The following is a 284,826-nucleotide window of genomic DNA, read 5'->3' as shown; positions in this document are numbered from 1 at the left end:
CCTTAAAGAGACCAGTAGAGCAGGGAATGGAGTAGGACTGCTGAAGTTCCTAGAGTGATCACTACCCCCTGGAGCCTTTCTCCTGAGGCCTTGACACAGAGAAACCTAGGCATGTCACTTCTTAACATAACCTGGAATCAAAGGCAACTGACCCCCAGAATTCTAAAGAGTCTTTCAGGGCTCCTTGCTGCTTTTTAACAGCAAAGTCCCTGAGCAAAATGGAAAAGAGAATTCTGCCTTCAGCTATGCACCCTTCTAATCACCTGGAGAGGGAGAAGGTACTGATCCGGAGGTCTATTTTTGGAGAACCCCATAAAGTGACATAATGCCTGCAGGCCATTCCTGAGACAGTATAGCATTCCCTTATCAATGGGCATTTTCCATTTTTATTAATATTCTTACTTATCTGCAGTAAAATTTGTTTCCAGCTCTAGAAACATGGGCCTCAGCATCATCTGGGGAACCCTATCCAAGTTTCTTAGGGATAACATTCACTTGGAGTGCAATCATCTTCAGGTTCAGAAATTCCTTCCAAAACTTCGAGTAATAGAATAACATCCCTTCTATTCTATTCTAGGCTGTGACAACTGTGCCTAATAGGCTAAAATGTCTTAGAACTACTCAGCCTATCTCTACACAACCCCCACTGCTACCCAACTCCTAAAGACTGGTTCTTTATCTTCCTCCTCTTACTCACCTGAACACATCTGCAGCTGTCCCATAGGAGCCCTGCAGCAGCTCTGGAGCCATATAACGGGGGTCACCCTCTTGGGCCTCACCAGGCCCAGCTGTCCCCAGCTCCACCAGTAGTCCAAAGTCTCCCAACTTGCAGCGGCCTCGGGGCCCCAGGAAAATGTTAGCTGGCTTGACATCCAAGTGGGCCAGTCCATGGCTGTGCAAGTGTGCCAAGGCCAGTAATGTGTCCCGAAGATAACCCCAAACCTGGGCCTCAGGTAGGCCAGATCCTCGAGCCTCACAGTGCTGTTGTAAATTGGGCCCACATAGCTCTGTCTGCAAATACAGGAGCCCACCCTCTTCCCAAGCTCTCTCCAGACGAACACAACGGGGATGCCGCCCCACTTTTTCATGGCCCCCAACTTCTGCCAACTTGAGTGCCCGGTCCTGAGGACCCCGGAATGGGGAGACTGAACGTTTCACAGCATAGAGACGGCCATCTTCCTTGGAGCGAACCTAGAATAGGAGTGGCAGGTAGGACACTAAGATATTGCCAACTCTGGAGGGGAAAGAGTTTACAACTGAGTATATGGGGAGAAGAAGATAATAGTACAATACTAATATGTCATAGGCTCTAGGACAAAGATTAGAATTGGGGTAGCTAGGTCAGAAAATTATGTAAAAAAATCTAAGGAAAATATTAAGGGTAGGAAAGAAACTAGCCAAACCCTATGATATTAATGTTCTCTGGTGGGGAAAGATTTGAGAGCAATAGTGAAATAAGGAGAGTATACAAGGAAAGGAATTTTCTATTTCAATTTTGAGGATGACAAATTAGATGAAATAATACTGATTTTTTTTTAAGTCATGGAAATATTGTAATTTCTTAAACCCATTTGTATTTATTTGTCCCTTAGGTCAGTGAAGTAGAAACTAACTAAAATGTTTCTCTAGTAATATGACTAGAACACAACAAGCCACCCTTGCCAAGTCAAAAGACTTTCTAATTGGCTAAGAATAAACCTGGCATTGAGGAATGGTCCAATAAGTTGAATTCTTTAAGCCTAGATGAGTGACTCTGAAAATCAATTCTGTAGATTTTCTGAAATTGAAGATGTTATCCTCATCTAGGGACTATGAAGAAGCAAACACTATAGGAGAAAGTATCGTGACCAAATTAAGAATATGTAAAGGGAACAATTTAGAAAGGAAGCTGGATGTCACAAATGCAGGACAAGATAGCTTTCTTTTAGCTCAGAGGCTACCTCCTCAAAGCCTTCCTTACCCCCCCCCCAAGCCCTTATTAGTACTATCTCTCCTTGAATATTCCTAGAGCATTTTGTCTTGATTCTCTTTTGCCTTCTTCACTCTCTATCTTATATTTTACTTTTCTGTGTATGTCATATCACCCCAGTAAAATGTCAGATCTTTGACAGCAAGAACCATTTGGTTTTTTATCTTTATATCCTCAGTGCCTAGCACATTATTTTGCATATAGTATGTGCCTAATAAATGAATTCTATACACTTCTAAGTATATTCTTTCTTTTTTTGTTTGTTTTTTTGTGGGACAATGAGGGTTAAGTGACTTGCCCAGGGTCACACAGCTAGTGTCAAAGTGTCTGAGGCTGGATTTGAACTCAGGTCCTCCTGAATCCAGGGCCAGTGCTTTATCCACTGTGCCACCTAGCTGCCCCCCCTAAGTATATTATTTCTGAATGTTCATGTTCACCTTTCTTCCTCAAATAAACTCTAAAAAAAATGTGATTCTGTGGTTTATGTCTGTGTAGACAGAGGATAGAAGGGAAAAAAGGAAGTATGTGCTAGAAATGGGCACCAAAATGTGGTAACAGCATCAGTAGAAGTGGAATAGTCAAATGACTATTCCAGGGACTGTATGCAGATAATAGATCTCTAAACTCCAGGAACCAAACAGGAGAAGAGATTAAGAAAGACCCAGAAACTCAGGACTAAGTTTCAGTTGGAGTTGAGCCATTAGGAAATTTTTGAACATAGTAAAAGGGAAAATCTCTGAATACAAAGTCAAAAACAGTAAAAAGACCCCTCTGTATCAACTTCATTTGAAAAAGTTCATCCCAAGCAGCTGACTTTGAGCCTTCCAACTTAGGGCTAGAACCTTTACTGGAAGATGGGGCTCAGAGTAGGACATAAGTGTCTTCCCTGAAAGGTCTCATAATTTATCGAAAAGAAAAGATGTGGAGTTTAATTATGGGACCCAGGAATTCCTAACTTCCACTCACCTTGAAGACCTCCCCAAAGGAACCCCGTCCCAATCGCCCAAGCCTCTGGAAACTCTGTTGGAAGAAAGACTCAGGCCGGTCGGGGTCATAGCCACGGCTCTGCAATGTTCCTGAGGGCCCACCCCGGAATGAAACTCCTCTAGGTCTGGGTTGGCTCCAGCCTGGAGTACGAGGGGGGAAGAAGCGACTAACAGAACCACTCCCTTTGGCAGGGGGCCGGGGTGGGAGGCTTCTATTCAGGCCCCCAGGCCTCTTAAGAGAGAAGCCAGGCTCAGCATGACGAAAGTAGGCAGGAACAGGTACAGGAGTACCACTCAGGGGTGGAGGGGCCCCTTCTGTTGGGACTGGCATGACCTGCACAGGAGACCCTAGAAAACAAAGGGGTAGTCAGTCACTACCAAAAGTAGGTTAAATCATCACAAGAAAGCTTACAAATCACAAAAACTTCAGTCTCCCATTGTTTACAGAATTAAAATCAAATTATTTTAGCACTCAAGACTTTCCATAATCTGGCACCAACTTACATTTCCAGTCATTTTCTCATTATATAACCCTTCTGGAATTCTACCTTCCTGGACTAGTTATCATTCTTCAACATTATCATATTCTTCAATATATTCTCTCCATTTGCTGATGCACCGCCCCCCCCCCACCTCAGAATGCAACCTCTCCACTTCTCTAAATTCTTCCCTTCTTTTGAGACCCACCTCAAGGGGCCCTTTTCTTCATTATATTCTTCTCCCCCGCCCCCATCTCCTAGCTAGAAATGATTGCAACCTACCCTAAATCTTTCCTGTCACTCTGACTCCTCCTATCTGCTTAATCACATCACAGCTTATAGATATCTGTGTATGTGTCTTATCTCCCTACTAGACTGTAAGTTCCTGGAGGGACTAAAAATATGTCAGTGATGCCTTTTTGTATCCCCAATGACAAGCACAGGTTCTTGAAAATAGTAGCTACTTAAAATAAATGTTTTGCTAAATTTAAAGCTGAAGGCTTAGATCAAAGTATAGGGCAGCTTGCACCGAAGGGATCCCACCAAACCATACGTACACACAGGGCAAAATTAACCCAAATATCTTTCAGTGATGGGACCATCACAGGACAACCTTCTGCAATCAGGCCACAAAACCTGATAAAGGGCTTCAGAGACGGTCCTTCCCTCATCTCTTCCAGGAATTACAAGTCAAACCTCTCCTAGCTACCATATGTAATGATTCCATGTCAAAAGAGACAGACTCCACCATACTCCTACCTGTCTGTCTTCTAGACCTTTGAAATCTTGGCAAACCAAACTCTATAAACATACAGTCAAAAGGAGATGGTTAAAAGGTGAGACATTCCTTAGTTAAAATAACAGTTCACAAAACAAAGTGGGTTTTGGTGCGAGCGGCTCCCGTTCCGGGAGGGGAGGACGTCTGTCATTCGGGTGAGGACAAACCCGAGACCGTGGCTATTACGGGCAAGAAGTGCGGGTGCTTGGTCTCAAAGATCCTACGAGGGGGGAGGGCCCACCACCCAGGTAAGGAAGGAGTAGGGATGACAAGCAGCCTCCAAGGTTGGGTCAAGGAAGTATGCTGGAAGGGGAAGGGCTGCTGGAGGGGGAGGGGGAAGCGGGAGGGGAGAGGGGCTCTCGAGGACGTCTGGGAAGGTCCTTCTGGAAGCTAAGGGCAGGAGCGGAGGGAAGAAGGGCTGACTCGGAGGGGACGGGAGGGACGGGGGGGGTGGGGTGGGGAGGCTGTCGGGCCGGGGAAGGGCCGGGGGTCCTGAAGGAGGGCTGTTAAAGCGAGGGAAGGGAAGAGGAGGGGCCGAGGGAGGAAGAGCAGCCAGGGAGAGGCGGGGCCGGGCCGGGAGACTGGGGGATGAAGAGCTGTCAAGGAGGGGAAGGGGCTTGGGGGAAGACAGTCAGGCGCTAGAGGGGAAGGGGGTCTGGAGGAGTGGCTGGTGACGGGCACTGAGAGGAGCGAGCCCGCAGTACCTGGGGCTCGGAAGGCCAGGGCTGGGGCTGTTACCGAAGGTCAGGGGTCTCCTCAGGGTCAGGGGTCAGACGCTTACCACCAGGTGGGGCTCGGGCTCCTGCTCCGGGTGCCCCGGATGAGCCGGTTCGGCACGGGGCCAGCCTTCAGGGTCGCGCGCAATGGGGGAGGGAGGGGGGGAGGAAAGGGGAGGGAGACGTCGGCTGGTCTCAAAAATTCCAGCGCGCGGAGGGGTCGGTGGAACTGGGAGGGGCCCATACGCGCGCGCGGCGCCTTCTCGCGCCAAAAATTCCAAATGAGCCTCGCGGGCCCCGCCCGGGAATGCCTCCAGCCCCGCCTCCTCAAGATGGGTTCACCAATGAGCGGCGCCACTTCTAGTCCGTCCCCATTACGTATCCGCTCATATAGTCTGGCGAGGCTCTAGGCCCCGCCTATCCACTCCCGGGGCTACGTCAGTGAAACTGCGGGGCGGGGCTTCAAGCCCCGCCCCATTCACTGTGGAACGAGCTTTTAGGGTCCCTGGTTGGGCACAGCACGTGGCGGTACCTCCTCCCGGCACTTTGCTTGCAGGGAGAGAACTATGGAAAGTCTGAGCTGAAAGGAATCATGCGATCGAAAAACTGGCTGTCATGTCCACACCCGAAAAATCCCCACAAACCTTGACTAATGGTCATCCAGACTCTACTTGGAGACCTAAGATAAAGAGGAGCCAAGTATGTCCCGAGGCAACGCATTCCACTGTGGGAATTCTCTAATCGTTAAGAAGTTTGTCTAGATAAGAATCCTAAGTTTGTCTCTTTGCACCTTCCACCCCATTGTTCCTAGTCCTGCCTTCCTGGTCAGAGGCAGCTAGGTAGAGAAGTGAATGGAGTGCCGGCCCTGGAGTTGAGAAGACTCCCGAGCTTCCCACAGACACTTACTAGCTGTGTGACCCTGGCTGAGTCACTTAACGTCTGTTTGTCTCAGTTTCCTCAACTGTAACATGGGGACAATAATAGCACCTACTCTCCAGGAATATTTTTAAAGCGCTTAGCACAGTGCCTTGCACATTGTAGGTGCTATATAAGTGCTTATTACTTTGTCCTTCTAGGACCAAACAAAATGTGTCTAATCTGTCTTCCACATGATAGTATTCAAATACCTGAACATATATATCCTTTTCTCCTTGAGTCTTCTCCAAACCATACTTTCCTAATTTCTTCCACCAATCTTCACTGGGCATTGATCTAAGCCCGGTATGGTCCTAGTTGCCCTCCTCTGGATATTTTACAATTTATCAGTGATCGATAATCGGTTATCTTAATGACCTAAGCCAACAACCTCATTTTAGGGATGGGGAAACTGAAACTTAGAGAAGGGTCACACAGGCAGAAGTGCAAAGGGAGCCAGAGGGGCCAGTGGGACAATCAGTGGTCTTAGGCAGCACTCAAAAGGAAAGACAAAGGATTTCTCTGTGGTACCCCAGCCAGGTCATTCCTGCTTTTCACCTCTGTCTTGTCTTCTCTCTCTGGCTCAAGAATCACAGAAGCTTGAGGGCAGCCAGGTGGCGAAGTGGATAAAGTACCAGCCCTGGATTCAGGAGGACCTGAGTTCAAATCTGCTTCAGACACTCGACAGTTACTAGCTCTGTGACCCTGGGCAAGTCACTTAACCCTCATTGCTCCGCAAAAAAAGAAAAGAAAAGAAAAGAAAAAGAATCACAGAAGCTCAGAAATAGAAGAAACCTTAAAAGTCATCTAATCCGGGGCAGCTAGGTGGTGCAGTGGATAAAGCACCGGCACTGGATTCAGGAGGACCTGAGTTCAAATCCGGCCTCAGACACTTGACACTTACTAGCTGTGTGACCCTGGGCAAGTCACTTAACCCCCATTGCCCTGCAAAAAAAAAAAAAGTCATCTAATCCAACTTGTTTCCAAATAACCATGTCTTCTGCAATATAACAAGCAATAGCAGTCATCTGACCTAGCACAGTGGATATAAAATGGGTTTAGAGTATGAAGGAGTAAGGCTTTGAATCCATCACCTCAGGTAACACTGGGTGATCATCAACACATTATTTATCTTTTTTTTTTTTGGCGGGGCAATGGGGGTTAAGTGACTTGCCCAGGGTTACACAGTTTATTTTTATCTTTTTAAAGTATGAGTTTTCTGTCTGTAAAAAGAGAGGATGGGGGCAGCTAGGTGGCGCAATGGATAGAGCACCGGCCCTGGAGTCAGGAGTACCTGAGTTCAAATCCGGCCTCAGACACTTAACACTTACTAGCTGTGTGACCCTGGGCAAGTCACTTAACCCCAATTGCCTCACTAAAAAAAAAAAAAAAAAAATTTAAAAAAAAAAAAAAAGAGAGGATGATAATAACCTCACTGGATTGTTGTGAGGCTCAAATGAGATAAAGTGATTGGTATACTTTAAAGACAATTGTTGTTCAGCCATATCTAACTCTTCATGATTCCATTTGGGATTTTCTTAGCAAAGATACTGGAGTCATTTCTCCAGCTCACTTTACAGATGAGAAAACTGAGGCAAACTCAGGGTGAAGTGACTTGCCCAGGGTCACACAGTAAGTGTCTGAGGCCAGATTTCAACTCAGGAAGATGAGTCTTCAGATTCTAGACCTTAGCACTCTATCTACTTAACCACCTAGCTGCCCCAAAGATATTATAAAGGGTATCCCTAAAAGTCTTCATGAAGTTTTAAGTTATTAAAGCTTTAATGCCTTATTATATTTTTTATTATTATTCAGACTCTCTTTGAAGATTTCCAGAGAAGGGGACCCCTAACTTGCCCACCCACCCACCCTAAGGCAGCCCATTCCACATTTTGGGTGACCAATTATTAAGAAGTTTTTCTGGGGCAGCTAAGTGGCGCAGTGGATAGAGCACCAGCCCTGGAGTCAGGAGTACCTGAGTTCAAATCTGGCCTCAGACACTTAACACTTACTAGCTGTGTGACCCTGGGCAAGTCACTTAACCCCAATTACCTCACTAAAAAAAAAAAAAGTTTTCTAATACCAAACTTAAATCTTCCTCTCTTCAATTTGCACTCCATTGCTCCTATTTCTACCCTTTGGGGCCAAGCAGAAATCTAGTCTTTGATCCCCAAGACTGCCCTTGAAGTACTGCTATCTTCCATTACCACACAGAATTTTTTTTTGCTTTTTTTTTTGTTTGGGCAATGAGGGTTAAGTGACTTGCCCAAGGTCACACAGCTAGTGTCAAGTGTCTAAGGTCTGATTTGAACTCAGGTCCTCCTGAATCCAGGGCTGGTACTTTATCCACTGTGCCACTTAGCTGCCCCCTACCACACAGAATTGAGAGGGTCATCTAGTCAGAATTTATACCCCAACAAGTTTCCTCTACAAAATAACTCAACTAATACTGTCTTCTTCAATTAACATTCATGTGCCATGGTTTCTATTCTCCCCATCATTCTGGTCACCTTTCTTCAGCTTTGGGATGTAATCAGTGTTTTTTTATTTTTAATTTTTTTTAGTGAGGCAATTGGGGTTAAGTGACTTGCCCAGGGTCACACAGCTAGTAAGTGTTAAGTATCTGAGACCCGATTTGAACTCAGATACTCCTGACTCCAGGGCCGGTGCTCTATTCACTGCTCCATCTAGCTGCCCCATAATCAGTGTTTATAGGCTGGATCTTTCCTTCTACTTCCCTAGTTCCTTCCCTCCCCAGCCACACCGGTCTTACCTTCAGAACTGTGCACCACAGAAAGCAGAATGAGAATATAGTGACTAATCATCTGAAATGGGCCACTTCAAATAGACAAATTGCTTGGTAAGAGAGTCATGAAGAACTATAAGGACAGTTACACAAGAGTGTCAGTGAAACAGCTTGAGAGGGGCTTATCTTGCAAGGTAGCAGACTCTCTCCAGAGTTCAAGAACTTGGGAGAGAGACTCCCAGAGCCCAGTCAAATAAGTAGATCAGTCACCGACGGCCAAGTACTGACAATGGTAAGGCCTGGCCAGTGCAGCATGCCTTCATTGTGGGTTTGTGGATCGCTGGTGATGGAAGCTGAAGCAGACTTTGTGAGGTGATTTTTTTCATCTTCACCTTGAGATGCCGACTGTGAGCAAGGTAAATTTGAACCATGAATGAGTCATGGCACAGGACTTACTGAAGAAATGGTGTACTCTTTATTGGGGAAGTGAAGCAGCTATTGGAAAGTCTCACTGCTGTATTTTATCATCTGTCTATTTCAGTGAATATACCTAAACTATAATGTGAGTATTTTATTAATCTTTAGGTCTCATGAAGTGGAATAGAGATAAAATTAGTCATGGGAAACAAGGCATGAGCTATATTTGGAGATTTTCCCTCAAAGCTTAAACATCTGAGCAGTGGTGAAATTTAAGCTGAAGTTCTGAAATAGATTTTTGAAACATTATATAAACATAATTTTGCATTTTTTAAACCCTCAACCAAATTGAAAGGAACCTAGGCCAAGGGACAAGGGCATGTGCTTCTGTATTATATGAGAAGGAGGAAGGCTCCTATACCTAACAGCATCTGCTAAGCTCTTTTCACATGTGGGGACTAGATATGTTGCAACACCCCCTTCATACCTTATGGGTGGGGTACTCTCCACCTTTACACATTGGAATCAAGACCCTCATTTTACTAAAATGTGATGCCCGGAACTAAACAAAATATTTCACTGTCTTATCATGGCAGGGTACAAAGAGACTATCATCTCTAGCTTTGAACACTACAGCTCTAAGTAAGTCTAGGATTGCATTAGATCTTCTGCCCAATGCATAGAATGCTGGACTTGGAGTCAGGAAGACCTGAGTTGAGTGCCACTCCAGAAACTTACTAGCTGTGTGACATGTCACTCACCCACGCTCTGTCTCAGTTTTCTCATCTGTAAAATGAGCTGAAAAAAGAAAAGGCAAACACTCCAGTATCTTTGCCAAGAAAACAACAAATGGGGTCAGGCATGACTGAACAACAACCACAAAAAGTTGTTATCATCATCATCATTATATTGAGCTTGCAGTCCACAAAAACTTTCAGATCACTAACTTGTTTCTGTCCATGCCTCCTCCATCATGTCCTTGTGAACCTGACTTTTTGAACTAAAGTATAACACTTATATTATCCAGACTAAATGTCATCAATCCAACATTTTAGCCTGTTGAAATCTTTTTGGGTCCTGACTCAGTAATCTAGTGTGTTAACAGTTCCTGTGAGCTCCATGTCATTCTCAAATTTAATAAGCATTCAATTTATTCCTTCACATGTGTCATTTGATAAAACTGTTAGGACTGCACAGGGAAGCTCCACTAGAGGGCTCCCCTCCAAATTTACATGTACTCAATAACTATTCTTAAGGTCCAGTTATTCTAGTTCTGTATTCACCTTACTGTCTTATCCTCTAAGACCACACCTCATAATATTTACTTTTCCACAAAGATAGCATAAGAGGGAGACTTTGGCAAATGTTTTGCTGAAATCTAAATATTTTGATTTGGTTTGATCATTTGACATTTGATCAGTTAGTCAATAAACTTTTTTTTTTCATTTTTAAAATAAGTTTTTATTGATATCTTTTGGGGCTTGGGTTTTTTTTCCTTTTCTTTTCTTTTCTTTTTCATTTTCAACATTTGTTTTTATAAGATTTCTAGTCCCAAATTTTTCTCCCTCCTCCCCTTCCCTCCCCCCTCCCCAGGACAACAAGCGATCTGATATAGATTATACATGTACAGTCACATTAAACATATTTCTGCATTAGTCATGTTGTGAAAGAAGAATCAGAACGAAAGAGAAAAACTTCAAAAAAAGAAAACCAAAAAAAGTAGAAATCGTATGGCTCAATCTGCACCCAGACTCCATGGTTCTTTTCTCTGGATGTGGAGAGCACTTTCCTCCATGAGTCCTTTGGAATTGTATTGCTGAGAAGAGCTAAACCCATCACAGTTGATCATCACACAATGTTGTTGATACAGTGTACAATATTCTCCTGGTTCTGCTCATCTCACTCAGCATCAGTTCATGTAAGTCTTCCAGGTTTCTCTGAAATCTTCCTGCTCATCATTTCTTACAGCACAATAGTATTCCATTACATTCATATATCACAACTTGTTCAGCCATTCCCCAGTTGATGGGCATCCCCTCAATTTCCAATTTTTTGGAAAAAGAGTAGCTACAAATATCTTTTACATGTGGATCCTTTTCCCTTTTTAATGATCTCTTTGGGATATAGACCTAATAGTGGTTCAATAAACATTTTAATTTTTTTTTTTTTTAGTGAGGCAATTGGGGTTAAGTGACTTGCCCAGGGTCACACAGCTAGTAAGTGTTAAGTGTCTGAGGCCAGATTTGAACTCAGGTACTCCCGAATCCAGGGCCAGTGCTCTATCCACTGTACCAACTAGCTGCCCCTCAATAAACATTTATTAAGCACCTTCTATATGCTAGGCATGGCACTAAGAACTGGGAATACAAAAAGAAGCAAAGACAATCTTCGTCCTCTAGAAGCTCACAATCTAATGGGAAAGACCACAAACAAACCAATATATTACAAATGTTATATACAAGGTTAATATGTAATTATTAACAGAGGGAAGGCACTAGAATTAAGAGGGATTGGGAAAAGTTTCCTGTAGAAGATGGAATTTTAGTTGCCCCTCAAAGAAAACCAGGGAAGCCAGAAGGCATAGATGAGGGGGAATAGCATTCTAGACATGAGGGACAGCCAGAGAAAATGCTCAGCGCCAAGAGATGGAGTGCCTTGTTCATGGAATAGCAAGGAGGTCAGTGTCACTGGATCAAAGCGTACCTATTGGGAAGTAAAGTTTCATGAGTTCACATGACCAAAGAATTCATTACCTACTGGCCAACTTATTGGTGATGAAGCTTTCTGTAATTATCTAGGTTGGTCTTTTGGATGACAGTCTGTGTCTAGACCCATTCCCAAAGCTTTTTCAGTAGGCAAGACCTTTCCCAAGCTTAGTCTCCACTGGCTTTGCCTTTGCAAACTCAGGGTCATGCATACTACCATGAGGAATTGGTCCTTCTAGGCATTTATAGAGAAGACATGGGTAAGAGTCCTGGAAGATAAGAAACCATGAATGGAATTTCATCTGGCCAGAGTACCCACATCTATGAGATCCCAGATTTCTTGGTATATTGAAACTCTCTTAGGAACCCAATTAAAAATAATAATAGGGGCAGCTAGGTGGCACAGTAGATAGAGCACTGGCCCTGGATTCAGGAGGACCTGAGTTCAAATCCGGCCTCAGATACTTGACACTTACTAGCTGTGTGACCCTGGGCAAGTCACTTAACCCCAATTGCCTCACCAAAATAATAATAATAATAATAATAAAGTTTGGCATGGCTTGATCTTAATGAAGACATGTTGTTCTTAGTGATTGCTACCTGTCTGTCTAAATGTTCACAAACTATGTTCTAGAACAAAGCTTGTGGGTCGTGACCCCATATGGGGTTGAGTAACTGAATGTAGAGGGGTGTGAAAAATTTGGCAGTAAATATTTGATTTGTATACCTAGCCAGAGTAGTGTAAAAATTTCTCTGGTGAAAAGGGGTCAAAAGTGGAAAAAGTTTAAGAAGCCCTGTTCTAGAATTCTGGGAATCAGTCAAGCTCACTGGCCTATAATGTGAAGGTTCTACCCTCTTGGTGTATACCTCACACCTGAACATCTTGGCCTAGTGAATCAGGTCAAACAGTATGTCCAGGGCACAATTGATGAGTGAAGTCACTGCAAAGGCAACCTGGATTGAGAGAGTGGGGAATGTTAAAGGAAAGGGGGGGGCTGCCTTTGTGGTCATCTTTTGAGGGGATTTTGATAACATATATATGAGAGACAGGTTTGTTGTTTGTTTGTTTTATCAGCTGGCCAGTCACTCTCTGCTCCTTGCACAGAACTTACAGCTTGGCCTAGAACCTTCTCCCCTCTCATAGTATCCCAGTGTCCCAGGGATAACTCTGCCTGCCTCTTCACTAGCGCCTTTCCCTTGTGGGGGAAACTGGACAAAAGGAACGTGTCCTGGTTATTTTGTGTCAGAGCCACAACAGGAATCATGAATTTAGAGGGTATGTTGTAGAGGGGGGGTGGGCAGGGTTGAAAAGAAGTGAGGAATAAGCATTTATTAAGTGTCTGCTATAGGCTAGGCGCCATGCAAAGCTCTTTATAAAATAGTATCTCAATTGATTTTCACAACAACCCTGTGAGGTAAGTATTATTTTGATCCTCATTTTATAGTTGAGGAAACTGAGGCAGAGAGAAATTAAATGATTTGACCAGGGTCACATAGCTCGTAAGTGTCTTGAGATAAGATTTGAACTCAGATCTTGCTGACTCCAGGCCCAGTGCTCTATCCACTGTACCACTTAGCTGTCAGGAAAGAGCCCTAGAGATTATCCTATGCTCTATGAACTAAGATATCTTTTGCCTCTGACATTCTTTGTTCTATGTCCTAGATCAGAGGCTCTTCTTCACTTTTTTTTTGTTTCCATTCTGGGAAAACCTATGGAGCCTCTCTTAGAGTGTTTGTTGCCTACATTCATAACTGAGAGAAATGCTAGATTTCAGTTAGAGATAAGTGAAAATAAGGATGAAATTTTTCCCCATCTAATTTCTTTCACGGGCTCCTTGGGGGTTTATGGACCCCAAGTTAGGAACTCCTATTCTGGATGACAAAGGGAATGGGAAAATAATAGAAAAAAATAAGAGAGGGTGTGCTTAGACAACCCAGTGTAGAGAGAAGGGGATCTCTAGAAGTCCTCCTTGTTATGCATGGGTTAATAGAAAGCCAATCCCATCTCCTCCATGAAGCCCTCCCTAACAGAGTGGAGAAATTCCCTTGGTGGAGAAATCCACTCTGCCCAAACAGCACACTCCCTTCCCTTCGTCCCTCTGGCCTGACAGGGGCCCTTTATTTCATTTATACAGTGAGGGATTGTTGAGTTTCTTCTTGGTTCAGCTCCAGTGTGTGTGGGAGCCTTCTGTCTCTGTATCAATGTTCTTCTTTGGATTGCAAAGTCCACAGTGCAGAAACCAGGTTTATTTAATCACTGTTTTATGCAGGGCATGGGGAGGTAGCTGCTTAAGTTTGCAATAAAAATATCCAGAGGATGATGATTAAGAAGAAACCATTCAGTCCTACAAACCTTTTGTGTTCCTATTTTTATGTACCTATTATTTTCACGGTTCTGCATGAGGCTCTTTTGAGATACAAAGATAAGATAGGGGATACACAGAGCTCCTCATCTATCAGAGAACCAAAGATCGGACAAATCAGGGGCAGAAGAGAGATCAAAGCAAAGTGCTGGCAGGATGGGGTGGGAGGTTGGGGGATTCAGAGGATGAAATCATATCATGGAAGGCTCCAAGGAGGAGGTGACCTTTGAAATGAGGGTGACACATCCAGAGAAAGAACTACGGAGTCTCAGATTGAAGCATACTATTTTTACTTTTGTTGCTGTCTCTTCTTTCTTGTGTTTTTTTTTCCTTTTTGTTCTGATTCTTCTCTTACAACATGACTAATGTGGAAATGTGTTTAACATGATTGTTATTTTATTTTTGCGGGGCAATGAGGGTTAAGTGACTTGCTTAAGGTCACACAGCTAGTAAGCATCAAGTGTCTGATACTGGATTTGAACTCAGGTCCTCCTGAATCCAGGGCCAGTGCTTTATCCACTGTGCCACCTAGCTGCCCCTTGTTTAATATGATTGTAATGTATAACCTATATCAGATTGCTTGCTGGCTTCAGGAAGGGAGGATGGGAGGAAAATTTGGAACTCAAAATCTTACAAAAGTGAACGTTGAAAACAATCTTTACATGTAATTGGGGAAAAAATAAAGATCTGGTAAAGAAAAAGAAAATTAGATGACTTCATCAGGTATAGGTGAGATTAGGGACAGTATTTCAAGCCTAGTGGGAGCAAACTAGAGGCAACAAAAGCTGGGATAAGGTTCGCAAGAGAGCAAGTATAGAGAGCGTGGAATGTCAGAGAGCCCTCAGACAAGCCAGGGAACAGATGTTCTTCATCTCACAACTTTAATCAGAGAGGGCTGACAGAGCTTTGTCAAACATCCAGGAAGGGTGGAAGAATATTCTAACAATTGGAATGACGCCACCTGCTGGAGACTTACTGTAGGAAAGCTCCACCATGAAGAGAAGGCCTCTGAGGGCAAGGCCATGCGGCTTTTCTTTGGCATCAGGAAGTGATGTTTGCTTGTGGGAGGAAGAGGGGGTGAGACTGACGCTCTGGGTCTCTCTTTTGTCAGGACTCTTTTGTCAGGTGGAGAAGGGAGCAAGAAATGTGCTCTCCCTTTAATAGATATTTGAATCTAGGCCTTTCTCTTTCTCTTCACCAAATTCTTATTCTCCTTAATAAATGCTTAAAGGTCTAACTCTTGCTAAAGCTTATAATTTATTGGCAACTGCTAATTAGATATTTTAGACAGACTAGCTAGAATTTTAGCCTCTTACAATATGAACATGCACTGAGGGCCTGAGACGGCTCTCCACAAGCTGCCTCCAACCTACCGTTTTAGTCTTATTATCTCATACCACTGACTTTCAAGTATGTTCTGTTCTAGACAAACTAGATGATTTGCCCTTCCATGAACACACCCCATGCTTTCCCATCTCTAGGAAATATGGAAATACATGACATATTTTAATCTTTAAATCTAAATAAGCCAGAAAAGGTTGTTGGTTTTTCCCCCCACAATGGCTTTAAGGGGTCCATACTGAAATTCTAGAGAGCTTAGTTATATGCAAGTCTAAGACCACTGTTGGTCATCCTTGGTTTAGAAGATTTCAGAAAAGGATTGAATGGGAAGTTGGATGGGTAGGAATTAAGGAGAGAGGCTGTTCCCCAAGGGGATGAATAGAATGTTCAGGAGAAAGATGGACTGGGTTAACTGGGGTCTAGTTTATTTGGATGCAATGAATGATATTGCTGGAGGAAGAAACACAGGCAAAGAGAATCACATTAACTCAACTTTTTTAGAGTTCTTTGTGACTCACAAAACATTTTGCTCACAATAGTCCTGAGAGACGGGTAGTTTGCAAACATTGTTGTCTGAATTAACTGATGATAAGGTCTAGAGCTGAAAGGGACCATAAGAATCATCTAATCCTACAATTCACACTTTTTGGTCTCAGGATTCCTTTTTGCTCTTAAAATAATTAAAGACCCTCAAACAAGCTTTTGTTTATGTGGATTATATCTATAGATATTTACCGTATTCTAAATGAAAACATCTTAATGTTCTTAGAAAAACAGTTTTGACCTTATAGAGACCCCCTCAATCTCAGAGCACTCCCTCCCCTAACTGTCCTTAGACTACATTTTAGGAACCAATGACCTAGTAAAACCTCCTTAATTTACAGATGAGGATTCCATAGCCCAAAGAGAGTGTGAATATGTCATGGGGAAAATAGGGTAGGGGGTTTGGGATAGGGATAGGGGTTTGGGGTCCTTAGGAATTCCTCTTTAAAGAATTACACCTAGGGACGGCTAGGTGGCACAGTGGATGGAGCACTGGCCCTGGAGTCAGGAGGACCTGAGTTCAAATCCGGCTTCAGACACTTAACACTTACTAGCTGTGTGATCCTGGGCAAGTCACTTAACCCCAATTGCCTCACCAAAAAAAAAAAAAAAAGAATTACACCCTCTTGCACACAAAAGCAATTAGAATAAGATAGTAGTTTATTTAGGGGCTGGGGAAGGGAAGGGAAACCATAAGAGAAATCCTTGGACTTCTCTTCTGGTTCTCTCTCTCTCTCTCTCTCTCTCTCTCTCTCTCTCTCTCTCTCTCTCTCTCTCTCTCTCGCCATTCCACTGGAGGAGCAGAGAGCTGAGGTGTCACCTAAAAAATGAAGCAGTTGGACTAGCTACTCTCTAAGGTCCTTTTTCAGCCTCGAGAACCTATGATTCTATGTTCTCAGAACCCTTCTAGGTCTGACATTATGAGTTCTATATTTCAAGATTTCCTCTGGCTCTATGGTTGTATGATTCTGTACCTTCTGACCTGGATTAGAAGTCATTGAGGATAGGGGCAGCTAGGTGGTGCAGTGGATAGATAGAGCACCGGCCCTGGAGTCAGGAGGACCTGAGTTCAAATTCGGCCTCAGACACTTAACATTTACTAGCTGTGTGACCCTGGGCAAGTCACTTAACCCCAATTGCCTCACCAAAAAAAAAAGAAGTCAGTGAGGATCAGAAGACCGGATTCATATATCCTGTGACCCAAAGCAAGTCTCTTAACTTCTCTAGGCTCCAGTTCCCTCATCTACATAATGAAGAGGTTGAAGTAGATGGCTTCCAAGGTTAATCTATGATCCCATTCATGATCTGGTATATTCTCTTTCTTAAAATAGCATTAACAGTCTCACTTTCATGTCTAAGGAATTAGACATTCTACAGGGCACTTAGGCTGTTTCTCTTTTTAGGTATTATATATAGCACAGCTATTTGTACTGACATCCCTCTCTAATGTCTCATCATGGTATAGAAGTGACGCTGGATTTTCAAAGACTTTACAAGTGGAGAGCAAGTTGGGACAGGTAATTCTAAACTGGAAAGGGTTCTGGTATGGGTTCAGCAACTATCATTCAAGGAAGAAAGTCTAACTAAGTAGGGAGGGGCTCATCACCTGAAGCCAGTGATTAATTTCTTTTGACATTAGGGACATCTCCTGAAGATCAGCTACTGGAGTTTGGGGACTGTTTTGATCTCATTCTGTAGAAGGCCCCCAGTCAAATAATAAATACCTTTACATATATATATTTTTTTGTCTTAAAAAATTTTTTTTTTCTTCAGATAGAATCAGAGAATGTCTGGAAGGTACTTTAAAGCCTACCTTCTTGAACTGTGAGTTGTGTAACTGAATGTGGGGGTCGTAAAAAATTTAGCAACAGTAAAAATGTATGTATGCCTATTTTAAATACCTATATAACAGAGGTTGCATAAAGATTTCTTGGCAAAAAGGGATTGCAAGTGGAAAAAGTTTAAGAAGCCCTGCTTTAAAGGGCATCTAGTTAAACTCTCCCATCTTACACCTGGGAAAATTAAGGTTTGACAAGATGAAATGACTTGCCAAAATTTACTCTGCATATGTGACACATCCAATTTATGAAAAGTTTTCCTAATCTGCAGGCCAACTTTCTTTCTACTACACCCTATTCAAGTCAAGGACAGTTTTACCACCAGCAGTGAATATACTTGTTTCTCCACATTGCCATTCATAATCTAGTTTTGCTTTTTTAATCTATTTTTGCTTTATGGAAGAGAGAATGAGAACCACAGTTGTTTGGGGGTTCTGTTTGTTTCTTTGTTTTTTTTAACACTTTTTTTTTGGGTGGGGTAATGAGGGTTAAGTGACTTGCCCAGGGTCACACAACTAGTGAGTGTCAAGTGTCAGAGGCTGGATTTGAACTCAGGTCCTCCTGAATCCAAGGCTAATGTTTTATCCACTGAGCCACTGAGTTGCCCTGCCACAGTCATTTTAATTAGCATTTCTTTACTTATTAGTTAAGATGAATATTTTTCAGGTGTTTCTTCTTTTGAGAATTGGCAGTCAAGATCCTTGGGCCATTCCAATAAGGACTGGATATTGCCATTGTATATTTGGCAGGGCTGCTTGCACAGATGTCACATAAAAATAATAACTTACAATGTGCACATAAGATCATCCTCACTTATAGATAGAAAGGTTGAATAGCATGTTCTCAGGCCCATTGCTAGTGAACATAGCTAGGATTTGGAAACAACCTTCCTGATTACAAGTCTGTCTAGTTTACTTTCCACTTTGCTTCATTAACTCTCATAAACATGCCTATGGAACTAACCCTCTTCCTGAGTTCACAGTAGCGTGTGAGTACATACATGTACACACACACACACACACACACACACACACACACACACACATTGCTACTACTGCTACTGCTGGTTTGGAAGAAAAAAGGCCAAAATCAGTGTGTCAACTCCCTTTCACAGGCTACCACAAAAGGGTTGCTTCTCCAAAAAGACCAAATTCTCTAAGAATATGAGCCAATCAGGGGCAGCTAGGTGGTACAGTGGATAGAGCACCGGCCCTGGATTCAGGAGTACCTGAGTTCAAATCCGGCCTCAGACACTTAACACTTACTAGCTGTGTGACCCTGGGCAAGTCACTTAACCCCAATTGCCTCACTAAAAAAAAAAAAAGAAAGAAAAAGAATATGAGCCAATCAAGGCATCTGTGGGACAGACTCAGTAACTTAAACTTAGGACTTAAACATAGGACTTTTCCTCACACAGTGTGTATGTCCATCCATTCCAAAAAAGAAGTGACTTCCCAAATACCAAAGACCATATTAGATTGAATTCATCAAGGAAAGTCCCTTGAACTCCCTTTACTTGTAACTTTTGTTTTTTGTTTTTTTTGCTTAATACCTTGCTTTCCTGGAACTAATCAATGAAGTTGAGTCACGTATGTAAGAATGTGATTAATGAATTTTTCTGTTGAATCAAGTCCTTGATTTTTCTAGGTATGGCATCATGTGGCCTACAGATAGTAATATTTTAATATTTTCCCGTTCAGTTACTATTAAGAAACAACAAATATTTCAGAGAAATATGGAAATATTTATATGAACCAAAAGAAAGATATATACACACATATATAATATATATATATATACACAAACACATACATACTCATATATATATATATATATACATAATTACCTATATATGTGTGTGTGTATTAGGATTTCAGTAATGTATAATTGTGGTTAGAAATTAAATGAAAAGGGGCAGCTAGGTGGTACAGTGGATAAAGCCCTGGAATCAGGAAGACCTTAGTTTAAATCTGGCCTCAGACACTTGACACAATAGCTGTGTGACCTTGGGCGAGTCACTTAACCCTCATTGCACTCCCTCCAGGCCCCCCCCCCCCGCCACAAAAAAAAAAGAAATTAAATGAAAAGAACACTAAAATGAAACCAAACTTTGAGTAATTTTAATAATCAATCCCATAGAACAAATAATGAAGCATAGAGATCTCTCCAAAGAAGTAAGGGACAATTACAACAGAATATTGCATACAATATTAGGCAAAGTCACAATGTCTGTTTTTAATTCTTTTCTTTGTCACAAAGGACAGTTCAGTTCCTGGGTAGTAAAAAAAGATGGGGGTTATACCAAGAAATGAATCATAGAAAAGCAAAATAATTCTTACTTTTAAAATAATTTGTAATTGATGAAATTTCTAATACTCAGGAGAATAAAAAGGGATCTAAAACATGAATGAAAGAATCAATCAACCAACCAATGAATGAAAAAGCATTCATTAAGCTTGCTTTGTACCAAGCACTGTACTAAGGCTGAAGACAAAAGCAAAGAAAGTATCACTTTCTTGGCATGTGAACTGTTTTTTGAAAGTATCACTTTCAAGGAGTTTACATTCTAATGGGAAAGATAACACTACTAAGGTGGTGGTGGCATGGAAGGCGTACACTGGCTTAGAAGGTGACTGGGAAGCTGAGTGTGGTCATTGTGGAATGAACACACCTCATCCAGAAACAATGGCCTACTAATAGAATACCTCTAGTATAGTGAATTCCTCAGTTTCCCCATCTGTTAAATGAGAGTTGACCTAGATAATCTCTGAGGTCCCTTCTGGTTCTAAATCCTGTAATCTTATTCTTTTGAAGTTTTTTTTTAAGTTTATGAATAAATGTTTAATTTTACTAAAGGACTTACCTATTGATATTGCTATAATTGACTTCAGAGATCAGGCCTAGGAAGAATGAACAGAAGTTGAAGGAAAGTCAGATTCAGACTCAGTATTTGGAAAATCTTAATGATGAGAGAAGTCCAAAAGTGGAATGGGGTACTTTGTGAGGTAGTGACCTTCCTATTACTGGAGGTCTTCAAACAGAGTTTGGTTGACCGCTTGTCTCTGATGTTGTAGAGGGTTGGACTCTAAGGTCTGGCCAACTCTGAAAGTCTTGATTTATTATTTATGGGATCATGCATTTTCAAAAAAATTGTTCTTATTGAAAATACTATAATTCTTATTTAATTATGTTAACTTTTCCTTATGTTGAATCCTTCTTGTATCCCTGGGACAAAACTTTACTTGATCATTATGAATAAGTCTTTTGAGGCATCCCTGTACTCTATTTGCTATAATTTTATTTACCATTTTTCATCTATATTCATAAGAGAGACAGGCCTCTACTTTTCTTTTTCAGTGGCATCTTTGTCAAGTTTTGGAATCAAGACCACATTTTCCTTTTAAAATGAATCAGGCAGCAATCCATCTTTTCCTATGTTTAGAAACAATTTGTGTAACATAGGGATTATTTGTTTTTTGAAAAAAAAAAAAAACACAACACAATTATCCCATGCAAGTAGAACTAGGCCCAATGTGTGGATATAGAGGGTCAGATTTTGGCTCTAGTTTGAGGAAAAATAATGTCCAGTTATAGAGTGTGCTGCCTTGGTGAGATAATAAGTTCTCTATCACTAGAGGACACCAAGCAGAGGCTGAATGATCGTTTGTTGGATATTTTGTGAAAGGGTATAAAAGTATAATGTTTCCAGTGATGATTGATCTAGTTACCTCTGAGGGTCCTCCCAATTCAAGAGTTTTTGGAAATATCTTCCCAGGGGCCTTATTTTCATGGGTGGAGATGGGGAAGTGAAAAAGAGGAAAGAAAAACAAAGACTGAGTTTTAATGAATTCTTCTTCCTCCTCCAAAATTGATCTTTACAACTTTTCTATTTACTTTTGGGTTAGCCTTTTTATATGTAATTTTATAAATAACCATCTATTTCATTTAGGTGCTTTAATTTATTAGGATGTATTCCTCAATGATTAAAATACTTTATTTTTTAATCCTTTTCATTTCTTCTTTATCCTTCCTATTTTTGATAACTAGAGTTTTCTGTCTTAAAAAAACCCAAAACCTAATTGTGGTATTTTTTTTTGGATGGGGCAATGAGGGTTAAGTGACTTGCCCAGGGTCACACAGCTAGTAAGTGTCAAGTGTCTGAGGTTGGATTTGAACTCAGGTCCTCCTGAATCCAGGGCCAGTGCTTTATCCACTGCGCCACCTAGCTGCCCCTGTGGTATCATTTTTCAAAACGCCCACTTTCAATTAGGAATTATGCTGAAAGGGCTATAAAGCTGTGTATACCCTTTGACCTAGCAATACCACTACGAGGTCTATATCCCAAAGAGATCATAAAAAAGGGAAAAGGACCCATATGTACAAAAATATTTATAGCTGCTCTTTTTGTGGTGGCAAGGAATTGGAAATTGAGGGGTTGCCCATCAATTGGGGAATGGCTGAACAAGTTGTGGTATATGAATGTAATGGAATTCTATTGTGCTGTAAGAAACAATGAGCAGGAGGAGTTCAGAGAAACCTGGAGGGACTTGCATAAACTGATGATGAGTGAGATGAGCAGAACCAGGAGAACATTATACACAGTATCATCAACATTATGTGTTGATCAATTGTGATAGACTAGATTCTTCTCACCAATCCAACAGTACAGGAAAGTTCCAAAGGACTCATGATGGAAAAGGCTCTCCAAATCCAGGGGAAAAAAAAAAGGAACTGTGGAATATGGATGCTGATTGGACCATACTATTTCTTTTGTTTTGGGTGCTGTTGTTTTTCTTTTTTGAGGTTTTTCCTTTTTGCTCTGATTCTTCTCTTATAACATGACTAATGCAGAAATATGTTTAATGTTATTATATATATATATATATATATATATACACACACACACACATAACCTATATCAGATTGCCTGCTGTCTGGGGGAGGGGGGAAGGGAGGGGAGGGAAGGAGAAAAATTTGAAATTGAAAATTTTATATAAACAAATGTTGAAAACTATCTCTACATGTAACTAGAAAATAAGAAAATCCTTTTTTTTTTTTTGGCGGCTAATTGACTTGCCCAGGGTCACACAGCTGGTAAGTGTCAAGTGTCTGAGGCCGGATTTGAACTCAGGTACTCCTGAATCCAGGGCCAGTGCTTTATCCACTGCACCACCTAGCAGCCTCCAATAAAATACTTTTATTAAAAAAAAATGCCCACCTTTATTTATCATGGACATAATTGTGATATCTTGGCTTCAAGAACAGGGTTCAGATCCTGGCTTTTCCTATTGCTAGCTGTATGACCTTAAATAAGTCATCTATCCTCTTTTGCTCTCAATTTCCTTATCTGTAAAATGAGCAGGTTGAAGTAAATGACCTCTGAAATCCTTCCAACTCTAAGATATATGAATTCTTCTTCAAGGCTTTAGTTTCCTCCTCTGTCAAATAGGAAAAGTAAAATGGCCAGGTCCGGATCAGTGGGAATGAATAATAAATCCCCTGAAGTGGTTGCATATATTTAAATTCTGACTATTTGAAGTTATAATTTTGTAAAATATGCTAATTTATTCTATTCCAAGGGAAATATGCAGTTTGAATAATGCCACTGCTTCAAATCTGAGGATTCATTATCCACACTAAAGGAACTATCTCTCTTAGGTGTCATAAGGACTATGTATGTAAAAACACATTGCAAATGATAAGTGCTTTGGGAACTTATAAATCACTATACAAATGTAAAATAATAATAGTATTGAGAGATTTCTTTGTACGCACACACTTGCAAATGAAATTATCTCTTAACAGTCATTTGTAATGATTGGAATGATGCCACCTACTGGAGACTTGCTGTGGGAAAGCTCCGCCATGAGGAAAATGCCTCAGAGGCATTGTGGCTTTTCCTTGGCGTCAGGAAATGACATTTGCTCGTGGGTGCTGTCTATCAAGGCTACCAACCAATCAACTTGAGGAGCCTCCTATTTTCTGGGAGGAGACAGGAAGGAGGAAAGAGAGCCTGTGCGGAGAGCTCTTGTGCTTTTGGGTTCCTGACTTGATGGTGGTGGTGGCGGCAGAGGACTTCACAGGAAATTTGAGGAAAGATAGGAATGCCAGGCTGTTGGAATTCTGTTCTCAATCTTTTTCTATTTTCCAATAAACCCTTAAAAACCTAAACTTGTTTTATCAGTGATTTTAGTCAGTTTCCCCCAAAACTGGGGGAACAGATTAGAATCCACATTTAGAATCTTAAATTACACACATTGATTGAATGGTAATGGTCTACAGAAAATAAATTAAGAGAGGGGAAAAAAGTGGTCCTCCACCCATGCATTAGAAAGTAAGGATTGGATAGTCAGATTTGAAAGATTTGGCTTCCTTGAAACCTGGCATTGTGAGATGATTATAGTTCAGAAAATTCAGTAGCTCTAGAAATGACATATTGGTCCAAGTATAGGTCATCCACCTGAAAGAGATCTCTTTGAAAGGGGGGAAAAATAAATAAGTGTGTGTGTGTGTGTGTGTGTGTGTATAAACACTAAAAAATCTATAGATTTAATTTGGGTTTTTAAAAATGTATTGTCTTTACAATGTTATTTTAAAAATTATTCTACTGGTTCTTCTTGCTTCACTCTACATCAGTTTATAGAAGTCTTTCCAAATTTCTTTGAAACCACCCCTATCATTTCTTACGGCATAATAGTATTCCATTACATTTATAAACCATAATTTTTTTCGGTCATTCCTCAACAGGAAGACTACTCTCTTAGTTACTAGTTCTTTGCCAACACAAAAAGAGTTGTGTATGCATGAGTCAATTGGGTATGTCCAGTTTAATAACTTTTTGGAAATAAATCGAAATTGCTTTCCAGAATGGTTGGATCAATTCCAGCTCCATCAACAGTGTATTAATGTATCTATTTTCCTCCCACCCCTCTAACATTTGAAATTTTTTTCTGCCAACTTTGCCATTTTAACATGTCTGAGGTGGAAATCAATATGCATTTATAAAGTGTTTATTATATGCCAGGCACCTTACTAAGTGCCAAGGACTAAAAAGAAAAGCTAAAACACCAGCCCCCTAAAGCAAACAAACAAATAAACAAACATCAGCCTCCTACACCCAAGGAACTCACATTCTTTTTTTTTTTTTTTTAGCGAGGCAATTGGGGTTAAGTGACTTGCCCAGGGTCACACAGCTAGTAAGTGTTAAGTGTCTGAGGCCGAATTTGAACTCAGGTACTCCTGACTCCAGGGCCAGTGCTCTATCCACTGCGCCACCTAGCTTCCCATTCTCATCTTTTTTTTATATTTATTTTATTTTATTTTGTGAACTCTTCTAATCAACCTCTTCCCATATAATCCAGTCAGAGTTAGGGGGAAAGTGTGGCTTATATTATTTAGACCAATAGAAACTTCTCTGCAGGTTGGAAAACTGAGCTATAAATATAATTCTGCAAGCCAGTTATAAAGTATAACAAGGAATACACTCAGGAGCTATGGGTATAAGGCTAATCTGGATGTCTTAATGATTACAGAATATTCCTTAACAAGCCTTGGTGTGAATGGAGGTGTGTTAGGTGTGCCCATGTACACCCACCCTAATGTCTCAAATAAAATTTTGTATTTTTATCTCATTTTTGGCTTAAAGTTTAATTGTTAATTTTTTTTTTTTTTTGGTGAGGCAATTGGGGTTAAGTGACTTGCCCAGGGTCACACAGCTAGTAAGTGTTAAGTGTCTGAGGCCGGATTTGAACTCAGGTACTCCTGACTCCAGGGCCGGTGCTCTATCCACTGCGCCATCTAGCTGCCCCCTAATTGTTAATTTTTTAAAAATAAAAGTATTTTATTATTTTCCAGTTACATGTAGAGATAGTTTTCAGCATTTGTTTATATAAGATTTCCAATTTCAAATTTTTCTCCCTCCCTCCCTTCCCTCCCCCCCTCCCCTAGACAACAAGCAATCTGATATAGGTTATATATATTTAATTGTTAATTTTTAAGAAGTTAGCTTAGCTAAATTTTAGTTTAGTTTATATTGAAAGTGCATGGAGGGAGAAACAGACTGATTCATGACCTCAAATTCCATCTTTTTTGTTCTGCTTTGCTTATCTTATTTGGTGTTTGTTGAGTCCAGAGACTTTTAAAAAAGTTTTAGTTTATTTAAATAAAAACATCCTTTATGGCCCCATAAAGCTAGGTGGCACAGTGGATAAAGCACCGGCCCTAGATTCAGGAGGACCTGAGTTCAAATTCGGCCTCAAACACTTGACACTTACTAGCTGTGTGACCTTGGGCAAGTCACTTAACCCTCATTGCCCCACAAAAAACCAAAAACAAACAAACAAAAAAACATCCTTTATGATTGATACTTATCTTTAAAAGCAAATAAATAAAATTCCCTTTAGGGACACACCCTAATGAAATGCTCTGTGCACACCTATGACAACAAACCCTTCGAGATAGTGTAGATATCATTGGGCCCATTTTACAGACAAGGAAACCAAGGATCAGAAAAGGGAAGTGACTTGCCCAAGATCACATAGCTAGTGTGATGTTTAAAATCTGTATTGTGTGATTGCCTTAAATTAGAAGCTTTAGCACCAGTCTTTGGGCAGTCTAAGTGGCAGGGTCTGGATTTTAACCCAGGTGTTCTGACTCCAAATCTAATTCTCCTTCTGCTATGATATGACTGCCTCTGTTCTGTCTATCTACTGTCTCTCACAGACTGCTCTGTCAGTCACACAAAACCATTGTGGCAGAAGTAGGGAGATAGTTGATGAGATGGGCAGTCAGCAATATTGTATGTAGAATCAAATTGAAAGAACTCTACCCTTTAGCCAGGGTTTGGGATTTGGTCTTATTTCATATAACTGCCCAGTCCTGGCAACCTTTTCCTCAGTTTCTCTACAAGGTTTGAAAACAGCAGGCCCCTAAGCCTCCTACCTCAAACACCTCCAGGCAGCATCACTTAGGAAGAGAGAGAAGCAACAGGCAGGCCTCTGTGTCTCCTTAAAGCAAAGCAGGATGGTGGTGACAAGCTCTAGGGAGGGGAGGGGATGGCAATAAGAGACCCAGGAGGGTGTCAAGTCTTTGAATGTGTTGATGGAAGAGTGAGGTCATATAATGCCCTGGCTCTATTTCACTTGTGTCATGCTCTATGCTGAGCACTACCACCCACCTCATCCCTGGACCTCAGATTTCTCTCCTGTTCTAACAGGAACCTAATGAGGCTGGTGTCTGACAATCAGGAAATAGCAGAAATAATTTAATTCCCCACCCTCAATTGAGTGAGTCTATTTCTAGTGAGTCAACTTGGAATGGAGATAGACCTCAGAAACAACCTGGTTTCAAATGTCTCCTCTGCAGCTGAGTGGGTCTGGGCAAGTCATTTAAACTGGGCAGCTAGGTGGCTCAGTAGATAGAGTGCTGGACTTGGAGATGGGAAGATCTCAGTGTGTTACTGTGGGCAAATCACTTAATCTCTCTGGGCCTCAGTTTCCTCATCTGTAAAATAGGAATAAAAATAGTGCCTTCCGGGGCAGCTAGGTGGCACAGTGGATAGAGCACCAGCCCTGGAGTCAGGAGTACCTGAGTTCAAATCTGACCTCAGACACTTAACACTTACTAGCTGTGTGACCCTGGGCAAGTCACTTAACCCCAATTGCCTCACTTAAAAAAAAAATAGTGCCTTCCTCTTAGGATTGTTGTAAAATTAGATGATATTTGTTAAGTTATTTTCAAATATTATTATTAATGGCAAAGAATTGGAAATTGAGAGAAAGTTCATCAATTGGGTATTGGCTGAACAAGTTTGGTATAGAATTGTGATGGAATCAGTTCAGTCTTTCAGTTGTGTCCAACTTTTCATGACTCTATTTGGAATGGTTTGTGATTATCCTTCTGTAGTTCATTTTTTACAGATGAAGAACTGAGGCAAACAGGGTTCAGTGACTTGCCCAGGGTTACACAGCTAATAAGTGTCTGAGGCCAGATTTGAATTCATGAAGATGTCTTCCTGATTCCAAGCCCAGTGCTCTACCCACTGTGCCAGCTAGGTGCCTTTGAGATGGAATCCTATTTCACTTTAAGAAATGATAAGGGGCAGCTAGGTGGCACAGTGGATAAAGCATTGGCCCTGGATTCAGGAGTACCTGAGTTCAAATCCAGCCTCAGACACTTAATACTTACTAGCTGTGTGACCCTGGGCAAGTCACTTAGCCCCTATTGCCCTGGGGAAAAAAAAAAGAAATGATAAGGGCGGGGCAGCTAGGTGGTGCAGGGGATAGAGCACCAGCCCTGGACTCAGGAGCACCTGAGTTCAAATCCTTACTAGCTGTGTGACCTTGGGTAAATCACTTAATCCCAATTGCCTCAAAAAAAAAAAAGAAAAAAGAAATTATAAGGGCGGGGGGGGGGGGGGTGGCAGCTAGGTAGCACAGTGGATAGAGCACCGGCCCTGGACTCAGGAGGACCTGAGTTCAAATCCGGCCTCAGACACTTAACACTCACTAGCTGTGTAACCCTGGGCAAGTCACTTAACCCCAATTGCCTCACCAAAAAAAAAAAAAAAATGATAAGGGGAATGGGAAGACCTATATGAACTGATGCAAAGTGAAGTGAGAAGAACCAGGAGATCACTGTGCACAGTAACAGCAATATTGTAAGGATGAGCAACTGTGAAAGACTTAGTTACATGGATCAATACAATGATTCAAGACAATTCTAAAGGACACATAATGAAAAATACTGTCCATCTCCAGAGAGAGAATTGATGAACTCTGAATGCAGATTGAAGCATATTTTTTTCCTCTCTCAACTTGCCTTTTTTTTTGCGCAACATGGCTAATATAGAAATATGTTTTGCATGACTTCACATGTATAATGAGTATCACATTGCTTGCCTTCTTAATGGGTGGAGAAGGAATTTTGTACTTTACATTTAAAAAATAGCTTATTAACATGTTTTTTAAAACCCCAAATATTATTAATACTAACTTCTCAGTGCCCCAGGCAAATCTCTAAGAGTATCAAGCTGCAAAAAGAACAGTTGTAGACCTGCACTGGGAAAGGGAGTGTTCTCACAAGGAAACTCCCATACATTGATTAAACCACAACTCAAGACCAAAAAATAGATATAGAAATATTAAATAAGATTCCCTTGATACTATTCATTCTCTAACTCCACACCCACCTCCTACTCCATACATTGCCTCCTTCAGGGACATAGCTAGATCTGAGCCCATCCTCTGGCCTTTGACCCCACTATTTGAGCCTCATTTCAGGTGTCAGTTGCTTCTTCCTGACAACCCTCTTTCACCCAAGGGAAAGAGAATATGGGTTCCCTATTCCTGCTGATGCTTCCACCCTCTCCAATATTACTACTACCTAGAATTCTATTGTTTCCCAGACTCACAAAGTGAGGTCCAAGTTGTTCTGCCCCTGTTTGCTTAGGCTCCTCCTAGTCTCTCTTCCCTCTCCCACCAGGGTGGCAAGACAACTTCTTCCCCCCCCCTTCCCCCCCCCCTGCTTCTTGTCACAGAACCATATTTTGAACATAATAATCATGTTACCAGGAGTACCAGTAAATGTTTAACAACCAACTCTCCAGGTAAAAACCAAAATGTATGCACAACACACTTTTAAATTTAATCTAAATTAGTAACATTTTCTCCCTCACTTTCTTAACTCTAGAAAATCAACAAAATAATAAATCAAGGCCTGATTTATAGCATTTGACAATTCCTAATTTCTGAGGTATAAATGTTCACACTGAAAATTTAACAATCAGCTTTCAAAGTTCATTCCAGTACACTATTGCACCCCTCCTCCAGAAATGTTGACAATAAAATTTAGACGGACCAGAATCTAGAGGTCCTTAGGTTTCACCAGAAAACCTAAGAAAACCTTTGGCCTAGACAGAGGTAAAGGAGAAGCCAAGCGACTCTGGGGGCAAATGAGAACACTATTCTGGGATTCAGTGTTGGTCAAGATAACAGGGAGCAGAGTAATGAACTTTAACCATCCCTTGCCCTACAGCCACAGACAAAGGGCAATAAATACAAGAGCCTGGGACCAAAATGAAGATGTTGACCTTTCACAAGAGAGATGCAGAAGGTCTGGGACTGACCAAAGGAAAAGAGAGTAGAACAGACTGGAACTTTGTGATGCCCCAGATCCAGGCTACAGAGGTCCTTGCTTCCTTACTCCTTCCCTGCAGCATTCCCATGGGAAACCAATCCCCCCAATTCCATTCTCTTGTCCAATTTCTCATTTTCCCTTTCCCTCTTTACTCCACCCTGCTCCCCCAACTTTCCACCATTCTACCACTGTTACTGTGGGAGCAAAAGGCAACCACATAGAACTGATGACTACTTTTACATTTTTCTTTGTTTCAGGGGCCGCCATGGTCAAAGGATTCATGTCTCTGCAGTCAACTGATGATTACTAATTCTTTCTGTACTCAGCTAGGTTAGGCATTAGACAACAAAGTCAGTGTTACATCGAGACAATAATTGAAGTCAAAGAAAACCCATTTTGCAAATGAGAAAAGTGAGGTTTAGAGAAGGTATGTGCCTTGCAGCAGTCATAGGGTTAGTAAGTGATAGGGACTCAAATCCAGATCTCCTGACTCCCAGGCCATTCTGTTTCAGCACTATGATGCTTTTCTAAAGAAGTGTATTGCCTCAAATCTAGGCATTGGGTCAGAGATGTAGAACTAGAAGGGACTTGTCCAAGGTGACCCAGGTAGTATCAGAGGCAAAATCTAATGAAGTCATAGGGATAGGCAACTTACAAGATTCAACAGACAACATGTCCTCCAGTGAGATCCAGAGACAGGTTATTTATCAGAATGAGGTACTTCCCTATACTTTAGTGGGAAGAAGATGCTTTCAGATGTTAACCCATATGAGATGAATTCTGCGGGCATGTGAGTGGCTGGTAGCATCAGGAGGCTTGCTGGGGAATCTGGAATAAAGAACAACTAGGGAAGGAGACTGGAAATGTCTCCCCAGTCCTGTCCTAGGCAGATTAGATTAATATTCAAAATGAAGTGTCTTAGGATTTTTTTATATGTGAATGCCCTTGGAGTAGAGTTCTTCAGGCTAAGGTAGTTTCAACACTTCCAACTTGTTTCACTCTGAAGCATCATTTCGGGGTCCTGGGTGAAACAACTTTTCTGCAAATGGGTATCATGTATGGAATACCAGTCTCATATCTTGGGTTTGTTCCATAAAGATAGGTAGGCTGAAAGGGAGTACTAGGCCAGAGAAGGCCAATAGCAGGCCTGGCACCAAACTCCCCTGAAGTTAGGCTGGCATAGCACAGCTGGAGGGTACAAGACTCAATTGACTCCCTCAAAGCCCCCCACCTTGGAAAGTGATACCATTCAGTCCTGACATTGGAGCAGGCTAGCTGGCTTAGCAGAAAGACAGGAGGCCCCATGGTCTGCCAACTCACTGGGATTTTCCATCAATCTATCCTAGCTCTGTCTACTCAATCCTGGGAAGGCTGACAAGGATACCAGCATTTCCCTCCTTCTCTGGCCAATCTGGCCCACTCCTTGCTCTGGCATCACTCAGGGCAAAACCCTGAGGAGAGACCCACACTGACTGCTGTATACTGTATTCCCCTTACCCATTCCAAGCTCCCCTCCAGTCTGGCTGCCTGAGACAGAGGGACAGACATTGATATGCATCTGGAAGCTTTTGAAGATTCCTGTGTTCCTGACTACATCTCTTTGTGTGTGTGTCTGTGTGTATGTATATATGTATGTGTGCCTCTGTGAATTTGTGTGTATATATGTGTATTTGTATGTATTATATATATATATATGACTGTATATATGTTAATCTGTGTATGTATATATGTGGAAGGGCAAATGTGTGTGTGTGTGTGTGTGTGTGTGTGTGTGTGTGTGTTTGGGGTGAAGGATAGTGTAAAATATAGTCCAGGGCACTGCTAGGAAGTTCTATAGAATGGGTAAGAACAGGCTATATTTGAAGATAATTCATGGAATTATCAGAATTGAAAGAAGTCTAGTTCAGGGATTCTTAGTTGAGAGTCCATAAGCTTTATTTAAAAGGCTACACCAAAAAAAAAAATAAAGAGCATCAGTAAAATGTCTTGGGGCAGTGAGGTGGCGCAGTGGATAAAGCACTGGCTCTGAATTCATGAGGACCTGAGTTCAAATCTGACCTCAGACACTTGACACTCACTAGCTGCGTAACCCTGGGCAAGTCACTTGACTCCAATTGCCTCTCCAAAAAAAAAAGAAGAGCATAGGTAAAAGGCAATATATTTTAATAAGTATATTTCAATATAATTGGTTTCCTTTGTAATTCTGTGTATTTTATGCATTTAAAAACATTATTTTTGAGAAGGGCTTCACCAAACTGGGAGTTCATGATACAAAAAAGCTTAAGAACCCCTGACCTAATCCAACCCATTCATTTTACAGATGGAGAAACTAAGGCCCAGAGAGGGAAAGTAACTTACCCCAAAATCACACAGCTAATAAGTGGCAAAGAAGAGACTGGCACCCAGGGTCCTCTGTTTCTTAGGTGATCTTTTCATTATACTAGATGCTTCCTGGATATGTACTGGGGAGAGTGGGGTTGGGGTAGTCTAAGGCTCATGTGAGTCTGGAATATAGAGATGTTGGAGAGCCCAGTTGAAAACTGGAGGACTGCCTATACCAATTGCCTCCAAACTTTCTCGATCACACATCCCAATCAGTAAAAATCAAATCCTAGTGGTGGTTATACTGGGTGGAGGGGAGGTTGATTTTCCAATTGGCACCCATGCAGCTGCCATGGAAGCCATTACATTTTAACTTTTCTTGAGTAGTTGATGCCCAGCTCAAAGGGAGAAGATTAAGAGCTTGTGAATTTGAAGGAGAGGATGGACGAGGGTGGTATTGGACTATAATGGGTAGATTTGGTTGTCAGTGTGACTGTGTTGGATAAAATGTCCATGATTGTATAGCTCCTGGAAGGTAGGATGCAACCCATCTCCCCATTCTCCAACTGGTTGATCATATACTTCTCAGAATCAAGTCACTCTTGGACTGAACCTATATCCCACTTTAGAGACCACTGTTCCATTGTCATGGAGCCTCTGTCATTGACCTTCCCACATACCATTGAGGCCTAGATCCTTGGGAGCTTCACCTCCATTCTAGGGTCTGTTCTAAGGATTCCACTCACTTTCCAGGAGACCTGATTCTAAAAGAACCTTGTATTTGGAATCAAAGTACCTTTGGGTAAGTACGTAGTTCTGCTACTTTCAGTCCATCAGCAAGCATTTCTTCAGCATCTATTATATATGTCAGGGCCAGATGATCTTTTCTCATCTGAAAAATAAAGAGATTGTAACAGAGGACTCCTAAGGTTCTTCCAGGTTCTAAATCACATGAACCAATGATCCTTTCTTTAGTTTATCTCATCAGGAACAAGGGTCACGTTAGTGCCACCTGGTGGCTAAAGGTTTTGCGATAGCCTCAGCATCCATATTTCTGAGCATCATCAGCACACAGAATAGGGGAGAGAGACCTAAACACCTTGGTCTACAGGCAAATGTCTCCTTGAGCTTTTCCATGCCATCACTGTTTCTAAAAGGAATATGTAATCATTAAGTAAGTTGGACCTCAGATTCCTTATCTACAGAACAGAGGTAATATTTGCATTATTTCCCTCACTAAATTGTCTTAATAATAAAGTAAGATAACTCTTGAAGCACTTAAAAAAACAACCCTTTAACATGCTACATAAATGAAAGTTATTGGTCTCTCATCATTTTTTGAACACTTACGGTGTGTGTGCAGCTCTGAGCTGGGTGCTGAGAAGACAGATAGAAAGATATCCCCACCCTCTAGGAGCTGAGTCTAGGAAGATTAAAGCTAGATAATACTCTAGAATTTAGAAAGAATTCCTCAGCTGTGAGGTTACAAGTATCCTTTTAGGCAACCATGTATTACATATTAATCTGCCTGTTTTAGAAATGAGAAAACTGAAGCTCCTGGGGGGTAAGTAGCCTGCCCAAAGTCACAGAGCTAATAAGAGGAAGAGCTGGGGTCTGAACTCAAATCTTCTGACTCCCCTTTTGCCCTGTACCACATTGAGAAATAATACAGATGCTCAGAGAAATAACTGTAATTATGAATGTAAGAAGTAGAACCTTTAAAAATGGAGAGAAAGGAAAGATTGCTTCAAGCAGGATGCGAGGAAGATGAAAGAAGACTCCAAGGAGAAGGTGGCATATGAAATGAGTGTTCAAAGACTGTCTTGTGCCTGAGGCCGGGTTTTGGCTGGGATCCCCCTGAGTCCAGGGGAGATGTTTTGTCCACTGTGTCACTTAGCTAGGTGATGACATCTTTAGGGTTAAATTGAGGGGTGAAGGGAATTCACTGGGGGAGGGGGAAGGGCAGAAGTGAAATCCTACATGAAAGTAACAGGAAAAGGCTTATGGAGTGGGGGAAGAGATGGGAGAGGAGCAGGGCAGTAAATGAATTTTACATTCATCAGAAAAGGACCTTAAACTCATCAGTGCTGCCTCAAGGAGGGACTAACACACACACACCCAACTGGGTGGAGTAATCTGTTTAATCTGGGCAGTAAATGAGCCTAACACTCATCAGAATTGGCTCAAGGGGGCAGCTAGGTGGCGTAGTGGAGGACCTGAGTTCAAATCTGGGCTCAGACACTTAACAATTGCTAGCTGTTTGACCCTGGGCAAGTCACTTAACCCCAATTTCCTCACACACACACACACACACACACACACACACACACACACACACACACAAGCCAACAAGAATTGGCTCAAAGACCTCAATCTCATTAGAATTGGCTCAAGGAGGGAATAATGTACACACTCAATTGGGTGGAGTAATCTCTCTAACCCTGCAGGAAAATAGGAGGGGAAGGGGATAAAGAGAGAGGGGCAAAAGAAGGAAGGGCAGAGTGGGGGAGGGGATGGACAGAAGAAAATCCCTTTCTAAGAGGGATAGGATGAAAGAAGATGGATAATAGAATAAATATCATGGTTAAGGGAATAGGATGGAAGGGAAACAGTTAACAATAGTAATCATGAAAAAGAGAAAAGGGGGGGAAATTGTACAAAAAATATTTATAGCAACTCTTGGTGGAGGATAAGAATTGAGAATCAAGGGAATGTCCATCAATTGAGGAATGATGGAAAAAGCTATGTTATATGATTGTAGTGGAATGGTCTTGTGCTACAGGAAATGACAAACAGGATGATCCCTGAAAAACCTGGAAAGACTAATGAACATTGATGTATAGTAAAGTGAGCAGAGCTGGGAGGACATTGTGCATAGTGACAGCAGTATTGTTCAGTGAGCAATTGTGAATGACTTAACTACTCTCAGCAGTGCAATGATCCAAGACAATCCCAAGGAACTAATGAGGAAGCTTACTATGCACCCCTATAGAAAGAACTGATAAAAAAAAAAGAATCAAAATGGAGGGGGGGAGCCAAGATGGCAGAGAGAAGCCAGGAAATTGCCTGAGCTTTCCCGTGTTTCCCTCAAAAACATTAAATCAAGCCTCTAAGGGCAGCTAGGTGGCACAGTGGATAAAGCACCGACCCTGGATTCAGGAGTACCTGAGTTCAAATCCGGCCTCAAACACTTAACACTTGCTAGCTGTGTGACCCTGGGCAAATCACTTAACCCCCATTGCCCCACAAAAACAAACAAAAAAAAATCAAGCCTCTAAACATATTCCAGAAATACAGAACCTACAAAAAGATAAAGAGACACAATCCTCCTACTTGAGATAATTTAGAAAATTTTAGGAAAGGTCTGTCTCACCTAGGTGAAAGGGGAGGGTGGCTCAGCACAGCTCAGCTCAGCTGGCAGCTCAGCACAGCTTGGCTCAGTGGGCATCTCGACATTGCTGCAACTCGACAGGAGCCCAGGAGCAGAGTTCAACTTCATAAGTTTAAAAATAGCCTACAACATGAGCAAGAAACAAAAAAGGACCTTTACCATTGACAGCTTCTATGGTGAAAGGGAAGACCAAAACTCAAACTCATATGAGTTTGACAAGTGAAGACACAAGTGGGAAGATGATCTAGTATCAAGACCAAAAAGACTTCTCTGAAGAGCTCAAAAAGGCTTTTAAAAACCAAATAAGGGGCAGCTAGGTGGTGCAGTGGATAGAGCACTGGCCCTGGAGTCAGGAGTACCTGAGTTCAAATCCGGCCTCAGACACTTAACACTTACTAGCTGTGTGACCCTGGGCAAGTCACTTAACCTCATTTGCCTCACTAAAAAAAAAAAAAATGAGAGGAGGCAGCTAGGTGGTGCAGTGGATAAAGCACTGGCCCTGGTTTCAGGAAACAGTGCCCCACTTGAGCCCAACCCCACAGTCACCCTGACACAGAGGACCTGAGTTCAAATCTGACCTCAGAAACTTAACACTTACTAGCTGTGTGACCCTGGGCAAGTTACTTAACCCTCATTGCCCCCCCCCCACAAAAGTGATGGTTCACACACACACACACACACACACACACACACAAACAAATGAGAGAGGTAGAAGAAAAAATGGAAAAAGAAATAAGAGAAATGAGAGTTATATTGCAAAAAGAAGCCCAAAATTGACTGAGGAAAACAATTCCTTAAAAAACACAATTGGCCAAATGAGAGGAAAAAAATGGCCAAATGGGAGAAAAAGTTGGCCAAATGGAAAAAGAAGTGCAAAAGCTTACTGAGGAAAATAATGCCTTAAAAATTAAAATTGGGCAGATGGAAGCTAATAACTCCATGAATCTGTCAAGCAGAATCAAAAGACTGAAAAAATAGAAAAAAAAAAAGGTGAAATACCTCATTGGAAAAACAACTGACCTGGAAAATAGATCCAGGAGAGAGAATCTGAGAATTACTGGGCTATCTGAAAGCCATGATCATGAAAAGAGTCTTGACACCATATTCCAGGAAATTATCAAGGAGAACTACCCTGAAATTGCAGACTCAGAAGATAAAATCATCATTGCAAGAATCCACCAATCACCTCCTGAAACAGATCCCAAAAGGAAAATTTCAAGGAATATTGTAGCCAAACTCCAGAATTACATGAATAAAAAAGAGAAAGAGGAGATCAGTGAATTGGGCATGCAACTAAAAAGCTAGAAAAAGAACAAATTTAAAATCCCCAATTAAATACTAAATTAGAAATCCTGAAAATCAAAGGAGAAATTAATAAAATTAAAAGCAAAAAAAAAAAACAACTATAGAATTAATCAAAAAAATAAGAGCGGGTTTTTTTTTTTTTAAAAAACAATAAAATAGATAAATCATCGGTTAATTTGGTTTTAAAAAAGAAAGAAGAAAACCAAATTACCAGTATCAAAAATGAAAGGGGTGATTTTACCACCAATGAAGTGGAAATTAAAGCAATAATTAGAAAATATTTTGTCCAACTATTTGCCAATAAATTCTACAATCTAAATGAAATAGATAAATATTTACAAAAATGCAAACTGCCCAGGTTAACTAAAGAGGAAATAAAATCCTTAAATAAGCCCTTAATAGCAAAAGAAATTGAACAAGCCATTAATGAACTCCTTAAGAAAAAATTTCCAGGGTTAGATGGGTTTACAAGTGAATTCTACCAAACATTTAAAGAACAATTAATTGTAATATTATGCAAATTATTTGGAAAAATAGGTGAAGAAGGAGTTCTACCAAATTTCTTTTATGACACAAATATGGTGTTGATAACAAAACCAGGGAGAGCCAAAACGGAGAAAGAAAATCATAGACCAATTTCCCTAATGAATATCGATGCAAAAATCTTAAATAAAATATTAGCAAGGAGATTACAGCAAGTGATCACCAGGATAATACACTATGACCAGATAGAATTTATACCAGGAATGCAAGGCTGGTTCAACATTAGAAAAACTATTAATACAATCAACCATATCAATAACAAAACTAACCAAAATCATATGATTATCTCAATAGATGCAGAGAAAGCTTTTGACAAAATACAACACTCATTCCTCTTAAAAAAAACTAGAGAGCATAGGAATAGGTGGAGCTTTCCTTAAAATAATAAGCAGTATCTACCTAAAACCATCAGCAAACATTATATGTAATGGGGATAAGTTAGAGGCATTCCCAATAAGATCAGGGGTAAAACAGGGATGTCCATTATCACCTCTATTATTTAATATTGTACTAGAAATGTTAGCTATAGCAATAAGAGAAGAAAAAGGAATTAAAGGAATTAGAATAGTCAAGGAGGAAAGAAAACTTTCACTCTTTAAACACTATATGATGGTATACTTAGATAATCGTAAAGAGTGAACTAAAAAACTGCTTGAAACAATTAACAACTTTAGTAAAGTTGCAGGATATAAAATAAATAAATCATCAGCATACATGACCAACAAAGCTCAGCAGCAAAAGATAGAAAGAGAAATTCCATTTTAAAGTAATGGTAGATAATATAAAATACTTGGGAGTCAACCTGCCAAGACAAACCCAGGAACTCTATGAACACAATTACAAAACACTTTTCACACAAATAAAATCAGATCTATGTAATTGGAAAAATATCAATTGCTCATGGATAGGCCAAGCTAATATAATAAAAATGACAATTCTACCTAAATTGCTTTACCTATTCAGTGCCATACCAATCAGACTACCTAAAAATTATTTTATAGAATTAGAAAAAATAACAAAATTCATCTAGAAAAACAAAAAGTCAAGAATATCAAGGGAACTAATGAAAAAAAAATGCACAGGAAGGTGGGCTAGCCATACCAAATTTGAAGCTATACTATAAAGTGGCACTCATCAAAACTATTTGGTACAGGCTAAGAAATAGAGTGGTGGGGGCAGCTAGGTGGCACATCGGATAGAGCACTGGCCCTGGAGTCAGGAGTACCTGAGTTCAAATCCGGCCTCAGACACTTAACACTTACTAACTGTGTGACCCTGGGCAAGTCACTTAACCCCAATTGCCTCACTAAAAAAAAAAAAAAAAAAGAAAGAAATAGAGTGGTGGATCAAGGGAATAGGTTAGGCACAGGAGACACAGTAGTAAATGACTATAGTAATCTACTGTTGAATAAAACCAAAGACTCTGGCTTCTGGGATAGGAACTTAGTATTTGACAAAAACTGCTGGGAAAACTGGAAGATAGTATGACAGAAACTAGGCCTAGACCAACATCTTACACCTTATACAAAAATAAGGTCAAAATGGGTTCAAGATTTAGATATGGGGGTTGGGGGCAGCTAGGTGGTACAGTGGATTAAAGCACCAGCCCTGGATTCAGGAGGAATTGAGTTCAAATCTGGCCTCAGACATTTGACACTTACTAGCTGTGTGACCCTGGGCAAGGCACTTAACCCTCGTTGCCCCTCAAAACAAAACAAACAAAAAAATAACTAAAAAAAAAGATTTATTTAGACATAAAGGGTGATACCATAGATAAATTAGGAGAGGAAGGAATAGTTTACCTCTCAGATCTATGGAGAGGAAAACAATTTATGTCCAAACAAGAGATAGAGAATATTATGAAATGCAAGGTGGAAGACTTTGATTACATTAAAGTTTTTGTACAAACAGAAAAAATGCAGCCAAAATTAGAAGGGAGGCAGAAAACTGGGAAACAATTTTTACAGCCAGAATTTCTGATAAAGGCCTCATTTCTAAATATATAGGGAACTAAATCAAAATTTTAAGAATCCAAGTCATTCCCCAATTGAGAAATGGTCAAAGGATATGAACAGGCATTTTTCTTTTTTTTTTTTGTTTTTGTTTTTGTTGTTTTTCAGGCAATGGGGGTTAAGTGACTTGCCCAGGGTCACACAGCTAGTAAGTGTCAAGTGTCTGAGGCCGGATTTGAACTCAGGTACTCCTGAATCCAGGGCCGGTGCTTTATCCACTGCGCCACCTAGCCGCCCCAGAACAGGCATTTTTCTGATGAAGTCAAAGCTATCTATTGCCATATGAAAAAAATGCTCTAAATCACTATTGATCAGAGAAATTCAAATTAAAACAACTCCAAGGTACCACCTCACACCTATCAGATTGGCTAATATGACAAAAAAGGAAAATAATAAATGTTGGAGAAGCTGTGGAAAAATTGGAACACTAATGCATTGGGGTTTTTGGGGGGTAAGTGACTTGCCCAGGGTCACACAGCTAGTAAGTGTCAAGTGTCTGAGGCCGGACTTGAACTCAGATACTCCTGAATCCAGGGCCAGTGCTTTTCCACTGCGCCACCTAGCTGCCCCCACTAATGCATTGTTGGTGAACTGATCCAACCATTCTAGAGAGCAATTTGGCACTGTGCCCAAAGGGCTATGGGACTGTTCATACCCTTTGACCCAGTGGCACTGCTAGGTCTGTATCCCAAAGAGACCATAGGAAAGGGAAAAGGACCCACATGTACAAAAATATTTATAGCAGCTCTCTCTGTGGTGGCAAAGAATTGGAAATCAAGGGAATTCCCATCAATAGGGGAATGGCGGGGCAGCTAGGTGGTACAGTGGATAGAGCACCGGCCCTGGAGTCAGGAGTACCTGAGTCCAAATCTGGCCTCAGACACTTAACACTTACTAGCTGTGTGACCCTGGGCAAGTCACTTAACCCCAATTGCCTCACACACACAAAAAAATGAACAATGGTGATAGACTTGGCTCTTCTTAGCAATGCAATGATCCAAAACAGTTTCAAAGAACTCATGATAGAAAATGTTTTCAATATCCAGAAAAAAGAACTGTGAATTATGAATGCAGATTGAACCATACTGTTTCTACTTTTGGACTGTTTTTTTCCCTTCTTTTCTGAGGTTTTTCCCTTGTAGTCTAATTCTTTTTTTTTTTTTTTGCAGGGCAATGAGGGTTAAGTGACTTGCCCAGGTCACACAGCTAGTAAGTGTCAAGTGTCTGAGGCTGGATTTGAACTCAGGTCCTCCTGAATCCAAGGCCACTGCACCACCTAGCTGCCTCCCTAATTCTTCTTTCACAAGATGACCTACATCAGACTGCTTTCCATCATGGGGAGGAGGGAGGGAAGGGAGAGTGGGAGAAAAATTTGGAACTAAATATCCTGTGAAAACAAATGTTGATAACTATCCTTATATGTAACTGGAAAATAATAAAATACTTTTTAAAAAGAATCAAAATTGGGCAGTTGAAAGCTAATGACTCAATGAGACAACTGGAAGAAATAAAGCAGAATCAAAAGAATATAAAAGTAAAACATAACATATCTCTTCAGAAAAACAATAGACCAAGAAAAATAGATCCAAGAGGAGCAATTTAAGAATAACTGGGTTACCTGAGGGCCATGATAAAAAAAAGAGAGAGAGAGAGAGAGAGAGAGAGAGCCTGGACAGCATATTTCATGACCTTATCAAGGAGAACTGCCCCAATGTCTTAGAACCAGAGGAAAAAAGTCATTAAAAGAATCCACTGATTACCTCCTGAAAGAGACCCCAAAAGGAAAACTCCAAGGAATATCATAGCCAAATTCTAGAATTATCAGGTAAAGGAGAAAATGCTGCAAGCAGTCAGAAAGAAACACTTTAAATATCAAGGAGCAACACTTAGTATTACACAGGACCTGATAGTTTCAACTTTAGCAGATTGGAGGGCTTGGAATATGATATTCCAGAGGGCAAAAGAACTTAGATTACAACCATGAATTTACTACCCAGCCAAACTAATTATAATCTTTCAGGGGAAACAATGGGCATTCAATGAAATAGGAGACTTTAAAACTTTCCTAATGAAAAGCCCAGAACTGAACAGAAAATTCAATCTACAAATACAAGACTCAAAAGAAAGGGGCAGCTAGGTGGTGCAGTGGATAAAGCACCAGCCCTGGATTCAGGAGTACCTGAGTTCAAATCCAGCCTCAGACACTTGACACTTATCAGCTGCGTGACCCTGGCCAAGTCACTTAACCCTCATGGCCCCACCAAAAAAACCAAAAACCAACCAAACAAACAGACTCAAAAGAAGCATAAAAAGGTAAAACATGGGGGAAACAAAAACAAAACATGTTATTCAATAAGGTTAAAATGTTTACATCCCTATATCAGGAAGAAGATACTTGTAACTCTTGAGAACTGTATCCCTATTAAGACAGAAAGGAGGAGTACACATAGAGGGTATGGACATAAATTGATTTTGTTGTGATGATAGAAAAAAAACTTAAGGGGTAACAAAAAGGATTAAACTGGGAGAAGAGGAAAGGGAAGGCAGAATGGGAAAAATCACATCACATGAAGAGGTACAAAAGACCTATTACAATAGAAGGAAAGAAAGGTAGGGGGAACATTGTTTCAACCTTACTCTCATCTGATGTGGCTCAAAGAGGGAACAACTCCTTGATAGAAGGGAGGGTAAAACTAAGAGGCAAAAGGGGAAAGAAAAGGGAAGTGGGACTGATAGAAGGAAGAACAAAACTAGGAGGCAAACGGAGAAAGGGCAAAAGGGAGGTGGGGCTGATAGAAGGGAGGATAGGCTGAGGGAGGTGGTGGTCAGAAGCAAAACACTGGTGAAAAGGGACAGGGGTAAAGGATAGAGGAAAGTATAAACAAGGGGAAAAAAGATGCAGGGAAATACAGTCAGTAGTCATTACTGTGAATGTGAATGGGATGAATTCTCGCATAAAATGGAAGCAGATAGCAGAGTGGATTAAAAAACAGAATCCTATATTATGTTGTTTACAAGAAACACATTTGAAGCAGAGAGATATACACAGAGTAAAGGTAAAAGGCTGAAGCAGAATATATTATGCTTCAGCTGAAGTAAAAAAGTAGGAGTAGCAATCCTTATCTCATACAAAGCAGAAGCAAAAATAGATCTAATTAAGGGGGCGGCCAGGTGGCGCAGTGGATAGAGCACCGGCCCTAGAGTCAGGAGGACCCGAGTTCAAATCTCACCTCAGACACTTGACACTTATCAGCTGTGTGACCCTGGGCAAGTCATTTAACCCTCATTGTCCCACAAAAAAAAATAATAATAGATCTAATTAAAAGAGATAAAGAAGTAAAATACATCTTGCTAAAAGGTACTACAGACAATGAAGTAATATTAATACTAACCATATATGCGTCAAGTGGTACAGCATCCAAATTCTTAGAGAAGTTAAATGAGTTACAGGAAGAAATAGAAAGCAAAATTATGTTAGTGGGGAACCTCAACCATGCCCTCTCAGAACTAGATAAATCTAACTATAAAATTAATAAGAAAGAAGTTAAGGAGGTGAATAGAATTTTAGAAAAATTAAATATGATAGACCTCTGGAGAAAACTGAATGGGGATAGAAAGGAATATACCTTTTTCTTATAGTATATGGTACCTACACAAAAATTGACCTTATATTAGGGCATTAAAAACCTCACAGTCAAATGCAAAAACGTAGAAATGGTTAATGCATCCTTTCCAGATCATGATGCAATAAAAATTATGTGTAATAAACAACATAGAACATAAGTGTGTTAAAACTTGAAGGGAACCTTAAGGATTGTCTGGTTCAACCAGAATTTACAAATGAGGAAGTCAAAGTACAGAGAAGCCCAAATTAAGTAAGTTCAGAGAAGTTCATCACTAGAAGGTTGGTAGCCAAGGAATGAAATTTTTTTCAGCCATAACAGCTCATGAAACCAACTACTAAAAAGTGGGGGGGAATTTGAATTTGTATTAATGAAAACAAAGATCCATGATTTATGTATAGTAATAATAACAAAGACTATCTGGGTTCTGAGGGGGAGGTCCCACTTACTTCGAGGACCAAACGTTTATTTCATGGTTTGTCACATTCACATAGCCCTTTAAGGGTATCAAAGTATTTTCTTTAAAACCCTCCTACAAGAACTAGTCATCTCATTTTACAAAGGAATAAAGTGAGGTTCAGAATGGTGGAATGATTTTCCCATGGTTCCATAGCTAGTAAGTATTTGAACACAGAATTCCTAATATTGATTCCAACAGCTTTTCTACCACATCAGTAGGCCCTGGGTATGGAGTGAACTGAAGTCTGATGATTATCTATGCAGTCTGCAAAATTTCTTTAGGTCATGCCAGAATCCAAATGGCCTCCCTGTGGTATGAAAGAACAAGGACAGGTTGGAGACCCCGGAAGTCTGGATGCTTTGTTGCTTAGATTCTAGAAGGGGAGAGAGGATTTGGGAAGAGTAATTGAGGCTGGGTTCTGAGGAAGGGTTAGGGCACTGGAGCCTAGAAGTTAGAGCACTGGAAGGCTTGATTCCCTGAAAGGGATGGGCTCCACATTAGTCACTGCCTTTCTCTCTCTCTCTCTCTCTTTTTTTTTTTGAAGAGCAATGAGGGTTAAGTGATTTGCCCAGGGTCATACAACTAGTGTCAAGTGTTTGATGCCAGATTTGAACTCAGGTCCTCCTGACTCTGGGGTAGGTGCTTTATCCACTGTGCCACCTAGCTGCCCCAGTCACTACCTTTCAAAACCCCCCTCACCAACACTGGTCACATTCTTTTTCTAGCTTAAACTAGTTTTTTTCTGGCCAGTGGCCTCTCTTCTCCTTGGAAGGCTGACCTCAGGATCAAGGCCCTGTTGTTCCAGATAATTCCCATGGAGTGTGCTAGAGTATCTTCATTTAGAATCATGCACCCTGGGAACTTGGGCGTATTTTCTCCCCATATCTTCCTCCCTTTTCAAAAGTCATGAATCCTCCTCGGGGAGGGGTTATCTTGGGGTCCATAAACTTTTTTAAAAAAATATTTTGATAAATGATGACATCAGAGGCACTCCGCAAACACACCAAAATAATTGGTTTCCTTTGTAATGCTATTTTATTTTATGTTTTTGTTGTGTTTTTTTGTTTTGTTTTTGTTTTTTAGTGAGGCAATTGGGGTTAAGTGACTTGCCCAGGGACACACAGCTAGTAAGTGTCAAGTGTCTGAGGCCAGATTTGAACTCAGGTACTCCTGAATCCAGGGCTGGTGCTTTATCCACTGTGCCACCTAGCTGCCTCTTATTTTATGTTTTTAAAAACAATATTCTGAGAAGGGGTCTATAGGATTCACCAGATTGACAAAGGGTTCCAGTACCTGCTCTGTTTCAACCCTTCTCCCTTTTTCATTCTCTTTGTCAGAACCAAAGGGTGTCCTCTCCCTTCACAGAGACTGTCAATTTCCTAATTCTTTCTCCCCTCTGAAGTGTTCTATCCCTCAGAATCCAGGTTATTTCACCCTAATCCCACTCCCTTCTTTTTTTTTTTCCCCACTCCCTTCTTTTAACTATGCTGTCCTCTCTTCTGGCTCCTCTTGCCCATGAGAACCCAGGTGTCTCCTCTCCCAGGGCTGGCCTGGGGCCGACCTGTCTGGATTCTCCAGCCAATGGTAACAAGAAGAGGTTGAGAAAGAATAGTGGGGGGTAGAGAGTGGAAACCGCAAATGGGGTGTGAGGCATCCCAGACTAGGGGCCAAGGGCTGGGGGAGATGAATCACTTCCTACCCAGTGGAGTTGCAGGCAGCCAGCTCAGTGGGGTGATCATATCTAATGGACCAGGGAAGGGGAGTAGATGCCACTGTTCAGCCCTACTTCCCTTCCCCAGCTCCTTTCCTTCCAGACCTTCCATTTATTCAGCACTAAGCTCCTCTTAAGATGCAGGCATCCTGTTCCTAGCCCCAGTACCTATGCCTCCTGTTCCTCAATCAATGGATCCCCTAATATGGTTTGTTGTCCTTGCGTGCCCAGCTCCATGACAGGCACTGAAGAGAGAGAGGAAGGTATGTCTGGTTTCTAACTTTCCTCAAAGAGTGGTACAGTCAGGTTTAGGAGATACAGAACTAATGAAAAAAAGTACAACCCAAGGTGCTTTGTAATACTAAAAGCTTCATGAAAGCGAGGACCCAAGTCTTATTTGAAATTTTATTTCTTCTATATCTAGTAGTTATATAGCACTTTAAAGTTTATAAAGTGCTTTAGAAACATCTCATTTGATCTCTCACAACGACTCTGTTAGGTAGATGCTGCATTATCCCCATTTTACAGATGAGAAAACTGAGGCAGACAGAGGACAGTGACATACCCTGGGTCACAAAGCTAGTGTATAAGGCTAGATTTGAACTCAGGTCTTCCTGAGTCCACATCCAAGGCTCTATCCACTGTACTGCCTAGCACCAAGCAGCAGCATTATGGATGTATTTAGTTTTGAGTTCCAAATTCTATCCCTCCTTCCCTCCCTCCCCAGGTGGTAAGCAATCATGTAAAACATTACCATATACATGTGCAATCATGTAAAACATTACCATAAACATTATGTATGTAGTAGGCATTTCATAAATGTTTCTTGAATAAAACAAATGAATGATGAGTTCAGACAATAAGTATTGCAAGAATTTTCTATTTTCAATTGATTCAATCCAATTCAACCAACATTTAGTAAGAACTACCTATACTCAATAATCTATACTAGGCGGGGCACAGGTGGCACAGTGGATAGAGCACTGACCCTGGATTCAGGAGGACCTGAGTTCAAATCTGACCTCAGACACTTGACACTTACTAGTTGTGTGACCCTGGGCAAGTCACTTAACCCCAATTTCCTCACCAAAAACAAAGAAAGAAAAAGATAATATTCTATACTAGGTGCTGGAAATAACAAAGTTAAAATGAGGCACAGTACCTACCCTCAAGAGGCTTAAAATTTAGTAGAGAAGGGGCAGCTAGGTGGCTCAGTGGATAAAGCACTGGCCCTGGATTCAGGAGGACCTGAGTTCAAATCCGGCCACAGTCATTTGACACTTACTAGCTGTGTGACCCTGGGCAAGTCACTTAACCCCCATTGCCCCGCAAAAAAAAAAATTAGTAGAGAGGCTAAAGCAAACAGCACATAAAATGTGATGCATAGAAAGGAAAGGTTAAAGAAGCATAGGAAACAGAGGAAGGGCAAGGAGGAAGGGACCACACCACGTTAAGGGGTCCCTGAATTGGACCTTGAAGGAAGAAAAGTTTTTCAACAAGCAGGGAAGGAAGTTTGGGTATGGGGAAGAAGGTGCTGACAAGAGACTAATGCCAATAAGGAGCCTGGTTTGGCTCAAATAAATAGTACATGGAGGGGAATAAAATCAATTAAGTTTGAGAAGTTGATTTGGAGCCAGACTGTGGAAAGTCTTGCATTCCAAGCTAAAGAGTTTTATTCTGGAAACAGTAGGGAGCCAAAGGAGGTTTTTGAGCTGAGCAGTGATCTGAACAGAGCTATTACTCTGTGAAGGAGAGATTAGAATTGAAGAGACTAGGGAAAGGAAGACCAACCAAGAGAATGTTATAAGAGTCTATAAGATAGGCAAGGAGGCCCCCAAACCAGGGAGGTAGCTGTGGGATGGGAAAAAAAGGGGTGGATGGATATTAGAAATACGCTGGAGGGGGGCAGCTAGGTGGCACAGTGGATAAAGCACTGGCCCTGGATTCAGGAGTACCCAAGTTCAAATCCGACCTCAGACACTTGACACTAGCTGTGTGACCCTGGGTAAGTCACTTAACCCCCATTGCCCTGCAAAAAATAAAAAAGAAAGAAAGAAATACGCTGGAGGGGTAGCTAGGTGATGCAGTGGATAGAGCACTGGCCCTGGATTCAGGAGGACCTGAGTTCAAATCTGGCCTCAGACACTTAACACTTACTAGCTGTGTGACCCTGGGCAAGTCACTTAACCCCGATTGCCTCACCAAAAATAAAATAAAAGAAATACACTGGAGATAGAAGCTATAGGACAGGTGTTCTTCACCTTTTTTGGATCATGGACTCCTTTGGCAGTCTGATGAAAGCTATGGACCCTTTCTCAGAATAATGTTTTTAAATGCATAAAATAAAATTCAGATTACAAAAGGAAACTAGTCATACTGAAATATAGTTATTACCATTTTTAAAAAATCCATAGCTGTGTGACCCTGGGGAAGTCACTTAACCCCCATTGCCCTGCAAAAAAAAAAAAAAAAATCCATGGACCTCAGGTTAAGAACTCCTTGCAAGAGGATTAGACAACTAATTGGTGAAGAAAGACTAGATAATTACTCAAGATTTCAAGTCTTGGTGATTAGATGTGTGTTCCATCAACAGAAACAGAGAATTTAGGAAAGGACAAGGTTAGCAGGGAACATGATGAAATTTAATTTTAGACATATTGAATTGGAGGTTCTAGCAAGATGATGTCCAGGTAGAAAAGTCCAAGAAGCAGTTGGAAATGGGAGTTTGGACTTCAGGGGAAAGATAGGACTGAAAATATAAATTTGGGAGTCATCTGCATAAAAGTACTAGCCAGATAGAAATGGACAATAGCACTGATCAATCAATAAACATTTGTTAAGCATCTGCTAAGTGCTGCAACCAAATGAGAAAGTATAGAGAAAAAAGACAAGGCTGAGGACAAAGCTTTGGGGAAGGAGGAAGAGACTCTATTAAAGGAGGCAGAAAAGGATTTATCAGTGGTGAAAGGAACAGGAAAATGCAATCAATACCTTTTTTAAAAATGGTAAACATTCTGAATGTCACAAACACCAAATTAAATAAGCATTTCCATATACATAGAACAGAAAATAGGACTATATGTGAAACTGTGTATTATATACAGCTTGCTTTTCAAATGTAAAATTTTTAAAATATTATATATATATATATATATTTATATTTTGTTACAAATAACAAATTCAACATATAACTTTCAAATCTGCCCCCATCATCTGTGATTCTTTCTGGCTTTCCTTCTGTTCTCTTCTATGCTTTTTTTTTTTTGGTGAGGCAATTGGGGTTAAGTGACTTGCCCAGGGTCATACAGGAGTGTCAAGTGTCTGAGGCCAGATTTGAACTCAGATCCTCCTGAATCCAGGGCCAGTGCTCTATCCACTGCACCACCTAGCTGCCCCTCTTCTATGCATTTTAAGAAAAATGCTTCAGTGACTCTCTTTTCTTTCTTTCTTTTTTTTTTTTTAAAGTGAGGCAATTGGGGTTAAGTGACTTGCCCAGGATCACACAGCTAGTAAGTGTTAAGTTAAGTGTCTGAGGGCGGATTTGAACTCAGGTACTCCTGATTCCAGGGCCGGTGCTCTATCCACTTCGCCACCTAGCTGCCCCTTTTAACTCCTTCTTAAAGTGTAGCACTGCTTCCAGGACACACTGTTTGAGCTACAACATGTCCCAGGGGGTGATTGGGCTTCTTCTCAGAGGCTAGATTTAAACTCAGGTGTTAGGGACAGCCAGGTGGTGCAGTAGATAGAGCACCGGCCCTGGAGTCAGGAGGACCTGAGTTCAAATCTGGCCTCAGACACTTGACACTTACTAGCTGTGTGACCCTGGGCAAGTCACTTAACCCCAATTGCCTCACCAAAAATAAATAAATAAATAAATAAAATAAACGCAGGTCTTCCTGCCTCTAAGCCCACTGCTCTATCCACTTTGCTGAAAATTACCCTCCCCCCCCAAATAAAAGAAAAACAAAGTCTTGTAATAAATTTGTATAGTCAGAAAAATGAATCCCCACATTGGCTGTGGCAAAACAAAAATGTATGTCTTATTCTTTATCTTGAGTCCATCACCTCTCTGTCAGTAGGTGGGTAGTATGCTCCCTCATCAGTCTTTTAGAATTATGGTTGACCATTATATTGATAAGAGTAGAGACTTGCAGTATCTTTGAATTCAAGGGAGGACAAGTCATCAAGAGGAAGGAGAGTGTAAAGATTCTTCCCTTCCTTCAAGGTCCAGCTCAGGTGCCACCTCCTTCAAAAAGTCTTCTCTGGTCCTTGTCTCCCTTCCCCAGCTGAAATGAACATTTCTCAATTGAGCAATGGCTGAACAAGTTGTGGTATATGAATGTAATGCAATACTATTGTGCTATAAGAAATGATGAGCAGACAGATTTCAGAAAAACCTGGAAAGACTTACATAAACTGATGCTGAGTGAAGTGAGCAGAACCAGGAGAACATTGTACACAGTAACAGTAATATTGTGCCATAATCAACTGTGATAGACTTAGCTCTTTTCAGCCACACAATGATCTAAGACAACTTTAAAAGACTCATGATGGAAAATGCTCTCCACATCCAGAATAAGAACTATGGAGTCTGAATAAAAATTGAAGCATACTAGTTTCACTTACTTGTTGTTGTTGGGTTTTGTTTTGTTTGTTTGTTTGTTTTTTCTTTCTTGAGACTTTTCCCTTTTGTTCTGATTCTTCTTTCACAACATGACTAATGTGGAAATATGTTTAACATAATTGTACATATATAACCTGTGTCAGATTGGTTGCTGTCTTGGGAAGGGAGAGAGAAAAAATTGGAACTCAAAACCTTACAAAATGAATGTTGAAAACTATCTTTACATGCAACTGGAAAAAATACTATTAAGATTGAAAAAAAAATAATGAACATTTCCCTTCTCAAATTTTGAATTTGAATTTTAATTGCTTCATCTCCTATATGCTTAAATCTCAGTGAAGCTTGTAATACACTCATTTATTTGATGGGTCACTCCTTCTTAGCCTCCTTTATTGGTTCATCATTGATATTATGCCCCTTAACTATGGTTTTATCCCAAGTTCTCTTCCCTTCTATCTATACTTTCTCACTTGGTGACCTCATCATCTCTGTTAGGTTTAATGATCATACATTTGGAGATGACTTCTAAATTTCTATATTTAACCCAAGTCTTTCTCATGAGCTCTAGTCTTGGACCATAAATGCCTATTAAACATTTCAAACTGGATATCTCATAGACATCTCAAATCCAACATGTCCAAGACAAACCTCAATATCTTTTCCTTTAAACCCAGCCTTCTTCCAATCTTCCCTTTTTCTGTCAAGGGCACCACTATCCTTTCAATCTCCTAGGTTTTTAATGTTGTAATTATCTTCAGTTTTTCACTTTCCCTAACTCCATAGACACAATGCATTGCCAAATCTTCTTTATCCCTCAATAACATCTCTCAGATCTGATTTCCTTTCATGCTGCACACAGCCACCACCTTAGTTCAGGCCCTAATCATCTCTTATCTAGACAATTACAAAGTACTAACTGGCCCTCCTAGCTCCAGGCTCTCCTCACTCCAATTCATCCTTCACATAGCTGCCAAAGTGATTTTCCTTATGCACAGGTCTGATCATGTCATTTCTCTATTCAATAAACTACGGTGTTCCTTTTTGACCCTAGGATAAAAAAAAATAAGCTCCTCTATTTGATGTTTAAAATCTTTCACAATAGGGATCCAACCTCTCTTTCCAGCCTTATTATACATTATTCCCCTTTGGACTTTGACCTTCCAGACTAACCTTTTTTTTTTTTTTTAATTTTTTACTTAATAGTATTTTTCCCAATTACATGTAAAGATAGTTTTCAACATTGCTTTTTATGAGATTTTGAGTTCCAAATTTTTCTCTTTCCCTCCCCTCCCCTCTCCCTAAAATAGCAAGCAATCTGATATAGGTTAGACACGTACAATCATGTTAAACAAATTCCCACATTACAGACCAGCCTTTTTGCTCTTCTTCATACATAACATTCCATTTCCCACTTCTTTGCCTTTGCTTGGACTGTCCCCTGTGCCCAGAATGCTCTCCCTCTTCACCTCTTGTTTTCATCAGAACTCAAATGGAAGTGTTGTCTTCTATCTTCTTTCTTGTGTTCCCCTACCCCTAATTGCTAAGGTCCTTCCTCCCCAAACTATCTGTTTATTTTGTATGTGTTCCATAAATACTCCATATCCATACATATTCTCTCTCAATAGAATATAAACTAAGGGGCAGCTAGGTGGCACAGTGGAGGGAGCACCGGCCCTGGAGTTAGGAGTACCTGAGTTCAAATCCGGCCTCAGACACTTAACACTTACTAGCTGTGTGACCCTGGGCAAGTCACTTAACCCCAATTGCCTCACTTAAAAAAAATCTTTTTTTAAATAATAGAATATAAACTCCTTGAGGGTAAAGACTATTCCATTTTCCTATCCCTAGTTTCTAATCCCATGCCTGTCACATAGACAATACTTTGGCTTTGAAATCAAAGAACCCAGGTTCAAACCCTGCCATTGTTGCTTACTATTCATGTGTCTGTGGCAACATCCCTGGGCTTCCATTTTCTCATTTGCAGAATGTTGGCTGTTGGAATAGATGGCCGCTGAGACTTTCCAGCTCTAGCCCTATGATCCTGCAATTGATTAAGTCCCCTAGGGAGGATTCAGGAGAAGATATAAACAAGACTCACACAGAATGAAGTATGAATGAATTACCAGCTGTATCATAGGAGGGAATATTCTCATTCATGAGATCACATATTCAGCCAGTAGGTCAGTCAAGCAGCATTTATTAAGCACCTACTATGTACTAAGTACTGTGCTAAGTGCTGGGATTTGAAGAATTGAAGCACAGTTAGTTATCTGTTCTTATCTTTCTTAATAGAATGAAAGATTGCAGTAAGCAGGATTGATGTCTTTTTCACATCTCTGTCCCCAGGTCCCAGAACAATACAGTACAATTCATAAAATGTGCTTAACAAGATGTTCATTGCATAGTATTGCATTTCATTGAATTAAATAGAGTTCAGTGGGCTGCTCAAGGCTGAGGTATTTAGATAAAGCTTCACAGAATAGCTGGACTCAAGCTGGGCCTTGAAGGCAAGGTAGGGTTTTGATAGGCAGAGAGAAGGGAAGAGGGCATTCCCAATAGGAGAATAATGTAGGCAAAGGCAGGGAGGTAGGAATGAATCTGTCAAGGGACAGTAAGACCAGTTTCTCCAGCCTCGTTCTTGCTTCAGACGCAATTCCCAAGTGCTTGCTAGACATTTCCACCTGGATGTCTCACAGACACCTCAACCTCAGGATGCTCTAAACTGAACTCATCATTTTCTTTCCTTAAATCTTCTCACCTTAACTCCTGACCTTCTGTTGATGGTAGGTATTACTCTATTCCCAATTAACTAGGTACAAAACCTTGGAATACTTCTTTTGGACTTTCCCTTTTCAACATTGCCCACATATTTTTCTGAAAACTTCAATTCATCCTTACAAAACTCAGTAGAATTGTAGACACTAAAGACCTTAAGATAGAGACATTTTAATACATTGTTGGTGGAGTTGTGAACTGATCCAACCATTCTGGAAAGTAATGTGGGGGCAGCTAGGTGGTACAGTGGATAGAGCACCAGCCCTGGAGTCAGGAGTACCTGAGTTCAAATCCAGCCTCAGACACTTAACACTTACTAGCTGTGTGACCCTGGGCAAGTCACTTAACCCAAATTGCCTCACTAACAAATAAAAGAAAAAGGAAAAGAAAGTAATGTGGAACTATGCCCAAAGGGCTATGGGGCTGTGTATACCCTTTGACCCAGCAATACCACTACTAGGTTTGTATCCCAAAGAGAGCATAAAAAAGGGAAAAGGACCCACATGTACAAAAATATTTATAGCAGCTCTCTTTGTGGTGGCAAAGAATTGGAAATTGAGGGAATGCCTATCAATTGGGGAATGGCTGAACAAGCTGTTGTATATGAATGTAATGGAATGTAAATAATATAAGAAATGATGAACAGGCAGGTTTCAGAAAAACCTGGAAAGACTTAAATGGACTGATGCTGAGTGAAGTGAGCAGAACCAGGAGAACATTGTACACAGGGAACAGCAACATTGTGTGATGATCAGCTATGATAGACTTGGCTCTTCTTAACAGTGCAATGATCCAAGACAATTCCAAAGAACTTATGATGGAAAATGCTCTCCACATCCAGAAAAAAGAACTGTGGAATCTGGATGCATATTGAACCACATTGTTTCTACTTTTTTTTTGTTTGTTTTCTTTTTTGAGTTGTTCCCCTTTTGTTCTGATTCTTATTTCACAGCATGACTAATGAGAAATATGTTTAATATGATTGTACCTATATCTGATTGCTTTCTGTCCTGGGGAGGAGGGAGGGAAAGGAGGGAGGGAGAAAAATTTGGAACTAAAAATCTTATGAAAACAAACGTTGAAAACTATCTTTACATGTAAATGGGAAACAAAATACTTTTATGATAAAAAAAACAAGAAATGTTTCAAGTTACATGTAACTTGAAAATAGTAAAATACTTTTATGATTAAAAAATTATATAAAACATAAAAAAAAGATATATACATTTTGTGTGGGAAGAGACCTCAAAACACAGCGGGGTTTGTTGTTTGTCCTTCATCCAGAGCCATCTGGGTCCCGTGGTAAGATATACTGAGATGGCCCCATAAGTCTGGCAGTTGAGGCTAAGTGACCTGCCCAGGGTAACACAGCTAGTAAGTGTCTGAGATTTGAACTCAGGTCCTCTTGACTCCAGGGCCAGTGCTCTAGCCCTGCACCACCTAGCTTTCCCATAGCAAGTACTAAGTAAATGCCTGATACTCAATTAATAGAATGTTAGCAAGAGAATATAGCATATCAGAATTGGAAGGGAGTTTAAAATATAGAATATTTAGAGCGGAAAGGGCCCTTAGAGCACATCCAGTCCAACCCCTTAGTTTCCTAGATCCGATAGGGAAAAATGACTTTCCTAAAGTCTTGACTTGACTCAGTAGAGGACTTTTTCTACTAAACTATGAAGGAGGGTCACTGAGTAGGTATTCAGTGTGAGCTCTCCTCCCCAGCTGTTGCCTCCAGTTATGCAGCCTCTGTCCTTGTCTATCTCTCCATGTGGCTGGGAATGGAATGAGGATGAGGATCCGTCTTCACATGTCCCCTTTGTCTCTTTGCTTCTGTCTCTATCTTTTAGCTACATGGTGTCTGTTTCTATTTCCATCTCTGCTTTTTCGTCTGGGTCTTTCTCTGCTGTGTCTGTTTTGGATGCTCACATTCACTTCCTCTCCCCCCATCTCTGTCTCTTTTCTTTCTCTCTCCATCTGTTTCATCTCTGTTCCTCTTTCTGTCTCTTCCAACACTTTTTGTCTTTGTATCAATGCTTCCCTCTCTGTGACACTTTGTCTCTAGCTTTTGGTCACTAAGTCTGTCTGTATCTGGCTGTTTCTTTCTTTCTGAGTGTAACTACTTCTGTCTCTACCGCCCAACCGAGTTTTCCCTTTTCGCCTCCTAGTAACACTTTTTGTCTCTTTCTATCATTGTCTCAATCTGAAGCTCTTTTGTTTGTCTTTCTGTGAGGCTCTCCAGCACCCCCTACTCCTTCCTCTAGTGTTTGTCTCCAGGCCAGAGCCAAGTTCTAGCTGAGTTTGTACTCAACTCTGGGGCTCCTCTCCAGCTCTTTTCCTGATCCTGGGGTGGGGGAAATGGACATTTGAGCCCTCCTGGGTCCTAGCCAGTTAGAACTGGAGCCCAAGGCTAGGACTGACTGGGGGTAGTGAAGCCCTGGGAGAGAGAGGGGCTGTCCCAACTGTCAACATCCTTGATGGATTAGGGGCAGGCCAGGGCTTGCAGCCAGCATGCCTTAGTGCAGGAGAGGAACTGTGCGGGGCAGATTGTGTGTAGAGAAGGGGGAGGTTGTGGTGACTTCCATGGGGAGAAACACTGTTCAGTGAAACTCACAGCCAAAGGGAAAGGGGAGGGGTAGGTGATCTGAGCGAGAAGGTGGAGGGACCTGAGGATGTGACTTGGTGTGGACACAGCCCACAAAGTGTATTTAAAGGGCCGAGATGCTCCATGCCCCTTTCAATCTCCTGTCAGCATCATGGGCTCCTGGGTCTTCCCCACCTCGATGCTCCTGCTCTGTCTGATCCAGGGAAGCCAGCAAGGCGGTGAGGGATGGGACTGGGCCTTGGGAGGGAACTGGGAATCCCAGAGAGGAAGGCTTAAGCTGAGAGCTCAGTTGCCCAAGTCCTGGTCTAGGAGGCAGAGGGTTGCACAAGCTAGAGTCTTACATCTGGGTGGTCCCTGCGCCCCTCCTTCCCTGAATCATCACATTCTTTTGTCCTCCAGGGTTGGCCCCTCAGAGGAACGGCATCGTGGGGTGGTTCTTTTCCTCAGCCCATATGAAAGGTGAGTGACCCACTCAATACCCAGCTTCAGGTGATTAGAGTAGATGCTGGTTTGGGGGGAATAGGGTGGGGGCAGGCCCTTTGCTTCTTAGGGTAGACCACTCTTCCCCCTTAATAGATAAATAGAAAAATTCCTTCCCCATCTATGTGGAAGTGAAAGAACTCCCTTTAATTAATGAGAATAGCTAACATTTATGCAGGGTGTCCTAAAAGTCTTAGCCCAGATGTTTGGGACCACCCTGCATTTTTCCTGCTTTGCTAGCTCATTTGACCACCCTATAAAGTAAGTACTAAAGGTGTTATAATCCTCAATTTATGGTGAGGAAACTAAGCCTCAGAGAAGTTAAGGCACACAAGTAAGTAAACATCATAGGTAGGATTCAAACTTAGGTCTGACTCTAAGTTCCTTTTCATGATGCCATATTGCCTTTCACCCCCCACCCCCAAGATATCTCTCACCTCCTAGAAATGCCTCTAGAGATGGGGCCCAAAGAAAGAAACTATGAAGAAGAGCAAGTGGGGAGGCTCCCCAAAAGATGAGAAGGGGGCAGAGGACTTGTGTCCTTCACTTTTTCTTTGCCTGGACCCTCTTATCCATCAGACATTGATGACATATGGAATCAGAACACAGACAGAACTGGAGGCAACCTTAGAACATCTTGCAGCATCTTACACATAGTAGACCCTTAACAAATGTTTATTTAATTGGTTAGAATCAGAGCTGGAAGGCATAAAGAACATTAGCCCTAGACTTTATCTAATCTGGAGATTCTCAACCTTTTTTCTCCACCAAGACCTCTTTTTTTTTTTTTTTTGGGTGAGGCAATTGGGGTTGTGACTTGCTGAGGGTCACACAGCTAGTAAGTGTCAAGGGTCTGAGGCCAGATTTGAACTCAGATCCTCCTGAATCCAGGGCCAGTGCTCTATCCACTGCACCACCTAGCTGCCCTGGGATATTTTTTAAATGCAGAAAATAACATCTATTTATGTTAATGCAGAATTTAAATGCAGAAAATAAAATATGCTTACAAAGGAGAGTTATTATATTGAAGCGAAGTTATGGAAATATTTTAAAAACAAGGTCATAGACCCTCCTGGAATCCATCTGGACTCCTTGGGGTCTGTGGACCCTCACTACCTGCTCTGGTATTGCTAGTCACATGTGGGGAGGAGATAAGAAATTCAAAGACAGGAACTCTACTCTTCCCCCAAGAGTTTATAATCTCCTTAGGGAGACAAGATTCACATGCTAAATAATTAAAAGATAATAATGGACAGATCAGAATGATGGGTATCCTAATTATGACTGTAACTACTTCAGCTGTTTGATAAGGCACTTAGTGGGGAGTAAGAAACAAAAACTGCTTGAGAACAGAGATTGTCATCTTGTCTTGGCATTCCCAGACCTAGCATCATTTGCCTCTTGCATGGGATAAGACTTAATAAATGTTTCTTGGACTGGACTGGTCAGAAAAAGCTTACTGGAAGGAGGTAGGAACCTGAGCTGAGGCTCATAGGACATAGAGCTGGAAGAGACCTGAGAGGCTACTGAGTCCTATTCCCAAACCCCCCTCCCCCCATGAGGAAAGTGACTTGTCCATGATCATACAAGAAGAAATTGTCAGAGATGAGATGTGAATCCAGGTCCAGAGCCAGTGCTTTTTCTATTGTACTAGGCTGATTATCATCCCCATTTGACAGATGAAGAAACTGAAACCCCTAGAGTGGAGAGAGACTGGCCAAGGTTCACACTTTTAGGGACAGACTTAACTCCCAGCTCAGTTACCCTAATATCTCTCTTCTCCTTGGAAGGCTACAGAAAGGACTTAAAAGACCACTGACTAGAAGAGCGTGCAAAGCTAGACCCCCAAGGAGAGAAAGACTCTGGAAGACAATAACACATAGGTCACCAGGATGCTAACAAGGGGAACAGGGAGTCTCTGCATCTCTTTCTCACTCTAACATTGACAAAGCTTTTGTCCTCAGGGGTTCCCCCAGGAGCTGGGGCTGGGAGCCCATTGGGAAAGGCAGGTAAGAGGGACTTGGGAAGATGCTTAGACCTGTGGGACCTTTGGGCCCATGACCATTTCCCCTTCCATCCATGTGATTGGATGACCAATCCCCATAAGTCTAGGTTCTCAGGGGAAAGGTTTTCCATGTGGCTCAAGGCCAGGGCTGTGCCCTGCCCAATTCTCTCTCACAAAATGCACAAGAACTTCATATTCCTCTATGTCCCATAGGCATCTAGAAGAAGTAGAGCCTGAATTCTAACCCCATTCCGGCTGGTCCATGGCTCAAGACCCAGCAATCCCAGCCCTCCCGCTAACCCAGCCTCCTTCCATGCCAATCTTCAGCCCTAGAGAATCCTAATTCCTGTTTGCCCCACTCCCAGAATTTTTTCTAACCAGACTAATCTCATCTTGGTCTTCTCTTCCCACAGGCTACGGCACACTGTTAAATGGCTATGGAGCAGGTAAGGTGATGTATGGGAAGGAAATGAAGAGCAGGGTTCTAAGCTCTGCTTCTAAGAAAGGAGGGGAATCATTTCAGAGGGAAGAAATGTTGGGTGCCCATGTTCAGAGAGATGGCTAAGATCCTGGTGGAGGAGGTCAGGAACAGGAGGAAGTTAGGCATTGGAGCTGGGATGTGAAAAGGCCCCGGCCCCAAGTCCCTCAGATCCACTATATCACATCTCCTTTAATGTATGAGGTATTTTATATTTTCTGTTACATGTAAAGATAGTTCTCAACTTTTGTTTATACATGCTTTACAATTTCAGATTTTTCTCCCTCCCTCCCCTCCCTCCCCCCCTCCCCTAGACAGCAGGTAATCTGATATATCACATCTCCTTTACAAAGGAATCCCAACCCCAGCCCCCTACACCAATCATTTCCTTACTCTAATGTGCTTGGTCAATCAAAAGAGACTTTTACTTGTGCAACCCAGGTTGGGCATGTTTTTGAGCATGCCCAGTTTGTCTAGAATGCAATCTACTGTATCCCCTACCACATTGGTAGGCCGGCAGGCTCCATGTTAGACAAATCATGTATGCTTAAGACATGCCTGGCCCAGGTTAGGCCTGATACTGATTATGTGTTTGGCCCTACTACTGGATGCTGAAGGGACTGAGGAAGGAGGACAAAGGGGGCCTTCCTTCTTGATTGGGGAGATGACTCCATTCAAAAAGACCAGACTCTGGAGAGTGTGTGGTTGGTACCAAATGACTTGTCCAGATAATAACTGGGAGTGGGGAGGAGAAGGAAGGAAGGAAGGAAGGAAGGAAGGAAGGAAGGAAGGAAGGAAGGAAGGAAGGAAGGAAGGAAGGAAGGAAGGAAGGGGAAGGCTTCCTGGAAAAAGTATCTCACCTATAGTGGGCACTCAATATTGAATGAATGAATAAGAGGTGGGGCTTAATGAGGAAGTGGGAGATGATAAACTAGATCAGAAGCTTGAAGTTGAGGATGTACATTATACCTCCCAGCCTAAGTATATTTTCTCTCCATCTCAATCCAAACTTCCCTCCTCCGTCCCCCTAGCATGTCAACCTCACCACCCCACTCCCCATCCAGACATCTTCCTTGCATCTCCAGTGGAGCCAGTTATGCTATAATCAAAATATCCCTGGACTGCAAATCAGGGGATTCAGGTTCTAATCCTGACTCTGCCACTTACTAACTGGGTGACCTTGGTTAAGTTACTTCCCATCTGCAATATAGGTGATCTTTGGGGCAGCTAGGTGGCACAGTGGATAAAGGACTGGCCCTGGATTCAGGAGGACCTGAGTTCAAATCTGACCTCAGACACTTGACACTTACTAGCTGTGTGACCCTGGGCAAGTCACTTAACCCCCATTGTTCCACAAATATATATTCTATGACTGTGTTATTGTTGTTGACTCAATGATACCTCCCTATTGCCCATCAATTTGTTTACTCCTAATCTAGACACTCAGGTGTTTGAATAATTCTCCTACACAGTTCTGTTCACATCATTCCTCTACTCAAAACCTTTTCCTCTTTGAACAGTTGCTATATGGCCTTGAACCTCCCAAAACCTCAATGTTCTTTTCTGTAAATGGAATAATCTTACCTGTGGCACCAACCTTATAGGGCTGTTGTGAGGAACAAATGAAATATAAGGCAAAGCATTTTGCAAAATGAAAAGTATCAGCTGTTACTATTATTTTACTTTTTTATTTGTATCCCCATTGCCTACTACAAGGACTTGCACACAGTAGGCATTTGCTAAACGTTTGCAAAATCCTTTCTCAGGCCAGCCTTGTTTCCAGGTCCCAAGGCCCCCAACTCATCCCCAGCCTTCCCCACCAAATGCATCCCCTACCCAGGGACTCTGCACTCTTCTACTCTAAAAGAGTACCAGGCTGGAAAAAGAAAAATGAAAGGACACTTTGCCTTCAGTGGGGAAACAGTGGAGGGCAGGGAGAAGCTTCAAAGAGGGCCGGGACATGGACTATCCTGAGGTTTCTTGGAGAGAGGAGAGCCCTTGGGGTAGTTCTCCCAAGCTCCCCATCTGACAGGACTGAACCTGGTCTCTTGCTCAGGGGCTCCCAATGGAGCAGGGGCTGGACCCCAAGGCCCTGCAGGGAATGCTGGTGAGTGTGTGTGTGTTTCTATGTTTGTAAGTTTCTGTGTGTGCCTCTGTATGTATTTGTGTGGATGGATGCGTCTTTGTGTGTATGATTGCTTTTGTGTGTGTGTCTGTGTGTCTGTCTATGAGTGTCCCTGTTGTGGGGAAGTCTAAGGTCAGGTGAGTAGCCAACATTTCCAGTTTCTCCTTCACAAAGACAGGTGACATGTCTTGGTCCAGCTCCAAATTCTCTGTCCATCCATCACTCCATGTTCAGCCCAGATTCTAGCACTCACCCTCACCCTTCCTGACCTCAGTCTTCCTCTGGTCCACGGCCCCATCCCCAGCCTGGCCTCACTTGTCCCTCCTCCCCCCTGCAGGCCCTGGGGCTCAGAATGGCTATGGAGCAGGTAAGAAGGGCCAGGATGGGGTAGAGAGAGGGCCGAATGGATGCCTGGAAGGCACCAGTGTAGGAAGGGGACAGATACTTGCATTCCTGGGGGGTGAGAGTGGTGGATGAAACGCCTACATTCCTCTCAGCCTCTCCTGTCTTTCTGGAAGGTCCTGGGGGGAGTGGGAGAATGAAAACTCCCAAAGCAAGTGAGAGAACCTTTTTTGACTCTATATTTCTTCTGTCTCTCCCTGCTTCTCTCTCTTTAGTGGCTCCCCCCTGCATCTCAGTATTTCCTCCTTTCCCAATAATGCCATGATTAAGCAATTCTGTTTTTCTAGGATACAGGAATGGACTGGGAGCAGGAACCTTCCCTGGAGCTGGAGCCCAGCCAGGTGTGGGGACTTAGGAGCTGGGATGCTTGGGTTTTCAGAGAGCTGGGGGGCAGTGGTTAGAGATGAGAAATGGAGGATATCTACTGGCTTCCAGGGGGAAGGAGCAGGGGTTTGGGGCTGGATCCTAAATTCTCGGAGAGGAAGATGGGAGAGAGCCATAAGACACTTCTCAGCCTCTTCCTTATCTTTCCCCAGGCCTTGGAGGAGGGATGAAACCCCAGAAAGCAGGTGAGACCTCTCTGTCTCCTTTTTCTGTTCTTTTTTTTCCCCCCTTGTCTTAGTATTCTTGTCCATTCTGTCTCTCCCTTTCTGTCTCTTTTACCCCCCAGGGTAATCCCATTCTCCCAACATCTGCCCATAGCCTATCCCCTTCCCTAACCTCCTCATGCTGGGCTCAACCAAGCAGATCCCTATTATCCTAGGCTCTGGGTGGTAGCTCTTGTTCATCCCTCTCCCAGAATTCCATCCCCCATCCCCCTGCCCTTTTGGCTCTGCCCACAATCACGCTCCAGCCTGAAACCTCTCTGAAAGTCCCATAACACAACCCCTTCTTCCCTTTGTCTCTCCAGCATATAGAAACGGATTGGGCAATGGGGCCTTCCCAGGAGCTGGGGCCCAGCCAGGTGAGGAAATGTGGGTCTGGAGCCTGGGATTGCCTGAGTTTTTGAAGGATATTAGGCAGAGGTGATAAAATTGAGGGTTGAGAGTCAGGTTGCTTGTGTTGGGCATTTTTGTGGAGAATCTAGGGAGCAGAGGTAGAAGGGGGCATAAAAGCTGGTATTTAAGGAGGGATGTTTATTCTTAGGCCTGAGCTCTAGACTTCCCTCCCTTCCTCCTTCCTCTCTGGATCCCTTGTCACTGTCCTCAGGATTCCTTTTGGAGCAGGATGTGAACTTAGGAATCCCACAATACACAGGTGATTCATACCCAGTGAAACATTTGGGGATGTTAAGGGCCAAAAAGGGCCTCACACCTGGAAAGCAGTGAGATCAGGATTCAGGATGAGAGCCAGGTCTGGTGGCTCCCACAATCAGGATTCTTCCCAGCCAGTGATGCTGCATGAATGGGCTTGCTGGGGTCTCCAGGAGGTGCGGAGCAGGAGGACAGAGAGGGTGGACAGTAGATTTATGTGATTCTCCCCACCATGGAGAGTGTGGCATTCTCAGCTCTTCCTCTGGAGTTCCCACTTGGGCTGGGGCATCAGGAACCCCTGGGGACAGGCAGACTCTGGGCTCAGCCTTAGATCAATAACACCTAATCTGTCTCCAACTCTATTCACTAATTAATTTGGGGGTGGGGTGAGGCAATTGGGGTTAAGTGACTTGCCCAGGGTCACACAGCTAGTGTCAAGTGTCTGAGGCCAGATTTGAACTCAGGTCCTCCTGAATCCAGGGCTGGTGCTCCATCCACTGCGCCACCTAGCTGCCCCCTGTCCCCAACTCTAATGCTAGACTGTACCCCTAGTCTCTTCCCACTTCCTACTTTTATCCCTTTCCATGGGGTATGAAATTCAGAATGACTATGAAGTAGAGAGGGAGAAGCTGGGGGACAGATGCCTGGGTTGCTGAAGGAAGCTTAGAGACGATAGGCAGGATAAATGCTCTCAGCTTTACCACCCTCTCTCCCCAGGCCTTGGAGCAGGGACCAAACTTCAGAAGCCAGGTCAGACCTTTCCTATGATCTCTCTTTATCTCTGTCTCCTTTAGCCATTTCCCTGTCTCAGCAAATCCCTGGCCGATAGTCTCTCCTATATCTGTCTTTGTCTATCCCGGATTCTAATTGCATCTTTTTGTCCTTGTCTCTTTCTCTCTTCCTTTCTCTGTCTCATCCCTTCCTCTCTCTGTTTGTCTCTCCAAGTCTTTGTCTCTTCTTTTCGACATCTCTTTTCCTAAACGTCAGTTCTTTCTTCTCCACCAACTTGTCTCCCCAGGATATGGAAATGGGGTCTTCCCTGGAGCTGGAGTCCAGCCAGGTAAGGGGAGCTGAGAGTTGTAATAACTGAGTCATCAGAGGGTAATAGGAGATTGGAGGAGGGGAACATCTGGGGGGGGTGGAGGATGAGACTGATGGGTGCTGGAATAGAGCAGAGCAAGGGCTGGGGGACGATCCATCCTGGGAACCAAGAGGGGAGAAGGGACAAAGTCAGTCCCTTTTCAACTTCCTTGTTTTCTTCCCCCCTCCCTACCCCCAGGGCTAGGAGGGGAAACAAAGCCTCAAAAAGCAGGTGAGGGGAAAAAAAAAGGCTGGTGAGACCTCTCTGTCTTCCAAGTCGGTCTGCCTTGGACTCTCCCTTTTCCTGTTTCTGTTGCTATCTCTTTCCTATCCGGTCACCATGGTTTCTTCCTTTCCCTCCCACCTCCCAGCCCGGGGACTGTAGTCCCAGTGCCTTCTTTTGGGAGATGCTTGAAAAATTGGTTATACAGACCTCCTATGATGCCCAAACCTGGCCTATTTCATAGAGCTCCTTCCCCCTCCCTGTCCCTGACCACTCCCCCAGAGAGTCCAGTTCCCACTCGAGCAATCCTAGACTCTAGTCTCTCTGTTCTCAAGTCTCCCAACCTGATCTTTGTCCTCTCTCCCCCCAGGATTTGGGAATGGGCTGGTAGCTGGGGCCTTTCCAGGAGCAGAAGCCCAGCCAGGTGATATGAACTAGGAGCTGGAATGTTTGGTTTCTCAGAGACCAGTAGGATGAATATAAAGAGGCGAGGGGGAGGCGGTGGCAGGGAAATAATTGGGATGATTGGCAATCAAGTTGCTTGTAGTTAGAATGGAGGCTGATCAGGGAGGATGGGGAGTGCTGGGAGCAGAACTGAATGATAGGAAATGTAGATTTAAGAAGGGAAGAGCAGGGGCAGCTAAGTGGCATAGTGAATAGAGCATGGGCCCTGGAGTCAGGAGGACCTGAATTTAGTAGCTGAATGAACCTGGGCAAGCCACTTAACCTGAACTGCTTCAAAAAAAGGAAAAAAGGTGGGGCAGCTAGGTGGTGCAGTGGATAAAGCACTGGCCCTGGATTCAGGAGGACCTGAGTTCAAATTTGACCTCAGACACTTGACACTTACTAGCTGTGTGACCCTGGGCAAGTCACTTAACCCCAAATGCCTCACCAAAAAAAAAATAATAATAATAATGAATGAAAGGAGAGTAAGAGCTGGGATAAGAGAAGAAAAGGGCTAACACTGTGTTTGGAGAGGGACCTTAGGGGAAGAACTAAGGGGGATGCTGTTGGTGGGAGTGAGGAAAGGGTTTGAGGAGTCCAGAACTGGGCTTGGCTCCCATTCATTCTCTCTCTGGTCTGTCCCCAGGATTTGGAGCAGGAGCTAAGCCTCAGAAAGCAGGTAAGATCTCTCTCCATCTCTGGGTATCTCCTTTTCTATGTCTTGCCTTTTCTTTTCCTTTCTGCCTCCTCTAATCTCTCTTTGTGTCTCCTGTTGCTTCTCTCTCTGTGTTCTATTAATCAATCAATCATTTATTATTTACCTACTTTGTGGCTGACACTGGACTATGGATAAAAAGACAAAAGTGAAAATCCCTTACCTAAAGGAGCTTATATTCTCTAAGGGGAACATCATTGCAGAGAGACAGAGAGAGAGAGGGAGAGAGAGAGAGAGAGAGAGAGAGAGAGAGAGAGAGAGAGAGAGAGAGAGAGAGAGAGAGAGAAGCCACACATAGTAGGAGGTAATTTGGGGAAGGAGGCATTATCTGGGCAGGCCTCATGTAGGAGGTGGTGTTTTAGGGGGGCTTTGAAGGAAAGGAAGGTAGCAGAGATGGGAGGGAGGGCATTCTAGAGATGGGAGAACAGCTTGTATCATGATATGAAGAAGAAAGATGTCATGTCTTTTGTGAGACACAGCAAGGTCAGTTTGGGTGGACTGAAGAGTTTGTGAAGGGAAGTAATGCATTGTAAGCCTAAAATGGTCATTTGGACTCAGGTTCTAAAGGGATTTGAATGCCAAACAGAAGCTTGTAAGTGAACACAGAAGTAATAAGGAGCCTCGAGGGGGCAGCTAGGTGGCACAGTGGATAAAGTACTGGCCCTGGATTCAGGAGGATTTGAGTTCAAATTTGACCTCAGACATTTGACACTTACTAGCTGTGTGACCCTGGGCAAGTCACTTAACTCTCATTGCCCTGCCCAAAAATAAATAAATAAATAAGGAGCCTTGAGTTCGTTGAGCAGGGGAGTGTCCATGGTAAGGCCTCTGCTTTAGCAACTGTGTGGAGGATGGATTTGGGAGAGGAGATAGGCGGCAGGGTGATTTAGGCGGCCATTGAGAGGGCCTGAATTAGGGCGATGGTCCTGCCTGTGAGTGGAAAGAAAGTGAAAGGCTATTCAGAGGGGCAGCTAGATGGCTCAGTGGATAGAGCACCAGCCCTGGAGTCAGGAGGACCTGAGTTCAAATCCGGCCTCAGACACTTGACACTAGCTGTGTGACCCTGGGCAAGTCACTTAACCCCAATTGCCTAACAAAAAAGAAAAGCTATTCAGGATGCTCTCTCTGCTCCATCTCTCCCTGTCCTGGACTCTCTCTACCTCTTTGTTTTCTACAGCCTCTCCTGTCTCCTGCTATCTTTGCCTCTCTGATTTCTTTTTCCTTCCCAAACTCCCCCAAGTTGATCTCTTCAAGGCCCTCTTTTCTCCAAAGCCCTTCTCCCTAACTCTTCCCATCTCAGAACCCCTCAATAATTATTTGTTTTCCTCATTCAACACATATTTATTAAGCCTCTATTATATTTGGAGCACTGTTCTAGATTTGGGAGAGAGCTTAAGTTTAAAGCCTCTTGGAGTTCAGATCAGGAAGCTAGGTCTTATAGAATTCCTCCATACACCTTACCCTATAATCCACTCCCCAAATTCTTCTTGCCCCAGAGAACTTCTCCACAATCTCTTTGCTCCAGAGTGAGTGCCTCTCTCCACCTCTTCCTTTCCTCTGCGTTCTATGTTATGAACGTTGCACTGGCTAGGGCCCAGGCAAGGGGAGAGAGCTTATGAGGAGAGGCAGGGTAATTCTAGGATATGGTGTGTTGAACTGAGGAAGAAGAAAAGATGAATGAGTTGCCTACCAAATGAACTACCCTCAGCTCTCCCCTATGTCTATCTTTCCCCCTGCCTTTGGAGCAGGAACCAAAATTCAGAGAGCAGGTAAGACTCCCCAGTTTTGGCAAGTCTCTGTGTGTATCTTTATCTCTGTCTGCACCTCTCCCCACCCTCCACCCCCTGGTGCCTCCTCCTCAATTTAACTGCCCAAATTTCTCTCTTCAGGAAATGGGAATGTTCTAGAAGCTGGGGCCTTCCCAGGAGCCAGAGTTCAGCCAGGTAAGGGGACTTGGGTGCCAGAGATACCTGGATTCTAGGAAGGGAAATAATGGGGCTAGAAGCTCCAAATATCATGTCCTGAACACAGCAGAAGAGAGTAGAGGTCTGGGATTCAGAAGCCTGGACCAGGATGATAGTAAGAGGTGGGCATGAGAGAACTGGGCCCTATCAGACACACTCTCCTATATCCTCTTCAGGCATCACCAAAGGAGCAAGGCTTCATCCTGTAGTCCTTTTTTTTTTTTTTTGCAGGGCAATGAGGATTAAGTGACTTGTCCAGGGTCACACAGTTAGTGTCAAGTGTCTGAGGCCGGATTTGAACTCAGGTCCTCCTGAATCCAGGGCCAGTGCTTTATCCACTGCACCACCTAGCTGCCCCCATATAGCCTGTAGTCCTAAGAGTAAGACAAGTGAGGAGGGGACATAATGATAGCTTAGAACTCTGAAACCCAGTCCCTACTGTGACCCAACACCATGCTGCTCCCTTTCCTAACCCTGGAAACCTCCAGCAACCCTATGTCTCACCTAACCAATTTATTTTTCTTTTTTTGGGGGGGGGGCGGGGCAATGAGGGTTAAGTGACTTGCCCAGGATCACACAGCTAGTAAGTGTCAAGTGTCTGAGCTGGATTTGAACTCAGGTCCTCCTGAATCCAAGGCCAGTGCTTTATCCACTGAGCCACCTAGCTGCCCCCTTAGCCCTATTCCTGATGCTGATTTCCATCCCAGTCTCAACTCAGATATCAGTCATGTTCCTATGAGTCACACACACAGACTATTACTCACTCACCCTTAACTTCTTATCAGTATCCATGAAGAGGAAAGAATCCAAAGCTCAGAGGTAAAGATATTTGGCTTTTAGAGAGAACAGGTTATTAGGAAGACTTGGTTTGTGTCAAGATATCTTGGGATGGGCTAAAAGAACTTGGACCTAGGAAGCAAGGTTACTTGCTTCCAGGTTAGTGTGGAGCTGAAACTGAGGTGCTTTACTATGGGACAGAACTTAGCTTTGTTCCTGTTTTTCCCCCCTCTTCCTCCAGGTCCCTGTAATGGGGGCTCCATTCTGGCTCTTCCTCCTAGGCCTCCCAATGGAGTAGGGCCTGCAACGGGGAGTCCCTCAGAAAAAGGAGGTGGGTGTGGAATCTGGGAGTCGGGGTGTGGGGAGGGATCATGTTCTCTCTTCCCATCAGCTTTACATCATTATCTAAGTCTATGCCTATGTCTATATCTATCCTCAGTGCCACATATCTTCATCTTTTCATTTCCTAAGGCACATTTCCTGGGAGTCAGGAGACTGAAATACTTTTTTTTCTATCTTTTTTTTTTTTTTTGGTGAGGCAATTGGGGTTAAGTGACTTGCCCAGGGTCACACAGCTAGTAAGTGTTAAGTGTCTGAGGTCTGATTTGAACTCAGGTCCTCCTGAATCCAGGGCTGGTACACTGTGCCACCTAGCTGCCCCAAGACTGAAATTCTGATCCTACCCCTAACTCATTGTGTGGCTTTGGACAAGTCACTTCCCTTCTCCAGGCTTATTTTCCCCTCTAAAAAATGAGAGGGCTAGATTAGATGACCTCTAAGCACCCTTCACATCTAATACATTCTGTAACTCCTTCCAACTCTGATATGCTATGTTCTGTGATCAATATTCTATGTTCTATAATCTAAGGTTCTTTCTAGCTCTGACATACTGAGTTACTTGATCTAAGGTCACTTCCAGGTCTAACATTCTATGCTCTAAGAGCATTTCTTCCTCTGACATTCTATTTTTTAGAATTATGAATATATTCTTATGTATTTATTAAATATTTCCCAATGACATGTAAAAAAATTTTAACATTCTTTTTATTTATTAATTTTTTTTATGGGGCAATGAGGGTTAAGTGACTTGCCCAGGGTCACACAGCTAGTAAGTGTCAAATGTCTGAGACTGGATTTGAACTCAGGTCCTCCTGAATCCAGGGCTGGTGCTTTATCCACTGTGCCACCTAGTTGCCCCTAACATTCTTTTTAACACATTTAGAGTTTCAAATTCTCTCTTTCCCCGACCCCTTCCCTACCCCTTGAGAAGAAGACAAGCAATATGGTATCAATTATACATGTGAAGTCATACAAAACATATTTCTATATTAGCCATGTAACATTCTATTTTAGGTTCTCTGACTCTGCTTCCCTTTCCCTGAGTCCTATTCCTCTTTCTCATGATCTATGATCCCTTCTCTATTTTCCATTTGTTTTTCCTTTTGGGTCCCCTTCTCCTCTTATCACATTTGGATTTATACTCCCCTGTAGGATTTAAGGCTCAGAATGTCTATGGAGCAGGTAAGGGTAAAAGGGGAAAGATAAATATTGGGAGTTAGAGGAAGTCAGGTGGATTTCTGGGAGGGGAAGGCTGGAAATTGCTTAAGTGAAGGAGGGGCATCATGACCTAAATATGGTAGAGATCCAGAAGCAGCTTCTTATGGCCGGGGTCTTGCCCTCAGCTCGATGCTCTCACACCAGCTTGAGATGGGCACTTGGACCTCACTCAGGGTCCCTTGGTTTTCTTTCTTTCTAGTTTCTCCCCCAGGCCTTGAAGATGGATTGAAGACTCAAAAAACAGGTAACGATTCTTTTCTCTGCTTCTATTTTTCTCAACTTGCCTCTCCCTCTTTCCTGCTTTCCCTTCTCTTTTCTCCCCTGGAATTCCCCATTCTTCACCAACAGATGGCTTTTGCATGCCTTAACCTCACCAAACTCTCCCCTCAGGACTCAGAAATGGGCTTGGAGCTGGACCCTTCCCAGGAGCCAGGATTCAGCCAGGTGAGGGAAACTGGGCGACCAAAGGCCTGCACTTAGGGAAGGTGCTGGGAACAGATCAGGGCTCCTGGGTGGAGGAGGAAAGGAGTCAATGCTTTAACTTTCCTAATTTTCTTCTTACGTGATAGTATTTCTCTTCTTCTTCTTGGTTGTTGTTGATGATGGGAAGGCTAGAAGGACCCCTGGAATTGAGAGAAGAGCACAAATTTGGGTTTGGAAAAGAGAACAAAATTTCATGGGGAAAACTGAAGTTTTGAAAGTAAGATTCCTGGGGGCAGCTAGGTGGCGCAGTGGATAAAGCACCGGCCCTGGATTCAGGAGGACCTGAGTTCAAATCCAGCCTCAGACACTTGACACTTACTAGCTGTGTGACCCTGGGCAAGTCACTTAACCCCCATAGCCCTGCAAAAAAAAGGAAAGAAAGAAAGAAAGATTCCTGAAATCTAAAAGGGAAGTTGGGCTGAGACTAGTAGAAAAGGGAGCTGAGCTGAGTTGGCTCTTTTTCCTTCTTCCTCTATTAACCACATAAAAAGCACCTTGGAATATAGAATGTTAGAGCTGAAAGAGACATTGGAACACGTAATGCCAGAGCTCCAAGAAAATCTCAAAATACAGCGTGTTAGAACATATAATATTAGGGGCAGCTAGGTGATTCAGTGGATAAAGCACTGGTCCTGGATTCAGGAGGACTCGAGTTCAAATCTGGTCTCAGACACTTGACACTTACTAGCTGTGTGATTCTGGGCAAGTCACTTAACCCTCATTGCCCTGCGGAAAAAAAAAAAAAAAACATATAATAGTGACAGACAGGATTGAAGATACCATCTGCTCCAAACCCCTCTTTTTTACAGGGGAGGAAACAGACCCAGAGATGGAAAGTGGTTTACTTCAGGTCACATAGTGAGAACTTACTTTAGTGACCTAGATCTAAAAGGGACCTCAGAGGACATCTAACTAAACCTCCTTCTTTTACAGAGGAGGAAACTGACGTGCAGGGAGGTGAAGGAACTTGCTAGTATATATCAGATGTAGGATTTGAACTCAGGTCTTCCAGCTCCAATGTCAATGCTCTTCCCATGGTACTATGCTGCCTTCCCCAAGGTAGGAGTGGGATTTGGCCTATTGAGCTTGAAGTTTAAAATCTAATTGGATAGAGCACTGGCCCTGGAGTCAGGAGGACCTGAGTTCAAATCCGTCTTCAGACACTAAACACTTACTAGCCGTGTGACCCTGGGCAAGTCACTTGGCCCCAACTGCCTCACCAAAAAAAAAAAAACCACACACACAGAAAAACATCTAATTGCAACTGTGGGGGGGGGGGACCCTACCTGGGCCAGCCTGCAGGGAGCTTCCAAGTTAATTGGCTGGTAGCATTGATTGACATGACTTACAGATGGTTCTATGAATAGATGTAACTTCCAGATACTAGTCACATGATTTCTCCTCAGCCCTCCCCCCCCACACACACACACAATGTCTTTCTCAGTAAGGGGGTAGCATTCATTCTCACAAGCTTTGTGCCAGAGGGGAGAAGGGGCAGGTAGCTACCACCTGAGAGGAGAGGAAACCTTTCTTTTTTTTTTTTTTTTTAGTGAGGCAATTGGGGTTAAGTGACTTGCCCAGGGTCACACAGCTAGTAAGTGTTAAGTGTCTGAGGCCGGATTTGAACTCAGGTACTCCTGAATCCAGGGCCGGTGCTTTATCCACTGCGCCACCTAGCCGTCCCCGAGAGAACCTTTCTAACCAGTAGAGCTATCTACTGGTTTCTACTCAAAGATATTTTTAAGTGAAGGCCGGTTGAATGCTTGGGTAGCCACTAGGCCTAGAAACTATTGAATATGAAAACAAGGATCCATTCAGCCCAGTAGCATAGTCTGCCCACTCAAACCATAGCAACAATACCCCTTTGTCCTCATTCACACACAGCCCCTGTAGTTCCATTCACCCCTTTCCTAGGGCACACCTCCAACCCCCCTTGACTCCCTCACTCCTTCCATTGCAGGCTATCATGCCATGAATGGCTATGGAGCAGGTAAGGGATTGGAGGGAGGGAGGCCTAACTTCTAGGAGGAAGCAGAGTCCAAGTCCTAATTCATTCTCTTCCCAATCTCTTTTCTTCCACTTCCTAGGTCTTCGAGGAGGAGCCAAACCACAGAAAACAGGTGAGACCTCTCTCACTGACTCTCCAGGTACTCTCCCCACTCCTCCATTTCTTGGTTACTCAGGCTGCCTCCAGGAAAGGAATGGTGGGGAAGGGAACAGCCTGGATTCCCAGGGCTTCCTCATCTTCCCACCAACCAATCTATCTTCTCAGGCTATGGAACTGGATTGGGAACAGGTGCTTTCCCAGAGGCTGGGCCGCAGCCAGGTGAGGAGAGTTCTGTAGGAAAGGGTAGGGCTGGATTCCAGATGTGTGAATGCACCTAGGGAACAACCCTGGGATGGAACTTGGCAGAGCTGCAGAGTTCTGAGAGGTGATGGAGTTCAGTAGTATTCAGGGTTTAGAGCAAGGATCCCAACCCTTCTTCACCTTTAAATGGTGGCTACAGCACAGGAGGAAGGGTCTAAACCAGAAGTACAGAGGACCAGGGTTCTAGAACCAGCTCTGTCACTAACTAGTTGTATAAACATGGGCAAGTTCTTTCTACTTCACTGTAAAATGGAGGGTGGGGTGGGGAAAGGGCTGCAAGCAGAGAGGGGTCTGAAATGATCTCTAAGTTCCCTCGTAAAATTGTGAAAAGGTCTATGGATTTCTTTCTTTGTATGAGAGACAGGTGAGGAGGTGGATAAGGGATAGATTACTGGCCTCACCCCATATTCTCCCAGGCTCATCTATCCCTTCATCTCCAGTCTCAAGCCCAATCTCAACCAAGCAAACCTAATCTGGTTCCTTTAGCCCTTTGCCCAGAGTCCCTTCTCAAAGACATTTATTTCTCTGATATCCTCTGATCCTCCCCCTACCCCTCCCCAATAACAGCTAGTGCCTTCCCTCCCTAACTCCCTTAGGTTTATTCTGAATATATCTATACATGCACATGTCTTTTCTGATGGAATGCAAAATCCTTGAGAGTAGGGATTATTTCATTCTTTGTGTTTATGTCCCCAGTACCTAGAACACAACAGGCACTTCATAAATGCTTGTTGGTGAATTACCTAACCTGTTCTCTCCCTGTAGGGTTTGGGACCCCAAATGGTTTTGGAGCAGGTGAGGAGGGATTAAGGATTAAGGTTGGGAGATTGGATACCCATAGGGATCGAAGAGTTTAAACTTTTGAGTCTTGAGTTATTCTCTCTCTCTCTCTCTGTCTGTCTCTCTCTCTCTCAGGCCCAGGTGGTGTAAAGCCTCAAAAAGCAGGTAAGGTTCTCTCAGGATCTCTCTGTGATCTGTGCCTGTTGGCTGGTTTCTCTCTTTTGCTGCTTCAGTCTCTCTTGACCTTCCTCTTTATTCCTACCATATCTTCCTATCTCCCTCTCCTCAACAAGGGATGAATTATACATGTATAAGTAACAGCTCTATTTCCCCTCAAACCTTTCTTCCCACAGTTTATAGCAATGGACTGGGAGCTGGAACCTTTCCTGAAGTCAGGGCCCAGCAAGCAGGTGAGGAAAAGGGGAAGGAGTTGGAGGTAGGGGGGTAGATGAGGCACAGAACACCAGCCCTAACCTCTCCAGCCCTCTAGACTGTCTGACCTTCCTACAGGTTTCCCCGGGACAAGAAGATATCCAGCCAATGGCTACAGCAATGGTAATCCTTGAATAACAATGGGAGTGTAATAGAGGAGCTTGAGGGGAGTATAAGGGGGGGAGAACATATTCTCTGAAGGATTGGGTTGGTAGTGCCAGATGGGAAGATTATATTCACATATTTCCCAGGGGACAATGAGGGTAGAAATAAGCAAAAGTAAAAGATTCTCCAGATAATGAGGTGGAAGAGGGTAATATCAGTCTCTTGCAGGATATGGAGCTGGGGGGCCCGGATACCCTAAACCTTCACTCTATGAAAATGGTAAGAGACAAGGGCCCTGGGGAAACGCAGGTCCTGGATTCAGGAGGACCTGAGTTCAAACACTTAATAGCTGTGTGACCCTGGGCAAGTCACTTAACCCTCACTGCCCTGCAAAAACAAAAACAAAAACAAAAAAAACAAAAAAATAAAGAGAGACAAGAGCCCAGGGAGGCAGCCCCCAGCAAGACAAGGCGAAGAAGGTGGTGGTGCCCTAGAAATACGTGCACGTATATAGCATTTTTACAAAGCTCTTTCAGATCCATTCAGTCCTTCGATCTAGATCTGGAAATAGCCCTATAAGCATGAGGAAAGGGAGAGCAATTCCTTAGGTCACACAGTGATTTAGGCAAAGAGCCCAAGTGTTTCTACTGATTCCCAGTGTCATTTCCGCCACAGTACAGCAGGGAATCCTGGGGGCAGCGGTAGGGGGGGATCTTAGGCAGGGCTTATTGAACTCTTACTGAACTCTTCTCTTCCCTCACAGGTGGGGCCGATTCCTTTGGTGCTCAGGGAGTCCCCTTTCTCCCCGGAGGTTCAGACTCTGGGGCCAAGACTGCTAAACATGACTATGGAAATGGGGTGGGTGCAGGCTCCTACCTTGCAGATGGAAGCCCGCCAGGTAATATACATGTTTGGCTGGATTCTGGGAAAGTTTGCCGATTTAATGTGTGTGTATGTTTCACAGGATTAGACTTAGGCCTGTAAAGGACCTCAGGTGTCATCTAATCTAACCCTCTCATTATACAGATAGGAAACTCAAGGCCCAGAATGTTGAAGGGACTTACTCCAGATCACGTAGGGAGTAGGTGGCAGGGCCAGGATGCCATCTTAGATCCTTTGACTCCAAAGCCAGTCAGTTAGTCAATAAACATTAAGTGCCAGCTATGTGCTAAGTACTGTGCTAAAAGAGGTGAATGGCAGTCCCTGTCCTCAAGGAGCTTACAATCTAAGGACACTTTTCATTGTGCCATGTTTGCTGATTGCTCACTGTGAAAAGCTAATGCCTGAGTCCTAGAGAGGAGCAAAAGCTAGAAAATAAGCCTCCCAGGTTATGTTCCTGGGGGTCACCCCCTGAATTCTATCCTTCCAGTCTTACACAGATCTCATTCAATGTTCAACCTAGTGGCTCTGATGGTCCAGGGATGGACCTCACCCCCTGGAAATATGAAGAAGAAATCAAAAGACAAAAGCTCTCTGTCCTGGGAGTGACAACCTGGCTCCCCTTTCTCTTTCTTTCTCTGTCTCCGATGATGATGGAACTAGCCACAAGGGGAACACAGCGAGGGTCTAGTCACCATCTTCAATCAAGCATGTATAGGACTTCCTACATACTTCCTACAGCCCAGCTCGTCTCCTCTCTCCAGATTAGGAACCGATGATTTCCAAGGTCCCTTTTGGAGGGAACATTCTATGGTTTCTGGGGTCCCTATTGGATGAAAGGATCCAGATCCAAAGCTTCAAATCTAAACTCATCAACTGGCTCTGCTCTAGTTCTTTATCTCCCACTAGAGGGAGACAATGGGATGGAGCAGATGAGTGTTGGGCTATAGGAAGCTTTGTAGTATAGTAGTACCATGGGACTTCTGAATCCTTTAACATGGAAGACGGTGGTCCTGAGTTCAAGTCTCAGCTCTGTCACTTTTCTACCAGATAACCCCATCATTTCTCCGGGCTTCAGTTTATTACAGTTAAATAATGGAGTTTAGACGAGAAGATCTGGTTCCTTCTATCTGTACTATCCTACCAGTGTGTAAGATTGAAGACGAGTTCTACACCCTGCTTTCTACCACTGACTCTCCTTTAGCAAGTCCATTCCTGTCTCTGGGGTCTGCATCTTCGGTTCTCCAAATACAAGATAAGAGGATTGTACTATTGAGTGAGCCCGCTCAGAACCTGAGTTTATTGTTGCTCTTCTCCTGGCCCCCAAACATATTGAGCTTACTACCTTTGTCAGTCAATCAGTTAACAAGCATTTATTAAATGTTAGGCATTGTGCTAAGTTAATACCATCACCTCTGCTTGGAATGTAGTCCCCAATTCTTGTTTGAAGTATTTTTTTTTTTTTTTGGTGAGGCAATGAGGGTTAAGTGACTTGCCCAGGGTCACACAGCTAGTAAGTGTCAAGCATCTGAGGCCAGATTTGAACTCAGGTACTCCTGAATCCAGGGCCGGTGCTTTATCTACTGTACCACCTAGCTGCGCCCCCCCCCCATTCTCTCTCTAAAGCCTATCCATCCTTCAAGTCTCAGCTCAAGCTACACTTTCTCCAATCACACCTTAGCCCACATTAATCTCCCTCTACTCTGCACTGATGATGATGATAATAATAAAAGCTAGCATTTACATAGCACTTTAACATTTACAAAGCACTCTACATATATCACTGATCCTCATAATAACTCTGTGAGGTAGATTTTACCATTATCTTCATTTTCTAGATGAGGAAACTGAGACTGCGAGATTAATTGACTTAGCCAGGGTTACATAGTAAGTGGCTGAATTCATATTCTGGACTTTCCAATTCCAAGTTCAGTACTCTATGCACTGTACCACCTAGCTGCTGCCTAGGGCACTTACTGTCTGCTCTCCATTACTTAACACTTGTTAAGTAGCACATGTTATGTGCTGTGTGTCCACCTCTCCTCCCTAACTAGGCAGTGAGCTCCTGAAAGCAGGAAGCACACTAGCTTCTCTTTTTGTCTCCACAACAGTACAGCCGAGTGCCACTCCTCATGTAGCATATACCACTCACCATCTTCCTCTGCCTTTCTGTCTCTTTCTGTCTTTCAGGTCTCTATGGTCAATTAAGACCAGAGCCAGTCCCCAGGACTTATGGTAAGTGAGGGGACCTTGTATTAGAGAGAACACTGCACTGGGCATAAGAAGATACTTAGCTTTTCCACTAATTATCAAGAGTGGTAACCTTCCTTCCCCTCTAAGTCTCAGTTTCCCCCTCTGTACAAAATAAGTGATTGGCCTCTAAAGTTTCCTCAACTAAGCTGTTGATTCAAACTGCTTAATGATGTGTGTGGTGACCCACAGAGAGTAAACACTCTTGGGGTGCTGTTCCCCATACCATCCAGAAAGACCAAGGGACAGCTAACACTGCTCATTCAGCAACAGTCTGCTGACCCTTCATGAGGAGAGTTCTCAGGGCTCGTATCCTCTTCTTGGATCTTAAAATTGGGTTGAGAAGTTGGAAAATAAAAAGAAAGGATATCTGGATAAGAGGAAGAACTATTGACTAGAGATTGTCTCCAATTTAGGTGGGCCAGATGTGAAGCACAACTTCAATGGCTTCCTGGGAAATGGCTATAGAGGTGAGACTTCTTCAGGGTAAATGGAATCCCTAACCTTTAGCACCACTGACCAGGGCCAGACCAATGATGATATGAAGGAGCTGTGGAAAGCATCCTCCATTCCAAAGAGCTCACAGACCCTATCTAGAATTCTACCATTCATCCTGTGGCGTTATGCATTGCTAGGTGAAGGCCCAATACTGTCCTTAACCTTTCTCCACCTTTGCAGGTTGATGTCCTCCAGGGAAATGTTGAGCCGAAAGGGATCCCTCGAAAATCCTCCATCTAAAGATCTTCAGGGTAGCTCACAGCCTAAGACCTGCCCACCTTACTACTGTCAGGCTTTTTTTTGGGGGGGGGGCGGAATGCTCTTTGGGAGGGTCCTTCTTTGGTACCTTAACCCAGCCTTATAAGGGAAGGGGCCCCTCATAGCAGAGAGAAGATCCTGGATCTGTTAATAAAAGGTTTCATTTCACAAGTTTTACTCGTGTCCAGTGTATTGTTCTTGGACTGAATGGCAGCTGGTGGTCGGGATAGCTCTTCTAGGAAGACCAAAGAACTGAATTCTACTGCTATTTTTCCAATGAGTTATATTAACATGACCAAGTCACTTTCCCATCTCTGGGCTTCATCTGTAAAATGAAGATCAAAATTCCTGATCTCTCTCTCTCATTGTCCCCTTCTTTCTCTTCCTCCTTTTCTCTCTTTCTCTCTCTCACACACAGACACACACTGTTCCTGTGCCTCTTACTAGGAATCTTCCCAGATCCAACAATAAGAATTAGCCTCGGGGCAGCCAGGTGGTGCAGTGGATAGAGCACTGGCCCTGGATTCAGGAGGACCTGAGTTCAAATCCAGCTTCGGACACTTAACAATTACTAGCTGTGTGACCCTAGGCAAGTCACTTAACCCCAACTGCCTCACAAAAAAAAAAAAAAGAATTAGCCTCTCCTTTTGAATCCAGACAGCTCTTGGAGTATACTTCTGGAAACAGCCTTAGGAATCATCTTTAACCCCCTCATTTTACAGATGAGGAAACGGAAATCCAGAGATGTTTGGTAACTTCCCCAAGGTTACAGAGGCAGTAAATGGCAGAGGCAGAATTTGGTTTTCTAACTTCAAATCCAGGGCCCTTTTGATGATGAAATTAAGGCTCAAGATCACTTCCTACATGAAGCCTTCCTTGATAACCCCAATTTAATTGATCTCTCTTCTTATAATATTTCATCGCCCTATTGTTGATGGTCTCATTTAACCTTATACTTTATTTTATTCCATAACTATGAGGAACTTAACCACAATAAGTTTTATCCCCATTATCAGACAGCAAACTCTTTAAGAGGTGGGAGGTCACTTCATTTCACTTCAAATATCTTGTTAAGTGCTTGGCCTGTGCTAGGCCCAGAACATCCAAAGACAAACTGAAAAACAGTCACCCAAATGGAACTCAAGGAGCTCATGTTCTCCTGGAAAGATAACATTTACTCCTCTTTAGCACTCACCTTCCTCATTTGTACAATGAGGAAGTTGGGCTAGGTAAGCTCTAAGTTTCCTTGTTGTTCTGTTCTGTTCAACTCCTTGTGACCCCGTGGACCACAGCACACCAATACTGTCCACAGGGTTTTCTTGGCAAAGATACTAGAGTGGTTTGCCATTTCCATCTCCAATGGATTAAGCAAACAGGTTAAGTGACTTGCCCAGGTTCACACAGTCTGAGGCTGGATTTGAATTCAGGTCTTCTTGACTCCAGGCCCAGTGCTCTATCCACTGAGCTACTTAGCTAAATCCAATGAACTTATACTGTGCTTTATTTCATCTTTGTATCCACTCCTTTTCGGTGCCCAGCAACACAAGGCCTTGGGTATAGCTTATTGAACTGAATAACAGGTGATTATAATAAAGTAGAAAGAATGTTGGCTTTGAATCATAGGACTTAAGATTCAAAGCTTGCTATAATTGTTTCCTGTGTAACCCTGGGTAACCAATCCACAGGCATTTACTGAGGCATATATAGGACTCCTCTAGTCCAGGTGAGAAGTGATGATGGTCTGAACAAAGATGGTGGTGATGGTGGTGGTGTGAGTAGAGGAAGTGGGTTCTTCTACCTGACTTGGCAAATGATTGGATGGAGAACAGAACCCAACCCTTGCATAAAGAGGCAGGAATTAAATGCTGATTCTTCAAAGACCAAGAAAGATCGGATGAGCAAGAAGGAAGAGAACCCACAATTCACTCAACCTCTCTGGTCCAGGTCTGAGAAGCTCTAAAGCAGTTAACTCAATAAATTAAGGGGCGGGGCAGGATGGTAAGTGGGAGGAGCTATACGCACGCTCTACTTTTTACTGGCTGCGGCGGTTTGGGACGGCTGGGGTAGTTGCCATGACTCCGATCGCGTAGCCCAGGGCCGTCCTTGGCAGCCTGTCCATCATTGGCTCCTGGACACGTGGCATGGGGAGGTTTGCGCCCCGATTGGCTAAGACTCGAGGGGGCGGGGAAGAGGCGGCAGGCGCGTGCGTGGCCGTGTGCTTGGGCGCGCGCGTTCGGCCTCCCTAAGTCTCGGGTCTGCGCCCCTCCTCGCCCGGCCGCGGGCACGGAGACCCTGGCCGCGCTGCTTCCCCGCTCCCGCTCCCGCTCCCACCCCCACCCGCGGCTGTCCCGGCCCCGGCTCTCTCTGCCTCTTCCCGACCCGCCACTGCCGCTTCCACACCTGCCGCTGCCGGGCCTACCCCCGGGCTTATCCCCCGGGCCGCCGGCGGCCTCGTCACTGGCCGAGCGGCCGCTGCTGCCCGAGCTGCCGGTGCGGCCATCGCCTCTGTCACCCCGCGGCCCCCCCGGCGCCTACGTGGCGCTGCCCCCACTGCCTGCGGAGGCGTCCGTGCTTCCCCTGCCTCCCCCGCCGGCACTGTCTGACCTGCCCCGCTTGCCCCGCGGGCCCCTGGCCGCTCCCTCCCACTTGCCGCTGCCCCCGCTGCCCCTGGCCTCCGAGGGGCCCCGGCTGGCGGCGCGTCCCCCACGGCCGGGGCCCCTGGCCGAACCCCCCGCGCAGCTGCTGCCCCCGTTGCCCACCCGACCCACTTTTCTACGCCTCCTCGCCCCGCCGCCCGCCACCTGTCCGGCGCTCCCGCGCCTGCCCCAGGAGCCCTTCCCCGTGGCCGCCCACCCCGCGGACCACCACCCGCTGCCCGCCTTCCCCAGCGACCCCACTCCGTCCCTCCCACAGCCCCACTTCTTCCTGTCTCCGCCCAGCTCCTGGCCTGAGCGGGTGGCTCTGCATAAAAATAGTCCCTGAGCCACCTGGAGCTTCTGCCCGCCCCACTCCAATTGAACCCTGGGTACCATTGGCCTTGTCTTGCAGACATCCTGGACGAGTGGTGCTCACTAAGTAGCCCTTTGATGGCTTCAAAAGATCAGCCCCTCAGTCCTGTGTTGCAGACTGGTGGCTTGCTCCTTCGCTTCCAGCGTCTCGCTGGCCTCTGCCTATGACCTCTGTGTCTCCCAGAGGGGTAGACCCCAACTTCTGGGGAAGAGACACAGCAGGTGGGTGAGTTTACTTTCTGGTCTTTGTCTTTCCTCTTTGTCTCTTACAAAGGCTTGTCTTCTTGGTTGAGAAAAGTTGTGGCTTCCTGGAATTTGAAATGACAGAATTGTTAATGAGCAGTTCTGGGTTTTAGTTCTGGCATTTCCACTCTATAGCTGTGAATAACCATCACAGCAAATGCCTTAAACTCCGCTTCTCTGTGACCCAAAGACAAGAATATTTAACACATGCCTTATTGAGTTAGAATCCAAACATACCCAGCATGCTTTATGGGCCAAAGCTAATACAATAAAATGAAATTTTAAATAAATGCAAGGTTGCGCTGGGTTCAAAAAGAAATCCAAATATACCAGGAAAGGATGGGAGAGAGGTGGATAGACAATTAATGTGAGAATTTTAGCAGGCTTCTTTAGCAGGTTCAATATGAATCAGCACTATGATTGTCACCTACAGGAAATAGAATCATGGTGTCCAGAAAATGAACTAAGTCAGACATAGAATTGAAAGACAGGTTACCCAAAGGAAACATTTGCTATCTAGAACTGGGGAGACCTGGGTTTAAACATTGGTTCTGACCCTTTATTTATTAGCTGTACAGAACCTTGAACAAGGGCCTTTACTACCCTGTGCAAGCTTCAGTTTTCTCATTTATCCTGATAAGGAAACTGCATTGTAACCCTTAAACTGCTGTGTGATTATGAGTTATTATTGTCTCAATGCATTCTGTACTAAGTAGCCTATACCACGAGTATTGTGTTCAGTTTGGGGTAACACCTTTTTAAGGGGAGTGTTGACAAGCTGGAGTGTGCCAGAAGAGGGCATCCAGGCCAGTGAGATGCAAAACTATTCCATATAAGGATTGGTTAAAAGAATCTAAATGCCTAAGCTTCAAGAGAAGACACTTGTAGGGGCTATGATCTCTGTCTTCAAGTTTTCTTGTGGAAGAGGGAATAGAATTGTTTTGCTTAATTCTTAAGGGCAGAAGTTGTTCTAGTGCTAGTGCCCCAGAAACAGATTAAGACTGGCCCAAAGTGGACTGGGCAGTATGGCCTTAAAGCAGAGGCTGGGTGACTTTTCTTTCTGGATTTCCCAGAAGAGATTCATGCTTCAGGAAGGGGTTTGAGTCAAATTACCCATTATTTGTCAAGTCCTTACTATGTGCTGGGCTCTGAGCATATTAAGACAAAACAGTCTCTATGTTAAGGGGAGGGAGTTATTCGAAATTAAGCAGGAAAGATAAATTGAACCAGGTGATCTCTGAGATAACCTCCAACTCAGATTCTTTGATTCTGCACAAAATGTTGTCTGTAGGGAGGAGTATTTGTATGGGGAGGAGTTTTAGCCTCTGTGGGGAAGAGTATTAGACTACGGCCCTTTCTAATCTAACAAGTTCTAAGTTCACTGAATAAAAGAAGGACAAACATACTGATTTTCAAAAAAGGGGAAGGTGAAGGGATGCTGAAAAATATATTGGTAAATTTGTCCCTTGTTCGTGATGTAAACTCTAGAAAGGAATAGTGAATTATCTAGAAAAGCACAAATTGATCAGAAAGCCAACACTGCTCAGTACCATCACTGGACTAGTAGTACATCAAAGAATACCTTAGGTATACTTTACCTAGATTTTAGCAAAGTATTGGTAGAGTCTCTGATACTTTTTATCTTTATTCTTCTGAACCCAAATGGTTTGAGGTGAGTTAAACAAGGTGAATTAGACCAGAGGAGTCTAATTTGTGTCCCTCAAAACTCCCAGCTGGGGCCTGAACTAGATTAAAATGGGAAATGGGAAATGTGTAACAAAATAAATTAAAATACCATAAAACATAGATAATGTCAATTTGTGGTTTTCTAAGTCAATATGTGGCATCTGGGATCCATTTGTATTTGAATTTGACACCACCAACCTAGACAGTTCAGTTTAGTGGATTTAGAAGTGATGAAAAACTGTACCCAGAGGAGTCAGTTTGCAAAGAGAGTTCTAATGGCAGGCCTGGCCACAGAAACTGCCTGGCCCTGTGCTGTTGAAGTTATTGAATGTTGTATCCCTATTTAAAAAGTTACCAACAAGCAACAACATTGGGCCAAGTCTAAGATAACAATATTTAAAAGGGAGTAGTTTACTCTTTAAAAGATCTGGAGGTGGGGGCAGCTAGATGGCGCAGTGGTAAAGCACCAGCCCTGGATTCAGGAGTACCTGAGTTCAAATCTGGCCTCAGGCACTTGACACTTACTAGCTGTGTGACCCTGGGCAAGTCACTTAACCCTCATTGCCCTGCAAAACAAAACAAAGATCTGGAGGTAGCAGTACACCAAAAACCCTAGAAGTCAATATTTTGCTATGGAATGGAAAACTGCAACTATGATCCTAAGTTGTATGAAGGGCTGTCCTGTCCAGGTCCCACTGTGATCTTCTCTGATCAGATCACATTTTAGGAAGGGTGTTGATAACCTAACCTAAGGTGGTAAAGGGGTTCAGGATCATGAAGAGCAGTTGAAGGAACTGACTTAGGGGGATCATGATCACTGTCTTCAAGAATGTAAAGGGCTGGGGCAGCTAGGTGACAGTGGATAAAGCACTGGCACTGGATTCAGGAGGACCTGAGTTCAAATTTGACCTCAGACACTTGACACTAGCTGTGTGACCTTGGGAAGTCATTTAACCCTCATTGCCTCGCAAAACAAAAAGAATGTAAAGGGTTTCTTTCCCTTAGTTGGAAGAATTAAAACTTTTTCAGCTTGACCCTAGCAGTGGCCCTGTAACCGCAGTAAGCAGTGGGTATAAATCACTGAGAAGCAGATATAGGCTTGATTTGAGGAGTAGGTTCCTGGCAAATAGAGCTCTCTAAAAGTAGAATTGGTTGCCTCCTCCCTCCATCCTGCCTCCCCCCCACCCCCCATTCAATGAGAAGCAGATAGGTGGCATAGTGGATAGACGGATGAACTTGAAGTCAGGAAAATCTAGTTCAAATGTGGCCTCAAGACATTACTCAACTGTCACTCCATCCAATTCTGCCTGGGTTTCCTCATCTGTAAAATGGGGGTATGACAAGCACTTCCCTCCCTGGGCTGTGATGGGGATCAAATGATATCATATTTGCACAGTACTTTACAAACTTTAAAGTGCTAAATAAACGCCAGCTCTTAAGGTTCTTAGAGGCATCTTCAAACAAAGGCTGGGCGACTAGTTGTTTAGTATTTTTGGTTTCCGGGATTGTTGTTCAAATTGGATTACTCTAAGATCCCTCCTAACTTTGAAATTCTGTGGTTCTGTGAAACTAGCCAGAACCTGGGTTTGGGGACTCTCTGAATGTAGGTATTATGGAAGAAAGAAGTGAAATAGATATTTTTACTATCATAGTGTTTTAATTAATTTTTTTTTCATTATCATACACCATTTTATGGATTGCAAATTTATGTGACAGGTGTCATTGCCACCTCATAGAGGCAGATTTGTTAATGGATAGAGCCCAGGTTCTTAGGGCTTATAGCATATACCTTGAGGAAGGAATAAGAAAGCTATAGAATTATTTTCAAATGACATTTTTTGGATTCTTTTTTTGGCTAGACAATGAGGCTTAAGGGACTTGTGCAGGGTCACACAGCTAGTAAGTGTCAAGTGTCTGAGGCCAAATTTGAACTCAGGTCCTTCTGAATCCAGGGCCAGTGCTTTATCCACTGCACCACCTAGCTGCCCCCTCAGATGATATTTTAATGTCACTAAAAATTTTTTTTTTAAGTGCCATCATCTGTGTTATATTCTTGAAGTTAGATGTTGGGTGAAAAACATTTAGAAGGCCTAATGACCCATAGAATCTGACCCAACAAGGTTGTAGTGTTAAAGGATTTATTATTATTGTTATTATTATTATTATTATATTTACAGGAGTAACATATACAAGAGGGGTGAGCTTGTCTTCCTGCTGTGTGGCAGCTGACTGCTATAGGTACCTCATGTCCTAAAAGGTGAGTCTAGAAGAGTCCTCTCCTTTTCTCCCTTCCAGCTTATCTCCAAAGTATTATAAACACATTTTCCTTATTCCTCAGATGATTCCAGACCAAATGACCACTCAGAAGTTTGGCTTCTCTGGAAGAAAAAGATGCCGCCTCTGGTGTGACTGAGCCAGAAGATCTAGAAGTTCAGAATCCCTGGTTGGTTTCCATCTCCTAACTGGGGATGGCAGCTGACCATCTGCCTGGTGGTCCTGAGTTATTTGTTCCATTCCAGATTCTCTCCTTCTTAAGAAGATGCTGCCCATTGACTTCTTTCCTCCAGACCCCTGGCCTTAGTGAAGCTTTATACCTCACCTTGAGCCAGAAATTCTGAGCAGCAGCTGCACATATCCAGAAAGTTGGGACTGTCTTATCCATTTCTTGTCTCTGTGTCTACCCCACCTTCAGTAGTTGGGTCTGATTTCCTGCTCCAAGTGGCATAGAACAGAAATTCAGACAAATGTGAAACCAGCCTCTTAGTTCCTAGCTCTTGGAACAAAACTGGAGAGTTGGGCAGGTTTGCATAATCCAGCAGGGGAGTTTACTAGTTAACCCGGAGGTCAGGTGAAGAGGTGGAACTGGGAAGGGAAGGACTGAGGTCAAAGGTCAGACCAACTGAAAACCTTTTCAGTGAAGAATTTGAGGGAATCAGCCTACTCTTTTTCTGAGCCACCCTAAGGCAAGGCAGTGTTGGTGAAATGAACTGAGTGGAAGAAGGAAAATACAGTCTTAGGTAATTCATAAACTTGATAATTAGATCACAGTCTCCTTAAACCCTTCAAAAATTGATTGGTCTGAAACTGATAATACTGATATCCTGCCTAAGAATCTCAGTGTTCTATCCAGGTTTAGAGTTAAAGGTTAAACAGTATTTATTTAAAGTCCGCAGTATTAAGTTCCATGGCACAGTTTTGCCTGTGACAAGTTTATAATCAAGACAGGCTCAGCAAATGTGTCCCCCACCCCTGGTCATATCTATTTCCCTTTCCACCCCGGAGCAACCCAAATTATAAAAATTTCTGTTTTTAATGTTGAAAATCTACAACTGAATAAAGTGTTGTTTTTATCCACAGGCAGCCTTTCCTTTAGATTGTTTAGAAGTAAAACTAATACCAGGCTTGTTTGAGCCTGGTAACGTCTGAAGGGTGTTATATTGTCCAATCAGGGACAGCACAAAATAAGCACTTAATACATGTTTGAATTTAATTTGTTACTACAACTTGGTAAATCACAAGAGACATTTCATGGCGAGCAGAGTTTTCTGTCATTGAAAAACTCGTCTTAATAAATGTCTTTGCTCCCCACCCCTACATAGCAAGTTGGAGTTGCCCCCATGTCCAGCTTGTTGTCCCCTAGTCCCAGCTGTGTTTCTTTTTCTTTCTTTGCTTTTTTTTTGGGTGAGGCAGTTGGGGTTAAGTGACTCGCCCAGGGTCATACAGCTAATGTCAAGGGTCTGAGGCTGGATTTGAACTCAGGTCCTCCTGAATCCAGGGCCAGTGCCTTATCCACTGAGCCACCTAGCTGCCCCGCAGCTTCATCTTAAACATTGTTTGCTCTAGGCTTAGTAAATTAGGATACCTGGGAGAGCCACCACAGTAGAAGATGAGACATTGTGGAGATAGGTGTATGGAATTCTTTGAGTCAGAAAGAATCACTTAGAAATTTATTGGAAGAACTGGGCTGGCATGTTTTGAAGGCTGGTAGGTTTTTGTTGCAGGTGGGAATGGCAAATTGGGTGGCCTGAATATGAAAGAGCCCTGTTAACCCCGGAAGCTCCTATCTGTTCTTTCCTACAAGTCTCATCTGAAAGTAAAGACTGAAGTTGAGACCTACAGATTTCATTTCCACTTGGGGGCCTCAGAATTTGTTTGACAACAATTTCTTCCTAAGGCTCTTTCTGATCTTCTTTCTCCTTCTTCAAAATGAGGAACCCAGCCCTAACCAGAATTCTTATCTTTCTAGCCGGACTTAGCCTTCTGCTTCTTGTACTATTCCAGATATGAACAAACCCACTAGAAAGAATCTAAGCCTATGTCAATGGAAGGAACTTGTTACCAGTAGGCAAAGCAAGGCCCAGTAGCCCTACAGGTGCCTTAGTTTCCTCCCTTAGGTAAAGTTACTAAAAAAAGGGGTCCCCTCCCCAATTCTTCTCTTTGGTGAGTCTGAGACCGGATAGGGGGTTGGGGACCTCCACCAGCCTTAGCATAAGTGTTAATGAGCCATTGAAATGGTAACTGGTCTGAGGGTGGCTCCCACCCCCACCATATCAATTGCATTCCATCCTCTAGCCTTCCCCTTTGTCTCCGTCCCATTCCTCAGTCCCCAGACTCCAGTTTCTGGTTTAACCCTTTTACACCCAGAACCCCTTCTGGTGGTTTGCCTTTGTAAGGAGGGAAATACTGAAATACTAACCCACCCCCAAGCCCTAGTATTTTCTTTCCGTCTTAAGTATTGTATGGGATGGGGCAGAAAAAGGCTAGGCCAGTCTGCTCTGGATTGCCTTATAGCACCATTCCATTCCTTTCCATTGCACCTACCACTAAGTATTGACTACAAATCTTACTTCCTACTCCACCAATCCAAATGGTCTAATTTCCAGCAGTTTAGTTTAGTCCCCCCCCCCCCCAGTCTACCAGCCTTAAGGTTTAGTTTGAAGAATACTGAGCTTGGAGTCTGGAGATCTAGATTCCAGTTTTCTGAACCACAGTGGATAGGAACCAAAGTCCAGTAAAAAAGACCAGAATTCAAATCCAGTCTCAGACACATAATTACTAGTTCTGTGACCCTGGGTAAATAACTTCACATGAGAATAACCTCATCTACTTCTCTGGGTTGTAGTGAAGATCAAATAAGATGTTTGTTTGAAGAGCTTACACAGTGCCCAGCCTTAATAGGTACTTTACACAGCTTTATTCCTTCCCCCTATTTAGCTTGATGACCTCCAGGCTATAGCTTCCACGTCTGCTTAAAAGTGGGAGGGGAACAACACTTGCACTCCCCACTCTTTGGGTTGTAGTGAGAATTAAATGAGGTAACGTGTTTGGAGTGCTCCATAACCATCAAGTGCTCTAGAAATGTCAGTTCTTATTCTCCTCTCACCACCGCTCTTACTCCCTCCTTTCTCTAGGGGCTTTGGGCTGGAGGTAGGTGGACTTCTTGCCAAGGGGAGAAGAAAGAAGGAAACTGAAATACAAGTGGAGAGTAACTTCACTTTCAATGAAAGACCATCTTGCAGGAAAATAAAAGATTCCCTGTCCTCATAGGGTGGAATATTGATTGTGGTTTATACTTTAATACTTTTAAAGATGAGTGATTTCTTTAGCGTGGATATTCCCTGAAAGCCTTACTACTTTGCCAGCACCTGCTGGAGTTTCTGCTCTGTTGGTATATTCCAAAGCTTCTTAAACTGTCTCGAAAAACTTGGCAACAGTGAAAGTTTATGTATACCTATTTTATATTCCTGTATACCTGGTATTGTGTAAAACATTTCTCGGGCAAAAAAAGGGTTCGCAGTGGAAAAAGTTTAAGAAGCCCTAGTGTAGTCTTTGAAACAAAACAAAAAACAGCATCATTTCCACAATAGGACCCTCAGTGAATAAGCTTTAATGGAATATCACATTTCAATATTTTCATCTATGTCCAAGCCTTGTTTTGCCCCATTACATTTTTTGACATCGGTCTATTTTTTAGGATGATAGAATTTAGAGAAGTGAGCTATTTTAGGGATTAAGAAGATCTGGATTCAAATTCTGGTTGGGCTGCTTGGACAAATCACTTAACCCTTCTGGGACTTAGTTTCCTCAGTTGTTGATGAAGTGGGTTACACTAGATGATGGTCCCTGAGATCCAGAGATCTAGCCCAAGGAGAAGAAAGAAGCCTATAGGTGCTATATGAAGATTACTTATCAGAGGACCATGGGAGCACTGAGTTCCCAACTTAGAAGCCACTAGGCAATTTCAGTCCCGTCTCAAGTAACTCTCCAACAGATAGCTTTCTTTTCTACAAGTTAGTTGGCAAAATATTTTGATACTACAGTTGAGCAGATAGGACCATTTAGGAAAAGAAGGTGGTACCTCAGAAATAGAAGATTCATCCTGACCAGTTGACAGGGCAATAACTCACCCCTGCAAACACCCAGCAGGAGAGAGAAACAAGTTGGTTGAGTCCAATTGCCTTCATGCAGCTTCTTGGCTGAAGGTTTCAAGACTTGAGCAGGGTGGGGGAAGGGGAGTATTTACAAGGGTCACTAGGCTGTCTCCTAGATCAACCAGGCAATGGAGCCTTTTACCTGGAGTTGCACAAACCAGTGGGACAAGATTCCTGATTCCCCTTGGAGAAAGGTAGAAAATTCCATTGTCTGCCTCTCCAAAGGTCATTCTCACTATCTAGTCTCCAAGCTCCTCACTAGGCAGTTAGATGGGGCCCTGTTCATTTCAGAGAGACATCCCAAAGATTAAACAGCTTCTTATTACTTCTCCTATTGTGTGACACCCCTCCCTAAGTCCCAGGAAGTGATGCCCCCAGTCCACTTTGATACATTTTTGTTGGAACTGAACCCTCTATTCCTTTGGCCTATGAGTGAAGTTAGAATAGTAGATCTGTATATATAATGCAGCCTCAGAATGGTGTTGTAGGTCACTTACTTTATCCTATCCCTATCGGGCATAAAAGAAAGAAATTATGAAGATGATCTGATGTCCTTTCTTCTGTGTGTGGTTGTTTCTTCCAGCTCTGACATCTATTGCAGAGGCAATATGGTGTAATGAAAAGAGCCCTGAACTCATAGGCTCCAGGCAAGTCACTTCATTTCCCTGGCAGCTTCAGTTTCCTCATCTATAAAATTAGGCTAAACTAGAGTTTCTCAAGGTCCCTTATAGCTCCAGATTTATGAGGCTCTGTCCTAGAATTCCTTCTAGTTACAGGAGCCTATGTTTTTTTTGTCTGTTTTTTTTAGGGCAATGAGGGTTAAGTGACTTGCCCAGGGTCACACAGCTAGTAAGTGTTAAGTGTCTGAGGCTGGATTTGAACTCAGGTACTCCTGAATCCAGGGCTGATGCTTTATCCACTGCGTCACCTAGCTGCCACAGGAGCCTATGTTTTAAGAGCCCTCTAAGCTCTATATTATTTTTTTTAATTTTTTTTGGAGCTCTTATATTCTAATTCCCATTTTGTGGATGAGAAAATTTGAAAGCAATTCCACAACTTCTCAAACCATTCCACAACTAGTATATGACAAAGTTAGCACTAGAACACAGTTCCCCTGACTTACTTAGTCAAGTGATTTTTCGGGCAAACTGTCCAGACCCCGGAGTCTTCCCTCTCTTTTGTTTTCTTCAGCTTCCCCACTCCCAGATGAGCTATTTTTCCCCCTAAGAACTTTCTTTCAACCCTTTTGTCACTTTTATCAGAAGGCCCTTTCAGCCAGGTCACAGATGACTGGCTCTTGGGAGGAGGCATCATGGTACAATAGAGAAGGCTGAGGCTTTGAGCCAGAGAACCTGTCTAGAAATTCCATCTCCGCTACTCACTACCTGTGTTATCTTAGGGCAGGGTCAATGACTCTCTGAGCCTCCTCAGTTATCACAAACTCTGGGGAAAAGGAAGGGCTTGCAGAGGCCATCTCAGCCAACCTATAGCAGAAGAGGAATCTGTGTCTCATCTATTAAATGAAGGGCTTTCCTTCCTATGAGGGTAGGGTTCTAAATCCTAAGAGTATCTGGGCTTACTAGCTGTGTGACCCTGGGCAAGTCACTTAACCCTCATTGCCCTGCAAAAAAAAAAAAAAAAAAAGAGTATCTGGGTCATCCTTAGTAGTCTTGTAGGAAAAGGGACTATAAGGTACCAGGTATCAAGGAGGGATTTGAAAGATGGAAGGGAAAGATGACATGGGGTAGTGAGGACCCTGGAGGAAGAATGAAGAATTGAATTAGGGTCAAGGAAAAGAGGATTATTAGCTACCTCCATATGTAACACTAAAGTTTGCGTTATCTCTTGACCTTCACAAAACCCTCTAAGGTATTACTACAGGTACCATCATCATCATTTTATTGGCAAACTAACTCAGGCTCAGAGATTTCTTGACTTGTCTGTTTTCCTACAACCATTTGAACTCAGATCTTGATATCTCTCTAAAGATTTGGTTGAGAATGGTGTAACAGGAACAAGCTTCGCTTAGGCCTTTCTGGTCTGCCCCAGAACTGCCTCTGAGTCTCTGAGACATTTCACTGGAGCTGCTGCTTTTCCCTGCACCAACCTGGTTCTCTCATTGGGCTCCTTTCTCTAAGTCTGACACTTCTGATGGCCTTTGTAACAAACAAGTTTATTTGAGGCCATCTGGGGAAAGCAGAGGAGGAGCTTACTTCCCTTAGGGGACCAAGACACAGTCTTAGGGCAGAGCTGCTTCTTGGGACCCCATGTTGGGTTGGGTCACACAGAGATGGGAGACCCTCCCCCACGACATCCCTTTCTCCACTACAGGACTGCCCCACCCCCTCATGGGCTTCTTCACAGGCCCCTTTGTCCTAGTCCCCTCCTTTCCCCTATCTCTACAACAGACTCTTTGTCTCCCTGGTGAGGGAGGAGGTTGGGGTGCCAGAGACCCTGGATGAAAGCTGCCCACAGTTCAGCTCCCCAGTTTCAACTAAGGGGGTGGGGAGGCACACCTGAGCTGCAGGTGGAGGGGGGGCAGGCTTTCTGGGCCGTTGCCTTGGTAATGCCACCTGAGCCTGGCGCCACACACCTGTTGCCTGGGGAACAGGGCAGGCAGGGCCCCTCCCCCGGGAGATGCAAGAGCCCTTGAGCTGAGACTGAGACAGATCAGATTCCCTAGGTCCTGTGGGGTGGAGGGAAACAGAAACTAGGAGGGGGGGAGAGGGTGTGGGAACAGAGGAGACAGATACTGGGGGTAGGGGAGCAGACCTGCTGTGAAATGGAGGGACAATTACAGAAGGTAGGAGGGGGTCAGCAGAGTGAAGAGGGATAGGGAGGGGTGCAAGTTTCAGGAGACACTGGACAAGTTGTCAAGGAACTGAAATTAGGGGAAATGTAGAGGTCAGAGTTTAGAGTTGGGATTCAAGTCATTTGGCCTATTGCAATATGTGCCCTGCTTCCCCAACTCAAGGGAACCCGGGATAATATCATCATCCCTGATTATTTATTCTTCCAACTAGCTTTTTCTACATAGCTTTGTTATTTGGTGGTTCTCTGCTTATTACTTTCCCTTTTATTTCCTCTATTGTCATTGCATCTTACCCCTTTAGCCCCCCCCACCTCCACAATGGCCCTAGAACCCACACAACAGTCCTCTGGGCACCCCCAGCTCCACCTCCCCCCACCCCATGGCCGCCTCCTCCTTGTTGCTGTGGTTCCCCCAATCACCAGCTCTCAGACTCCCGCTTCACTCCTCCCCTAGCTCCAGTCCTATAACCACCCCTGCCCTTGCCCTTCCAACTCCAGAAACTTGAAGTGAAATCCTGGGGAGAGAGTCACCTAAACAAGGAGCACCCTGGCTTGAGAGCAGATCTAAGGGGAGAGCTATCTGATCCCCAGCCCCACTCCCAAACACGCTACAGAGAACGATCGTCAGAAACCTCCCCACTCATCTGGAGCAAAAACATAGACTAAGCCCGGGAGCTAAGAACAAAGTCGGAAACAGAAATCGGACATTGGACAGCTTCTGGGAAAGCCAACAGGAGCAGCAGCAACTACAAAGACCTTATTCTACTGGACCTTTGTAGTGGGAGTGATCAGGATCTTTCAGGTAGGGGAAAAGGTGGTTGACCAGATACAGGGAGCAGCAATCAACTGTGAAGGATCTAGTCCAAATGGAGATGTTTCTTATATTCTAGAAGAAAAAGAGCAGCAAAGACTGAGAAGGGATCCTACCAAGATCTGTCACTGGGGAAGGAAGTAGCCCAGTCTCGGACAAGGGGATCATTGATGTAAGTGAGCCCTCTATTCCTTTCCCATTGGGTACTAAGAGCCTAGATTGCACTGGAAGCTTTCTGATCCCTTTCTCCCAAGTTCAACCAAGGGCCATAAAGATTGAGAAGACCTGAGGGAAGATGGCTTCAACTGGGCTGGAACTCCTGGGCCTGACTCTAGTGGTGTTGGGCTGGCTGGGGACCCTAGTATCCTGTGCCCTGCCTCTGTGGAAGGTCACAGCCTTCATTGGCAACAGCATCGTGGTGGCCCAGGTGGTGTGGGAAGGCCTGTGGATGTCCTGTGTGGTCCAGAGCACTGGCCAGATGCAATGCAAGGTGTATGACTCCCTCCTGGCCCTTCCCCAGGACCTACAGGCAGCCCGGGCTCTCTCTGTCATTGCCCTGATGCTTGCTTTGCTGGGTCTGCTGGTGGCTATCACTGGAGCCCAGTGTACCACATGTGTGGAAGATGAGGTGGCCAAGGCAAGAATTGTGCTGACCTCGGGCATCATCTTCCTCATCTCTGGGATCTTGGTCCTGATCCCCGTGTGCTGGACAGCCCATGCCATCATCCAGGACTTCTACAACCCCCTGGTGGCTGAAGCTCTGAAGAGGGAGTTGGGGGCTTCACTTTATCTGGGTTGGGCAGCTGCTGCCCTGCTGATGTTAGGGGGAGGACTGTTATGTTGCACCTGTCCTCCACCTCAGCTCGACCGGCCTAGGGGGCCTCAGCTGGGCTACTCTGCTGCCTCAAGATCAGGGGCCTCTGGTCTGGATAAACGGGATTATGTGTGAGACATGGATATCCCGATTCATCTCAACTAGGACTGAAAGGGCATCTAACCCTATTCTTTGGCCAGAGGTAATCCTGGCTCCAGTGTTGGACTTGGCTTACCCTAACTTTAGCTCTAAAGCCTAAACCAATGGACCGTTTCAATCTTAAGAACTTTCTCCCATGTTTCATTAACCCCAAAGGAAATCCTATGTCTTTATATCCTATTTGTAAACTACATCCTAATTTGGATAGAAATCCCTGCTTTACTGTATTGTCATTGTTATTTCTTCCAATATTGGCTTCATCTGCATAAAAAGACCAATCCTATCTCAAATGTCTAAGTGAGATGTAACTGGGAATGGGCCCTGACTAGAACTCCTTTGTTTCACCAGTCCATTAAGACTCAGATCTACCCTCCACTCCCAAAGCTGTTTACCCTCCCAGAATCCAACAGGAACAAATTAAACCTCAGACATCCAAATAAAGCCCCTGCTTCCTCATTCCAAACCCCACCAGACATTTTGTTTTGGGCGGGGCAATGAGGGTTAAGTGACTTGCCCAGGGTCACACAGCTAATAAGTGTCAAGTGTCTGAGACCAGATTTGAACTCAGGTCCTCCTGAATCCAAGCCCGGTGCTTTATCCACTGTGCCACCTAGCTGCTCCCCTCCCCCCCATTCTAAAGTCTAAACCCCTTAACTGGGCTTAGTTTCAATCACCTGCCCCACTCTTCCCTTTATGATCCTTTAGACCTTTACCAGAGCTTTGTGATTTCAGAGCGGAAGTGCTCTTACACAATCCCATGCAACCTCATGAGAGGGGGCAAGTATTTTCCCCATTTTTTAGAGAAAACAAACCCAGAGAGGTTAAGTGACTTACCTGAAACATCCTAGACCGCTCCCTCCCCCTTCCCCAAGAGCCGGGATCTCCCAAGTCTTCTCACTAATTGCATACTCTTCTGAGTTTTAACAGTGGATCTACCACTTCTAGCCACAGTCCCCATGGAAAGTTAAAAAAAAAAAAAGAAGCACCTAGCCTCTCCTTAAAACAAAGTCTTAGATACCTCAAATACATCTAGCCCCAATTCCTACTTCTGCCCAGATCTATCACCAGCTTTTAGGCAAAGGATAATACCTTTGGCCCAAAGACTTCAATTTCCCCTCCTTGGCTAGGAGCCCAGCTATCCGGTCATCTAGTTGTCTGGACCCAGCAGCACCAGCTTCCAACTCTACCGATAAACAGGAATAAAGGAAGTGTTTTATAACTGGCCTCCATCTGATTTATATGTGGGGTTTTGGTGGGAGGGTAGGGGACAGAACATACTGTTCACAGGCAGACCTGATGCTGTAGTCCCAGAATACTACCCCCCCAGAGGTAATCTCTGCTTTATTTCCAATGCCAGGAGACTGGTCTTTGGACTGCATGCCTGTGGAGCTTTCAATCCTCTCCTCCCACCACCTCCTTCAGCTACCCCCAAAGTTAATCAGTCTCCCACAAATAGAGACCATCACCATTTAGCAAGACATACTTTATTCTCTAAAAATCTTCAACCATGGAAATTCCACAAAAAGAGATGGGGAGAGTGAAGGCAGCAGCATGCTGGAAGGGTGGGGGACGTCTTTGCTGGATTCTGGATTAGGAAGAATATGTTAAAAAGCAGGATACAAGAGCCAACAGGGAGATCACATCCTGCCTTCCGGGAGTCCAGGGGGGAATCATAGTAGCTATCACAGTTCCCACGGAGATGCAGAAAGGCTAGTGGAATCTTAGTGGTCCTGTTTCCCTGGGAGTTGGGGATAGCTTTAAGGACAGCACACTGGAGAACTTGCACTTGTACAGGTTTAGAATTGCAATCCCATAACCAAAGAGGGTTCTAGTGTTTCCAGAGAACTAGCATAGATCTTTGTGGTGCCATTATCCAGGAAAAGATGCTGGAGCTCTTGGAAAACATCTCTGTAACTCCTTATCCAAAGATATCTGGAAGACTTTGCATCAGTAAACAGCAGTAAAGACGAGGTAGGGATGTGGGGGTCATCTGTCTTGTCATCTTCTTGACTCAGTCATCCAAGGGGTTTAAAAAAAAAAGAAAAGGGAAAAAACCAAAAAATCTCAAGACTGACAGGGGTCACCTGTACCTTCATCTTGAGAGGGAAGCAGGGGAAAGAGGCCCTCCCTTACCTAAGGGAGTCATTTGTAGGCCCCCCCCTTTCCCTGCTACTTCCTTCCAGATTCACACGTAATTCTTGGTTGGGTATTCAGAAGGACCTCGGGAGCCCCCTGGGGGAGGGGCGGAGGCAGAGTATCGGGCTATGTAATTGTTTGTGCCCCTTGAGCTGCCTGAGGGGCAAGTGCAGCACAGTAACCCCCCACCTAGGAGAAAAAGGGCTGCAGCCGCCCAGCCCACATACAGGCTGTGTCCCAGCTCCCGTTTCTGAGCCTCAGCCACCAGGGGGTTGTAAAAGTCCCTGATGATCACGTGGGCGGTCCAGCACAGAGGGATCAGGATCAGGACTGCCGAGATGAGGAAAATGATCCCAGAAGTCAGTACCAGTCGGGCTTTTGGCTCCTCTTCTTCTATACACGTGGTACACTTGGCCCCAGCGAGGTAGATCAGCAGGCCTACCAGGCCCAAAAGCAGAGTGATGACAGTGAGAGCTCTGGCTGCTTGCACATCATGAGGCAGGGCCAGCAGAGAGTCATATACCTTGCACTGCATCTGACCGGTGCTCTGGACCACACAAGACATCCAGAGGCCTTCCCATGTAACCTGGGCTACTACGATGTTATTGCCAATGAAGGCTGTGATTTTCCACATGGGCATGGCGCAAGCCACTAGGGATGCTATCCAGCCCAGTATTGCAAGGATCATGCCCAGGAGCTGGAGGCCGGCTGAAGCCATGGCTGGAGGCTTAGAGAAGGCCTGCAAGAGCGAAGAGAGAAACAGATCTTGGACCGGCAGCCTCATCCTCTTTGGCCTAATTCTGAACCAGTCCTAAATAGCTCACATTTAGGCTAACACCTCACCTAGTCAGTGGCTCCCACCTCCCTTCATTAACAAGGGGCCCTTAATAGGTCATCCCATCTATTAGAGATAGCCTCTTATCATGCAGTGCAATAGCAGAAAGCTCTAAGAATATGGTGGGGAAAGCATAGGATTGGATATTAGGGTACTTGGATTTTAGTCCTCCATCTAATCTACCATTAATTAACTAGTTTTGTGACCTTAGGGGAAAAACCTCTTTGAACTTCAGATTCCACTTGGTTAAGTAGGTTGTTAAGATCTCCAAGGTATACCTCTTCTAGACATTTGAAAACTGGGAAATTAGTAAACTGGAAACTCAGTGTAGGGATAACAAAGAATTAATTGCAACTTTCAAAGTTTTGAAGCTTAGAACCTTGGAAATTGGGCATGAAGATCACAAGATGGTCAAGGTAGGTCCATCCCTGAATTTCTTTCTAACAAATTAAAATTAGCTTCATCACAACAATGAATTTTCCCCTACCAGAAATTCCTCGCTTTAGCCTCAGGTATCTCACCTCAAATTTAACTCCAAACAATGAACAAACCCAACCATAATCCTCTCCTTTCCCTTTGCATAGTCCCAAGACTTTCATCATCAAGTTATCAATTATCTCCCTAGTCTTCACTGTGGAAAGAAGTCAGTGAAATCTGGGTTCTAGTTCCAGTTTTTCTCTTGTGGCTAATCACTTCACTCTGGGCCTCTGTTTCTTCCTTTGTCCCTAAGGTCTCTTATTTTGAATTACTATGCTCAAACTTTACTTCATTTGTACCTCCTTCACTCTCAGATTAATTCACTACTATTCCCTTCCCTCACTAGAGACTCAGAAATTAATTTGTCTTACATACCCAACAATAAGTGTTGCACCAAGATTTCTTTGTGCCTAGAAAAATCTAGGGTAGGGATGACCAGTGGAGAAGGAAAAATCAAATTCCACCTATTGTTCCCTATATCCCTTCCCAAAATAGATTCTCACAGTTGGAAGGGACCTCAGAGGTCATCTTTTTCAACCTCCCACCCCACGCTGGATCCCCTCCACAATTGTCCTGACAGCCAGCTTCTTTGTGGGTATCCCCAGTATTGCTAAATCACAAGGCTGCTTAGTTCATTCTGTTGCTGATCCTCAGACTCTTCCTGACTCTGAGCATTTGAGATTTTTGCCTCATTGTAATTTCTACCCATCTGTCCTAATTCTACCTACCAGAGCCATAGATTATGATATATATTTGGCTTGGAGTCCACCAATAACCCAGGCTCAGGTAATTTTCCACATGAACTACAATGTGGTCCAATTTCTCCCATACTATAACAGTTGGTTTTTTTCCCCTTAACTGCAGGATTTAACAGTTATCCTTGTAAAAAAATCATTTTAGTTTTGGTCCTTAGCTGTAGGCAGCATTTTTCTTCCTTTCCATCTGGGTTATCATTGATCCCCAGTATTATCAGTTCCTCTTATATCAGACAGAGAGTAAAAGATTGTTTTACTTTGAGCTAGGTTTAGAACAGGTACCAAAAACATTCTCAGAATTTCCCACAGCACTCACCCCCCCAGGGCAGGACTAGGACACACCCTGGTCGGTAGCTTAATTGACTTTATCTACTAAGAAAAGACCTCCCTCAATGCCCCCCTCCCCCATCAAGTTTCTCCTTTCACACAAGTGCCTCCTCCCCCACCCCAGTCCTAAAGAAGTTTCGGATCAAGTCACTTCTCTACTCAATAACTTCAAAGGCTCCCTACAGCCTCCGGGATAAAAAAGCTCAAATGCCTTAGTTTTAGATTCCCAAACTCTAGGGCCACCACGATCAGCCCTATTCAACCCCATTTACTAAGTCCCTACTAAGTGCCAAATCTCCCGTGCTAGGCAGGGGACGTACAGAGAGATTAAATACTTGGTTTCAGCCCTCCAGGGAATTTTAAATCTACTCTACCTCCGCACGGTTCCCAGTGCCAGGAATGTGTCATTCCCCTCCCCCACTTCTACCTGCATTGTAAATATGGTAGTAGGAAAAAAGTAAGGATTTGGAATTAAATAATCTCAACAAGTTCCTTGGGCATTTTCTCTCTCACCCCTTCAGTTTCTTGTAAAACAGGGGCACTGGACTAGCTGAACTCTAAGATACCCTCCTGCTTGAAATATTAATATATTCTATGAAGTTCCTTTCAGGCCACTTCAGGTGCTAGCTCCCCCTACCACAAGTCATCCTTGACCCCCAAAAGTGAGCCTTCCCTTTTCTACTGAAACTTTATTCCCAGTCACACCACTTAGCTTGTACCACAATGATTTGAATCTTTTTATCTGGTCTTTTCCTTCTCAAACCCTTCTTGCCAAAGTAATATCTGAGAATCTCACTTCCTTCTTCAAAACCCTTCAATGGTTCCCCATTGCTTCTAGCATTGCCAGACAAACAAGTCTGGCATTAAAAGTCTATTTCCCCACTAAATGCTTTCGAATTGACTGGCTAGCTCCCATGCCTGGAATGCACTTTTTTCTCCAATTCTCAGAATCCTTAGTTTCTTTGAAGAATAGTAAACTGCTCCCAGGGAAGCTCTTAAGAGGAAGCCTTTTTTCCTGATCCTTCTTAATTATTAGTGCTCCTTCTCAAATTAGTTAGGCTTTACTTCTGTATTAGTTGAATTCCCTCTAGAGAATATCTAGACTAAGAGCAAGGACTCTAAGAGAAAGGCACAGAAACAATTGGAAGCTTAGATGAAATTACAGATCCTTTCCTTTTCAAGGATCCTGAGCTCCTACTGTCGCCCTTGCACGTGGTAGGGATCTTAACACTAGTTGAATATTGTGGAATTGAAATTCAAAGTCTTCCTTTCCTTTCCTTTCCTCAGACTTGGAATTATAGTCCTTTGCTTAAAACTCTCATTTATGAACTGGCTTAATTGATCCTAAGGCTCCCGGCAGAAATCTTCCCCGATTTGATAAAGAAAACCCAACAGAGCTAGAATTTGAATCTAAGTTCTCTTGATTCCAAGACCAGGACTCTTTCCACCATGCACTGATAACTAATTGAAAAGAAGATTCAGCACCACAGTCGGAGCTCCTGGGTCCTTTCAAAGTTCAGCTCAAATATTAACTCCCAGTGATTCTCCCAGTTGCTAGTGCCTCTCTAAAGTTACCTGGTATTTACACTATACGTGTACAGCCTTTCTGATAGAACCAAGAAGCTCCCAGAGGGTAGGAACCGTTTCATTTTTGTGATTGTATCCGCAATTCCTGGCACATTTGATAAGTTTAATAAATCCTTTTTGAATTATTTTCTACCCCAGGGATTCCCTAAGATGCCGGACCTTGGACTAGTTACTTGTTCTATTTGGGCCTCAATTTCCTATTTGGGAAATGATGCAATTGTACTAAGTCATCAGCGGTTCAATTCAACAAACACTAATTCCAGGATACTACACCCAAGGTTGGCCCTAGTCTTGGGGTTAGCCTCTGGAAATCTAAGCCTCACTCCTAGGAAATTTCTCTTCCCTTCCCCTCCCCCCCAAACAGAAGAGATTAACTTGGGGGTGAAGTCATCAGGTGGTTTATGGGGTCAGGTGTGGGAAGGGGGTCCAGGTAAGGGGAAGGGGAGCTCGCGGATCCTCCCACTCTGCGGGGGTTGGAAGGGGCGGGCCCCAGGCCAGAGAACAAGGATCTTCTCCAGCGGGAAGAGTGGCCCTGTCCGGAGGGTAGAGGTTGTGTGTGGGGGGGTGGCGGAGATGGGTTCGGACCTTTTGTCCCGAGAGGGGGAGGGGAAGGTTGATTTTTCTGGAAATTTATAGCAAAGATGAAAACGATGAACAAAGATGAACACCTCCACTCCCATTCTAAGAAACACAAGGAACCCGGAAAGTCCAGTCTTGCTTCTGTTCCTTCGGAATCTGGGAATCGGAACCGTCTGGTTCTTCATTGCATGGGGTACGAATGTCCTACCCTAAAGACCTATAAAACTGACTCCACTAGGACCCCAGCCCCAACCCCAAACATCTGGCTCTTCCAACTTAGGACCTAGTCTTGGACTCTAAATCTGGGGGCTCCCTCCTTTGGACCCAAATAAAGTGACTGCCCCAATGGTGAACCTTCAGCGTCCAGCCCCTAGCCTTGGGGGGAGGTGCAGCCCCTTTTCTGGTGGGAAGAGGGCCAGCGTCCCAGACTCACCTGCCTTGAAAAGGATCGAGAGCAGCCAGAGATCAGAGTAGAGTATGGGGAAAGGGGGCGGAGGCGGGGGTCTTAAAGAGGCCGCGAATGCCCCCGTGACGTCACTGGCGACCCGCCTCCCCCAGGGAGGGGCAGAGACCCCTGCCCCGTACTCCAGCATCTGGGCTTCCTGAGATATCCTGGCGATGGGAAACCAGAACTTAGCGCTTCTCATAGTGAGGAACCGCTTAACTTCAGACTATGAACAGGGGACTGGAAAAAGATGCAACCGGTTATTGGGTGGACCGGGATGCCTGAGTTCTGGGAGACGAAGGGGTTTGGCAGGGGAGTCAGAGCTTTGGGGGAAAGGGCATCAAGCAACTAGAAAAACTGAGTTGCAGGGATAAGATTGTCTGAGTAGGAGAAAAGGCTGCGGAAGAACACTGGGGACCCAAGACACCTGGGTTCGTTTCGGGGGTCGAGAGCTGGAGCGCAGTGGACTGGCAGTTGGGAGACTGGCCGCCACCACTGGAGGCGGGGTCCGGACTGGGACCGCCCCGGATAGGGTGGGCGGCGGGCGTGCCTCCCTGAATCCGCGTCCCGGCTCAGAACGGGACCGGCCTCGGGAGGCACACCATGGCTCTGGGACCGCTAGTGGCACTAGTGGCGCTGACCGTGCTGAGATTGACTCGCGGGGAGCCAGCCTCAGGTAGTGGGGTTGCCGGGTCAGGGGACACTGACACCTGTCCGGGAAGTGTCCGGGGTGGGAGGGTACCCCGGGCAGTCAGCTGTGGTTGAAGTGGAACAGTCAGGGTGGAAGAGGATGACTTTGGGGCACGCCTCCCCCAGAGCACTTCCGAACTCGGGGTGCTGGAGGCGAAAGGAGACCCCTGGACTCTGCCCTACTTGGCTGAGCGTGGGATGGAGGGGGGCGCTCCACGTGGGTTTCTCCGACCCGGACCGGTGAACACCCCGCCTCACAATGACTTCACGCCCCAGTAATGTGAGGGGGAGGGGGGAGGAAGGGGGGGGGGTGTCGGCCCAGCTCCCGGGACTGAGTCACGGGCTGCTGGAAGGAGGGTGGGGGAAAAAAAGAGTTGGATATCTCCTTTAACACCGCTACCCCCATCCCCCCAGACTCCTTCCTCTGTCCTGTGCTCTCCACGTCTCCCCAAACGATGGTGTCTCCGCAGGAACCGTTCCACCGAGCTTTAAGGACCCAGGCATCCTGCCTTCTCAGCCCTTCCAAATCTAGCTCTTTCAGAACCCGAGAGTCCTGCTCCCTAGGCCTGCGGTCACCTGTCTGGAATGTCGGGGGGGGGGGCGGCGCTTGGGGGCTCTGATGTCTGGCCGGTCTGACTCACCAGAAACTAGAGCTCTAGCCCTGACTTCAACCCCCGGAATAGCCCTGACCTCTCTCTCCTTACCGTCCCCCTCCCTCCCCACCCAACCCATCCTGGGGAAGGAGGCTCCTTCCCTCAACTTTCTCCCCTTTTTCTTCTCAGCACCCTCCCCCTGTCCTCAGGGCAGTTCTTGGAGCCCAGACCTGGACAAGTGCATGGACTGTTCCTCGTGTCCAGCTCGACCCTACAGTGACTTTTGCCCTGGCTGTGAGTGAAAAGGGGCTGGAGGGAGACCAGGGGTTTTTTTGGGGGGGGGGAGTAGAACGAGGTTTGGGAGAAAGGTAATGTTTAGGGTGTGTAGACTAGATTTTTTGGAGGAAGTAGGTTGGGGGGCTAGGGCAGCTATTTGGGAGTGGGGAGGGGGGTATTCTGAAAGCCGGTATCAGAGTTATGGGTTTGGGACCTTCAGTGACTTTCTTCTTCCTTTCTCCAGGCACTACAGCACCTCCACCTCCTTTTCCTCTGCTGTGGCCAGTCTTGGGGGGCACACTAGGGCTGATGCTCATTTTAGGGCTCCTTTCTGGCCTTCTGGTATGGAGACAGTGCAGGAGGAAAGAGAAGTTCACCAGTAAGTATACGCCCTCCCTGGTCCCCTTTAGCTTTCTTTATGTTGTTACCCAGAAGGGTCCTAATGTTCCCATTCACTTGCTTTATAGCCCCCATTGAAGAGACAGGGGGAGAAGGATGTCCAGGCACAGCTTTGATCCAGTAATGGTGAGCCCCTTTATCTCTACCAGCCTTGGCACTGACCCTAGACTAATACTGCCAAACAAAGCCCATTTCATTTCCTGGGCCTTAGATGGAGGGGTCTTGAGTGGAATTGAGAGTAGGACCTTACTCTACCTTGATTTTTGCCCTTTTTTACCCTCATTCATTCACTGAGCACCTACAATGCATCTACTAATTCACTTGGGGACAGGGGTGGGATAGGAAGGATAAGTTATGTTTGCACAGAAATGTCCCTACCCTCAAAGAGCTTACACTCTTACTCTCTTTCTGACAGATTTGGCCTGTTTCCAACTTTGCCTGGTATTGCAGGAATCTCACCTTGGTGTTCCTGTTCTCCAATGATCCCCCCCCCCTCACACACACACATTCTTCTCTCACTCTTATGTTTCTCTTCATATACCCAGAAGAGAAGTAGGGGCTCAAACCTGGGGTCTTATCCTAGGACTGCTCACTGGCTGAAGAATGCAACATTTGCACAACTTGGGGGGGGGCAGCGGTGTTTCCCTTCCCCCAACAATCACACTGCCATCCCCTCCCCCTGGCAGCACTAGGGGCTCTGGGCTAAGAGAATACCCCTTGATATAACACTCAGGACCTTGATTTCCAGTCCCCTCAAATGTGCTGGGACAAGGCAGCTGTATCTTGTTGGGGGGCAGGGTACAGTGCTCTATCCCCCTAGAGTAGGGGCTGGGCCTCTAGGGGAGCTGGCCCTCTTTGGTCATCCCACAAGGTAGGGGAGATATTTATTTGGGGGAGCAAGGAGGGAGGGAGGGAATAGAACATGTATAAATAAAAGTTATTTTGATTTCAAGTTTGATTCTTAACTTCATTTGAGTGGAGAGGTAAGACCCCCATTTTCCCCCTCAGTACATGGGTCTGAACCCAGTCTCCTAACAGAACTGGGCATCTCCATCCCCCTTTTTGGCTTGGTACCCAACTGTTTCTCTTGCTAGAGCAGGGAAGAGTTTGTGTGAGTCAGCCCGGGTGGGGGCGGGCCCTGACTCACACATTCTCAATGTCTGGGCGGGTCTAGCCCCAACTCGCTTTCCAGGGAAGACTGAAAGGAACCCTGGCATCCGTCCCCTCAGGCCCCAACTCCCCAGACGGCTTCCCTCCCCAATAAAGCTACTTGCTTTTTATTGCCCACCACTCTTTATTTTACATTCACAAAAACCCCCATTATGGGAGCCACCCCATCCCCTAGATGTTCCTTACCCTCTGTTTTTCACAGTGGACAGTCTGTGGTTCTATTGCCTCTACCACCTCTTGTGAGTGTGAGTGAGTGTAACAGACTTATCTCAAACCTGAGAGTGCTATTCTCTATTTCTGTGTACAATATATGGATATCTAGACCCTCTTTGGTCTTTGAATTTGTGGTTTCCGGAGAAGGCCAGATTCTGTACATCTCCAACTCCTGCACATCTCCAACTCCTGGAGATGGGGTTGGGGGCACCGAGAGGCTTGAGTTCCTGAGGGACTGGGGCAGTTGCTTGAGGCTCAGAGCTCCATTGCCTCCCCACTATGGGGGTTGTGGTTTTGGTATACCTGGGAGCCCCTCAGTCTCAGCAGCCGAAGGATTTCTGGGATTTGATTTCCTGGATACTGCCAGAGAAGTAGCTCTGAGTGGGGATTCCTAGAAGCAAAAATTGTAGTCAGGGGGATTCAGTCCTGTTCTAAGTTTTGGTACTTCCCTCTTCCCCTTCTCCAACACTTACAGGGCCAGCAGGAGGCTGGGGCAGAGGACCCCAAGATCCCCAGTTGAGTGAAGAGAATCTTCTAAAGGCCTGGAGGGAGGGGAAAGAGATGAAGACAAGAGCTTGTTCAAAGTTAGCAGCTAAATATAATAGTGACACCGAAGAGATGTGATTGGTCCTAGAGGTAGTTGGAGCTGAGGCAGCTCTTGTTTTGGGATAAGATCCCAGAAATCTCAGAGGTGAAACTAGAGCCCAAACCCAGTAGAGAAGGCTTCATAATTCAAACACTGAGCATCTGCTGTGTGAATGGTCTTGTGCCAGAAGAAACTGAAGGAGATAGAAAAAGGGAGAATTTGATAAGTGTATAAACTGGGAGGAGGCTTTCCAAAAGGAGAGATCAGGGTTTGTAGAAGAGATGGTATTTGTACTGGCCCTAGAATAATGGGTAGAGCTTGAATAGAGACATATAGACAAATGTGAGGAGAGCAGAATTTTGGCTTGTGCAGAATGAGGAGTAACAGGAAATAAGTGGAAAGGTAAGAAGGCACTATGTACCAAGCTTTGAATGCTCAGCTAAGAAGTATGAATTTTTTTTTGGTGGTGGTAATGGGAAGTCATTCAATGTTTTGAGCAGCATGGCATCATTACCTGATCACAGGTGGGGCTGGGGTGCCCATGGAGAAAGCTACTGATGAACCACAGTAGGGGTGATCATTGTCCAGGCTGAGGTGGGAAAAATGGGAGACCATGTTCTCCTCAGACTTGAAGTGCTTCTGAAGAGAGTCCCTGGAAAAAGAGGCCAGGGAAATGGACTGGGAGAGAAGGCTTTTGGGAAGGATCACAGATTAAGAGCTAGAAGGCCCTGCAGTTATCAACTAGTTAATTTTGCAAAGGAGGAAACTTGAGTCCTACAGAGGTTAAATGAATAGGTTCTTTGACTCCAAATCTAGCACCTTTCATGGTATACAAAGCTGATTCTTAGGCGTGGGGGGGTGGGAAGAGTGGGTTGGGGGAGGGGTACTAAGACCCAGGACCAGGGAAGGAGAATCTAGGGAAGAGAACTCTGGGGCACAAGGGAGAGGGTATTAATTCCTGAGGATGGGAATTCTGATGAATGGGGGGGGGGGAACCACTTCCCCTAAACTCACTGATGCTCCTCCAGCAATTGACTGGTGCTCTGAGGCTGAATTCCTTGGGGAAGGGAGCTGTGGAAGAGACGAAGTTAAAGCCCAAACCCTTCTTTCTCCTTCCCTGCAACCAACATTAGGGTTTCTGGGCCCTAGACCTTTGCCCTTTAACAGAGTCATCTAGGTTTCAGGCCTGGTTCTCTACTCCAGGCCTCATCCCTTCCACTCTTCTCTTCACTAGCTCTGTATCACATAACTCAGGGATTCACATCCCTCTTCCCTAGGGCTGTACCACATAATCTAGGTGCCCTGGCCCTTGCCTTCCAACCCTATGTCCCTATAGCCCAGGCATACTAGTCACACAAGCACATCCTGTGTTCTGTACCACAAGGATGCTGATGACACATCCTCAAATCTGTACCATCTAACCCAGGGAGTTAAGCCCCTCCAATCTCAGTTCTGTATCATATATATGTGTGTGCTAATGTGTGCATAAAATCCTGGTATCTTACTCCCTATTCTAAGCTATAACCCAAACATACATGTCCTTCATCCTCAAACTTTACTATATAATTTAGGTCTTTAGTCCTGAGTTCTCCAATATCGAGGGTCAAACCTGAGTGCAATATGAACCAAGTTAAAATGTAATTGGAAAATATTTAACAAAATGAAAATACAGTTTAAAAAACGCAAAACCCAAATAATATTAATTTGTTTTTTATAATATTACATTTTAAAACACAAGTGTCTTCCTATTTGAGTCTGACACAGGAGCCAGACATCCAAGGGACCAGTCCTCGGTTTTGTGGATTAATGATATAACACGGGGATCCTGATGCTCAGCCTTTACTTCTCAGTCCTCACCTGGGTGCCCTATGACCAGGATTACATTATCTCCCGTATACTGGCCTCCAGCGGCCAAGCTCTGTGCCCTGTAACCCTGGTTTCTAAAAGGCCCCGGGTCCCCACCTCTGCACCCCATAACCCAGGCATCCGGGGTATCCGGGACCCCCGCCTGCCCCCTGCCCCCAGGGCCACACACCAGCCATCCAGGGTCCTGTCTGGCCCCTGCACTTCCCTGGGGTCTTTCTGGGCCCCAGTTGGACGGCCCAGCTCCATGGGCGGCTGAAGGATCATGGAGTTCCGGGGACCTGCGGGTAAGAGAGATTCGGATCCCGCTGCCCCGAAATGGGGGCATAGGGAGCCACCAGAATTCCGCGGCTCCGCCACCAGCGGGCGTGTCTGCACCTCGGTGGGGCGGGGACAGAAAGCAGAAGAAGGCGGGCCCCACAGTATACCGGTGGTTAGTCGGTCGCTACTACGCAAGCGTGTAGTACCGCCAGGCCAAGGCGCTAGCGCGGAGCGGAGACTTCGCGCAGGCGCGGGGACCGGCGTGCGTCGGGACGGTGGGTCCGAGCCCCGGCGGGCGAGAGGGGCCAGTCGTGCGCGCGCACGGCGAGGAGTTGGGGCTGGGGCGTTGCAGGCCTTGCTGCGGGCCTTGCAAGCACTCACCTCAGTGGGCCTGGTGCTCGGGGGGATTCACGGAAGCCGGGGGCTCCATCCACGCCCGTCGTGGGGGAGGGGGAGGTGTGAGGGAGGAGCTGCGCCGCGCGTCTTTGGATTCTACGTCACTCGCCGGCGTCGAAAGCACTTCCTCCTGGGAGCTGTAGTCCCATCCCGAGGGGTGGGACGCCATTATCTCTACGCGTCATCCCGTGGGAGGGGTCTCGCCGGCATGGTTGGGTGCGGGCCGGCGTCAAGACCGAGGAAACAGTCCAAACAAAAATGGCAGCCAGAGGGAAGGCGATTAGATGTCAGGAAAAACTTTCTGACTCGGAGGGATATGAGTTGTGTAAATCAAAAATCCGCCTCCCCCAGAACGCCGCTTCCTGGGTCCCACACTGCTCTCCTGGGGGGGGGGGTTTGCGGGGCGGGGGTCAGTTGGCCCTGCGGAGAGTGGACAGGGGTCACCTCGGGGCGCAGGAGTTGGCCCGACTCCAGGCCTAGGGTCAGGAAAGGGCCCTGCCCTCCGAGTGTCGGTTCTGGGATGTCGGGGGTGGGGGTGGGGGGGAGGCTGTGTGTGTGACGCCGGTGTCTGTTCCTCCCTAGATGGAGGTGCAGCGGGCCTTGGAGCGGCTGCACATGACCATCTTCTCCCAGAGCATTTCGCCCTGTGGCAAGTTCTTGGCAGCAGGGAACAACTACGGGCAGATTGCCATCTTCAGGTATTGGAAGGCAGGTGGCCAAGGCCCCTAGCTCCGAAACCCTTTCCCAGAAGGGAGCAGGGTGGTGGCCCATCCTGAAAACTCACCCATCCCTGACTTAACCGATCATCCCTTCGATTCCAGAACCTCGATCCCGTTTGCTCACTCCCCGGCTCCACGAAATCATTTCTTTCCCCTTTCAGTTTATCAGCTGCTTTGAGCTCAGAGGCCAAAGAGGAAAGTAAGAAGCCAGTGGTGACCTTTGTAGGTGGGTGAGGTCGTAGAACAATCTGGATCTGGGTGGGAGTTAGGGTGGTGGGGAGAGGGGTGGAGTGTAGGAATCAGAGGCAGGGAGACCTTCTGCTTGGTTTGCATTCATCCGAGTTCACAATTTTTCTTTCAGCCCACGATGGCCCTGTGTACAGCTTGGTCTCAACAGACCGGCATCTGCTCAGTGCAGGGGATGGTGAAGTGAAGGCCTGGCTTTGGGGGGAGATCATAAAGAAGGTAAGGGTGGGGACTGTATATGGTGAAGAGAATGCCTCTTGGGAAGAATGAGGAGCAAGATGCTTGGGTACCAGGAAGGGAGTCTCTGCATCTTTTTTGTGCTTTCTCTCCCGAAAAGGGCTGTAAGGAAGTGTGGAGTCGTCATCCCCCATACAGGTGAGCAGGCTTGTTGGGTTGGGACCGTCCTAGTACTCTTTCCTCCTCTCAGGCTGATCCCATTTGCCCTTCTAAACAGGAGCAGCCTGGAAGTTCCTGAAATCAATGCTTTGCTGCTTAACCCTAAGGTATGATTCTCTTTCAGCCAGCTTTCAACCTAGCCCAGTCTCTGCTCTTTTCTGACACCTGAGTCCTTCTATTCAAGCCCTTCCCCTGACTTGATTTCAGTCCCTTCCAGCTCCCTGTACCTTCTGATTTCTTCCTTGCTTCCATTCCCCTACAGGAGAATTCCCTCTTCTTGGCTGGGGGTGACTGCCAGCTTCATACTATGGATCTGGAGACAGGGACATTCACAGTAAGTTGGGGCTGTACTGCCTAGTCAGGTATGGAAAAGGGACAAAGTTGTAGACAAGGCAAATGGGCGGATAACCTCTCTATACCTGCCTGGGTAAATTCCTAGGAACTTGGGTCCATGCTGTTCTAATGCTGCTCTGTGTTGTCTTTTTACCACTTCTCTCTTCTCTGCTATCCCCCTTGTTTGCCAGACGGTTTGACACATATACCCTCTATCTCTGAGGGGTTCCTGGTCTCTGAGGTGGAAAGAGGCAGCTTTTAGGGGTCTTAACTAACTAGTCTTTCCTTTACTATCTTCCATTAGCGGGCACTTCGAGGTCACACTGATTACATTCATTGTCTGGCTCTTCGAGAAAGGAGTCCTGAAGTGCTCTCTGGAAGTGAGGATGGCACTGTTCGTCTTTGGGGTAAGGGAGCAGTTATTGGAGGGTTGTGACTACAGGCAGAAATGTTTGGCAGGGAGGGATGTTGAGCAGAAGAGGCTTGGGGTCAGGAGAAATAGGAGGTATAAAGAAATAATAAGATATCCTGAGGGTCTCACTGTATGTCTCTTCTCAGATCTTCGTACGGGTGAGGAAGTTCAGAACATTGAAGTTTACAAACATGAGGTGAGGCTTTCACTATTTTGTTCCCCATCCCCCTTCCTTAAGATGCTGGGTTAGCTAGATTAGCTAGGTGACAAAGTAGATAGACTGCTGGAGTCAGGAAGATCTGAATTCAAATGTGGCCTCAGACACTTGACACTCACTAGCTGTGTGACCCTGGGCAAGTCACTTAACCCTCATTGCCCTGCCCCCCCCTTCCCCCCCAAAAAAGTTATATACCGCAAATCATTTAGCACTGTGCCTGGCATATAGTAGGTGTTTAACAAGTGCTTATTTCATTCTCTCCCTCATCTCCCTTTCCTTTTTCTTCCTTCCCAGGAGTGTGCTCGACCACAGAATGGGAAGTGGATTGGATGTTTAGCAACTGATTCAGATTGGATGGTGAGCAGCTAGGGGCTCTGGGCAAAAGAGTTTGCACTTGAAGTTCTCTGCAGTCTGGGAGGTAAGAAGATGATTTATAATTAGAGTTGGATGCTGACGAATACCATTCTCTCCAGGTATGTGGAGGGGGCCCTGCTCTTACTCTCTGGCACCTTCGATCTGCCACCCCCACAACAGTGTTTCCACTTAGAGCCCCACAGAAACATGTAACCTTCTATCAAGACCTGGTGAGCTTTCTCCCTTGGTTCTTTCCCAGCTGGCACTTGGTCCCTTTGTCTTCATGCTTTCGACCGCTAAGTTTGGGTTTCCTATCATTTCTTCTCCCCAGATCCTCTCAGCAGGGCAAGGACCCTGTGTGAACCAGTGGCAGCTGAGTGGGGAGCTGAAGGCCCAGGTGCCTGGCTCCTCTCCCAGCCTGCTTAGCCTCAGCCTTAACCAGCAGCCTGCTGCACCAGAGTGCAAGGTAAGATCCCAGAGGTCTCAAAGGAGGAGGGATCTGGGAGGCCATGGGGAAACTTCAGCTTTCTGGTCCTCATTATTTGCCTTCCTCTCCCCTAGGTCCTGACAGCTGCAGGAAATAGCTGTAGGGTTGATGTCTTCACTAACCTTGGATACCGAGCTTTCTCCCTAGCCTTCTCCTAATCCTTCTCTCCAATCTTCCCTTCCCCACTTGTTAGGATCTACTTTGTTAATAAAAAAAACAAAAAGAAAGCAAGCCATTTAGTTCAGTTTGAACTTCCTATCCAGCCAGTCTCTCAGATACTAAAAGTCCAAGATTTCATATCCATTTATATATTACTCTGTTAGACCTTGTTACATAAATACCCTCTATGGATTCCCCCCAGTCCCTGGCCAGTTGAAGTTTATTGTGGTTTAGAAAAGATAAGCCTATGAATATGCAAAATAGTTACTTCTGAGAACTCCTTTGGAGGGAGGAATGTTTGGCCTCCCAAGCCCTGTTGGTTTGGAAGCCACCTCTGCCCCAACTTCTGCTGTGCTCCAGAATTTGGAGTCTAACTACCTTTTGCCAACCCATATCCCCAAATTATTGGCTCCCCTTAGCCCTTGTACCCTGAAACCTTTCCAGAAAAGTCACCTCCAGGCCACCATTCCCATATGCAGCCCACGCACCCCCTCAGGTCCTTCTGAAAAGGTTGGTAAAGAAGCTACCAGCCCCTGTCCCTCCTCTTCCCAAGGAAAATTTTGTGGCACCGTGGTGGGGGGCTGCTGGCTGGGAATGAAGCTCCTTTAGACGCTGAGAACGAAGCTGCTGTCCAATCACTACCTGCATATCATCCTGAATGAAGAAGAGCAAGAAAGGGTCAGGAGGTGGAGGACTATCGGTTCTACCAACACTCCTGCCCCACATCGGGGCTTTGCCCCTCTTACCTGCCAGGCCTCCAGTTCCTGAGATAATGCCACCTTCTGGCGGATGGTTCGCAGCAGTTCTCGTGAAAGAGAGTCCCGTTCCAGGGACACCCGGGTCAGTTCCAGGGAGAGGGCCAAAGACCTAGGTGGGAAATAGGTACAGAATCACATAGAGCTCTCCCTGTTTGGGTGTGGATCAACACGAGGCAGGAAAAAGTGTGGCAGCTATGGGAACAAAGTGAAGGTTTGGGGAGCAAAATTATAGGCCACTTTATTGACATATCTAGGACTAGAACTTGGGATTTCTGACTGAGTTTGGGGCATTTCTAACACACCAAGCTATTGCAAGAGTAGGGATGGATGGACTTACTTGTTCACAGCTTCATCCCGGTCAGAGAATGCCTTATTTAGTGCTGACTCAGGGTCTTTCTCTTCCCTCAGTTCCTTTTGTCTCTGCAGTTCTTCCCGGAGGGACTGCAACTCTTCCACTTGCAAAGATAACTGGGGAGGGGGGAGGGGGGAGGGCAGGAGAGACATTTAGTGTTCTGTAACCCGCAGCTGATTCTGTGCTAAGATCCAGGTGGTTTTCATTCTGATCCTCAAAGATTGTCTAGTCATTCATCTCCTCATACTCCTTGGCTCTCTGAGCCCTAAGTCTGATTTAGCTTACCTCACTTTGGAGCCGTTCCATTTCCACCTCCTTCTCTTCCAACATTTCTTTAGGACTCATGGAGGCCCGCTTCTTAGGGGGCTCCAAGCCCTCTTCTAGAGATGGGGGTTCTGTTGAATTGTGGAGGACACTGGGGTTGTGGATCTCCTAAGAACCAAGTGAAAAGAACAGCCCTGAGCCTGAGAAAGCGGCAAGCTCAGTGTCTTTAGGCCCATGACCTTTCCTTTTAGTTGAATTTTCATTTGTCTATTTATCAGAATCTCCAGTAAGGAAGAGAAGATTAATTTTCTTTGTCAGAGTAGGGCCCTTGACTAAAGTTAGATTTGGGTTATGGCTGAAAATTGTGATGGAACCACCTTTAATAGCAAGCTCCTACTTAAAGAGGCAATTGATTCTAGAGGAGAAATAGAAGCATTAGCTGAATAGGGGCAACTAGGTGGGCACCTGGGGTAATTTTCATTTATTTATTTATTTTAGTGAGGCAATTGGGGTTTAGTGACTTGCCCAGGGTCACACAGCTAGTAAGTGTTAAGTGTCTGAGGCTGGATTTGAACTTGGGTACTCCTGACTCCAGGGCCGGTACTCTATCCACTGTGCCATCTAACTGCCCCCACCTGGGGTAATTTAAATGGTTCAGTTGATAGAGTGCAGGCCTGGAGTCAGGCAGACTCATCTTCCTGAGTTGAAATCTGGCCTCAGATACTTAATGACTGTGTGACCCTGGACAAGTCACTTAAGTGCCTCATTTTCCTCATCTTTAAAATGAGCTGGAGAAGGAAATGGCAAACCACTTTTCTGTCATTGCCAAGAAAACCCCAGAAGTGGTCACGACGAGTCAGACACAACTGAAATGACTAAATAACAAGGAATGAAGTCAGCGGTTTCAGAAGGCTAGGCATAGATAAAAGTGAGTGCCTAATGTACCTAATTCAGTAAGATCCTACCCAAAACCAGTTTAGTGGTACTAGTTTCTGTTGAATATTACCTTTTCCTGCCTCCATGGTCTGAGGAATTGTTAGAAGGGGCAAATCCCAATCAGAGTTTACCTGGGGTGTCACTGGAAGTTGGGATTCTCCTTCCTCATCTAAACTGTGGGCAATCTCAGATTGCAGGGAGGCCCCAGAGACTTCTGAATCCTGGAGCCGGGATTCCTCCTCAAGCTCAGAGACCCGGTGCTGGAGACGTCTGAGTGACACAAGTGCTTCCCTGGCCTCTGAGCGGGCCAGTTCTAGCTGATGACAGCAAAGGGACAATTCAGTCATTCATTAACCAAGTCTTAATTGTATTAGCATCTTTCCCAGAATCTAGCATAGGGTTCTACCCAAACCTTTTACCCTTGCCTAATTCATTCACTAGTTCACTCATTCTAGTAACTTTTTCAAATGACTTTTTCCCCCACCGCTACCCCCTCAATGGAGAACTTTACTTTGTGGTTCATGAACAAAGTTGAGACCATTTGACAAGAACTACCTCTTCTCCCCTCATCTCACATCACCCAGATACCTTCTGCTATTATCTCTTCCACCTTTCACAAGAAGAGGTGCTTTTCCTGGCCAGGACAAACTTCTTTACATATATACAAATGGTCACATTCCATCCTGTCTTCTCCAACAGACTGCCCCTTCCATCATCCCATGCCTCTCACTAATCTTCAGTGAGGTATTTGGTGACACAGGGGATAGAACACTGGACCTGGATTTAGGAAGACCTGAGTTTGAATCCTGCCTTTCAGACACTTACTAACAGTGTGACCCTGCACAAGTCACTTAATCCATTGGACTCAGTTTCCTCATCTGTAAAATGGGGATTAATATAGCACCTATTGGGGCAGCTAGGTGTCACAGTGGATAAGGCACCAGCCCTGGAGTCAGGAGGACCTGAGTTCAAATCTGGCCTCAGACACTTGACACTTACTAGCTGTGTGACCCTGGGCAAGTCACTTAACTGTCATTGCCTTGCCAAAAAAATTTAAAATAGCATCTATCTCAGGGTTGTTGTGAGGATCAGCTGTGATAATTGTAAAATATTTAGCACTGGGCCTGGTATGTGGCACTATAAAAATGTTAGCTATCAATCTCTTCTTGTCTACTGACAGCTTCCCTAATGTCTACAAACAAGACCATGTCTCCCCAATCCTCAAAAACTGCTCATTTGATCTGTCCGTGCCCACTAGCTATTGTCCTTATCTTTCTCTTCCCTTTTATGGAAAAACTTTAAAAGGCAACCAGTGCCTCCACTTCCTTCACACTTAACTTCAGTCTAGCTTTCAATCTCATCATTCGACTGACAGTGATCTCTCTAAAGTTAGAAGTGATCACAGTTGCTATATCTAATGGCCCTCTTTCCAATCCACATCCTTCCTGACCTCTGCAACTTTGGACACTTGACCACCATCTTTTCTTTGATAGTTTCTGCTCTCTAGATGATACTGTACTCTCTTGCTCCTCCTACCTGTTTGACTGTTCTTCCTCTGTCTCCTTTGCTGGATCTTCATATAGTTGCCTACTAACTATGGGCATCTCCCTATTATTGCTGAGAGCACCACCATGCTCCCTCCCATTCAGGCAAGTTTACAATGTAGGTGTCATCTTTGACTTGTCCCACTTTCTCACACCCCATGTTCAATCTGTTGCCAAATCAAAATATCTTTTCATACACCCACTTCTTTTTTTTTTTTTTTTTGGTGAGGCAATTGGGGTTAAGTGACTTGCCCAGGGTCACACAGCTAGTAAGTGTTAAGTGTCTGAGGCCAGATTTGAACTCAGGTACTCCTGACTCCAGGGCTGGTGCCTTATCCACTGTGACACCTAGCTGCTCCCATACACCCACTTCTGACACCTGGATGATTGCAACAGCCTGCTGGCTGGTCTTCTTCCCCACTTCAATCCATTCTCCACTTTGGTATCAAAGTGATCTTTCTAAAGCATAGGTCTGACCATGCAAATCATGATACACCTTGTCACTAATAAACTTCAGTGGCTCCCTATCACCTGCAGGATCAAGTACAAATTCTCTGTTTGACTTTTCAGACCCTTTGTAACTTGGTCCTTTCCTACATTTCCAGTATTCTTATACCTCATTACACTTCATGTACTCTCTGATCTGGTGGCGCTAGCCTCCTTGTTATCTTCACAGGACGTTCCGTACATTTTTTTTCCTTTTTTGGCAGGGCAGTGAGGGTTAAGTGACTTGCCCAGGGTCACACAGCTATTAAGTGTCAAGTGTCTGAGGCCAGATTTGGACTCAGGTCCTCCTGAATCTAGGGCTGGTGCCTTATCCACTGCACCACCTAGCTGCCCCCAGTTCCATACATTTTCACCGGGTATTCTCCATGCTTGGAATTCTCTTTATGCCTCCCAGCTTTCCTGACTTCCTTCAAGGCTCAGCTAAAATCTCCATTTTTACAAGAAGCCTTTTCTAACACCCCTTAACACTAGTACCTTTCCTTGGTTATCTAATTTATCCTGTACACTTGACTGTACATAGTTTTTTGCCCTTTAGGGCAGATACTGTTTTTGCCTTTCTTGGTAACTCCAGCACGTAGCATAATGCCTGGCACATAACAGGGGCTTAATAAATCCTTACTGACTACACACAATAGGTTGTCGAATGATTAAATAAATGCATTCAGCCCCTTCCCATCTTTTCCTTCTGGTTGTGCCCAGAAATGGTGATGCTCGTCCAGTAGGTGGCGCCAAAAGCATCATGGGGAGATCCCTAAAGAAAGCCATTGGATGAAGGATCCTGGGCTGAGCTTGTAGGCTCCCACTGAGAAGCACCGGGATTCTGCTCTGACTCAGATTTCTGTTTTCACCAAGACCCTCTTCCCCTGGAGGAAGGCAGGTAGGTCCAAAGGAAGAAGCACTGGTGGTGAAGTTAGGCTTGGTTTCCTGCCCTGCTTCTTAGGCTTGGGCATCCCTTGGGAAATCTCTGAGCCTCAGTTCCCTTATGGTTTAATTCCTCGAAGCCCCTATGCCTTGTCTTCTTTGCTCCCTGGGAAAGGGTGACCCTATCCACAGTTCTCTTTTTTGTTTTTTTGTGGTTTATTTTGCAGGGCAATGGGGGTTAAGTGACTTGCCCAGAGTCACACAGCTAGTAAGTGTCAAGTGTCTGAGGCCAGTTTTGAACTCAGGTCCTCCTGAATCCAGGGCCGGTGCTTATCCACTGTGCCACCTAGCTGCCCCCCTGTGCCTTGTCTTCTTATTGGCAATGGTAAACAGCATCAAGGGCTGGCAGTGCACAGAGAGGGGATGGTATTCCACTCACCCGCCCCTTCCATCACTGCCCAGGTCCCAGATGTCCTGCCCCTCCCTGTGCCGGCTCTGACCCATTACCTCTAGGTTGTGTTCCCTTCTCTCCCTTCTGAGCAGCAGCAGCTCTTCATGCAGGGCTTGTACTCGGCTCTGACCCTTATCTGCCTCCTCCTGCAGGCTCTTGATCTGCCCTTCCAGGTCCTGCCTCCGGCTCTGGAGCATCTGGTTCTGGGGAGGAGCCAGAGAGGAGCTTGTGGAGATGGAGGGGCTGCAGGCCACCCTCTCCCCCGGCTCCGTGGTGAGGCCTGGCCCCTTACCTCTCCCTGAAGGCTTTCTAATCTGGCCCTCATTTCGGTCCCCGCCAGCAGCTGGGTCTGGTACTCTCCTCGAAGGGTGCTCAGTTCTTTTTGCAGCTCTTGTTCTGTCTGGGAGGCCTGATATATGTGTGGTCAGGAGTAGGGAAGAAGACAGGGAGAAGGAGGAGAAGAGTTCTTTCAACTCTTCATGCTTTCTTCTCAGGACTCAATTATCCAGCCTCTCCTCTCCTTCAGGGACCCATGCATCTAGGTCCTCAGCCTCTTCTCTGGTGACCCAGGAATCTGGCCCTCCACAACCCTGAGAATGATAGTTCTGGCTCCCGTTCCCCTCCCAGTATCCAGTTGTCCAGCCTGCTAGCCCCATCCCCTTAGACTGACCTGTGCAAGCTGCTCACTGAGCCTGAGGTTCTGTTCACTGAGTTCTCCAAGTGCTTGGGCTCGTTGGCGCCCACTGTTCTGCTGTTCTGAACGCCGCTCCCCAAGTTCAGCTCGGAGGGCAGCTACGTCGACCTCCAGCTCCCCGGCTCGAGCCTCCCACTCGGCTCCACGGGCGGCCAGCCCCTGTCGAAGCTCATGGTTCTGCTGCTGCAAGCGCTGAAACACCAAAGCAGAGAGAGAAAAGATGAAAATGGGGAGACAGAGATAGAGGCAGATGGTTTGGCCTGGGCCTCACTAGGAAGGGGGAAAGAGTCAGGCAAGGAGTTTCAGGACATTTCTGTAGGGTTCACCTGCTGCTTTTGCTTGGGCCTCTTGCTTTTGGTTCGAAGTCTTCTCTTGCGACGCCTCAGTTCCCCTGAGTTTATACCCCTGCCCATTGCACTCTTTCCCTTAGAGTCCAGCCCTTGTCCTTCTGTCTTCTAGTCTCCCTTGGTATTAGGTTCCCCTCTCCCAGCTTCTTTGGCTCCCTCTAATTACTCCTTTGCCCCCGCCCCACCCCACGCCTTGTCTTTCAAACCTGTCCGACTGGTGGGGGGACGCTCTCAGCCCCACCCAGACTCCTGTGGGCTGACCTGGGAAAGGAAGAAGGGAACCTGTGTGCCCCTCTGCTGTGCTGTGCTGTGCTGTTTGGAAGAAGGAAGGTGGAGCCTGGGGCTGCTTGGTTGCCTCCCATCTACCTGTGAATTCCCAGGACACTAACAGTCTGATCTTTAAGGGTATGAGTCATAAATCATCAAAAGTGCACAGTACCTTGAAGACCAAATTCAACCCCCCATTTTACAGAGGGGGAAACTGAGACTTGGAGAGGAAATGACTCACCCACAACAAATTAATACCAAGATGGAGCTAGAACCAGATCTTTTGCTCTACCAGACTTGATCAGTTGCCACCACCCAGGCTGGTAAATCTTGTTTCTTCCTTTTTTTTAAATATATATTTTGGGGGCAGCTAGGTGACACAGTGGATAGAGTACCAGCCCTGGATTCAGGAGGACCTGAGTTCAAATCCAACCTCAGACACTTAACACTTACTAGCTGTGTGACCCTGGGCAAGTCACTTAACCCCAATTGCCTCACCAAAGGGGAGAAAAAAAACCTTAATATATATTTTTATTTTTTCCCTTGATTACATGTTAAAACAATTTTTTTTAACATTTAGAAACAAGTTTTGAGTTCCAAATTATATCCCCCCCACCCTTTTCCCTTTCTCCCCTCCCCGAGCCAGCTAAGCAGTCTTGTTTCTTGAAACCTACCCTGTTTCCTGAAAAATATTGACCTCCTAACCACCTCTTCCCCTTCAGCCCTCAAGTTTGAGGCCAACAAAGCTAGGCTCAAAATCTGGTCTGACTAGATAAATTCTATGTGGGTAGAGCTCAGGTGGAAAGGGGGTGGGGAGGGGGCGAGGGAATGTGATCCCTTTCTGTGATATTCATATCATTCAAAATCTTAGAAGCAGGAGCGTGCTGGTAAATATTTAACAACTGGCTCTCTGGGGAAAAAATATGGATACACAACACACTTTTCAGTTTAACCTGCATTATTAACGTTTTCTCCATCACTCAAATCTAGATAATCAACAAAACAATAAACCAAGCCCTGATTTGTAATGTTTGCCAATATCCAAGGTATAAATGCTTACAATGAAAATTTAACAATCAGGCCCTCCGAGTCCCTAGGAGCAGGCTTTAGCACACCCCTCGTTAGAAGGGACATGAAGCGGGGGCGGCTAGGTGGCGCAGTGGATAAAGCACCGGCCCTGGATTCAGGAGTACCTGAGTTCAAATCCGGCCTCAGACATTTTACACTTACTAGCTGTGTGACCCTGGGCAAGTCACTTAACCCCCATTGCCCTGCAAAAAAAACAACAACAACAAAAAAGAAGGGGCCTGAAGGACCATACAATCCTGTCACACATTTCTCATTTTCTAGATGCAGACATTGAGGCCCCAGAAGGGAAACAGCTTCCTCAAGGTTTTGCAGCCAGTTAGGGGCAGAACTGGTTCTTCAAACCTGGGTCTTCTGACTGCCAGTTCAATGTTCTACTGTATACCATTCTGTATTTGTGTGTGTGTGTATGTGGGGTGTAATCAGTGAATAAGCATTCCTGAAGTGTCTACTTTGGGTCCGGCACCATGCTAAGTGCTAGGCATACAAAGAAAGGTAACAGACAGTGCCTGGCCTCAAGGAGCTCACAATCTAAAAGGGAAGCAACAAGCAAACAATTCTGTGCTAACAAGCAATACATGATAAATTGGAAAATGCTCAACAGAGGAAAGGTACGGCAGAAGGAATTAAGGGAGATTGGGGAAAGTTTCCTGTAGAAGGTAGGATTTGGGGGGCAGCTAGGTGGCGCAGTGGATAAAGCACTGGCCTTGGATTCAGGAGGACCTGAGTTCAAATCCAGCCTCTGACACTTGACACTAGCTGTGTGACCCTGGGCAAGTCATTTAACCCTCATTGCCCCACAAAAAAAAACCCCAAAAAACAAAAAGTTCAGGCAAGGCTCTCTAGGTTAGGCCCTCGAGTAGGGGAGCCTCTGGGTCCCCCAGAAGGTAGAATTTTAACTGGGCCTTGAAGGAAGCCGGGAGGCAGAAACAAGGAGAGAGTGTTCCAGCCAGCCAGTCAAGAGGTGAAAAGGGATGTGTGTGTCTGTGGATCCCACATATTGGGGAGGTTAGAATTATAGGACACTGAGCTTTATAGCAGGAAGAGAACTTAGAAAACACCCAGGCCCTTCCCTTTCTTCACTTTACAGATGGGTGACTTGATCCTTAATGAAGGACAGTGACTTTACCAGGGTCATATGTGGCAGGGCCAGGCCTAGAGGCCCAGTCATCAGCTTCCTAGCTAAGGATCCCTGCCTACAAGGATGGGCTCTCTGGGGGACTTGGGCATCAATCAGACTTACTTCCTCCCGTTCTGCGTGTTGGGCCTTGAGAACCTCCAGGCTTCGGCTCAGCTCCTCGTTCCGTTCTAAAAGCATCTTGCCCAGCTCCGCTGCCAGTAGTAAGTCCTTCTCTTTCCGCTGAAGCAGCACAGCCAGGTCTTCAGGCTCATCCTCTGGCTTCTCATTCCCAGGCCCTGACCCCCCCAGGAAGGAATCTCGCCTCTCCCGCACAAAGGGGAAGAAGCCATCATCCCTACTTGGGGAGGTGCTTCCTGAGAGCAGCCCCGAAGCGAACTGGGGACTACTGGGGGAGTTCATGCTTCCCCAAGCATCTACAGGGAGGAAGGGAGAGGCCAGCTAGAGAAAGAAGCCAATGGGGGGCCTTCCCAGCCTCTAGTGGACTACCTCAGAACCCAGGTGTCCTGGTCCCCAGATTACTCTCCTCCTTAAGACTGATTGCCATTTCCCCCACCCCTAGTGATGTCTAACAACTCTAGGACCAGTGTCCTAGTTCCCAATTTTCAACTCTCCTCTCCTTGGTCCCAGGTATCCTGGTCCCTAACTCTTCCCATTCAGGCATTCTGGCTCCTCAGCTCCCAACCCACCTGCTTCCTGACTCCTAGCATCCTTTCCTTCACTCCTTTCACCGAACCCTCAAGTTATTCTAAGGCCAAACCCCAGAACCACCCTCAAAGAGGGGAAACATCATCCCGGCTTCCCTTCTTTCCTTTCTTCCTTTCTAACCCTGGAGCCAAATAATCCTCTTGCTATAAAAGGTTAATGATACGTATGTTTGCCCAATTCCCGTTACTAACCCAAAGGGTAACTCAGGCATGGAGGGAACCAAATCACATCGATCACCGTCAAAGCTTCCTAAGCCCAAGCATGGGGTCTTCAATGCCAGATTTTAGGAGCCAGACATACAGCTCCTTCTTCCTTCTCCTCATTGCTCCAGGCCCCAAACATCCCCTAAACCTCCCTTCCCTCTTAAGACACAGATATCCTGGGGCAGCTGGGTGGTGCAGCGGGTAGAGCACTGGCCCTGGAGTCAGGAGGACCTGAGTTCAAATCCGACCTCAGACACTTGACACTTACTAGCTGTGTGACCCTGGGCAAGTCATTTAATCCTAATTGCCTCACACACACACACAAAAGACAGATGTCCTGATCCTTCCAGTCCTTCCTTATCCCAAGACTCAAGTGCTCTGTCCCCTCCACCCTCATCCCTTCCCTCCCAGGAACCAAGCATTCTGCTCCCTAGCCCTCCCCTAGGACTCACAGATGCTAGGCACCTTAGGCTGCTTTCCTATTCCAGCATCCAGGAGTCTTTGCCCCTTGTCTTCCTTCCCTCGTATATATATCTCCCAGGATCTAGGCATCTGGCTTCCTAGCCCTGTGTCCTCCCTTTGCCCAGCTCCTAAGCAGGCTAACTGGTTGTGTTAGGCTATGGCTCCTGGTTTCTGTTTACTTCCTGGGCCCCACCCCTGGGGACCATACCTTGAACCTGTTCCTGAATCCAGTTCCCAGACACTGCCTCCCCCACCCTTCCCCTTCTTCCCTTATTCTTTATGCCCTTGGTCCCGGTTTCCTTTTGATAAGGAGAAGAGGAGATAGGGGGGGCTAGCATCGCCCATGACACCCCGTCCCTCCCTCCTTCCCTCTCTCCCTCCCCGTGATATCTCTTGACCTCTCTTTTTCCTTAATCTTGAACCTGTCAGCCCAATTTCTTTTGACTTTGCCACCTCACAGTCCCTAGAACTGAAGCTGACTTCCAAAGTGCTTACCCTCCTGCAGTGTTTCCCCAACCCAGCCATTGTGGTCTCAGTTGCTGGCCCTTCTACCACTGACCAAATTCTCATGAAGCATCCCTTCCAACAGGCTCCCCTCGCCTCCCAGAACATGGGTGTCTAAGCCCTCAGGATCAATCTTTCCACTTGAATTCAAGGTTCCATTCCCCTCACCCTTATTCTCCTTTCCCAGACCTTGAAACCTTGGCTGTCAGACTTAGGCTCCTTCCTTAGAACCAGGAGTCCTGGCCCTTGCAGCCTTTATCCCAAAGCTAATTCTCTTCCATAAACACAGGTGACTGGGTCCCTAGCCTCAGCCTCCCTCTGCAGACACGACCCAAGCAGTCAGTTCCATAGCCCCATCCATAGCCCCACCTGTATCGCTGGGGGTGTGTGAGGCCCCCTATTGGACCCGGCTTCCCATTTTCAGATCTCTCTCTCTCCTGAGCTTCGGCAACTTCTCTTCCGGGGGTGGGGCCAGGTAAGCTGTAGCACAGGTGAAAGGGGTGGTGGCCTTGGGAGGAGCTAGGTGGCCCTCTTGTGGTTCAGTCCAATGCAGAGCAGGCCCATGCACCCCAATGCAGCTGGACAAAGCCATGGTCTCAGGCTGTGGGAAGCTTTGGCACACAATCTACATTTAATCATTAATGCCCCTAAGTGCTCAGCCAGAAGAGAAAGAAGCCCATCCCTGCCCTTGGGGGAGAAGGTGCCCATCTTCTTTCAAATAATTAAATGCCAACAGGGGTCAATGATTAAACACCAAATGATTATAAAAATGCTTTCAAAAGTCTCAGGCATGAGACTTTTGGGTAGTCTCTTCAGATAATTTATTTGTTTGTTTGTTTGTTAGGGCAATGAGAGGGTCAAGTGACTTGCCCAGGGTCACACAGCTAGTAAGTGTCAAGTGTCTGACACTTTGAACTCAGATCCTCTTGAATCCAGGGCCGGTGCTTTATCTACTGTGCCACCTAGCTGCCCCAATCTCTTCAAATAATTTCAATCTCTAACCCTCTAACCCTAAATGCAGACTTAAATGTTTACTGCATGTCTTTACCTGGAGTTCACATCAGCACCTGAAACTTACTATCTCCCAAACTGGACTCATCATCTTAACTCCTGCCCCCAAAGCCGTCCTTTGCCCAGACTCTCGATTTCTATATGAGAACATCACCATCCTCCTAGTCATCCAAGTTTGAAACCTCGGGATCATCTTATACTCTTTGTTCTTCACTTCAACTCTTTTTTCCTGCCCCCCCCCACCTCAATCTCAGATCCAGTCAATGTAGTTACAGTTGAAAGAGCACAGACTCTGATGTCAGAGAACCTGAGTTCAAATCCTACCTCAGTGATCTTGGCCATGCCACAACTTACCTGGCCTCAGTTTCCTTGTCTATAAAACAAGGTGGGGGGCAGCTAGGTGGAGCACTGGCCCTGGAGTCAGGAGGACCTGAATTCAAATCCGGCCTTAGGCACTTGACACTTACTAGCTGTGTGACCCTGGGCAAGTCACTTGATCCCAACTGCCTCACCAAAAAAAACCCCACCAAAACTCAAAAAAACCAAGGTGGTTGTACTGGGTGTTTCTGGGGGTCCCTTCCAGTTCATCTGTGATCCTACTACCAAAATGCTTACTCCATCATCTTAGGTCGACTCCCCATTACCTATTTACTGGACTACAGTGATAGCCTCCCAACTGGTCTCTCTGCCTCCAGTCTTTTCCCTCTCCAATCTCTTTTCTAATATACTGGGCCAGTCATCCTCCTTATGCATAAATTAAAGAGACTACTCCCCTGCTCAAAGTACTTCAAGTTACTTCCCTGTTGCCTACCAAATAAATTCCAAACTGTTCTGTCCTGGAATTCAGGGTTATTCATAGTCTAACTTGGATCTCCCTTTTCTGCCTCCTTTTGGACTATTTCTGGGAGCCCAGATCTGCCAAAGCAGACCACTTTTTATCCCCCTATCCTGAGCACCGTCATTCATTTCCTGCTACTCTAAACCTAACCCCACCCCCATTGCCTGTTGGCCACTGCAAATTCTTCCGTCTTTCCTTCCCTAGTTCAAGCCCTGATCTCCTATAAAAAAGTCTTCCTGACACTCATACAGATCTCTTTCTCTTCTAAACTCCTGTGTCCCTTAACGACTTTCCCTCCCTTGCTCCCTCACCCTCTTCATCCCTCCCTCCTTTTTCTTTTCTTCCTCTGTCTTTCTCTTCCTTGCTGACTCTTTCTCTTCTCTTTTCCTTTCCTCTTTTCCGTCTCTCTTTCCTTTTCTCTCCTCCCCATTTCTCTCTTTTTTCTCTCTCTGTCTCTGTCTTGCCTTTTGTACCGTCTTGTTTTGAAAGCACCTTAAAATCTCACCATCAAGAGGAGAAATTTTAAACTCAAACAATTTAAATGTGAGGTTTATTTTGTGCTAGGAAATTAGCCAAACAAAGCAAAAGTGAGCAAACCCCATACTGCCCGAGTTGTGAGGGGGAAAGGTACCCCACAATCACATAATTTCCTTTGTCTGGGAGGCAGCCTTTTTGTGGGTTCTGATCTTAACACAGCCACTGAGTCAATGTGTAACCAACCTTGGGCAAATCACTTCTCCTGAGTCTGCTTCCTACTAGGTCAAATGATGAGTTGGATTAGATGATATCTAAAGGCACCTTTCAGCTCAGATATTTTAAAGGTCCCTTCCAGGTCTAACATTGTAGGATTAATTATCCCTAATTAATTCATGGGAACAGGGCAGGGGTTATTATAGAGGAGTTAATGGAGACTTTGGAGGGGGAGTGATTTGGCCACAGGCACATTGCAGCTGAGCTAGACTGGAACCCAAGTGCCCCATTCCCTTTCCAACACTGCCTAACGATTTGAACTGCCTTAGTTAATGAAGGGTGGTGGTCCTGGAGCTATCAAAGTCCCAATCTGGTGCCACTTATCTCTTTAGGTGTGTCTGTCCTTTGGTTTGGTTTCTCAAGGAGAAGGCTTTTTGATTTGCCCCATAACAGTAAATTTGATTTGGAAAATTAACAGGAAGCTTTGAAAATAGCTTTGCAAAATAGCAAATATGGTCAGTTTGTGAGTCCCTGACCTCTGATCTGTGTATGTAAATCACCTTTGGAAAGCAATTTAAATCCTTTAAAAATTTTTTTTTTAATTTTTAAGTATCTGAGTATTTATTATGGAGCTGAGGTCTAATGAGTAGTGAAGTACAGGCAGCAGGTATAGACCATGCTTAGAATTTTGTCAGTAAAGAAGAGGAGAGAATGGGAAGGATGGTAGCGGTCTCACCCTCCCTGTTCTTCCCTCTTTCACTCCTTTGCACTACTTCCCTGACCAACCCCATCCCCATTAGTGGTCGTGGTTTGGCCCTCTCCCCTCTCCTTCCTCCCTCCCCCCATCTTTCCCAGAAACACTCAGGCTGTCGATATTGATCTGGAATGGACAAGTGGCTGGAGGAGCTTAGGGAATGTGATGCCTGGGTTCCTGGAGGGAATTGGGAGTTGGTGGGCTGGATCCAACACTAGCTGAGACAGAGGGATGGTGCCAAGGACAAATTCTCTCTCTTTCTTCTTTCTCTCTCTCCTCCTTTTCTCTTTCCCCCCTTCCTTTCTCTTCTCGATCCTTTCTCCACCCCACCCCCCTTCTTGTAAAGCAGAACTAAGCCCTGGGATGGGGATTCCCGCTGAGAATGAGTAGGAAAGCTGAGGAAGGGAAACTCAGAGGACTCAAGACATCTGGACCCAAAAGGGGTAGGAAGAGGCTGGAGGAATAGGGAGGAGGGTATATCCGCCAAGGAGACCCAGGGCAAAAAAGAGATTGAGGGTAGAGGGATCCCCTGACAGAAGGGCAGAGCCACGCCCAGAGTCCTAATTGAGGTAGCCAGCTCTCAAAAAAACGGTCTTTTAGGCAGCCGACTTCCTACTGGTTGGGGGATGGGTAACAGCCTAGTGTCTGCTTAATCTGCCAACTCTGGTCTAGAAAACATATTTGCAGTCCGGTCTAGGCAGCTCCTGGACTTGTGTGATCAATCCTAGCTAAGTCACTTCCCCTTTCTGGGCTTCGGTTTCCATCTGTAAAAATGAGGATAAGCTCTGTCCAGCTTACCTGCCTCATAGGACAGTTATGAGACCAAAGCCGCAAGACTCTTATGGTTTACATTCGATAGGTACTAATAGTGAATGAGAACTGGGGTCAGACAGTCATCCAGATGGGCAGATATCAATTCTGTTCAGGTTGAAGGACCGAGTCATTAGTCCTATCTCTACCACCAGTCCTGTATCTGTAAAATGGGTGTGGGGGAGGAGAGGCATGAACCCTTTTGTTGTTTTGGTTTGGGTATTTTTTGCAGGACAGTGAGGGTTAAGTGACTTGCCCAGGGTCACACAGCTAGTAAATGTCAAGTGTCTGAGATTGGATTTGAACTCAGGTCCTCCCGAATCCAGGGCTGGTGCTTTATACACTGCACCACCTAGCTGCCCCTCCCCGCCCCCCATGGTTTTTAAGAGACCAGCTAGTGCTCACAATTCCCTAAGTGGTGATACACGTGTGTCTGTGTCCATGAGGTCCTGTGGTGGATTTTGAAAGGCAGCCAGAATCCAGTAGGACTTGACCTCTTTCTTAAGAAAGCTTACAGCCAGGTTGGGGTCGGGGGAGAGGGGTTGGGATATATACTTGTGTAACTATGCCCTCCTTGTTCCAACACTCATTGGTACCGGCCTCTCTGTACCTTGGGACTGGGGTTGCAAGTAGGAATATGTAGGATGCTCAAATATGAGAGGTAGCCACAAATAACAATTACTCCTTTGCAGGGGAAAAGAGATACTATCAGAGAGAATTCTTCTTAATTTGTTTATTGAGTATGTCTAGGGGAGAAACTGTGGGTGAGGTCTGCCTCAGTAAGGAGGCAACAGAATTCTTCCCTCAGCCCAGCCCTGGGCCTTCCCTGACTCTTGTATACATATGCCTGTCATATCTGTCACCTTGACTTTATTTCTGTGGTCTCTTCATTCAATTTCTTTCTCCCTGTCCTTCCTCTCAGTCCTCCTCCCCCTCTCCACTATGTCTATGTCCTGCTTCTCTCATTGTCTCTGTTTTCAGTTTTAGTTTCTCTAACTCTGTTTCCCTCTTATCCCTGCCTCAATTCCACCCAACAAACCCAAGAGCCATCTTGACATGACTGATTAGGACATGAGGTAGACTATAATGAGGTCCAGGCTAAGTGTTAGAAGGGCTGTGAGATATTTGAGGAGGAAGAGAATACTTTCAGGTGAGCCAGCGGCTGGGGCTGAGGGGTGGGGGTGGGGGGTGGCAGACGTTTCCTGGTCGGGGCAGCTTCTGGGGAAGGTCTTGAAGGAAACGAAGGATTTCAGTAGGTGGATCTGAGTAGGAAGTGCACTTTCTCTCTCTTTGGCTCTTCCACCGCCATTCTTCACGTCTCATTTGAATTATTTGTGCGGAGAGTTCAGACTGATGCTGTCAGACCACAGCCTGAGAAACAGACGGAGACAATGAAGGGGCAGGGGGGCTAAGAGAAGCTCAAGATGCGCCCTGGAGAATGAACGCTCGGAAGGAGGTACTTTTAAGGGAGCAAAAGAGGGAAACCAAAACAGTAAGAGATGAGTGGTTCTCTTCCGCATTTCTGGGGGATGGGGGATGCATGAGGGGCAGTGATGCCACTAGGGAGTGCCTCTCCCCTCTTAGGACCGCCGTGTCCAATCCCTGGGCTATGGTCGCCCCTCCCTCCCCCCTCCAGGAGCCTAGCTTTTTCAGCACCCCCCACCCCCGTCCTTCATCTCTTCCCCCTTCTCTCCAAGCGCTTACCAGTACCCCAAAGTCTCTTTCAGATCCAAGATTCTGTGACCTAGTCCTTCCTATTCCTAGTGCCTTTCCCCCCCTTCACTTTGGTTTCTTTTCCCCAGGTACTCTAGCCCCTAACCCCCCATCCCCCCCATCCCCTCTTCAGCAATGCCTCTCCCTCCAAGGACTCAGGCTACGGTCCATTTATTGTCTCCTTCTTCTTCTGTCTTTCCCCCTCAACCCCCAACCCCCAACCAGGTTCAGCCTGAGCCTCACCTTTGAAGTTCCCAAATCAGCGCTTACCACCAGAAGGGGAAATTGGGCCATTTTCCCCTCACTCCACCCCTGGGCGATGCTGTAACCCGCCTTGCCTTGCCCCGCCCCGCCCCGCCCGCCAGTGCACTGCCAGTCCAGAGACCCCCTAGGTGTCCCAGGCTTTTCGGACCCCTCAGCCTTGATCCCCAGGTGCCCCCAGAGACATCATAAAGCTGGTACCCAAGAGTCAACCTCAGCCGCCTATCCAGAGGGGCAGGGCAGGGCAGGGCTTGACTGGGCGGGTGCTTCCCTCTCTGACAAACCCTCTTCTGCTTCTAGGCTGGCCCCCTCTCCTCCATCACTCCTTCCCTTTCTTTAACTCCGAGAGCCTGGGCCGAACCAAGGTCATGTGGCTGCCAGAGCGCCCTGTCCTCACTCTGCTCCTGCTACTACTGCTGCCCTTCCCAGTCCGAGCCCGAGTCCTGGAGCCCTCGGCCCAGGATGTCAGTCTGAGCGTGGTAAGTGCCCGCTGGGAGACGGCACCAGAGCCGGGGGCTGGAACTGGGGCGAGATAACCTGGGGTCTGGTTCTCTGGGGACTGGGGTGATCGCAAATGGAAGTTGGGGTCCTTAGACGTCAGGGTCGGAGACGGCGGGGTGCTGGTGCTGGTGCTGGTGTGGGACGCACAGAGGAAAGCACTGGCGCTTTTCACAGATCGTAGGGCAAAGAGCCCCGGAGGGTGGCCGAGGTCCTGAAGCGTACAGAAGTGAGCTGGGAGCTAGGAGCTCGGAGCTCGGGGTCTGGAAGGAGCCGGGCTTCGGCACATCTGGGTCAGGGAGGAGGGGAGAGAGAGAAGCTGGGATTCTGGACGCCAGGGTCAGGGATGGGGGTGAGAGGTCTGGGACCCGACATTCAGGAGAATATCAAAAGTGAGCTGAGGTCTAGGACCTCGGGGAGCAGAGAGATAAAAGCTAGGAGCTGGAGGGGAGAGAGGAAAGTAGGGGGCCAGGGACGTCTCGATGTAGAAAAGAGAGGGAAGCTGGAGCCCTGGACACCGGGGTCACGGAAGGGAAAGAGCCAAGTTTGAGGAGCCAGGTGGAGAGAGGTGAACTGGGGTTCCTGGAGTCTGGAAGTAGCTGAGGTTGGCACAGTATTCCAGGAGACAAGAGGGGCTAGAGAGGATACGGGGACCACGGTCGGTCAGCTAGACCAGGGCTGGGGCGGGGGGGGGGGGGCTAGAATCAGTGGAGCAGCGTGAGACAAACGGTGGGAAGCTTGGAATGGCACGTCAGGATCCTTGGGGTCAGGGCAAGGCAGATAGAGGGGTTACCCTCAATTCAATCCTTGCTGGTTTTCCACAAGGGGGATCGAAAGACTCCCAACTATTGGCTTGCTACTGCAAGCCTCTAAGACGCTCCGGGTTCTCTAAGCACCGCCTCTTCTGGCCCCACCCTGACCCTCCCTTCCCCGTTAAGCCCTTCTTTTTCGTGGTCCAGGACTGGCTCACTCGCTATGGCTACCTGCCCCCGCCGCACCCTGCTCAGGCCCAGCTGCAGAGTCCAGAACAGCTCCGGGATGCAATCAAAGTCATGCAGAGGTTTGCTGGGTTGAAGGAGACCGGCCTCATGGGTAATGAATGGTCCTTCTCTTCCTCCCAAACACTCTTTGCCCCACTCCTTCCCTAGCCAACTCCCATGGGAAGGAAATAGGGAGTATGCAAGGGAAAAGGGAACAAACATTTATTAAGCTTCTACTATGTACTGGGCACTGGGCTAAGCTCTTTATAAGTAATCTCATTTAATTCTCACAACTCTGAGATAGATGCTATTATTATCTCTATTTTACAGTTGAGGAAACTGAGGCAGACAAGAAGAAGTTAAGTGATTTGACTTTGGTCACATAGGTAGTCCCAGGATATCCCTACCCCAAAGCTAGAGTCCCTACTCAAGTTATATTCAACAGATGCTATTTTCCCATCTCTCTCTCTCTCTCTCTCTCTCTCTCTCTCTCTCTCAAATTTTGAACTTAAATATAAAATGAGAAAAGAAAAGAAAAACGTTGCCGCACACAGGAGAACATAGGAGAGGATCCAATATAAAACAATAAAATACATTTCAAGAAAATCTATATAATAACTATTACCCCTTGTTTTCAAAGCTGCCCAGCTTTTCTTTGCTTTCTTCTTGGTTTTCTTTTCTCTGCTGTGCAATTTTTACTTTGTTATTTTTCCCCTTCTCTCCCCTCCCCTTCCCAAAGGCTGCAAACAAGCATGGGTAAATACACACACACATGCATATACATATACATAGATATCTGCACACATACACATACATGTATGACTGTACTGTGCATATTTCCACTCATCATCTGTTTCTCTGAAGGTGGATAGCATCTTTTTTTACAAGTCCAAGTCTTTCCCTGCCTTTACAAGTCAATCAACTCATCATCTCTTACACCACAGCAATATTCCAACCCAATCACATCCTAGCTAAGAGATTGTCCATGAAAGGTTTTTTTGTTTTGTTTTGTTTTGTTCTGTTTGTTTGTTTGTTTACCAATTTTTGGCACTCCTTCTGTTCTTGGCTACATAGGTTTTATTTTATACAAGAAAATTTTAATTTGGGGCACCTAGGTGGCGCAGTGGATAAAGCACTGGCCCTGGATTCAGGAAGACCTGAGTTCAAATCCGGCCTCAGACACTTGACACTTACTAGCTGTGTGACCCTGGGCAAGTCACTTAACACTCCTTTCTCAAAAAAAAAAGAAAAAAGAAAACTTTAATTGAAAATAATCAAAATTATCCATTTTACACTTTACCAATGCTTTTACCTTGTAACATCTTTTAAGGTCTGATACTGCTGAAACTATTTCCTTTACATCTTTTTTCCTGCTCTTTTTGAAGTTTCTGACCAAGTGAACTTTGTTATTATTTAGTCTAAGTAAAATAATTTTTAGTAATTTAATTGGGATAATATTGAATCTGTAGATTAATTAGTTTAAATTGTCATTTTAAAATATATTGGCTTTACCTAACCATGGGAAAAAAATATTACTTCAAATATTTGGATCTGAGTTTATTTGTATAAAAAGTATTTTATGTTTATCTGCAAATAGTTCCTGTGTCTGTTTTGGCAGGTATTTTATACTGTCTAGTTATTTTAAATGGCCTAAAGCAATATTGAATACTATTGCTTACATGTAATGTAGTTTCTCTATTTTTCTCTTTTGATTAAATTTATTTTAACTTTAACTTTATTTGAGATCATGATTACTACTCCTACTTTTTTACATAATAAATCCTATACCGGCTCTTTATTTTATATATGTGTATATTTCTCATTTTTATAATGTTTCCTGAAAGCACTGTATTGTTGAATTCAAATTTTTATTTTGCTATCTTGCCCTTCTATTTTTGTTTTATTTTTTCCCTTCTATTTTTCACCCTGCTGCCTACCTGTGTAAGAGTCCCTTCCTTATCCCCTTCTTCTTCCCTGTCTCCTTTTTTTTTTTTTTTTCTAAAGTGAGGCAATTGGGGTTAAGTGACTTGCCCAGGGTCAGACAGCTAGTAAGTGTTAAGTGTCTGAGGCCAGATTTGAACTCAGGTACTCCTGACTCCAGGGCCAGTGCTCTATCCACTGAGCCACCTAGCCGCCCCCCTGTCTCCTTTTAACCAATTCATGATAAGAGTAGGTTTCATCACTACCTGCCCTCCCTCCACTAGCTTCTTCTGTATAAATTTTCCCTTTTGTGCCTCATTTGTATGAGGTAATAACTTCTTTTTATTTCTCCCTACAGTTTTATTTATTTATTTTTAAAAATCACTCCATCACACCTAGATCAGCCAAAGTGTTTTTATCGGGGGCAGCTAGATGGCACAGTGGATAAAGCACTGGCCCTGGATTCAGGAGGACCTGAGTTCAAATCTGGACTCAGACACTTGACACTTACTAGCTGTGTGACCCTGGCCAAGTCACTTAACCCCCATTGCCCCAGAAAAGAAAAAAAAATGTTTATAGCAAAGTGTTTCTATCAAACTACCCAAATAATAATGACAGTCACAAAGGTACTGCTAATATTTTCACAAAAATGAAGTATCACTTTGTCCTTATTGAGTCCATTATAAGTGGTCTTTAATGTTTATCTTCTATTTCTCCTGGACATTATATGTTGAATTTTCCTTTAAGTTCTGGGGTTTTTGTCACGAAAACCTGAAAGTCTTTCAATTCGTTGAATGTCCATTTTTTCCCCATTCAGGATTATGTTTAACTTTGCTGGGTAAGTTACTCTTGGTCATAACCTCAGCTCTCTTGCACTTTGGAATTTAGTATTCTAAGACCTACAGTTATTCAGTGTAGTAACAGCTAGGTCTTGTAGCTCCATGATATTTAAATTGTTTTATTTTTTTTCTTGTTGCTTCCAATATTTTCTCCTTAACCTGGGAGCTTTGAAACTTGGCTATGATATTCCTAGAGTTTTTTCTCCTGGGATCTCTTTTAGTGGTGATCAGTGGAATTTTTTTTTTCCATTTTGGCTTTGCCTTCTAGTTTTATAACTTCAGGGCAATTTTCCTTGGTAATTTCTTGTAATATTGTATCAAGATTCTTTTTTTGGGGGGGGCAGCTAGGTGGTGCAGTGGATAGAGCACTGGCCCTGGATTCAGGAGGACCTGAGTTCAAATCCGGCCTCAGACACTTTACACTTACTAGCTGTGTGACCCTAGGCAAGTCACTTAACCCCAATTGCCTCACCAAAAAAAAAAAAAAAAAGATTCTTTTTTTTTTTTATTATAACTCTCAGGTCATCCAGTTATTCCTATATTCCTTCTTCTTGATCTGTTCTCCAGATAAATTATTTTTCTGATGAGATGTTTCACTTTATCTTCTGTTTTTTCATTCTTTTGGTTTTATTTTATGATTTCTTGTTGTCTTAGAAGTCATTATCTTCCCCTTGCTGAATTCTAGTTTTCAAGGAATTATTTTCTTCCTTAAGTTTTTGGTTCTCTTTCAAGTTGGTTGACTTTTTCCCACAATTTTCTTGATTTTCTTGGATTGTTCTTATTTTTTTTTCTAATTTTTCCTCTATCGCTCTATTTGGTTTTTAAAGTCCTTTTTAAGTTCTTCTAAGAACTCTTTCTATTTCTGGGACCATTTGATGTTCCTCACTGAAAAAAGAGTTGCTTTTTTTTTTAGCTCCATTATCTTCCTTTGAATATGAACCCAGATTTTCTCTATTCCCATAGTAACTATCTATGGTTGGGTTCTTTCTCCTCTGCTTGCTCCTTTTCCATTTGGCCAATTTGGCTTTTCAAGCTGTTGACTTTTTTCTCATGACCCTCCTGCTTCACTCTCATTTCTCTTTCCATTTTTTCCTCTACCTCTCTTACTTTATCTTCAAAGTTGTTTTTGAGCACCTCTATGGCCTGAGACCAATTCATATTTTTCTTGGAAGCTTTGAATGTAGGAGCCCTGATGTTGCTATCCTCTTCTGAGAGTGCACTTTGATTTTCCTTGTCACTAAAGAAACTTTCTAAGGTCCTCACTTTTCTCTGTCTGCTCATCTTGCTTGTCTTTTACTTGACTTTTACTCCTTAAAGTGGGACACTGTTTCCAGGTTGTACTGTCCCAAGCTTCAGGGGGTCCCAGGTGGTATGATTCAAGGAGGGGTTTCTTCACTTGCCTGGCCTGTTCCCTGGTCTGTAGAAAACCCCAGGTCAACTTGCTAATTAACCAGACAGCAAAATTTTGTGTGCTGTGTTTGTTAGGTCCGATGAGCCTGCACCCCTCCCCCACCTGGGTCACTGCTACTCAAGCCTACTTCCTGGTTCCCAGCAGAGGTGAAAAACCCAAGTTTTGCCTCAGTGCCAGCAGAGACCCTTATAATCTCCCCCTTGCCAACCACTCAGCCCTCTCACTAGACCGTGAGCTTAGTTCCAGACAACACTGGTGCTATGGCTGATTCAGAGGCTCGGGGGGGGGGGGGGGGGGGGGGGGGGGGAGGGGTCTCTTTCCCTTGCTCGGCCTGCCTGGGACTGGATCTGTATCAGTGTGACTGTAGGGTTGGGTTCCACTCCTGCCCCTGCACAGCAGCCCCCTCCTGTCAACCTTCTAAGCCGTCTTTGGCTGGAAAATGATCTCAGCCCATTCTTTTGTGGGTTCTGCTGCTCCAGGAATTGTCCTATGGCATTATTTGGAAGTTTTTTGGAGTGACCATGTCCTGAGTTCAGAGAGCTTACTGCCTTTCCTCCACTGTCTTGGCTCCATGGAGATGAAAGTTACTAAGGCAGAGACTGCCTCTCAACCCAGCTGCCTCCAAGGCTTGTTGTTTGTTGATTCTACAGTCAGCCTGGAGGTGTTTCCCTTTCACATTTTGTCTTAGGAGGACATCTGATTTACCCCAAGTTTATTTCTGTTGCTCTGAAGCTATTTTGTCTTTTTTTTTTTTTTGAGGAAATTTGGAGAACCGAAAGTTTTCTGACCTATTCCTATCTCAAAATTTCAAACCATCTCTTACCTCTCTCTAGGTTCAGCCCCCCCTTCTTTATTCACATCTTCCTTATAGCCTCCAGTCATCTTCAGATCTGGTGCCTGGCTATAAAGGAAGATGGAAGGAGCAGCAAGCTCCAAGTCCCTTAGTTCTTTCTGGGCCCCAAATGTCAAGGCTGCTGCCAAGTTCCAAGGCCTTCAGGAATTCAGGGGGCAGGAATAAGACTAAAAAATCCAAAATAGAGGTAACTCTTGCTAGGTGACTGGTGTTATTGCTGATCTAGAGGTCCACAGAAGGGAGTGGAAGGGTAGCCTTCAGAACAGACTTGAAGATTGGGGGGTGGATAACACTATCTTGCCAGTCTTGCTCCAATACCACCTGTCACTGTCTCCTACTGTCTGCCCTTTTGTTCCCAGAGAGTTACCAGTACTGATATGAGAGCTCCTGATTCCATGGGCTGCTTTCTTTCTTTATACTCTAGTGTTTTGTTTGTTTGTTTGTTTTTATTTTGGTGAGGCAATTGGGGTTAAGTGACTTGCCCAAGGTCATATAGCTAGTAAGTGTCAAGTGTCTGAGGCCAGATTTGAACTCAGGTCCTCCTGAATCCAAGGCCAGTGCTCTATCCACTGTGCCACCTAGCTGCCCCCTCTTTATATTCTCTTGTTACCAACCCCTAGGTGTAGGGCTAGGCACCTGTCTATCCCTCTGACCTTTCATGTCCCATCTCCTTTCCAGATAAGGCCACCTTGGCCACCATGAAGAAGCCAAGATGTTCTCTTCCTGATGTTCTGGGAGTGGCTGGGTTAGTGAGAAGGAGGCGGTATGCCCTCACAGGCAGCTTCTGGAAGAAGAAGCAGCTGTTCTGGAGGTAGGTTTTAGACTCTATTTATTGATTTCTTACCAGCTAACTAGTCTGTTGTACCTGTCATATGCCCCCTGAAGGACTCTATAGTGCCTGTGAGTTGGCATTTGATTCACCTGTCTTCCTCCCCAAAGCCTTACTGTTAGATTCAATAAGTTCAATGCCTGGCTCAAAACCTTTCTCTCCTTCCCAACTCTTGTTCTCAGACTAGGGCACTTCAGCATACATATTAATATTCCCATAAATTCTCTATCCATTCCTCAACATTCATTTCCCACGAACTCTTCCTCCACCCTACCTCACATACAAAGATAGTTATACCCTTGATCATGCCATCAGCCCCAAATGTGTCACTTCCATGTTCATGAATGCTGAAATTCCTTTATCTGATCACAATCTTTTATTCCTGTACCTTCCAAAACCAAACCCTGTTTGTTAATATCCTGACCCTCAATCCCTTAATCCCTCAGTCCTCTTACAGGTCATTCCCTCACTAGCTACACTCTTAACCCTTTCTCCATTTTTACCCTTGGTAACCTAGTTCAACACCACACCATTCTCTCTTCTTCAGTCCCTTGCCTTCATCATGATCTTGCCCTGTCAGACTTTAGCCTTGTGTTACTTCCATCATATACTGCCTTTGTTCCTAAGCACATGGTGCTGAAATAAGGTCAAGAAAATCACAAAATCCAAAAAAAAAAGAAAAAAAGAAAAAAAAATCACAAAATCTTGCTGAATGCTCTCCCAGTTTGTGTTAGATAAACTCAACTGGGTCCTCACTTTTGCAAGGCAATCCTTTTATGCCTACCTAATTAACTCATTATCCTATTCACCACATTTTTTCTAGACTTTTTCATTCCTCTTCAAAATTCCCATGGCTCGGGGCAGCTAGATGGCGCAGTGGTAAAGCACCGGCCCTGGATTCAGGAGTACCTGAGTTCAAATCCGGCCTCAGACACTTGACACTTACTAGCTGTGTGACCCTGGGCAAGTCACTTAACCCTCATTGCCCTGCAAAAAAAAAAAAAAAAATTCCCATGGCTCCTTATCCCACTCCCTATTTGGGTGAGAACTTCTTGTTGTTTGTCCTTCATTCTTAAAGGGGACCAATGACAATGGGAAGGTGATGTCTCCACTTGCAAGTGAATTGGATTTAAGTGAAGCAGGGTTGTGAAGAGTCACCAGCCTCACTCTCTCCTCCTGAGCCATTTGGGTCCATTGGCACAATATAGAACAGGACGACTGGAGATGGCTCCTACTGAGAACTTATTTGCCAGAGAGATCCCTTTTTCCCTTTTCTCCTCATCTCACAGCACCTAGATGCCTTCTACCACTATCTCCTCCTTCACCCCGTCTCATATGAAGAGTTGGCCCTTCTGCTTGCCAAATCTAACCCCCCAATATGCACAAGTGATCTCATTTCATCCTATCTTCTCCAAGAGATTGCCTTATCTGTCATCCTCACTTTCTTATTTCAATTCCCCCTTGTCTACTGAATGCTTCATACTTATGTTTCTATCATCTTCAAAAAACCCTTCCTTTGATCTATCCATCCCTGCTAACTATTGTTCTATATCTCTCCTGCCTTTTGTGGCTTAACTCCTTGTGAAGGTTGTCTACAATCAATACCTCTCCACTTCTCTTTTTCACTCTCTTTTTAAGTCTCTGGTCTGGCTCCAACCTCATCATTCAACAGAAACTCCTCTTTCCAAAGTTGCTAATGATCTTTTAATTGACAAGTCTAATGGCCTTTTCTCAATCCTCATCCTTCTTGACCTCTTGAAGTCTTTGACACTGTTGATTACCCTCTTCTCTTTGATGCTCCCTTCTCTCTAAGTTTTCAGGACACTCCACTTTCCTGTTTCTCCTTGTAATTATCTGACCACTCTTCCTTCCTTTGCTAGGATATCATCCATGTCATGCCTGCTAACTGTGGGTGTCCCAGAGGACTCTGTCCTGGGACCTCTTCTCTTTTTCCTCTCTATTGTTTCACTTGGTGATCTCATCAGGTCCCCTGGATTCAAGCATCATCTCTATGCTGATGATTCTCAGATCTACTTACTTAGCCCTAACCTGTTTGTTAACCTCCAAGTGCCTATTAGACATATTGAACTGGAAATCCTGCAGGCATCTTGTGTGTGTGTGTGTGTGTGTGTGTGTGTGTCAATTGGGGTTAAGTGACTTGCCCAGGGTCACACAGCTAGTAAGTGTCAAGTGTCTGAGGCTGGATTTGAACTCAGGTCCTCCTGACTCCAGGGCCGGTGCTCTATCCACTGCACCACCTAGCTGCCCCCTGCAGACATCTTAAATTCAACATTTCCAAAGCTGCTGAACCCCAGGCACTCCCCACTTCCAAACTTCCCTATTACTGTTAAGGGTATTAGTATTTCCCTACTCCAGTCCCTCATCCATTCTGCTGTCAAAGTGATCAAGCCCAGGCTTGGCCATGTCACTCCCCTCTTGGATATGCTCCAGGGGCTCCCTGTCTCCTCTCTGGTTGGTATTCAAAGACCTTCATAACCTGGCTTCTCCTACCCTATTTTCTTATACCTTCCATCTAGCCACATACTCTTCAATTCAACGTCCTTGCTCCTCAAACAAGGCCTTCTATCTCCCACCTCTGAGCATTTTCACTGGCCATCCACTGTGCAGGGAATGTTTTCCCTGTGCATCTCTGCCTCTTGGATTCTCTGGCTTCCTTCCAGTCCCAAGTAAAGTCCCACCTTCTACAGGAAACTTCCCCCAAATGCTCTTAATTCTAGTGTCTTACTTCTGTGGATTATTTCTATATATCCTGTATATAGCTTGGATGTATATAATTATTTTAATATTAGACTGTGAGATCCTCAAGGTTAAGGACTTTTTTTGTATCTCCTGTACAGTGCCTGGAACATAGTTGGTGCTTAATAAATGTTTATTGAGTGGTTGACTGACTGGGCTGTGTCATCACTCCTTCAAGTCACCTGCAAGTTGCTGTTTGTTTGTGTTTTTTTGCAGGACAATAAGGGTTAAGTGACTTGCCCAGGGTCACACAGCTAGTAAGTGTCAAGTGTCTGAGGCTGGATTCGAACTCAGGTCCTCCTGAATCCAGGGCTGGTGCTTTATCCACTGTACCACCTAGCTGCCCAGACTTTTTTGTTTATTTTTTGTTTTGTTGTTTCACATTGCTGTTTTAATTGGCTGCCATATACTCCTCCCCCTAACACTGGACTCTCTTCTCTGGACACCAGGGTTCGCTCCTTCCCACAAGGCTCTGCCCTCAGCCAGGACACCGTTCGGAGCCTGATGCACTATGCCCTGACTGCATGGGGAACTGAGGTGGGGATGACATTCCAGGAAGCTGACTCCAGGGTAGGAATGGAGCCGGAGCTCCTCATCGACTTCGCTCGGGCCTATCACAAGGACAGCTACCCCTTTGATGGACCTGGGGGCACGTTGGCCCATGCCTTCTTCCCTGGGGACCACCCTATCTCTGGGGATGCCCACTTCGATGATGAGGAAGTCTGGACCTTTGGGGCAAGCGGTATGGATTCCCTAGACTCCCCCTCTTTATTCGTCAGACAACCCCAATTCCACAGAGACCAATCCCCTCCATAGAGACACTTCCCTTCCCTGAGGACCTTATTCTCTATTACATTCAACAAGGGTTTACTGAGTTCCTGCTCCTTATACAATTTTTCATGGGTCACTGTGAGGGAAGCTGAGAGGGAAAGAGAGGAGACTAATTTTATAAGAAGCAGAAGACAAGGCCTCTTGTCTTGGGAGAACTTCAGTCAGGTTGGGGAGATATAGCATGCACAAGGAACAATGAGAGAACAGCAAAAGACTGTGTTTGTGACTGTGGGCTAAATTCTAAGGATTGTTTCTCTGATGTGCCGCCCTAAGCTGGGTTGATCAGGAAGACTTTCCAGAAGAGTTGGGATCTGAGTTGAATCTTCAAGGATAAGGAGGATATGGAGAAGATGAGAGGAAGGAGGAGGGTGTTCTAGGCAGGGAAAAGATGAGGGAGCCAAGTTGGCTAGAGGAAATAAAGCCTATCACTGTAGCAGTTGGGTGGGGCAGAGAGTGGGGAGGGCCTTGAATGCAAGGTTGAGGAGTTTTTAGATTTGAGATCACAGGAAATAGGGAGCCATTGTAAGTTTTGGAAGAGGGAAGCTAATCAATATTTAAAGAAGATTCATGGGGGCAGCTAGGTGGCGCAGTGGATAGAGCACTGGCCCTGGAGTCAGGAGTACCTGAGTTCAAATCCGGCCTCAGACACTTAATACTTACTAGCTGTGTGACCCTGGGCAAGTCACTTAATCCCAATTGCCTCACTAAAAAACATAAAAAATAAAAAAATAAAGAAGATTCATCTTGGCCAGGGCTACTCTTTTCTGTAAATTGTTCTTTTTCTTTGTGGGGCTTCTCCTTTCTAGAGCCAGCCACACACTCACGAGTCCTCCTTTCTCTAAAGGACTGTAGGACCATTGTGAGGTAGGGAGAGGCATGGACCAATAAATCGATCATCAAACATTTATTAGGTGTCTACTACTACCGGGTACTGTCTTAGGGCCTATGGGCATATAAATACAAAAGAAGTTGTTATCACTAGTCTCAAGTAGATTACATTTTATGAGACTATATATATATATATGTATGTGTGTGTGTATATTGCCTTCTCGATCTCTTTCCCTACCAAACTATCCTGTGATATATATTACACATATAGGCATGTGTACATATATATTACATGTTTGTGTACATATACACATCCATCCATCCGTCCATACTTTGGTGGGGAAAGAGATCAAGAAAAGCTTTGTGTAGAAGATGGTGCCTAAGCTGAGTCCTGAAGGGAGGGATTTCATATGACAGAAGTGCAGGGGAACCACATTATAGGCACGGGGGATGGACAGCCAGTTCTGGGCACAGATACTGAAGGTGGAATACTATATTATGAGTAAGGAACTTGGATAAACTGAGAAGGGGAGTAATGTACAACAAAATTGGAAAAGTGGGTTGGTGACAAGTTGGGAAAGCCTATAAAAGCCAAAGAGAAGAGTTTGTATTTTATCCTAGAGACCATAGGGAATCACTGAAGTTTATAGAGTAGGCGAGTGACATGGTCAGATCTGCACTGTAGGAAAATCACTTTGGCAGCTGTGTAGAGGATAGATAGGACGAAGGTCCCTTCTCTCACTGCTTGATTCCTACCTCCTAACCCACAGATGGCGGTGGGACAGACCTGTTTGCTGTGGCTGTCCATGAGTTTGGCCATGCTTTGGGCCTGGCCCACTCTTCAGCCCCTGACTCTATCATGCGGCCTTTCTACCAGGGCCCAGCTGGGGACCCCTCAAAGTACCGGCTTCCGTCTGATGACCGAGAAGGGATCCAGCAGCTTTATGGTGAGCCCTGGCACCCTCTACTTTTCCTTTTTCCAAAGCTGGACTAAGGTGTGATGAATCAAAATATGAGAGACATAATTTCTGGGTAATTTAATAATTTTATTAATAGGCCAGTAGGTTATTAATAAAAGGGTGGGCTATTGGCCATCTATCTCAGACCAAAGACCCGTAATGGAGGTGGGGGGGCTCACAGTTTATATAACCTTCTAATTGTAGGAAGTCCATCACCTAGCAATCAAATCTAATTGGTTGACATGATTTGGAGTTTTATATTAAAATTTTTTAAAGTCTTGGGATATGTGATCTAGGTCACTGTGGAAATTTATTTTGATTTGGGGACCCAACCCTTGGGCTGAGATTAGAAAGTCTTAGGCCCTCAGAGTTTTCTTCTCTGTGTGGGAGAGGCTGGTGCCCCTTCCCCTCTGCTTCAGCTGAACCAAAAAAGCAGGTAGAAAGAGATGCCGGAACGCAGTCAGGTTGTACATTTCATTTCCCTATATTCTTTTTTTTTTTTTTGTGGGGCAGTGGGGGTTAAGTGACTTGCCCAGGGTCACACAGCCAGTAAGTGTCGAGTGTCTGAGGCCGGATTTGAACTCAGGAACTCCTGAATCCAGGACTGGTGCTTTATCCACTGCGCCACCTAGCCGCCCCCCATTTCCCTATATTCTTAATTTTAAATTATATCTCATAAATAAACCCTCTGCTGTTAAAATGGAAGAGGCTTCTTAATCTTTTGCTTATCAATTTTGGGAGTGGAGCAGTGTGGTGAAACTTTATAAACAGCCCATATTAAATTAATAGCAGTCAGATAGCTAGTGAGTCAAGAGGCCACAGATTAGTCCCCAGTCAGATTAGGCCCCCCAAATTAGGCTAGTTAGCCAAAATATTTCTACATCACTCAGCTATTGGTTAAGATGACATCAGAGGGGCAGCTAGGTGGCACAGTGGATAAAGCACTGGCCGTGGATTCAGGAGGACCTGAGTTCAAATCTGACTTCAGACACTTGACACTAGCTATGTGACCCTGGGCAAGTCACTTAACTCTCATTGCCCTGCCCACAAAAAAAAAAAAAAAGATGACATCAGAGAAAAAAATTTAGACTCCCCCACCCAAGCTGACCGGAGCACAATAGTTTCCACCTAAGTGTGGTTCCAGCAGTTTCATCAATAAAGTGCCTCAGCTATCTAGAGAAATGTATCTGTCTCCACCCAAGACTCCTTTGACTCAGATGAATCCTACTGTCAAGGAGAACTTGCCTTTGGAGTGGGAGGGGAATAAGGACTAATAAAGAAGGGGAGAACAATGAATCCCCCAAAATATTGATTATTAATACTTATTTCTCAGAAAGGGCTATGGGAACAAAAATAAATAAATAATTCCTTACATTTCTCTATTCTCTCCACTTTGCATCCCGCACCCCACCCCCCCAACTCACCCCACTGGTTTTTTTGTTTTGTTTTGTGGGGCAAAGAGGGTTAAGTGACTTTCGCAAGGACACACACCTAGTAAGTATCAAGTGTTTGAAGTCAGATTTGAACTCAGGTCCTCCTAAATCCAGGGCTGGTGCTTTATCTACTGCACCACCTACCTGCCCCTGCCCACATTGGTTCTTAACATTTAATCTTCACCACAATCCTAGAAGAGCAGGTATTATTATCCCCAATTTACAGGTGAGAAAACTGAAATTTAGAAATGAAGTGTTTTATCCGATGTCACATAGCGAATAAGCAGCAGAACCAACACTGGGACCCAAGACTTCTAACTCCCGGCCCACTTGACATTTCCATCATTCTCCATCTTGATAATGGGGAAGAGAGCCCTCCCTAGAATTATCTGCCTTTCAGCCTCTCTACTTCACCCCTACCTCTAACTCTACCTCCCTCCAGGAAAGGGTCCAAATAGTCCCCACCCAGAGCCAACTCGGAAACCTCTGGTTCCTCCACCCCAACCCCCTGAGCAGCCTCCAGACAGGTAAGTATCCCCCTCCTCTCCTGATCAATCCCCAATTCCTCTCCAGTTCCCTTCTTCTTCCCCCCTTTACTCTCCCTCTCCCCTATTTCCCTCCATCCCTAATGACCCCTCCAGTTCTCTGCCTCACTCCCATCTCTCTTCACCTTCCCACTCCTTCCCCTCCTCCAAGCCCCTCAGCCCCAGTTCCGGATCGATGTTCTGGTAACTTTGATGCCATCGCCAACATCCGTGGTGAGGTCTTCTTCTTTAAAGGTGAGTGACCTTTGACTCCTATTAGCCTTGCCCTAAAATGTTGACCCCTTTACCATATCCCTTATCTCCTTCCCTAGGATGTCAGGCCTCTATTTCCCTTTGCTTCTGACCCACCCATAGTAATGACCCATGACCCTTTTAACCCCTTATGTCCCGATGTCCAGCCCAATGCCAAGAACCAGTCATATCCTGTGTGCCAAATGGACTATGGCCAAGGTGGGGTAGAGAACTAAGCTACTACTCCAGCACCTCCAGGCTTGGTCCACTCTGTCCTAGGACTTGGGAGTGGTGAGTTTAGGGCTGATATGTCAGTGACCCCTCCTGTACCCCAGGACCCTGGTTCTGGCGCCTTCAGCCCTCAGGCCAGCTGGTGTCTCCTCGACCTGCGAAGCTGCACCGATTCTGGGAGGGGCTGCCCGAACACGTGGTGACTGTAGATGCAGCCTATTCTCGGCCCTCAGATGGACGCATCCTGCTTTTCAGCGGTGAATGGGATGGAGGATGGAGTGAAGAGATGGGGGTGGGGGAAGAGATGAGGAGGACAGTAAGAAGAGAGCCAAGGGGAGACTGGAAGACATGTGGAGAGAAGAGAACTGCAGGGAGGCAGAGAGAATAGAGGGGGGGAAGCTATTGACAGGAAGAGACAGAGATGGAAAGAGAGAGACGCAGAGAACTGGGTGGGGAAAGGGGGGAAGAAGAAGAGACAGTTGGAGAGACAGACTAGGAGAGCTTCAGAGGTGGCCTTAGAGAGGCATGGACAAGAACAAGATTGGGACTTTGCTGATGTCAAGGGAAGGGACAACATTGATGGGGCTTTGTATTTGACTGATTTTGTTCCTCCCAATCCTCAGGACACAAGTTCTGGGTGTTTCAGGACCGGCAGCTGGAGGCTGGTTCCCCAAAATCTCTGACTGAACTGGGGCTTCCCCCTGGGAAGGTTGTGGATGCTGTCTTCTCTTGGCCCCAGAATGGGAAGACATACCTGATTCGAGGCGAACAATATTGGCGTTTTGATGAGACCGTCCACAGCGTTGACCCAGGCTACCCCAAGAGTTTGACTCTGTGGGAGGGAGCACCTTCCGCACCCGATGATGTGACTATTGGCAACAAAGGTGTGTGTGTGTGTGTGTGTGTGTGTGTGTGAGAGAGAGAGAGAGAATGTGTGAGTGTGTGTATGTGTGTGAATGTATGAGTGTGTGTGTGAATGTGTGAGTGTGTGTGAGAGAGAATGTGAGTGTGTGTATGTGTGTGAATGTATGAATGTGACTGTGAATGTGTGTGTGTATGAGAGAGAGAATGTGTGAGTATGTGTATGTGTGTGAATGTATGAGTGTGTGTGTGAATGTGTGAGTGTGTGTGAGAGAGAATGTGAGTGTGTGTATGTGTGTGAATGTATGAATGTGACTGTGTGAATGTGTGTGTGTATGAGAGAGAGAATGTGTGAGTATGTGTATGTGTGTGAATGTATGAGTGTGTGTGTGAATGTGTGAGTGTGTGTGAGAGAGAATGTGAGTGTGTGTATGTGTGTGAATGTATGAATGTGACTGTGTGAATGTGTGTGTGTATGAGAGAGAGAATGTGTGAGTATGTGTATGTGTGTGAATGTATGAGTGTGTGTGTGAATGTGTGTGTGTGAGAGAGAATGTGAGTGTGTGTATGTGTGTGAATGTATGAATGTGACTGTGTGAATGTGTGTGTGTATGAGAGAGAGAATGTGTGAGTATGTGTATGTGTGTGAATGTATGAGTGTGTGTGTGAATGTGTGTGAGAGAGAATGTGTGAGTGTATGTATGTGTGAATGTATGAATGTGAATGTGTGTGTGTGTGTGTGTGCACATGTGTGTGTTGGGGGTAGGATGCTGGGTGACTTGGTAGAGAAAGTGGGACTGAGCATCTAGATGCCCAGGGCTGGGGAGGAGTGGGCTGAGAGCAGAATGGTCTTCTAAGAAGTCCCCTGACATCTCTGCTCTTTCTCATTCAACAGGTCATACCTACTTCTTCAAGGGCACAGAGTACTGGCGATTCGCTCCAGGCAGTGTGGTGGCAGAGCCTGGCTCCCCCCACCCCATGGGGCCTGAGTGGTTGGACTGCCCTCCTTCTGCCCCAGCTCCTCGGGCCCCAAGACCTTCCAAGCTTCCCCCTGACTGTCAGTGTGAGATCAGCCAGGCAGGGAGTTCAGGCCCAAGACTTCCAGGCTGCCTCTTCCTCTTCTCTGTGATTCTCACCCTCTTCCTGGGCACAACCACCTGGCCCTAAGAACTAGGGCCGGTAGCTGCATCCCCCACTTTCCCCTCCTCCTCCCTCTTTCCCTGGGGATAAGTCCTGTGTCTGTCCCTCTCTTTTACGTGCGCCCCCCCCCCCCCACCACACACACAGTGGGAAGGTTCTGCAATTCACTAGGTAAATCACGTCCCCTTTTGGGATCTCACTTTCTCCATTTGAAAAAAAAAAAGAAAAAAGGAAGGAACTGGATTTAATAGCTTCTAAGGCCCCTTCTAGTTCTACATCCAGGATCCCATGAATAAGTGAGCTCTGGTGTTTTCCGACTCTCACTAGTGCCTATGAGCTCAATTCTCCACCTCCCGCCCCTATCTTCTCTTAGCCCTTGCTTGCACATTCTGTGATTCTGGGCAAAGGGAATTGAATTGATCCATAGGGTCCCCACTCTTTTTTTTTTTTTTTTGGTGAGATAATTGGGGTTAAGTGACTTGCCCAGGGTCACACAGCTAGTAAGTATCAAGCGTCTGAGATCGGATTTGAACTCAGGATCTCCTGACTTCAGGGGCGGTGTTCTATCCACTGTGCCACCTTGCTGCCCCCATTCCCGCTCTTTCTCTCCACAGCCTGTAGGGATCTCAGAGGGTCTTAGAGGCTGCCACTCCCAGGAAGAGCAGGCAGACTCCTGGTCTGTCGCTGGGCAGTTCCCCAGGGTTTAGGGATATTGAATAGAGGCTATGCAGGGAAAGCTTGCTCCTCTCCCAGGCTTTAGTCCCTGTACTTCTTGGCTCAGAGAGAGGCCTGGGTTTTGCAGAGCTCCCAGCTACAAGACTGAAAGGCAGGGCTATCAGGCCTCCTCCGTGGAGGAGTGAGGCCTGGCTATGAATCTTTGAAGCCTGAAGGGACGGTTTTCTCCCCACCGCCTGTAGCTCCCTACCCCTCAGCAGTGCTTCCAAATGTTCCAAATCCCAGTAGCTAATCCAGCAAGATACCCTGGCCTCTACCTGGTTTCTTGAGGCCTTTAGGGAACAGTGAAGAGCCAGGGAGACTCCCCTCAAACTGAGCTCCCCCACCTCAGCATTGCTGATTGTCTTCAAGCTTCCTTGGCCTCCTCTCCAGTTCCCCTTCTCTCTCTAAACCAAGGATTCTTAACCTGGGGCCCACAGATTCCCCCCCCCCCCACCTCACGGGCCCCCAATGGGTTCTGAAGATGGATTTTGGGGGTTCTGTGAACTTGGATGGAAAAAATACATCTTTATTTTTTACTAACCTTTGGTTTCCTTTGCAATTCTATGTATTTTATGCATTTAAAAATATGATTCTAAGAAGAGGTCCATAGGTTTTACCAGGCTGCCCAAGGAGTCCATGAAAGTGGTTAAGAATCCCCGGCCTAAGTAGAAATGCAAGACTGAGATTACAAAGATTATCAAATCGGGAGAAAACCCTCCGTTCTGAGACAGAACCCAGACAACTCTGCCCATAACATCCTGTGACCTTGAGGCAATTCTTTACTCTCTCTGGGAACCAGTTTCATCATCTGGAAGGTGAGAGGGTTGGATCTGATGAGGACATTGAAGGCCTTACTGTTCCTACAGCAGTTAGAGGCTCCTCCCTGGGCCCAGGAGCCCATCAATCTTGGGGCCTATCAATCCCTTTGGATGGCTTCAGCCTTCATCCTCTGCACTCTCTGGCTCCCTAGCTCAAAGAGCATCAGCTTGCTCTGACCTATGTGGCTATGGCAGGATGGAGTAAGAAGGTCACTTGGTCTTTGACTCCTCCCTCATCCCACTTGTCTAGTTGTTTGACAAGTGGTATTGATCCTACCTTCCTAAGGTCCCTTGCCTTCATCATCTTCATCATCCACTGTGCTTCCATTCTCTCCCATCTCCAATCCCTTCTCTGAGTAATCTTCCAAATGCACAGCTCTGATCAGAACAAATCAACTTCATTGTTGTCTGGCTCCCCATTGCCTGCAAGATTAAATTTGGGGGCAGCTAGGTGGTGCAATGGATAAAGCACTGGCCCTAGATTCAGGAGGACTTGAGTTCAGATTTGGCCTCAGACACTTGACACTAGCTGTGTGACCCTAGGCAAGTCACTTATCCCTCATTGCCCTGCCCCCCCCCAAAAAAGATTAAATTAAAATTCTTTTTTTGTTTGTTTGTTTTTTTGTTTGTTTGTTTTTTAGTGAGGCAATCGGGGTTAAGTGACTTGCCCAGGGTCACACAGCTAGTAAGTGTTAAGTGTCTGAGGCCGGATTTGAACTCAGGAACTCCTGGCTTCAGGGCCGGTGCTCTATCCACTGCGCCACCTAGCTGCCCCTTTAAATTAAAATTCTTAAGCACATCATTCAAGGGTTTCCACATTCTTCCATTTACCTTTTTCCCCCTCTAATTCAATTCAATTTTATTTTCAGTTCAAAATTCTCTCCCTTCTTGGCCCCTTCTCCCATCCATTGAAGAGGCAAGAAATATAAAACTCATTATAAACATGAAGTCATGCAAAACAAATTCATGCACTAGTCATGTTCTGAAAAAAAAAGGCAAGAAAAAGAAAAAGTATGCTCCCATTTACCTTTTAAAAATAGTTTTTAAAAAAGCAACATACCTATAAAAAGCTGATATGAATTGAATTATATACAGGTAAACTTTATACACACATATACAGGGTGGGCCAAAAGTCACAAAGGGGTCTAATGTTTTAGGAACTTTTTGAAAATTATTTTTCTTTATTTCATATATATCCTATATATACTCTATATGATGCTATATTATAAATTAAAACTAAAGGAGTTATTAAATATTGAAACCCCTTTGTGACTTCATAACTTTTGGCCATTCCTGTATATAATGTAAGAAGGTAGTAACAAAATTGTTCTATTGGTTACTTCTACACTTCTTGTTTTCTTTTGTGAATTAAAAAAAATTGTTTTTTGGGGTGGCTAGGTGGCGCAGTGGATAAAGCACTGGCCTTGGATTTAGGAGTACCTGAGTTCAAATCCGGCCTCAGACACTTGGCTTACTAGCTGTGTGACCCTGGGCAAGTCACTTAACCCCCATTGCCCAGAAAAAGAAAAAAAAAGAAAAAAAATTGTTTTTTAATTAACAATTTTCCCTCTCTTCCTCTTGCCCCCCAGCCTACAAGAATAAAAAAAAAAGAAAATAGGAAACCTTCCTAACAAATGAGTATAGTTAAGCAAAGCAAATTCTCTCATTGGCCATGTCCAAAAATACATGTTTCATTTGGCATTTTGAGTCTATTATCTCTCTGTCAGGGGCTACATAGTATGTGTCATCTTTGGTCTTCTGGAATTGTGATTTGTCATTGCACTGATAAAAATTCTCGAATCTTTGTTTTTCTTTTCTTTTTTCTTTTTGGTGAGGCAATTGGGCTTAAATGACTTGCCCAGGGTCACACAGCTAGTAAGTGTTGAGTCTGAGGCTGGATTTGAACTCAGGTCCTCCTGAATCTAGGGCCAGTGCTCTATCTACTGCGCCACCTAGCTGCCCAAATCTTTGTTTTTCTTTATAATGTTATAGAACTTCTTCTCCAAGTTCTGCTTACATCATTGTACATTGGTTTATACAAGTCTTCTCTGAAACTATTCATTTCATCATTTCTTATGACTCAATATTGTTCCATTACATTTATATGCTATAATTTGCTTAACCATTCCACAGTAGATCAGCACCCTCTTAGTTGCTAAGTTGTTTCTTCCTATAAAAAAAAAAGAGCTGCTATAAATATTTTTGTATACATGGGTCTTATTCCCTCTTTCTTTGATCTCATTGTGGTATAGGCCTAGTAATGATATCACTGAGTCAAACAGTATGCCCAATGTAGTGAGTTCTTTTTGTACATAGTTCCAAAATGCTTTCTACAATGGTTAGAACAATTCACAGCTTCTTCAACAGTCCATTCCCCACAGCTCCTCTAACTTTCTTGGCTTCTTTGCCAATCTAATGGGTGGAAAGTGGAACCCCAGAGTTGCTTTAATTCGCATTTAGTGATTTTGAGCATTTTTTATAAATTTGTAAATATCTTATATTTCTTCCTTTGAAAACTTTCTGTTTATATCCTTTGACCATTTATCTAATTGGAGAATGGCTCGTTTTTATAAATTTGAATCCTTTCATATGTATAAAGATATATACATACACACATACATATACATACACATATATCTTAGATGTGTAAAACTTAAACTTGGTGCAAAGATTTTCTCACTTCAGGCATGCATTTCCCTTCTAAATTTAACTATATTGGTTTTGTTTATACAAAAATTTTTAAAATTTATATGATCAAAATTGTCTATTTTATCTTCTGTGATCATCTCAATTCCCTTTTTTGGTCATGAACCTGTCCATGGATCCAAAAGGTAATTTCATCCTCATTTCTCCAATTTACTTATGATATCATTAAAAAAAAAATCTGTCACATATCCATTTGGAGTTTATCTTAGTATAGGGTGTGAGATGTTGATCTATACCTAATTTCTGCCAGACTGCTTTCCACTTTTCCCCAATATTTTTGTCAAATAGTGAGTCTTTACCCCAGTAACTAAAGACTTAGGATTTATCAGACACTCTGCTATTGTGTTCATTTGCCTCTGTATGTAATTTGTTTCATTGGTTGACTTCTCTATTTCTTAGCCAGTACCAAATAGTTTTGATGATAACTGCATTGTAATATAATTTGAGGTCTGTAGGTTCCCTACTGCTAAGCTCCCTTCTTTCCCCATTTTTTCCATTATTTTCCTTGAGATTTTGATCTTTTCTTTCTCAATGAATTTTGTCATATTTTTTTTCTAACACTATAAAATAATCTTTTGGTAGTTTTATGGGCTTGGCACTAAATATATAAATTTAGGTCATCTTTTTAAAAAATAATAAACACTTTTGTTTAAAGTTTAAAGTTTTAAATTTTATCTATCCCTTCTTCGCTCCCTCCCCTTTCCCCTCCCTTAGGCAGTAAGCAATAAAATATAGGTTATACATGTGATGTGTAATTATGTAAAATACTACCATATTAGTAATTTTGTATAAGAACTATTAATCAAGTTTTCCTATATAAAATGACAAATATGGTAATATTTTACATAATCATACATGTATAACCCATATCTGATTGCTTGCACCTCAGGGAGCGGGGAAGGAAGGATGGGAAGGAGGGCTAAAAATTGGAACACAAAACTATAAATAAAAATTTATTACATTAATAAAATAAAATAAAAATTTAATTTAATTTTTTTAAAAAACCTGTTCATACCCTTTGATCCAGCAATAGCACTACTAGGATTATAGCCCAAAGACATCCCAAAAAAAGAGTAAAAGACCTATTTGTACAAAAATATTTATAGCAGCTCTTTTTTGTGGTGCCTAAGAATTGGAAATCAAAGGAATTCCCATTAACTGGGGAATGGATAAACAAGCTGTGGTATATGATGCTGATGGAATATTGTTGTGCTATGAGAAATAACAATCAGTATGATTTCAGAAAGGCCTAGAAACTTGTATGAAATGATGTACAGTGAAGTGAGCAGAACCACCAGGAGAACATTGTGCACAGTGACAGCAGTATTGTTCAATGAAGAACTGTGAATGACTTAACTGTGATCAGCAATACAATGATCTAAGACAATCCCAAAGGACTAATGATGAAGCATACTATTCACCTTCAAAGAAAGAACTGATATGGATTGAACACAGACTGAAGACTTCTTCACTTTCATTTTTTTCTTTTATTCAAGTTTTCATTATACAAAATGACAAATATGGTAATGTTTTACATAATTGCACATGTATAACCTATATCTGATTGCTTACCTCCTAAGGGTCGGGAAAGGGGAGGGAGAGAAGGAGGGATAGATAAAAATTGGAACTTGAAACTTTAAATAAAAATGTTTATTTTCCAATTCAGACAAGTGAGATTCATGAGATTCTTATTTTTCTCACCCCTTTATGTTAAATTCTTTCATCTCACAAACCACTATTATGTGAGATAATGATTTTTCTCTTTCTTCCTTTTTTTCTCCTCCAGTATAGTCTCCTAATCTTCTAATTTCCTTCTTCTCCTGACACCATCAAAACAGAACAAAATCATCTTCAGGTCTTTTGCATGTCATATTTCTCTTTCTCTGTGGCCCTTGAAGACATTAAAGTTCTGAGATGACATTTGTTCCCTTATTAGCATGTTGACATTTCATCCCCACATAGTCCCTCCTGCATTTCCACTTCAAAGTGTCTGGCCTTTTCATCAGGAATGCTTGGAGATCCTATTTGGAGGCCTCTATTGGAGATCCATTTTCTCTTCTATAGGATTTTCCAAGCTGTCCTCTTCTTTATAGTGGCAGCTGACAAGTCTTGTGTGACCCTTACTGTGATTCTTAATACTTAAACTATTTCTCTTTGGCCTCATGCAATTTTTTTTCTTTGATTTGTAAGCTCTGCATTTTGTCTATGACATTAGTGAGCATTTTCATTTGTGTGTTTCTTTAAGGAGGTAGTGACTGGTGGATTCTTCCTAAAGTAAAACTTTGATCAGGGCATATCACCTTCCCTGGCTAGTTTCTCAGTGCTTACAAAATAAGATACAAACCATTTGGTCTGTCATTCAAAGATCTCCATAATCTCCTCCAATTTTCTAAAAAGGAAACATAAATATTAAATTTAAGAGAGTAGTAACAAAATTGTGCTATTTGTATGCCCTTTGATGCTTCTTTTTGGTTTTTTCTGTGCATTTAATAAAAAGGTTTATTTTGTGCTCTTTTTTCAAATTTACTTTTCCAGTCTCACTTCTCTTTACTTCTCACTGTGTTTCAGGCAAATTGGATTACTAGTTGCTTTCCATTCCTTCTCCAGTTTCCATGCATTTGCGCATGTCTTTTCCTAGACATAGAGTTAACTCTCTCCTCCCCATCACTCCTGCCCATTTAAGGTTATTCACTGACTCATTGGTTTAGAGTTGAAAGGGATCTTGGAGGTCCTGGTTTGTAAGGTGACTTGCCCAAGATCACACAGCTGGTAAGTAGCAAGACTTCTCACTGCCAATCAAGTTTTCTTTCTACTACATCACATTGCTGTCATACTTCTTTCTAAGTTTTTTTCCTTTCTTTAAGGCCCAACTTGGCTTGAATTGTCATTCATCTTTTTTGGGTGGGGTAGGGCAATGAGGGTTAAGTGACTTGCCCAGGGTCACACAGCTAGTAAATTGTCATCCATCTTAAAGAAATATTTTTTCTGAGTCTGGCCTTCTATCCACACAGATCATAGTATCTCCATCTCTAGAATAGCACCTTCTTTTATTTCTTTTTTTTTTTTAATTTTTGCAGGGCAATGAGGGTTAAGTGACTTGCCCAGGGTCACACAGCTAGTTAAGTGTCAAGTGTCTGAGGCTGGATTTGAACTCGGGTACTCCTGAATCCTTGCAAGGCCAGTGCTTTATGCACTGAGCCACCTAGCTGCCCCCCATTCTTTTTATTTCGATAGATAAAATAACTTCATGCAAACATTGCCTTTTGTATGTTCCTTAAGCTGGGCAGCATCTTTCACTATGCTGTTCACAGTCAATACTATAAGACTAAGTTCACGTGCTATTGATTCTAATTTTTGTCCTCCCTAATACTTTCTAATTATCTTCATTTTCAAGTCTATTAGCTTTTGTTTATGAGATGGTTCACTATTCCTTCCCCTCAAGAGCATGTTTGCTGCCAGCCATGGTGAAAATAGGTCACTTCTGAACACAGGGAGAGGCACAGTATCACTCACTGTTTGCAGATGTGGGAATTGACTTAGAGATGTTTCTCAGCCTCCCACCAACATTGATGCTGCCCTCGTTGTACAGGATCTGATCATACAATGTCTGCTTTGCAAGGAATTTTCATAAAATTTTGGAATGAGGATTTCATTCAGAATTCCTTACAAGTAGAATTTGCATAATGTAAAAAGCAAGCAAGAACTGTCTGTCCAGTGTTTCAATCTGCAGGTTTTTAGTGAAGACTCTCCTCTACCCCCCTGATGTAGGAGGTGAAAAAAGGGTTAATAGAAAAACCCAAGACCCAAGTTTTAATTCAGATATTAGCTCCAAAAGGGAGTTACACCCCAGTTAATGGATAACTTACAAGTCAGGATGCTAGGTTCTCTTACCCACAGAAATCAGTGCCCATAACGGGAACAGAGGAAGAGAGGCCATGATGACCTTAGACTAAATGACAGCCTATAGAAATTCAGACCAGAAATAAAAGAAAAATGAAGGTGTTTTGAAACTAGTCATGGGAAACAGAGACATGTGCAGAAAAGGCCAAGTTTGTCTCCAGATTCGCCTTATGATGTGTAAACCCCCAAAACACACCTCCATTGAAAAAGGTACCTGCCTCGGGGGTTGGCTTAGGACCCCAGGAACTCCAAATTAGGATAAGCCCTCCCCTGTACTACCCCAAGGTGGAGAGTATTATAATGAGACTGATAAATCAGTTTATTCATACTATAAATATAACTGTCTTTGCTTTCACTTTTCGAGAGATACCTTTCCAACTTTTCTGGTTCTCTCCCTGTGATCACTCACAGTATTGCAATAAAACTTGGGAAACTGAGTCACTGAGTCTTGTAATTCTTTTGGGACTACTCACGATCAATTTGAACCCAAATTCCATCCCACATCACCCCCATAAATCCAGCCTGGTACAGAAAAAGTGAAGTGGGGATGGATTTAATTGATCATGAAGTGTCCCAAAGAATTACAAGACTCAGTGACTTGGTTTCTAAGTTTTATTAAAAGACTGTTAGCAAACACTCTTCACACAAATCAAATCAGATCTAAATAATTGGAAAGATATCAATTGCTCATGAATAGGCAGAGCTAATATAGTAAAAATGACAATTCTACTTAAATTAATTTACTTATTCAGTGCCATACCAATCAGACTACCTAAAAATTATTTTATAGAGCTAGAAAAAATAATAACAAAATTCATCTGGAAAAACAAAAAGTCAAGAATATCAAGGGAAATAATGAAAAAAAAAGCACAGGAAGGTGGGTTAGTGGTACCAAACCTGGAGCTTTACTATAAAGCAGCAGTCATCAAAACTATCTGGTACTGGCTAAGAAATAGAGTGGAGGATCAATGGAATAGGCATGGCACAAGAAACACAGTAGTAAATGACACTAGTAATGTAGTGTTTGATAAACACAAAGACTCCAGCTTCTGGGATAGGAACTCAGTATTTGACAAAAACTTCTGGGAAAACTGGAAGATAGTACAGCAGAAATTAGGCATAGACCTTATACTAAAATAAGGTCAAAATGGATACATGATTTAGACATAAGAGGTGATAACATAGGTAAATTAGGAGAGAAAGGAATAGTCTACCTTTCAGATCTTTGGAAAGGAGAACAGTTTATGACCAAACAAGAGATAGAGAATATTATGAAATGCAAAATGGATAATTTTGATTACATTAAATTAAAAAGGTTTTGTACAAACACAAGCAATGCATCCAAAATTAGAAGGGAGGCAGAAAGCTGGGAAACAATTTTTATGGCCAGTACTTCTGAGAAAGGCCTTATTTCTAAAATATATAGGGAACTAAATCAAATTTATAAGAATCCAAGTCACTCCCCAATTGAGAAATGGTCAAAGGATATGAACAGGCAGTTTTCTGATGAAGAAATCAAAGCTATCTATTCCCATATGAAAAAATGCTCTAAATCACTCTTGATTAGAGAGATGCAAATTAAAACAACTCTGAGGTACCACCTGACACCTATCAGATTGGCTAAAATGACAAAAAAAGAAAATAATAAATATTGGAGAAGCTGTGGAAGGGTTGGAACACTAATGCATTGTTGGTAGAGCTGTGAACTGATCCAACCATTCTGGAGAACAATTTGGGATTATGCCCAAAAGGCTATAAAGCTGTGCATACCCTTTGACCCAGCAATACCACTTTTGGATCTTTTTCCCAAAGAGATCATAAAAAAGGGAAAAGGACCCACATGTACAAAAATATTTATATCTGCCCTTTATGTGGTGGCAAGGAATTGGAAGTTGAGGGGATGCCCATCAATTGGGGAATGGCTGGACAAGCTGTGGTATATGAATGTAATGGAATACTATTGTGCTGTAAGAAACAATGAGCAGGAGGAGTTCAGAGAAACCTGGAGGGTCTTGCATGGGTTGATGATGAGTAAGACGAGCAGAACCAGAAGAACATTGTACACAGTATCATCAACATTGTGTGTTGCTCTACTGTGATGGACTAGATTCTTCTCACCAATGCAATGGTACAGAAGAGTCCCAGGGAACTCATGATGGAAGAGGATCTCCAAATCCAGGAAAAAAAAAAAAGAACTGTGGAGTATAGATGCTGAATGAACCATACTATTTCTTTTGTTTTTGGTGCTGTTGTGTTTCTATTTTGAGGTTTTTCCTCATTGTTCTGATTTTTCTCTTATGACTAATGCAGAAATATGTTTAATGTTATTATCTATCTATCTATCTATCTATCTATCTATCTATAACCTATATTGGATTTCCTGCTGTCTAGGGGAGGAGGGAGGGAGGGGAGGGAGGGAGAAAAATCTGAAATTGGAAAGCTTGTATAAACAAAAGTTGAGAACTATCTTTATATGTAATTGGAAAAAAATAAAATACTTTTATCAGAAAAAAAAAAAGACTGTTAGGCCACAGGGAGAATCACCTGAAAGAGAAAGGTGTCTTGAAGAGGGAGAGGAAGATGGTTATATTTATAGTGAGAAAAGTAGGTTATCTCCTCATTGTCCTAATCTCCTGCTTGTAGGAGGTTCATATCCTATTTTGGAATTCTTGGGGTCCTAAGATGTCCCCCAAGGTGGGTACCTTCTTGGGGTTTAAATGTCATAAGATGAACCTAAGGACAAATTTGGTCCTTCTGCACATGTTCCTAAAACATATTTAAACTTGTCAGACCTCAAGGGTCTCTTTGTTTAGGATGTTTCTTTACTTTAAGATCTGGTTTCTAGGTACAGTTTCTGTTTCCTGTCATCTAGGACTATTAATGGCTATTAATGGTTAATGGTCCCTGGTTACTGTCTCCTTAGGCTGCTGTTGATAGTATTGGTTGATAGAGACTCAAACCCTCTTGTTACTGTACTGTTGATAAGATCTCAAATCTTAGTTTCTCTGTTAACCCTTTTAGCTACTATTGATCAAGTCTTAGGTTATCTGTTAACCCTTTTAGCCTCCTCCATCAGAAGGGGATTCACAGGACATGTGCATCAGAGAACTCTAAGTCTTCTTGGTGAAGCAGGAAGCAAGATTCTATTCAAGCAACAATGTAGACTCCTTGGTTCTGGCAGAACTGCCCTTGAAAGTAAGAAAAAGGAGTGATTATTGAGAGCTAGATCAATCAAAGAAGGTTTTCTGAAGGAAGAGAGCTATACCAAGAAGGGCAGATAAGATTTGGAGAAGTGGATGTTGGTGTGGTGAGTCTGGGTATGAGAAATAATTATTAATAATCAATATCTTGGGGCAGCTAAGTGGCGCAGTGGATAGAGCACTGGCCCTGGAGTCAGGAGTACCTGAGTTCAGATCCAGCCTCAGACACTTAACACTTACTAGCTGTGTGACCCTGGGCAAGTCACTTAACCCCAATTGCCTCACTAAAAAAAAAAAAGAAATAAAAAAAGAAAATTAAAAAAAATAATCAATATCTTGGGGGAACCTAGAGATCTCTTTCTTAGTTCTCTTTTTCCTTCCACTCAAAAAGCAAGCTCTGGGGGCAGCTAGGTGGCACAGTGGATAAAGCACAGGCCCTGGATTCAGGAGGACCTGAGTTCAAATCCAGCCTCAGATACTTGACACTTACTAGCTGTGTGACCCTGGGCAAGTCACTTAACCCTCATTGCCCTGCAAAAAAAAAAAAAAAAAAGCAAGCTCTCCTTGAGAAATTCTATCAAATCTTATCTAGCTCACAAACTCCAAGCTCACCAAAAGAGCCTTAGGTGGAGACAGATTCTTTTGTCTAGATAACTCATGGATTTTAAGGATGAGATTAAACTACACTTAGATGAAACTGTTTTGCCCTGGCCAGCTTGATTGAGGGTCTTGCATTCCTTTCTCTGATGTCATTCTTGGACTTCATATTAATATAACCCACCTTTAAATCATGTCAACCAATTAGATTTGTTTGCTGTGTGATCACCCTCCTACAGTGGAAAGACCCAACCAAGAGGAAGGGGTCTTTGGTCTGAAAGCGATGGTTATAGACTTCATTTTATTAATAACCTGCCAACCATATTATTAAAATGATTAAATGACCCAGATACTATGTCTCTCATTTTTTTAATCATCACATGGAGAAAGAAAGGCAAACCGAGCAGACGATGCAGATGTTGGGAATAAGTAGGTGGGTGGGACAGAGGGAAAATTCACCTGGTGGATGTTAAAGGAGTGGGACAGTAAGATAGGTAGATAAGGAGAAGCTATTTGTTGGAGTAACATCACCCTCAAGAACTTTTGGACTTTATCCAGTAAATAAAAGGGAGCCATCGTAAGTTCTTGAGGAAGGGAGTGCTGTCACCAAAACTACATAGGGTGATGTTGAAGGCTTAGTCTACATGGAGAGTTCTAGAGAAGAGTAGAAGTTCAGGCCTCAGCAAAGCCACAAGGGAGAAGCTAATGGGGGTCAGGGTATGGCTATTTCATTCTTGCAGTGTTTTTGTTTTTGTTTTAGTGAGGCAATTGGGGTTAAGTGAGTTGCCCAGGGTCACACAGCTAATAAGTGTTAAGTGTCTGAGGCCAGATTTGAACTCAGGTCCTCCTGAATCCAGGGCCGGTGTTCTATCCACTGTGCCACCTAGCTGCCCCTCTTGCAGTAAAAATTATACCCAAAGCTCCAGTGGAGTTTTGGAACAAACCCTTTTTGTTTCATCCCCTACTAAAAATTTTTAATAAAATGATGCAAATTGCCCCATCCCTAGATTAGGGAAGAAGTCTAAGGAAGGTAGCCCAGTCAGTTTCAGCCCGTGGGTAAGAAATTCATTGTGGCAGAGAAGGGAATTTGAGCAGTACAGCTCCTGTTCAGATACACTTCAGCCACCTCTACCCAAGTCAGGCTCCTCCCAGAGTTCTGTCCTCTTTGTGTCTACACTTCCACTCTACCCATTCTACAAGGCCAGTTACAACTTCCCTTTCTCCAGATCTTCTACTTGTCAGGTCAAGAGCTGGGTTTCCCATCTGAGTCTGTCTCTGGGACTCAGTGTATTGATTTTATTTTAAAAAATGATTTCTGGAGCAGCTAGGTGGCACAGTGGATAAAGCACTAGCCCTGGATTCCGGAGGACCTGAGTTCAAATCCAGCCTCAGACACTTGACACTCACTAGCTGTGTGACCCTGGGCAAGTCACTTAACCCCCATTGCCCAACCCCCACCCCCTCCACCCAAGAAAGAAAGATTTTTATTGCTATCTTCAGTTTTTACATTACCTAAATTTCTTTCTGTATTCTTCTCCTTCCTCCCTCCAGAGAGCCATCCCTTATAACTAAAATCTTTAAAAAAGAAGATGAAAACAAAAAAATCAGCAAAATCAATCGATACATGGGGAAAACCCCGATGTCATATGCAATGTTTCACAATTTTAAGGGGCCCCCTGAACTTGCCTCCTTGAGTTGCCATATTTTCCAGACATACTGGACCTGGAGTAGTCAGGAGACCCTGAACATGTCAAGGACAAAGACCCTGCTGGGCTGACATAATTTGTTTTTTGCACCCCTACCTGAACTCCCTGTGTATCCTTGGGAGTTGAACCTGCTACAAAGACAGGCACCAGTCAGTCCTCACCAAACTGAGAAACTATTTGTGTAGCTAGGACCCGTGTAGATATGTAGACTATCATATCTTCGTAGTCAAGCAGTTTCCAAGGAAAAAGAATGCTGCTTTTGCCACCCTAATTTCTTATGTTCCCTATCCCCTTTTCTCCCTTCTTCCCTTCTGGAGGGGAATTAATCCTTTCCCTACCCCTTCTGCTCTTTTTTTTCCCCTTGTTTTGTGGGGCAATGAGGGTTAAGTGACTTGCCCAAGGTTGCACAGCTAATGTCTGAGTCTGGATTTGAACTCAGATCCTATTGAATCCAGGGCCAGTGCTTTATCCACTGTGCCACCTAGCTGCTCCCTCCCACTGCTCTTTTCCTCCTCCCAGGGCACTCCCATTTGGGAGGGGATTGTTGTCTACTCCTCTGCTCTTAGTCGCAATTTCATAAATATGCAAACTTCTGTTTAGATTGTGAACTCCTTGCACATGCATGTTCATTTCTCTTGCAATAAATCAAAATGCAGCCCATGTCTTATGGCCTTGTGCTAGTTTTTTGGTTAACAACCCTCATGCAAAGAGGAAGAAGGTATCTTCTCATATCTCTTCCTCCGGGCCAACTTGTTCTTAGAAATGTTGCTACATTCATTATCTCTCGTTTTGTGGTTATTCATTACACTAACGTTGTTGTAGTCATTGTGTATACATTTTCTTGGCCCAATTTCATTTTGCATTAGCTCATTAAGTTTTTTCATGTTTCTCTGTATTCATCATACTTATTGTTTCTTGTTGCACACTAATAGTCCATCAAATTCATGTGCCTCGATTTGTGTGGCCATTTCCCAATCAATAACCATCTACTTTGTTTCCAGTTCTTTGTTACCACAAAAAAGTGCTGCTATAAATATTTTAGTGCATATGGAGCCTTTCTTTTTATTAATGACCTCCTGGAGGTATATACACAGACCAGTGGAGTCCCTGCATCAAAGGATAAGGACATTTTAAACCACTTTATTTGCATAATTCCAAATTGCCTTACAGAATGGTTATACTGATTCACAGCTCCACCAGCAATGCATTAGTCTGTCTTTCTACAACCCCTCCAATGCTGACTATTCCTATCTTTCCTCATCTTTGCCCATTTGCTGGATGTGAGGTAACATCTTAAGATTGTTTTGATTGGCATTTCCTTTATTATGAGTGATTTAGAGCTTTCTTTTACATGGTTGAGTTAATAGTTGGCAAGTCTTCTTTTCAGAACTGTTTGTTTATATTCTTTGACCCTGAGTCTATAGGGGAATGACTTTTGATTTTATGTATTTCTGTTATTTGTCTGTATGTTTTATAGACAACTATATATGGTTTATATACCAAATCCTTATCTGAGAAATCTAGCACAAAGATTTTTCCCAGTCCACTGCTTCTCTTCTTATCCTAGACATGCTCATTTTGTGCAAAAGCTTTTCAGTTTCATTGAATCAGTGGATAGAATGATGGATCTGGAGTCAGGAAGATGAGTCTTCCTGAGTTCAAATCTGGCCTCAGACACTTACTATTTGTGGGATCCTGGGCAAATCACTTAATCCTGTTTGCCACAGTTTCCTCTTCTGTAAAATGAGCTGGAGAAAGAAATGGCAAACCACTCATGTCTTTGCAAGAAAACCCTAAATGGAGTCATGAAGAGTTGGATATGGCTGAAAAATGACTGAACAACCTCAACCACTTTTTCTTCCTTCCTCCCCCATTGTTAAGGGCCTATTAATACCCTTAATTTAGCCTCCTCCTTCAGATGGAGTGTCCACTTGAAAATGGAAAGTTTCTTTTTGGGGTGGGGAGGGGAAAGCCTGTCATATTCCTGAGAGTTGAGGGGGATTTTTTTTTTCTAGTGAGGCAATTGGGGTTAAGTGACTTGACCAGGGTCACACAGCTAGTAAGTGTTAAGTGTCTGAGGCTGGATTTGAACTCAGGTACTCCTGACTCCAAAGCCGGTGCTCTATCCACTGCACCACCTAGCTGCCCCTGGGGGGGATTTTTTTTGAAATGATGGTCCTGACCTTTGGGGTTATCTCTGTCTCTTAGCTCAGGTCAGGTAGTAGCCATGCTTAATTGACTTTCCTGCTATAGAAGTTTATCTCCCTTTACTTCTTAGGTATGTCTATCCTGATATCTAGTTGGTCAGTCTAAACTTTAATAGTCCCCTGATTCCTCAAAATGTCTGTCCTATTATCTGGTTATCTTTGGTTTTGCTTCTCACAGGAGAAACTTCTGATTTATCCTAAGCCCCATGTTATTGGAAATATTTACTTATCAGGTATAGCTAGAACTGGAAAACATTTCTCCATGTTTTCTAGGGCAGAGCTTCTTAAACTTTTTGCAATCTGACTCCTTTTTGTCCTAGAAATTCTTATGTGACCCCACGTATATAGATATATAAAATAGGTATACATTTTTTTTACTGTTGCAAATTTTTCTCAACCCCCACATTCACTTATGAGATCCCATATGGGGTCACAATTCAGTTTAATAAAACAACTTTAAAACCCCACACATCTTATTAGAAGACATATTCCACTTAAAATAAGATGAATAAATTCAATTACAACTGAAAAAAAAAAGAAGTTAGGCTCTAGGGCATACATTTTCCTACAATATCTTGGTCTTTAGAATCTTTTGTTTAGCTCCTACCTAACACTGGCTCGACCAAGTTCAAGTCCAAAGTTGGTATTGCTGTCAGATGAGTCCTTCTGCTGGACTATAGTGCTGAAGGTCACTCCTGAAGATCACTCTTTGATCTTGAGGTCATTCATTGATGCTCAACTGAATAGTGGACCCAGACTCTGGAGTGTTCTCCTAATGACCTTAAGAACTCATTAGGATGTGAGGCTCTTTTCTCTTCACCTAAGATAGAAAAGAACAAATGAAAAGGCCAAGGACCAAGGCCTGTTTCTTGAGATCTTATAGGGAAGGAAGACGACCCCAAGGCCTCTTCCCTTTTAGCAAGTTCTCCCACTGGATTGATGGTTACTTTACAATATAGCTTGAGTCTAGAAGTGATATTTTCCTTTTATTCCTACATTTCCCCATTATTTTCCTTCAGAGTATAAATCTTTTGTTCTTCCAAATGAAGCTGAGTGAATTTTAAAGGTCTCCTATAAGCCATATGCTATTTATTTTTCCCTGTATTCCCTTGCTTCCTTTCTGATTAATTTAAGGGACTCATTTGTACCTCATAAAGGGTAACCTGGAAGAATTTCTGTAGCTTAACACTTAATCTTAGGTCCCTTTTCTGTGATTAGGTCTGGGAACGACCAACTCCTTTACACAGACAAAATAGGAGTTACCTGTAGACACTGAACCTGTGATTTTTTTTTTCCAGGGAAATGAGGGTTAAGTGACTTGCCCAGGGTCACACAGCTAGTAAGTGTCAAGTGTCTGAGGCCAGATTTGAACTCAGGTCCTCCTGACTTTAAGGCCAGTGCTTTATCTACTGCGCCACCTAGCTGCCCCCCCCCCAATATTCTTTTTGTTTTGTTTTGTTTTTAGTGAGGCAATTGGGGTTAAGTGAGTTGCCCAAGGTCACATAGCTAGTAAGTGTTCAGTGTCTGAGGCTGGATTTGAACTCAGGTACTCCTGAATCCAGGGCTGGTGCTTTATCCACTGCGCCACCTAGCTGCCCCCAAATATTCTTTTAATGATTTATTTGCTTTAATGAAAATTTTTTCAAGGTGGAAAACTTGCTTTTTAAAAAAAATTTGATACCAAAAAGTTTTTTTAAAAAGATATTTTTAAGTTCAAATCCGGCCTCAGACACTTGACACTTACTAGCTGTGTGACCCTGGGCAAGTCACTTAACCCTCATTGTCCTGTCACCCCAAAACCAGCCTGTTTAAAAAAAATAAAATAGGAAAAAAGATATTTCTAATACTTTATTACATATTGAGGATTGTCTCATTCAAATGCAGACACATACACACACACAAAATGATGGAAACAAAGATGTCTCACTTTTTAGGTGATGCCAGAACAACATTACCACATTGATTTTCTTTTTAAACCTGGAAGGATTCCAAAGCACATTAAGAAGAGGGTTTGTGAACATTTAGAAAAAGAAGCAGTGAATAAGAAAAACCTGTGTGAAGGTGTGGTCTGGTGCTATACTTGGTGATGATGCAGTTGCAATAGCTACCCACACCTTGCTCATTTTCCTGTTTCATACAATCTGTCAAAAAGGAGACAGTCAATTAATTAATTAATTAGTCAGGTAAGGAGTGTTCTTTGGCCATTTCTGAAATAGGAGATAGTTCCCATGCTCGAGACAACTGCAATACCACCTATGCTCACAAGAGGACGCCAGCCAACAAGTTGTTGGTTTCACCGCTTCCCTGCTCCAGCTCAAAATTTAGCTTAGGGGAAAAAATTGAATATTGCTCTAAAATGTTAAAATGTTGGAAATTCCTACATTTCTTATTGTGGTTCTGCCCCCTACCCAACATATTCCCTTCAATACACCCCACCCGTCTATATTTTATACCGTTTCAAAAACAAGCCTTCCTAGGGGCGGCTAGATGGCACAGTACATAGAGCACGGGCCCTGGATTCAGGAGTACCTGAGTTCAAATCCACAGACACTTAATAGCTGTGTGACCCTGGGCAAGTCACTTAACCCCAATTGCCCTGCAAAAAACCCCTCCAAAAAACAAGTCTTCCTGTGGCCGCATGTTTTATGTGCAAGAAAAAATGACAAGAAATCTCTCTCCCACCATCTCCCAAAACAGATAATACTCCTGTTATCTTCCCCACTCTTCCCAGATGATGAACGTATTAGAAGCAGGAATTATGTGCCTATACTCAACTGAATTGAAGGGGAGGTTGTTATTTTTCTAGTTCATCAGCTGATGGGGCTTTCTGAAGGCACCAGTCTAGTTGCCCTGAATCTGTCTCTGCTTGTGGCCTGACCTGGTCTGCATTCCTTAATATGAAACTTATGCTTTCTCTCCCCTCTGCTGTCTCATCATTCTTCTTTACTGTCAGCCATTCTTCCAGGGAAGGGCGATATTAGGAATAGTCTGCTATACCAGTATGACTTTATCCAGAATAGACGATCTGTATTCTCAATCCCCTTTTTGACAAGGTAGGTAGATTTCAGGGGAATTCTATAGGCAATATTTACTGAGATTTCAGCTAATCATTTGATGATGAAATCCTATCTTACCCAAGACCCTCTGGATGTCGTCTGGATGTGCCATAGCCCCCCTCAAATTAAGCATGTCTAAAACAGAATTCATTAACTTTCACTTAAAACTCATTCCCTCTAGGGGCAGTCAGGTGGCGCAGTGGATAAAGCACCGGCCTTAGATTCAGGAGTACCCGCGTTCAAATCCGGCCTCAGACACTTGACTTATTGGCTGTGTGACCCTGGGCAAGTCACTTAACCCCCATTGCCCAACAAAACAAAACTCACCCCTCTGCTTTATGTCTCTGTTTCAGTTGAGATTACTACTATCTTTCTAACTGGATACATTGTGATATATATTACTAGAATGACATTTTATGGTGTCACAAAACTCTCCCAAACACGTGATCAATACAAGAGAAATTGTTTTTGTCTGGACATAGGGAGAGGGAATTTCTAGTGAGAAAACTCCTTTCATTAATGCAAAGGTGACTGTTCTACAGCTTAATATTTAGCACTTGCAAAGCTCTTTATATGAAGAGTGGCTCCTGTGATCTTCACAATTCTGGGAGGCAGGTATTTTTATTTTACATTTATTTTACATCCCCCATTTTACAGATAGAGAAACTGTGGCAGAGGGGTTAAATGACTTGCCCATGGGGGCAGCTAGGTGGCACAATGGATAGAGTGCCGGCCCTGGAATCAGGAGTACCTGAGTTCAAATCTGACCTCAGACACTTGACACTTACTAGCTGTGTGACCTTGGGCAAGTCACTTAACCCCAGTTGCCTCACCAAAAAACAGACAAACAAGACTTGCCCACACAGGTAATAGGAATCTGAGGCTGGATTTGAACTCAGATTTTCCTAACTCCAGGGCTAGGGCTCTCTCCACTGTGCCACCCTGCAGTATTAGGGAATTGACCTACAGAACTGAAAGTTTAAATAGCTTGCTGTGGGTCACACAAGCAGGAAGTGCCAGAGGTCAGTAGTGGAAGAACAAGACTGACTCCATCTTGGATCAACCTTTGACAGAAGTGATATGACAAGTCACAATGAGGCAAAATGTTTTAGAATAGGGCAGCTAGGTGGCATAGTGAATAAAGCACCAGCCTTGAATTCAGGAAGACCTGAGTTCGAATCTGACCTCAGACACTTGACACTTACTAGCTGTGTGACCTTGGGCAAGTCACTTAACCCTCATTGCCCTGCCCACCCCCCCAATTAATAAATATGTTATAGAATGTAAAACATAAGGACTGTGATTTGAGAATGTAAACAGAGAAAGTACAAAATGATATAATACCTTTGAGAGCAGTTTGGCATTGTTTCCCCTTGTTTTCAAACAAGTAAAATGTTGTGGTTTATATGACTTTTACTCAGTTCTGCTTTGGAGCTTCCACTGAGGCACATTGGGTAATGGAGAAGGATCAGGACCCCAAGCCGTGGGAAGTGAATTCAGGCAGCCCTTTGAGCACAGCCTTTGTCCTGAACTTTGTGGTGCTAAATGGGAGGGGTAGAATTGGTAAGTGCTCTCACTAAACTGGGTCTGATTCTGGATCAGTTCCAGCCTTGGTGTTAGGCTCTGTATCAATCTGTAATTTTTTTCTGCTCAAAGAGGAACTAATGGGAGCAAGCCCAGTTGGCCTAACACCTCTCAAAAGCGAACTTAAAGCTGTGGCAAAAGATTTTCCTAAACCTCTGTACAATTAATGCACTGCTGGTTGAGTTGTGAATGAATCCAATCATTCTGGAGAGCAATTTGGAACTATGCCCAAAAGGCTATAAAACTGTGCATACATACCCTTTGACCCAGCAATACCACTACTAGGTCTATTTCCCAAAGAGATCATAAAAAAGAGAAAAGGATCTACATGTACAAAAATATTCATAGCTGCTCTTTTTGTGGTAGCAAAGAATTGGAAATTGAGGGGATGTCCATCATTTGGGGAATAGCTAAAAAAGTTGTGGTATATGAATGTAATGGAATACTATTGTGCTATAAGAAATGATAAGCAGGGGCAGCTAGGTGGCGCAGTGGATAGAGCACTGGCCCTGGAATCAGGAGTACCTGAGTTCAAATTTGACCTCAGACACTTGACACTTACTAGCTGTGTGACCCTGGGTCAGTCACTTAACCCCAACTGCCTCACTAAAAAAAAAAAATGATAAGCAGATGGATTTCAGAAAAAACTAGAAAAACTTACACGAATTCATGCTGGGTGAAATGAGCAGAACCAAGAGAACATTGTACACAGTATCAACAACATTTTGTGATGATCAATTGTGATACTTAACTCTTCTCAGCAATACAATGACCCAGGACAATGCCAAAAGACTTATGGTGGAAAATACTCTTCACATTCAGAAAAAGAACTATGGAGTCTGAATGCAGACTGAAGCATACCATTTTCACTTTTGTTGTTGCTTTTTTGTTATTGTTCTTGTTTATTCTTTCTTGTGTTTATTTTCCCGCCTCCTTTGGTTCTGTTTAATGTAGAAATATGTTTAACATGATAGTTATATATAACCTATATCAAATTGCTTGCTGACCTCGGGAGCGGGGAGGGTAAGGAGGGTGTGAGAAAAATTTGGAACTCAAAAATATCTTTACACGTAATTGAGAAAAATTAAAAAATAAAATACCCTCCCCCCATATTAGGAAATTTTTAAAAAGTTAAAACATAACCAATTAATTACCCATCAGGTGTTCTTAATTTAGTTGCTTGTGTTTTTGCTCTATACTTTATATAGAATAAGTTGGGGTTTAAAATGTGCAGGTTTTTTTTTTCCTTTTTCAGCAGCCCTCCCAAGCAGAGGCACTTAAGGCTCAATGCTGACAGGAAGTGACATGTTTCACAAGAGTTAAATAATTGAATCAAAGCTAAAAACTGTTCTTAGGACAGTATGGTTCAATGATCAGAGGCTTTTAAAAATCTTTTTCTTTGCAACTTTTATACATTACAAATAATTCCTGATTGTAAACTACTCCACTACAAAAGATTCCAAAAGTGGCAGCATATAACAGATTTCAACCAAACTAAATCCTTAGACACTAGATGCTATCAGATTGCTCTCCTCCCCTGTAGCAGAAACAGTCAGGAGGAAAGAGAGGGGCTCATCACTATAGCAGAAAATGCCACATGGAAAGAGAGGGGCTCTAGGACACATGCTGTCCTCCATTTTTATTCTAGTCCCCTGTAACAATTTTGGAAATTAAAAAAATCCATCATACTCACCCTTCTTGTGATCTTGCAGATCAACCTTGTAGGATTTTGTCATGGGGTGCAGAGCACCTCAGAAGTTCTCTGGGGCACACCAAGGAATCTTCTCTTTGAGAAACTAAACCAGAGGACAGATAACGCCTAGAGAGATAAACTGAACCAAATCGGACTGAGCTAGCTTGGGATTCCTACCCTTCATTCTGGTCTCCCTTACCCTGGGGAGATAAATTTGGGTGTGGCTGAGGCCTTTGCGTTCTGAAGAGGGATCCTTAGCCACCCCTCACCCAATTCCTCTAGTCACTACCAGTGGGGGATGGTCCTCCACTCCTCACCCAATTCCCCCAGTTACCACCAGTGGGGGATGGTCCTCTCTCACTAAAGGAACTTTTCACGGGCAGATGGTCCACCCCCATCAGTCCTCTATAAAAGTACCTTCCAGTCTCCTGTTCGAGGAGATTTGGTACCTCTGAGCCATGTGCTTTATGCCAAATCTCCCCATGAAAAGTCCAAGGATTTCTTTCATGGTTTCCCTCCCCCCACCCTTCTCTTCCCTTGCTCCTAAATAAACTATCACCTTATTCTAACTATGTTTTGTGTGCAAGAGGGTGTAATTCTTTAAAGAGGAATTCCTAAGAACCCCAATCCCTAACACAACCCGTACCCCATTTCCCACCATTACAATTTGAAGGGTTAATTTATAGTTTAAGAGAGCCTTCACCAACACTTTTAGAAAAACAGCTTTTACAATGTTCATCTAAGGTTATGAATGCCTAGCAGAGAATTTACATTTCAATGTCAAAGGGAGGCTAAGGGGTTTAGAATCAGCTTTATGAGTTATAACCAAAAATGTCCATAGATTGTACACACAATGACAATGTTTGACAGACACATAAATGCCCTTAAGACACATAAGACACACAAAGAAACCAACAACTGTGAGATGTTCCTTCTTCCTGTCAAGCCCACTCTGGGGTGTGGTAGGGGCTAATTAGGAGGCCCGTCTACCTTAATTCTCCTCTCTCCTACAAATAATAGCTATTTGGTGTTACAATAGAAAATCATTCATTTCTTTTCAACTAAGTCCAATTTTTTTAAGGATACACCCAAGGGGGGAGGGTCACACAGAATACTCTCTCCTTGTTCCTTCATGGTGTGTTGGGCTAGACCACATTGAAAGATGACTGACCACACTTGCATCCAAGTGGGTGCTGACAGAAACCAGAGGAGCATTTCTCTAAGTCAGGACATCTCCTGACTATAGAGAAACAAGAATTGGGAAGTAGCCTGGTTATTCCAACCTCAGACCTTGGGGGCCCACCCAACTCAACTGAGGCTCCTGACAGAGGACAGAGCACAGTGTATACCCCACCAGGGGAATACAAGAGCCAAATGAGCTGTCCCCTTTTTACTTGTCTGACAACTTTTCCTGAGGTTTTGGCACCAAAATTTTGGGGGGACTTTCAACCTGGATCAGGGAGCTAGCTTACCCAAAGAAGTGGAGGCTCATCATGAATCTTGTAAAAGAAAAGATTTATTAGGAGAGAGGAATAATGGCCAGGGAACAGATCACCAGGTCTTTTGTATCTTTACAAAATGAAGAAAGGGGAGGGAATTACAAAGTGAGGGGAAAGGCAAAAGCTGGGGCCAGATAACTAAGAGGGGATCTCTGATAATGGGGTAGCAGTAGGATGTGCAGCATCTATCCATATCCTGAATATCTTCTTGCAGACTTTAGTACTGCTTATCAGTATACTGGGGTCATGTTCTGCCACACCTCACACCTGAGGTAGGAGAGAGAGCTGTTTTCCCCTTGGCCTAGGAATTTGAATCTTTTGGATTTCTTGGGCTCCCACTACAATTATACTGTTAAACAACAATAATGAGAGAGGGGGAGAGAGAGAGACAGACAGACAGAGACAGACAGAGAGAGGCAGGGACAGAGAAAGAGAGATAGAGAGAGAAAGAATAGGAAGTTGTTAAGACATTCTCTTAACCGTCCAAACCATGTGTCCTGAAGAACTGTAACAGGACTTATAAACTTCCAAGTTATGCCTATATTTAAAAGGAAGTTCACCTAAAATTATGAGATTGTTGAGGGGCAGCTAGGTGGCGCAGTGGATAGAGCACTGGCCCTGGAGTCAGGAGTACCTGAGTTCAAATCTGGCCTCAGACACTTAACACTTACTAGCTGTATGACAAGTCACTTAACCTCAATTGCCTCACTAAAAAATTAAAAAAAATTAAAAATTAAAATTATGAGATTGTTAACTAAACTATTTGGAGTCATTGTTTTAATCAAATATTTACACAGATATGTTTAAAAGGGAAGATTGGTCATTATAAAAAGAAAATACCTTGTACAATCTCCTTTGTGAATCTTTAAGTATTCTTAGGACCATCTAGTCATTAATCCTTAGAACCACCAATACAAGAGTTTTTCTGTGTGGTGAAATGGGAGTGAAAATTTCAAGCCTGCTTACAAGGTAGAGTGTATTTCATCTAAGGTTATTGTGTCAAGAAGACTTGAGTTTATATCTCACCTCAGACACTTACTAGCTTTGTTACCCTGGGTGAGCCACTTAACCCCAATTGCCTTAAACATCCAGGGCCATCTCCAGTCATCCTGACCTCTATCTTTCCACTGGACCCAAATGGCTCTGGAGGAGAGAGTGACATTGGTGACCTTGCACAGCCCTCCCTCACTTAAATCCAATTCACTGCAAGTCATGACATCACTCTGATGTCAAGGTCCTCTTCAAGGATGAAGGACCAATGACAACTGATTTTATTGGAAAGGATTTTAGTTTATCCAGATTCTCTATAATGCTAGCTCTTGGTTTTAGATACAAACTGTGATGTTTAAAATCTATGTTGCGTGATCGCCTTAAATTAGAAGCTTTAGCACCACTATGGGCATTAAACATTTTTTTTTTTTGCAGGCAATAGGGGGTTAAGTGACTTGCCCAGGGTCACACAGCTAGTAAGTGTCAAGTGTCTGAGGCCGGATTTGAACTCAGGTACTCCTGAATCCAGGGCCGGTGCTTTAACCACTGCGCCATCTAGCTGCCTGCCTGTGCCCGCCCCCCGCCCCCCGCATTAAACATTTATTAAAGCATACAGGTATTAACATGGAGTTCAGAAAGTTAAGAAAAAGCCTATCTAGCCTAGAGTTCCAGCTTTCCTCACTTGAGTCAAAGACATAATTTGCAAGTTCTTTAATCCTATCTATTGCCAGAGATCTCCAGTCTGGACATTATGTCAGAAAGTATCTGCGGATTTCTGGCAGTGATCTTTAACTGTTTCAATTGCTGGATTTTTTACTAAACTTTAGCATAGCATTGTCAATGATCAAATTTAATATATTCCATTACATTCCCTCCTTTATAAAATAGAGGGTTGAGGTAGTTATGTAATCTATAACACTTCTTACCACCATGTGTCTGGATCAAAGCCAAATTTAGTATGTGTTCATGACACCTGAAAAATGTTATGGAAAGGTTATCATACCACGTCTCATGGTTTTTGAGACAGCCAGTGACTGTGCTAGGCCACAGGTGATTAGACTGAGTGAGACAAAAAGAAAACAAGTTCAGTTAAATTAGGTTATTTTAGGAGGGAGAGAGGAAGGAACTGGACTGTGTCTAGCAATTGTGCTCTACATAGTTGCCATCATAAGCAAACCATGGTTAAATGGATGACTAAGAATGGCCTCATCCAAATCCATTGGTTTTGAAGGAGTTCTCAAGTTGAGTTCACAGTCTGGCTTCTGAGAACAATACCTTCTTTTTTTTTTTTTTTTTTTTTAGTGAGGCAATTGGGGTTAAGTGACTTGCCCAGGGTCACACAGCTAGTAAGTGTTAAGTGTGTGAGGCCGGATTTGAACTCAGGTACTCCTGACTCCAGGGCCAGTGCTCTATCCACTGCGCCATCTAGCTGCCCGAATAATACCTTCTTAAGGGCTAGCCAGGTGTGATTACAATCCAGTTAACTTGAAGTAGGCTAATCAGCAGTCAATCACTCTCACTTGATTCAATCAGTCTAGATTAATCTCCAGGTGGGTCTTTGAGTGTCTGCTAAATCCCATTATTTCATCACAATAATATATATTTTTTAAAGTGAGGCAATTGGGGTTAAGTGACTTGCCCAGGGGTCACACAGCTAGTAAGTGTTAAGTGTGTGAGGCCGGATTTGAACTCAGGTACTCCTGACTCCAGGGCAGGTGCTCTATCCACTGCACCACCTAGCCGCCCCCTCATCACAATAATATTTATCATTTTGGAGAAAGGTCCATTTATTTCTATGTTTTCTATTTAAAGAGAAATGAGTATTTTATTTTGTCAAAAGTTTTTTCTGTGTCTATTGATGTAATATAATTTTTGTTGTTTTTAATATTAATAACGTTAATTAAACTTATTATTTGTGTAATAATTGTTATAAGATACAAAATGTATGTAATAATATTTGTAAAACCAACCCTGTTTTCCTACTATAAATCTAATCTGGTCATAGTATATAATCTCTGTTACAGTCTCTTTGCTAATATTCTATTTAAAGTTTTTGCAAAAATGTTTCTTATGCATATTGGTCTATACTGCAATTTCTTTCTCTGTTTTAACCCTCCCTGGATAATGTATCTAGACCATTGTAGAGAGGTCCCATGTATTGTGAGGGCTGTCTTCCACCTGTAGCATGGGAGTGTTTTTGTATGGCTTGAAGGGAGGCACGAGAGACATCTCTAGGCTCTTCTCCTCCAACCCTTTTCCAAAGGAGACATTGATTCCTGCCAGAAAGGAAGGCAGGAGGTTAGGGCCAGAGTGGCCACTTCGCTCTCCTCAGAGAGAGGGGATACTGGACTATAATTGTATCAGTCTGCTCCCTTAAATGTTATTAGTCTAAAAAGTGAAGTTTTCACTTTTGATCACTGTTCATTATTGGGAGGAAGCAACACTCCAAGCTTGATTATATCCAAAGCTTGACTCCTTTCCCACACAAAACTAGCTCCACAGCAAAAATAAATATCACATGGACAAGGAAATCCATGTATGAAAATCAGTAGCCAAACAGGAATCAAAGGAGGTATACATAGGAGAATACATACCAAACAATACAGAGTAAAGGAGCTCTTCCATTGGGAGTGAGGGAACTCAACTCAACCAAGAATGAGAGTTCTAGATCTCATCCAAAAGGATGTTTCCCAAACCAGGAGAATAATTTACACAATAACAGCTGCATTATAAAGAAAAACAACTTTGAAAGACTTGAGAACTCTGATCCATGCAATGACCAACTACAGTTTCAGGGAGCTGATGATGAAGTGTGCTACAAAGAACCCAACAAAGAATAAGACATACTTTTTGGGACACAATCAAGTAGGAATTTGTTTTGCTTGAATATGCATATTAATTACAATGGCTCTGCTTTTCTTTACATTTTTTCCAGTGGGGAAGAGATGGAAGGATGAAGAGGGATAATATAGGAGAGCAAGCAGAGAACAGGACAGAAAGGAAGGCCAGAAAAAACCAACCCACAGATTAAAAAAATTACAGACTGTACTTGTTCTATAGTAAAAAAGAAAAAGAATAGAGACATTCAGTTTCATGTACAATCTTTTTTCTGTTCTACTATGGTATGGTATGGTGTTGGGAATGGGACAACAACAGAGTGGTCAAGAAACATAATTTCAACCAACTTGGGTTTATTGAGTTTATGTGCAGGAAGAGAAAAAAAAATGAACAGGGCATAATGTTTATATAGGTTCCAAGGAGTGAGGAACAGGTTAGGAGATGACAGGGCAAAAGTTGATTGGTCGGGACAGCTAGGTGGCGAAGTGGATAAAGCACCAGCCCTGGATTCAGGAGGACCTGAGTTCAAATTTGACCTCAGACACTTGACACTTACTAGCTGTGTGACCCTGAGCAAGTCACTTAACCCCCATTGCCCTGAAAAAAAAAAAGACACAGGATTAAAAGTTGATTGGTCGAGGTTCTTGTTCCTGGGGCTGGGGACTGATCTGGTTAGGGCTGGAGGATTACTGCATGGCAGGATGGGAGGGGCAGGCCTAGGCTGTTTCTCAGAACAGGCTGCACAACAGGATACTGTGGCATGTCCTATTTTGCACCACTTGCACTGCATATAATGGGAGACCGAAGATAGATATCTGTGAATAAAATGGAACTCTGGATCCACACTTAAAACTCTGAAATTCTAAGATCCTGTGATTCACCTTGTGCCTGTCCCATCTCACTTTCTCTGAGGTTGAGGGCTGTTTACTTTAGCCTTTCACTTTGGGTCTGATTCTGGAGTCCTTAACCCTGTTAGTGGTGGTGGTGATGGGGGATCCGTAGGAATAGATTAAGAACTTTCCAGTGACCTTTGAGAGATCTCAGAGAATGGCAGAGAAACCACAAGACTGAAATATGTATGCTCTTCTAATTTTGGTTAAAGGCAAAAGAGGGAACATAGAAATTATTGACCAGAGTTTCTGGCTTTGTTACATGGAAAAATTAAAGGATGTCTTTTTTTTTTTTTTTAGTGAGGCAATTGGGGTTAAGTGACTTGCCCAGGGTCACACAGCTAGTAAGTGTTAAGTGTCAGAAGCCAGATTTGAACCCAGATCCTCCTGACTCCAGGGCTGGTGCTCTATCCACTGCACCACCTAACTGCCCCTAAAGGATGTCCTTTAAAATGGGGTAGCTAAAAAAAATAGGATAGCTAATGGCAAATATCTGGAAAAGGATCTGGTGATCGCAAGGAGCCAACAGTGTTTAATCAAAAACGGGTCAAATCTGTCTAAACTCCTTTCCTCTTCTGACAGAGTTACTAAACTTTTGACCAGGGACTGCTATAGAAATAGCTTCCCCTACTTTCTTATTCAGTGCTCTGACTGGGGGAGGAAGGAGATTGAGTGGCTGAACTTGGTATATCCTTTCTTTCTTTTTTCTTTTTTTGGTGGGGCAATGAGGGTTAAGTGACTTGTCCAGTGTCACACAGCTATTAAGTGTGAAGTGTCTGAGGCCGGATTTCAACTCAGGTCCTCCTGAATCCAGGGCTGGCACTTTATCCACTGTGTCACCTAGCTGCACCCCTATCCTTTCGTTTCATGTGATTTGTAGTTATTATTTGGCCCAGTTCAGAGGCAAGTAGAATTCTTGGCCAAATAATTGTCCCAGAGATAGTGAATGTTTTTACAGGATATAGAAATAAACTAGTAAGTGTCTAAGGCTGGGTTTGAACTTGGGTCTTCCTAACTCCAAGCCCAGCACTCCATCCACTGCACCACCCAGCTGCCTGCCCCATCCTATCTATCTGCAGAGAAGGAAAACAAGGCAAAGAAAGGGAAAAGACTTGTTCAAGGTCACATAGTTAGTAACATGGGCATGTTAAAAGAAATCTTTTGGCCTTCACCCTGATCAATGAGGCAAACTCAAGAAAAGAAAGTAAAAGGATTTTATTTAGCTCGGCAAGGCAACAGGGCAGTTGGGAGAGGCCAGCGCCCACCTCTCCCCCTTCAAATTCCCATGTCATTTTTTATAGACAAGTAAACAACTTCCAGATAAGGGCAAAAGTATTTGGATTGACACATCATTATGAAGAGATGAGATTAGTGTTACCTCAGCTCCTTAGTCCTTACTGTATCATAGGGAGATGGGATTACTGCCCATGTTCAGGACCATCTCATTCAGGCTAGCTGCCTCCTAGCCAAAGTCTAAAGGTCATGAGGTCACTTAGACTACTCAGCACCAGTGGCTGCTATTGCACAGATATCTAGGATGAGAACCCAGACAACCTGACTTATTCTAGATCTTTATGCATCATCAGTGAATCCTCTGACTGTTGTGTTTGGGGAACATGTATCTGTTAAGGGATGTATAAGATTGTGCTTGGCCAGCTGGGTAATGCAGTGGATAAAGAGCCAGGGCTGGAGGCAGGAAGAACCAAGTTCAAAACTAGCTGTGTGGGCCAGCTAGGTGGCACAGTAGATAGAGCACCTGCCCTGGAGTCAGGAGTACCTGAGTTCAAATCTGGCCTCAGACACTTAACACTTACTAGCTGTGTGACCCTGGGCAAGTCACTTAACCCCAATTGCCTCACTAAAAGAGCCCCCCAAAAACAAAAACAACAAAAATAATCTAGTTGTGTGACTTTTAAGTCATTTAAGCCTGCTTGCTTCCGTTTCCTCATCTGTAAAATCAGCTGGGGAAGGAAATGTCAAACTACTCCAGAATCTTTGCCAAGAAAACCCCAACAACAAAAGACTGGAGCTGGGTGGGGGCAGGGAGCAGCCTGAGTGACTGTACTGGGGACTGAACTAAGCACTTTCATTTTCTTCTAGTTGAGGAGAAATCATGTGATTTGTTAAGCATTGATTGCTCCCCACCCCAGTTTATTTACACACATAACTGGCAAATGGAAATAAGATGAAGTTGCTGTGGAAGAACTCTGGCTCTCCCATTGAGAACAGCTCATAATGTACAATTATTAGGCAAAAGGTGTAGATAGCAGATAGTTATATTTAGGTGGAGATAGCAATGATATTAATAGTCATATGATATTGTGTAATAATAATAACAATAAGCATTTAAACAGCATCTTCTACGTGTTGGGCACTTAACTAATGGGATCTCATTTGATGTCCACTACGACCCTGGGAGGTATATGCCATTATTTTTATTATTATTATTATTATTTTCAATGTTAATAGTATTTTTCCAGTTGCATGTAAAGATAGTTTTTGACATTTGTTTTTATAACATTTTAGTTCCAAACTTTTCTCCCTCCCTCCCCTTTCCCCACCCCAAGACAGAAAGAAATCTGATATAGGTTATATATGTACAATCACATTAAACATATCTCTAAATTAGTCATGTTGTGAAAGAAGAATAAGAGCATAAGGAAAAAACCCTTAAAAAAGAAAAATAACCCCCCAAAGTAGAAAAAGAATGGTTCAATCTGCATTCAGATTCCACAGTTCTTTTTTCTGGATGTGAAGAGCATTTTCCACCATGAGTCCTTTGGAATTGTCTTGGATCATTGTATTGCTGAGAGGAGCTGAGTCTATCACAGTTGTTGTTACTGTGCACAATGTTGTCCTGGTTCTGCTCACTTCACTGTCAGCATCAGTCCACTTAAGTCTTTCCATGTTTTTCTGAAACCTGCCTGCTCATGTTTTGGGGGGGGCAATGAGGGTTAAGTGGCTTGCCCAAGATCACACAGCTAGTTAGTAAGTGTCAAGTTTCTGAGGCTGAATTTGAACTCAGGTCCTCCTGAATCCAGGGCTGGTGCATTATCCACTGTGCCACCTAGCTACCCCTCATCATTTCTTATAGAACAATAGTATTCCATTACATTCATATACCACAACTTGTTCAGCTATTCCTTTCTATTTCTAATTCTTTACCACCACAAGGAGAGCTGCTATAAATATTTTTGTACATGTGAGTCCTTTTCCCTTTTTTATGGTCTCTTTGGGATATAGAACCAGTAGTGGTAGGCATAGTTCCTAATTGTTCTCCAGAATGTATGCTGTTATTGTTGAAGTTGAAGAAACTGAGGCAAACAGAGGTCAAGTGACTTGCCCAGGGTCACATAGCTGGCAAGTATTTGAGGCCAGATCTTGTGAAGTCGGGTCTTCCTGACCCCAGGACCAGCACTCTATCCACAGTGTCACTTGACTACCCTAAGGATAGCAACTTTTTTTTGGTTTTTTTTTGGCAGGGCAATGAGGGTTAAGTGACTTGCCCAGGGTCACACAGCTAGTAAGTGTCAAGTGTCTGAGGCTGGATTTGAACTCAGGTCCTCCTGAATCCAAGGCCAGTGCTTTATCCACTGCTCCACCTAGGATAGCAACTTTTATTTCTAAGTAAAGCTCCACCCCCTCCAACCCCCCCTTTTCCTCTTTTATAGCAAGAGACTTTCCTCCCCACACACTCTTCTCTGAGAGGGACCCAGGAGCCCACAGCTGGAAGAGGTGAGAGGAGAGACTGGGGACATTTCCAGAGAGTGGGCTAAAACAGTGCTAAAGGGGATGGTTGAAGAGGCAGGAAGAGAAGAAAGAGCAAAGAGAGGCAGAAAGGGGAATCTGTGAGGGATAGGACAGAGATCAGCCTGAAAGCTGTCACAGGGAGGAGGGAGGAAAAAGGAGCTGAGGGTGGGCCAAGGTATGGGGTGGGGATGGTGCGGAGGGGACATTGCTTCCAAGTCTGGTGACTCCCAGAAGGAGTCTGGAGATGGCCATGAAACAGTTTCAAAATCTTTGAATCTCAGTTATTGGATCTTGGTTTCAAGGAAGCACAGGCCATTGTGGCTTGTGTAGTAAGAGCAATGCAAGACCAAGTCTAGCAGAAGAAAGACGTTGTACCTTTTATTCCTCCTTTTCTGATAGACATTTCTTTGCTTCCGTTACTTGTCTGAACCATATGCCACTTATGCGTTATAATAAGTGGATGGGGATTATGCTGTTAGTTTGCTTTCTTGTATTCCCATGCACAGATTCCTGTACCTGGTTCGTGCAGCCAGCCAGAATAGAGAAAGCATTTCTTTTGGTCTTGTTGCTTTCGTGTAAATAAGAAAGAAACCTTCTAAGAAGATCTAGTTGAGTTTTATTCAGATTTCTTTGTGTCTATCTCCCCTGCTTTGCAAGTCAAAAATCTCTTGACTAGAAAATATGTTTTTGAGTTTTTTCTTTCTGGTACCATAATACCCCTAAGAGAAATCAAGAGTAACCCCTCTCCTTATAACCCAGATCAGTCTCTTCTTCCCATAGACCCTGCTCATTTCCTCACACATCTCAGTGCCTTACACTCAGGACCACCATGTGCTATGGGAAGGTAAGCCCAGGGACCTAGCTAGAGTGGGGAAGGCTAAAAATGAGGGCAGGAGGGAGGGATTATCTCTGGGGTCCCCATGGCTGTGAAAAGTGGCTGCTCTATATCCCACTTGCCTTATACACTCACCCTGTCCCCCAAAGCATCAGTCATCCCTGACCTTGCCCTGTCATTTGGGGTTCTGAGAGGAAAGGTGGGACTGGGGACCAAAGGAGAGAGGAGGTATTCATGAATGTTTGTTGGGTAAAAAGAATAGTAAGCCTAACTGACATTTGTAGGGTTAACAAAGTGTTTCATATACATTATGTCATTTGAGACTGTGCCTATGGGGGCAGCTAGGTGGCCCAGTGGATAGAGCACTGGCCCTGGATTCAGGAGAACCTGAGTTCAAATCCGGCCTCAGACACTTGACACTTACTAGCTGTGTGACCCTGGGCAAGTCACTTAACCCCAATTGCCTCACCAAAAAAAAAAGAAAAGAAAAGGAAAAAAAGAGACTGTGTCTATGAAATAAGAAATGAGTAGATAATCATCAGCGACTATTACTGTCCTGAACAATAAAAGTGATTGTTGTAAAAGGGGAGCACTGTAAGTGGTACCACATGGTGTGGGGTGGGGGAGACCATATGGACCCTTTGGGGTGCTGCTTCTGGTCCCTGAGAAGCTCATACTCTGAGATGTCCCACGTGGTTTAATGTAGGCTCCTCCCCACCAAATTCCACATGTGGAATAAGAGGGCAATTTTGAGCATGCTCTAGCATTGGGGGTGCAGGGTGGTTGGAAAGGGAGGCTATGTCACCCTTACTATATTTTACTAGGACAGAGACTGGGAAGGAAACTTAATCAGACTCTTTACTCCACAGCAAACGATTTCATCATTTGAAGATTTCAAGGATTTAATGGTAAGGGAAACATATGCCCTTATAGAACCTCCAGTTCTTGATCAAGGGAAAATCAGAATAAATAACCATGGCACCTCACAGGGGAAGAGTACCATAGGGATCATCTGGGATCCTCATAGGATCACTGATTTAGAGGGAGAAGGAGAGATCATCAGCTTCTACCACCTCATTTTATAGTTGGGGATACAGGCCCAACAGGGAAGAGGAAACTAACCTAATGTGAGAAAGCAAATCTCTTCCAGGGCCTGGGTGAGATCTCATTCCTCTCTCTCCCACAGTCCCCTTCCCCTACTCTCATGTCCTATGTAAGCAGGGAGACTTTGGATGTTAGCTGGAGAGGAGGTCCAGGATCTACCTGTGCCCCACCTCACCCCCCCCTTTTTTTCCCACAGCACCAGAGAACAGACTGTTACATAGATCGCATTAAACATGTGGTAAGTCAGGTAGGTTTCCATCTCTAGCCCTGAGTGCTGGGCCCATCGTTTGGATTCCTTAGCCTTCCCTAGAGGTATTAGGATGGTTGGGATTTGGGGAAAAGGCGATCCCTGGCATAACAACAGTAGCAGCTACACCACCACCACCACCACCTTATTCTTAGGGAGGCCTTGAAACTTTTCAGAGCAATTCCATTCATGATCTCATCAGTGCTTCACAGCAGTGATAATTATTAATTAATTAATTCCATCCTTAGAGATGGAAAATGAAAACTCATTATGGAGAGACTTTCCCTAAGCCATTTCATTGAATTAGAGATAGGAGGAGGAATTCAGTCTCCTGGTTGGCACCTGCATGTTATTAGAGAGGAATGGAGAAGGGCTGGTTAGAGGAAAGATGTGAGGAGGCTGCAGAAGCTAAGGATCAATGACATTTTTTCTCCAAACAGGATGGAGATTCAATAGACCTAGAAGATATTCATAATTTAGCCTATCAGGAGCAGGTAAGCCCAGATTGCCAAGCTCAGTCCTTTCCCCTTCTATCTTGTCATGTCTTACCCTGTTTTGCTGAAGCTCTGGACTTATTCTCCCAAGCTATTTACACATCAGCTGGTCAGGATCCCCAAACAAGGGTACTGCTCCCCTTTAGGATTCTGGGAGCACCTTTGAGTGGTTGTAGGTAGCTGTCTAATGCCACTGAGTTGATCCCCTGTTCTTGGCTATTCTCAGCAGTAACAATCACCCATTAAGGTTAGCAGCTTCCTTCCTTATATTGTGGGTAACCTCCAGTGATCAGCACCCAGTATCACTGAGCTAATTAAAATCAATTAGCTTTTATAAAAGGATATTTACTGAGAAGATAGAGTAAGACTAGAAGTCCTAAGCCATCCCTCCACCCCAGGGCACAGACTCTCCCCTCAAGACACAGTCTGTTAGTAGGAGAGGGGGTGGGGAGAGACAGGGAATATTCTCCCCACCTCTTTACTTCTGAGTGGAGCAGAGCTAAGGGAGGAGATGCTCCATTCTCCTGGCCAGGCTGAATTCTACTCCTCAGTACAGTCATGGCAGCTCACCAGGCCCTTCCCTTCTCCATCATCATGCCTTTCCTGGATGCAGTCTTCCCAGTCTCTTCCCTATGCACTGAGAGCAGTGGACAGAGCTTGCTGTGCATGCTCAGGGAATGAGGTTTCCATTGGCCAGAACCCCTGTTAGCTTGTCCCCAGTTTCATCCAGGAGCTACTCTACTCAGGGCTCCTCTCTGCCATTCAAGGGAAATTGAGATTAAGACCTTTTAGGGGGCAGCTAGGTGGTACAGTGCATAAAGCACTGGCCCTGGATTCAGGAGAACCTGAGTTCAAATCCAACCTCAGACACTTGACACTTACTACCTGTGTGACCCTGGGCAAGTCACTTAACCCTCATTGCCCTGCCAAAAAAAAAAAAAAGAGCTTTTAGATCCTGTTCAATGACCTTCCTCTCCCTCTTTACCCCATTCTGCTTCCTCATGCACCCCAGTAGGTTGTGGTCTTTCCAACATGAGTTGGGGAACGGGGCTGTCTGAGTCTGTCTGCCTCTTACCTGCTGCTCTTCAATGCTTTTTCAGGAGAAAATCACTAACCATTTGATGGATACTGTTGATGCTTACTGTCGGAGACGAAATCAGGTGGGACTCAGTCTCTTTTTTACATTCCTTTTTTTTTGTTGATGTTTTTGTTTTGGGGTTTTTTGGGGGGGGGGGTGTTGCGGGGCAATGGAGGTTAAGTGACTTGCCCAGGGTCACACAGCTAGTAAGTGTCAAGTGTCTGAGGCCGAATTTGAACTCAGGTACTCCTGAATCCAGGGCCAGTGCTCTATCCACTGTGCCACCTAGCTGCCCCCAAGGGACTCAGTCTCTTTAGTTCCTGCCTCTGTCCTCCCTATTTGTCCTAGTATCATCAACATAGCCCTTTCTTACTCTAGCCTTTTACTACCATGGCCTCCATTATTCTTTCTCACTTGCCCTGGACTCTGTTAGCCTCTTCTTCTCTGATCTCTGTTGCTTACCCCAGTCTGGTACATGTGATGGAAACCACCTCTCGGACAGAGGCTTTGTAGAAAGGTCAAAGAAACGGAGGGTAAAGAAGAAAAGAAGCTCTGACCTGATGATAGGAGGAGGTTGGGCATCATGGGGGGCAGGGGGTGGGGGTGGGGGTGGTCGCGAGTGGGACAATGTTCTTTTTCTATGTAATTCAGCCCTGAGACCATTAACCTGAGTTTTCTGTGCTTCCCCTCAGGCCCAAACTGGTGATTTCATCTTCAAGGAGTTGAAGTTGAAGGTCAACATGAACAGTAGTATCTCTTATCAACCATCATCTGGAGATACAAAACTGGAAATGGCCCTGCATGTCTGGGAGGAGATGCTGGAAAACATTAAGACATTTTGGCAAAAATTGCTTGAATGGTTGAAGGCGAAATTTGCTGCCCTGAAGGAAATTGCAGTTTCTGTGTGGGAGGGAATAGTAGAGACAGTGACTTGTATATGGGAGTGGTTTGTGGACCTGTTTTAATTCCCTCCATAGTAGAAAGGGCAGTGCATGTCAAGGGCACCTTGTAAAGCTTCCATATTTGGGGTCATTTTAATTGTTTTCAAATTATAAACTTCATCAAAAAAAGAAGGTGGGGGAGAATTTGCATGCACACAGCTGAACACCAAAACAAGATTCTAGATGTAAACCCAAATTTCTATTTAATATCATTTGCTTTAAAATAAACATAATAAAATTTATATATTGCATTGAGATCTATCTTGATTATATGTGTTTCCGTCTGTACATTAAAAAAAAGTGGAAAAAAAAAGAAAAAAATTGGGGGCAGCTAGGTGGCACAGTGGATAGAGCACCTGCCCTGGAGTCAGGAGTACCTGAGTTCCAATCCGGCCTCAGACACTTAACACTTACTAGCTGTGTGACCCTGGGCAAGTCACTTAACCCCAATTGCCTCACTAAAAGAGCCCCCCAAAAACAAAAACAACAAAAATAATCTAGTTGTGTGACTTTTAAGTCATTTAAGCCTGCTTGCTTCCGTTTCCTCATCTGTAAAATCAGCTGGGGAAGGAAATGTCAAACTACTCCAGAATCTTTGCCAAGAAAACCCCAACAACAAAAGACTGGAGCTGGGTGGGGGCAGGGAGCAGCCTGAGTGACTGTACTGGGGACTGAACTAAGCACTTTCATTTTCTTCTAGTTGAGGAGAAATCCTGTGATTTGTTAAGCATTGATTGCTCCCCACCCCAGTTTATTTACACACATAACTGGCAAATGGAAATAAGATGAAGTTGCTGTGGAAGAACTCTGGCTCTCCCATTGAGAACAGCTCATAATGTACAATTATTAGGCAAAAGGTGGAGATAGCAGATAGTTATATTTAGGTGGAGATAGCAATGATATTAATAGTCATATGATATTGTGTAATAATAATAACAATAAGCATTTAAACAGCATCTTCTACGTGTTGGGCACTTAACTAATGGGATCTCATTTGATGTCCACTACGACCCTGGGAGGTATATGCCATTATTTTTATTATTATTTTCAATGTTAATAGTATTTTTCCAGTTGCATGTAAAGATAGTTTTTGACATTTGTTTTTATAACATTTTAGTTCCAAACTTTTCTCCCTCCCTCCCCTTTCCCCACCCCAAGACAGAAAGAAATCTGATATAGGTTATATATGTACAATCACATTAAACATATCTCTAAATTAGTCATGTTGTGAAAGAAGAATAAGAGCATAAGGAAAAAAACCCTTAAAAAAGAAAAATAACCCCCCAAAGTAGAAAAAGAATGGTTCAATCTGCATTCAGATTCCACAGTTCTTTTTTCTGGATGTGAAGAGCATTTTCCACCATGAGTCCTTTGGAATTGTCTTGGATCATTGTATTGCTGAGAGGAGCTGAGTCTATCACAGTTGTTGTTACTGTGCACAATGTTGTCCTGGTTCTGCTCACTTCACTGTCAGTATCAGTCCACTTAAGTCTTTCCATGTTTTTCTGAAACCTGCCTGCTCATGTTTTTGGGGGGGCAATGAGGGTTAAGTGGCTTGCCCAAGATCACACAGCTAGTTAGTAAGTGTCAAGTTCTGAGGCTGAATTTGAACTCAGGTACTCCTGACTCCAGGGCCAGTGCTCTATCCACTGCGCCATCTAGCTGCTCGAATAATACCTTCTTAAGGGCTAGCCAGGTGTGATTACAATCCAGTTAACTTGAAGTAGGCTAATCAGCAGTCAATCACTCTCACTTGATTCAATCAGTCTAGATTAATCTCCAGGTGGGTCTTTGAGTGTCTGCTAAATCCCAATATTTCATCACAATAATATATATTTTTTAAAGTGAGGCAATTGGGGTTAAGTGACTTGCCCAGGGTCACACAGCTAGTAAGTGTTAAGTGTGTGAGGCCGGATTTGAACTCAGGTACTCCTGACTCCAGGGCAGGTGCTCTATCCACTGCACCACCTAGCCGCCCCCTCATCACAATAATATTTATCATTTTGGAGAAAGGTCCATTTATTTCTATGTTTTCTATTTAAAGAGAAATGAGTATTTTATTTTGTCAAAAGTTTTTTCTGTGTCTATTGATGTAATATAATTTTTGTTGTTTTTAATATTAATAACGTTAATTAAACTTATTATTTGTGTAATAATTGTTATAAGATACAAAATGTATGTAATAATATTTGTAAAACCAACCCTGTTTTCCTACTATAAATCTAATCTGGTCATAGTATATAATCTCTGTTACAGTCTCTTTGCTAATATTCTATTTAAAGTTTTTGCAAAAATGTTTCTTATGCATATTGGTCTATACTGCAATTTCTTTCTCTGTTTTAACCCTCCCTGGATAATGTATCTAGACCATTGTAGAGAGGTCCCATGTATTGTGAGGGCTGTCTTCCACCTGTAGCATGGGAGTGTTTTTGTATGGCTTGAAGGGAGGCACGAGAGACATCTCTAGGCTCTTCTCCTCCAACCCTTTTCCAAAGGAGACATTGATTCCTGCCAGAAAGGAAGGCAGGAGGTTAGGGCCAGAGTGGCCACTTCGCTCTCCTCAGAGAGAGGGGATACTGGACTATAATTGTATCAGTCTGCTCCCTTAAATGTTATTAGTCTAAAAAGTGAAGTTTTCACTTTTGATCACTGTTCATTATTGGGAGGAAGCAACACTCCAAGCTTGATTATATCCAAAGCTTGACTCCTTTCCCACACAAAACTAGCTCCACAGCAAAAATAAATATCACATGGACAAGGAAATCCATGTATGAAAATCAGTAGCCAAACAGGAATCAAAGGAGGTATACATAGGAGAATACATACCAGACAATACAGAGTAAAGGAGCTCTTCCATTGGGAGTGAGGGAACTCAACTCCACCAAGAATGAGAGTTCTAGATCTCATCCAAAAGGATGTTTCCCAAACCAGGAAAATAATTTACACAATAACAGCTGCATTATAAAGAAAAACAACTTTGAAAGACTTGAGAACTCTGATCCATGCAATGACCAACTACAGTTTCAGGGAGCTGATGATGAAGTGTGCTACAAAGAACCCAACAAAGAATAAGACATACTTTTGGGGACACAATCAGGTAGGAATTTGTTTTGCTTGAATATGCATATTAATTACAATGGCTCTGCTTTTCTTTACATTTTTTCCAGTGGGGAAGAGATGGAAGGATGAAGAGGGATAATATAGGAGAGCAAGCAGAGAACAGGACAGAAAGGAAGGCCAGAAAAAACCAACCCACAGATTAAAAAAATTACAGACTGTACTTGTTCTATAGTAAAAAAGAAAAAGAATAGAGACATTCAGTTTCATGTACAATCTTTTTTCTGTTCTACTATGGTATGGTATGGTGTTGGGAATGGGACAACAACAGAGTGGTCAAGAAACATAATTTCAACCAACTTGGGTTTATTGAGTTTATGTGCAGGAAGAGAAAAAAAATGAACAGGGCATAATGTTTATATAGGTTCCAAGGAGTGAGGAACAGGTTAGGAGATGACAGGGCAAAAGTTGATTGGTCGGGACAGCTAGGTGGCGAAGTGGATAAAGCACCAGCCCTGGATTCAGGAGGACCTGAGTTCAAATTTGACCTCAGACACTTGACACTTACTAGCTGTGTGACCCTGAGCAAGTCACTTAACCCCCATTGCCCTGAAAAAAAAAAAGACACAGGATTAAAAGTTGATTGGTCGAGGTTCTTGTTCCTGGGGCTGGGGACTGATCTGGTTAGGGCTGGAGGATTACTGCATGGCAGGATGGGAGGGGCAGGCCTAGGCTGTTTCTCAGAACAGGCTGCACAACAGGATACTGTGGCATGTCCTATTTTGCACCACTTGCACTGCATATAATGGGAGACCGAAGATAGATATCTGTGAATAAAATGGAACTCTGGATCCACACTTAAAACTCTGAAATTCTAAGATCCTGTGATTCACCTTGTGCCTGTCCCATCTCACTTTCTCTGAGGTTGAGGGCTGTTTACTTTAGCCTTTCACTTTGGGTCTGATTCTGGAGTCCTTAACCCTGTTAGTGGTGGTGGTGATGGGGGATCCGTAGGAATAGATTAAGAACTTTCCAGTGACCTTTGAGAGATCTCAGAGAATGGCAGAGAAACCACAAGACTGAAATATGTATGCTCTTCTAATTTTGGTTAAAGGCAAAAGAGGGAACATAGAAATTATTGACCAGAGTTTCTGGCTTTGTTACATGGAAAAATTAAAGGATGTCTTTTTTTTTTTTTTTTAGTGAGGCAATTGGGGTTAAGTGACTTGCCCAGGGTCACACAGCTAGTAAGTGTTAAGTGTCAGAAGCCAGATTTGAACCCAGATCCTCCTGACTCCAGGGCTGGTGCTCTATCCACTGCACCACCTAACTGCCCCTAAAGGATGTCCTTTAAAATGGGGTAGCTAAAAAAAATAGGATAGCTAATGGCAAATATCTGGAAAAGGATCTGGTGATCGCAAGGAGCCAACAGTGTTTAATCAAAAACGGGGTCAAATCTGTCTAAACTCCTTTCCTCTTCTGACAGAGTTACTAAACTTTTGACCAGGGACTGCTATAGAAATAGCTTCCCCTACTTTCTTATTCAGTGCTCTGACTGGGGGAGGAAGGAGATTGAGTGGCTGAACTTGGTATATCCTTTCTTTCTTTTTTCTTTTTTTGGTGGGGCAATGAGGGTTAAGTGACTTGTCCAGTGTCACACAGCTATTAAGTGTGAAGTGTCTGAGGCCGGATTTCAACTCAGGTCCTCCTGAATCCAGGGCTGGCACTTTATCCACTGTGTCACCTAGCTGCACCCCTATCCTTTCGTTTCATGTGATTTGTAGTTATTATTTGGCCCAGTTCAGAGGCAAGTAGAATTCTTGGCCAAATAATTGTCCCAGAGATAGTGAATGTTTTTACAGGATATAGAAATAAACTAGTAAGTGTCTAAGGCTGGGTTTGAACTTGGGTCTTCCTAACTCCAAGCCCAGCACTCCATCCACTGCACCACCCAGCTGCCTGCCCCATCCTATCTATCTGCAGAGAAGGAAAACAAGGCAAAGAAAGGGAAAAGACTTGTTCAAGGTCACATAGTTAGTAACATGGGCATGTTAAAAGAAATCTTTTGGCCTTCACCCTGATCAATGAGGCAAACTCAAGAAAAGAAAGTAAAAGGATTTTATTTAGCTCGGCAAGGCAACAGGGCAGTTGGGAGAGGCCAGCGCCCACCTCTCCCCCTTCAAATTCCCATGTCATTTTTTATAGACAAGTAAACAACTTCCAGATAAGGGCAAAAGTATTTGGATTGACACATCATTATGAAGAGATGAGATTAGTGTTACCTCAGCTCCTTAGTCCTTACTGTATCATAGGGAGATGGGATTACTGCCCATGTTCAGGACCATCTCATTCAGGCTAGCTGCCTCCTAGCCAAAGTCTAAAGGTCATGAGGTCACTTAGACTACTCAGCACCAGTGGCTGCTATTGCACAGATATCTAGGATGAGAACCCAGACAACCTGACTTATTCTAGATCTTTATGCATCATCAGTGAATCCTCTGACTGTTGTGTTTGGGGAACATGTATCTGTTAAGGGATGTATAAGATTGTGCTTGGCCAGCTGGGTAATGCAGTGGATAAAGAGCCAGGGCTGGAGGCAGGAAGAACCAAGTTCAAAACTAGCTGTGTGGGCCAGCTAGGTGGCACAGTAGATAGAGCACCTGCCCTGGAGTCAGGAGTACCTGAGTTCAAATCTGGCCTCAGACACTTAACACTTACTAGCTGTGTGACCCTGGGCAAGTCACTTAACCCCAATTGCCTCACTAAAAGAGCCCCCCAAAAACAAAAACAACAAAAATAATCTAGTTGTGTGACTTTTAAGTCATTTAAGCCTGCTTGCTTCCGTTTCCTCATCTGTAAAATCAGCTGGGGAAGGAAATGTCAAACTACTCCAGAATCTTTGCCAAGAAAACCCCAACAACAAAAGACTGGAGCTGGGTGGGGGCAGGGAGCAGCCTGAGTGACTGTACTGGGGACTGAACTAAGCACTTTCATTTTCTTCTAGTTGAGGAGAAATCATGTGATTTGTTAAGCATTGATTGCTCCCCACCCCAGTTTATTTACACACATAACTGGCAAATGGAAATAAGATGAAGTTGCTGTGGAAGAACTCTGGCTCTCCCATTGAGAACAGCTCATAATGTACAATTATTAGGCAAAAGGTGTAGATAGCAGATAGTTATATTTAGGTGGAGATAGCAATGATATTAATAGTCATATGATATTGTGTAATAATAATAACAATAAGCATTTAAACAGCATCTTCTATGTGTTGGGCACTTAACTAATGGGATCTCATTTGATGTCCACTACGACCCTGGGAGGTATATGCCATTATTTTTATTATTATTATTATTATTTTCAATGTTAATAGTATTTTTCCAGTTGCATGTAAAGATAGTTTTTGACATTTGTTTTTATAACATTTTAGTTCCAAACTTTTCTCCCTCCCTCCCCTTTCCCCACCCCAAGACAGAAAGAAATCTGATATAGGTTATATATGTACAATAACATTAAACATATCTCTAAATTAGTCATGTTGTGAAAGAAGAATAAGAGCATAAGGAAAAAACCCTTAAAAAAGAAAAATAACCCCCCAAAGTAGAAAAAGAATGGTTCAATCTGCATTCAGATTCCACAGTTCTTTTTTCTGGATGTGAAGAGCATTTTCCACCATGAGTCCTTTGGAATTGTCTTGGATCATTGTATTGCTGAGAGGAGCTGAGTCTATCACAGTTGTTGTTACTGTGCACAATGTTGTCCTGGTTCTGCTCACTTCACTGTCAGCATCAGTCCACTTAAGTCTTTCCATGTTTTTCTGAAACCTGCCTGCTCATGTTTTGGGGGGGGGCAATGAGGGTTAAGTGGCTTGCCCAAGATCACACAGCTAGTTAGTAAGTGTCAAGTTTCTGAGGCTGAATTTGAACTCAGGTCCTCCTGAATCCAGGGCTGGTGCATTATCCACTGTGCCACCTAGCTACCCCTCATCATTTCTTATAGAACAATAGTATTCCATTACATTCATATACCACAACTTGTTCAGCTATTCCTTTCTATTTCTAATTCTTTACCACCACAAGGAGAGCTGCTATAAATATTTTTGTACATGTGAGTCCTTTTCCCTTTTTTATGGTCTCTTTGGGATATAGAACCAGTAGTGGTAGGCATAGTTCCTAATTGTTCTCCAGAATGTATGCTGTTATTGTTGAAGTTGAAGAAACTGAGGCAAACAGAGGTCAAGTGACTTGCCCAGGGTCACATAGCTGGCAAGTATTTGAGGCCAGATCTTGTGAAGTCGGGTCTTCCTGACCCCAGGACCAGCACTCTATCCACAGTGTCACTTGACTACCCTAAGGATAGCAACTTTTTTTTGGTTTTTTTTTTGGCAGGGCAATGAGGGTTAAGTGACTTGCCCAGGGTCACACAGCTAGTAAGTGTCAAGTGTCTGAGGCTGGATTTGAACTCAGGTCCTCCTGAATCCAAGGCCAGTGCTTTATCCACTGCTCCACCTAGGATAGCAACTTTTATTTCTAAGTAAAGCTCCACCCCCTCCAACCCCCCCCTTTTCCTCTTTTATAGCAAGAGACTTTCCTCCCCACACACTCTTCTCTGAGAGGGACCCAGGAGCCCACAGCTGGAAGAGGTGAGAGGAGAGACTGGGGACATTTCCAGAGAGTGGGCTAAAACAGTGCTAAAGGGGATGGTTGAAGAGGCAGGAAGAGAAGAAAGAGCAAAGAGAGGCAGAAAGGGGAATCTGTGAGGGATAGGACAGAGATCAGCCTGAAAGCTGTCACAGGGAGGAGGGAGGAAAAAGGAGCTGAGGGTGGGCCAAGGTATGGGGTGGGGATGGTGCGGAGGGGACATTGCTTCCAAGTCTGGTGACTCCCAGAAGGAGTCTGGAGATGGCCATGAAACAGTTTCAAAATCTTTGAATCTCAGTTATTGGATCTTGGTTTCAAGGAAGCACAGGCCATTGTGGCTTGTGTAGTAAGAGCAATGCAAGACCAAGTCTAGCAGAAGAAAGACGTTGTACCTTTTATTCCTCCTTTTCTGATAGACATTTCTTTGCTTCCGTTACTTGTCTGAACCATATGCCACTTATGCGTTATAATAAGTGGATGGGGATTATGCTGTTAGTTTGCTTTCTTGTATTCCCATGCACAGATTCCTGTACCTGGTTCGTGCAGCCAGCCAGAATAGAGAAAGCATTTCTTTTGGTCTTGTTGCTTTCGTGTAAATAAGAAAGAAACCTTCTAAGAAGATCTAGTTGAGTTTTATTCAGATTTCTTTGTGTCTATCTCCCCTGCTTTGCAAGTCAAAAATCTCTTGACTAGAAAATATGTTTTTGAGTTTTTTCTTTCTGGTACCATAATACCCCTAAGAGAAATCAAGAGTAACCCCTCTCCTTATAACCCAGATCAGTCTCTTCTTCCCATAGACCCTGCTCATTTCCTCACACATCTCAGTGCCTTACACTCAGGACCACCATGTGCTATGGGAAGGTAAGCCCAGGGACCTAGCTAGAGTGGGGAAGGCTAAAAATGAGGGCAGGAGGGAGGGATTATCTCTGGGGTCCCCATGGCTGTGAAAAGTGGCTGCTCTATATCCCACTTGCCTTATACACTCACCCTGTCCCCCAAAGCATCAGTCATCCCTGACCTTGCCCTGTCATTTGGGGTTCTGAGAGGAAAGGTGGGACTGGGGACCAAAGGAGAGAGGAGGTATTCATGAATGTTTGTTGGGTAAAAAGAATAGTAAGCCTAACTGACATTTGTAGGGTTAACAAAGTGTTTCATATACATTATGTCATTTGAGACTGTGCCTATGGGGGCAGCTAGGTGGCCCAGTGGATAGAGCACTGGCCCTGGATTCAGGAGAACCTGAGTTCAAATCCGGCCTCAGACACTTGACACTTACTAGCTGTGTGACCCTGGGCAAGTCACTTAACCCCAATTGCCTCACCAAAAAAAAAAGAAAAGAAAAGAAAAAAAAGAGACTGTGTCTATGAAATAAGAAATGAGTAGATAATCATCAGCGACTATTACTGTCCTGAACAATAAAAGTGATTGTTGTAAAAGGGGAGCACTGTAAGTGGTACCACATGGTGTGGGGTGGGGGAGACCATATGGACCCTTTGGGGTGCTGCTTCTGGTCCCTGAGAAGCTCATACTCTGAGATGTCCCACGTGGTTTAATGTAGGCTCCTCCCCACCAAATTCCACATGTGGAATAAGAGGGCAATTTTGAGCATGCTCTAGCATTGGGGGTGCAGGGTGGTTGGAAAGGGAGGCTATGTCACCCTTACTATATTTTACTAGGACAGAGACTGGGAAGGAAACTTAATCAGACTCTTTACTCCACAGCAAACGATTTCATCATTTGAAGATTTCAAGGATTTAATGGTAAGGGAAACATATGCCCTTATAGAACCCTCCAGTTCTTGATCAAGGGAAAATCAGAATAAATAACCATGGCACCTCACAGGGGAAGAGTACCATAGGGATCATCTGGGATCCTCATAGGATCACTGATTTAGAGGGAGAAGGAGAGATCATCAGCTTCTACCACCTCATTTTATAGTTGGGGATACAGGCCCAACAGGGAAGAGGAAACTAACCTAATGTGAGAAAGCAAATCTCTTCCAGGGCCTGGGTGAGATCTCATTCCTCTCTCTCCCACAGTCCCCTTCCCCTACTCTCATGTCCTATGTAAGCAGGGAGACTTTGGATGTTAGCTGGAGAGGAGGTCCAGGATCTACCTGTGCCCCACCTCACCCCCCCCCTTTTTTTCCCACAGCACCAGAGAACAGACTGTTACATAGATCGCATTAAACATGTGGTAAGTCAGGTAGGTTTCCATCTCTAGCCCTGAGTGCTGGGCCCATCGTTTGGATTCCTTAGCCTTCCCTAGAGGTATTAGGATGGTTGGGATTTGGGGAAAAGGCGATCCCTGGCATAACAACAGTAGCAGCTACACCACCACCACCACCACCTTATTCTTAGGGAGGCCTTGAAACTTTTCAGAGCAATTCCATTCATGATCTCATCAGTGCTTCACAGCAGTGATAATTATTAATTAATTAATTCCATCCTTAGAGATGGAAAATGAAAACTCATTATGGAGAGACTTTCCCTAAGCCATTTCATTGAATTAGAGATAGGAGGAGGAATTCAGTCTCCTGGTTGGCACCTGCATGTTATTAGAGAGGAATGGAGAAGGGCTGGTTAGAGGAAAGATGTGAGGAGGCTGCAGAAGCTAAGGATCAATGACATTTTTTCTCCAAACAGGATGGAGATTCAATAGACCTAGAAGATATTCATAATTTAGCCTATCAGGAGCAGGTAAGCCCAGATTGCCAAGCTCAGTCCTTTCCCCTTCTATCTTGTCATGTCTTACCCTGTTTTGCTGAAGCTCTGGACTTATTCTCCCAAGCTATTTACACATCAGCTGGTCAGGATCCCCAAACAAGGGTACTGCTCCCCCTTTAGGATTCTGGGAGCACCTTTGAGTGGTTGTAGGTAGCTGTCTAATGCCACTGAGTTGATCCCCTGTTCTTGGCTATTCTCAGCAGTAACAATCACCCATTAAGGTTAGCAGCTTCCTTCCTTATATTGTGGGTAACCTCCAGTGATCAGCACCCAGTATCACTGAGCTAATTAAAATCAATTAGCTTTTATAAAAGGATATTTACTGAGAAGATAGAGTAAGACTAGAAGTCCTAAGCCATCCCTCCACCCCAGGGCACAGACTCTCCCCTCAAGACACAGTCTGTTAGTAGGAGAGGGGGTGGGGAGAGACAGGGAATATTCTCCCCACCTCTTTACTTCTGAGTGGAGCAGAGCTAAGGGAGGAGATGCTCCATTCTCCTGGCCAGGCTGAATTCTACTCCTCAGTACAGTCATGGCAGCTCACCAGGCCCTTCCCTTCTCCATCATCATGCCTTTCCTGGATGCAGTCTTCCCAGTCTCTTCCCTATGCACTGAGAGCAGTGGACAGAGCTTGCTGTGCATGCTCAGGGAATGAGGTTTCCATTGGCCAGAACCCCTGTTAGCTTGTCCCCAGTTTCATCCAGGAGCTACTCTACTCAGGGCTCCTCTCTGCCATTCAAGGGAAATTGAGATTAAGACCTTTTAGGGGGCAGCTAGGTGGTACAGTGCATAAAGCACTGGCCCTGGATTCAGGAGAACCTGAGTTCAAATCCAACCTCAGACACTTGACACTTACTACCTGTGTGACCCTGGGCAAGTCACTTAACCCTCATTGCCCTGCCAAAAAAAAAAAAAAGAGCTTTTAGATCCTGTTCAATGACCTTCCTCTCCCTCTTTACCCCATTCTGCTTCCTCATGCACCCCAGTAGGTTGTGGTCTTTCCAACATGAGTTGGGGAACGGGGCTGTCTGAGTCTGTCTGCCTCTTACCTGCTGCTCTTCAATGCTTTTTCAGGAGAAAATCACTAACCATTTGATGGATACTGTTGATGCTTACTGTCGGAGACGAAATCAGGTGGGACTCAGTCTCTTTTTTACATTCCTTTTTTTTTGTTGATGTTTTTGTTTTGGGGTTTTTTTGGGGGGGGGTGTTGCGGGGCAATGGAGGTTAAGTGACTTGCCCAGGGTCACACAGCTAGTAAGTGTCAAGTGTCTGAGGCCGAATTTGAACTCAGGTACTCCTGAATCCAGGGCCAGTGCTCTATCCACTGTGCCACCTAGCTGCCCCCAAGGGACTCAGTCTCTTTAGTTCCTGCCTCTGTCCTCCCTATTTGTCCTAGTATCATCAACATAGCCCTTTCTTACTCTAGCCTTTTACTACCATGGCCTCCATTATTCTTTCTCACTTGCCCTGGACTCTGTTAGCCTCTTCTTCTCTGATCTCTGTTGCTTACCCCAGTCTGGTACATGTGATGGAAACCACCTCTCGGACAGAGGCTTTGTAGAAAGGTCAAAGAAACGGAGGGTAAAGAAGAAAAGAAGCTCTGACCTGATGATAGGAGGAGGTTGGGCATCATGGGGGGCGGGGGGGGGGGGGGGGGGTGGTCGCGAGTGGGACAATGTTCTTTTTCTATGTAATTCAGCCCTGAGACCATTAACCTGAGTTTTCTGTGCTTCCCCTCAGGCCCAAACTGGTGATTTCATCTTCAAGGAGTTGAAGTTGAAGGTCAACATGAACAGTAGTATCTCTTATCAACCATCATCTGGAGATACAAAACTGGAAATGGCCCTGCATGTCTGGGAGGAGATGCTGGAAAACATTAAGACATTTTGGCAAAAATTGCTTGAATGGTTGAAGGCGAAATTTGCTGCCCTGAAGGAAATTGCAGTTTCTGTGTGGGAGGGAATAGTAGAGACAGTGACTTGTATATGGGAGTGGTTTGTGGACCTGTTTTAATTCCCTCCATAGTAGAAAGGGCAGTGCATGTCAAGGGCACCTTGTAAAGCTTCCATATTTGGGGTCATTTTAATTGTTTTCAAATTATAAACTTCATCAAAAAAAGAAGGTGGGGGAGAATTTGCATGCACACAGCTGAACACCAAAACAAGATTCTAGATGTAAACCCAAATTTCTATTTAATATCATTTGCTTTAAAATAAACATAATAAAATTTATATATTGCATTGAGATCTATCTTGATTATATGTGTTTCCGTCTGTACATTAAAAAAAAGTGGAAAAAAAAGAAAAAAATTGGGGGCAGCTAGGTGGCACAGTGGATAGAGCACCTGCCCTGGAGTCAGGAGTACCTGAGTTCCAATCCGGCCTCAGACACTTAACACTTACTAGCTGTGTGACCCTGGGCAAGTCACTTAACCCCCATTGCCTCACTAAAAGAGCCCCCCAAAAACAAAAACAACAAAAATAATCTAGTTGTGTGACTTTTAAGTCATTTAAGCCTGCTTGCTTCCGTTTCCTCATCTGTAAAATCAGCTGGGGAAGGAAATGTCAAACTACTCCAGAATCTTTGCCAAGAAAACCCCAACAACAAAAGACTGGAGCTGGGTGGGGGCAGGGAGCAGCCTGAGTGACTGTACTGGGGACTGAACTAAGCACTTTCATTTTCTTCTAGTTGAGGAGAAATCATGTGATTTGTTAAGCATTGATTGCTCCCCACCCCAGTTTATTTACACACATAACTGGCAAATGGAAATAAGATGAAGTTGCTGTGGAAGAACTCTGGCTCTCCCATTGAGAACAGCTCATAATGTACAATTATTAGGCAAAAGGTGTAGATAGCAGATAGTTATATTTAGGTGGGGATAGCAATGATATTAATAGTCATATGATATTGTGTAATAATAATAACAATAAGCATTTAAACAGCATCTTCTACGTGTTGGGCACTTAACTAATGGGATCTCATTTGATGTCCACTACGACCCTGGGAGGTATATGCCATTATTTTTATTATTATTTTCAATGTTAATAGTATTTTTCCAGTTGCATGTAAAGATAGTTTTTGACATTTGTTTTTATAACATTTTAGTTCCAAACTTTTCTCCCTCCCTCCCCTTTCCCCACCCCAAGACAGAAAGAAATCTGATATAGGTTATATATGTACAATCACATTAAACATATCTCTAAATTAGTCATGTTGTGAAAGAAGAATAAGAGCATAAGGAAAAAACCCTTAAAAAAGAAAAATAACCCCCCAAAGTAGAAAAAGAATGGTTCAATCTGCATTCAGATTCCACAGTTCTTTTTTCTGGATGTGAAGAGCATTTTCCACCATGAGTCCTTTGGAATTGTCTTGGATCATTGTATTGCTGAGAGGAGCTGAGTCTATCACAGTTGTTGTTACTGTGCACAATGTTGTCCTGGTTCTGCTCACTTCACTGTCAGTATCAGTCCACTTAAGTCTTTCCATGTTTTTCTGAAACCTGCCTGCTCATGTTTTTGGGGGGGCAATGAGGGTTAAGTGGCTTGCCCAAGATCACACAGCTAGTTAGTAAGTGTCAAGTTCTGAGGCTGAATTTGAACTCAGGTACTCCTGACTCCAGGGCCAGTGCTCTATCCACTGCGCCATCTAGCTGCTCGAATAATACCTTCTTAAGGGCTAGCCAGGTGTGATTACAATCCAGTTAACTTGAAGTAGGCTAATCAGCAGTCAATCACTCTCACTTGATTCAATCAGTCTAGATTAATCTCCAGGTGGGTCTTTGAGTGTCTGCTAAATCCCATTATTTCATCACAATAATATATATTTTTAAAGTGAGGCAATTGGGGTTAAGTGACTTGCCCAGGGTCACACAGCTAGTAAGTGTTAAGTGTGTGAGGCCGGATTTGAACTCAGGTACTCCTGACTCCAGGGCAGGTGCTCTATCCACTGCACCACCTAGCCGCCCCCTCATCACAATAATATTTATCATTTTGGAGAAAGGTCCATTTATTTCTATGTTTTCTATTTAAAGAGAAATGAGTATTTTATTTTGTCAAAAGTTTTTTCTGTGTCTATTGATGTAATATAATTTTTGTTGTTTTTAATATTAATAACGTTAATTAAACTTATTATTTGTGTAATAATTGTTATAAGATACAAAATGTATGTAATAATATTTGTAAAACCAACCCTGTTTTCCTACTATAAATCTAATCTGGTCATAGTATATAATCTCTGTTACAGTCTCTTTGCTAATATTCTATTTAAAGTTTTTGCAAAAATGTTTCTTATGCATATTGGTCTATACTGCAATTTCTTTCTCTGTTTTAACCCTCCCTGGATAATGTATCTAGACCATTGTAGAGAGGTCCCATGTATTGTGAGGGCTGTCTTCCACCTGTAGCATGGGAGTGTTTTTGTATGGCTTGAAGGGAGGCACGAGAGACATCTCTAGGCTCTTCTCCTCCAACCCTTTTCCAAAGGAGACATTGATTCCTGCCAGAAAGGAAGGCAGGAGGTTAGGGCCAGAGTGGCCACTTCGCTCTCCTCAGAGAGAGGGGATACTGGACTATAATTGTATCAGTCTGCTCCCTTAAATGTTATTAGTCTAAAAAGTGAAGTTTTCACTTTTGATCACTGTTCATTATTGGGAGGAAGCAACACTCCAAGCTTGATTATATCCAAAGCTTGACTCCTTTCCCACACAAAACTAGCTCCACAGCAAAAATAAATATCACATGGACAAGGAAATCCATGTATGAAAATCAGTAGCCAAACAGGAATCAAAGGAGGTATACATAGGAGAATACATACCAGACAATACAGAGTAAAGGAGCTCTTCCATTGGGAGTGAGGGAACTCAACTCCACCAAGAATGAGAGTTCTAGATCTCATCCAAAAGGATGTTTCCCAAACCAGGAGAATAATTTACACAATAACAGCTGCATTATAAAGAAAAACAACTTTGAAAGACTTGAGAACTCTGATCCATGCAATGACCAACTACAGTTTCAGGGAGCTGATGATGAAGTGTGCTACAAAGAACCCAACAAAGAATAAGACATACTTTTGGGGACACAATCAGGTAGGAATTTGTTTTGCTTGAATATGCATATTAATTACAATGGCTCTGCTTTTCTTTACATTTTTTCCAGTGGAGAAGAGATGGAAGGATGAAGAGGGATAATATAGGAGAGCAAGCAGAGAACAGGACAGAAAGGAAGGCCAGAAAAAACCAACCCACAGATTAAAAAAATTACAGACTGTACTTGTTCTATAGTAAAAAAGAAAAAGAATAGAGACATTCAGTTTCATGTACAATCTTTTTTCTGTTCTACTATGGTATGGTATGGTGTTGGGAATGGGACAACAACAGAGTGGCCAAGAAACATAATTTCAACCAACTTGGGTTTATTGAGTTTATGTGCAGGAAGAGAAAAAAAATGAACAGGGCATAATGTTTATATAGGTTCCAAGGAGTGAGGAACAGGTTAGGAGATGACAGGGCAAAAGTTGATTGGTCGGGACAGCTAGGTGGCGAAGTGGATAAAGCACCAGCCCTGGATTCAGGAGGACCTGAGTTCAAATTTGACCTCAGACACTTGACACTTACTAGCTGTGTGACCCTGAGCAAGTCACTTAACCCCCATTGCCCTGAGAAAAAAAAAAGACACAGGATTAAAAGTTGATTGGTCGAGGTTCTTGTTGCTGGGGCTGGGGACTGATCTGGTTAGGGCTGGAGGATTACTGCATGGCAGGATGGGAGGGGCAGGCCTAGGCTGTTTCTCAGAACAGGCTGCACAACAGGATACTGTGGCATGTCCTATTTTGCACCACTTGCACTGCATATAATGGGAGACCGAAGATAGATATCTGTGAATAAAATGGAACTCTGGATCCACACTTAAAACTCTGAAATTCTAAGATCCTGTGATTCACCTTGTGCCTGTCCCATCTCACTTTCTCTGAGGTTGAGGGCTGTTTACTTTAGCCTTTCACTTTGGGTCTGATTCTGGAGTCCTTAACCCTGTTAGTGGTGGTGGTGATGGGGGATCCGTAGGCATAGATTAAGAACTTTCCAGTGACCTTTGAGAGATCTCAGAGAATGGCAGAGAAACCACAAGACTGAAATATGTATGCTCTTCTAATTTTGGTTAAAGGCAAAAGAGGGAACATAGAAATTATTGACCAGAGTTTCTGGCTTTGTTACATGGAAAAATTAAAGGATGTCTTTTTTTTTTTTTTTAGTGAGGCAATTGGGGTTAAGTGACTTGCCCAGGGTCACACAGCTAGTAAGTGTTAAGTGTCAGAGGCCAGATTTGAACCCAGATCCTCCTGACTCCAGGGCTGGTGCTCTATCCACTGCACCACCTAACTGCCCCTAAAGGATGTCCTTTAAAATGGGGTAGCTAAAAAAAATAGGATAGCTAATGGCGAATATCTGGAAAAGGATCTGGTGATCGCAAGGAGCCAACAGTGTTTAATCAAAAACGGGTCAAATCTGTCTAAACTCCTTTCCTCTTCTGACAGAGTTACTAAACTTTTGACCAGGGACTGCTATAGAAATAGCTTCCCCTACTTTCTTATTCAGTGCTCTGACTGGGGGAGGAAGGAGATTGAGTGGCTGAACTTGGTATATCCTTTCTTTCTTTTTTCTTTTTTTTGGTGGGGCAATGAGGGTTAAGTGACTTGTCCAGTGTCACACAGCTATTAAGTGTGAAGTGTCTGAGGCCGGATTTCAACTCAGGTCCTCCTGAATCCAGGGCTGGCACTTTATCCACTGTGTCACCTAGCTGCACCCCTATCCTTTCGTTTCATGTGATTTGTAGTTATTATTTGGCCCAGTTCAGAGGCAAGTAGAATTCTTGGCCAAATAATTGTCCCAGAGATAGTGAATGTTTTTACAGGATATAGAAATAAACTAGTAAGTGTCTAAGGCTGGGTTTGAACTTGGGTCTTCCTAACTCCAAGCCCAGCACTCCATCCACTGCACCACCCAGCTGCCTGCCCCATCCTATCTATCTGCAGAGAAGGAAAACAAGGCAAAGAAAGGGAAAAGACTTGTTCAAGGTCACATAGTTAGTAACATGGGCATGTTAAAAGAAATCTTTTGGCCTTCACCCTGATCATTGAGGCAAACTCAAGAAAAGAAAGTAAAAGGATTTTATTTAGCTCGGCAAGGCAACAGGGCAGTTGGGAGAGGCCAGCGCCCACCTCTCCCCCTTCAAATTCCCATGCCATTTTTTATAGACAAGTAAACAACTTCCAGATAAGGGCAAAAGTATTTGGATTGACACATCATTATGAAGAGATGAGATTAGTGTTACCTCAGCTCCTTAGTCCTTACTGTATCATAGGGAGATGGGATTACTGCCCATGTTCAGGACCATCTCATTCAGGCTAGCTGCCTCCTAGCCAAAGTCTAAAGGTCATGAGGTCACTTAGACTACTCAGCACCAGTGGCTGCTATTGCACAGATATCTAGGATGAGAACACAGACAACCTGACTTATTCTAGATCTTTATGCATCATCAGTGAATCCTCTGACTGTTGTGTTTGGGGAACATGTATCTGTTAAGGGATGTATAAGATTGTGCTTGGCCAGCTGGGTAATGCAGTGGATAAAGAGCCAGGGCTGGAGGCAGGAAGAACCAAGTTCAAAACTAGCTGTGTGGGCCAGCTAGGTGGCACAGTAGATAGAGCACCTGCCCTGGAGTCAGGAGTACCTGAGTTCCAATCCGGCCTCAGACACTTAACACTTACTAGCTGTGTGACCCTGGGCAAGTCACTTAACCCCCATTGCCTCACTAAAAGAGCCCCCCAAAAACAAAAACAACAAAAATAATCTAGTTGTGTGACTTTTAAGTCATTTAAGCCTGCTTGCTTCCGTTTCCTCATCTGTAAAATCAGCTGGGGAAGGAAATGTCAAACTACTCCAGAATCTTTGCCAAGAAAACCCCAACAACAAAAGACTGGAGCTGGGTGGGGGCAGGGAGCAGCCTGAGTGACTGTACTGGGGACTGAACTAAGCACTTTCATTTTCTTCTAGTTGAGGAGAAATCATGTGATTTGTTAAGCATTGATTGCTCCCCACCCCAGTTTATTTACACACATAACTGGCAAATGGAAATAAGATGAAGTTGCTGTGGAAGAACTCTGGCTCTCCCATTGAGAACAGCTCATAATGTACAATTATTAGGCAAAAGGTGGAGATAGCAGATAGTTATATTTAGGTGGAGATAGCAATGATATTAATAGTCATATGATATTGTGTAATAATAATAACAATAAGCATTTAAACAGCATCTTCTACGTGTTGGGCACTTAACTAATGGGATCTCATTTGATGTCCACTACGACCCTGGGAGGTATATGCCATTATTTTTATTATTATTTTCAATGTTAATAGTATTTTTCCAGTTGCATGTAAAGATAGTTTTTGACATTTGTTTTTATAACATTTTAGTTCCAAACTTTTCTCCCTCCCTCCCCTTTCCCCACCCCAAGACAGAAAGAAATCTGATATAGGTTATATATGTACAATCACATTAAACATATCTCTAAATTAGTCATGTTGTGAAAGAAGAATAAGAGCATAAGGAAAAAACCCTTAAAAAAGAAAAATAACCCCCCAAAGTAGAAAAAGAATGGTTCAATCTGCATTCAGATTCCACAGTTCTTTTTTCTGGATGTGAAGAGCATTTTCCACCATGAGTCCTTTGGAATTGTCTTGGATCATTGTATTGCTGAGAGGAGCTGAGTCTATCACAGTTGTTGTTACTGTGCACAATGTTGTCCTGGTTCTGCTCACTTCACTGTCAGCATCAGTCCACTTAAGTCTTTCCATGTTTTTCTGAAACCTGCCTGTTCATGTTTTGGGGGGGGCAATGAGGGTTAAGTGGCTTGCCCAAGATCACACAGCTAGTTAGTAAGTGTCAAGTTTCTGAGGCTGAATTTGAACTCAGGTCCTCCTGAATCCAGGGCTGGTGCATTATCCACTGTGCCACCTAGCTACCCCTCATCATTTCTTATAGCACAATAGTATTCCATTACATTCATATACTACAACTTGTTCAGCTATTCCTCTCTATTTCTAATTCTTTGCCACCACAAGGAGAGCTGCTATAAATATTTTTGTACATGTGAGTCCTTTTCCCTTTTTTATGGTCTCTTTGGGATATAGAACCAGTAGTGGTAGGCATAGTTCCTAATTGTTCTCCAGAATGTATGCTGTTATTGTTGAAGTTGAAGAAACTGAGGCAAACAGAGGTCAAGTGACTTGCCCAGGGTCACATAGCTGGCAAGTATTTGAGGCCAGATCTTGTGAAGTCGGGTCTTCCTGACCCCAGGACCAGCACTCTATCCACAGTGTCACTTGACTACCCTAAGGATAGCAACTTTTTTTTGTTTTTTTTTGGCAGGGCAATGAGGGTTAAGTGACTTGCCCAGGGTCACACAGCTAGTAAGTGTCAAGTGTCTGAGGCTGGATTTGAACTCAGGTCCTCCTGAATCCAAGGCCAGTGCTTTATCCACTGCTCCACCTAGGATAGCAACTTTTATTTCTAAGTAAACTCCACCCCCTCCAACCCCCCCTTTTCCTCTTTTATAGCAAGAGACTTTCCTCCCCACACACTCTTCTCTGAGAGGGACCCAGGAGCCCACAGCTGGAAGAGGTGAGAGGAGAGACTGGGGACATTTCCAGAGAGTGGGCTAAAACAGTGCTAAAGGGGATGGTTGAAGAGGCAGGAAGAGAAGAAAGAGCAAAGAGAGGCAGAAAGGGGAATCTGTGAGGGATAGGACAGAGATCAGCCTGAAAGCTGTCACAGGGAGGAGGGAGGAAAAAGGAGCTGAGGGTGGGCCAAGGTATGGGGTGGGGATGGTGCGGAGGGGACATTGCTTCCAAGTCTGGTGACTCCCAGAAGGAGTCTGGAGATGGCCATGAAACAGTTTCAAAATCTTTGAATCTCAGTTATTGGATCTTGGTTTCAAGGAAGCACAGGCCATTGTGGCTTGTGTAGTAAGAGCAATGCAAGACCAAGTCTAGCAGAAGAAAGACGTTGTACCTTTTATTCCTCCTTTTCTGATAGACATTTCTTTGCTTCCGTTACTTGTCTGAACCATATGCCACTTATGCGTTATAATAAGTGGATGGGGATTATGCTGTTAGTTTGCTTTCTTGTATTCCCATGCACAGATTCCTGTACCTGGTTCGTGCAGTCAGACAGAATAGAGAAAGCATTTCTTTTGGTCTTGTTGCTTTCGTGTAAATAAGAAAGAAACCTTCTAAGAAGATCTAGTTGAGTTTTATTCAGATTTCTTTGTGTCTATCTCCCCTGCTTTGCAAGTCAAAAATCTCTTGACTAGAAAATATGTTTTTGAGTTTTTTCTTTCTGGTACCATAATACCCCTAAGAGAAATCAAGAGTAACCCCTCTCCTTATAACCCAGATCAGTCTCTTCTTCCCATAGACCCTGCTCATTTCCTCACACATCTCAGTGCCTTACACTCAGGACCACCATGTGCTATGGGAAGGTAAGCCCAGGGACCTAGCTAGAGTGGGGAAGGCTAAAAATGAGGGCAGGAGGGAGGGATTATCTCTGGGGTCCCCATGGCTGTGAAAAGTGGCTGCTCTATATCCCACTTGCCTTATACACTCACCCTGTCCCCCAAAGCATCAGTCATCCCTGACCTTGCCCTGTCATTTGGGGTTCTGAGAGGAAAGGTGGGACTGGGGACCAAAGGAGAGAGGAGGTATTCATGAATGTTTGTTGGGTAAAAAGAATAGTAAGCCTAACTGACATTTGTAGGGTTAACAAAGTGTTTCATATACATTATGTCATTTGAGACTGTGCCTATGGGGGCAGCTAGGTGGCCCAGTGGATAGAGCACTGGCCCTGGATTCAGGAGAACCTGAGTTCAAATCCGGCCTCAGACACTTGACACTTACTAGCTGTGTGACCCTGGGCAAGTCACTTAACCCCAATTGCCTCACCAAAAAAAAAAAGAAAAGAAAAGAAAAAAAAGAGACTGTGTCTATGAAATAAGAAATGAGTAGATAATCATCAGCGACTATTACTGTCCTGAACAATAAAAGTGATTGTTGTAAAAGGGGAGCACTGTAAGTGGTACCACATGGTGTGGGGTGGGGGAGACCATATGGACCCTTTGGGGTGCTGCTTCTGGTCCCTGAGAAGCTCATACTCTGAGATGTCCCACGTGGTTTAATGTAGGCTCCTCCCCACCAAATTCCACATGTGGAATAAGAGGGCAATTTTGAGCATGCTCTAGCATTGGGGGTGCAGGGTGGTTGGAAAGGGAGGCTATGTCACCCTTACTATATTTTACTAGGACAGAGACTGGGAAGGAAACTTAATCAGACTCTTTACTCCACAGCAAACGATTTCATCATTTGAAGATTTCAAGGATTTAATGGTAAGGGAAACATATGCCCTTATAGAACCTCCAGTTCTTGATCAAGGGAAAATCAGAATAAATAACCATGGCACCTCACAGGGGAAGAGTACCATAGGGATCATCTGGGATCCTCATAGGATCACTGATTTAGAGGGAGAAGGAGAGATCATCAGCTTCTACCACCTCATTTTATAGTTGGGGATACAGGCCCAACAGGGAAGAGGAAACTAACCTAATGTGAGAAAGCAAATCTCTTCCAGGGCCTGGGTGAGATCTCATTCCTCTCTCTCCCACAGTCCCCTTCCCCTACTCTCATGTCCTATGTAAGCAGGGAGACTTTGGATGTTAGCTGGAGAGGAGGTCCAGGATCTACCTGTGCCCCACCTCACCCCCCCCCTTTTTTTCCCACAGCACCAGAGAACAGACTGTTACATAGATCGCATTAAACATGTGGTAAGTCAGGTAGGTTTCCATCTCTAGCCCTGAGTGCTGGGCCCATCGTTTGGATTCCTTAGCCTTCCCTAGAGGTATTAGGATGGTTGGGATTTGGGGAAAAGGCGATCCCTGGCATAACAACAGTAGCAGCTACACCACCACCACCACCACCTTATTCTTAGGGAGGCCTTGAAACTTTTCAGAGCAATTCCATTCATGATCTCATCAGTGCTTCACAGCAGTGATAATTATTAATTAATTAATTCCATCCTTAGAGATGGAAAATGAAAACTCATTATGGAGAGACTTTCCCTAAGCCATTTCATTGAATTAGAGATAGGAGGAGGAATTCAGTCTCCTGGTTGGCACCTGCATGTTATTAGAGAGGAATGGAGAAGGGCTGGTTAGAGGAAAGATGTGAGGAGGCTGCAGAAGCTAAGGATCAATGACATTTTTTCTCCAAACAGGATGGAGATTCAATAGACCTAGAAGATATTCATAATTTAGCCTATCAGGAGCAGGTAAGCCCAGATTGCCAAGCTCAGTCCTTTCCCCTTCTATCTTGTCATGTCTTACCCTGTTTTGCTGAAGCTCTGGACTTATTCTCCCAAGCTATTTACACATCAGCTGGTCAGGATCCCCAAACAAGGGTACTGCTCCCCTTTAGGATTCTGGGAGCACCTTTGAGTGGTTGTAGGTAGCTGTCTAATGCCACTGAGTTGATCCCCTGTTCTTGGCTATTCTCAGCAGTAACAATCACCCATTAAGGTTAGCAGCTTCCTTCCTTATATTGTGGGTAACCTCCAGTGATCAGCACCCAGTATCACTGAGCTAATTAAAATCAATTAGCTTTTATAAAAGGATATTTACTGAGAAGATAGAGTAAGACTAGAAGTCCTAAGCCATCCCTCCACCCCAGGGCACAGACTCTCCCCTCAAGACACAGTCTGTTAGTAGGAGAGGGGGTGGGGAGAGACAGGGAATATTCTCCCCACCTCTTTACTTCTGAGTGGAGCAGAGCTAAGGGAGGAGATGCTCCATTCTCCTGGCCAGGCTGAATTCTACTCCTCAGTACAGTCATGGCAGCTCACCAGGCCCTTCCCTTCTCCATCATCATGCCTTTCCTGGATGCAGTCTTCCCAGTCTCTTCCCTATGCACTGAGAGCAGTGGACAGAGCTTGCTGTGCATGCTCAGGGAATGAGGTTTCCATTGGCCAGAACCCCTGTTAGCTTGTCCCCAGTTTCATCCAGGAGCTACTCTACTCAGGGCTCCTCTCTGCCATTCAAGGGAAATTGAGATTAAGACCTTTTAGGGGGCAGCTAGGTGGTACAGTGCATAAAGCACTGGCCCTGGATTCAGGAGAACCTGAGTTCAAATCCAACCTCAGACACTTGACACTTACTACCTGTGTGACCCTGGGCAAGTCACTTAACCCTCATTGCCCTGCCAAAAAAAAAAAAAAAGAGCTTTTAGATCCTGTTCAATGACCTTCCTCTCCCTCTTTACCCCATTCTGCTTCCTCATGCACCCCAGTAGGTTGTGGTCTTTCCAACATGAGTTGGGGAACGGGGCTGTCTGAGTCTGTCTGCCTCTTACCTGCTGCTCTTCAATGCTTTTTCAGGAGAAAATCACTAACCATTTGATGGATACTGTTGATGCTTACTGTCGGAGACGAAATCAGGTGGGACTCAGTCTCTTTTTTACATTCCTTTTTTTTTGTTGATGTTTTTGTTTTGGGGTTTTTTGGGGGGGGGGGTGTTGCGGGGCAATGGAGGTTAAGTGACTTGCCCAGGGTCACACAGCTAGTAAGTGTCAAGTGTCTGAGGCCGAATTTGAACTCAGGTACTCCTGAATCCAGGGCCAGTGCTCTATCCACTGTGCCACCTAGCTGCCCCCAAGGGACTCAGTCTCTTTAGTTCCTGCCTCTGTCCTCCCTATTTGTCCTAGTATCATCAACATAGCCCTTTCTTACTCTAGCCTTTTACTACCATGGCCTCCATTATTCTTTCTCACTTGCCCTGGACTCTGTTAGCCTCTTCTTCTCTGATCTCTGTTGCTTACCCCAGTCTGGTACATGTGATGGAAACCACCTCTCGGACAGAGGCTTTGTAGAAAGGTCAAAGAAACGGAGGGTAAAGAAGAAAAGAAGCTCTGACCTGATGATAGGAGGAGGTTGGGCATCATGGGGGGCAGGGGGTGGGGGTGGGGGTGGTCGCGAGTGGGACAATGTTCTTTTTCTATGTAATTCAGCCCTGAGACCATTAACCTGAGTTTTCTGTGCTTCCCCTCAGGCCCAAACTGGTGATTTCATCTTCAAGGAGTTGAAGTTGAAGGTCAACATGAACAGTAGTATCTCTTATCAACCATCATCTGGAGATACAAAACTGGAAATGGCCCTGCATGTCTGGGAGGAGATGCTGGAAAACATTAAGACATTTTGGCAAAAATTGCTTGAATGGTTGAAGGCGAAATTTGCTGCCCTGAAGGAAATTGCAGTTTCTGTGTGGGAGGGAATAGTAGAGACAGTGACTTGTATATGGGAGTGGTTTGTGGACCTGTTTTAATTCCCTCCATAGTAGAAAGGGCAGTGCATGTCAAGGGCACCTTGTAAAGCTTCCATATTTGGGGTCATTTTAATTGTTTTCAAATTATAAACTTCATCAAAAAAAGAAGGTGGGGGAGAATTTGCATGCACACAGCTGAACACCAAAACAAGATTCTAGATGTAAACCCAAATTTCTATTTAATATCATTTGCTTTAAAATAAACATAATAAAATTTATATATTGCATTGAGATCTATCTTGATTATATGTGTTTCCGTCTGTACATTAAAAAAAAGTGGAAAAAAAAGAAAAAAATTGGGGGCAGCTAGGTGGCACAGTGGATAGAGCACCTGCCCTGGAGTCAGGAGTACCTGAGTTCCAATCCGGCCTCAGACACTTAACACTTACTAGCTGTGTGACCCTGGGCAAGTCACTTAACCCCCATTGCCTCACTAAAAGAGCCCCCCAAAACAAAAACAACAAAAATAATCTAGTTGTGTGACTTTTAAGTCATTTAAGCCTGCTTGCTTCCGTTTCCTCATCTGTAAAATCAGCTGGGGAAGGAAATGTCAAACTACTCCAGAATCTTTGCCAAGAAAACCCCAACAACAAAAGACTGGAGCTGGGTGGGGGCAGGGAGCAGCCTGAGTGACTGTACTGGGGACTGAACTAAGCACTTTCATTTTCTTCTAGTTGAGGAGAAATCATGTGATTTGTTAAGCATTGATTGCTCCCCACCCCAGTTTATTTACACACATAACTGGCAAATGGAAATAAGATGAAGTTGCTGTGGAAGAACTCTGGCTCTCCCATTGAGAACAGCTCATAATGTACAATTATTAGGCAAAAGGTGGAGATAGCAGATAGTTATATTTAGGTGGAGATAGCAATGATATTAATAGTCATATGATATTGTGTAATAATAATAACAATAAGCATTTAAACAGCATCTTCTACGTGTTGGGCACTTAACTAATGGGATCTCATTTGATGTCCACTACGACCCTGGGAGGTATATGCCATTATTTTTTATTATTATTTTCAATGTTAATAGTATTTTTCCAGTTGCATGTAAAGATAGTTTTTGACATTTGTTTTTATAACATTTTAGTTCCAAACTTTTCTCCCTCCCTCCCCTTTCCCCACCCCAAGACAGAAAGAAATCTGATATAGGTTATATATGTACAATCACATTAAACATATCTCTAAATTAGTCATGTTGTGAAAGAAGAATAAGAGCATAAGGAAAAAACCCTTAAAAAAGAAAAATAACCCCCCAAAGTAGAAAAAGAATGGTTCAATCTGCATTCAGATTCCACAGTTCTTTTTTCTGGATGTGAAGAGCATTTTCCACCATGAGTCCTTTGGAATTGTCTTGGATCATTGTATTGCTGAGAGGAGCTGAGTCTATCACAGTTGTTGTTACTGTGCACAATGTTGTCCTGGTTCTGCTCACTTCACTGTCAGTATCAGTCCACTTAAGTCTTTCCATGTTTTTCTGAAACCTGCCTGCTCATGTTTTTGGGGGGGCAATGAGGGTTAAGTGGCTTGCCCAAGATCACACAGCTAGTTAGTAAGTGTCAAGTTCTGAGGCTGAATTTGAACTCAGGTACTCCTGACTCCAGGGCCAGTGCTCTATCCACTGCGCCATCTAGCTGCTCGAATAATACCTTCTTAAGGGCTAGCCAGGTGTGATTACAATCCAGTTAACTTGAAGTAGGCTAATCAGCAGTCAATCACTCTCACTTGATTCAATCAGTCTAGATTAATCTCCAGGTGGGTCTTTGAGTGTCTGCTAAATCCCATTATTTCATCACAATAATATATATTTTTTAAAGTGAGGCAATTGGGGTTAAGTGACTTGCCCAGGGTCACACAGCTAGTAAGTGTTAAGTGTGTGAGGCCGGATTTGAACTCAGGTACTCCTGACTCCAGGGCAGGTGCTCTATCCACTGCACCACCTAGCCGCCCCCTCATCACAATAATATTTATCATTTTGGAGAAAGGTCCATTTATTTCTATGTTTTCTATTTAAAGAGAAATGAGTATTTTATTTTGTCAAAAGTTTTTTCTGTGTCTATTGATGTAATATAATTTTTGTTGTTTTTAATATTAATAACGTTAATTAAACTTATTATTTGTGTAATAATTGTTATAAGATACAAAATGTATGTAATAATATTTGTAAAACCAACCCTGTTTTCCTACTATAAATCTAATCTGGTCATAGTATATAATCTCTGTTACAGTCTCTTTGCTAATATTCTATTTAAAGTTTTTGCAAAAATGTTTCTTATGCATATTGGTCTATACTGCAATTTCTTTCTCTGTTTTAACCCTCCCTGGATAATGTATCTAGACCATTGTAGAGAGGTCCCATGTATTGTGAGGGCTGTCTTCCACCTGTAGCATGGGAGTGTTTTTGTATGGCTTGAAGGGAGGCACGAGAGACATCTCTAGGCTCTTCTCCTCCAACCCTTTTCCAAAGGAGACATTGATTCCTGCCAGAAAGGAAGGCAGGAGGTTAGGGCCAGAGTGGCCACTTCGCTCTCCTCAGAGAGAGGGGATACTGGACTATAATTGTATCAGTCTGCTCCCTTAAATGTTATTAGTCTAAAAAGTGAAGTTTTCACTTTTGATCACTGTTCATTATTGGGAGGAAGCAACACTCCAAGCTTGATTATATCCAAAGCTTGACTCCTTTCCCACACAAAACTAGCTCCACAGCAAAAATAAATATCACATGGACAAGGAAATCCATGTATGAAAATCAGTAGCCAAACAGGAATCAAAGGAGGTATACATAGGAGAATACATACCAGACAATACAGAGTAAAGGAGCTCTTCCATTGGGAGTGAGGGAACTCAACTCCACCAAGAATGAGAGTTCTAGATCTCATCCAAAAGGATGTTTCCCAAACCAGGAGAATAATTTACACAATAACAGCTGCATTATAAAGAAAAACAACTTTGAAAGACTTGAGAACTCTGATCCATGCAATGACCAACTACAGTTTCAGGGAGCTGATGATGAAGTGTGCTACAAAGAACCCAACAAAGAATAAGACATACTTTTGGGGACACAATCAGGTAGGAATTTGTTTTGCTTGAATATGCATATTAATTACAATGGCTCTGCTTTTCTTTACATTTTTTCCAGTGGAGAAGAGATGGAAGGATGAAGAGGGATAATATAGGAGAGCAAGCAGAGAACAGGACAGAAAGGAAGGCCAGAAAAACCAACCCACAGATTAAAAAAATTACAGACTGTACTTGTTCTATAGTAAAAAAGAAAAAGAATAGAGACATTCAGTTTCATGTACAATCTTTTTTCTGTTCTACTATGGTATGGTATGGTGTTGGGAATGGGACAACAACAGAGTGGCCAAGAAACATAATTTCAACCAACTTGGGTTTATTGAGTTTATGTGCAGGAAGAGAAAAAAAATGAACAGGGCATAATGTTTATATAGGTTCCAAGGAGTGAGGAACAGGTTAGGAGATGACAGGGCAAAAGTTGATTGGTCGGGACAGCTAGGTGGCGAAGTGGATAAAGCACCAGCCCTGGATTCAGGAGGACCTGAGTTCAAATTTGACCTCAGACACTTGACACTTACTAGCTGTGTGACCCTGAGCAAGTCACTTAACCCCCATTGCCCTGAGAAAAAAAAAAGACACAGGATTAAAAGTTGATTGGTCGAGGTTCTTGTTGCTGGGGCTGGGGACTGATCTGGTTAGGGCTGGAGGATTACTGCATGGCAGGATGGGAGGGGCAGGCCTAGGCTGTTTCTCAGAACAGGCTGCACAACAGGATACTGTGGCATGTCCTATTTTGCACCACTTGCACTGCATATAATGGGAGACCGAAGATAGATATCTGTGAATAAAATGGAACTCTGGATCCACACTTAAAACTCTGAAATTCTAAGATCCTGTGATTCACCTTGTGCCTGTCCCATCTCACTTTCTCTGAGGTTGAGGGCTGTTTACTTTAGCCTTTCACTTTGGGTCTGATTCTGGAGTCCTTAACCCTGTTAGTGGTGGTGGTGATGGGGGATCCGTAGGCATAGATTAAGAACTTTCCAGTGACCTTTGAGAGATCTCAGAGAATGGCAGAGAAACCACAAGACTGAAATATGTATGCTCTTCTAATTTTGGTTAAAGGCAAAAGAGGGAACATAGAAATTATTGACCAGAGTTTCTGGCTTTGTTACATGGAAAAATTAAAGGATGTCTTTTTTTTTTTTTTAGTGAGGCAATTGGGGTTAAGTGACTTGCCCAGGGTCACACAGCTAGTAAGTGTTAAGTGTCAGAGGCCAGATTTGAACCCAGATCCTCCTGACTCCAGGGCTGGTGCTCTATCCACTGCACCACCTAACTGCCCCTAAAGGATGTCCTTTAAAATGGGGTAGCTAAAAAAAATAGGATAGCTAATGGCGAATATCTGGAAAAGGATCTGGTGATCGCAAGGAGCCAACAGTGTTTAATCAAAAACGGGTCAAATCTGTCTAAACTCCTTTCCTCTTCTGACAGAGTTACTAAACTTTTGACCAGGGACTGCTATAGAAATAGCTTCCCCTACTTTCTTATTCAGTGCTCTGACTGGGGGAGGAAGGAGATTGAGTGGCTGAACTTGGTATATCCTTTCTTTCTTTTTTCTTTTTTTGGTGGGGCAATGAGGGTTAAGTGACTTGTCCAGTGTCACACAGCTATTAAGTGTGAAGTGTCTGAGGCCGGATTTCAACTCAGGTCCTCCTGAATCCAGGGCTGGCACTTTATCCACTGTGTCACCTAGCTGCACCCCTATCCTTTCGTTTCATGTGATTTGTAGTTATTATTTGGCCCAGTTCAGAGGCAAGTAGAATTCTTGGCCAAATAATTGTCCCAGAGATAGTGAATGTTTTTACAGGATATAGAAATAAACTAGTAAGTGTCTAAGGCTGGGTTTGAACTTGGGTCTTCCTAACTCCAAGCCCAGCACTCCATCCACTGCACCACCCAGCTGCCTGCCCCATCCTATCTATCTGCAGAGAAGGAAAACAAGGCAAAGAAAGGGAAAAGACTTGTTCAAGGTCACATAGTTAGTAACATGGGCATGTTAAAAGAAATCTTTTGGCCTTCACCCTGATCATTGAGGCAAACTCAAGAAAAGAAAGTAAAAGGATTTTATTTAGCTCGGCAAGGCAACAGGGCAGTTGGGAGAGGCCAGCGCCCACCTCTCCCCCTTCAAATTCCCATGCCATTTTTTATAGACAAGTAAACAACTTCCAGATAAGGGCAAAAGTATTTGGATTGACACATCATTATGAAGAGATGAGATTAGTGTTACCTCAGCTCCTTAGTCCTTACTGTATCATAGGGAGATGGGATTACTGCCCATGTTCAGGACCATCTCATTCAGGCTAGCTGCCTCCTAGCCAAAGTCTAAAGGTCATGAGGTCACTTAGACTACTCAGCACCAGTGGCTGCTATTGCACAGATATCTAGGATGAGAACACAGACAACCTGACTTATTCTAGATCTTTATGCATCATCAGTGAATCCTCTGACTGTTGTGTTTGGGGAACATGTATCTGTTAAGGGATGTATAAGATTGTGCTTGGCCAGCTGGGTAATGCAGTGGATAAAGAGCCAGGGCTGGAGGCAGGAAGAACCAAGTTCAAAACTAGCTGTGTGGGCCAGCTAGGTGGCACAGTAGATAGAGCACCTGCCCTGGAGTCAGGAGTACCTGAGTTCCAATCCGGCCTCAGACACTTAACACTTACTAGCTGTGTGACCCTGGGCAAGTCACTTAACCCCCATTGCCTCACTAAAAGAGCCCCCCAAAAACAAAAACAACAAAAATAATCTAGTTGTGTGACTTTTAAGTCATTTAAGCCTGCTTGCTTCCGTTTCCTCATCTGTAAAATCAGCTGGGGAAGGAAATGTCAAACTACTCCAGAATCTTTGCCAAGAAAACCCCAACAACAAAAGACTGGAGCTGGGTGGGGGCAGGGAGCAGCCTGAGTGACTGTACTGGGGACTGAACTAAGCACTTTCATTTTCTTCTAGTTGAGGAGAAATCATGTGATTTGTTAAGCATTGATTGCTCCCCACCCCAGTTTATTTACACACATAACTGGCAAATGGAAATAAGATGAAGTTGCTGTGGAAGAACTCTGGCTCTCCCATTGAGAACAGCTCATAATGTACAATTATTAGGCAAAAGGTGTAGATAGCAGATAGTTATATTTAGGTGGAGATAGCAATGATATTAATAGTCATATGATATTGTGTAATAATAATAACAATAAGCATTTAAACAGCATCTTCTACGTGTTGGGCACTTAACTAATGGGATCTCATTTGATGTCCACTACGACCCTGGGAGGTATATGCCATTATTTTTATTATTATTTTCAATGTTAATAGTATTTTTCCAGTTGCATGTAAAGATAGTTTTTGACATTTGTTTTTATAACATTTTAGTTCCAAACTTTTCTCCCTCCCTCCCCTTTCCCCACCCCAAGACAGAAAGAAATCTGATATAGGTTATATATGTACAATCACATTAAACATATCTCTAAATTAGTCATGTTGTGAAAGAAGAATAAGAGCTGTGAAATTAAAAATTGGATATTAGATCATAAATCTCCCCTACTTAACTTTTCCCTTAATTTATCTCCCAGACTAGTAAATGGAAGAAGCTTCTGGTTTTCTAGATAGAGCCTTTATTGTATATAAGGTGTTGTTGATTAGAAGGATAGGAAAGTAGAAATACAGTAGAAATCGTCTTAAATCTAGGCTTAGTCTATATTTCTTATAAAAACTCACCAAACCAAAAAAGGCCACCTTTGGAGTGAGGGAGACCGTCTGTGCTGCGCCGCCAGGAGTCCCGCCAAGCAGGCAAAAAAGGCCTCCTCCGCTTCTCTCCACCCCGGAAGTCAAAAAACCCGGCAGGCAGTCTGACATGCGCAGCAGGCGGACTGTACCCGGCAGGCAGTCTGACATGCGCAGCAGGCGGACTGTTCATCTCCTCCCCAAAAGGGTGGTCCTTGAAAAACTGGCGTCTTTCAGTTATCCTAACCGACTGTTAAAAACTTTCATATTTTACCACATTTCCCCCCTTTGCTTCCTCAAGAAATGGAATGTTTCCTTGATGGAACAGTAAAAAGAATATAATAACTTTTGCTGACTAATAATATGCGAACAACAATACAGAAAAAGAAGAGAGGAAAGTTTTTTTTTTTTTTTCTTTCCTCATGAACCGACGCTTTGACATTAGTCTTGCAAAGGGAGAGCCTCTGCAGAGAGTACATGTTACAGATAGTATATAACAGAAAGGAGATAGTAAAAGCTAATAAAGCAAAACAGTTCATATAAAGTCTCTGAGTTCTCTTGTCTTCTTGAAGTGGTAAGATGTCATCAGGAGGAAACTGGATTCTGGTCTGGAAAACTGGATTCTGGACTCTGGTCTGGATTCTGGACTCTGGACTCTGGTCTGGAAAGCTGGATTTCTTCTTTAACTGTTTGAATTGCTGTATTTTTTTTTACTAAACCTTAGCATAGCATTTTGCAATCAGTAACACTTTTTACCACCATGTGTCTGGATCAAAGTCAAATTTAGTATGTGTTCATGACACCTGAAAATGTTATGGAAAGGTTATCATACCATATCTCATGGTTCCGAGACAGCCAGTGATTGTGCTAGGCCACAGGTGAATTCAACTGAGTGAGATAAAAAGATAAGTAAGTTCAGTTAAATTAGGTTAAATTAGGAGGGAGAGAGGATGAATACTGGACTGTGCCTAGTAATTGTGCTCTACATAGTCACCATCATAAGCAAACCATGGACTTATGTATACCTGTCTCTCCTTTTGTTGCACATATATTCTCTCCAGGGCCTGCATCAGAGTTCACAGCAAGTTAGTCTCTGAAATGATAAGTTTCCATATTTCTGAAATCTCATTAATTTCACCAAAGACAATATGATGGTAAAAATGTGTGCTATGCTGCATAACTGAGAATATATTAGTGATATATACAATAATTCCAAACCATACCCAGAGTATAATGACATATAAATAATAAATGAATGTAAATAGCTGATTATATTAGACATTGTTACATAATCTTCTTTTAGACATTATTACATAATCTTCTTTTAGCAAGTAGACCACATCATCTTATACATGAATTCTCTAGTATAACAGTAGCAGATACTTAAAGCGGTGATTAATTCATCAAAAAGAAATAAGACTTCAATTAGCAAGATTCAATATTCAATAGCATATACTTAAAATGCCTTTGAAAAGTCACTTAGTTTACAAAATCGGGTTTTTAAAGAAAAGCAAAAGAAACAAAAGTAAAAAAAAAAACAAAGCAAAACCAAAAACCAAAAATAAAAGGCAAAAGATTCGCTAAGCACCCTTTTGTGCTCTTAAAGAATTTAAAGGTGTGGTGAATTCCAGGTCTTTTCAGTGCCTTTCAAAAGTCAAAACAAAACAAAAAGCAAAAAGGATTAAAAAAAAAAATAGGTATAGGGTAGGGAAAAGGGTGGGAGAAATTGAGGTGGGCCAGAAAACTAGGCCATGTGCTTCAGTGCTTTTGCCTGTGGAAGGAAATGCTTGTTAAATTTTAAGGTATTTAAGCTGCTAGAGTTTGGGGTATGCCACATTGTTTTAAACTGGTTCCCCAATTCTCTGCATGCCAAAGTGGCAGGGGTTTCTGAATTGTCATTGATCTTTCTAATGCTGTCATAATGTTCTTTATGGTAGAAAATGTGGAGTTCTCTAGCATCAGTTTTGTCTGTGCCACTGATTCTCAATAAAGGCTGATTTAATTGATGAACCACAACATTCAGCTGATGCTGCTTAGCAAATGCTACAATTGTATCATTTCCTCCCCACTTTCCAAATTTCTTTAATTCATCAACATATTCTTCAAAAGGGGAGTCATTTACTCTAAAAGACTCAAACTCTTGTCTATGGTTAATCATATAAGAAGCAGCTTCTTGTCTGTGTCTGAGATGATTTCTACAGTGACCTTCTAGCTGGTCTGCTAAAGCCCTAAAAAGGCAATTTCCGTCTCCTGATACTTTACGAAGACTGAGTCCCAAAGCATTTAACTGATCAGTGGGATTCTTAAATGGGAACTGCCTGTTTCCTCTCAACTTTCTTTGCTCTTTAACAGTTGCTATCGTTAGGGTTTTTACCTCTTTAGCATCTACCTCAGGTCTATCTGAAATCTCTTCACCTATGAATGGTGCAGGCTTTATATGAGAGCAATGAATCCATGAGTCTTTTTCACCAATTTTAATGGCAGTAGGAGTTGTCAATAATACCTGAAAAGGTCCTTCCCAGGCAGGTTGAGTTCCACTGGTTCTCTGAAAATTCTTTACATATATTTTATCTCCTGGGTTGAAGTTATGCAATGAAAAGTCTAATGGTCCTGCCTGGACCACAGCTCCTGCCTCATGGAGTTCACGTAGCCTGGTTTGTAATTCCTGTATATAGGAAGCAACAGAAGTATCACCTCCCACCAGTGATGTATAAACTGGGGAAAAAGTTTTAGCTTGGATAGGAGGGTGACCAAAAAGCATTTCATAAGGAGATATATGAAGTTCTCCTCTTGGTCTACTTCGTAGATAGAATAATGCCAATGGTAGAACATCAGGCCATTTCAAATGGGTTTCAGTACATAATTTGCCAATCATACTCTTAAGCTCTTTATTCATACGTTCAACTTGGCCTGAACTTTGTGGATGGTAGGGCGTGTGGAATTTTGGAGTCACTCCCAAGAAAGAGTAGATTTGGGATAAAATCGAATCAGTGAAATGTGTGCCTTTGTCAGAATCGATGCGGGCTGGTGGGCCAAAACGAGGTACTATCTCTTTAAGGAGAATTTTGGCAACAAAGGCAGCTGTGGCTCGGGGGCTGGGAAAGGCCTCCACCCACCGAGTGAGCTGATCAACTATAACAAGGCAAAATTTATAATGTCCTGCTTTTGGCATAGTAATATAATCAATTTGTAAGTGCTCAAAAGGTGTATATGCTAGAGGACGCCCTCCATAAGCTTTGGCCTTAAAAGCATACTGATTATAAGACTGACATGTGGAGCAGCCCGAGCAGATTCGAGATGCTGTATTAGTCACACCTGGTGCTATCCAGGTTCTCTTAATAGAGTCTACAATGCCTTGTGTACCAAAATGGCCTTTTCTGTGAACAGAGAGGCATACCTGGTGGTAGAATTTCCGGGGAAGAAATGGCTTACCTTCCGGAGACACCCAGATGCCATTGATCTGTTTCGCCTTAAATTTCTTTTTCCACTTTTCTACTTCAGAATCGTCATAGGTTAGGTTGGAAGGAATATCCTCAGAAGGTGAAAGGTTAAATACATGTTCAGGAGCTTCTAATGCAGCAAGCTTGGCTGCAGAATCGGCTCGTGCATTTCCCTTTGAAACAGGATCACTATTCCCTGTGTGGGCAGGGCAATGTACAACAGCTAGGGAAGAAGGCAGTTTCAGGGCATCTAAGAGGTCCTTGATAAGGTCCCCATTGGCAATAGCCTTGCCCGAGGATGTTAGAAAGCCTCGTTGACGCCAAATCATACCAATAAAGTGGCATATGCCAAAGCCATATTTCGAGTCAGTAAAAATAGTGGCACTCTTATCTTTAGCTATATTACAGGCCTGTGTAAGAGCCACAAGTTCAGCAGCCTGTGCACTAAAATGGCAAGGCAGAGAAGCTGCCCAGAGGGTGTCATAATCAGAAACTACAGCAGCTCCAGTAAAACGGGTTCCCTCTCTCATAAATGAGGAACCATCTGTATAGAGGACAAGATCAGGATTTTCTAAAGGTGTATCAAAAAGATCATCACGGGGGTTTTTCAGCCATATCAACTAAAGAAGCACAGTCATGCAACGGTTCCCCCGAGAATGGTAAATTAGGGAGTAGTGTTGCTGGATTAAGAACTGTGCAGCGTTTTAAAGTGATATTCTCATTACCTAACAGGGTTATTTCATACTTAGCCAGCCTTTGATCTGAAAAGGCTTGTGTCCTGTGACGTAGTAAGAGAGCCTCCACTTCATGAGGGCATTGCACAGTTAGAGGGTTACCTAGGACCAAATCAGAGGCTTTTTCTACCAAAAGCGCTGTGGCCGCCACTGCTCTAAGGCAAGGTGGCACTCCAGCCGCTACAGGGTCCAGCTGAATTGAATAGTAGGCTATAGGACGCTGGTTAGGCCCCAGTGACTGAGTCAGGACTCCAGAAGCCACCCCCCTTTGTTCATGCACAAAGAGAGTGAAAGGCTTACTATAATCTGGCAGTCCTAGGGCAGGTGCTGATAACAAGGCCCGTTTTAATTCTTTTATGGCTGAGAGATGCTGGGGATCCAACTGTAAACTGTCTGGAACAGAACTTTTTGTAAGAGCTATGAGGGGTTTAGTAATTTCACCAAAAGAGGGTATCCATTGTCTACAGTACCCGGCTGCTCCTAGAATGGCTCTCAACTGCCTCTTAGTAGTGGGGGCAGAGAGTTGTTGAATGGCCTGGACTCTCTTAGAAGAGACAGAGCGAGTTCCAGCAGCCAAAATAAATCCTAAATATTCTACCTGGGGCAAACACCATTGTACCTTTGTCTTGGAAACCTTGTGTCCTCTCTTGTGCAGCTCCAGCAGTAAGTGACGGCTATCTTCCTGACAAATTTCAGCATTAGGAGAGGCCAAAAGTAAGTCATCAACATATTGTACTAGTGTGGAGGCTTTAAAGGTAATAGAGGCCAGATCCTGCTGTAAAATTTGGGAAAATAATGTGGGACTGTCTACAAATCCCTGTGGGAGTCTAGTCCAGGTCCACTGTCTATTTTTCCAGGTAAAAGCAAATAAATATTGGAAGTCCTCATGTACTGGTATGGAGAAAAAGGCAGAGCAAAGGTCTACCACTGTGAAACATGTAGATTCATAGGGAATTGAGGAAATTATCATAGCCGGATTTGCGACTATAGAATGTCTAGGAATAACATAATTATTAATCGCTCTAAGATCTTGCACAAAGCGATAAACAGGTTTACCATCTGGCCCAGGCTTGGGTTTTTTAACTGGCAAAATGGGAGTATTGCATGGAGAGTGATGACATGGAATAATAATACCCTGGCTTTTCAAAGCCTCAATTATAGGGGTGATCCCTTCTATTGCTTCCCTAGACAATGGATACTGTGGAATGGAGGGGGGTGGTCCCCCTTAACTTTAAAGGTAACAGGCATGGCAGACTTAAGGAGCCCCACCTCATTAGGGGATGAGGCCCATAAAGACTCAGGAATGTCAGAGGGGATTTTGGATACCTCCCCTGCTGTTCCTTGAGCTTCTGTAAGTAAAATTGGTAATAAATGAACAGTATCCTCTGGCAATTGTAAGGAGACAGCCCCATCTGGAGCACAAGATATGGTTGCTCTAAGCTTGCAAAGGAGATCACGACCTAATAAATTTACAGGGGCATCAGGCATGAGTAAAAATGAATGTTCTACTGTTAAGGGCCCCATAGATACCATGCGAGGATTCAATTTTGCCACTCTCTGGCTCTTTCCTGAGACTCCCACTACATTCAAATATCCTACAGGTCTACACCCAGCATCTGGTTTGCTTACTAATACTGATTTAGAGGCTCCTGTGTCTAGCAGACAATCATAATAAGTCTCCCCCACTTTTAAGGTGACATGTGGTTCATTACTCTGGGGAGGTGAATGGACTGGCACAAGTGCATTCAAAAAATCCGGATCTGGGAATATATGGCTTTCATTATCTATGTTCCATTCCTCCCCAAGACACCGTCATTCCTGTGTCCTCTTCTGAGGGGGACCTTGGTTACCATTATTCTGGTACTGCCTTTCTGTATTCCTCCGAAAAGATCTATTTCTATTTTGATTTCGCCTGTAATTAGAATTAGAATTTCTTCTCCAAGTCCTACATTCTCTCAATTCATGTCCCTCCTTACGACAGTAACAACACACCTTAGTGTCCTTGCTCCGGTGTTCACATGGCTGACTAGGAATCGCTGGTGCCAGAATGCTCTGTTTAGGGTGATCTGGATCTTCCTCACGTGAGTCAAAGACATAATTTGCAAGTTCCTTAATTCTATCTACTGTGAGATTTCTCCAGTCTGGACATTGTTTCAGAAAGTATCTGCGTATTTCTGGCAGTGAATTATAAACAAATGTGTTGAGAACGATATAGGAATCTCTTAAATCTACTGGATCCAATCTGGTGTACTGTCTAGCGGCCTCACAAAGTCTATCATAAAATCTGTTTGGTCTTTCATTAGCCTCCTGAGGTAGGCTTAAAAATTTCTGCCAGTTTTCCGGTTTTCTAGAGCAAGATTCCATTCCCTTCAGAAGTGTTTCTCTAGCATCTTTTAATCTTTGGAAATCCCTATCATCATTATAATTCCACTCTGGATCCTTTAGAGGCCATTCCACATTGGCCTTACCTTTCGCAACAAGGGCATTTCCTGCTGAGATAATATCTGTAATCTCAGTTGGGGACAGTAAAGTTTCCAAAAGGCAAGTAACATCAGCCCAACTGGGTTGATATGCATTAAATATAGTCCTTAACTGTGAAATTACAGTGTTTGGATTTTTCTCAAAACTAGGGATGAAAGATTTCCATGCGCTCAAGTCACTTGGTCTAAAGGGGCTATATTTTCTGACTTGAATTGGCACTCCCTTTTTACTATGTTCTATAGCTTCCTGCAGAGGGAGTAGTTTCTGTTGATCTGATTCTAAACTTGGATCATCTCTAGTAGAAACAGCCATTTTGAGGTCTCTCTCCATATGTGAGAATTTCATTCGAGGTCTCTCTCCATATGTGAGAATTTCATTTTGAGGTCTCTCTCCATATGTGAGTATTTCATTTTGAGGACTCTCTCCATATGTGAGAATTTCCCCCATATCATAACAATGATAATAACAAAAACAAAACAAGACAAAAAAAACCCAAAAAAAATAAAATCCTTAGTCGTATGAACTATGGATGTGGTATTAAAAGGTATTTCAATTGCAGGCATAAAATTTCTACTTATATTAAACGTATTTTCCCAAAGATTCTCACTTATACTATTATACAAAAAACTTTTTGCTGCCTGAATGAGGAAAAAAACCAATAATGTTTTGAAGGACATTGAGTAAACTATTCCTCTAAGTCGGGACGTTATGCTGTCCCAATACATTCCGATGAGAAAAATCAAAGGGATAGTCGAGCATCTTGCCCTTTAAACTGGGCTGGCTTTTCTGTCTAAAGCAAGACTTTTAGAGGCTTAAAGTCTTTAAGGGAGATTAGACAAAGGGAAAGTCCGTGGGGGGGGGGGGTATTCGGAAAATCCACCGAATTAGCCGGCTTATGGCCAAACTAGGGAGGGTGGGAGGGTCCTTAAGGTCCCTTCGTGGTCGCCAAACTGTGAAATTAAAAATTGGATATTAGATCATAAATCTCCCCTACTTAACTTTTCCCTTAATTTATCTCCCAGACTAGTAAATGGAAGAAGCTTCTGGTTTTCTAGATAGAGCCTTTATTGTATATAAGGTGTTGTTGATTAGAAGGATAGGAAAGTAGAAATACAGTAGAAATCGTCTTAAATCTAGGCTTAGTCTATATTTCTTATAAAACTCACCAAACCAAAAAAGGCCACCTTTGGAGTGAGGGAGACCGTCTGTGCTGCGCCGCCAGGAGTCCCGCCAAGCAGGCAAAAAGGCCTCCTCCGCTTCTCTCCACCCCGGAAGTCAAAAAAACCCGGCAGGCAGTCTGACATGCGCAGGGTACGATGGCGACTGTACCCGGCAGGCAGTCTGACATGCGCAGCAGGCGGACTGTTCATCTCCTCCCCAAAAGGGTGGTCCTTGAAAAACTGGCGTCTTTCAGTTATCCTAACCGACTGTTAAAAACTTTCATATTTTACCACAGAGCATAAGGAAAAAAACCCTTAAAAAAGAAAAATAACCCCCCAAAGTAGAAAAAGAATGGTTCAATCTGCATTCAGATTCCACAGTTCTTTTTTCTGGATGTGAAGAGCATTTTCCACCATGAGTCCTTTGGAATTGTCTTGGATCATTGTATTGCTGAGAGGAGCTGAGTCTATCACAGTTGTTGTTACTGTGCACAATGTTGTCCTGGTTCTGCTCACTTCACTGTCAGCATCAGTCCACTTAAGTCTTTCCATGTTTTTCTGAAACCTGCCTGTTCATGTTTTGGGGGGGGGCAATGAGGGTTAAGTGGCTTGCCCAAGATCACACAGCTAGTTAGTAAGTGTCAAGTTTCTGAGGCTGAATTTGAACTCAGGTCCTCCTGAATCAGGGCTGGTGCATTATCCACTGTGCCACCTAGCTACCCCTCATCATTTCTTATAGCACAATAGTATTCCATTACATTCATATACTACAACTTGTTCAGCTATTCCTCTCTATTTCTAATTCTTTGCCACCACAAGGAGAGCTGCTATAAATATTTTTGTACATGTGAGTCCTTTTCCCTTTTTTATGGTCTCTTTGGGATATAGAACCAGTAGTGGTAGGCATAGTTCCTAATTGTTCTCCAGAATGTATGCTGTTATTGTTGAAGTTGAAGAAACTGAGGCAAACAGAGGTCAAGTGACTTGCCCAGGGTCACATAGCTGGCAAGTATTTGAGGCCAGATCTTGTGAAGTCGGGTCTTCCTGACCCCAGGACCAGCACTCTATCCACAGTGTCACTTGACTACCCTAAGGATAGCAACTTTTTTTTTGTTTTTTTTTGGCAGGGCAATGAGGGTTAAGTGACTTGCCCAGGGTCACACAGCTAGTAAGTGTCAAGTGTCTGAGGCTGGATTTGAACTCAGGTCCTCCTGAATCCAAGGCCAGTGCTTTATCCACTGCTCCACCTAGGATAGCAACTTTTATTTCTAAGTAAACTCCACCCCCTCCAACCCCCCCTTTTCCTCTTTTATAGCAAGAGACTTTCCTCCCCACACACTCTTCTCTGAGAGGGACCCAGGAGCCCACAGCTGGAAGAGGTGAGAGGAGAGACTGGGGACATTTCCAGAGAGTGGGCTAAAACAGTGCTAAAGGGGATGGTTGAAGAGGCAGGAAGAGAAGAAAGAGCAAAGAGAGGCAGAAAGGGGAATCTGTGAGGGATAGGACAGAGATCAGCCTGAAAGCTGTCACAGGGAGGAGGGAGGAAAAAGGAGCTGAGGGTGGGCCAAGGTATGGGGTGGGATGGTGCGGAGGGGACATTGCTTCCAAGTCTGGTGACTCCCAGAAGGAGTCTGGAGATGGCCATGAAACAGTTTCAAAATCTTTGAATCTCAGTTATTGGATCTTGGTTTCAAGGAAGCACAGGCCATTGTGGCTTGTGTAGTAAGAGCAATGCAAGACCAAGTCTAGCAGAAGAAAGACGTTGTACCTTTTATTCCTCCTTTTCTGATAGACATTTCTTTGCTTCCGTTACTTGTCTGAACCATATGCCACTTATGCGTTATAATAAGTGGATGGGGATTATGCTGTTAGTTTGCTTTCTTGTATTCCCATGCACAGATTCCTGTACCTGGTTCGTGCAGCCAGCCAGAATAGAGAAAGCATTTCTTTTGGTCTTGTTGCTTTCGTGTAAATAAGAAAGAAACCTTCTAAGAAGATCTAGTTGAGTTTTATTCAGATTTCTTTGTGTCTATCTCCCCTGCTTTGCAAGTCAAAAATCTCTTGACTAGAAAATATGTTTTTGAGTTTTTTCTTTCTGGTACCATAATACCCCTAAGAGAAATCAAGAGTAACCCCTCTCCTTATAACCCAGATCAGTCTCTTCTTCCCATAGACCCTGCTCATTTCCTCACACATCTCAGTGCCTTACACTCAGGACCACCATGTGCTATGGGAAGGTAAGCCCAGGGACCTAGCTAGAGTGGGGAAGGCTAAAAATGAGGGCAGGAGGGAGGGATTATCTCTGGGGTCCCCATGGCTGTGAAAAGTGGCTGCTCTATATCCCACTTGCCTTATACACTCACCCTGTCCCCCAAAGCATCAGTCATCCCTGACCTTGCCCTGTCATTTGGGGTTCTGAGAGGAAAGGTGGGACTGGGGACCAAAGGAGAGAGGAGGTATTCATGAATGTTTGTTGGGTAAAAAGAATAGTAAGCCTAACTGACATTTGTAGGGTTAACAAAGTGTTTCATATACATTATGTCATTTGAGACTGTGCCTATGGGGGCAGCTAGGTGGCCCAGTGGATAGAGCACTGGCCCTGGATTCAGGAGAACCTGAGTTCAAATCCGGCCTCAGACACTTGACACTTACTAGCTGTGTGACCCTGGGCAAGTCACTTAACCCCAATTGCCTCACCAAAAAAAAAAAGAAAGAAAAGAAAAAAAAGAGACTGTGTCTATGAAATAAGAAATGAGTAGATAATCATCAGCGACTATTACTGTCCTGAACAATAAAAGTGATTGTTGTAAAAGGGGAGCACTGTAAGTGGTACCACATGGTGTGGGGTGGGGGAGACCATATGGACCCTTTGGGGTGCTGCTTCTGGTCCCTGAGAAGCTCATACTCTGAGATGTCCCACGTGGTTTAATGTAGGCTCCTCCCCACCAAATTCCACATGTGGAATAAGAGGGCAATTTTGAGCATGCTCTAGCATTGGGGGTGCAGGGTGGTTGGAAAGGGAGGCTATGTCACCCTTACTATATTTTACTAGGACAGAGACTGGGAAGGAAACTTAATCAGACTCTTTACTCCACAGCAAACGATTTCATCATTTGAAGATTTCAAGGATTTAATGGTAAGGGAAACATATGCCCTTATAGAACCTCCAGTTCTTGATCAAGGGAAAATCAGAATAAATAACCATGGCACCTCACAGGGGAAGAGTACCATAGGGATCATCTGGGATCCTCATAGGATCACTGATTTAGAGGGAGAAGGAGAGATCATCAGCTTCTACCACCTCATTTTATAGTTGGGGATACAGGCCCAACAGGGAAGAGGAAACTAACCTAATGTGAGAAAGCAAATCTCTTCCAGGGCCTGGGTGAGATCTCATTCCTCTCTCTCCCACAGTCCCCTTCCCCTACTCTCATGTCCTATGTAAGCAGGGAGACTTTGGATGTTAGCTGGAGAGGAGGTCCAGGATCTACCTGTGCCCCACCTCACCCCCCCCTTTTTTTTTCCACAGCACCAGAGAACAGACTGTTACATAGATCGCATTAAACATGTGGTAAGTCAGGTAGGTTTCCATCTCTAGCCCTGAGTGCTGGGCCCATCGTTTGGATTCCTTAGCCTTCCCTAGAGGTATTAGGATGGTTGGGATTTGGGGAAAAGGCGATCCCTGGCATAACAACAGTAGCAGCTACACCACCACCACCACCACCTTATTCTTAGGGAGGCCTTGAAACTTTTCAGAGCAATTCCATTCATGATCTCATCAGTGCTTCACAGCAGTGATAATTATTAATTAATTAATTCCATCCTTAGAGATGGAAAATGAAAACTCATTATGGAGAGACTTTCCCTAAGCCATTTCATTGAATTAGAGATAGGAGGAGGAATTCAGTCTCCTGGTTGGCACCTGCATGTTATTAGAGAGGAATGGAGAAGGGCTGGTTAGAGGAAAGATGTGAGGAGGCTGCAGAAGCTAAGGATCAATGACATTTTTTCTCCAAACAGGATGGAGATTCAATAGACCTAGAAGATATTCATAATTTAGCCTATCAGGAGCAGGTAAGCCCAGATTGCCAAGCTCAGTCCTTTCCCCTTCTATCTTGTCATGTCTTACCCTGTTTTGCTGAAGCTCTGGACTTATTCTCCCAAGCTATTTACACATCAGCTGGTCAGGATCCCCAAACAAGGGTACTGCTCCCCTTTAGGATTCTGGGAGCACCTTTGAGTGGTTGTAGGTAGCTGTCTAATGCCACTGAGTTGATCCCCTGTTCTTGGCTATTCTCAGCAGTAACAATCACCCATTAAGGTTAGCAGCTTCCTTCCTTATATTGTGGGTAACCTCCAGTGATCAGCACCCAGTATCACTGAGCTAATTAAAATCAATTAGCTTTTATAAAAGGATATTTACTGAGAAGATAGAGTAAGACTAGAAGTCCTAAGCCATCCCTCCACCCCAGGGCACAGACTCTCCCCTCAAGACACAGTCTGTTAGTAGGAGAGGGGGGTGGGGAGAGACAGGGAATATTCTCCCCACCTCTTTACTTCTGAGTGGAGCAGAGCTAAGGGAGGAGATGCTCCATTCTCCTGGCCAGGCTGAATTCTACTCCTCAGTACAGTCATGGCAGCTCACCAGGCCCTTCCCTTCTCCATCATCATGCCTTTCCTGGATGCAGTCTTCCCAGTCTCTTCCCTATGCACTGAGAGCAGTGGACAGAGCTTGCTGTGCATGCTCAGGGAATGAGGTTTCCATTGGCCAGAACCCCTGTTAGCTTGTCCCCAGTTTCATCCAGGAGCTACTCTACTCAGGGCTCCTCTCTGCCATTCAAGGGAAATTGAGATTAAGACCTTTTAGGGGGCAGCTAGGTGGTACAGTGCATAAAGCACTGGCCCTGGATTCAGGAGAACCTGAGTTCAAATCCAACCTCAGACACTTGACACTTACTACCTGTGTGACCCTGGGCAAGTCACTTAACCCTCATTGCCCTGCCAAAAAAAAAAAAAGAGCTTTTAGATCCTGTTCAATGACCTTCCTCTCCCTCTTTACCCCATTCTGCTTCCTCATGCACCCCAGTAGGTTGTGGTCTTTCCAACATGAGTTGGGGAACGGGGCTGTCTGAGTCTGTCTGCCTCTTACCTGCTGCTCTTCAATGCTTTTTCAGGAGAAAATCACTAACCATTTGATGGATACTGTTGATGCTTACTGTCGGAGACGAAATCAGGTGGACTCAGTCTCTTTTTTTACATTCCTTTTTTTTTGTTGATGTTTTTGTTTTGGGGTTTTTTGGGGGGGGGGGTGTTGCGGGGCAATGGAGGTTAAGTGACTTGCCCAGGGTCACCACAGCTAGTAAGTGTCAAGTGTCTGAGGCGAATTTGAACTCAGGTACTCCTGAATCCAGGGCCAGTGCTCTATCCACTGTGCCACCTAGCTGCCCCCAAGGGACTCAGTCTCTTTAGTTCCTGCCTCTGTCCTCCCTATTTGTCCTAGTATCATCAACATAGCCCTTTCTTACTCTAGCCTTTTACTACCATGGCCTCCATTATTCTTTCTCACTTGCCCTGGACTCTGTTAGCCTCTTCTTCTCTGATCTCTGTTGCTTACCCCCAGTCTGGTACATGTGATGGAAACCACCTCTCGGACAGAGGCTTTGTAGAAAGGTCAAAGAAACGGAGGGTAAAGAAGAAAAGAAGCTCTGACCTGATGATAGGAGGAGGTTGGGCATCATGGGGGGGGGGGGGGGGGGGGGGGGGGTGGTCGCGAGTGGGACAATGTTCTTTTTCTATGTAATTCAGCCCTGAGACCATTAACCTGAGTTTTCTGTGCTTCCCCTCAGGCCCAAACTGGTGATTTCATCTTCAAGGAGTTGAAGTTGAAGGTCAACATGAACAGTAGTATCTCTTATCAACCATCATCTGGAGATACAAAACTGGAAATGGCCCTGCATGTCTGGGAGGAGATGCTGGAAAACATTAAGACATTTTGGCAAAAATTGCTTGAATGGTTGAAGGCGACATTTGCTGCCCTGAAGGAAATTGCAGTTTCTGTGTGGGAGGGAATAGTAGAGACAGTGACTTGTATATGGGAGTGGTTTGTGGACCTGTTTTAATTCCCTCCATAGTAGAAAGGGCAGTGCATGTCAAGGGCACCTTGTAAAGCTTCCATATTTGGGGTCATTTTAATTGTTTTCAAATTATAAACTTCATCAAAAAAAGAAGGTGGGGGAGAATTTGCATGCACACAGCTGAACACCAAAACAAGATTCTAGATGTAAACCCAAATTTCTATTTAATATCATTTGCTTTAAAATAAACATAATAAAATTTATATATTGCATTGAGATCTATCTTGATTATATGTGTTTCCGTCTGTACATTAAAAAAAAGTGGAAAAAAAAGAAAAAAATTGGGGGCAGCTAGGTGGCACAGTGGATAGAGCACCTGCCCTGGAGTCAGGAGTACCTGAGTTCCAATCCGGCCTCAGACACTTAACACTTACTAGCTGTGTGACCCTGGGCAAGTCACTTAACCCCCATTGCCTCACTAAAAGAGCCCCCCAAAAACAAAAACAACAAAAATAATCTAGTTGTGTGACTTTTAAGTCATTTAAGCCTGCTTGCTTCCGTTTCCTCATCTGTAAAATCAGCTGGGGAAGGAAATGTCAAACTACTCCAGAATCTTTGCCAAGAAAACCCCAACAACAAAAGACTGGAGCTGGGTGGGGGCAGGGAGCAGCCTGAGTGACTGTACTGGGGACTGAACTAAGCACTTTCATTTTCTTCTAGTTGAGGAGAAATCCTGTGATTTGTTAAGCATTGATTGCTCCCCACCCCAGTTTATTTACACACATAACTGGCAAATGGAAATAAGATGAAGTTGCTGTGGAAGAACTCTGGCTCTCCCATTGAGAACAGCTCATAATGTACAATTATTAGGCAAAAGGTGGAGATAGCAGATAGTTATATTTAGGTGGAGATAGCAATGATATTAATAGTCATATGATATTGTGTAATAATAATAACAATAAGCATTTAAACAGCATCTTCTACGTGTTGGGCACTTAACTAATGGGATCTCATTTGATGTCCACTACGACCCTGGGAGGTATATGCCATTATTTTTATTATTATTTTCAATGTTAATAGTATTTTTCCAGTTGCATGTAAAGATAGTTTTTGACATTTGTTTTTATAACATTTTAGTTCCAAACTTTTCTCCCTCCCTCCCCTTTCCCCACCCCAAGACAGAAAGAAATCTGATATAGGTTATATATGTACAATCACATTAAACATATCTCTAAATTAGTCATGTTGTGAAAGAAGAATAAGAGCATAAGGAAAAAACCCTTAAAAAAGAAAAATAACCCCCCAAAGTAGAAAAAGAATGGTTCAATCTGCATTCAGATTCCACAGTTCTTTTTTCTGGATGTGAAGAGCATTTTCCACCATGAGTCCTTTGGAATTGTCTTGGATCATTGTATTGCTGAGAGGAGCTGAGTCTATCACAGTTGTTGTTACTGTGCACAATGTTGTCCTGGTTCTGCTCACTTCACTGTCAGTATCAGTCCACTTAAGTCTTTCCATGTTTTTCTGAAACCTGCCTGCTCATGTTTTTGGGGGGGCAATGAGGGTTAAGTGGCTTGCCCAAGATCACACAGCTAGTTAGTAAGTGTCAAGTTCTGAGGCTGAATTTGAACTCAGGTACTCCTGACTCCAGGGCCAGTGCTCTATCCACTGCGCCATCTAGCTGCTCGAATAATACCTTCTTAAGGGCTAGCCAGGTGTGATTACAATCCAGTTAACTTGAAGTAGGCTAATCAGCAGTCAATCACTCTCACTTGATTCAATCAGTCTAGATTAATCTCCAGGTGGGTCTTTGAGTGTCTGCTAAATCCCATTATTTCATCACAATAATATATATTTTTTAAAGTGAGGCAATTGGGGTTAAGTGACTTGCCCAGGGTCACACAGCTAGTAAGTGTTAAGTGTGTGAGGCCGGATTTGAACTCAGGTACTCCTGACTCCAGGGCAGGTGCTCTATCCACTGCACCACCTAGCCGCCCCCTCATCACAATAATATTTATCATTTTGGAGAAAGGTCCATTTATTTCTATGTTTTCTATTTAAAGAGAAATGAGTATTTTATTTTGTCAAAAGTTTTTTCTGTGTCTATTGATGTAATATAATTTTTGTTGTTTTTAATATTAATAACGTTAATTAAACTTATTATTTGTGTAATAATTGTTATAAGATACAAAATGTATGTAATAATATTTGTAAAACCAACCCTGTTTTCCTACTATAAATCTAATCTGGTCATAGTATATAATCTCTGTTACAGTCTCTTTGCTAATATTCTATTTAAAGTTTTTGCAAAAATGTTTCTTATGCATATTGGTCTATACTGCAATTTCTTTCTCTGTTTTAACCCTCCCTGGATAATGTATCTAGACCATTGTAGAGAGGTCCCATGTATTGTGAGGGCTGTCTTCCACCTGTAGCATGGGAGTGTTTTTGTATGGCTTGAAGGGAGGCACGAGAGACATCTCTAGGCTCTTCTCCTCCAACCCTTTTCCAAAGGAGACATTGATTCCTGCCAGAAAGGAAGGCAGGAGGTTAGGGCCAGAGTGGCCACTTCGCTCTCCTCAGAGAGAGGGGATACTGGACTATAATTGTATCAGTCTGCTCCCTTAAATGTTATTAGTCTAAAAAGTGAAGTTTTCACTTTTGATCACTGTTCATTATTGGGAGGAAGCAACACTCCAAGCTTGATTATATCCAAAGCTTGACTCCTTTCCCACACAAAACTAGCTCCACAGCAAAAATAAATATCACATGGACAAGGAAATCCATGTATGAAAATCAGTAGCCAAACAGGAATCAAAGGAGGTATACATAGGAGAATACATACCAGACAATACAGAGTAAAGGAGCTCTTCCATTGGGAGTGAGGGAACTCAACTCCACCAAGAATGAGAGTTCTAGATCTCATCCAAAAGGATGTTTCCCAAACCAGGAGAATAATTTACACAATAACAGCTGCATTATAAAGAAAAACAACTTTGAAAGACTTGAGAACTCTGATCCATGCAATGACCAACTACAGTTTCAGGGAGCTGATGATGAAGTGTGCTACAAAGAACCCAACAAAGAATAAGACATACTTTTGGGGACACAATCAGGTAGGAATTTGTTTTGCTTGAATATGCATATTAATTACAATGGCTCTGCTTTTCTTTACATTTTTTCCAGTGGAGAAGAGATGGAAGGATGAAGAGGGATAATATAGGAGAGCAAGCAGAGAACAGGACAGAAAGGAAGGCCAGAAAAAACCAACCCACAGATTAAAAAAATTACAGACTGTACTTGTTCTATAGTAAAAAGAAAAAGAATAGAGACATTCAGTTTCATGTACAATCTTTTTTCTGTTCTACTATGGTATGGTATGGTGTTGGGAATGGGACAACAACAGAGTGGCCAAGAAACATAATTTCAACCAACTTGGGTTTATTGAGTTTATGTGCAGGAAGAGAAAAAAAATGAACAGGGCATAATGTTTATATAGGTTCCAAGGAGTGAGGAACAGGTTAGGAGATGACAGGGCAAAAGTTGATTGGTCGGGACAGCTAGGTGGCGAAGTGGATAAAGCACCAGCCCTGGATTCAGGAGGACCTGAGTTCAAATTTGACCTCAGACACTTGACACTTACTAGCTGTGTGACCCTGAGCAAGTCACTTAACCCCCATTGCCCTGAGAAAAAAAAAAGACACAGGATTAAAAGTTGATTGGTCGAGGTTCTTGTTGCTGGGGCTGGGGACTGATCTGGTTAGGGCTGGAGGATTACTGCATGGCAGGATGGGAGGGGCAGGCCTAGGCTGTTTCTCAGAACAGGCTGCACAACAGGATACTGTGGCATGTCCTATTTTGCACCACTTGCACTGCATATAATGGGAGACCGAAGATAGATATCTGTGAATAAAATGGAACTCTGGATCCACACTTAAAACTCTGAAATTCTAAGATCCTGTGATTCACCTTGTGCCTGTCCCATCTCACTTTCTCTGAGGTTGAGGGCTGTTTACTTTAGCCTTTCACTTTGGGTCTGATTCTGGAGTCCTTAACCCTGTTAGTGGTGGTGGTGATGGGGGATCCGTAGGCATAGATTAAGAACTTTCCAGTGACCTTTGAGAGATCTCAGAGAATGGCAGAGAAACCACAAGACTGAAATATGTATGCTCTTCTAATTTTGGTTAAAGGCAAAAGAGGGAACATAGAAATTATTGACCAGAGTTTCTGGCTTTGTTACATGGAAAAATTAAAGGATGTCTTTTTTTTTTTTTTTTAGTGAGGCAATTGGGGTTAAGTGACTTGCCCAGGGTCACACAGCTAGTAAGTGTTAAGTGTCAGAGGCCAGATTTGAACCCAGATCCTCCTGACTCCAGGGCTGGTGCTCTATCCACTGCACCACCTAACTGCCCCTAAAGGATGTCCTTTAAAATGGGGTAGCTAAAAAAAATAGGATAGCTAATGGCGAATATCTGGAAAAGGATCTGGTGATCGCAAGGAGCCAACAGTGTTTAATCAAAAACGGGTCAAATCTGTCTAAACTCCTTTCCTCTTCTGACAGAGTTACTAAACTTTTGACCAGGGACTGCTATAGAAATAGCTTCCCCTACTTTCTTATTCAGTGCTCTGACTGGGGGAGGAAGGAGATTGAGTGGCTGAACTTGGTATATCCTTTCTTTCTTTTTTCTTTTTTTGGTGGGGCAATGAGGGTTAAGTGACTTGTCCAGTGTCACACAGCTATTAAGTGTGAAGTGTCTGAGGCCGGATTTCAACTCAGGTCCTCCTGAATCCAGGGCTGGCACTTTATCCACTGTGTCACCTAGCTGCACCCCTATCCTTTCGTTTCATGTGATTTGTAGTTATTATTTGGCCCAGTTCAGAGGCAAGTAGAATTCTTGGCCAAATAATTGTCCCAGAGATAGTGAATGTTTTTACAGGATATAGAAATAAACTAGTAAGTGTCTAAGGCTGGGTTTGAACTTGGGTCTTCCTAACTCCAAGCCCAGCACTCCATCCACTGCACCACCCAGCTGCCTGCCCCATCCTATCTATCTGCAGAGAAGGAAAACAAGGCAAAGAAAGGGAAAAGACTTGTTCAAGGTCACATAGTTAGTAACATGGGCATGTTAAAAGAAATCTTTTGGCCTTCACCCTGATCATTGAGGCAAACTCAAGAAAAGAAAGTAAAAGGATTTTATTTAGCTCGGCAAGGCAACAGGGCAGTTGGGAGAGGCCAGCGCCCACCTCTCCCCCTTCAAATTCCCATGCCATTTTTTATAGACAAGTAAACAACTTCCAGATAAGGGCAAAAGTATTTGGATTGACACATCATTATGAAGAGATGAGATTAGTGTTACCTCAGCTCCTTAGTCCTTACTGTATCATAGGGAGATGGGATTACTGCCCATGTTCAGGACCATCTCATTCAGGCTAGCTGCCTCCTAGCCAAAGTCTAAAGGTCATGAGGTCACTTAGACTACTCAGCACCAGTGGCTGCTATTGCACAGATATCTAGGATGAGAACCCAGACAACCTGACTTATTCTAGATCTTTATGCATCATCAGTGAATCCTCTGACTGTTGTGTTTGGGGAACATGTATCTGTTAAGGGATGTATAAGATTGTGCTTGGCCAGCTGGGTAATGCAGTGGATAAAGAGCCAGGGCTGGAGGCAGGAAGAACCAAGTTCAAAACTAGCTGTGTGGGCCAGCTAGGTGGCACAGTAGATAGAGCACCTGCCCTGGAGTCAGGAGTACCTGAGTTCCAATCCGGCCTCAGACACTTAACACTTACTAGCTGTGTGACCCTGGGCAAGTCACTTAACCCCAATTGCCTCACTAAAAGAGCCCCCCAAAAACAAAAACAACAAAAATAATCTAGTTGTGTGACTTTTAAGTCATTTAAGCCTGCTTGCTTCCGTTTCCTCATCTGTAAAATCAGCTGGGGAAGGAAATGTCAAACTACTCCAGAATCTTTGCCAAGAAAACCCCAACAACAAAAGACTGGAGCTGGGTGGGGGCAGGGAGCAGCCTGAGTGACTGTACTGGGGACTGAACTAAGCACTTTCATTTTCTTCTAGTTGAGGAGAAATCATGTGATTTGTTAAGCATTGATTGCTCCCCACCCCAGTTTATTTACACACATAACTGGCAAATGGAAATAAGATGAAGTTGCTGTGGAAGAACTCTGGCTCTCCCATTGAGAACAGCTCATAATGTACAATTATTAGGCAAAAGGTGTAGATAGCAGATAGTTATATTTAGGTGGAGATAGCAATGATATTAATAGTCATATGATATTGTGTAATAATAATAACAATAAGCATTTAAACAGCATCTTCTACGTGTTGGGCACTTAACTAATGGGATCTCATTTGATGTCCACTACGACCCTGGGAGGTATATGCCATTATTTTTATTATTATTATTATTTTCAATGTTAATAGTATTTTTCCAGTTGCATGTAAAGATAGTTTTTGACATTTGTTTTTATAACATTTTAGTTCCAAACTTTTCTCCCTCCCTCCCCTTTCCCCACCCCAAGACAGAAAGAAATCTGATATAGGTTATATATGTACAATCACATTAAACATATCTCTAAATTAGTCATGTTGTGAAAGAAGAATAAGAGCTGTGAAATTAAAAATTGGATATTAGATCATAAATCTCCCCTACTTAACTTTTCCCTTAATTTATCTCCCAGACTAGTAAATGGAAGAAGCTTCTGGTTTTCTAGATAGAGCCTTTATTGTATATAAGGTGTTGTTGATTAGAAGGATAGGAAAGTAGAAATACAGTAGAAATCGTCTTAAATCTAGGCTTAGTCTATATTTCTTATAAAAACTCACCAAACCAAAAAAGGCCACCTTTGGAGTGAGGGAGACCGTCTGTGCTGCGCCGCCAGGAGTCCCGCCAAGCAGGCAAAAAGGCCTCCTCCGCTTCTCTCCACCCCGGAAGTCAAAAAACCCGGCAGGCAGTCTGACATGCGCAGCAGGCGGACTGTACCCGGCAGGCAGTCTGACATGCGCAGCAGGCGGACTGTTCATCTCCTCCCCAAAAGGGTGGTCCTTGAAAAACTGGCGTCTTTCAGTTATCCTAACCGACTGTTAAAAACTTTCATATTTTACCACATTTCCCCCCTTTGCTTCCTCAAGAAATGGAATGTTTCCTTGATGGAACAGTAAAAAGAATATAATAACTTTTGCTGACTAATAATATGCGAACAACAATACAGAAAAAGAAGAGAGGAAAGTTTTTTTTTTTTTTTCTTTCCTCATGAACCGACGCTTTGACATTAGTCTTGCAAAGGGAGAGCCTCTGCAGAGAGTACATGTTACAGATAGTATATAACAGAAAGGAGATAGTAAAAGCTAATAAAGCAAAACAGTTCATATAAAGTCTCTGAGTTCTCTTGTCTTCTTGAAGTGGTAAGATGTCATCAGGAGGAAACTGGATTCTGGTCTGGAAAACTGGATTCTGGACTCTGGTCTGGATTCTGGACTCTGGACTCTGGTCTGGAAAGCTGGATTTCTTCTTTAACTGTTTGAATTGCTGTATTTTTTTTTACTAAACCTTAGCATAGCATTTTGCAATCAGTAACACTTTTTACCACCATGTGTCTGGATCAAAGTCAAATTTAGTATGTGTTCATGACACCTGAAAATGTTATGGAAAGGTTATCATACCATATCTCATGGTTCCGAGACAGCCAGTGATTGTGCTAGGCCACAGGTGAATTCAACTGAGTGAGATAAAAAGATAAGTAAGTTCAGTTAAATTAGGTTAAATTAGGAGGGAGAGAGGATGAATACTGGACTGTGCCTAGTAATTGTGCTCTACATAGTCACCATCATAAGCAAACCATGGACTTATGTATACCTGTCTCTCCTTTTGTTGCACATATATTCTCTCCAGGGCCTGCATCAGAGTTCACAGCAAGTTAGTCTCTGAAATGATAAGTTTCCATATTTCTGAAATCTCATTAATTTCACCAAAGACAATATGATGGTAAAAATGTGTGCTATGCTGCATAACTGAGAATATATTAGTGATATATACAATAATTCCAAACCATACCCAGAGTATAATGACATATAAATAATAAATGAATGTAAATAGCTGATTATATTAGACATTGTTACATAATCTTCTTTTAGACATTATTACATAATCTTCTTTTAGCAAGTAGACCACATCATCTTATACATGAATTCTCTAGTATAACAGTAGCAGATACTTAAAGCGGTGATTAATTCATCAAAAAGAAATAAGACTTCAATTAGCAAGATTCAATATTCAATAGCATATACTTAAAATGCCTTTGAAAAGTCACTTAGTTTACAAAATCGGGTTTTTAAAGAAAAGCAAAAGAAACAAAAGTAAAAAAAAAAACAAAGCAAAACCAAAAACCAAAAATAAAAGGCAAAAGATTCGCTAAGCACCCTTTTGTGCTCTTAAAGAATTTAAAGGTGTGGTGAATTCCAGGTCTTTTCAGTGCCTTTCAAAAGTCAAAACAAAACAAAAAGCAAAAAGGATTTAAAAAAAAAATAGGTATAGGGTAGGGAAAAGGGTGGGAGAAATTGAGGTGGGCCAGAAAACTAGGCCATGTGCTTCAGTGCTTTTGCCTGTGGAAGGAAATGCTTGTTAAATTTTAAGGTATTTAAGCTGCTAGAGTTTGGGGTATGCCACATTGTTTTAACTGGTTCCCCAATTCTCTGCATGCCAAAGTGGCAGGGGTTTCTGAATTGTCATTGATCTTTCTAATGCTGTCATAATGTTCTTTATGGTAGAAAATGTGGAGTTCTCTAGCATCAGTTTTGTCTGTGCCACTGATTCTCAATAAAGGCTGATTTAATTGATGAACCACAACATTCAGCTGATGCTGCTTAGCAAATGCTACAATTGTATCATTTCCTCCCCACTTTCCAAATTTCTTTAATTCATCAACATATTCTTCAAAAGGGGAGTCATTTACTCTAAAAGACTCAAACTCTTGTCTATGGTTAATCATATAAGAAGCAGCTTCTTGTCTGTGTCTGAGATGATTTCTACAGTGACATTCTAGCTGGTCTGCTAAAGCCCTAAAAAGGCAATTTCCGTCTCCTGATACTTTACGAAGACTGAGTCCCAAAGCATTTAACTGATCAGTGGGATTCTTAAATGGGAACTGCCTGTTTCCTCTCAACTTTCTTTGCTCTTTAACAGTTGCTATCGTTAGGGTTTTTACCTCTTTAGCGTCTACCTCAGGTCTATCTGAAATCTCTTCACCTATGAATGGTGCAGGCTTTATATGAGAGCAATGAATCCATGAGTCTTTTTCACCAATTTTAATGGCAGTAGGAGTTGTCAATAATACCTGAAAAGGTCCTTCCCAGGCAGGTTGAGTTCCACTGGTTCTCTGAAAATTCTTTACATATATTTTATCTCCTGGGTTGAAGTTATGCAATGAAAAGTCTAATGGTCCTGCCTGGACCACAGCTCCTGCCTCATGGAGTTCACGTAGCCTGGTTTGTAATTCCTGTATATAGGAAGCAACAGAAGTATCACCTCCCACCAGTGATGTATAAACTGGGGAAAAAGTTTTAGCTTGGATAGGAGGGTGACCAAAAAGCATTTCATAAGGAGATATATGAAGTTCTCCTCTTGGTCTACTTCGTAGATAGAATAATGCCAATGGTAGAACATCAGGCCATTTCAAATGGGTTTCAGTACATAATTTGCCAATCATACTCTTAAGCTCTTTATTCATACGTTCAACTTGGCCTGAACTTTGTGGATGGTAGGGCGTGTGGAATTTTGGAGTCACTCCCAAGAAAGAGTAGATTTGGGATAAAATCGAATCAGTGAAATGTGTGCCTTTGTCAGAATCGATGCGGGCTGGTGGGCCAAAACGAGGTACTATCTCTTTAAGGAGAATTTTGGCAACAAAGGCAGCTGTGGCTCGGGGGCTGGGAAAGGCCTCCACCCACCGAGTGAGCTGATCAACTATAACAAGGCAAAATTTATAATGTCCTGCTTTTGGCATAGTAATATAATCAATTTGTAAGTGCTCAAAAGGTGTATATGCTAGAGGACGCCCTCCATAAGCTTTGGCCTTAAAAGCATACTGATTATAAGACTGACATGTGGAGCAGCCCGAGCAGATTCGAGATGCTGTATTAGTCACACCTGGTGCTATCCAGGTTCTCTTAATAGAGTCTACAATGCCTTGTGTACCAAAATGGCCTTTTCTGTGAACAGAGAGGCATACCTGGTGGTAGAATTTCCGGGGAAGAAATGGCTTACCTTCCGGAGACACCCAGATGCCATTGATCTGTTTCGCCTTAAATTTCTTTTTCCACTTTTCTACTTCAGAATCGTCATAGGTTAGGTTGGAAGGAATATCCTCAGAAGGTGAAAGGTTAAATACATGTTCAGGAGCTTCTAATGCAGCAAGCTTGGCTGCAGAATCGGCTCGTGCATTTCCCTTTGAAACAGGATCACTATTCCCTGTGTGGGCAGGGCAATGTACAACAGCTAGGGAAGAAGGCAGTTTCAGGGCATCTAAGAGGTCCTTGATAAGGTCCCCATTGGCAATAGCCTTGCCCGAGGATGTTAGAAAGCCTCGTTGACGCCAAATCATACCAATAAAGTGGCATATGCCAAAGCCATATTTCGAGTCAGTAAAAATAGTGGCACTCTTATCTTTAGCTATATTACAGGCCTGTGTAAGAGCCACAAGTTCAGCAGCCTGTGCACTAAAATGGCAAGGCAGAGAAGCTGCCCAGAGGGTGTCATAATCAGAAACTACAGCAGCTCCAGTAAAACGGGTTCCCTCTCTCATAAATGAGGAACCATCTGTATAGAGGACAAGATCAGGATTTTCTAAAGGTGTATCAAAAAGATCATCACGGGGTTTTTCAGCCATATCAACTAAAGAAGCACAGTCATGCAACGGTTCCCCCGAGAATGGTAAATTAGGGAGTAGTGTTGCTGGATTAAGAACTGTGCAGCGTTTTAAAGTGATATTCTCATTACCTAACAGGGTTATTTCATACTTAGCCAGCCTTTGATCTGAAAAGGCTTGTGTCCTGTGACGTAGTAAGAGAGCCTCCACTTCATGAGGGCATTGCACAGTTAGAGGGTTACCTAGGACCAAATCAGAGGCTTTTTCTACCAAAAGCGCTGTGGCCGCCACTGCTCTAAGGCAAGGTGGCACTCCAGCCGCTACAGGGTCCAGCTGAATTGAATAGTAGGCTATAGGACGCTGGTTAGGCCCCAGTGACTGAGTCAGGACTCCAGAAGCCACCCCCCTTTGTTCATGCACAAAGAGAGTGAAAGGCTTACTATAATCTGGCAGTCCTAGGGCAGGTGCTGATAACAAGGCCCGTTTTAATTCTTTTATGGCTGAGAGATGCTGGGGATCCAACTGTAAACTGTCTGGAACAGAACTTTTTGTAAGAGCTATGAGGGGTTTAGTAATTTCACCAAAAGAGGGTATCCATTGTCTACAGTACCCGGCTGCTCCTAGAATGGCTCTCAACTGCCTCTTAGTAGTGGGGGCAGAGAGTTGTTGAATGGCCTGGACTCTCTTAGAAGAGACAGAGCGAGTTCCAGCAGCCAAAATAAATCCTAAATATTCTACCTGGGGCAAACACCATTGTACCTTTGTCTTGGAAACCTTGTGTCCTCTCTTGTGCAGCTCCAGCAGTAAGTGACGGCTATCTTCCTGACAAATTTCAGCATTAGGAGAGGCCAAAAGTAAGTCATCAACATATTGTACTAGTGTGGAGGCTTTAAAGGTAATAGAGGCCAGATCCTGCTGTAAAATTTGGGAAAATAATGTGGGACTGTCTACAAATCCCTGTGGGAGTCTAGTCCAGGTCCACTGTCTATTTTTCCAGGTAAAAGCAAATAAATATTGGAAGTCCTCATGTACTGGTATGGAGAAAAAGGCAGAGCAAAGGTCTACCACTGTGAAACATGTAGATTCATAGGGAATTGAGGAAATTATCATAGCCGGATTTGCGACTATAGAATGTCTAGGAATAACATAATTATTAATCGCTCTAAGATCTTGCACAAAGCGATAAACAGGTTTACCATCTGGCCCAGGCTTGGGTTTTTTAACTGGCAAAATGGGAGTATTGCATGGAGAGTGATGACATGGAATAATAATACCCTGGCTTTTCAAAGCCTCAATTATAGGGGTGATCCCTTCTATTGCTTCCCTAGACAATGGATACTGTGGAATGGAGGGGGGTGGTCCCCCCTTAACTTTAAAGGTAACAGGCATGGCAGACTTAAGGAGCCCCACCTCATTAGGGGATGAGGCCCATAAAGACTCAGGAATGTCAGAGGGGATTTTGGATACCTCCCCTGCTGTTCCTTGAGCTTCTGTAAGTAAAATTGGTAATAAATGAACAGTATCCTCTGGCAATTGTAAGGAGACAGCCCCATCTGGAGCACAAGATATGGTTGCTCTAAGCTTGCAAAGGAGATCACGACCTAATAAATTTACAGGGGCATCAGGCATGAGTAAAAATGAATGTTCTACTGTTAAGGGCCCCATAGATACCATGCGAGGATTCAATTTTGCCACTCTCTGGCTCTTTCCTGAGACTCCCACTACATTCAAATATCCTACAGGTCTACACCCAGCATCTGGTTTGCTTACTAATACTGATTTAGAGGCTCCTGTGTCTAGCAGACAATCATAATAAGTCTCCCCCACTTTTAAGGTGACATGTGGTTCATTACTCTGGGGAGGTGAATGGACTGGCACAAGTGCATTCAAAAAATCCGGATCTGGGAATATATGGCTTTCATTATCTATGTTCCATTCCTCCCCAAGACACCGTCATTCCTGTGTCCTCTTCTGAGGGGGACCTTGGTTACCATTATTCTGGTACTGCCTTTCTGTATTCCTCCGAAAAGATCTATTTCTATTTTGATTTCGCCTGTAATTAGAATTAGAATTTCTTCTCCAAGTCCTACATTCTCTCAATTCATGTCCCTCCTTACGACAGTAACAACACACCTTAGTGTCCTTGCTCCGGTGTTCACATGGCTGACTAGGAATCGCTGGTGCCAGAATGCTCTGTTTAGGGTGATCTGGATCTTCCTCACGTGAGTCAAAGACATAATTTGCAAGTTCCTTAATTCTATCTACTGTGAGATTTCTCCAGTCTGGACATTGTTTCAGAAAGTATCTGCGTATTTCTGGCAGTGAATTATAAACAAATGTGTTGAGAACGATATAGGAATCTCTTAAATCTACTGGATCCAATCTGGTGTACTGTCTAGCGGCCTCACAAAGTCTATCATAAAATCTGTTTGGTCTTTCATTAGCCTCCTGAGGTAGGCTTAAAAATTTCTGCCAGTTTTCCGGTTTTCTAGAGCAAGATTCCATTCCCTTCAGAAGTGTTTCTCTAGCATCTTTTAATCTTTGGAAATCCCTATCATCATTATAATTCCACTCTGGATCCTTTAGAGGCCATTCCACATTGGCCTTACCTTTCGCAACAAGGGCATTTCCTGCTGAGATAATATCTGTAATCTCAGTTGGGGACAGTAAAGTTTCCAAAAGGCAAGTAACATCAGCCCAACTGGGTTGATATGCATTAAATATAGTCCTTAACTGTGAAATTACAGTGTTTGGATTTTTCTCAAAACTAGGGATGAAAGATTTCCATGCGCTCAAGTCACTTGGTCTAAAGGGGCTATATTTTCTGACTTGAATTGGCACTCCCTTTTTACTATGTTCTATAGCTTCCTGCAGAGGGAGTAGTTTCTGTTGATCTGATTCTAAACTTGGATCATCTCTAGTAGAAACAGCCATTTTGAGGTCTCTCTCCATATGTGAGAATTTCATTTCGAGGTCTCTCTCCATATGTGAGAATTTCATTTTGAGGTCTCTCTCCATATGTGAGTATTTCATTTTGAGGACTCTCTCCATATGTGAGAATTTCCCCCATATCATAACAATGATAATAACAAAAACAAAACAAGACAAAAAAAACCCAAAAAAAATAAAATCCTTAGTCGTATGAACTATGGATGTGGTATTAAAAGGTATTTCAATTGCAGGCATAAAATTTCTACTTATATTAAACGTATTTTCCCAAAGATTCTCACTTATACTATTATACAAAAAACTTTTTGCTGCCTGAATGAGGAAAAAACCAATAATGTTTTGAAGGACCATTGAGTAAACTATTCCTCTAAGTCGGGACGTTATGCTGTCCCAATACATTCCGATGAGAAAAATCAAAGGGATAGTAGAATATTCGAGCATCTTGCCCTTTAAACTGGGCTGGCTTTTCTGTCTAAAGCAAGACTTTTAGAGGCTTAAAGTCTTTAAGGGAGATTAGACAAAGGGAAAGTCCGTGGGGGGGGGGTATTCGGAAAATCCACCGAATTAGCCGGCTTATGGCCAAACTAGGGAGGGTGGGAGGGTCCTTAAGGTCCCTTCGTGGTCGCCAAACTGTGAAATTAAAAATTGGATATTAGATCATAAATCTCCCCTACTTAACTTTTCCCTTAATTTATCTCCCAGACTAGTAAATGGAAGAAGCTTCTGGTTTTCTAGATAGAGCCTTTATTGTATATAAGGTGTTGTTGATTAGAAGGATAGGAAAGTAGAAATACAGTAGAAATCGTCTTAAATCTAGGCTTAGTCTATATTTCTTATAAAAACTCACCAAACCAAAAAAGGCCACCTTTGGAGTGAGGGAGACCGTCTGTGCTGCGCCGCCAGGAGTCCCGCCAAGCAGGCAAAAAGGCCTCCTCCGCTTCTCTCCACCCCGGAAGTCAAAAAACCCGGCAGGCAGTCTGACATGCGCAGCAGGCGGACTGTACCCGGCAGGCAGTCTGACATGCGAAGCAGGCGGACTGTACCCGGCAGGCAGTCTGACATGCGCAGCAGGCGGACTGTTCATCTCCTCCCCAAAAGGGTGGTCCTTGAAAAACTGGCGTCTTTCAGTTATCCTAACCGACTGTTAAAAACTTTCATATTTTACCACAGAGCATAAGGAAAAAACCCTTAAAAAAGAAAAATAACCCCCCAAAGTAGAAAAAGAATGGTTCAATCTGCATTCAGATTCCACAGTTCTTTTTTCTGGATGTGAAGAGCATTTTCCACCATGAGTCCTTTGGAATTGTCTTGGATCATTGTATTGCTGAGAGGAGCTGAGTCTATCACAGTTGTTGTTACTGTGCACAATGTTGTCCTGGTTCTGCTCACTTCACTGTCAGCATCAGTCCACTTAAGTCTTTCCATGTTTTTCTGAAACCTGCCTGTTCATGTTTTTGGGGGGGCAATGAGGGTTAAGTGGCTTGCCCAAGATCACACAGCTAGTTAGTAAGTGTCAAGTTTCTGAGGCTGAATTTGAACTCAGGTCCTCCTGAATCCAGGGCTGGTGCATTATCCACTGTGCCACCTAGCTACCCCTCATCATTTCTTATAGCACAATAGTATTCCATTACATTCATATACTACAACTTGTTCAGCTATTCCTCTCTATTTCTAATTCTTTGCCACCACAAGGAGAGCTGCTATAAATATTTTTGTACATGTGAGTCCTTTTCCCTTTTTTATGGTCTCTTTGGGATATAGAACCAGTAGTGGTAGGCATAGTTCCTAATTGTTCTCCAGAATGTATGCTGTTATTGTTGAAGTTGAAGAAACTGAGGCAAACAGAGGTCAAGTGACTTGCCCAGGGTCACATAGCTGGCAAGTATTTGAGGCCAGATCTTGTGAAGTCGGGTCTTCCTGACCCCAGGACCAGCACTCTATCCACAGTGTCACTTGACTACCCTAAGGATAGCAACTTTTTTTTGTTTTTTTTTGGCAGGGCAATGAGGGTTAAGTGACTTGCCCAGGGTCACACAGCTAGTAAGTGTCAAGTGTCTGAGGCTGGATTTGAACTCAGGTCCTCCTGAATCCAAGGCCAGTGCTTTATCCACTGCTCCACCTAGGATAGCAACTTTTATTTCTAAGTAAACTCCACCCCCTCCAACCCCCCCTTTTCCTCTTTTATAGCAAGAGACTTTCCTCCCCACACACTCTTCTCTGAGAGGGACCCAGGAGCCCACAGCTGGAAGAGGTGAGAGGAGAGACTGGGGACATTTCCAGAGAGTGGGCTAAAACAGTGCTAAAGGGGATGGTTGAAGAGGCAGGAAGAGAAGAAAGAGCAAAGAGAGGCAGAAAGGGGAATCTGTGAGGGATAGGACAGAGATCAGCCTGAAAGCTGTCACAGGGAGGAGGGAGGAAAAAGGAGCTGAGGGTGGGCCAAGGTATGGGGTGGGGATGGTGCGGAGGGGACATTGCTTCCAAGTCTGGTGACTCCCAGAAGGAGTCTGGAGATGGCCATGAAACAGTTTCAAAATCTTTGAATCTCAGTTATTGGATCTTGGTTTCAAGGAAGCACAGGCCATTGTGGCTTGTGTAGTAAGAGCAATGCAAGACCAAGTCTAGCAGAAAAAAGACGTTGTACCTTTTATTCCTCCTTTTCTGATAGACATTTCTTTGCTTCCGTTACTTGTCTGAACCATATGCCACTTATGCGTTATAATAAGTGGATGGGGATTATGCTGTTAGTTTGCTTTCTTGTATTCCCATGCACAGATTCCTGTACCTGGTTCGTGCAGTCAGACAGAATAGAGAAAGCATTTCTTTTGGTCTTGTTGCTTTCGTGTAAATAAGAAAGAAACCTTCTAAGAAGATCTAGTTGAGTTTTATTCAGATTTCTTTGTGTCTATCTCCCCTGCTTTGCAAGTCAAAAATCTCTTGACTAGAAAATATGTTTTTGAGTTTTTTCTTTCTGGTACCATAATACCCCTAAGAGAAATCAAGAGTAACCCCTCTCCTTATAACCCAGATCAGTCTCTTCTTCCCATAGACCCTGCTCATTTCCTCACACATCTCAGTGCCTTACACTCAGGACCACCATGTGCTATGGGAAGGTAAGCCCAGGGACCTAGCTAGAGTGGGGAAGGCTAAAAATGAGGGCAGGAGGGAGGGATTATCTCTGGGGTCCCCATGGCTGTGAAAAGTGGCTGCTCTATATCCCACTTGCCTTATACACTCACCCTGTCCCCCAAAGCATCAGTCATCCCTGACCTTGCCCTGTCATTTGGGGTTCTGAGAGGAAAGGTGGGACTGGGGACCAAAGGAGAGAGGAGGTATTCATGAATGTTTGTTGGGTAAAAAGAATAGTAAGCCTAACTGACATTTGTAGGGTTAACAAAGTGTTTCATATACATTATGTCATTTGAGACTGTGCCTATGGGGGCAGCTAGGTGGCCCAGTGGATAGAGCACTGGCCCTGGATTCAGGAGAACCTGAGTTCAAATCCGGCCTCAGACACTTGACACTTACTAGCTGTGTGACCCTGGGCAAGTCACTTAACCCCAATTGCCTCACCAAAAAAAAAAGAAAAGAAAAGGAAAAAAAGAGACTGTGTCTATGAAATAAGAAATGAGTAGATAATCATCAGCGACTATTACTGTCCTGAACAATAAAAGTGATTGTTGTAAAAGGGGAGCACTGTAAGTGGTACCACATGGTGTGGGGTGGGGGAGACCATATGGACCCTTTGGGGTGCTGCTTCTGGTCCCTGAGAAGCTCATACTCTGAGATGTCCCACGTGGTTTAATGTAGGCTCCTCCCCACCAAATTCCACACGTGGAATAAGAGGGCAATTTTGAGCATGCTCTGGCATTGGGGGTGCAGGGTGGTTGGAAAGGGAGGCTATGTCACCCTTACTATATTTTACTAGGACAGAGACTGGGAAGGAAACTTAATCAGACTCTTTACTCCACAGCAAACGATTTCATCATTTGAAGATTTCAAGGATTTAATGGTAAGGGAAACATATGCCCTTATAGAACCTCCAGTTCTTGATCAAGGGAAAATCAGAATAAATAACCATGGCACCTCACAGGGGAAGAGTACCATAGGGATCATCTGGGATCCTCATAGGATCATTGATTTAGAGGGAGAAGGAGAGATCATCAGCTTCTACCACCTCATTTTATAGTTGGGGATACAGGCCCAACAGGGAAGAGGAAACTAACCTAATGTGAGAAAGCAAATCTCTTCCAGGGCCTGGGTGAGATCTCATTCCTCTCTCTCCCACAGTCCCCTTCCCCTACTCTCATGTCCTATGTAAGCAGGGAGACTTTGGATGTTAGCTGGAGAGGAGGTCCAGGATCTACCTGTTCCCCACCTCACCCCCCCCCTTTTTTTTCCACAGCACCAGAGAACAGACTGTTACATAGATCGCATTAAACATGTGGTAAGTCAGGTAGGTTTCCATCTCTAGCCCTGAGTGCTGGGCCCATCGTTTGGATTCCTTAGCCTTCCCTAGAGGTATTAGGATGGTTGGGATTTGGGGAAAAGGCGATCCCTGGCATAACAACAGTAGCAGCTACACCACCACCACCACCACCTTATTCTTAGGGAGGCCTTGAAACTTTTCAGAGCAATTCCATTCATGATCTCATCAGTGCTTCACAGCAGTGATAATTATTAATTAATTAATTCCATCCTTAGAGATGGAAAATGAAAACTCATTATGGAGAGACTTTCCCTAAGCCATTTCATTGAATTAGAGATAGGAGGAGGAATTCAGTCTCCTGGTTGGCACCTGCATGTTATTAGAGAGGAATGGAGAAGGGCTGGTTAGAGGAAAGATGTGAGGAGGCTGCAGAAGCTAAGGATCAATGACATTTTTTCTCCAAACAGGATGGAGATTCAATAGACCTAGAAGATATTCATAATTTAGCCTATCAGGAGCAGGTAAGCCCAGATTGCCAAGCTCAGTCCTTTCCCCTTCTATCTTGTCATGTCTTACCCTGTTTTGCTGAAGCTCTGGACTTATTCTCCCAAGCTATTTACACATCAGCTGGTCAGGATCCCCAAACAAGGGTACTGCTCCCCTTTAGGATTCTGGGAGCACCTTTGAGTGGTTGTAGGTAGCTGTCTAATGCCACTGAGTTGATCCCCTGTTCTTGGCTATTCTCAGCAGTAACAATCACCCATTAAGGTTAGCAGCTTCCTTCCTTATATTGTGGGTAACCTCCAGTGATCAGCACCCAGTATCACTGAGCTAATTAAAATCAATTAGCTTTTATAAAAGGATATTTACTGAGAAGATAGAGTAAGACTAGAAGTCCTAAGCCATCCCTCCACCCCAGGGCACAGACTCTCCCCTCAAGACACAGTCTGTTAGTAGGAGGGGGGGTGGGGAGAGACAGGGAATATTCTCCCCACCTCTTTTGTCAGATCCAGAGGGTCTCTGTGTTTTTGTTATCTCTTTACTTAAGATCTGGTTTCTTTAAGGGAGAGAGAGAGAGAGAGAGAGAGAGAGAAGAAGAAGAGAAGGAGGAAGAAGAAGAAGAAGAGGAAGAAGGAGAGGAAGAAGAGGAAGAGGAAGAAGGAGAGGAAGAAGAGGAAGAAGAAGAAGAACAACAACAACAACAACAACAATAAGAAGAACAAGAAGAACAAGAAGAAGAAGGTCTGGTTTCTAGGTGTCCTGTCATCTAGGAATATTAATGGCTATTAATGGTTAATAGTCCCTGGTTACTGTTCCTGTTGATGGTATTGGTTGATAGGCACAAACCCTCTTGGTTACAGTACTGTTGATAAGAACACAAACCCTAATTTCTCTGTTAACCCTTTTAGGTACTATTGATCTTAGATTATCTGATAACCCCTATTTAGAGCTGGGGTCTTAGATCTCAGATTTTAGGTTGTCTGTAACCCTTTCCCCAAGAGAGTAAATAGATCTTATTATTCTCCTTATCTAATATCTAGAATCCTTGTCCTTGGTAAACCCTTCCTGTGTTTTTAAGTTGCCTGTTATAGTATTTGCTTTAGGTTAATTTGTATAATGCTAATAAAACCAACATTACTCTATAATCAATGAGCAAAGAAATTTTATATACCCTCAGAAAGGGGGAGTCTGAGAACTCTTCCTTTGGAAGGGTCTCTGCTTGAGTCTTGCTTGCTTCTTCTTGGGACAAAATTAACTGGTACTATGTTTTTTTCCTGTCTGTCTCTGATCTGGTTTTTCCTGTAGGAGAAATTATAAAAATATATAATTTCTCTGATCTGGTTTTTCTGTAGGAGACATTATAAAAAATAATTTCTCTGATCTGGTTTTCTCCTGTAGGAGACATTATGTTCTCTTATTTGTTTTTGGTTTTTTGTAGGAGACAGGCAAAATACAATAATTGACAGTTTACAATGTTCTATAATAGAATTATGTGCAAGGGTAAATGATAAAACCTCCTGTGGTAGAGAGTTACATTTAGTAGACCGGAGAGGAGATACATTCAATATTTTGGGGGTTTTTTTGTTTGTTTTTTTGGTGAGGCAATTGGGGTTAAGTGACTTGCCCAGGGTCACACAGCTAGTAAGTGTCAAGTGTCTGAGGCCGGATTTGAATTCAGGTCCTCCTGAATCCAAGGCCGGTGCTTTATCCACTGTACCACCTAGCCGCCCCAATACATTCAATATTTTGAATGTGATAGTCCTTCATATTCATTCCAGGGCACTGTTCAGTCAATCAGGGCTGTGCTAAATAGGTGTCATCTGGGCCCATCAACTTGGGGACACTGCGTCTTTCTTGTTGTTGTTTTGGAAACCCCATTTGGGGTTTCCTTGGTGTGAGGAAATGGGGATTGGTCTCTTCTCAATCTGGACTCTTTTGAGGAAAAAGGTCTGCTTCTCCTCTCCCTCCCCACTCTGGGAAATAAAATCACATGATTCAGGGAAACCCTGGGCTCGCCACAATTAGATCTGCTCCTGAGCTGTGGCCATATAAGGAGGAATTGAAGAATTGTCCCTGTATCACCTCCCCCATTGGCTAAGAAATACTGCATTCCGATTAGTTAGTTTTTGCCATAGATTGTAACCCTTGAGTAATCTAAACAATGGTGGAAAAGGGGAGGGAGCATTCAGGTTAGGAACTAGGAGATAAAAAGGCCTGCAAATCTCCATTTTGTAGTCACCCATCAATTGGACAAGGGGTGGTCCATTCTCTCGAGAATGACAATAAATGAGCCTTTGACACATCACCAATGCTGAGTTCCAGAAGTCATTGGAATGATATTCCTCACAATTGGCAAAGATGGTATAGTGGTTTGCCATTTCCTTCTCTGGCTCATTGTACTTATGAGGAATTGTAGACTAACAAGGTTAAGTGACTTACCCAGAGTCACACAGCTAGTATGTGTCTGAGCCCAGATTTGAACTCAGGATGATGGGTCTTCTTGACTCCAAGCCCAGTACTCTACCCATTTCACTACCTAGCTGCCCCATCCTGTTTTCCTACAGGGTAGAAAATAAGGCTAAGAAAGGAAAAGGACTTGTTCAAGGTCACATAGTTAATAATGTGGGTATATTAAAATAACTCTTCTTTTGTCCCTCGTCCTGATCAATGAGGCAAACTCAAGAAAATAGACTAAAAGGATTTTATTTAGTACATCAGGGCAATGGGACAATTGGAAACTGCTGGTGTCCCATCCTGGACTAGCACCTTTCCCCTTTAAAATTCCCATGCTGCTATTTATAGAATGAAGTAAACAACTTCCACGTAAGGGCTAAAGTATTTGGTGTGATAGGTCATTATGCATTAGTGTTGTTGGTGGAACTCTGAACTGATCCAACTATTCTGGAGAGCAATTTGGAACTATGACCAAAGGGCTTATAAAACTGTGCATACCCTTTGACCCAGCAATACCACTATAAGGTCTTTATCCCAAAGAGATCATAAAAAAGGGAAAAGGACACAAATGTTCAAAAATATTTGTAGCTGCTCTTTTTGTGGTGGCAAAGAATTGGAAACCGAGGGGATGCCCATCAATTGGGGAATGGCTAAACAAGTTGTGGTATGTGAATGTAATGGAATACTATTGTGCTGTAAAAAACAATGAGCAGGCAGAGTTCAGAGAAACCTGGAAGGACTTACATGAATTGATGCTGACTGAGAGGAGCAGAACCAGGAGAACATTGTATGCAGTATCAACAACATTGTGTGATGATCAACTGTGATAGACTTAACTCTTCTCAGCAATACAATGGTCTAAGATAATTCTAAAGGACTCATGATGGAAAACGCTCTCCATATACAGAAAAAAGAACTATGAAATGTAGATGCAGATTGAACCATACTGTTTCTACTGTTTTTTCTTTTTTGAGGTTTTCCCCTTTTGTTCTGATTCTTCTTTCATAACATGACTAATTCAGAAATATGTTTAATGGGATTGTACATATATAACCTATATCAGATTGCTTACTGATTTGGGAAGGGGAGAGGGAACAGAAGGAGGGGAAAAAAATTGGAACTAGAACTCTTATAAAAACAAATGTTAGGGGCGGTTAGGTGGCACAGTGGATAAAGCACCGAGTTCAAATTTGGACTCAGACACTTGAAACTTACTAGCTGTGTGGCCCTGGGCAAGTCACTTAACCCCCATTGCCCTGCAAAAAAAAAACAAAAACAAAAAACAAATGTTGAAAACTATCACTACATGTAAATAGAAATAATAAAATACTTTTATGATTTAACCCCCAAAAAAATCCCTAATGTATTAGTGTTCTCATTTTACAACACCTCCTAAAATGAGGAATTTAGAAGAAGGGGAGAGAGCCTCTGAAACTCTCCAAGATAATGGTTATTAATAACCATATCTCACATGAGGTTACTCAAAGTGACTCAGCACCAATGGCTGACTTTGCAGAAGTATACATGATGAGAACCCAGATATCCTGACTTAACCCAGATCTTTATCCATGATCAGTTAATGCTCTGAATGTTGTGTTTGGGGGACATGTTTGTCTTTAAAGAAGGTATAAAATTGTGGTTAGGCAGCTGGGTGTTACAGTGGATAGAGAGCCAGGTCTGGAGTCAGGAAAATGCAAATTCAAATACAGTCTCAGGTACTTACTAGCAAACCCTGTTTGCCTCAGTTTCTTCATCTGTAAAATCAGTTGGGGAAGGAAATGGCAAACTACTCCAGTATCTTTGCCAAGAAAACCCTAATAACAAAAGATTGGAACTGTTTGGGGGCTGGGAACAACTCGAATGAGTATACTGGAGGGTGAACTAAGCATTTTCATTTTCTTCTAGTTGAGAAGAAATCATGTGATTTGTCAAGTATTGCTTGGCCCACCCCAGAACTTCTTTATATGCGTAATTGTACAAATGGATATAAGATGAAGTTGATGTAGAACTCTGGCTTTTCCATTGATTACAGCACAAAATGTACAATTATTAGACAAAAGGTACAGATAGCAGAGAGTTAAATGTAGGTAGAAATGGTAATTATTTTAATAGTAATATAATAATATAAAATAATAATAATAAATGAGCATTTAAACAGCATCTCCTTTGAGTTGGGCACTTAACTAATGTGACCTTTTTTTTTTTTTTGGTGGTTTTTGGGGTTTTTTTTGCTAGACAATGAGGGTTAAGTGACTCGCCCAAGGTCACACAGCTAGTAAGTGTCAAGTGTCTGAGACCAGATTTGAACTCAGGTCCTCCTTAATCCAGGGCCGGTGCTTTATCCACTGCGCCACCTAGCTGCCCCCAACTAATGTGATCTTATTTGATGCCCACTACAACACTGGGAGGTGGATGCCTTTTTTATCCCCATTTTGAAGTTGAGGAAACTGAGGCAGAGGATAAGTGACTTGCCCAGGGTCACATAACTGTCAAGTATTTGAGGCCAGTTGTGAAGTCAGGTCTTCCTGACCCCTGGTCCAGAACTCTATCCACAGTGTCACTTGGCTGCCCCAAGGATAGCAACTTTGATCTTTAACTAAAGCTACACCTATTGCCCTTCCCCTTCTCCAGTTTATTAAGCAAGTGCCTTTCCTCCACTCAGACTCTTCTCTGAGAGTGACTCAGGAGCTCACAGCTGGAAGAGGTGAGAGGAGAGACTGGGGACATTTCCAGAGAGTGGGCTAAAACAGTGCTAAAGGGGATGGTTGAAGAGGCAGGAAGAGAAGAAAGAGCAAAGAGAGGCAGAAAGGGGAATCTGTGGGGCATAGGACAGAGATCAGTCTGGAAGCAGTCACAGGGAGGAGGGAGGAAAAAGGAGCTGAGGACTGGGGTGGGCTAAGGTATGGTGGGATGGTGAGGAGGGGACAATGCTCCCAAGTCTGGTGACTCCCAGAAGGAGTCTGGAGATGGCCATGAAACAGAGTTTCAAAATCTTTGAATCTCAGTTATTGGATCTTGGTTTCTTTTCTTTTTTTTAATGTATTAATCATTTTTATTTATAGTTTTGGGTTCCAAATTTTATCCGTTCTTCCTTCCCTCCCCTCCTCCCACTGAGGCAGCAAGCAATCAGGTATGGGTTATACATGTCTGATTATGCAAATTATTACCATATTTATCATTCTGTACAAGAAAACGATTAAAAGGGAAAATGAAAGAAAATGAAAAATAGCATGCTTTAGTCTGTGTTCCATCAATATCAGTGCTTTCTTTGGAGGTGGATAGTATGTTTCATCAATAGTCCTTTGGGATTGTCTTGGATCATTGTATTGCTGAGAAAAGAAATCATTCACAGTTCTTCATCAAACAATATGGCTGACTTTGGAACTTTGCACAATGTCCTCTTGCTTCTGCTCACTTCACTATACACCATTTCGTACATGTCTTTCCAGGCCTTTCTAAAGTCATCCTGCTTGTCATTTCTTATAGCGCAGTAATATTCCATCACCATCATATACCACAGTTTGTTTAGCCATGCCCCAACTGATGGACATTCCTTTGATTTCCAATTTTTAGCCACCACCAAAAGTGCTACTATAAATATTTTTGTACAAATAGATCTTTTTCTTTTTTTGGTTATGTCTTTGGGATATAAACCCAGCAGTGGTATTGCTGGATCAAATGGTATGCACAATTCTGTAGCCTTTTGGGCATAGTTCCAAATTGCTCTCCAGAATGGTTGGATCTTTTCACAACTCCACCAACAGTGGATTAGTGTCCCAGCTTTCCCACATCCCCTCCAACATCCAATATTTTCTGTTTTTGTCATATTTGCTACTCTGATAGGTGTGAGTGATACCTTAGAGTTGTTTTAATTTGCATTTCTCTGTGGATCTTGGTTTCAAGGAAGCACAGGGCCACTGTAGCTTGCTGGGAAAGTCTAATGGAAGAAAGACCCTGTACATTTTATTCATTCCTTTGTATTAGACATTTCTTTGCTTCAGTTAATTATCTGAACCATATGCCATTTATGTGTTATAATAAGTGTTTGGTTATTATGCTGTTAGTTTGTTTTCTTGTATTCCCGTGCACAGATTCCTGTACCTAGTTAGTGTAGCCAGCCAGAATAGAGGAAGTATGTCCTTTGGTCTTGTTGCTTCCATGTATAAAAGAAGCCTTCTAAGAAGATCCAGTTAAGTTGTATTCAGAATTATTTGTCTGTGTCCATTTCCCCTGCTTTGCAAGTCAATAATCTCTTGACTAGAAACTGTTTCTGAGTTTTTTTCTTTCAGGTACCATAACACCCCTAAGAGAAATCAAGAGTAACCCCTGTCCTTATTTACTAAATCAGTCTCTTCTTCCCATAGACCCTGCTCATTCCATCACACATCTCAGTCCCTTATACTCAGGTCACCATGCGCTATGGGAAGGTAAGCCCAGGGACCCAGCTAGAGTGGGGAAGGCTAAAAGTGAGGGCAGGTGGGAGGGATCATCTCTGGGGTCCCCATGGCTGAAAGAAGGGGCTGCTCTATATCCCACTTGCCTCACACCCTCTCCCCGTCCCCATAAGCATCAGTCACCCCTCCTCCTGGCCTGTCATTTGGGGTTCTGAGAGGAAAGGTGGTTCTGGAGACCAAAGAAAAGAGGAAGTTTGTTGGGTAAAAAGAATAGTAAGCCTAACTGACATTCTGTTTAACAGACTGTTTCATATACATTCTGTTTAACGAACTGTTTCATATATATTATGTCATTTGAGAATGTGTCTATGAAACAAGAAATCACTAGATAAGCATCAGTAACTAATATTGCTGTGAGCAGTAAAAATGGCAATTGTAGCAAGGGGCCACCTCTCCTCTTGCAGCACTATAAGTGGTGCCATTCATAGTTTAGGGTATGGGGAGACCATATGGGACTACTTCAGGTCCCTGAGAGGCTTATACTCTGAGATTTCCCACAAGGTTGGATGTAGTCTCCCCTACCCCAACTAACACATGTGGAATAAAAGGGCAATTTTGAGCATGCTCTGGGATTGGGGGTGAAGGGTGGTTGGAAAGGGAAGCTATATTACCCTTACTATATTTTACTGTAGGAGAGAGACTGGGAAGGAAATTTAATCAGACTCTTTACTCCACAGCAAACGATTTCATCATTTGAAGAATTCAAGTATTTAATGGTAAGGGAAACATATGCCCTTATAGAACCTCCAGTTCTTGATCAAGGGAAAATCAGAATAAATAACCATGGCACTTCATAGGGGGAGAGTATCTTAGAGATCATCTTGCATCCTCATAGGATCATTGATTTAGAGGGAGAAGGAGAGATCATCAGCTTTTACCATCTCATCTTATAGTTGGAGAAACAGGCCCAATAGGGCAAAGGGAACTTATATAATAGGAGAAAGCAAATCTATTACAGGGCCTGGGTGAGATCTCATTCCTCCCTCTCCCACTGTCTCCTTCCCCTACTCTCAAGTTTCCTAGGTTGAAGAGGATGTCTGGGATCTACCTGTGCCCAACCCCACCCTAACTTCTGGGTTTGCTTTTCTTTTCACAGAAAAAGAAAACGGACAATTTCATAGATAACATTAGTTGTATGGAAAATGAGGTAGGTTTCAATCTCTAGCCCTGAGCCCTGGACCCATAGTTAGACATCTGGATTCCTTAGACCTCCTAGAGGTATTGGGATGGTTAGGATTTGGGGTAAAGGTGATCCCTGGCATAACAACAACAATAATAATACCTGCTTCTTAGGCAGGGATTGAGACTTTTCAGAGCAATTTCATTCATGATCTCATCAATGCTTCACAACACTGATGATTATTATTTCTGTAATGGTGGGAAATGGGGTATGGGGTTGGAGTTCTTAGGAATTCCTCTTTAAAGAATTACACCCTCTTGCACACAAAACATAGTTAGAATAAGGTGATAGTTTATTTAGGAGCAAGGGAAGAGAAGGGTGGGAGGAGGGAAACCATAAAAGAAATCCTTGGACTTTCATGGGGAGATTGGCATAAAGCACATGGCTCAGAGGTACCAATCTCCTCGAACAGGAGACTGGAAGGTACTTTTATAGAGGACTGATGGGGGTGGACCATCTGCCCGTGAAAAGTTCCTTTAGTGAGAAAGGACCATCCCCCACTGGTGGTAACTGGGGGAATTGGGTGAGGAGTGGAGGACCATCCTCCACTGGTAGTGACTAGAGGAATTGGGTGAGGGGTGGCTAAGGATCCCTCTTCAGAACACAAAGGCCGCAGCCACACCCAAACTTATCTCCCCAGGGTAAAGGAGACCAGAATGAAGGGTTGGAATCCCAAGCTAGCTCAGTCCGATTTGGTTCATCTTATCTCTCTAGGCGTTATCTGTCCTCTGGTTTAGTTTCTCAAGGAGAAGATTCCTTGGTGTGCCCCAGAGAAATTCTGGGGTGCTCTGTGCCCCATGACATTTCCATCTTTATAGATAGACAATGAAAACTCAGTATGGAGAGACTTTCCCTACACCATTTCAATGAATTAGAGATAGGAGGAGGAATTCAGTCTCCTAGTTGGCACCTGCATGTTATTAGTGTATGGAGCAAACTGCCTCAGTTTACCCAAATAACTCGAGGAGACCACCAAGTCAAGCAGAGACAGATTTATTACATCCTCATGAGGACGGGCAAAACCCAATTACACATTGAAGTCTTGCAAAGATATGCCCAATCCTCTAGGCTTTTATAGTAATCTTGAAAAGGACTGTCCCCACGTACACCTAGGGTGGATGAGCTCACAATCTAACATCCAATCCTGTCTCACCCAGGGTGCGTGTTCAGCTCGTGATCAATGTATGGAGACATGCATACGTGTTCCAGGAACAAGGGGGAAAAGGGGAGGGGGAACAAGGTCAAACCAAAGGAAAAGGAAACAGGGGAGTGAGAGTCAGATGTTTCACATCTCACAGTTCCCACTGACTCCCCTCTCCAGGCCCCTGTCTCTAAAGATAAGGATGACAGGGTTAAAATTTATCTTTGGTTATGTTGGGAAGAAAAGAATAATCCATTGTTGGGACCCCAGGGCCAAGGGGATTCTGCTCTGAGAAAAAGAGACAATGTCACTTAACATCTGGTCTCAACTCAATGGCTGCATCCTGTGCCGAGTCCCGTCCTTTCTTCTTGAGTCCTGAGTATTGAATTGGTGGGCAAACTCCCTGACCCACTGACTGGGGTTCTGACACATGATGGATTGCAGACAAAATTAATATGTAGCTGACAAGTGGGGAGACTGAGCAGAAGTAAAAATACTGTTAATTGGCAATAAAACTTAAAGGAGACAGTGAGAATTTGACAAGCAATAAACTTCTAAACAAACTATACTGGGGCAGGGCTGGGTACCTTCCAGACCCCATCCTCAGAGTTTAATCTGACTCAAATCCATAATCATATCATACATTAGGTAGGGATGGGGGAGGGCTGGTTAGAGGAAAGATGTGAGGAGGCTGCAGAAGCTAAGGATCAATGACATTTTTCTCCAAACAGGTTGGTGATTCAATAGACAGGGAAGATATTATTGATTTAGCCCATCAGGAGCAGGTAAGCCCAGATTTCCAAGCTCAGTCCTTTCCCCTTCTATCTTGTCATGTCCTACCCTGTTTGCTGAAGTTATTTAAACATCACCTGGTCAGGATTCCAAAACAAGGGTAAGGCCCCCGCTTCAGGATTCTAGGAGCACCTTTGAGTGGTTGTAGGAAGCTGTCTAATACCATTGAATTGATCCCCTATTCTTGTGTATTCTCACCAGTAACAATCATCCATTATATTGTTGATAACCTCCAGTGATCAGCACCCAGTATCACTGAGCTAATTAAAATCAATTAGTTTTTAATGTTTTTTGTTTTTGTAGGGCAATGAGGGTTAAGTGACTTGCCCAGGGTCACACAGCTAGTAAGTGTCAAGTGTCTGAGGCTGGATTTGAAATCAGGTCCTCCTGAATCCAAGGCCAGTACTTTATCCACAGCGTCACCTAGCTGCCCAAAAACCAATTAGCTTTTATAAAAGGATAATTACTGAGAAGATAGAGTAAGACTAGAAGTCCTAACCCATCCCTCCACCCCAGGGCACAAACTCTCCCCTCAATACACAATCTGTTAGTAGGAGAGGGGGTGGGGAGAGACTGGGCTCCAATTTAAAGCAGCTTCTCCAAATATTCTCCCCACCTCTTCACTTCTGAGTGGGGCAGAGCTAAGGGAGGAGATGCTCCATTCTCCTGGCCAGGCTGAATTCTACTCAGTACAGTCATGGCAGCTCACCAGGCCCTTCCATTCTCCATCATCATGCCTTTCCTGGATACAGTCTTCCCAGCCTCTTCCCTTTGCACTGAGAGCAGCAGGCAGAACTTGCTGTGCATGTTCAGGGGATGGCACTTCCATTGGCCAGAACGTGTTAGCCCACTTTCATCCAGGGGCTCCTCTACTCAGGGCTCCTCTCTGCCATTAAAGGGAAATTGAGATTAAAGATTTCTGGATCCTGTTCAATGACCTTCCTCTCACTCTTCACCCCACTCTGCTTCTTCATGCACCTCAGTAGGTATTTTCAACATGAGTTGGGGAATGGGGCTGAGTCTGTCTGCCTCTTACTTGCTGCTCTCCAACTCTTTCAGGAGGACATCACTAACCATTTGATGGATACCATTGATGGTACTTATCAGAGACGAAATCAGGTGGGTCCCAGTCTCTCTAGTTCCTGCCTCTGGCCTATGTGAACCAGCATCATTGCCATGTCTCCTTCTCCACTCTAGCCTTTTATCATATTGGCTTTTGCTATTCTTTTTATGTTTGTCTCTTGCCCTGGACTCTGTTAGCCTCTTGTGCTCTGATGTCTGATGGTCACCCCCCAGTCTGGAGTATGTGATGGAAACCACCTGTCTGACAGAGGACTTGTGGAAACTGTCAAGGAAAAGAATATGAAAAAGAAAGAAAGCTCTGGCCTAAGGATAGGAAAGGAGTTTGGGCATCATGGGCTGGTGGTGGTGGTAGTGGGTAGGTGGGACAATGTTCTTTTTTTATGTAATTCAGTCCTGAGACCATTAACCTGAGTTTTTTGTGCTTCCCCTCAGGCTCATGCTGGGGAATCCATCTCCAATCAGCTGAAGCTGAGGGACAAAATGAACAGCTACAAGTACTCTTGTGATGATGTTCAGTCAATAACTGGAGATACAATACTGGAAATGGCCCTGTGTGCCTGGGAGAAGATGCTGAAAACCATTAAGACACAGTGGCAAAAATTGCTTGAATGGCTGAAGGAGAAATTTGCTGCCTTGAAGAAATGTGTAGTTTCTGTGTGGGAGGAAATAGTAGAGACAGTGAGTTGTATATGGGAGTGGTTTGTGAACCTGTTTTAATTCCCTCCATAGTAGAAAGGGCAGTGCATGTAAAGGGCACCTTGTAAAGCTTCCAGGTTTGGGGTCATTTTAATTGTTTTCAAATTTTAAATTTCAACAACAACAAAAAAAAAGGTGGGGGAGAATCTTCATGCACACAGCTGGACAAATAAAGAAGATTCTATATGTAAACCTAAATTTATATTTCATACCATTTGACTTTAAAAAAAAAACACCATAATAGGGTAGCTAGGTGGTACAGTGGATGAAACACAGGCCCTGGATTCTGGAGGACCTGAATTCAAATCTAGCCTCAGACACTTGACACTTACTAGCTGTGTGACCTTGGGCAAGTCACTTAACCCTCATTGCCCCACCAAAAAAAAAAAAACAACAACCAAAAAACAAACCACACATAATAAATTCTAAACAATACATTCAGATCTCTCCTGACTATGTGCTTCCTTCTGATTTTCTTCTGTGCATTAAAAAAAATTTCAATGGTCTTCTTTTTCTGGTGTTTTTCTCTAAGTGTCTATACCCCTTTAAGCCTTATATCTGGATATAGTGTCCTGAAGGGCTGCTCAAGTCCAAACTTTGTGGCCACACTGACAATACTGGTTCTATTCCCAGAGTGGTAGGCAATGAAGCTTCACTGTCAGCACAAGCCAGAACATGGAGGAAACTGGTTTTGTTTCAATCTGTTTTCAGATACCATCAGTTCTTTCTTTTTAGATGGATTGCAATTTTCATATGTCCTTCAGAGTTATCTTGGATCATTGCAATGCTGAAAATAACCAAGTCATTCACAGCAGATCATTTTACAATATTGCTGTTATTTTGTATATGTATATATGCATTTCACTCTGCATCAGTTCATGTAGGTCTTTCAAGGTTGTTGTTGTTTTTTCCCTGAGGCAACTGGGGTTAAATGACTTGCCCAGGGTCACACAGCTAAGTAAGTGTCAAGTGTCTGAGGTCGGATTTGAACTCAGGTCCTCCTGAATCCAGGGCTGTTGCTCTATCCATTGTGTCACCTAGCTGCCCCTTTCCAGGTTTTTCTGATGGCATCCTGCTTATCATCTTTTTTGTTTCTGATAAAGTAACTAACAAAAAAAATGGTTTCAATCTGTATTCAGATACCATCAGTTCTCTGTCTGTGGATGGACTGCATTTTTCATAAAACCTTCAGAGTTGTCCTGGATCATTGCATTGCTGAAAATAACCAAGCCATTCATAGCAGATCATCTCACAATATTACTGCTGTTTTGTATACAGTAGATTTCACTTTGCATCAGCTCATGAAGGTCCCTCCAGGTCTTTCTGATAGTATCCTGTTCATTATTTTTTTATTTTTATGGTAAGCTACATTTACATAGTACTTTATTTATTCATTTGTTTGTTTATTTGTTTATTTTGTTTTTCATTTTGTATTTTGCAGGGCAATGAGGGTTAAGTGACTTGCCCAGGGTCACACAGGTAGTTATTGTCAAGTGTCTGAGGCCAGATTTGAACTCAGGTTCTCCTGAATTCAGGGCAGGTGCTTTATGCACTATGCCACCTATCTGCCCCTTATATAGTATTTTATTTATTTTTTTTATATGTTTTTTATTTTATTTTTGCAGGGCAATGAGGGTTAAGTGACTTGCCCAGGGTCACACAGCTAGTAAGTGTCAAGTGTCTGAGGCTGGATTTGAACTCAGGTACTCCTGAATCCAGGGCCGGTGCTTTATCCACTGCGCCACCTAGCCGCCCTCTATATAGTACTTTAAAGAGAGATTTCCTTACAATAAGCCAATGTAAAGAATTAATTGTTATTTGAGGTTTTTATGACCCCATCTTTTGACTAGAATTAAAAAAAAAACACCTCGGCGCGTGCACTGGCCTCTGGGGCTCTGCAAACGGCATGGTGCTCCACTCACTGGTTGTAGCTGTCACCATGGTGCTGGCACCTCATGTCATCACCACTTGCATCACCACCATGGGCCTGGCAAAATTATAATGATTGGAAACCCAGTGAGGGCAGTCATGTGACTGTCAGAGTGGCCAGCCAATTGGCTGGGGGCTGTGTGTGATCAGCCTAGGGTCTGCTGAGAAGAAGGGAGGCTTTTTTGCCATTCTAGCTTGAAGCTGGAAGGTGACAGGACACTGCTGCGTGTTCTCAGCTGATTCCTGGGTGGTGGTGTTGTTCAGGTTGTATAATTTCCCTTTCCCCATTTTATTTCCTTTCCCTTCATCCTACTGATCCTGTTTGTGTTTTTTTTAAGTTCATTCTTGTTAAAATAAGTCCTGCTCTGTTTTGAGGGAGGCTGTCTGTCTCCTTCCTTGCCTCAATATTGTGGTAAGCCGCTTAGCTAACACTCCCCAATTAAAAATTGGTCCCCACAGTTTTGGTGAGTCAACCAGGAGTTAGTTGATTAACCTAGTGAATTTCTTTAGCCCACCCTCCCTCCCCCTTATTTGGCCATAAGTCAACTAATCTGGGGGACCTTCTTGCCCCTCCCCCACTGCCCCCTTAGGCAATCTCCCTTGCTTTTAAAAAAAACCTTAGCATTTATCTTTCTGGTCAGAGAAAAGCCAGTCCATTTTAAACTGCACCATGATTGAATATTTGACTCCCCCCTTGTATATTCTAATTGGCATATTTTGGGACAGCATATTGTCCCGATTTAAACTATTGGCCTGCTCAATACTTATTCATAGCATTACTGGTTTCCTCCTCACAAACACAGTAAAAAATCTTTGGAACAATGGTATGGGAGAGTTTATCTTTCCCACTGAGCACATATTCAATATTGCTGGAAGCATTACAACTAAATTCGAACTTTACTATACTACTATAATCATAGTTCAAATGGCTATAATTTTTTTTTCTCGTTATTGTCATTATTGCAATGTGGTATTTTTTCCCAAAAAAGCTGTAAAGAGAGGAAGGGATATGACCATAGTAGACCACGTGTACAGAGGGATACCAGAACAGCTCCCTCTATTGGAACTGACCTGAGTTCAGAAACAGATTTAGACCAGTCTTTAGAATCAGATCAACAGAAACTGCTCCTCCTGCAGGATGTTACAGACCATACCCGCAGAGGAGCACAGTGTAAAACATATAGCCCATTCAGTTCAAAGGATCTGAGTGCATGGAAGAAACTTATACATAGGTTTGATCAGAATCTGAAGTCAGTAATTTTGCATTTAATGTCCATATTTAATACACATCAACCCACTTGGGCTGATGTAACTTGTCTTATGAAATTATACTATCCCCAAGTGAAACTGTAGATATCGTCACAGCAGGAAATTCCTTAGTAGTCTCAGGTGAAGCTTCCACAGAATGGCCACTCCAGGAGCCAAACTGGGATTATAACGATCCACAGCAATTCCAAGAATTAAAAAATGCTAGGGAAACGCTACTGAAAGGAATGGAATCCTGTTCTAAGAAATCTGACAACTGGCAAAAAATTTTAAAACTCGCTCAGGAACCTAATGAACCTAATAGATTTTATGATAGACTTTGTGAAGCTGCTAGGCAATTTACAAGACTGGACCCACTAGACTCAAAAGACTCCTATATTGTACGTAATACATTTGTATATCAATCATTGCCAGAAATCCATAAATTTTTTATGACATGGTGTCCAGGCTGGAAAGATATGGCTGTAGAAAGGCTTAAAGAAATTGCCACCTATCTCTTTGGGGCGAATGAAGACAATACCACTAAGCAAAGCATTCCGGCACCAGCACTTTCAGATCAGGCATTTAAAGGTCAATACAAACCCCCTAAGGTATGTCAGTACTGTGAAAAACAAGGACACTAATGGAGAGAATGTAGAATTAGAAAGCAAGAACTCAGGCGGGCAGTAACTGAGGGTCTGGAATATTTTTTCAGGAGAAACCAGAATAATTATGGAAATTTTTACCAGAAAGGAAATAACCAAGATAATTACAGGCCTTATTGCAACCAGAATCAGTATAATTGTAGACCCTATCAGGGAGGTGCAGAAAGACAGAATCAGAATCAGGGTAACTCTAGAATCCCTCAGAGGGAGAAACAGGACTGATGGTGTCCAGGGGAGGAGTGGAAAATAAATACAGAAAGCTTTACTTTTCCAGATCCTGAATTTTTGAACCCCCTTGTACCAATCCAAGAGCCTCCCCAGAGTAACGAACCCCATGTGACCCTCAAAGTTGGGGACACATATTATGATTGTCTGTTAGATACAGGAGTCTCTAAATCAGTCTTAGTGTGTAAACCAGACACGGGATGCAATGCTATTGGCTCTTTAAATGTGGTAGGAGTCTCAGGTAAGGCCCAAAGAGTGGCAGAATTAACCCCTTGCATGGTATCTATGGGGACTTTAACTGTAGAACATTCATTTTTTTGTTTTGTTTTGTTTTTGTTTTTTGTGAGGCAATTGGTGTTAAGTGACTTGCCCAGGGTCACACAGCTAGTTAAGTGTTAAGTGTCTGAGGCCGGATTTGAACTCAGGTCCTCCTGACTCCAGGGCCGGTGCTCTATCCACTGCGCCACCTAGCTGCCCCATTCATTTTTACTTATGCCCGATGCCCCTGTAAATTTATTGGTCATGATCTCCTTTGTTTTGTTTTTTTGGTGAGGCAATTGGGGTTAAGTGACTTGCCCAAGGTCACACAGCTACTAAGTGTTAAGTGTCTGAGGCCACATTTGAACTCGGGTACTCCTGACTCCAGGGCCTGTGCTCTATCCACTGCGCCACCTAGCTGCCCCCGGGATCTCCTTTGTAAACTTAGAGAAACCATATCTTGTGCTCCAGATGGGGCTGTCTCTCTGCACTTGCCAGAGGATCCTGTTCATTTATCACTAATTTCGATTGCAGACACAAGTAATATTTTTTTTAATTAGTCATTCCCCAGTTGTTAAATGGTTAAATTATAGGAATAGGGGCAGCTAGGCCCTGGAGTCAGGAGGACCAGAGTTCAAATCTGGCCTCAGACATTTGACACTTACTAGCTGTGTGACCCTAGGCAAATCACTTAACCCTCATTGCCCCGCCAAAAAAAAAAAAAGGATAGGAATAGGTAGTTTTAAGGAGAAAAGTTATCTATATTCATATGAAAAAATGCTCTAAATCATTGTTGATTAGAGAAATGCAGTTTAAAATAATTCTGAGGTACCACCTCAAACCTATCAGAAATGACAAATGCTGGGAGCAGCTAGGTGGTGCAGTGGATAGAGCTCCAGCCCTGGATTCAGGAGGACCTGAATTATACTTCAATCTACATTCAGTTCATCGGTTCTCTCTCTGGAGATGGATAGTTTTGCATGATCTCATATTTATAATTGATATCATTTTGCTTGCCTTCTCATTGGGTAGTAGAGAGATAAGGAGAGAGAGAATTTGGAATTCAAAATGTAAAAAGAAAAGAATGTTTAAAATAAATTATTTTTTTAATGATGATAGCTAGTATTTATATAACTTCTATGAAGAGAGGTAAAGTGATTCTACCAAGGTCACACAAATGTCTGAGACTAGATTTGAAATCAGCACTCCACCCATTGTGCCAGCTAACTGCCCATAGTATAGCACCTCCTTGTAAAGTTCCATGTAATAAATAGGGGATGGGGGCAGCTAGGTGGCACAGTGGATAGAGCCCCAGCCCTGGAGTCAGGAGTACCTGAGTTCAAATCTGGCTTCAGACACTTAACACTTACTAGCTGTGTGACCCTGGGCTAGTCACTTAACCCCAATTGCCTCACTAAAAAAATAAAAAATAAATAAGTAGGGGATGCTTACATTCTATTTGCTGAGAAGCATAATCCATCACATACTTCATCAGTCCATAGCCTTATGCCTCCAAGCTTTGCTGTGTTAAATAGACATCTTTCTTGTCCAACACCTCCAGGGCATTATGTATCCTTTTGGTTACTGAGCAGATGATCAGAGCACTTCTATTGCAACCTAGTCATCTGAACCCTTGGGCTCCCCATCCTGTGGAAGTAGTTGTCTTTGCTATTTATCTGAGTGAATGATACTGTCCTCATTCACTAAGATGTCACATTCTCCAGGTAGCTTTTCTTCCTTTGGTCCTCCCACACATGATGTTTAAAAAAGTTCAAGAGACATAATTTCTGGTTAATTTCATCATTTTATTAATTAATAAGGCCAGCAAACTTATTAATAAAAGGACAGTGGTTTGGCCATCTCTCTTGGTCCAAAGATACCTGATGGCAGTGTGCTCACTGTTTCTATGCCCTTTGAAGAAAAGCAGGTGTTCCTTGGGGTGGCAATCAACACTGATTGGTTAACAATGAATGAGTAGCTAATGATTAGAGAGATGCAAATTAAAACAACTCTGAGGTACCACCTGACACCTATCAGATTGGCTAAAATGACAAAAAAGGAAGATAATAAATGTTGGAGAGGCTGTGGGAAAATTGGAACACTAATGCATTGTTGGTGGAGCTGTGAGCTGATCCAACCATTCTGGAGAGCAATTTGGAATTATGCCCAAAGGGCGATAAAGCTGTGCATACCCTTTAACCCAGCAATCCCACTTTTAGGTCTTTTGCCCAAAGAAATCATGGAAGGGGGAAAGGGACCCACATGTACAAAAATATTTATAGCTGCTCTTTACGTGGTAGCAAGGAATTGGAAGTTGAGGGGGTGCCCATCAATTGGGGAATGGCTGGACAAGTTGTGGTATATGAATACAATGGAATACTATTGTGCTGTAAGAAATGATGAGCAGGAAGAGTTCAGAGAAACCTGGAGGGTCTTACGTGAGCTGATGATGAGTGAGATGAGCAGAACCAGAAGAACATTGTACACAGTATCATCAACATTGAGTGTTGACCTACTGTGATGGACTGTATTCTTCTCACCAATGCAATGGTACAGAAGAGTTCCAGGGAACTCATGATAGAAGAGGATCTCCAAATCCAAGAAAAAAAAAAAGAAAGAAAGAACTGTGGAGTATAGATGCTGATTGAACCATATTATTTCTTTTGTTTTGGATGCTGTTGTTTTTTTTTTCTATTTTGGGGTTTTGCATCACTGCTCTGATTCTTTCTCTTGTAACAGGATTAATGCAGAAATAGGATTAATGTTATTATGTGTATATATATATGTGTGTGTATATATATATATATCTATATGTATATGTATAGAGATATATAGATATAACCTATATCAGATTACCTGCTGTCTAGGGGAGGGGGGGAGGGAAGGGAGGGAGGGAGAAAAATCTGAAATTGTAAAGCATGTATAAACAAAAGTTGAGAACTATCTTTACATGTAACGGAAAAAATAAAATACCTCATACATTAAAAAAAAACAAAACAATGAATGAGTAGGGGACGGTTAGGTGGCACAGTGGATAAAGCACCAGCCCTGGATTCAGGCGTACCTGAGTTGAAATCCGGCCTCAGACACTTGACACTTACCAGCTGTGTGACCCTGAGCAAGTCACTTAACCCTCATTACCCTGAACCCCCCCAAAAAAAACCCCAATGAATGAGTAAATGAATATTACAATGAATATGTGTAATTAGAGTATGTGACTTGGGTCACCCAAATCTTGGTCAGAGAGACTTATTAATCTCCATATCACCTGTCTGACAAAAGGGAGGATTCCGATTTTCCCAGACCTGTCTGAGCAAACACAATGAGCAGGAATGTACCCATTAGCCTAAAATTAGAATTTCTTTTACCATCTCCCATCCTCAGTTATTCTCATATATTTCTCTTCTCTATATCAAACCTAAAGGAGCAATTCAATTCCATGGGACAGCAAAAGCCCTGGAGCATGTATGGACATTAGAGTGGCTTCTCTCCATAAGCCATGGGAATATAGAATTTCTGCTCATCAATTTACATAGTAGGTTAATTGATAATCTAAATCTTGCCCCTCCTTTAAGGCTTTGCTCATATGCCATCTCCCCCTGCAAGCTCTTCCTTACTATAGTAGTCCAAGGAGTTCTTCCATCTCTAAACACCTGCAACAGCAGTTAGGGCTTTTATTACTCACTTCACAATTAGTCCATATTGTCATCCTTTCATAGGTACTGATTTTACCTTTTTAAGTAGATTGTAAGTTTTCTGAGGTTAGAATGTTTTACTCCATCTTTATATCCAGGACAAGCCTAGTACCACAGAATTAGTGTTTTTTAATTAATAATATTCATGGTTTAATTATTATTTATTATTGATTTCATTTTATTATATATATATTATTATTATCATTGATTCATTCAAGGATTTCTTTTTCATGCCCTATTCTTGAGAATGTTAGGGTGTCTAATTATTATCCCTCCATAATAATTTAGGAAGCCCTATTCCCACTTTTAGACTGTTTCCTTCCCTCCAGAACATCTTTCCAAATTCCTCTGGGACTGTATCCTGTTCTAGGATGGGTGGGAAATGGGATGGGATGGGATGCCTGGATTCTGGGAGAGGGGAGAGAGATGAGAGGACACCTGGCCTTTGAGGACCTCTAGAGAAGGAAAAGAATGCCTTTTCCTCTCACAACACTGGAAACTATCCAAACACTGCCAGACTCCATTCTCCACTCTGCTTGGACAAGGAAGAGGAACTAAACCCAGAAGTTTATGGATTTCCCAGACAATATTACAAATGTGTGTGAGAAATGACTATTTAGTAGTAACTAATTATTGTATTACGACCAAGGTTTTTCCCCTTTTTTAATTCCTCATCCAGAAATCAACCAGTTTGGGAAATCTTTCTAAAACACTTACCTTACCTAGTCAGGATGGCTGAGATCTAATCAGTCAGATCAATGGAAAAGCCGGAGAAGCAGGAGAAAGATCCAAGAGAGAGGAAGAGTGAGCACAGGGCCACTAAATTGGGAGTGGGTCTGGGACAGCAGGTCCTGTAGCCCAATGAGAGTGGTAGATTTGGGGCCAAACCATGTGACAATCCAATAGACTAGAGCAAAGGTCTCAATTTGAATTCTAGGTCACCAAACCAAGACGTATATGGATAGCCTCTCACTGAAAAATATTCTTGAGTCTGGGGCCAGAGGCCTCAGATGGTCTTCTAGTTGCAGGGTTAGAGGGAGTTTGTATGGAAAGTTAGGTAGCCTAGAGGGGGCTCCAGAGACCAGGGAGTGTCCAAGGTATATATATATAGAGAGAGTTAGGCTGTTCTTGCCCTATTCCCTGTCCTGAGGCAGAGCAGCCCTGCAGGAAGAAAAATTACAAACTGCTAGCCAATGAATAAAATGTTCAGGGCCTGATGACAAGGCTGACTAATTCTCCCAAGATTGCTGGACTCCTCAAATAAATCAGTCAGTCAATATCTACTAAATGCTTACTATGTGCCAAGCAAGGTGCTAAACACTGGGAATCCAAAGAAAGGCAAAGAATCCCTGTCTCAGGAGCTCCTGAATCCAGGGCCGGTGCTCTATCTACTGCACTGCCCCTAGGACCTGAGTTCAAATCCAGCCTCAGACATGGTGGGAGGTGATACTTCTGTTGCCTCCTATATACAGGAATTACAGACCAGGCTACGTGAACTCCATGAGGCAGGAGCTGTGGTCCAGGCAGGACCATTAGACTTTTCATTGCATAACTTCAACCCAGGAGATAAAATACATGTAAAGAATTTTCAGAGAACCAGTGGAACTCAAGCTGCCTGGGAAGGACCTTTTCAGGTATTATTGACAACTCCTACTGCCATTAAAATTGGTGAAAAAGACTCATGGATTCATTGCTCTCATGTAAAGCCTACACCATTCATAGGTAAAGAGATTTCAGATAAACCTGAGGTAGACGCTAAAGAGGTAAAAACCCTAACGATAGCAACTGTTAAAGAGCAAAGAGAGTTCAGAGGAAACAGGCAGTTCCCATTTAATAATCCCACTGATCAATTAAATGCTTTGGGACTCAGTCTTCGTAAAGTATCAGGAGACGGAAATTGCCTTTTTAGGGCTTTAGCAGACCAGCTAGAAGGTCACTGTAGAAATCATCTCAGACACAGACAAGAAGCTGCTTCTTATATGATTAACCATAGACAAGAGTTTGAGTCTTTTATAGTAAATGACTCCCCTTTTGAAGAATATGTTGATGAATTAAAGAAATTTGGAAACGCCCTACCATCCACAAAGTTCAGGCCAAGTCGAACGTATGAATAAAGAGCTTAAGAGTATGATTGGCAAATTATGTACTGAAATCCATTTGAAATGGCCTGATGTTCTACCATTGGCATTATTCTATCTACGAAGTAGACCAAGAGGAGAACTTCATATATCTCCTTATGAAATGCTTTTTGGTCACCCTCCTATCCAAGCTAAAACTTTTTCCCCAGTTTATATATCACTGGTGGGAGGTGATACTTCTGTTGCCTCCTATATACAGGAATTACAGACCAGGCTACGTGAACTCCATGAGGCAGGAGCTGTGGTCCAGGCAGGACCATTAGACTTTTCATTGCATAACTTCAACCCAGGAGATAAAATATTTCCGGGGTGGAGAGAACGGGTGTAGGCCTTTTTGCCTGCTTGGCGGGACTCCTGATGGCGCGGCACAGACGGTCTCTCTCGCTCCAAAGGTGGCCTTTTCGGTTTGGTGAGTTTTTATAAGGAATATAGACTAAGCCTAGACTTAAGACGATTTGTATTGTATTTCTATTTTCCTATCCTTCTAATCAACATCACCTTGTGACTACCATACAATAAAGGCTCTACCTAGAAAACCAGAAGCTTCTTCCATTTACTAGTCTGGGAGATAAATTAGGGAAAAGTTAAGTAGGGGAGATTTATGATCTAATATCCAATTTTATTCTCACAGACACTTGACACTTACTAGCTGTGTGACCATGGGCAAGTCACTTAACCCTCATTGCCCTGCCCCCCCCCAAAAAAGGTTGTTATAGCTATACTAGAAACAGGGAAACAAAGAGTTTAGGCATCACCAATGTATTACATACCAAACTTACTGAGAAAACATCTAAGATATAAAATAAAATTTCAGAGGCAATAATAGAAAGGGAAATCCTAGTCAAAATAACTACAAAAATGATAAAATATTTAGGAATGACTCTACCAAAGAACACTCAACAGAGTGCTAGATAAAATAGCATAATATAATTCATTTGGAGGAACGAAAAGGCCAGGACAGTGGCGTCAAATTCAAATAGAGAAAGCTCTCTGTGGGCTCCATCTTGACTCAGAAAACTGCAAATGAATAATATCTATATTGTATATATTTTTTTGCTTTGTTAAATATTTCCCAATTAACTGCTAATCTTGTTTTGGCTTCACTCAGGAGTTTTGATGCAGCTGGCCATGAGTTTGCCACCTCTGGTCTAGGACATCAAGGGAAATAATGAAACAAAATAGGAACAAAAGGAAAATAGCCTTTCCAGACCTCAAACCATATATATTTTTGTTGTTGGGGGGGGCTGGGCAATGGGGGTTAAGTAACTTGCCCAGGGTCACACAGCTAGTTTCAAGTGTCTGAGGCTGGATTTGAATTCAGGTCCTCCTGAATCCAGGGCTGGTGCTTTATCCACTGCGCTACCTAGCTGTCCCACCTCAAACTATATTATAAAGCAGCATTCATCTAAACCATTTGGGGTTTTTTTGTTTGTTTGTTTTGGTTTTTTTTTTAGTGAGGCAATTGGGGTTAAGTGATTTGCCCAAGGTCACACAGCTAGTAAGTGTTAAGTGTGTGAGGCCGGATTTGAACTCAGGTACTCCTGACTCCAGGGCCGGTGCTCTATCCACTGCGCCACCTAGCTGCCCCTAAACCATTTGGTTTTGTTTAAAATAGGTTAATTTTGATGAAATGAATTGAAAAGCTTTTGCACAAATAAAATGTATGTATCTAGGATGGGAAAAACATCTTTTTATCCAGTATCTCTGATGTGGGTTTGGTATCCAAGCTATATAGACAAGTAAGAGAGATCTAAATAACAGAAATATGTAAGGTAAAAAACCATTCCCCAGCAGACAACAAAGGAAATGAACAAATAGTTTTCAAAAGAATTATAAACTACTAACAACCACATTAAAGAATACCCCAGGTCCTGCCCTGCGCTGCCCAGACTAGCGAACAATACAGAGTTCACCACGGCTAAAGGTGACCCCAAGAAACCGAAGGGCAAGATGTCTGCTTATGCCTTCTTTGTGCAGACTTCCTGGGAAGAGCATAAGAAGAATCCGGAGGTTCCTGTTAACTTTGCAGAGTTTTCTAAAAAGTGCTCCGAGAGGTGGAAGACTATGTCAGGGAAAGAGAAATCCAAGTTTGATGAGATGGCAAAAGCCGATAAGGTACGATATGATAGAGAAATGAAAGACGACTGGCCAGCGAAAGGTAGCAAGAAGAAGGATCCTAACGCACCCAAACGGCCACCGTCTGGCTTCTTCCTGTTCTGTTCAGAATTTCGTCCCAAGATCAAGTAAGTCTACAAGTGCTGGCATATACATTGGGGATGTGGCAAAGAAGCTTGGTGAAATGTGGAACAATCTGAGTGACAGTGAGAAGCAACCTTATAATAATAAGGCAGCCAAACTGAAGGAGAAATACGAGAAGGATGTCGCAGATTATAAATCGAAAGGGAAGTTCAAAGGGGCAAAGGGGGTGACTAAAGCGGCCCGGAAAAAGGTAGAGGAGGAAGACGAGGAAGACGAGGAGGAGGAGGAGGATGAAGAAGATGACAAATGAAACTGTACCATATTCTGTCACCATGTGAATACCATAGAGTAGGGGAAACACCTTTAAATGAAACCCCTCATCTTTGTGATGGTGTAGATTGCCCTATTAGGCTTAATTGGCTTCTGATCACATAGCTTCTCAAAAGTGCTTCTAGATAGACATTGTAACTGGTTTTACATGAAGTGGCCCAGAAACTGTATCAAAGTTGTACATATTTCCAAACATTTTTAAAAATGAAAAGGCGTTCTCTGTTCTCCTCACTCTGCACTTTTGTTGTTGGTGTAAAACAAGCATTTACAAATGTTTTCAGGCATTTTTTTTCAATCCGTAAGGTGGTGTTTAACTATATGGTTATTGGCTAGAAAATTCTGGGTTATAAACTGTACATATCTATAGTTTGTAAAAACAACAAAACCCCACACCTCTAGACAGATTCTTGGGGGAGTCCAGGCTTGAGGGGACATGAGACTCTGCCTTTCCTAAGGGGCTGCAAACCCAAAGCCTACACTGTGAGGGTAGATTGCAGATACACTGCAGTGGGTGTTCATTTAGCTTAAAAGTTGTCTTTCTGTATATATAGTGGAATAGCACCCAGCACCCATTCTTAGGTGTCACAAAGGGGGGGGGGGGTCGGCTGGCATGAAAAAAGTGTCTGGAGTTTTGGTTTTCTTTTTAGTTTAAGTGTGCAGTAGTTTTTTGGTTTTGGTGGGGCAATGGGGGTTAAGTGACTTGCCCAAGGTCACACAGCTAGTAAGTGTCAAGTGTCTGAGGCGGGATTTGAACTTAGGTACTCCTGACTCCAGGGCCAGTGCTTTATCCACTGCGCCACCTAGCCACCCCCTGCAGTAGTTTTAAAATTAAAACTGTAGAGTTCTGCCTTGTATCAAACAGCAAGCCAGGGCAAGGATAAAAACAAAGTCTGTTCTTAAACACAATCTGGAACGTTCTGGGTTTTTGGGTTTTTTTTGTATGTTTAGAATGCTGAAATGTCTTCTGAAGCAAAATAGACAGTATTACACTTTTAAAACCAAAAAAAAAAAAAAAAGAATACCCCAAATCCCACCTGGAGAGGAAAATACAAAACAAAAACAAACCTGAGGTTTCTCTTCACACCCAGCAAATTGGCAGATGACAAAAGATGAGAATAGTCAATACTGGAAGGATTTTGGAAAGACAGGTACACCAATGCAACTCTTTGGGAGCTATGAGTTAATACAACCATTTTGGAAAACGATTTGGAACATGCAAATAAAGTGGCTAAAAGGGCTTTATCCTTTGACTCAAAGGTTCCAGGTGTACGACATATAAACCCTAACGAGGTCAGTGACCAGAACAAAAAAAGCTCTATAATATTGCCAAATGTATCATCCTCATACAAAAATCTGGCTACATAATTCTTTTGCTCCCAAACTTTCAGCGCTTTCTTTGGCAAACTAGAAAGCTAGTGATCTTCCTGAACCTAGCCTTTCAGGTTCTCACTATTTTCCTTTTCCTGCCTACCTCAACCTCTCTTCAGGTCCTTATCATCTCTCCTCTGCACTGTGAAAAAGCCTCCCAATTGGTGTCTCTACTTTAAATCTCTTCCATCTCTAATCCATCTCCTACACAACTAAACCTAAAGCCCAGGTTTGATCATTGCATTCCTCTGCTCAAAAGCTAGTTGTCTCCCTGTTATTGTCTCTAGGATCAAATACAAACTTCTGTTTGGCATTTAAAGCCCTTCCTTCTTTCCAGGTTTATTATACCTTACTCCCACTCCTGTATTTTATATTTCAGCCAAACTGGCCTATCTGCTGTTCCATGTACATCATATTGGAATGCCTGGAATACACTCAAGAACTTCCTGTCTCTTAGAATCCCTGGTTTGCTTTTTTTTTTTTTTTTTTTTTTTAGTGAGGCAATTGGGGTTAAGTGACTTGCCCAGGGTCACACAGCTAGTAAGTGTTAAGTATCTGAGGCCAGATTTGAACTCAGGTACTCCTGACTCCAGGACTGGTGCTCTATCCACTGCGCCATCTACCTGTCCCCCTGGTTTGCTTTTAAAAGTTTAGTCTATGATGCTGAGTGAAGTGAGCAGAACCAGGAGAACTTTGTACACAGTAACAGGAACATTGTGTGATAATCAGCTGTGACAGACTTAGCTCTTCTCAGCATTACAATGATCCAAGACTCATGATGGAAAATGTTCTCCACATCCAGAAAAAATAACTGTGGAATCTCAATGCAGATTGAACCATACTATTTCTTTTTTTTGTATTTTGAGGTTTTTCCCTTTTGTTCTGATTCTTCTTTCACATGACTAATGCAGAAATGTTTATGATTGTACATATATAACACATCAGATTTCTTTGTCTTGGGGAGGGGTGAGGGAAGGGAGGGAGGGAAAAAATTTGGAACTCAAAATGTTATAAAAAACAAATGTTGAAAACTATCTTTACTTGTAACTGGAAAATAATATAAAATACTTTATGATATTAAAAAATAAATAAATGAAGAATAGAAAAAAACAAAGCTCAGTCTAAGTGACATTTCCAATGAGGACTTTCCTGAGATGTGAGTCAACAAGCATTTTTTCTTCTTTTTTTGCGGGGCAATGAGGATTAAGTGACTTGCCCAAGGTCACACAGCTAGTAAGTGTCAAGTGTCTGAGGCTGAATTTGAACTCAGGTCCTCCTGAATCCAAAGCCCGTGCTTTAACCACTGAGCAACCTAACTGCCCCTAACAAGCATTTTTTAAGTGCCTTTTCCCAGCCACAGTGCTAAATTCTGGGAATACCATAAAAGGTCACCAAATTGTTGTAATTTACTTTGTTTGCTTTATGTTTACTTTTTAAAGTACATGTTTCTTCTGATAGAACATAAACTCCTTTAGTAGCCCTGGGTTGTTTTTGTCTTTGTATTTACCATGCTTAGTGTATAGGAGGCACTTAATAAATCCTCATTGATGGATACCTAGAACCTTCCATGCTAGAAATCCCCTTTCCTAGTCATTAATCTTTTTTGTCCCACTTTGGAGATGTCAGTTGCTAGCCCCCTTTTTGGAAGATGTTGCCCTGGTTGAGAGGAGCTGCCCCGATGTCCTTCCCTTGTTGCCCCAGTCTTCTCTTTCTGCTCTGCTCTGCTCTTAGGTCTATCCAGTTAAGCAATATAGCCTCCATGAGTTAAAGTAAAATTTATGAAATACAGGTCTATGGTTTGGCACCAGTCTGATTCAATTCCTCTGCAAAATTACCTTTAATCCCCACGTCAGTTTCAAGAAATAGAACACTCTTTATTATCAACTGAACACAAAAGTTTACTGTTGACACTAAAACTCCTCAACAATTTGGTGCTATCATGCCCTATTACCATCTCCATCTGCTTTTCTCTGCCTTTGTTTACCCTGGTCTTATTTCTGAAATCCTTTCCTTCAGTTAATTCCTACCCTTTCTTCAAGAGCCATCTTATATGGGAAGCCTTCTCTGATTCCTAGTTGAGTAAGACCTTCCTCAGGCCTTGAAATGCAGAGTCCCTTTCCCACAGCTTAATCTTAGTTTTATTTTGAGTTATACCTGCACGGGAGTTATATTCCCTTAATAGACACTAAACTCCAGGAGAACAGGAACCATTTTTCTTTTTGGGGGCAGGGGAATGAGGGTTAAGTGACTTGACCAAGGTCACACAGCTAGTGTCACATATCTGAGGCTGGATTTGAACTCGGGTCCTCCTAAATGCATGGCTAGTGCTTTAGTCACTGTGCCACTTAGCTGCCCCAGGAATCATTTTTCTTGCTATTTTTCCGTATCAACAAGCAGAGATCTGGGGCAGCTAGATGGCGCAGTGGATAGAGCACTGGCCCTGGAGTCAGGAGGACCTGAGTTCAAATCTGGCCTCAGACACTTAACACTTACTAGCTGTGTGACCCTGGGCAAGTCACTTAACCCCAATTGCCTCACTAAAAATTAAAAACAAAAAACAAGCAGAGATCTTCAATAAATAGTTATTGAAGGAAACCTCTGCAGTATTCATAGGAAGTTACAGTTGAACATTTGGCTAGATTTAATGTTCTGAGGTAACATGGAAAGATATTGAGGATGTATATTTGATTTTTTGGGGGGGGGGGGCAGGACAATGAGGGTTAAGTGATTTGCCCAGGGTCACACAACTAATAAGTGTCAAGTATCTGAGGCCAGATTTGAACTCAGGTCCTCCTGAATCCAGGGCGGGTGCTTTATCCACCTAGCTGCCCCTTTCATATTCTTTTTTATTAATTCCCATGTTTTACATTTTGAGACATGGCAACTGTGTGGATTTGTTTAGCTTGATTATGCTTATTTGTTAAAAGGATTGTGGCATTTTTTCATTTGGAGATAGTGGAAATAAGCATTTCTATAGTGTCTACCCTATGCCAGGTATGGTGCTAAGTGCTTCTCAGAAATATTATCTCCTTTGATCCTTACAACCACCTTGCAAGGTAAATGCTATTGTTATCTACATTTTACAATTGAGGAAACTGAGGCAAATAGAGATTAAGTGACTTGCCCATGATCACACTGCTAGTTAAGTGAGGCCAAATTTGAACTCAAGTCTTCCTGACTCTAGACCCAGAGCTCTAACCATTTCTCCACCAGTTGCCTCTAGAGGAGCTATGAGTATTGAGAGAGCTCATTGGTAAATTTTTAAATGTGTAGAAGGAAACTTAGGGGGGTGGCTAGGTGGCGCAGTGGATAAAGCACCAGCCCTGGATTCAGGAGTTCCTGAGTTCAAATCCGGTCTCAGACACTTGACACTTACTAGCTGTGTGACCTTGGGCAAGTCACTTAACCCCCATTGCCCTGCAAAAAAAAAAAAAAAAAGGAAACTTAGGGAAAACCATAAGCAGATTTGCTTTAAAAGTAGCATGTTGAATTTATTTTATTTATTTATTTATTTAAAAAGCAAATTTTGTGTATTAGAGGTTCAGTTTCACATGTACTCTTTTTTGGTTAAATTCAGAATATAGAACAATTTAAAGAAATATTTTGTCTAAAGAAAAAAATGTTTAAATCTTATCTGGGTGCACAAATGCCCAATGAGTAGGTCTTTCCTGAAAGATCCATGGGAGTTTGTTGAACATCCTACCCCTAGAGTAGTTAAGGTACGAGTCTGGGAGGAGCACCCAGAACATTTAGTCACAGGAAGGTATAAGGGACTCCCTGGCCCCATGAAGTTCTGTGATGTAGAGGGCTTGGTTTGATTGTTTTTAAGCCCTTTGCCAGTACAGGGTGGTGTCCAGTTCCAGGATCTATTAATAACCAGCTCCCAGGCTCTGTCTCAGGCTCTTTCCTGAGGACGCTGACGGAGAAGGGAGCTAGAAATGCGCTCTCCCTTTAATAGATAGGAATCTAGGCCTTTCTTCTCTCTTTACCAAATTCTTATTCTCCTTAATAAATGCTTAAAAGTCTAAAAAAAAAATAACCAGCTCCCAAACAGGAGTTACTTAGGGTGCATGAAACTTCAACTGTTCAAAGGCCAAAGTCTTTAGGTCTGCAAAAGCAGGATCACTGGAGAAATACTCAGGATTATCCTTCCTCGGTGGATATCTACTTCTCTCCGAGTTGAGGGAGTGAGAAGTATCAGTGAGATGGTTGTGGGTGAAAAGTTAAGAGGGAATAAGTCCAAGAAAACTTTTAAAAGGCCATTATTTTGCTTTGTTCATTTTGGAGAGGAAAGGTTGGGGGAAAAACTAGGAAGGAAGTATGAGAATGGCACACAGACAGGGAGCTAGATGGATGCCTCCTGATAAGGCCAATTGCCCTGTCCTGTTTATTTTCAGTTCCTTGGAAGACTGGCAATATAAAAGCCTAGCAGAGATCCCTCTAGGTGGGGCTCAGGGTGTTGGGCAAGGTTTGGATCTCGGCCAAGTAAGAGTTTTAGAGATACCTAATACAGAGTCTCCTTCACATGAGTCCTCAGGTGTCTCATCAGGTGAGAATTGCGGCTAAAACTCCTTCCACATTGGCTACAGGTATAGGGTCTGGCACCTGTGTGGATGGCTTGATGTCTAAGCAGGTTACAGCCCCGGCTGAAGCTCTTTCCACACTGTTGACACTGCTGGGGAGCCTCCTTGATTGGGCCTGCCAGTTCTTTAATCTCTTGGCCTGCTTCAGGACTATCAGTTGCTGGATGGGTCCCAAGGTGGCGTTGCAGGTGGGCATTTCTGCGGAAGCTCCTTCCACAGGCTTGGCAGCGGTAAGGCCTCTCCCCTGTATGGGTCCTAATGTGCCGTACCAGGTTGGAGCTGTTGCGGAAGCAACGGCCACACGTGTCACAAGGATGAGGTTTCTCCCCTGTGTGTATGCGCTGGTGACGAGCCAAGTGGGCACTCTGGCTGAAGCGCTCCCCACACTCACTACAGCGGCATGGGCGTTCACCAGTGTGACTGCGCTGATGGCGGCTCAGGTCCTGGCTCTGGCTGAAGCGTTTGTTGCACTGGCCACAGTGATGGGGCCTTTTTCCACCATGGGTCAGCATATGGCGTGCAAGGCCAGCCCTGCGCACAAAATGCTTCCCACACTCAGAACAGGCATGAGGCTTTTCACCAGTGTGCACACGGCGATGACTGGCTAGCTGGGAGCTCTGGCTAAAGGCATGTCCACAGTCCTGGCAGGAGAAGGGCCGTTCCCCTGTATGTATTCGCTGGTGAGTGACCAGATGCTCACTCCTCTGGAAGGCCTTGCCACATTCACCACATATGTAAGGCTTGTGCTCAATAGGAGCTTGCTGCTGCTGCTGGTGGTTACTGGTATCTGGAAGAAAACTTTTGCCATATTCAACACCTTGGATGGGCTTCTCATCGGCATGGAGACCCAGGTGGCGTTGAAAATTGGCATGCCGCTGAAAACCCTGCCCACAGATGGAACACAGGAAGGCTGGTTTGATGTCCTGTTCTGTTTCCCTGGCATGGCCATGTAAATGTCGCAGGAGGCTGGACCGTCGTTGGAAACCCTGCCCACAGTCAGCACACAAGAAAGCCATCTCTCCAGAATGGGTCTGCTGGTGTTTTCTCAGGTGACCACTCTGCCGGAAGCATTCCCCACACTCAGAACACTCATATGGACGTTCATCTGTGTGTGTCCTCAGATGAAGCTTGAGGATGGAGCCACGGCCAAAGTTTTTCCCACAACATGGGCATTGGTAGCGCTTGAGGGAATCGTGGCTTCTTCTGTGTGCCTGGAGGCATGACAACTGGGGAAACCTTATTCCACACTCAGGGGAAGTCTTTGGTGTCTCCTGGGACACAGGCTGGGGCTTCTCTTGGACATCACAGACTTTTATCTCCCAAACTTCACTTTTACTAGGGGGGGATATTCCTTTACTCTCTAAAGCAGTAGGGCACCATGGCCTGTCAGCCCTCCATTGAGCCTCTTGTCTATCTTCCCTGTCGGGAACCAAGGAAATATCCTTGTCCACCTTTCCTGGAATCGTTGCAGGTTTTTCTGAACCTTCTTGCTTTATTTTTTCCCTATTCTGTGTCCCAATTCCAAGCCCTGGCAGGGGGAAAAACAGAAACATATGGCGGCAACAGGCGCAGCATAGAGAAGAACACTTGATAACAATGATGTGGGGGAGAGGGGAGAAAACCACAAAGCAGAAAATGGGAAATAAAGCAGTCAGTCAACTAAATACTGTCCCTCAGGAGGGGAAGTAGAAGAATCTTGCTCTGCGTTCCCCCGGGGAGTGGAATGAATAAGGGAGTGAATGATGCTAAGAACCAAATACCATCTGTGAGGTTCCATTGACATTTGACTTCATCAATGAGGTTAACTCTCTCAACTCTCATGTACAGAAATTCTTTCCACCAATTTGGTAACTTAAAAGAGTCTTAAGAGGATTGTCTATGACAGTGAAAAGTGGAGTGACCTGCCCGATGTGACACAAAGAGGTCAATGGCAGAAATGGTACTCAAGCCCATGTCTCATGGTTCCAAATAAGGCCCTTTCCTTGCTTCCAAGGAACTAAGCTAGAAAAAAACCCCAGTATAACTTTCACTTGATGGAGATTACACATTTTGGGGGGTTTTGAATCATCAAATTTCGGAACTACCAGAGATATTAAGGTATCATTTAACTCTTACAAAGTCCCCATTTTTCTGATCAGGAAAATGAGGTCCAGGTCACACTCTCACAATAAGTCAGCAGCATCCCAGGACTGTAAAGATGCTGGGCTTCCTGCCCCTCCCCTTTTACTGCACTGACTTTCAGAAGGTTCAAAGAGTCTGGAACCTCCTGTGCTATAATGTTCTGTTCATGGCTATTCCAATGGCTGTTTGTATTGGCTGGAATGACTGGGACTAAGTAAATGCTCCGCATGAGTGAATCTAGCCAGCACTCAGGGCTGAGCCCCCTCTTCTTGTAGTATCCTTGCTCCTTTTTAGAATCTTCTGGATTTTGCTTTCCTGGAAAACTCTTCTCTGAGCCATGGGAGCATAAACAAAGAGGAAACTTTCTTAGGTTAAGGGGAACATTAAGCAAAATAGATAAAAAGGCTCAGCCACTGGTCTTTGGTAATTTTTTCTCAGTCTGCAAAACTTACTAGGTCTTTACTTCTGAAAACCTATCTACTTAAGACACTGGGTCCTATCTGTCCCTGCCCCAGAGCTATGCTGAGGCCCTTGAGGGTGGGAGCAGCTCTGAGCAGAGAATGCAGAGAATTTATAGGTTAGCTGTATAGTTGGGACTGGATAATTGGGTCAGATCACCAAAGTTTACAAACTTTGTTTTCTTCCTTTTGCCGTCTCCTCATTCCAGTTTAAGGTTCCCTAGATGGGGCAGGTGTGGGGTACTGTGGCTACTGCAGGGGCCACAAGAAGAACTGTGAGCAAGCAAGCAGGAGGGATCTGGTGTGGAGCCTGTTACGGAGCAAGGAAATTCCAACAGAAAGCAGTCTCAAGGGTTTTTCTTTCTATCCCCAACAATGAAATGCATAAAAATATGCTTGGCGAATTGAATTGTGTTGCCCTTTCCCTCCTGGAATGCTTATTTACATGGGGATAAACTGTTTAAAAAGTCAAACGAGAGGGAATTGCCAATAGTTCAAAGGTTCTGGGATGTCAAGGCTTGCCTTCCCTCTACCCCACCAACATGGGGCACAGTAGAAATGTCCTAGTTCCAGAGATGAAGGAATCTTACCTAGAGGGGGTGCAGGCCAAACTTTCTCCACTATGACATCCTCAAATGTCAGAGACTCCTTGAAATTCCAAGGAAGAGAAAGAGATAAAAATAAAAAGACAATTGCCTCAACACCCACCCCCCCCCCCCGCCCCCCAGTCCGTTTCTCTAGGAACAAATCATGGCAGTACTGATAGAATAAGAAGGGATTGGAAGCATTAGGAGCAAAGTGTACGTTAGAGAGTTGAAGAGCTTTTGGGGAAGAGGAGATGAGCAGAGAGGGTCAGAGGAAGAGGTTGGGAAAAAAATCACTGGACAAAAATCATTAAGGTTCTAGAGCAGGGGGTAGCTAGGTGATGAAGTGGATAAAGCACTGACCCCGGATTCAGGAGGGCCTGAGTTCAAATTTAGCCTCAGACACTTGACATTTACTAGCTGTGTGACCCTGGCCAAGTCACTTAACCCCAATTGCCACACACCCCCCCAAAAGAATCAATTCAACAAATGTAAGGGGGCAGCTAGGTGGCACAGTGGATAAAGTACTGGCCCTGGATTCAGGAGGGCCTGAGTTCAAATGCGGCCCCAGACACTTGACACTTACTGGCTGTGGGACCCTGGGCAAGTCACTTAACCCTCATTGCTCCGTGCAAAAAAAAAAAAAGAAAAAGAAAAAAAAGAGTCTAGAGCAGAGATCTTAGATACCCTGCCTGAATCAGATTAAAAGGTAACCCGGAAATATTTAACAAAAGAAATAAAAATACCGCAAAACATAGATGTTTATATGTGGTTTTCTAAGTCAATATGCAAGCATCCTTTTCTATTTGAGATGGATACCACTAGTCTAAAGAATTTATGGTTCAGGGGCAGCTAGGTGGAACAGTGGATAAAGCACTGGCCTTGGATTCAGGAAGACCTGAGTTCAAAAAAAGAATTTATATTTCTCCTTGGGAGAGAGGAACTGAAATCCCAAAAGTTAATTTGTTGGGAAACTGGTCTTTCGGTCCTTTGTCCTGCTGTCCCTGTTACCATTGTCCCCCCTCTCTCTTCCCCCTTCCCAGACTTGGCATCCCAATAGGACAGTCATTCTGTAATCTTAAGAGGAACATCCACAACCCCCAGCTCACCAGCACAGTTGCTAATTCCAGGTCTCTGGATCTCTCCTCCTGGGAGGAGGAAGGGCCTTGAGGAATAGTTGAGCCTGAGGGAGAAGAAAGGCATTATAGGGGCAGCTAGGTGGCACAGTGGATAGAGCACTGGTCCTGGATTCAGGAGGACCTGAGTTCAAATCCAACCTCAGACATTTTATATACTTACTAGCTGTGTGACCTTGGGCAAGTCATTTACCCCCAATTGCCTCACCAAAAACAACAAAAAAAAGGAAAGGCATTATAAAAGGGTCCATAACTGTACCCTGAAACTTTCCTGCTCACTCCTCGGGGCCAGTTGGTCCCCATCCCCAGGTCATATGCGGGATAGAGGCAGGCAGGGCAACACTTGCTAGTGCAAAAAAGACACTTCCCTGTCTGTACCCAGCAAAAAATAACCATTACCATTTCCCACTCCCTTTCTCTGCCATGTTTGTGCCCCTATTCTCCACCTTGGATCACTCGCAGCTTTCCCAAGAAACCCAGCTCCTCACCTTTCTCTTGGTAGAGATGGAATTCCCCTTGTAGGCCAGGAGTTAGCTGTTGCTTGGACCTAGCTAGAAGACTCCACTTCCCCTCTGAAGGCTTGGCTGGTTCTTGTTGGGGTTTCTGGGGCTCCTCTCCAGTCATCACAGCTGTTGGCTTCTCTGAGGGCACAGTCCATCTGGGTGTGTGGCCAAGGACCTGGGAATTGCCCATAAGGATGAAACCCTTGTGAGAGGTCATTCATTCCTCAAAGAGTTAAAATTAAAACTCTAAACCCCTTAAAACAAAGCCACCTCTAGAAAGACAGGAATAGAAGGCACATCGTTGAATTCCTAAGGTTCGAAAGGAACAGAGCTAGAGTTAGAGAGAGAAGGGAAGTTGAGAGATTAACATTGATCATCAGTCCCTGAAGACAAAACCAGAAGAAATCGATCACCATTACAGTTGGGAAGATAAAGATTAAAAAAGTTATTTCAGTGACTCCTCAATGCCTAAAGAATTATCATCCAACTGCTTAGAGTAATATTCAAAGGCCCCCACAATCTGACTGTAACCTACCTTTTTTGTCTTACATTATTTCCTCAGTGCTTGGTTCCCAGCAAGTCCCCCCACTTTCCCACCTCTGATGCCTGCAATGCCCTTTTTTATGCTCTTCCTCCATCTTCTTTTGAAGCCCTCCCCATCCTTCAAGAACTAGCTCTATGCTACCTCCACCATGAAGCTTTCCTAGATCCTTCCCTTTCATTGGATCATCTGATAACATTGGTGTGGGAATCTCCTACTAGGGAGGAACTTCCTTTACCAATGCAAACTGGTACCTTCTCTGCAACTTCTGGTTTTAGAGTTTCCAGGGGCACTAGGAGGTTAACTGACTTGCCCCAGGTGACCCGGGCCAGTATGTTGTTAAGAGGCCAAATATGAATCTTGGTCTTCCAGATTCCCAGGCTATCTCTCACGTTACTTTTACCACATTCTAATCCATGGTATGTTTACCTGTGTACCCATTTTCTATGACCATCTTAGTAAGCTGCCTAGAGGTAGAACAAAATAGCGAACTTATGTACTTTCAGATCATTAAATGAGTATCACTAGAAAAAGTGAAAGAAAGTCCTTTTCCCGAAGACATTTCTTCCCCTACTTCCTCAATCCCAACTGGTGATTTCATTTCATTTGTATGGGGAATTTCCCCGTGAGGAAATTCCTTCTACTATTCCAGACCTTTGTCTGTGTCACTGCCAAGGGTCACCCACAGCAGCAGAGGACCTGAACCTAATTCTTCAGCACTTCCCAGGTTAGCTCTCTAGCCAGACACTCTTTATTTATACTGGTACACTCACCTCCACCCCACCCCACAGATCTAGTTATTTGTTCTAGTATAACCTAAAAAAGGATAGCTCTATAGAAATAAGAGGCTACAGAACTCCTATCTAACGGCTATAATAATTGGGACAAAAGCCTCTACCACAATTCCAACCTAAGTAACTTACTCTCCAATCTACCAGACTCAGAAATCAGAGGCTAGACGAGCTTCTTAAAATAAATAACCTAATTAATTCTTCCTTTATTTTATAGAGAATGGAACTACAGGGGCAGCTAGGTGGTGCAGTGGATAGAGCACCAGCCCTGGGTTCAGGAGGACCTGAGTTCAAATCTGACCTCAGACATTTTACCCTTACTAGCTGTGTGACCCTGGGCAAGTCACTTAACCCCAATTGCCTCACCAAAAAAAAAAAAGAGAGAGAGAATGGAACTACAGTCTAGATAAGGGAGGCAACTTGCTCAAGGTCACAGCGAATTGAAGACAGAGACTCGATCTGACTACCTTAGGTGTCATCCAAGAGTTAGATGTGACAGAATATGACTGAACACCAACAATCAAAGAGCCTAAAGGAACCAACACCTTCCACCCATTGTTCCTAGTTCTACTCTTGAGGGGCCAAGTCAAAAAGAGCCTTGTTCTTTTTCCATGTTATCAGCCTTTCAAACACTGTCATAGCTCACTCTCACTCAGGTCCCCTGAGTTTTCTCCTTTCTGGCTGAACCCTAACTTGAATAAGTAATGTTTACAAGTTCCCTCCCCATCTCAGCTGACCCCTGTACATATATTTTATTTTCATCCAGCAGAGTTTTGAAAAAGCAGGTTCCCCACCTCAAGGAACTTACAGCCTAGAAAATGGCCACTGTCATGCCTACAATATGACTCCCCGAACTCAACTTACTATTTTAGATGACCACGGCAGGGTACAGTGGTGCCTCTGGCTCTGGATAACGTTCTCCTAATCCAGCCTAAGATCACATTAGCTTTTTTGGGCTTTTACCACCTTCCCCTGTGCTTTACCCTTTACCCTGTTCCTGAATTCTTCCAGTCTACTAAATCTCTTGGACCCTTTTACACTGATGTCTGTCTAGCCATATAACTCTCCTAGCCTAGATTTGTGCAACAGGCATTTCTGAGACTAAATGAAAGGACTCTCTATATTTCCCTATTAAATATCATCGTAATGTATTGGGCCCATTTTTTTCTGGCCCGAGGGAGTCAGTTTTGGAATGCTCAGAACTTTTTCTACTACCCCATGATGCCTAATCTTAACCTTCAACCGCTAAGTCTTTGTTACACCAAGCTAGATTTCCCTTCTTACCTTTGGCCTTGCTTTGCTAGACTCTGTCTGCAAATCCTCCACAAGGGTCACCACTTCATCGCCATTCCTGGGATGCTTCCCACGCACCCAGGCCTGAATTTCTCCCGGGAGGACAAGGAGGAACTGCTCAAGCACCAGCAGCTCCAGAATTTGTTTCTTGGTGTGGGCCTCTGGCTGTAGCCACTGACAGCAAAGCTCCCGGAGTCTACTGAGAGCTTCCTTTGGGCCTGCTGCCTCCTGATAACAGAAGTGCCTGAATCGCTGCCGGCAGGCTTCATGTCTGGGCAGACCTCCTTCATGGATGGATTCCTGCTCCCAAGAAAACTCTTCTTCAAGTTTCACTATTGGTAGTTCTTGCTTCACAGGAGTCTGGGACTGGGGGGCAGCCAGGCTTGGTCTTGCAGACATCATTCCCTTGGGTGGGTGGATGGGGACCCTCACTCCAGTAGAGATTAATGCAACCTTTAGGAACCTAATCCAGTCCACAATCGCCAAGTCTCTGCTCCACACTTTAACAGGATACCTGGGGGGGGGGGGCGGGAAAGCTTCTACGTTTGAGTACTTTTGAGGTGAGTACTGCATCAGCAAGAAAAACACAGAAGGAAGATTAGGAGAAAATCCCCCGCAGTCTCCAGACTTCTGGGTAATCTACTTTAAATGACTGTTTAAATATGTTAACAGAGTAATTGTTAAGAGTTAATGGGTAGTGGTTATCACAATGGTTAGCCTGGAGGGACTTGGGGTTTTATAAAAAACCGGATTCAGATTGCAAAAGAGTTTGTCAATTGACAAGTTATATGGAAACTGGAGAACTGGATAGAATGGTCAGACATCCAAAACCAGTAGAGCCAGTAAGAGATGTGACTAAAACTGGAGAATCAGAATCACAAAACTGAAATAAAGTTCAATTTAACAAGCAATAAAGCAACTACTGCAAGTAAGGCACTGGGAGAGACAGACCTTAAGAAATGGTTCTAGTTCAACTGCTAGAGGCAGCATTATAAGTAGCAAGTATGGCACTGGACTTCAGAAACCAGGAAGAAGCAAAATTCCCATTGCTAGGTGATAAAATGGATAGAGTACTGGACCTGGAGAAATAGGAAAGATCCTAGTTCAAATCCAGCCTCAAGTATTTACTAGCTGTATGACCCTGAGTAAGTCCCTTAAGTTGTAGGGATCAAATGAAGTATTTTTTAAAGAGCTATACAAATGCTAGTTATTATTCAACTGTCCAGCTGGCTTGTTGAAGGATTGGATTGGCAATAGAACCTCAGTCCCCAGGCTCCCAGGTCAATGACCTTCCATTGTACCTTGCTGTCTTCTGTACCTACTATAGCTGATCAGAGGAATTCAGGAAAAGTCCATTATTAACCTTAAGTACATACATCATTCTAAGGGAACAGAATTGAAAAGGTGCTGAGTGAGTACAGTGTGGGAAGGGTGGCAAAACTCCCTTTTTAGGATCCTGAGTTTCTTTCAAATGTCTTACAAGAAGACTTTCCTCATTCTTTCCTCTCCTTCCCCCAAGTTAATTAGTTTTTGAGAAGGTAAGCCTAGACTAGAGAAGCAGGGGCTGTTACAGTTTTTTATTGCATTCCCCTCTGATTGCTTTATATTATTATTATTAATTTGCACAGTGAGTCAATGTTGAGATCCTTTCCAGCAGTAAAGATTTATGATTTATATATATATATATATATATATATATTTTTTTTTTTGCAGGGCAATTGGGGTTAAGTGACTTGCCCAGGGTCACATAGCTAGTAAGTGTTAAGGGTCTGAGGCCGGATTTGAACTCAGGT

General features: G+C 43.4%; 10 protein-coding genes, 1 long non-coding RNA gene and 1 pseudogene across 23 annotated transcripts in view; 7 read left to right on the top strand and 5 right to left on the bottom strand.

Annotated features, from left to right (window-relative positions):
- PKMYT1 (protein kinase, membrane associated tyrosine/threonine 1) overlaps positions 1-5,072 on the bottom strand; it is a 7,711-nt gene extending 2,639 nt beyond the window's left edge. Inside the window, exons 1-3 of the mRNA XM_043975480.1 lie at positions 4,994-5,072; positions 2,936-3,303; positions 698-1,191 (exon numbers count right to left, since the gene is read on the bottom strand). Coding sequence (XP_043831415.1) covers positions 698-1,191; positions 2,936-3,286 — 845 coding nt within the window. The 5' untranslated portion in view covers positions 3,287-3,303; positions 4,994-5,072. The remainder of the gene's footprint in view (positions 1-697; positions 1,192-2,935; positions 3,304-4,993) is intronic.
- Positions 5,073-55,059: 49,987 nt separating this feature from the next.
- On the top strand, positions 55,060-76,962 carry LOC122735235 (fibroin heavy chain-like). Its single transcript, XM_043976603.1, has 31 exons — positions 55,060-55,517; positions 55,699-55,758; positions 57,744-57,788; positions 58,198-58,230; positions 60,319-60,369; positions 60,725-60,754; positions 61,077-61,130; positions 61,326-61,358; positions 61,700-61,753; positions 62,760-62,792; positions 63,061-63,102; positions 63,322-63,354; positions 63,716-63,769; positions 64,436-64,468; positions 66,394-66,447; positions 67,487-67,576; positions 68,737-68,766; positions 69,002-69,046; positions 69,193-69,246; positions 71,246-71,275; positions 71,373-71,405; positions 71,558-71,611; positions 72,419-72,448; positions 72,569-72,598; positions 72,787-72,843; positions 72,944-72,988; positions 73,199-73,249; positions 73,734-73,868; positions 76,040-76,084; positions 76,516-76,569; positions 76,778-76,962. The coding sequence occupies exons 1-31, from the start codon at positions 55,451-55,453 to the stop codon at positions 76,780-76,782; spliced, it is 1,464 nt and encodes a 487-aa protein (XP_043832538.1). The 5' UTR covers positions 55,060-55,450; the 3' UTR covers positions 76,783-76,962.
- A 2,882-nt stretch (positions 76,963-79,844) lies between these two features.
- Positions 79,845-94,037, top strand: CLDN9 (claudin 9). Of its 2 annotated transcripts, XM_043976466.1 has the most exons (5): positions 79,845-80,085; positions 83,970-84,049; positions 84,131-84,235; positions 91,533-91,836; positions 91,925-94,037. In XM_043976466.1, exon 5 carries the CDS (start codon positions 92,141-92,143, stop codon positions 92,792-92,794), a length of 654 nt encoding a protein of 217 aa, XP_043832401.1. In that variant the 5' UTR covers positions 79,845-80,085; positions 83,970-84,049; positions 84,131-84,235; positions 91,533-91,836; positions 91,925-92,140; the 3' UTR covers positions 92,795-94,037. The 2 variants fall into 2 exon arrangements, with proteins under 2 accessions (XP_043832401.1, XP_043832402.1); XM_043976467.1 differs by having other exon boundaries at positions 79,845-80,089; positions 91,533-94,037.
- A 249-nt stretch (positions 94,038-94,286) lies between these two features.
- On the bottom strand, positions 94,287-100,389 carry CLDN6 (claudin 6). The gene is made up of 2 exons (XM_043975040.1): positions 99,948-100,389; positions 94,287-95,693 (listed from the first exon to the last, which is right to left on the bottom strand). The coding sequence occupies exon 2, from the start codon at positions 95,670-95,672 to the stop codon at positions 95,004-95,006; it is 669 nt and encodes a 222-aa protein (XP_043830975.1). The 5' UTR covers positions 95,673-95,693; positions 99,948-100,389; the 3' UTR covers positions 94,287-95,003.
- On the top strand, positions 99,581-103,206 carry TNFRSF12A (TNF receptor superfamily member 12A). 2 transcript variants are annotated; one of them, XM_043975041.1, is made up of 5 exons: positions 99,581-99,707; positions 101,432-101,536; positions 101,763-101,897; positions 101,986-102,043; positions 102,333-103,206. In XM_043975041.1, the coding sequence occupies exons 1-4, from the start codon at positions 99,596-99,598 to the stop codon at positions 102,039-102,041; spliced, it is 408 nt and encodes a 135-aa protein (XP_043830976.1). In that variant the 5' UTR covers positions 99,581-99,595; the 3' UTR covers positions 102,042-102,043; positions 102,333-103,206. The 2 variants fall into 2 exon arrangements, with proteins under 2 accessions (XP_043830976.1, XP_043830977.1); XM_043975042.1 differs by lacking the exon at positions 99,581-99,707 and adding an exon at positions 100,479-100,635.
- Positions 103,207-103,210: 4 nt separating this feature from the next.
- On the bottom strand, positions 103,211-106,054 carry HCFC1R1 (host cell factor C1 regulator 1). Its single transcript, XM_043975043.1, has 5 exons — positions 105,922-106,054; positions 104,901-104,957; positions 104,401-104,538; positions 103,774-103,842; positions 103,211-103,691 (listed from the first exon to the last, which is right to left on the bottom strand). The coding sequence occupies exons 1-5, from the start codon at positions 106,014-106,016 to the stop codon at positions 103,556-103,558; spliced, it is 495 nt and encodes a 164-aa protein (XP_043830978.1). The 5' UTR covers positions 106,017-106,054; the 3' UTR covers positions 103,211-103,555.
- Positions 106,015-109,797, top strand: THOC6 (THO complex 6). 9 transcript variants are annotated; one of them, XM_043975031.1, is made up of 13 exons: positions 106,015-106,285; positions 106,989-107,104; positions 107,228-107,351; positions 107,487-107,590; positions 107,709-107,746; positions 107,826-107,874; positions 108,030-108,101; positions 108,405-108,507; positions 108,659-108,708; positions 109,024-109,086; positions 109,203-109,313; positions 109,415-109,549; positions 109,645-109,797. In XM_043975031.1, the coding sequence occupies exons 1-13, from the start codon at positions 106,015-106,017 to the stop codon at positions 109,726-109,728; spliced, it is 1,320 nt and encodes a 439-aa protein (XP_043830966.1). In that variant the 3' UTR covers positions 109,729-109,797. The 9 variants fall into 9 exon arrangements, with proteins under 9 accessions (XP_043830966.1, XP_043830965.1, XP_043830972.1 ...); XM_043975030.1 differs by having other exon boundaries at positions 107,799-107,874; XM_043975037.1 differs by having other exon boundaries at positions 106,191-106,285; positions 107,287-107,351; positions 107,799-107,874.
- Positions 109,798-109,889: 92 nt separating this feature from the next.
- Positions 109,890-119,336, bottom strand: BICDL2 (BICD family like cargo adaptor 2). Its single transcript, XM_043975029.1, has 9 exons — positions 119,040-119,336; positions 116,073-116,288; positions 115,695-115,811; positions 115,459-115,605; positions 112,110-112,356; positions 111,125-111,234; positions 110,825-110,955; positions 110,476-110,596; positions 109,890-110,383 (listed from the first exon to the last, which is right to left on the bottom strand). Exons 1-9 carry the CDS (start codon positions 119,334-119,336, stop codon positions 110,222-110,224), a joined length of 1,548 nt encoding a protein of 515 aa, XP_043830964.1. The 3' UTR covers positions 109,890-110,221.
- A 6,936-nt stretch (positions 119,337-126,272) lies between these two features.
- Positions 126,273-145,260, top strand: MMP25 (matrix metallopeptidase 25). The gene is made up of 11 exons (XM_043976615.1): positions 126,273-126,370; positions 127,189-127,367; positions 128,346-128,478; positions 134,068-134,200; positions 137,425-137,717; positions 139,405-139,581; positions 141,469-141,553; positions 141,723-141,805; positions 142,138-142,290; positions 142,657-142,917; positions 143,790-145,260. Exons 2-11 carry the CDS (start codon positions 127,257-127,259, stop codon positions 144,059-144,061), a joined length of 1,701 nt encoding a protein of 566 aa, XP_043832550.1. The 5' UTR covers positions 126,273-126,370; positions 127,189-127,256; the 3' UTR covers positions 144,062-145,260.
- A 97,152-nt stretch (positions 145,261-242,412) lies between these two features.
- LOC122735282 lies at positions 242,413-245,786 on the top strand. Of its 3 annotated transcripts, none has more exons than XR_006354116.1 (6): positions 242,413-242,495; positions 243,291-243,354; positions 244,215-244,253; positions 244,647-244,697; positions 245,138-245,191; positions 245,735-245,786. It is a non-coding gene; the product is annotated as an uncharacterized LOC122735282 (long non-coding RNA). The 3 variants fall into 3 exon arrangements; XR_006354118.1 differs by having other exon boundaries at positions 244,647-244,688; positions 245,735-245,785; XR_006354117.1 differs by lacking the exon at positions 245,735-245,786 and having other exon boundaries at positions 245,138-245,192.
- Positions 245,787-260,673: 14,887 nt separating this feature from the next.
- LOC122752858 lies at positions 260,674-269,638 on the top strand (annotated as a pseudogene).
- A 5,889-nt stretch (positions 269,639-275,527) lies between these two features.
- Positions 275,528-283,432, bottom strand: ZSCAN10 (zinc finger and SCAN domain containing 10). Its single transcript, XM_043999793.1, has 5 exons — positions 283,025-283,432; positions 280,394-280,583; positions 279,879-279,952; positions 278,776-278,833; positions 275,528-277,134 (listed from the first exon to the last, which is right to left on the bottom strand). Exons 1-5 carry the CDS (start codon positions 283,430-283,432, stop codon positions 275,528-275,530), a joined length of 2,337 nt encoding a protein of 778 aa, XP_043855728.1.
- Between the last annotated feature and the right edge of the window lie 1,394 nt (positions 283,433-284,826).

The sequence above is a fragment of the Dromiciops gliroides genome, chromosome 1 (assembly GCF_019393635.1).
Source record: "Dromiciops gliroides isolate mDroGli1 chromosome 1, mDroGli1.pri, whole genome shotgun sequence".
NCBI classification, from domain to species: Eukaryota; Metazoa; Chordata; class Mammalia; order Microbiotheria; family Microbiotheriidae; genus Dromiciops; species Dromiciops gliroides.
This window is presented reverse-complemented; position numbering and strand designations above follow the sequence as displayed.

Excerpts from the sequence above, each read along its gene's own strand:
- LOC122735235 (XM_043976603.1), top strand. The coding sequence starts at position 55,451 with ATGGGCTCCTGGGTCTTCCCCACCTCGATGCTCCTGCTCTGTCTGATC. Across the intron at positions 57,789-58,197 it reads GAGCCCATTGGGAAAGGCAG|GCTACGGCACACTGTTAAAT; the intron begins GTAAGAGGGACT and ends CTCTTCCCACAG. Across the intron at positions 64,469-66,393 it reads AGCTAAGCCTCAGAAAGCAG|GAAATGGGAATGTTCTAGAA; the intron begins GTAAGATCTCTC and ends TTCTCTCTTCAG.
- CLDN9 (XM_043976466.1), top strand. The coding sequence starts at position 92,141 with ATGGCTTCAACTGGGCTGGAACTCCTGGGCCTGACTCTAGTGGTGTTG.
- CLDN6 (XM_043975040.1), bottom strand. The coding sequence starts at position 95,672 with ATGGCTTCAGCCGGCCTCCAGCTCCTGGGCATGATCCTTGCAATACTG.
- TNFRSF12A (XM_043975041.1), top strand. The coding sequence starts at position 99,596 with ATGAACACCTCCACTCCCATTCTAAGAAACACAAGGAACCCGGAAAGT. Across the intron at positions 101,537-101,762 it reads CAGTGACTTTTGCCCTGGCT|GCACTACAGCACCTCCACCT; the intron begins GTGAGTGAAAAG and ends TCCTTTCTCCAG. Across the intron at positions 101,898-101,985 it reads GAGGAAAGAGAAGTTCACCA|CCCCCATTGAAGAGACAGGG; the intron begins GTAAGTATACGC and ends CTTGCTTTATAG.
- THOC6 (XM_043975030.1), top strand. The coding sequence starts at position 106,015 with ATGGAGTTCCGGGGACCTGCGGGTAAGAGAGATTCGGATCCCGCTGCC. Across the intron at positions 108,709-109,023 it reads TTGAAGTTTACAAACATGAG|GAGTGTGCTCGACCACAGAA; the intron begins GTGAGGCTTTCA and ends CTTCCTTCCCAG. Across the intron at positions 109,087-109,202 it reads CAACTGATTCAGATTGGATG|GTATGTGGAGGGGGCCCTGC; the intron begins GTGAGCAGCTAG and ends CATTCTCTCCAG.
- HCFC1R1 (XM_043975043.1), bottom strand. The coding sequence starts at position 106,016 with ATGATCCTTCAGCCGCCCATGGAGCTGGGCCGTCCAACTGGGGCCCAG. Across the intron at positions 104,539-104,900 it reads CAATTGCTGGAGGAGCATCA|GGACTCTCTTCAGAAGCACT; the intron begins GTGAGTTTAGGG and ends CTCTTTTTCCAG. Across the intron at positions 103,692-103,773 it reads CCCAGCCTCCTGCTGGCCCT|GAATCCCCACTCAGAGCTAC; the intron begins GTAAGTGTTGGA and ends TTTTGCTTCTAG.
- BICDL2 (XM_043975029.1), bottom strand. The coding sequence starts at position 119,336 with ATGAACTCCCCCAGTAGTCCCCAGTTCGCTTCGGGGCTGCTCTCAGGA. Across the intron at positions 112,357-115,458 it reads GAAGGGAACACAACCTAGAG|CTAGAACTGGCCCGCTCAGA; the intron begins GTAATGGGTCAG and ends TGCTGTCATCAG. Across the intron at positions 111,235-112,109 it reads GACCATGGAGGCAGGAAAAG|AACCCCCATCTCTAGAAGAG; the intron begins GTAATATTCAAC and ends ACAATTCAACAG.
- MMP25 (XM_043976615.1), top strand. The coding sequence starts at position 127,257 with ATGTGGCTGCCAGAGCGCCCTGTCCTCACTCTGCTCCTGCTACTACTG. Across the intron at positions 127,368-128,345 it reads AGGATGTCAGTCTGAGCGTG|GACTGGCTCACTCGCTATGG; the intron begins GTAAGTGCCCGC and ends TTCGTGGTCCAG. Across the intron at positions 134,201-137,424 it reads AAGAAGCAGCTGTTCTGGAG|GGTTCGCTCCTTCCCACAAG; the intron begins GTAGGTTTTAGA and ends TCTGGACACCAG.
- ZSCAN10 (XM_043999793.1), bottom strand. The coding sequence starts at position 283,432 with ATGTCTGCAAGACCAAGCCTGGCTGCCCCCCAGTCCCAGACTCCTGTG. Across the intron at positions 279,953-280,393 it reads CCATCTCTACCAAGAGAAAG|GCTCAACTATTCCTCAAGGC; the intron begins GTGAGGAGCTGG and ends CTTCTCCCTCAG. Across the intron at positions 277,135-278,775 it reads TTGGCCTGCACCCCCTCTAG|GGCTTGGAATTGGGACACAG; the intron begins GTAAGATTCCTT and ends TCCCCCTGCCAG.